The sequence below is a fragment of the Podarcis vaucheri genome (assembly GCF_965113315.1).
Source record: "Podarcis vaucheri genome assembly, chromosome: 9".
NCBI classification, from domain to species: Eukaryota; Metazoa; Chordata; class Lepidosauria; order Squamata; family Lacertidae; genus Podarcis; species Podarcis vaucheri.
Genome location: NC_138767.1, coordinates 37786431 through 38074788, shown reverse-complemented (window position 1 = coordinate 38074788; position 288358 = coordinate 37786431). Strand labels below are relative to the sequence as shown.

Here is a 288358-nt window from a genome sequence, read left to right as displayed (position 1 = left end):
GAGTGAACGAAGGCTCAGATGCAGAGATAAAATGAACTGGAAATGACATGACATAGTATGAAAGTTTCATTTTTAATAAGTAGGAAATGACAAGTTTTCGTGGTTAAGGTTTATTTTAAGGAACGTGAAATGGGTGGGACCATTTTGTGTGGTCCTGCTCATATTTCTATTGGATAGATACAGGGCACATTCCACCAGAGGAAGACTTTGATTGACTTCCAAGTCTGACAAAATGGGAGTTTAATACATGTATGCAGTAATTGTTTATTATTGAAGCCGAAAAACAAGCATAGTATTTAGACTAAGAACTATGAACTTGCCAAACTTGACAGAGCACAAGCTTACAATATAGATTAGTCTGAACATTTGCTCTTTGCACTTTTTTGTGGGGTGGGTGAGGGGAGAGATATTAACTTTAAAAAATCATACATAAGATGTTGGGGGGGAGGCCTCACTAGCTAACTGACAGTGAAATATCAAAATCATGAGGGATCTTCCACCACAAAATTATGAGCACTTGTCATTTGGAAAGCTGAAATTGGGCTCATGTATAAGTTGAAGGCACTGAAATGTATGAAAATGGGATATATTGAATTGTCTCCTGCATGACAGCCAACGATCCACTAGAGAACCATAGAGGACAAATGCAATTATTTTGTAACATAATGTTGCACTGGATATATTTTGGCGCTACCCCTGTGGTATGTTAAGGAAGTAACAGAGGAGCATTGAAATACAAACTCACTATGTGCTGCACCTACAAATATCCACTGAAATAAGAAATTTGATTTTTTTAAAGCAAAATGTATGAGGGGAAAACCTGGAGTAGCTAGTTTTTCAGGTTAGGGAGGTGAATATGGTGCTTTGAAGCTAAATAAATTGAGTAAATATGTGCCTGTTTGAATAAAACACAGACAGGAAGTTTTCTCAATCAGCAAATTGGGAAGAACCAGTAAAAAAGTTCTTTACAAATTATTATTAAAGTTGGCTTGGAACTGCTGTTACAGTGCTTGAAGAAAATACCAATGTACAGTTAACAGCAAACTGAGCATGTGATCAAAATCTGACTGAATCCTAAATTTGCAAGGGAGGTAAGCCCCCGGGAAAAAAGAGCTATAAAAGAGCTATTTCAAGTTTTGCTCAAGCAAGAAAGTCTTCTTGAACTCTGGTGAGTTCCTGGAATCTTTGGCTGTCCTTTGGTCCTGTCTCCTGATTTGTCTTCCAGTCCTAATTCAGTTTGAGGCCCAATTTGGTAACCCCAATTAGGCCCCCATCTAGGCCAGACCAGTCGAGACCCAACTGGGGGCCTTTCACAGCCCTACCATTTAATTCCAGTTTTAAACCCTAATTAAGCAGGTAGGTGAGGAGAGGTGTGGTGAAGGAGGAGTATCTCACCTCTATAATTTCTTCTCCCCTGCCCCACATATTTATTCTGGGTTTTAAACCCTATATATTGACCTTTTTTTAATTAAATTTTTTATTGGTTTTACACGTTATATATTGACTTTTTTGAGGCAATAATAATTACCTTCATCATTAACTATACTGAGTGATAACCAATGTTAGTCATATTCAGGACATATCCTTTCAAACAGTAATTGAGTGGATATATCCTGAGTATGACTTGGTTGAATATCACCCACTGTAAGGATAGAAGATTGATGTAGTTAAATGTAGGGCCAAATGTCTATTAGTGAACTCACAAACCCTATTATCTAGTTTTCTTAAGTCAATATAAACTAGTCCCATTGATTTCTCAGGGACAGACCCCTATCAGACTTTTTTAAAAAAGTGGATATTTTAAGTGGAGTGTATACACACACACACACACGTAGCTCGGGTTAAGAACTTCACAGAATCACAGAATCATAGAGTTGGAAGAGACCACAAGGGCCATCGAGTCCAACCCCCTGCCAAGCAGGAAACACCATCAGAGCACTCCTGACATATGGCCGTCAAGCCTCTGCTTAAAGACCTCCAAAGTAGGAGACTCCACCACACTCCTTGGCAGCAAATTCCACTGTCGAACAGCTCTTACTGTCAGGAAGTTCTTCCTAATGTTTAGGTGGAATCTTCTTTCTTGTAGTTTGGATCCATTGCTCCGTGTCCGCTTCTCCGGAGCAGCAGAAAACAACCTTTCTCCCTCCTCTATGTGACATCCTTTTATATATTTGAACATGGCTATCATATCACCCCTTAACCTCCTCTTCTCCAGGCTAAACATGCCCAGCTCCCTTAGCCGTTCCTCATAAGGCATCGTTTCCAGGCCTTTGACCATTTTAGTTGCCCTCCTCTGGACACGTTCCAGTTTGTCAGTGTCCTTCTTGAATTGTGGTGCCCAGAACTGGACACAGTACTCCAGGTGTGGTCTGACCAGAGCAGAATACAGTGGCACTATTACTTCCCTTGATCTAGATGCTATACTCCTATTGATGCAGCCCAGAATTGCATTGGCTTTTTTAGCTGCCGCGTCACACTGTTGGCTCATGTCAAGTTTGTGGTCAACCAAGACTCCTAGATCCTTTTCACATGTACTGCTCTCAAGCCAGGTGTCCCCCATCTTGTATTTGTGCCTCTCGTTTGTTTTGCCCAAGTGCAATACTTTACATTTCTCCCTGTTAAAATTCATCTTGTTTTTTTTTGCCCAGTTCTCTAATCTGTCAAGGTCGTTTTGAAGTGTGATCCTGTCCTCTGGGGTGTTAGCCACCCCTCCCAGTTTGGTGTCATCTGCAAATTTGATCAGGATGCCCTTGAGTCCATCATCCAAGTCGTTGATAAAGATGTTGAATAAGACCGGGCCCAAGACAGAACCCTGTGGCACCCCACTAGTCACTCTTTTCCAGGATGAAGAGGAACCATTGATGAGCACCCTTTGGGTTCGGTCAGCCAGCCAGTTACAAATCCACTGAGTGGTAGCATAGTCAAGACCGCATTTTACCAGCTTCTTTACAAGAATATCATGGGGCACCTTGTCAAATGCCTTGCTGAAATCAAGGTAGGCTACATCCACTGCATTCCCTTCATCTACCAGGCTTGTAATTCTGTCAAAAAACGAGATCAGGTTAGTCTGACATGACTTATTTTTCAGAAATCCATGCTGACTATTGGTGATCACAGCATTCCTTTCTAGGTGCTCACAGACTGTTTGCTTAATGATCTGCTCCAGAATCTTCCCTGGTATTGATGTCAGACTGACTGGGCGGTAATTATTTGGGTCCTCTCTTTTCCCCTTTTTGAAAATAGGGACAACATTTGCCCTCCTCCAGTCTGCCGGGACTTCGCCTGTTCTCCAGGAATTCTCAAAGATGACTGCCAGTGGTTCTGAGATCACATCTGCCAGTTCTTTTAATACTCTTGGATGCAGTTCATCTGGCCCTGGAGACTTGAATACATCTAAACTAGCCAAATATTCTTGTACTATCTCCTTAGTTATTCTGGGTTGTGTTTCCTTTGCTGAATCATTTGCTCCAAATTCTTCAGGTCGGGCATTGTTTTCTTTATCGGAGAAGACTGAGGCAAAGAAGGCATTGAGTAGTTCAGCCCTTTCTGTGTCCCCTGTTTGCATTTCACCATCTTCTCCTCTGAGTGACCCCATTGTTTCTTTGTTCTTCCTTTTGCTACGAACATACCCATAGAAGCCTTTTTTGTTGCTTTTAACCTCTCTAGCAAGCCTGAGTTCATTCTGTGCTTTAGCTTTTCTGACTTTGTGTCTACACGTGCTGGCTATTTGTTTGAATTCCTCTTTGGTGGTTTCCCCCCTTTTCCATTTTTTGTACACATCCTTTTTTAATCTTAATTCAGTTAAAAGTTCTTTAGATAGCCACCCTGGCTTCTTTAGGCACCTTCCATGTTTCCGTCTCATTGGTATTGCCTGACGTTGTGCTTTTAGTATCTCCCTCTTAACAAACTCCCAGCCATCATGAACTCCCTTTCCTTTTAGTATTGTTGTCCATGGGATCTCACCCAGCACTTCCCTAAGTTTTATGAAGTCGGCTTTCTTAAAGTCAAGAAATTGAGTCCTAGTATGCTTGGCTACTCCTTTCCGCTGTATAGTAAACTTCAGAAGAGCATGATCACTCGCGCCTAATGATCCTTCCACTTCTACCCCACTAACCAGGTCATCAACATTGGTTAGGACCAGATCTAAAATGGCTGTTCCTCTTGTTGCTTCTCCCACTTTCTGGACAATGAAGTTGTCTGCAAGGCCAGTGAGGAATCTGTTTGACCTTATGCTCTTGGCTGAGTTTGACGTCCAACAAATATCTGGGTAATTGAAGTCCCCCATTACTACTATCTCCCTTCCTTTTGCATGCTTGGCCATCTGTTCCAGGAAGGCATCATCTATGTCCTCCGTTTGGCTTGGGGATCTATAGTAAACTCCCACAATGAGGTCTCTGTTATTCTTCTCTCCCTTAATTTTGACCCAAATGCTCTCACTTTGGCTTTGAGGATCTAAATCTTGGATCTCTTCACAGGTATACACATCCCTGACATATAACGCCACTCCTCCTCCTTTCTTGTCCGGTCTGTTTCTCTGAAATAGATTGTATCCCCCCATTATTACATTCCAATCGTGGGACTTATCCCACCAGGTTTCAGTGATGCCTATTATGTCATATTTAGTTTGCTGTACCAAGAGCTCAAGCTCATCTTGTTTATTTCCCATGCTTTGCGCATTAGTGTACAGACATTGAAGTCCATTAATCATTCCCCCGTGTCTCTTATTTAAGGATTTTTTCCTCCCACCACTAGGTCCGCGTGCTGTTTGCTCCATTTGGTCTATGACATTTGGATGATCATCTTCATTAATTGATAGACTCCTACCTTCAGGAGCACTGTCTCCCTCCCCCACATTAGTCAGTTTAAAGCCCTCCTGATGAGGTTTCTGAGATTTTTTGCAAAAACATTTCTCCCAACCGTTGTGAGATGCAGCCCATCACTTGCCAGAAGTCCATCTTCAAGAAACTGCAGTCCGTGATCTAAGAATCCAAACCGTTCCTGTTTACACCATTTGCGAAGCCAGCTGTTCACTTCCACTATTTTCCCCTCTCTCCCTGGGCCACGTCGTTCAACTGGGAGGACAGATGAGATGACAATTTGTGCATTTAGTTGCTTCAATTTCTTGCCGAGAGCCTCGTAGTCTCTTTTGATCTTCTGGAGGCTATTGCTTGCAGTGTCGTTGGTTCCCACATGAACCAAGAGGAAGGGGTATTTGTCATTGGGTTTTATGATTCCTTGCAGTCGTTCAGTTACATCTTGGATCTTAGCCCCGGGGAGACAGCACACTTCCCGAGACATCTTGTCAGGCCCACAGATCACTGCTTCTGTTCCCCTCAGTAGGGAATCCCCTATCACCACTACACGCCTCCTCTTGGGTTTGGTCGGGGTTCTTCCGTGAGCTGTCCGTTCCAAGGTCGCCTGCACATTCCCTGAGGACTGACTTTGCTGCTCGTCTTCATATACCTGATCGACTGTAATGAGGGAGAGATCCTCAAATGGAGTCTGCTCTTTGTCTTCCATGCTAGGGGAGAGGACCTCAAAGCGATTGTGTATTTCTAAGCAATCAGAGTGAACCCTGGGCCTCCTACTTCTTTGAGTCACGTTTCTCCATATATCTGGCTCCTGTGTTGGTGAACTAGACTCCTTCTCAGGGGAGTCCCCTGTCTCCTCCTTGGTGGAGACGGTGTGCTCTGTTGCTTCCAAGAAGAGCTCCAGCTCTCTAATTCTTTGGAGCGTAGCTACACGTTCCTCCAGTTGCTGGACTTTGTCTTTTAAGAGGGCAATCAACATGCAATTGCTGCAGGTAAAGCTGCCTGCAACCTTTGGCAAGATGGCAAACATTGCGCAGGAATCGCAGGCGACTGCAGCTGTTCCCTCCCCTTCCATCTTGAGATCGTGTCGTTGGGGTTGGCTACAGAGGTCCTCCATCATAAAAAGCTTGAAGACAGGACAAATAACTTCCCTCACACAAAAAAACACCTAGATCTCCCTCAACAAACGTTTGAGACTAGCTCCCCTAAATCTAAAAGATGGATCTAACTGCGCGCCGCTGCCCTACAAACTCTGATAAGCTCCTCCCACAGCTAATCCCCTGCCTCAACAGAAACCCTGCCCCCTCTGACCTTTACACAGCTAATCAGCCTCAAAGAAACACACAGACACAAGAAAACCCTTTTTGCTCCTTCTTCAACTAATGCCCTACAAACTCTGATAAGCTCCTCCCACAGCTAATCCCCTGCCTCAACAGAAACCCTGCCCCCTCTGACCTTTACACAGGGAAAACAGCTAATCAGCCTCAAAGAAACACACAGACACAAGAAAACCCTTTTTGCTCCTTCTTCAACTGATGCCCTACAAACTCTGATAAGCTCCTCCCACAGCTAATCCCCTGCCTCAACAGAAACCCTGCCCCCTCTGACCTTTACACAGGGAAAACAGCTAATCAGCCTCAAAGAAACACACAGACACAAGAAAACCCTTTTTGCTCCTTCTTCAACTGATGCCCTACAAACTCTGATAAGCTCCTCCCACAGCTAATCCCCTGCCTCAACAGAAACCCTGCCCCCTCTGACCTTTACACAGGGAAAACAGCTAATCAGCCTCAAAGAAACACATAGACACAAGAAAACCCTTTTTGCTCCTTCTTCAACTGATGCCCTACAAACTCAGAACTTAATTCGTTCTGGAGGTCCGTTCTTAACCTGAGGTACCACTTTAGTTAATGGGGCCTCCCGCTGCCCCCACACTGTCGGAACACAATTTCTGTTCTCATCCTGAAGCAAACTTCATAACCCAAGGTACTATTTCTAGGTTAGTGGAGTCTGTACCCTGAAGCGTCTGTAACCTGAAGCATCTGTAACCTGAAGCGTCTGTAACCCAAGGTACCACTGTATATAATATCTCAGTCTGTATGTGCACTGTATTTGAATTGTGTATAGATGAAATTGTTTAAAATGTCATTTATTGTTGATATTGTTTATCATTTCAGGATGTTTTATAGGAAGTGTTTCAAAAGTGGAAATTTATAAATAAGTACTGTGGAGTTTGAGTATCAAAGGCTCCAGGTCCTGAGATAATGCATCACTCTTGCTGCCTGAAAATTCATTTGATTCTATGACAGAGCTGCAAAAATCAAGCTCATTCAGAACTGTTTGATTGGGAAACCATCATGGAAGCCTCCATTTCCGTTTCACTCGAATCCTACCAATTAACAACCAGAAAAGTCAGAATATGTATGAGTTAAAACAGTTATCTGAATACGTATCAAATCGCTGAATAAATTGTAGAGTTTGTGGGAGTATACCTTGGTCCTCCGGATATTGCTGAACGATGACTTACCTCATCCGTGGTCATTTGCCATTCTTGCTAGGGCTGATGGGAGTTGTAGCTGCAGGGCCGGATCATCACAGTCATGTTTCTTCAGACTTGTAACACATTAGACCTGGCTAATCTTTCCTCTTACAGGTTTATACTGGTGTGCTCCCATTTATTTCAGTGTGTTTTTTAAATAAACTATAATTAAATACAGCATATTCATACCTATCCATTGTAAGCAGTCACATGTTGTATTTTCAAAGCAGCTCAATATTGGTAGTGACTAAATATGGGTGGCTGGGTCACCCCCTCCATTGTATTATGTAGTTTCACCAGTGAGTACATTATTGAAATTAAGATAGCTTTGGTGAATACTTTAGTCCTTTTAAGAGTGTGTTGAGCCCATAGTTTTTTCTAGAAAATTTAGATATGCTGTAGCTAGTGCTGTGTACAGTCCCCTTCCTATTCAATTCATTCCAACCCAAAACAGCTTTGACCAGGGATAATCAGAACTCAGCTCAAACCCTAGATCCAGTTTACTATCGGGGGGGGGGGGGCTTTGGAAATTCCATTGACTTGCATTAGGAAATCAAAATTTCCATAAATTTATTTTTTTCCATACAGGTGCATCAGATTTGAGTTAGTTACTTAGTCACTCATTAAAACCCTTTAGCCAAATTTCCCTTTTATTCTTTCCATCCTAGTTAAGCTTATTTTGACCTTGTTGAAGCACAGGTTTGTCTTGTGGGAGTGCCCTGGAAATCTTCACTTCTGGTACTCCTAGCTGTCACCAGAGACCCACGTCCCAAGCTCCTTCTTACTTCCCTCAGGACTGCAGACAGGTTCTCTTGTCTCTTCACTGATTCAGCTATCCCTAGCAAGTCGTTCCAGTTGCCTCTGAGGCCTTCCACCTCCTTGCCTTCTGGATGATTCCATGAGCACCAAGAACCAACAAATCCACCCCAACTCTCCTCTGCTGGACCAGCACCAAGCCACATGGAGGCTTCTTCTATAGGCCCCTTCTTCTGTAGGCCCCTCTAACCCAACCCCAGCCAATCACACTGTCTAACTGAAAATTCTAAACCTGCACCCACCAATTGAAATGTACATAGCTTCTACTCTTCTTTATATCACCAACCCTTCCTCACAGTTCTTAGTCAAGGTCCCTATGACAGTTAAACTAACTTTCACTGGTCCAGACAGAAATCTTTCCACATGAAATGCATTACCATGTACAATACAAATGTCAGAACACATTACACAATACTCATTAAAACTTAATTCAAATAAACAGGATTTCTTCACATATGGTGCTATAATTAATAATTGCAAAATGTAGGAGACAGTTTGTCTGGCTTTTTCAGAGACCATTCTGAGCGTTGGTTCGGCACAAACTGCTGCAAATGTATTCTGGTCCACCTGACTGCAGCAGACCCAATGCAGATTCAGCCAAATTGATACAAATGGACCCAATTCGGTTTGGGATTCAGACAAATAAAACTGCATAGCTTTAGTTTTAGTTTTAGTCTCTTAATGTCCCTCTGAAGGATAGGCTGGCAGATACTGATTTTCCTACAATCACTCAGCGAGCTTCATAGCTGAGTGGTGATTCCAACCTAGGTTTCTTTCCTTTGTTGAAACCCAACAACAGCATCACAATGATTCTTTCTAGGGATGCTGCTGTGTGAATTATGGAGGAACCATCCTTCCTAATGACTGATTCAATAAAGAAAAAGCTTGATGATGTGCCAGAGAACTGGGAGTGAACAATTTCAGAATGCCTGGCCAGGTCACCCTGTTCTAAATGAAAAACTGTGAGTGATTGAAGCCAAGAAAACATCTAAAAAGATTTTTTTACACACACATGGACACACGCACAGAGAGAAGAGAGAAAGAGAGATGGGATCATGGACTGGAAGATCAGATCTAAACCTTATGTATGACCTGAAGGAAAAAGTAAAGCACAGTACTTGCCAACCAGCTGTATGGAGACATTTAATTATTATGGTTTTACAGTAGTTCAAAGAAGATGTAAATACAGTACATCACTATGGGCCATATCTGACACCTTCTGGAATGGGCACAATCTGCATATTACCCTCAGCTGTTCAAAAGTGTTAAGGTACTGCAACATCCAGATTAAAGTCCATATTAAGAAGCACACCCAAACTAAAATAATAATAATGTTGGACTTGATGGTACCCCTAACCTAGTCACTAATTTCTGGCAGAAATTCTTTATGGATAAACATAATAAAGAGATCTAATATACGTGTCAGATTTGTTTCCATTGAGCATAAATACTGGGAAAGCCATTGTTAAAGTGCATGCCAGATATTACACAACAGAGGTGAGATATGGGCTTTCTGTTGAACTTTGTGAGAAGTGAAAATCTGAGCTGGATTCCACTTTCACCAGATTACGAGTTTACTTCTCTTAACCACTACACCACACTGGCTCCAAAAGTTTGAACCCCTACATAGCCCAACAAGAATCCACCGACAGCATACGAATCAATCTGGCTAACCTGATCAAAAAATCCACTTCCTCTCTCTCTCACACATGTAAAAAAATATCACTACAGCCAACCAAAGAAAACCAACCACACCCCAGGCCACCCCAACCCCTCTCACTACCAAGGAAATACAACAAGTGAATAGTAAGACAACCCTTGCAAGTGACGTTGACACAAAACCCCACACATACACTAAATAGAAGAGAAACATTGTCACCCTACCCTACCCCACTCACCATTCCCCCTCTTCCTCCTTCCCCTTCATTTCTTCCCAACCTAATACTGTATGCAACACTAATGTCTCACAAGAAATGAAAATTATCTGTATAAAATACAACTTGAAAAAAGAGACAATGCATGAATTTTGTAAACTAATAAATCAATAATAATAATAATAATAATAATAATAATAATAATAAGCACTGCAGAACTTCCAACCATCGGCAGATGTTGGTGTTAGTTTAAATATTTTACAAAAGTTTTCTTACACTATTATACTAATTCAAGCGTTGGTAGCTGCCAGAATGGTCACATTTTTAAAAAAATACCAGTTATTGAATGAAGGGCTTCTAACAAGATACGCTACTACTGCCCTCCATTGTCTTGTATCTTAAAGCAGTTTCAGATAGTACAATCAGCAGCAAGGAAAGAAAACACAATTAACTAGCACTTTTACTCCTCCTGTTTTTTCCAAAGGTGAACCCAACTTTCATGGCCAAATGTGATGTGATGTTTCTTTAAAACAGCAGCTCTGTAGGGAGCTAATCTGATTTGGGACTGTGGCATAGAGGGGATGGGGGCTTTAACCATTTGCAGTGCTGTGGTCCTGATCCACATTGCACTCCCTGCCCAGCAGAGCTGGCCCAGTACATTTTGGCACGTGTGGCGAACTCACAAAATGGCGCTCTCCTGCCAGGGAAGAAAGGGTCTGTAAAGATCTGTGGCTGTAATTAATAATGATATTGAGATGAAGGTGCATCAATTAATAGAACCTTTTACATGTTTAAATATTTTGATCCACTTGGGGGAGAAATATTCTGGTTGCTCATGTCTCTATTGTACTTCAATATTTTTTTATATTTTTATACATTTATTTATATATTTCATGGACTTTGGAAATCTGTCTTTAGAAAGGTGTATTATTAGCTGTAGTATTCCACTCTCTGCCCTTAGAATGCAAAGAGAGCTCTTCAAAATTTACTATAATTTCTCAAGTTATTTTTGTACCAGTTTGTCTAGCAGCTAACCAGGTTTGCTCAGTAGCCTAACCAAATCCATTCTAGATTAATTCTGCTTCCTTAGAACTATTCTTTAACTGGGGCTATGCTGCTGCAGGCCAGGTGGGAACACATTTTATGCAATATTCAGAGGTTGAATAATAAGTAAAGGAGTCCAGGGCAGACTGAGAGTGATATAAGTAGTGGCTCATGACAAGCATATGTTAATCATCATTATGCATTGTTCTTTAAATGAGAAAAACTTTAAAGATTATTTTAGATTTGAAAAGATTGAGAAGGTAAGGCTGCCCGCTTTTATCTCTGCATTGCTTTGCAAACCGTAAGCACTCAGAAATAATAAATGATGTTGAGATTTCTATTTCAAATCTGTTTCATCTGCCTCTGGTTGTATTGATGTTTTTCTTCAGCACTCTCCCCCACTCCACCGCTGCAAACACCTGAAGGATGTTCAAACCCCACACACCCATTTGTTAAAAGCATCAGTCTTCATTTCTTTGACAGAAGCTTTGTGAAATACAGCGTTTCTCCGAAACAGTTGGAAGAAGGCTTTCTCCGTCCCTTGTTTTATACTTGGTGATAGCAACTGAGCTCGGCAGCCCTGAGCAGCGAGTCCCTTGGGCCCCAGCTCTCACTTGGAGGGAAGCTGACCGCTTTGACCCAATCCAGATCTGATTCTTAGTTCTGGGGGTGTGGACTGGTATTAGCTTACAGCTCTGGCATGCCATTGTGTGAGTCAGCCTGCACCTTGCCCTCCCGCTAGTGCTATGAATAATAAACTGTGGGGAGAAGTGGCAAGCCAGTTAATGTGATGCTAGTGCAGGATGTTGCCTTCTCATGGCCGCCGCCACCTCCTCCTCCTGCTCCTTCAGGATATCCAGAATCTGGTGTGGCTGGAAGCTAGGTACATCTGGAATGGGCTGGAGCAAAGAAACAGAGCGGTAAATGAACAAACCCTACCCCACCCTGGAGTAAAGAGGCTTAGGTCACTAGAGGGGAGGGCATATCGCTGTGGTGGGAAAGTGAGGCAGGGGAAACAGAATCAAATGTTTGTTTAAGGATTGAGAAGATCGGCCCAGCCCTTCTGCCTTGCCAGCATTTATGTGCAGCACAGTAGAACTTAACTGTAACCTCTCATTATCTTTCCATTATATATCGCATTAGGCTTTGGCAGTGAAGACAACCTAAGCCAGTGGCCTTCCTGATTTGTGGTTTCTACTTGGCTTACCTTACTCAGTTGAAATTTATTTTGTTTTGTTAATGGCCAATGACAGAGCAGGCCTCCAAAGCAGAGCTGCTCTGGCTGAGAGTCAATATATAAACATGCTGTATTACTGTGGGTTCTGGAAAACACAGTTGAGCAAATCATTTAAAGCACATATTAGGTCTTGACAAAGGCGATAAGGGACATTTCCCTCTTTTTTATCGAGCCATTATTGCCTAGCACGGCTTCAGTGTCTAGGGCCTCCATGCTTCATGGTGCTGGAGGCCTCTGTTTCTGTGAGGTGGGGGATTAGACCCCAACCCCTCAATATCCCTCCTGCTTTGGGGGTTGTTGATAGCCATGTAGGATGATGAGGAAGAAGAGTGACACCCCCAGCATATTGGTGCGGATGGCAAACTGCATGTCTGCCACCCTCTTGAAGAGAGACAGAGGGGGATCAGCCCATCACTTCTGCTTTGCATGTACAGTGGTACCCCGCAAGACGAACACCTCGCGAGACGAAAAACTCGCAAAACGAAAGGTTTTTCCGTTTTCGAGTTGCCTCGCAAGATGAATTTCCCTATGGGCTTGCTTCGCAAAACGAAGCTTGCCCCGCAAGCTCTGGGGACAGCACTTCTTCCCCGCTGTCCCCGGACCTCTTTTGAAGCAAGGGGCGGCGGGGAGAAGCGATCTTCTCCCCGCAGCCCCAGGTCCGGGGACAGCGGGAAGCGCTTCCCGCTGTCCCCGGACCTCTTTTGAAGCAAGGGGCAGCGGGGAGAAGCGATCTCCCCGCAGCCCCTTGCTTCAAAAGAGGACCGGGGACAGCGGGGAAGAAGCGATCTTCTCCCCACAGCCCCAGGTCTGGGGACAGCAGGAAGCGCTTCCCGCTGTCCCCGGACCTCTTTTGAAGCAAGGGGCGGCAGGGAGAAGCTGTCCAGGACCTCTTCTGAAGGCGGGCGGGGGGCAAAAGTCTTTGTCCCCCCTGCCTGCCTTCCCAGGGCTTTTACCTCGCCCCGGACAGCGGAGAAGTCCTCCGCTGTCCCGGGCGATTTTAAAATGCCGCCCGCCAGCATTTTAAGATTGCCCCGGACAGCGGAGAAGTCCTCCGCTGTCCCGGGGTTTTTTAAAATGCTGGGGGTGGGAAGAAAAGCCCTTGTCTCCCCCCCCCCCAGCCTTCAGAAGAGGTCGGGGGACAGACTGTCCCCGGACCTGGTCTGAAGGCGGTTTCCATAGGAACGCATTAATTGATTTTCAATGCATTCCTATGGGAAACCGTGCATCGCAAGACGAAAAGCTCTCAAGAAGAAAAAACTTGCGGAACGAATTAATTTCGTCTTGCGAGGCACCACTGTAGATGGGCCCTTGCAGACTGTAGAAAACCAGAGTCAGCCTGGGCTGCAGGAACCCAACAGCCTGTCCAGGACAAAGCGCCACACCCACTGCTGTACCTGCACCCAGGAAGAACCTCCTCCACTCCCACCAGCTGGCAGCAAGGACCGTTATTGATGCTCACAATTTATGTAAGGTATTTCATAGAATCATCTGTTAGCTTTATACCCTCCAAGGGGCTGAGTGTACATGGTTCCCTTCCATTATATATTGTAAAGTAAGTTAGGCTTGGAGATAGTGTCTGGCCCAAGGTCACCACATGAGTGCCATAGCTGAGTGAGAATTTGAACCTGCGTCTCCCTAGTCAAAACAATTTAACCACTACATCACATTGGATCTCTAATTCATTTTCTTGTATTGTTCCTAGTATTTATTGTCTGGATCAAAGCTCGGTTCGTATCCACCTTGTTTATTTATTACACTTGCATCTTCCTCCCTCTTTAGGCCTTTTCAAAATCAGGTACTGTTGGTGACATCCTTCCAACCTGATCCTAACTATTCCCACTTGTAGGAAAGGCCCATTGGGTTGCATCCAACAAAGTTATACTCTAGAGTTGGACCCGTTGAAATTAATGGACCCAAGTTAGTTATGTAGGAATAAAAATGGGTACAACCCATTGACTGTTATGCCCCATTTCCCCATTAAAGTTAGTATTCCGATTAGCAGCTAAATTTTATGCACAAACTGTTTACATTTATGTTTTGCAATAGACTTTCTGTTTCCCCCGAAAGGTTTCATAAGATGCTTGGCCACTATGTTTCCATGACATTTCAAAGTCGCCTGAAGGCATATAATGCAGCCACCTTGCTGAAGCTAAGGAGGTCTGGGACTGGGAAGTGGCTGGAGACCCAGCTAGATAGGTAGAGAGATAGATATTTAAAAAATGTTGAGTAGCACCTTAGAGACCAACTAAGTTTGTTCTTGGTATAAGCTTTCATGTGCACGCACACTTCTTCAGATACATGCATGCACACAAAAGCTTATACAGTAGCAAGAAAAAACTTAGTTGGTCTCTAAGATGCTACTCAACATTTTTTAAATTTTTTAAAAAATATTTTGACTGCATCAGACCAACACAGCTACCTACCTGAAGATAGATAGATAGTCTTGTGCTCCTGGGAAGAAGGGTGGGATTTAAGTGTAATAAACTAATGAATAAACCCTGAGCTAATCTTGAAAATGGGCATTTGGAAGAGTTGAGACTTCTCACAAAAGGTGTAAGGCACTTTGGAAGTTTCTGCTGATGAACGTTACTGTATAGCACAGGAGTAGGGAATCTGTAGCTGTCCAGATCTTGCACGACTACAGCTCCCATCATCTGTGACCATGGACTATGTTGGCTGGGGTTGATGGCAGTTGGAATCCAACATCTGGAAGGTCACAGGTTCCCCATCATGGGCAGTCTTCAGGAACGTGTGATAAGTTATACCTGAAAACTGGTGTGTGTGTGTGTGTGTGTGTGTAAGGAAATAATGCAGAGGTTCAGTAAAGGATACAGGGAAAGGGTAACCAACAACATCTGGAATATGACTGGAAAGAAGGAATAACTGAAAGTGCAACTCGTAAGGGAAAACAGAATGCAGATTGCAACCAATTAGCAAAGATCAAAAGTTCCCGTGGAAAGATGCTGTGGTTGAAAGCAGCCTAAAGTATTACAAAAGACAAACGTAGTTGTTTCTTCTTACTTGGAAAGCTTTATTAGAGTTTCCTCTCACACTGAAGATCTCTGCATATTTAGCTCAGCTTGATATTTGGGCTGCAGCAAATCCACTGAAGTCAGAGGCATGGTTTCCAAGTGGCAGGGCAAAATAAATAGCAACTTGCGTGGCTCTGCATTCAGAGCTTGTATTAACATTTCACAGACTTCTTTCCCAACCCACACAGCAAAAGGCTCATGATTTCATTATTATCTTAGGAAAGGCAGCCACACAACTATCTTGTGTAATTTGCCACGGCGTATCATTGGCTATATATGTTACACTGCATTGGCGCTCATAAATCATGTTATCATCACCTTTTCCGGTCACATGGAGCCAATCATAACTGCCACTCTCCATTTCATGCAGAAGGCAAACTTCAAAGCAACCCTGGGACACCTCCAGCACCAATTTTTCTGTCTCAATGCACGGACTACAGCCCAACGCCTTCTCTTTTGGAGAAGCCTTGTGCCACCACTGAAAGCCCATCTGATGAGGAAGCATTGTGAAATATCTGACATCTCCAGAAAGGCTTTGCGTCTGCCCTGTAATAGGTTGCAGGGATGGGAAGGAGTCACTCCAGCTTGGAAATGTAGAACTTTTCCTGACCATTGTACCAGATTCTTTTCTCTCCCCTTTATTCTTCTCCCTAAGTCTTCCATTGGTCTTGTGGGCCACAATTGTGCAGCGGAAAAACCCTATAGGCCTACAGGGAAACAAGTGCAAACTACAGCTGCTCATTGAGTCGAGGTTTTTAGTTGATTACCTAATCAATTTTCAGACAAATTATTAATCCATAAAACTTAAATAAATGTGTATATAAACAACACCTCAAAACTGGTACCTCTTGGGAATATTGAAGGAAGTTCAAGGTGACTTACAATTTAATAATCACAATTTTAATAAAAACAAATCACCATATGGATATTTTCCTTTGCATTTCCTGTCTTAGTAATGCTCCAAACTTAGTTTTAAAGATATAAAATATGCCCTTCAACAATTAAAACTTTCCCCTACGAACCTCTCACTGTTCACTCACATTCTCTAGTGCTACAATGAAGATCTTGTACAATTAAACAATGCCATTCATTCTTGAAGGCTAACCTTGTCCACTTTTGGAAAATGGGGGAATAGAGTATCTCCCTGCAGGTGGGTAGCCAAAACTTGTGGTTTTGCCACAGGAGGAGCCATCAATCTAGAAACACCCTTAAAATCTCTAAATCATATGACAGCTGCTTGGATTACAAATGTGGGGATTGCTTTATTTGCTTGGGGTGTGTGTGTGTGTGTGTGAGAGAGAGAGAGAGAGAGAGAGAGAGAGAGAGAGAGAGAGAGAGAGAGATTGAGATTCCACTCATGCAACAGAACTTCCCCTTGCTTCCCAATCCAGGCACCCCCACAAACATCTGCTCTGTAGAGTCCTCCAGTCCTCTGCAACAGATTTTGAAGGTGTGTGGGGAAATACACGGGAAAGCAGAAGAGGGGAAATTCCATTGCGCAAGTAGGTTGCATGAGTGGAACAGCTGCACTAGAATACAACACATTTTGGAAGTATTTTCAACCCTGACAAAGTGCAACAACATCCGTGTTACATTGTAATAATCACTACCCTCTGGAAACTTACAGCATTGTATGACCATGAACCACTGGTGAGCCACTTCTTCTTCTTCTTCTTCTTCTTCTTCTTATTATTATTATTATTATTATTATTATTATTATTTATTCCACTCGTCTGACGGGGTTGCCCCAGCCACTCTGAGCAGCTTCTAACAAATTACAAAAGCACAGTAAAACATCAAACATGAAAAACTTCCCTATACAGGGAATATTGATGTTCTGTTTGTTCTGCTATATGGTTAATACGACAGAATCAAAGAATGGCCATGTTGGATGAAACTCATTTTCTATAATTCTGTTTGCACCATGCACATAACAGGCATGTATCAAGTTCTCAAAAATAAAATAAAATGATGCTGAGCTGTTTTACTCATCAGTAATACATTAAAATGATCAAGTTACTTTTGTTGCATCACTGACAAAGCAGCTGTCTGCAAGGAGCGGATCTTTGAAGGGAACATCCTGACATTCTTCCTCGCTTCTGTTCTGCCCATTTGAAAAACTTGCTGTGGTTCACCCTTCTTGCTCCTCTTCATGCTCCAAGCGCATGCAGCGCAGCTGTTTCTACAGCTTCATCGCTTCTTAGGTGTTGTTGTTTAGCCGTTTCTCTTGCCTTCCTCAATGCCTCTTTCATTGAGACACAGAGAGATTGTCAGGAAGAGCAATATTGGAAAGCCATTATACGCGGCTTCTGCCAACAACTAGACCAAAAAAAATGCTATAGTTCATTTAACTTATTCAGATGTTATCTGTATCCCATCCACAAATGCTATTTAGCAATGTAGAGAGAGAATAATTACAGAGAGCTGAATTTTAGCTTTAAAAAAATTAAATTTGTTTGATTCTGTGAAGATAAGCCTTGATTCTGGATGGCAGATTCTTGACATTTGAGTTATTATTATTATTATTAGTGTGTGTGTGTATGGTTTTTACGAACAGCATTTGTTTTTTAAACTGGACTTATATTGGGCAACTTGTTTGGCTTATTTGTGTATTGCAGTTTATCTGTGGGGCATATCAACATAAATTTGCAATTACCACATGGACGAAATATCGGATGAGTTTAAAGTAGAGTTAAAAAAGGATGTTGACTAGTTAAATTAAGCCGGGCGGAGGAGGCAGCTCTGCATGTTCAAATTTCACTTTGACAGGTCATCAGGAGGTGATTTTACATCAGTCTTATGAATGTAACCTCACATAATTTCATTTGCTGTACGGGAAAAGGGAATCACTGCAGGAGGAGCAGGTGCACAAGGGGCTGATACTACTACTACCTGTGTGACATCCACTCTGCCTTCAGCCTCCCTTGTTGAGCAGGGAGGCCTGAAGGGAGTTTCCAAGTTCATTTGGTTGACGGCACAACTGGGAACCCTACATTATCAGGTCCCAGGTGGGAAGAATAATGGAATCAGAGAATTGTAGAGTTGGAAGGGACCCTGAGGATCATCTAGTCTAATCTGCTGCACTGCAGGAATTTGCAGCTGTCCCATACAAGAATCAAACCTGCAACCTTGGTATTATCATGGGGGGAGCATTGGAACAGGCTGGTGCTCATCCCCATGTCTCCTACGTATGTTGTGATCCCTGTCATAGCTCACTGGTAGAGCACATTGTGACTCAACAGGGCTAGAGTGACTTCAGGCATTACTGTGGTAACCAGGATCCGTGAGATGGTGAATGCCAATCTTCATCAAGATCAGACGATTTCCCCTTGTCAAAAGTAACATGCAGAGTGACCCTCCTTTGTTGTAACTTTCTTGTAACTTGGATTTTACTGAATTAGTGCTTTTCAGTCCAACCCTAACCATGTAAATAAGTCAGAAGAAAGTCCTGTTGAATTAAAGGGGGGCAGGGTTACTCTCAGGTAAGTGGAGGTAGGGTTGCAGCCTCATCATCCCAATCTATTTTCACTCAAATAATAAAAACAGATGAATTGTTTATTGAGCACCCATCTTGATTTGCTTGCAGAAAGGTTGTAGCGTGCTGTTTCTTATTTGTTTATGTGGAATGTATACAGCAAGTAGCATTCATTCTGATTTCATTGCAATTTGGATGATGGTTGTACATCTATCCATTAATCAGTTGCTTATCCCACAGTGCACTTCCCCCTCACTTTCCTAACCACAATTTTTAAAAAAGTGAAGTTGTTGTTCCAGAGCAGTTTAATCGGCTTTAATTGTGCAAATCTGAATTTCCATCATGTGATTGAATCCCTCCTGGAAAAGACTGACATTCTGAAGGTGACCAACAACAACAAGCAGCCAAACAGCAAGAGAGAGGTTAGGCTGAGATAGTGATCTGCACCCAGGGAGCTTTTGTGGCTGTGGAGAACAAAGCCCAGGCCCCCTGCATTCAAATGTTAGCTCATTGAAATAATATTTAGAAGCACAGAGATGTCTGTGCATAAAGCAACTTCCTAAAGAGATTTTAAGCATTAAGTATAATGCTGTTGGGTTCAATTCAAAGCCAGATAATGGCTTTGAAATGCAGAATATTCAGCAGTCAGATGCAAAAAGAGCCAACAGATGGAAAAATGAAATGTGCTCTCAATCTACTTGGGAAGTTTGACTTGTCTGTAGATGTAGATGTTGATGAGAGATCTCAGGATTAAGTTACCTTAAAGAAGTGAATGGGTGGTCTTAACAAAAATTAATATTTGAGATAAAAATCAAAGTGGAAGGGTACAGAGAGAGGGATAAATTGTTAACCTCTCTGTTTAGACAGGGATTCAGTTTCAGTAGAAACTCATTTTTTAAAAACATGACAGCTTTGGCTTTCTTAGCAGGGAAATAGTTTGTGGGCAGAGGTATGACAAACTTCCACAGCTGCTCAGAAAACGTTTTTTGGTTCACCTGAGGTTTTGCATTTAACTTGATGTGAAATGGTAAAGGACAGCTGTATGTATGCATGCAAGGGGTAAATAGCTTTTTTTTTAAAAAAAGCTTTTTTTTATCCAGAAGAGTAATAACGCAATTTAGTTGTGTTCTGAGAAACCCATTAAAAGATTTTCCAGAGGGATAGTCATGTTGGCCTGTTGCAGCAAAAAGTGCCAAGACCTTAAAGTCCTAAGAAACCTATGATGGCATATGTTTTACGGACCACTGGAATCTCTACTTCATCAGATGTATGAAGTGCAATCTTCAGTTGGAAATCAAATACATTGTAAAAATGGGGAGGTTGGCATTAAATGGCAATGAAATGCAAAAAAATACAGTCAGTGGTGATTCAATTGGATCTTGAATGCATGCAATAGAAGCATAGTGGGAGTAATAGATGCTTAACAGAAATAGGACCTGAGTGCAAAAGCAATTCCAGGCAGCTGGTATCCAGAGACATATTGCCTCCAACAGTGGAGATAGAGCATAGTTGATTATAAACTGATTGTAATTTTTGTTTCTATGGTGCAGTTGTGAATTAAATGTGTGGAAACTTGCAGTCAAACCTAACAATGCTAGTTAGTATATGAAGGGGTTAAGGACCACAGAGTTCTAAATTGCTAGAGGGTCACATCCCCCCCCTCTTCTCCTGAGTGTGACCTTATGATTAAGTAAGTAAAGCATTTTTTAATTTACTTCAGTGTGGCCTGTTTCATTGCATGTGAGTAGAAGGGGGCCAGCTGCCTCAAACAGCTGGAATGGAATTAAAAGAAGGTTTAATAGTCTATTCCTATGCTTCTTTCATCTGCCTAACAATAGGATTTAAACTACTACCAGGACTCTTTATGTGATAGCTCTGTGTTTTTAGAAACAGGCACCAGCCATTTCCCCTTTGTTAGTTAACCCACACACACACACGTGGGTCCGTAGAGGATTTACCGGTAATTAATATAGCTTCTTACCAATACTCATCATAATGCATTAGCCCTCCTTTTCAGAATGATAATGAAAGGCAAAGTCCCACAGTTATGATGGGACTGCGTCACATCAGAATTCAGGTAGGAGACTGTATTCTGAAGCTCATAAAGTCACATGAGAGGGTTATATATTATACCTGCCTTGTGTGCTTACATTAGTTCTAAGGATGGATTATCATGTTCATTTTACCAATGGTAACATTTGTACTCAACAAAATTCCATTGTTTTGGTTTGTTTTGGGGTTTTTTTTGCACTGGTTCCATTTCATACAAATGCCCCCCGTCATGCTTCACCCATAGTCTGATGTGGCATAATCCTACATTAACAGGCATGAGCCTTATACCATCTTAAAAACTAAAAATTTATTATTTGCATTGACTTTTAAATTCCACGTGTCTTCCAAGAAGCTCAAGGCAGTGCCCAATTTTATTTTGGCACATGTTTTTATGGACTGGACTCCACTCTAGCACTCCTACAATATGATCATCAGTTTATATAGATCAGGCCTAAAACTTCTACACCAATCACTGTTATTTCCATTTTTAAGGCTGAGGAGATGGAGGAATTTGTCAAGGCAAAACAAAGCAGGCCTAAAGCCAAGATCCTGCCAACTGGACCATACTAGCCTAATTGGAACAAAACATTGAAAGGGTTGCAAGACCCTTGGCAAAAGGAGGCATGACATTTCCTTTCTCCTTCCATCCAACTGAATTTTTCTGGAGTGATGTCCAGTTCCCAGTCCCCACCCAGGCAGCATTGCATGAGGTAAGGGAGCCCTCCATGTAGCCCCACCACTGGGTGCTGCGTTACGCTTTCCCTGCTTGGAAGTCTCTTATAACTACCTCACACCTGGCTATATTTCAAAGATTAATGAGCAGCATCTTGTCAGGTTTAATATATCACCCTGCTTAAGTTTACTTTGACGATGTAATCATAAATTCCCTGACTTGTGGACTACTCCTTCAGGATTTGCATGCAAATTATAAGGAGAAAGGAGGGAAAATACAGAAAGGATCATAAAATAGAATAAGTGCCAGTTTGGAGAAAAGGAACTGTTATTTTTATTATTTTTTTTAATGTTGGGTTTTCTCTCTCAAGGATTACATGCAGACTAAACAGAGTTGAAGCCATAAAAATTTAAAGACACCAGAAAACATAATAAAAATAAAATCCTTTTTAGGTATGAGGAAAATTTATACCCAATTATGCCACCCAAGCAGAGCTGTTAATTAACCTAATGAGAAAATATGTTCCATTTCCATGCTCCAAAAGCATCTGATCCTTCTCAAAGCAACATCTATTCATTATGCTGAAGACACATCCCAAAAATGGTACCTAGAAGCAAGTTCTCAGGCAAAACAGAGAGGACAGAAGAAAATTCCCTGTTAATGGTATGTGTAAAACACTAACAGGTAAAGCTAATCTCTTTGCAGCTATGGAAGCCTCCATTAAACTCATAGCATAGAACATAGGACTGCTGAAGAAGCCTTTTCTGTTGATTTCTATGAAAAGTGATGGTGTAAGGTCAATGTGACTCCTCTGCATTGGACTATGTGCCGGGCGTGTTGTTGGAGCTCCCAAAGCAAATAGTTGATCTCACCCATACAACATTATTATTGATGCTAGCTTTCAGATATATCTTCCTTGTAAAAAAAACAAGGTGCAACATTTGAAATGAATGTGTGGAATATCCATGTATGGTGATGTGATGAACCTATTAATCAAGAGGAAGAACCCATGGCTAGTGCTCTTATAAAATTCACCATCAAACATACTGGTTAAGATAAACCCATGGGACAATGCTTACATGGTGAGTCCTTAAGTTATCACAATGTGACAAGCTTCACATCATTCAAACAATGCCTTAGTCAATGCCTGGGATTGGCGCTATGTGATCCTAGGTACTCTGATGCTACAGCAGATGGAAGGAATCTTCACCTTGGATCACTTTGGAAATGATAGAATATTGGCCTTGCATAAAGAAGGTTCTGGGTACAATCCCCAGTATCTCGATGTAGGGCTGGGAATACACTCAATCCGAAACCCTGCTGCCAAACCCTGTGTTGATACTGAGTTAGATAGACCAATGGTCCAGCTCAGTATAAGGCAACCTTTTCATAAAAGGAAATATGGAAGGAGGCAGGTGAGAGCCACACAAGGGAGAACTTACATTCATCACATTACATTTTTGTAGAGGGGTAGCTGTCTCTACAGCAGGATTAACATCAAAGAGTCTTGATCTTCATGGACCACAGTCCACTTCCTTAGCTGTCGCAGTCAGAGAAGATGCAGCTGCTGCACTGCTGCTCCTGCTCCTGCTCCTTTTGTCCTCACTGCTAACATGGCAGTGATGCTGCCAATCGTTTCCCGGAGATGGTGCTCCACTTTTTGCTGGTAGGCTGTGCCTTCAAGCAGGTTCCTCCTAACTTTTGGGTACTTGCTCTCCTACCTCGCCTGCTTTAGGTGGCAGTTAAAGGAGAAGGGACAAGAGGACTAGTGGTGAAACAGAGTGGGAAGGCTGTGCAATGTCCGCAGCTTGTTTTCTGGGCCAGTTCCAATTTTGGGAAAGCCTGGGTAGAGCACCCCCTGGTGTATGCCCTTCCTTCTGGCAGTGTTTGTGGCCAGCAGTTGAGTAACACCAGGAGGCTAAGTCTACCCACTATTTACCGTAAATTTCCCCCCGGAGTGGGGCAGAGCTGCAGAGCCACCCATCTCTACTGGCATCCCTACAACATACCAGGATGGTAATGGGGCAGGGTGGGTTGGCAGGGTTGGGGCTGTGCAGGTGAACTAGTGGAGCCAAACCAATGAAGCCTCCTTCTGGCTCATCCATGCAGCTCTAACCTGAACACCATTCTGTCCCATCCCTGTGCCATCCAGGTACATTACAGCAATGCTGGTATCAGAAGGGTGGTTCTTCAGCTCCATCTTACCAGAGGGGACACTACGGAGGTTGATACAGGTCCTGCATGTTAGGTGCTCTGGAGTATTTAAAACTTGCAGGCACCATTTTTGGGGGGAGGGGGGGGAAAGACCTGACAGCTGAAAGCTTTTGCCACGTAACCTCACAAATATTATCCATACAATATACATGGTTCATCAAAGTAAGCAATGTTTTACAGACTTTAATTAGCAAATATATAAATATCAGTTTGAACAGTAAAGCAGAGACATTTAAAGCCAAAGAAACAGGAGAAACGAGAGCGGCATGTTGATTCCTGAATCTTTAGGTTAGATACCCACCTCCAATTAGATCCCCTAAGTCAGTAGCTGTCATAACACTGCAATTGATGGGGCTAATGTTAGTGTTAGCTTGAGCTGGTGGCATATGCCCAGATATGGTTACAGTCCTCCTAGGCTTCCTTTTTTGCAGTCCTGAATGTATTTGAGCTGCTGGATCCCTGTAAACGTCAATGAAACTTCACTGGCACAAGTGCATTTGTGATCACAGCCAGGATAAGCAATTGGTGTTTTTGAATTGCAAGATGACACAGTTCATAAATAACTCTCAGGGTGGGTCTGACCTCACAGTAATCCACCAGCATTCAAGGGACGCATGAAGTCCCAATGTACTGAACTGCATTTTCTCTCACTTTTGTAAATTTCAGACTTTATTGAATATAAATGTAACATGTTATACTTCTTTATTTTTTTAAATCCATTTCCTTTGCTCTTGATCTCCTCCTGAGTAATGGAGCCATCAAAGCCTTCTGTGACCATTACAAACTGCAGCTGCAGCAATAATATTACGTTTCCTAGCAGGTGTACTCTCCACCCATTAGTTTGTAATATTGTGAGGAGGTGGGGTCCCAAATGCAAATCCTTTGATTCCAAGCTGATCAGGTGACTCCACCCTTCCTGGCAATTGGCGATGAGTGTCCAGACAGCATAACACCTGAAACACTCCCATGAGACAGATTGGTATTTTAAAAAAATCCTAAATATAATTCTACTGAAAAAGAAAAATATAACCCAGATGTTGTTTTGAGGTGTTGATGGAATGAAAGACTCATTATTCCAAATGGACACCATCCTGAAATCATATCCTGGCACGTCTCTCATTTCAATGAGATTACTTAAATGCAGTGGCTTGCAGGATGGAGGCCAGCTGAGCATTCCCAGGACTTGAGGTAAAACCCATGTGCAAAATTCTTCAAAACAAAAATGAAAGGTCAGGTGCATATTAATTACAAGACGTATAAATATGTCAGCAGGTTTTTGTAACTTCTTAATAAATCACCAAAGCAAGCAAAGCCAGCTCATGATGGCAGGACCATATGCTGAGTAATTAGGGGCTGAGCCTTATGGAGTGCTTTTCTGTGCAACAGAGCCTATCAAATGTAACACATACTTTTTTTGGTCCTCCCTCTGATATTATAATAACCAGGCGCAACTGGATGGAAGCAGAGGTGCACCTCTCTCCATCACCATGGCGGAAAAGCTGCAGCTGTCATGCAGCTGCTATGGGCGCAGCCAGGAAAAAATAAAACACTGCAACAGAAGGGAAAGGTGAACCTGTTTTGTACCAGCTCAAGCTCTTGCCTGCTTAGCTTAGCTTAGCCTTATCTGTCGTGGGTAGCAGCAATTCAGGGTCACTCGTAGAATCTTTCATGTTGCCTGCTACCTGATCCTTTTAGCTGGAGGAGCCAGGGATTAAAGCTGGGACCTTCTGTCTGCAGATCATGTGGTCCACCACTGAGCTACAGCTGACTATAGCAAAAGTTGGTTGCAATGTGCTTTCATTGAGTCAGCAACATGTGGGTTAATTACATTAAAGCTGCAATCCTGTGCACACTTACCTAAGCGTCAATACCACTGAATTCAATGGGAATTACCTCTGAGTAGACGTGCCTAGGCTGCTGCTGCTGCTAAATCCCATTTCACTGCTTTTTATTTTTTTGCATTTATATCCCACTTTTCCCCCAACATGGAACCCAAGGTGGCATACATGTTTCCAGGTAGTCTTTCATTTGAGCACTGACCAGGCCCAGACCTGCTTAGTTTGAAACATGGGACTAATAACTGGGCTTCAGTTGTAACCCTAGGCACATTTACTTAATTTCATCCTTCTCCTTCAAGAGTCATCCCCCCAACCAAACAAATTCTAAATGTATTTTGTGGAGTGGGGAGGGATATAGCAGACATACTTGGAGAGATTAAAAAGTAGATGTTTTATTGTTATATAAGCAAGCAGACAATGTTTGAAAAGTTGAAGGAGAAATACAAATATGTAATATACTAAACTTCATTAACAATATGTAGGCTTTGTTGTGTAGCATTGAAAACCAAGACTTCAGCTATGGCTCCTTTCTTCCTTGTTCAAACACATGTCTCCCATGTTTTAGCTGATAAGATTATGATGTCTATATACACTAGTGTGATAAAGATATGCTACATATAGAATGAGGATATCTATAATCATGTGTGATCTGAAATCAGTGTTAGAGCTGCACTTATTTTAAAATAATTGAAAACTTTTAAATCGTAAAAATGCCATAAAAAGCCATCCCTTACTCCTTGTAAATGCAATCCTGCAAATTATCATGTTATAGGGAAGTTGTGCTGAGCAAGATCTGCAGGCTTGGTACAGGAATGGACCAATGAACATCACTGCTTGTTACTCCAGAGGCATGGGAGTAGATATAGGATTACCTTCTTCATTTGTTCAGACCTCCTCCTATCTGGACTAGCCACATATCTCTGCATGTATCCTGTGGTACTGCTGCTTTGTTTTTAAAACAGTAAGAGTTACTCTTTGTTCTGCTTGACAGATTAATCATTAGACTAGGAATGCTAAAGGGCTGAAACCAAGAAAAGCAGAGCCCTGTTTTAGTGTGATGAAGAACATAAGAGGAGTCTGCTGGATCAGACCAATGGCCCATCTAGTTCAGCGTGCTGTTTCCGCAGCGGCCAACCAGTTGCTTGTGGGAAATTACTAAGCAGGATTTGAGCACATTAACACTCTCCTCTCCTGTGGTTCCCAGCGACTGGTATTCAGAAGTATTACTGTCTCCGAACATAAGGGAACCTCAGCCTTGCTGTTTCCTTAACATTCCACACAGATGACACTGTCTTGTGATAAGGAATGATGAGGAAACCCAAAATGCTGCATTGTCTAGCTTATCACAAAGGGCAGAACTTGCTCTCTGTATGCCATTATAGGTACCAGTTGAGAGTGGGGCAGGAATGGGTTTTGTTTTGCTCATGATTTCCTCGCTATGCAGTCAGGTACTGAAGGGCATAAGCACCAGAGAGGCGAGGAGTGAGACCCAGATAATTTATCCACCTAGCACAGGACCAGCATATTCAGACTTCAAGCGTGACCAAGCACCCTGCTATTATGAAGTGTCCCGACATCATCCCATCCAGCATCAGTGTAGGAAGCTGAGCCCTGAAAATCCAGCATGTTTGGAACGTAAGAGTTTAGCAGCCCTCTGCAGTTCTGGACACAGTTAGTTATTTTGAGCAGTCATAGATAAAGGAAATAAATGGAAATAGAGTTGCCCATGTTTTCCTTACCAGTCCTTAATTCTATGATAATTCCATTGATAGCCTGGGCCTCTCTACATCCATAGATTTCTCTTACCTTTGACTGTACCAACTGATCACTGCACCTTCAGTGGTACAACTTCCGCCCTTAAGGCTGCAACCCTGTTCCCAATTATCTAGGAATATGGAACATGGTGGGATATAAATCCCAGACAACATACATAGACATGCCCTAAATTTCATGCAGTTCCTTTAACATGGACTTGGTTGAGTGCCAGTCTGTGGCTTTTGGCCTAATCATATGCCCTGGACATGCAACATAATAGTCAGCTGACAGAAGAAAATATACAGGCCTGCTATAACTAATTAGAGAATAGCTTAATGATGGCACCTTAATATCACAAGAACTGTGACATTTCTGCCAAATATCTAGGCTCTCAAGAGTCATGTAATGACAGACCAGTGGGTCTACACACACTTGTCACTAATTAATGGTTGCTATAGTTATTTATAGATTATTAGTTAAATATTTTTCATAAGAGCGTTCTTGTTTGCATTGTTCTTTAAAGGTGAGAGATAAAATTACTGAAATTCATTCAACTTCCTAAGTAGATATAAGCATATGCACTGGCATATGCAGAGTTTTTTTTGCGCATGAGAGCACTTTCTACCCCAAAATATCATTGCTGTGGAAACAAAGACAATATTTCAAAATAACCTCATTAGAATTGCAGACCAGGAGAGGCTGATGAAAGAAAAGCTTGAGCACAAGTACAAAAGTCATATGCTCTTCTTTGAGCCTATTAACTGATTGCCCCACCGACCTTAATTTTTACTGGGGGCAAAAGTTTCATGGTAAACTTCATTTTTAGGGTCGCATTGTGAGTTGCCATGGTGTGAGCTTAATTAGCAATGAAATTGTCACAGAAATAATTTACATATTTTTGCATGCCATTACTCAAGGTAATTACTATATTCTGTTTGGCTCTTTTTAAGCTTAAAGGGCAGTTTTTAGAAATAAGGCTTAAAGTCATCCATTGACTTCTTCAATAATTGTGGTGCTTTTCATAAATACGCAGCTTAGTTTTTCAGTGAATTTCCTGAAAACAATTTATTTCCATCAGGGAGTTCTCATGCTATATTATATACTTGTAGGAGACGTTCACAGACACACATTCCTTTTCATATTATTCCAATTTAATATTTTAATTGTGTAGTTTGGGCTGTTTCAATTGCTACTCCAGTTCAATATTATAAAACAGACTTTGTGTCATTGCCACTTGCACTGCAATTAGTTATTGCAAATTGGCAAGAGTTTGGGGGGTTTTTTTGTATAACCACTAACAAAATAATGCCATGATTTCAGTTATTATATATCCCTGTGTTTTTTTATGAACCAACGTGTGTGGTTGACATATTTACTCACTTCAATATTTTAACCTTCTATAAGAATGCAGCCTTGGGCTCTTGTTACCACAGTTTACCTTCTATTGTTTAAATTGCTTGAAAAACATAGGAACCGAACATATTTACTTGTCATAGATGAAGTTTTGCTAGCTATGAAAAAAACACCTCTCTTTCTCCCTTACCCGGGTCTGCATGGAAATACCAGCTATTTGAACCATCTAAATGTGAGTCGCTTGTAAACGTTGCAGTAACTTCATTCTTACTCTGGCAAAGCTATGTGAACAGTGTAATGTGTAATAAAACAGCACGATTTGATAGATTTAGACAGCTGCCTCATTCTCTAGAAGTTCACATTTTGTTAATGCCACCCCCACATTGAATAAGAGAAGATTAGAAGGTAAGGTCAATGTACAAAAATGGTTGCCAGGACATTTTTTTTTAATTGTAAAACTTTTTGTGATGTGATTCAGTAAAAAGACTATAGGGAGAAAGCAATGGAGACAAAGGGCTGCTATTAACCTACAGATGCAGGCTATTGCAGGGTTCATTGCGAGATTTGTCACACTGCTTAGCCAATGACGTGCTAGCATGACTGGAAGAGACCACCCTTTTCTGGGGTAAGAGGGTAATTTGGTCTCCATGCTCATTTAATCCTGAACCTTCTCTGAATAGAGTGTCAGTTGGGTCTACATTGTGCAAAATTATGCATGCACTTTTTAATGCTGCCCCATTGTTCACTAAGCACTCGACCAAGATTTCTCAACCAATTTCCATTTGTCAGGAGGTCATTTGAAACCCAAGAGGAATCATAGGTGGATGGCAAGTGCAGGCGCTGCTTCCTTCTGCTGTCTCTAAAACAGATGTTTGGACACCAACAGCTTACCTATTGCGTTTTGCTTACAAATTGCAGCAGTACTAAAATGTATGAAGAAATGGCTTGATTTCATTTAGTGACTGAAGAACTCACTCTTATAAATGCGTTCCCTCTCCTACAGATAGCATTCTCAAGGAGGCTGGGAATGTTTGGTCAAAGTGTCAGGCTACATTGCTTAAAACACTGCACACTGTTGGTGTAGGAGGAACAGGTGTTTGATGAACTGTGGGACGAAGGGCACCCTTGCTCTTCCCTTCTCTCTGTGTGGGAAGACTTCTCTGCAAAAACAATAGCACAAAGAGAAATTGATATACACCGCAAGTATGAACACACAGACTACAGCACAAGTATTGCAGGAATAAGCATTTTAAATTCTGAGGGTGATCCTATAGTTCCAATATTAATCAATACTTTAACAATTTTGAATACAGCATGTACATCAAATTTATTGATACATTTACAAAAAGGAAACAGCATTATGTTAACTCTCCAAGAAACATTTACATTTTGAACCATATTTGGCAATAATCATAATTTTAATGATTTGTACAAGTGTCCTCTTAACACAGGCAAGACTTTAGCTAAAGTGAGCTCCCATCCAGTGAAGTTCCATTCAATGTGAATTCTGCAATAAATTCATATACCATATAAAAATGGGCCAGTCCTGATATAGTGGAAAGAACTCTATCAACATTTGCAGCGACTGGTTGATTGGCTGCAGCTGTTTCTCCGTTGATTACGAACAAAGGCTGACACAAGGATACATTTCTACATTATGTCCACAACACATTAAAGAGTGTGTTTGCTCTTTCGCTCCCCATCATTCCAATTAATTTGGAGAAAAAGGTAACTTTAGTATTTGACAGGACATGGCAAAGCTGTTCATCTAGATGATGTCTATATTATAAAAAATTAAAATAAAATAATATAAATATGTAACACAAACCCAGTGCCCATTGTTAAATAAGATATTCAGTAAAAAAACAAACAAAAAACAGACCTTCTACAATGACTGGTTTTAAAATATGCAGATATAATTTAATTATGAAGAACTTGAAACAGTGTGGAAATTAAGCTGCGATAGCCAGATTTTTGCATCTATGCCAGATAAAGTAGTTAAGTGCATAACATTCTGTTACATTGATAGAAGTGTAGATTACAATCTTACAATGAATTGCCTATATAAGAATGCATTCAGGAGTTCCGAAACATTGTCTTAAAACAGTGGGGTAGATTCACATGGTCATGTTTTAATGTCATAATTTGTTCATCTGAAGATTCCAGTGGATAATAGTTCTTACTACAATACCCTTTTCCCATCCTGTTCAGAGAACAGCTTTTAATGGTAGGGGAAAAAAATCAATGTGTTTATTGTTACATGAATTTGATGGCAATTGGTCATTTGAATCCACCTGCCAAATATCTTAACCATGGTTAAAATCAAAATTTAATAATGGCCAACAGTTTCAAAACTCCTTTTCTGATTGCTATACTCAGATAGTTATACACAAAAAATGGTGGGATATCAAATATTCATAGTGACACCATTGGAAATTATTTGTGGTAACAGTGGCATTTCTGTGTAAACTACTTCACATGAGGAAATATAATTTTGGAATTCCACTAGTTATGCAACCAGATGTTTGTGCGTGAATTGTACGTTTTTGCTTCTCTGAAAAGGTAAAAAGGCAGATCTACAAACCCAGTGGAATCACTGGAGTTTCAAAGCAGGATAAGAGTCTTTTGGTGGGAGGGAAGAGAGAGAGAGAATAGAAGAGAAGATTTGAAAAACAAATGCCCATTGAAAATGTGGTATCCAAATAAGTCCCAGACACTATACAATGTAGCTGGTTAGATCCAGCAAATAGGATGTCATGTCTATGATCTGATCAAGAATACCTGCCCTTGTCACTCTTCGGATGTTTCTATCCACTTGCTCACACTGAAGACCAAGATATCCTTTTTTACACATGCATTTATTTGGTCGTATGCAGACACCCCCGTGTCGACAGGCTGGTTCACATTTTGCTGTAAAAACACACACAAAAAACTCTTATGTAGAGGCTTTCCCAAGAATCAGGAAAAAAATCCATATGTACAAAATGGGAACTATTTCTCCATCATAATGGCAGCAGTATGGATTTATTTAGTTATTTCCAAAAAAATGAACCATTTGCTTTTGTCTGTTTCTCAGAATATAAAATAGGCCATGATACATTATGGGAAAAGAAACTTGGATAAAAATATAACAGAAATATGTAAAAGAATACCTTGCTCATGAAAGTATCTCTCTGATTTAGGGAGTCTGCCACATTCTTATCAACTGTTATTCTGCATATGGGTCAACAGAGACTCTTGGACAGGGTACATATTACATCCATAGACACTGTTCTAACTCACTAGGATCCCTTCCTGGAGTGCATTGCCCTTAGCTGGCCAGGTGGCGGTGGTCAGAATGTCTCCTTTGAACAGAATGACCGTAGGAAGTTCCTTCTGGTCTTTGAACAGTATGGTGAGACAGATGTCCCTCAAGGACTCTATGGCTGCATGCTTCAGAGGTTTCCTTGCCTCACTCATTCTCTCCATTTAACCTGTATCCCACTTCCATCTTCTCATCCCCAGGTCTACTTCCACAGCTCCTCTTGTATGTACAGAGAAACTGACTGAAAGTGTGGAGAAGCATTTGAAGGATGGCAAATGAATGTTTATGTTTGGTGACAGTGTTAGTCCCCAGATGTGTGTCGTTTCATTCCAGTGGTCCCAAACACACTACATATGAGCAACATCCAGGATAGCTTTGGCACAGTTTATCAAATGCACACATGTCATTTGATGAAAGCAAATTTCCGAGTCTCTTGCTCTTTGTGATTTCCCTTCCCCTCCCACCCATTCATTGCTTGCTGATAGGAGCTTGAGTAAATGAGGAATTTAAAATATATGGATTAAAAAAACAAAAACTTTTGTCAGAAGTTGATGGAAGCTTGCTATTTCCATGAATTATTGTGAACGGAATACTAACCAATTCTGCAGAACTCGCCTTCCCAGCCTTGATTACAGCAGCATTTTCCCGTGGGAGTGCAGTGCCCATTTCGACAATGCCTTGAGCATTCAGATGTCAATATCTGGGCAGGAAGAGCTGTTCTTTTGCATTCTTCTGGGACTAAAGGCCTGTAGAAAAATATACAGGCAACATACATTTTTAAAAGTCAGGGTCAAAGAGAAATTGTTTACACATAGACTGGATTCATTTTTTTTCCTCCAAAAGAAAGCTGTTTAAAATGGTCCATGCAACAGAGTTTATAAAGTTGTGGAAAATTATATCTTGCATACATTTTAAGAGTTTTTATGATGATGAAATCCACTGTTTTAGAACAATATGCTATTCAGCAATCATTATAGCCAGCAACATTATTTTCAAAGAAGCCTGGTCACACTGCTTTATAGGAGCTTTATAGCTCCTCCTAAGGTCCTCTTGGACATTCTACTATCTTGGTAAAACCAGAACTTTTAAAAATTAGTTTAGGTGCTAATAAGAATGAAGTTGTCATCCTTTTTAAAAAATCTTATTTCAAACACACCAGTATCAGCAGTTAATGATAATGGTGCCACTGATTTTTTGAAGTTCTTACTAATATTTTTAGCAGAGATATATATGTAGGACTAAAATGGCATGCACATATTCTACCTACCTACCTACCTACCTACCTACCTACCAGTGAATAGAACTACACACATCATAAGAAGAATCATTAACTCATAGAGTTGGAAGGGGCCATGAGAATAATCTAGTTCAAACCCCTGTAATGCAGGAACCTTTTGCCCAACGCGGGGGCTCGAACCCATGACCCACTATAGTTAGAGGGAAAAAGAACAATGTATGTGTAGGTGGAAGGGGGAGAGACCTGGGATTGAGGAACTAGAGTAATGAAGCAAGCACAGAACAGGAGAACCAGGAGGGACAACTGGGCCTGGGGTCAGAACTGAACTTGAGGCAACTGGAGGTCACCTATGTTTGCAGGCTAATAGGCAATTTCACATAAGAACCAATAGTTTTGTACATGTTGCTTTTTATTTTCCCTGTGTTTGCTGTAGCTTAATTAATCTTATTTTTAACATGTATGTTTGAATTTGTCTGATCTATCACTGCTTGGTTCAGATGGTGGAAAGATTACAACAGTGGACTCCAGTTTAAACAGAGTGGGAGAATCTCTGCTGGAGAAAGTTGGGAGCACATCAGAAAAAATATCTCACAAAAATTCCCACATAAGCTACCATCTATTTATATAGCCCAGAAGCCGAAACTGACACAGATTATTATAGATTTAAGCATTCAGAATGTCTGTTGGCAATCATATATCCCAGTACCACACACACACACATTAGGATTGCAGCTCTGTAATATACCGCAAAGGACCTAGAGAAGCAATCAAGTTTTCATGAATACTGTGTAATGAAATAAACAGAGCACCTTGTCTTATGGTGGTGTCACACAATAATAAACCTTCAGGTGCTGAAACTGCCTTGGAAGGTACTGAATTCTCCCTTGCTAGAGGTTTGTAAGCACAGACTGGATGGCCAACTCTCAGGAATGTTCTGGTGGTGGACTTCCTGCATTGCCGCTAAGCTAGATGAGTTGAGATCCCTTCCAGCTCTGTAATTCTATGCTTCTATTAGTATATGTATCAATGAGCTCCAGAAATGCATTACTGGATACTTTGGGTCGTGCTACACTTGTTTCATTTTTTAAATTGAAAGCATTTTGCCCCACATTTCAATTAAAAAGAGTTCTTGAGCAGCACAGAGCAGCCCACAACACAAGACAGCTCCTGCGCTCAGGCTTACTATCTAGAAGAAACAACATAAAAGGGAAAAGGGCAGGAGGAGGAAAGGGCTAAAAAAACTTAGACACCAGCTCTTAAAGCTACAGTTCTTACAATGACAAGTTGGGATAGAAACAGTTCAGGTAGACTGATGGAATGTGCATTACTAGGTGACAGATGAGAGGAGAAAAGAAGGGACACAGGAAGCTTGTCTTTCAGCACCGATGGAATAGCCCTGCTTCCATTCTCTCCCTCTGCTGGAGCCTGATGGAATGGCTGCTGTGAGGTGACACTTGAAGGAAAGCCAAAGGCAGCTGGCCTCTCAGCAGAGCCAACAGAATGATAAGTGAAGCCGGAGTCATGGACAAGTCAGGGGAGCAAACCACTTCATGAGTTCCAGAGGCTTAAGCTGACCTTCATACTTAGGAGTCTCTATCCATGTGATTTGGCAGCCCTGTGTTTGACATAATCAGTCACTGTATATTACATACAATGGCGCATGTGCATGCCTGCATGCAGTTTCATGCTGACATGTACTTTTCTTCCTGAAAGCCCTGTTCATGGGATCTCTTTTTTGGGTCTCTATTCCAAGCCCAGAAGCAGTAAGCCGCAACATATGCTGATGACACACAGTTCTACTTCTCCTTTACATCTGCAGGTGTGGCAGCGGACGTGCTGGACCCTTGTCTTGCCTTGCTAATGGACTGAATGGGAGCCAACAAACTGAAGCTCAATCCAGAGAAGACTGGGGCACTGGTAGTGGGCAGTTCTCTAGACTGCATGGATGAGAGGCTGCCTGCTCTTGATGAGATTACACCCCCTCTGAAGAAGTGGGTACATAGCTTGGGGGTAATTCCTGGATCCTTTGCTGTCAGTTGAGGGTCACTTTGTCTTAATGGTGTGGAGTATCTTCAACCAGCTTCATCTGGTGGCCCAGCTGTGCCCCTATCTGGACTTGGATAGTCTAACGCCTGTTGCCTATGCTCTGGTAACCTCTAGGTTAGATTACTGCAATGCATTATACATAAGGCTGCCTTTGACGATGCTTTGGAAACTTCAGCTGGTGCAGAATTTTGGGGCCAGTTTGATCACTAGGGTAGGATGGTTTGAGCATATTACATTGATCCTGGCCCAACTGCTCTCCCCATGTAAACCAGCCCAGACCCTGCAATCATCATCTGAGTCATTTCTTTGTGTGCCACAAGCAGTCTGGAGGGTGGTAACATGAGAACAGGCCTTTTCTGCAGTGGCTCCCCATTTGTGGAATGCTCTCCCCAGGGAGACTCACCTGGTGCCCGCATTATATATCTTTAGGCACCAGGTGAAAACATTTCTCTATAAGCAGGTCTTTGGCTAATTACAGTCTATACACCCTTTTAAATGTGTTTGTGGGAGAAGGGTTTATTTTTTCTTGTTGTTCTTACTTTTATTATGTATTTTGGGTTTTCGTTTTATATTTTTATGTTGTGAACCTCTCTGTGATCTTCAGATAAAGGGTGGTATACAAATCAACAACAACAACAACAGGTTTACACAAACATGCATTCAAATGCACACCCACCAGCAATGTCAAAGGCTATCTTTACAACAACAATTATAGATTTGAGGGGACGTTATGAAATTAACCCCATTCCCCTGTCAGTGGCAGAAATCCCACCTAAAATTGTCTTTATCCAGGTGTGATGGAAGAGGAAGTGGGACCAAAGGAAAGAATCAAAACTTTTCTTCAGAGGACAGCAATGCAAACATTTTCTAATTAATTTCTCCTTAGGCCTAATCACCAACAGAGGCTTCATCACTCTTGGTTTTAAAGAAAACCCTGAATATGTTTTCCCCCCTGGTCTGTATTTGGTTAATCAGCTGCATAAAAATAATGTTTAGCAGCTAATGCTTTTGTTTTGAACATAATGAATTTTAATTTAATGGTATGTTTGCTATTACTGTATTTTATTTTATTTGAATACAAACTGCCTTGTGAGGGCAGTGTACCCTAAAAGTCAGGTTAAAAATTCTTTAAATAAAACAAATAAGTAACTACTTCTCTAGCATAAACACAGCACCCCTTCAGGTATGATTTTTCAGTACATTTGCTTTCAGTGCTGGGAGGCATGCCAAGAGCTCATTACTTGATTTACTACAAGGGAATGATGTGGGGAGGAAGAAAAAGAGCCTTCCCTGCTTTCAGATTTTTAAACCCAGCAGCATATCAAATTTATTCTTATATGGTATACTTGTTCATGACCTCTAGTCTTTAAGAAATTCTGTCATATTTGAAAACTAGTCCCCAGCGGAGCCTGTATCAGTGTTAATAGCTGTGAGGTCAATGCAACTGCTAAACAGTTTGTATTACTGTCAGGGTGGTCATGAAAACAACACCTGCTGCATGAGGCCTTGGCAGCTGGGTCAACAGGCACTGTGGGAATTTATCAATTTAGGGGGCCACTTGCATAGCACTTTGACGGATGAATCGGGAAAGAAACTGGCTTACGGGGCTAAAGCTGCTCAATTATGTATTACATTCTTTACGGCAGCAGAGAAAGCAGCTCCGTGTATGCATCCGAAAACAGGCAAAATATAAACCAAAGAGGTATTTTTTTGCCTTATAAAATGAAGCACACAAAGAGGTCCTTAATAGCCAATGTTAGAAAGGAAGAGAGGGGGAATGGAAGTGCTCTGTGCATGGATTAAGATGTGACTTTAAAATAATAACACCCCCCATAACTGATGTTACAAAGTTTAAAGTCTTTGGGTTTACAAATTCAAAGAACGTTAATGTGCATGTTTCACCCACAAGGAAGGCAGCTGCATGTAGATAGGAATATGAGCTAATTATGTTATTCTAAATATACATATGTATTTTGAAGCACTCGTTCTGGGCTTCTACAACTGCGAATGACTTTAAGGATTAGGTACATTTTAAATCCAAGGGAATCTCATGGTACACTTGGGTGGATTCCCCAGTCAACTGCTGTTTGCTGACAGCTTTATATTGCATAGTTCCACAGTATTATTTAAAGGCAATCGGGCATAAGAAGATAATTGTGGAGAAGAGGTTTTCATTCTGCGTGTTTTACGGAATCATAGGGTTGTAAAAGGGTCTGAAATCATCCTGAGGAATCACTACCTTAAAGTAGGGTCCCCCCCCACAAAGGTATATAGATTGCAGTTTTAGGCTCTTTATTATTAATTCATGTCTTCTAACGTAAAGTGCTCCTTACAAATGAAACAGAACTAAATGATGTTATTTGTGCCAGAAGTGTTTGTACAGTGCATAGGAAAACTACTCCAAAAGTACAAGAAAATTGAGCTAAATGTCATTGGCGCTCATTTATATAGGACAGGGTAAATAAAGTATTCTGCAGCAGTTCTTATCTCACTCCTCAAACATGTTCATCAGATTTGGCTGAAAGATCATTATTTGTCTAAGGCAGTGGTGTCCAAACTTTTTTCAAAGAGGGCCAGATTTGATGAAGTGGAGGGCCACGAGGGCCAACCAAAGTTGTTGACCTTTTTTATGATTGAGGTTTATTTTAGGATTTTAGCCCACGAAATAAACTGCCACAGGCGCCAGATGATTAGGCCCCCAAAATGGACTTTGGACATGCCTGGTCTAAGGCTAGCCAGGTAAGACATATCTGAACCACCACCAGCACAGTTTCATGCTTCTTTCCATTGCCCCATGTTAGTTTGCTCATTTTCCATATACGTACATGCTTCTAGCTCTCAGATTTGTTTCTTTGTGGGTTTCCCTTGCTCATGACTATTTACAGCTTCATGTGTACTAATGCAACATTCAAAAAATAAATCCCTCCAAAAGGGAGGGAGAGAAGCTAGATATGTCTGCAAGGCATTTGTTGTGCTCTCCCTGCAAAGAAATTTGGAGAAGAAATGGAGCAAGAAGCATGACAGGTAAATAAGGAAATGTTGCTTTTAAAACTTTATAAAATGTGGGAAATGCCCTCACTGTGGAAGAAGGTGGGAATGAATGTACAAACAGGAGCAAATTAAGTTTCAATTAAAAGAAGACAAAATAATGGAACAGGGTTACTGTTTCATGGCATCCCTATTTAAATACTGAAAAACCTGCCTGTGCTCTTGAGCAGGGTTAATATTAAGGGAGTTCAAAAGAGCAACAATATGTTGAAAAGATGGCTGAGGGGGGTTGTAGGAACATGTGGGCTGCACTCCTTCCCCACAATCTGTGCATCTGGTTGGTGTCGAAAGGGATTTTATACAAGAACTGTGGAGTTTCCTCACATAGTGATTGAACATGCAGATATGTGTGGCCACAGTGTGTGTCAGCAATGGTGGTCAGCCTGCTCTTTGCAGCTCTGCAACCCCCGTCTGAGTTCTTCCAAAGCATGTGGAGGGCACCTGAAACCCCCTTATTATGATGAAAGTTGTTCCTTGAAGTGTTGTTGCCTTACTTCAGGCAGCTTGGCAATGAAGACTTTCCTCATCTCTATGAAGGCTGAGCACAGATATGACTAATGACGTGTGGAAAACTTCTGCTATACAGGAGAAGCCAATAGAAATTTATTTTACGATATCTCAATGCTGCTTTTCAGGCAAACCTTACAAAGTGGTTTACATTAAAAAAATAAATAGATCAAGAATCATGAATGCGTCTCTAGAATGAAACAGTAGCAGCAAATTAGAGGGTGAGGAAACTTATGGAAAGCGGTATTTGTCCTCCTTTCAAGGCAAGATGGTTCATGAGTAGCCCTGTAGTGGCAGCTGGGGGCAAGAGGGAGGAGTCACCTCTCCTGGAACACTAGGAGGTACCCGTATTTTTCGCTCTATAACACGCACCTGACCATAACACGCACATAGTTTTTAGAGGAGGAAAACAAGAAAAAAAATTTCTAAACGAAACAGTGGATGTATGATTTTTGTGGTTCATGCTGTGGCCACAGACATGTGATCTGACAGTGAGTTTGGAGTAGCCCAATGCAAAAATCCTGAGGATCCATGTGGATCCATGTTTGTAACCATGTTTTTGCACCACTGCAGCCCCAGGCAACAGTGGGTGCGTGATTTTTTGGTGCAAGATGTAGCCATGGACATGCTATGTGATCTGATGGTGAATTTGGGGTGACCCAGTGCAAAAATCCTGAGGATCCCTGTGGATCTGTGCTTTGTAACCACGTTTTAAGTGGGGAGGGAAGGAAAAGCACTCAAGGGACAAGGAGTACGCGTGGGATGTGTGGAGAAGGATGCTGCTAATAATACAGAAGAGGGATTTAAGGGGAGAAGGAACGTGTGTGGTGTGTGGAGAAGGATGCTGCTAATAATGCAGAAGAGGGGTTTAAGGGGAGAAGAAGCACGCATGGGGTGGGTGGAGAAGGATGCTGCTAATAATGAAGAAGAGGGGTACAAGAGGAGAAGGCTCCTCTCCTTTCTTTAAAGGAGCCAACCGGACAGGAGCCGCTTACACTCATGTAAGCGGCTCCCCTCCTCTCCCGCTTTGCTCATTTAAAGAAGCAGGCTCTCTGTCACTCTCTCCTCCCCACTCAGCAGCTCTTCTCCCGCTTTGCTGTTTCAAAGCTAGCCACAGAGGAGGGAAGGAAGGGGAACCATGGATCCTCTGCTCACGACTGCAGCAGATCCCCGCCGCCGCCCGTAGGCATTCCCTCCATAACACACACAGACATTTTCCCTTACTTTCTAGGAGGAAAAAAGTGAGTGTTATGGTGCAAAAAATACGGTATGTGGTTGTCAGGGAAGTGCAAACAGCTAGAGAGCCGGGGTGGGGTGGGGGGAGAGACTAGCACTTATAGAGAGCCGAAAGAGCTTATTAGCAGCTTCTCATCTGACCCCGAAGAAGAAACAGGGAGGGGGGATTCCTAGCCCAGAACTAGCTATTCACTGAACAGAGGAAGTAAGAGGCGGGTCTTTCGACGATTGGCCTGCTGGGGGAGGAGGAGTAAGAAAAAGCCATTCGAGGCATCTGAGGGAGACAGGCAAGGACATGCCTTTGAAGCTCTTGTAACTGTTTGAACTTTGTAAATAAATCTTCAAGACAGAGACTGGCTGTGAGCCTGGAGTTTTATCTCTGCTAGCTTTGGCAGCACCAACCCCTGACAGTGGTGGACAGCTCTCAAGGCTTCTCACCTTTCTCTTCTCCCCACAAGTGCAATGCAGTTGTAAAGGTGACAGAAGCAGTGTTCAGGGTTCGGCCTGTTCATTCTTTGAAGTGACGGATTGTGTATCATGTATATGAATTTCAGAAAATCATTTTATTGACTTTCATCACTGGCCACTCTATCAAATGTGAGGCAGTTCTTGGAGCGGACAATTCCAACTCAGTGGCTTCCAAAAGCACATTGGGCCACTGACAGCCTCATACCACGACCTATTATCACCTGAAAGGCTTGACTTGTATTTTGATTGTATTGTATTGTTAATTCCCCTGGGTCTGAGAGCTTTACTTATTGTGAAAATGCTATCTTACCCACTTGAAGCTCAGTTAAGCAAAATTTCTTCAGTTTTTCTGTGCATCTGATAAGATCCAGTTTTTAAGATAAATCTCAGTTCTTATTGACTAGACATCTAGCAGGTCTGTTCTATTTATTCTAGGAAGAAATGCTTGGTGTATTTAAAGGGTATTAGGAAATGTTGCATGTACTTGGGATGTTGCATGTACAGAAGAGCAGTTTTTCATGTTCTATCCCTATGGGATCCTGCTGCTTGCACCAAACAAAAGCAGAGCTACTGCTCTGCCTTCCACTTACAGAAACTGGTGTGGAATCCTACTGCAGAGAAGTAACAAGGGAATTCTGTGCAGACTGGCAGGGAAAGCCCACTGGTATAATTTCAATGCAATTTTGCCCACATGCCAAAACACTCGTAAAAGAAATCTTGTGAAATCCTTTAGTGCTGCTATCTTAACAAAATATTTCCTGGCTTTCCATTTTTTAAATCAGTTTCATTTCAAATGTATGCCAGAGTACATAGTGTCATTAGCACAGTGTATTTTCCCCTCTTGTCTTATTCTAGCCAGATGCATTACCCTCTGCCACACATTAAATAGCTAACCAGGAACTCTGCATTGGGAGGTCTGGCCTTTCAGGTATGTCATTTTGAGACCACCCTAATCGCCGAGGCAACAGGAGCACAAAGCCAAGGTCAAACAAAGCAACCCCCTTGTAATTAGATACTAATAGTGGATTAAAGGTGTAAAATTCGCCTAAATCCACACACCAACAGACTAAACAATCCAAATGAAGCCAGCAAGATTTGTTTTGCAAAAATACTTTTCCACCTAGAATTCATAAATAAAACAAATATAGTATGCTTGATTGACTGCAGTAACATCTGCTTCTTAATTAATAACATTTCAGTGGCAGATACATGACAAAGTAATGGAACTTTCCTATATGTTATTAATTTACTGTTAGGTTGTTCAAAATTCTGAATCACTTATACCCCTCTGTCAAAGCAGAGCCCTCTTATTTCAGCTTCCCTGCCACTTTGCCATTTCCTGCACATCTCAAGAGTCTACACATCCAAGTATTGATGGACTACCCTGCCTCCACAATACTCCACAGCACCTTCTCCATTTCCAATAAAAAAGCTGTTGTTTTAATATTTTACTCATGATTTCGAAAGCTTATTCATTTGAATGACAAAGAGTAGGTTTTCATAGGAAAGGCTCTGGAGAGAGAGAAAAGGGTGGGTGGGTGCTTGGACCATGCCTGGAAATAACAGAGGAAAGGTAAGTCTGGATAAGCCCATTTTCTCTCTGCTTAGCTGTGTGACTCTTGGCAGTGCTGTTTTTCTTTTTTTAAAAAAAAAGAGGTACCAGAACTCACCATGAATACCTCCCTTGTTCTCTTATAATGGCTATGGTGCCCACCTGAGTGGTGCCGGAACTGAGCTCTGGAGAGTTCTGGCTGAAAAAAGGCCTCCTTGTGGCAGGTGAGCTGGTGCTGCTTACTGGGAGGAAGAGGGGAGGGTAGCATAGTGCAAATGCACAGGAAGGTGTACTGGATTGGTTCCACCTATGTGCTTGCACAATGTCCACCTCGCCACTGCCTCACCTCTAGGTAATTAGCACCTCACTCACTTACTAAAGCATCTCTTACCTTTTGGGGTCAACAATTTTGTAGAGCTTCCCATTGTGAGAGTGTGTCATGCTTTTACTGCTTGCTAAGATGTAGACCTCACCTGTTAAGAAAACGCATACCATAAATGATTAGTGGTATCCACTAAAAAACTGAAAAGTTAATGTACAATTTGTGGCTCTTTCTTGTTGTGCGGCAAGGATATTACAATAATTATTTAATTCTGCTTTACATTAGTATTTCTGGTTTCTTTCTTTCTTTGTTTTTTTAAAAAGCTAACAGAACTGATAAAGAACAACTTGGCTGATAAAGCCCCAAAGATTCACAGCAGGGCATGGAAACTGAACCCGGGACCCCCTGGTCAAAGTCTAAAGATCTGAATATACATTCTGTGCTTGAGATACACAGTACACTGTGCATTATGGAGATAGCTTGTCCATGTTCTGGAAACCTCCTGTTTAGACTACTGCAATGCATTGTAGGTGAGTATCTCTGAAGACTGCTAAAAAAATGGTAAGCAGTAGAAAACGCAACCCATAGGTTACTAACTGGAGCTGTTGTTGAGAATATATCTTGCCTGTGCTTATGTAGCTCCATTTTTTAAATTTCCCCAGGCTTTTAATATCTGATGAGCTTTTAATATTTTAGTATCTTATTGCTACTTTTAAATCCTAGTGTTTTATTGTTTGCTTTCAATTTATTACATTTTAAAATATTATCTTGTTTCTTTTTTCTTGTGAACCACCCTGATAATAATGTATTGAATTGCAATATAGAACTTTTATAAATGCACACATATGTAGATAGATAGATAGAGAGAGAGAGAGAGAGAGAGAGAGAGAGAGATAGATAGATAGATAACACAAGACACATCTTGGCCAGGTTTTTCTTATAAATATAATAATATCCTAAAGAAGCTGTTTTTGTCTTACCTACTTCATCTTCACCAAATCCCAAGATATGTCCTGAAAAGAAACCTCTACATGAACCACTGTTGCCCAGACAAAGTGGTTTCTCTTGCCACTGTTTGGTCACGGGGCTCTGTTGCAGTGTTAAAAAATTTCTGTAAACACAAATTAAAAAAGGGACAAAATGTTACACAGTGTGCTTTGCACCAATAAAATCTAGAACTATAATGAACATATGTAAGATGGAGCCCTTTAAAATCTGAGCCATAAAGCCTACAGTCCAGATTATACTTTGTGCCTCTGAGCACTGATAAATTCTTATGAAATATGAAACGGATTGACATAGCACAATGTTTTGATGAATCCAGACCTATTATGCTTTGGTCACCGAAAGCTACTTGAGGTCCTCTAAAAGGCTTTCCATGTGATTGGTTACAGCAGCGGAGCAAGCCTGGGGTGGCATGTGTGATCTGCGCCCAGGGGCTGGGGCAGCTGCACGCGGGGGTGGGGCCAGCCAGGGCAGGACGCTCTGTGGGGCCTCCTAGGAGTCTGCCTGCCTCCTCCAGCTCTGCCACCCTATAGCCGGGGAGGAGGAGGCGAGCGGACCAGGAGAGACGCATGGCTCGGGCGCGCTGCACACCCCACGGTGAGTGCCGCCTGCCATTTTGTTACCCCTGTCAGTGGTGACACCCAGGGCAGACCGCCCCCACCGTACCCCCTTCCTCCGCCCCTGATGTTGTTGTTGTTTAGTCATTTAGTCGTGTCCGACTCTTCGTGACCCCATGGACCAGAGCATGCCAGGCACTCCTGTCTACCACTGCCTCCCGCAGTTTGGCCCCAATAGGTGTGGCTTTTGATTCCGCCCTCTCTTGGGAACAACAACGCTTCCGAACTCGCCAAAAGATATGGAGCCCTCAAATATCCCACAGAACCTACACACAATGTATTTCACTCCTGGTACCATGTGTTTTCTTCAACACAAAGTCCCAGATTCGATGTAGTAATTTTGACCAGATATTTTCTAACAAGCAAACACCCATACATGTGCAACATCCATTAACTGAACATAACCTTCCCTAACTGAACAAACTAACCGACAGGCTTGCTCTTAAGAAGCTGTTCATCTTAAACATACAGTAGCATATATCAGCATGGGATGTGTGCACAAAGGGGGCTGCAGACTAGGAGAGAGGAGAAGGCATGGAAATGGGGGTGATCTATGCGCAAGGGACAGTTGAGATAAAGTAAGGGGGGGAGGGAGAAAAAGGGGTGGTTGCCAAAAAGGCGGGAGGAGGAGGAAAGGGAATGTAGGTGAAGATGAAAGCAGGGGCATAAAACAGTCTACAGCATCAGAGGAAACGGTGACTTCATAAATGGGTGAAAAGGGTGCTTAGTAGTTGCCATGTGTGGGAGGAAGAAGATGCGGGCACTTACTATGAGGGGGGGGGCTACATCTGTATTGCTTTTGTGCGAGTTTTAAAGAAACTTACCCATTACGGTCTGCAAATATATAACTTCCATAAAGTCTTTCAGACTGGCAGCCTCTGTATACAAATCCACCAACCAATGACCCACTACTGAATGGCTTGAATTCCAAAAGTGAAGGCTCGCTTTCTAAAAAGGAACTACCATAGTGTTAGATTAAATGCAATTTCGTTTGTTAAAGACATGTTTTAATTGAAAGAGGAGAGTAAAAAATCAGGATATTTGTATTTCAACAACCCCAGTGCTGCAAAACCAGAAAATGCAAGGTAGAATTTAAGCTAAGATAACATTACAGTTTCTTTAGTCAGCAACATTTGTCCAGCATTAGATCTTATGCAGCACAATCCTATGCATGCTTTAATTGAATTTTCACAGTCTACTTTTTGCATTTCATTACCATTTGACTGCATCTTGCACGACTGTTTTCTCTCTCCACTTCATGTGGATTCTAGTCTACAAAATCTTACATTTTCATTACTCGTTAAGATGCCACAAGATTCTTCCTTGTTTTCCCAAAATATATAATTTTAAATGATTGGCACAGACATGGTTTTTGTTTGCTAGACTCTAGCAAGCTGGAGACTACTGCACTTATTTTTTCCTTAAATTTTGGAAAATGAATTTGCATGTTAAGCTTTTAGGGTAAGTCAGACAATATTATGCAATCTGATAAATTATTCTTTTAAGCAAGGGACCACAGTACTTTAATTGCATTCTTCCCTGGGTGGTCATAATTTTGCATCACAAAATTGCTTTGTTTCATCTTCATTAGAATAACCCAGAATTCCACTGGAACTGTGGCTTAATAAACCACATCACTCTTTAGTATGGCATTTATAAAATGTACCCACAAATATGTGCAATAGCTAAAGCTGAAATCTAGAAGAGGACTAGTCATGCTCTCAAGTTCCACTGATTTCAATGGGTCCTAAGTGCTCATAACTGTTCTGGGTTGTAAATAATGCTGCAACATTTTAAAATCATGTATCTGTAATTATGAGACTAGAAATACTTTAATTTGAAAGGAGTGTAATGGTAAAAATATTTTTAAAATCTTCCTTTTGCTCCCTTTCACATATAACATATTAGATATTCCTGTAGGGCTGTACTCACTATCCTACACATTATTGGAAGGCTATCTAAATATACTGTACATATTATAGGACTTACCATAATCTTTCCCCTTTATTATCTGAAGGATTCTTGCTGAGGACCTGTTCTTCCCATTGGAGTCTGAACAAAGTATTGTTAAATTAATATTTACATCAGTTGGGTGACGATCCACAGCACACCTGTTCAACAGCATGTTAAAAGAGAGATGAAACAGCAAACCTTCTGTCATTTACCACTTTGCTTCTATACCAAAATACAAAACAATGCTTTCCATGCTGAAATGCTGATCCTCAAGTGCATGTAAATGACCATTCTTATAAGGTTTGTTTACTATGCAAGTTGGAAACCTTAGCCTGGGAGCTGAATACAGCCCTCTGGTCCTCTACGTATTATCCTCCAGACAATCCTTTACCCACCCCACCCCAGACCACAACTCGTTCTGGCTTTGCCCCTAGCACTCCTTAAATGCTTTTGCCCAGCTGGAATGTGTCTCTGAACGGTCATAATGTCTCTTGCTGGAAAGATGGAGTGGTATGTGGGTGTGTGGGTGTAGTTGCAGAAATCTTTTGACTTTCAAGCTGGTCTAGAACCTACTGTTGTCATGTTGTTGGATTTGCTATTGATGATGCTTGCAGTAGCCACTGTTGTGGAACATGAATGAGTTAATTGCTGACGCAGGCGGGGAAATTGCTGCAGCATTACGATGTACTACTTATTTATAATTTTATATAAATTATTCAGCTGGTTTGAGTTACTGAGTGGAAATCTATAATACTTTATACTGGGATTGTGGTGAAACTAAGGGGTAAACATGCATTTGGAACCTGGGGTATGTGTTAGTGTTGAGTGGAGAAGGGATTTGGAGTGGAGAAACTGGAACAGGAAACACAGGCTCTCCTTCTGCAGCTTCTCTTGCCATTGGATTCACCCCTCCTGAATATGTTTCTCTTTTGCTGTGGGTTAAACCACAGAGCGTAGGACTTGCCAATCAGAAGGTCGGTGGTTCGAATCCCCGCAACGGGGTGAGCTCCTGTTGCCAACCTAGCAGTTTGAAAGCACGTCAAAGTGCAAGTAGATAAATAGGTACCGCTCCAGCAGGAAGGTAAACGGCGTTTCCGTGCGCTGCTCTGGTTCGCCAGAAGTGGCTTAGTCATGCTGGCCACATGACCTGGAAGCTGTACGCCGGCTCCCTCAGCCAATAAAGCAAGATGAGCGCCGCAACCCAAGTCGGCCATGACTGGACCTAATGGTCAGGGGGCCCTTTACCTTTACCTTACTGTTACGTGTGTACTGTAATATGTAGCTAACCACTTAGTTTCACTAAAGTCAGGGTATCAAGCATTTGCAATTCATAAGTTACATTGAGGCAGCGATGGCCACCAACCTAGATGGCTTTATAAGAGAATTAGACAGATCCCTAGAGAGGGCTACTGATGACAACTAGTCATGATGGCTATGCTATGCCTTCAAGGTTGGAGGCAGTAAAAATTCTGAATACCAGTTGCTTAGATCCTGCTTGCAGGTTTCCCACAGGCATCTTGGTTGGCCATTGTGAATGCAGGATGCTGGACTAGTTAAGCCATTGGTTGGATCCAGCAGGCTCTTCTTGTGTTCTTTAAGGACTACCTGAATATTTTATACTAAATTAGGAAAACAAGCCCTTTGACAGAAACAAAAACCCATTTTGAAAATTCCTGGACCAGAGTGTTTGTTTCTGATTTGTGCAAAAACCAAAAGAAATTCATACAACTTGATGCTCGGCATCCGCCTGTCTTGGGAAACAATGGAAGAGTGTGCCTTTGGGGGTGAAGTCAAGTCATTGGAGAGTTACAGCGCCTGATGGCTGTAGAGATCAATAAGGAAGAGAATGTTTTGTTGCAGCTGGGGCAGATGAAGGCATCCAGTTGTACTGCTGCAGACACACCATGGTGTTTCTTCTTTCTGTGCTCTTCCCAGTGGTCATTCCTGCTCTGGTCACTGCTGTGGATACAGAACCTCACTAGTTCTCTCCAGGCACTGCAGTCGTTTGCAAGGGATTTCCACACAGCAGGGTTGATGTTGCCAGCCTTCATGTCTCATTTGTAGACATCTTTCTAGTGAATAGTTGGTCTTCCAACAGGCCTGGTGCCTGAAGCAGCTCCCCATAGAGCATGTTCTTGTTGTGCTTAGATGTATGGCTGGCAAAGTGATTTAAACTCTAATCTCCCTATGGCAACACCTGTTCACCACAGGGTATTTGTTTAGTAGACTGGAATGTAATGTACATACTAATACACTATTTCCAAACGAACACATGGATCTTCTTTCACAGTTGTAAGACCTTGTTCCAAATATACATCCCCATGAAGAACACACACACACACACACACACACACAAACACACACACCCTTTCGGTTAAATTATTTTCTTGTCTTTTTCCTCCCTTCCCCTATGAAGGATTGTCTCTGAATGTTCAATTTTTAAAAAGTGTGTTTATCTCTTTGTTAGTTTATGCTCATGTTGAAAAAGAAATATAACCTACTTACCTGCCTGGATTGTGGAGTCCATGGGCAAAAATTTCAGGAGGCTGATTGGTGCTGTTAAAGTGTGGGTTGCTCCGAGGTATGGAATAAGGCACATGGCAGAAATCAGTATCTACATCCAGGCGTAACACAGAACCTGTAAAATCACTGAGAAAGTTGGAGGATAACACAATTGATTTTTAAAAGGATTTTTACTGGGCAGCATTCATTTAAATAGTGCGATAAACACAGGAAATTACCCAACAAAAGAGTAATCTCTGTGGGTTTAATGCAGCATACGGACTCTGTACATAGCTCTAGATTGCCTCCACTTGTTAAGTCTCAGTTTGGCCTCTTCAGGAGACAGAAATGACATGCTGCATGCACCTATGATTTTCACTGGACACATTTGCTCAAATGAGTTCCTCCATTCTGGAGGACTGGTACTTGTGTTTAGCTATATCGAGTGGGGAGCAGTATAAACAGAGCAGTATGGATAAAATATATTTTCCTCCATTAAGCATTAATGCTTCTATGGTGGTCTGCATCTTGTTATTCTAATTCATTCACTGAAGTGATCAGCACATGAATTGTATAAATATAGTGAGTGAGGGGTATTGGAACATGTTTTCAATGATGAAGATTATATTACTGATCTGTATTGGACATCTAAATGGTAGAATTATTTTAGAGGGTGTGGTGCTGAAAAAGAAACAATAAATAAGAAAGATTTTATCCACTGGTAATTATTATACCTCAAACCATCCATTTCCTCCATATCATCTATAGTGATCATCCCATCACCAAGGAATGTGTATAAAAACCCATCAGGGCCAAACAGCAGCTGTCCTCCAAGGTGTTTTCTGTGTAGCTCTGCAACTTCTAGAAAACCTCTTGCTGTTCTTGTATCAACCTGATGTGGATTTTTCCTGTAGCACAGAAAAAGGATTGCGGAATTAATCTCAATAATATATTTCAATTAAATTTATGTTTAAAATGTTTCTTCCCTGCCCCAGAATCATCCTTGCATTAGTTCAGAATGGCAGGGACATATGGTTTTTGAAATAAAGCTTTGTCCTAGGTCCTTTTAAACATGGGTGAGGCATGATAGCTTCCACTCAATTGGCCTGGGGGCCAATGATTCCTTAGTGGACTGTGACTGGTCATCAAACACTGTGCGGGGGTTTTTTGGTATTGTTTTGTTGCTTTGCTTGCCATGTGGCAAAGGTTTTGCATCCTGAATGTATCTCAGGTTTTTGTTGCTGATATTAAGAGATAACCAGTGTGGTATAATAGAGAAGGGTTAGGGAAGCTGTGGCACCCCAGATGTTGGATGTTATTGCTGAACACTAGCAACGCTGCCGGTGCCTGATGTGAGTTGGAGTCCAACAACATATGAACAGCCACAGGTTCCTCCTCCATGAGTTAGTCTTAAACTAGGACTGGGGTGACTCAGTCATAAGATGACCATGGACCAGTCACTATTCTCTTAATAGGGTTGCTGTGAGGATAAATTTGGGGAAAATGTGTATGCCACCCCAAGGTCCTTGGGAAAAGGGTGGGACATATGGAAATAAATAAACAGATGTTATTTAGCACAGTTGTAGGTGGTGAGGACATAGATTGATAGTGGATTTTAAGGGATTGTTGGAGAGAGGTACAACTGAACCACTCTCCAAAGGGATCTCATTAAAGAGCATTCTGAGGCATACCAGTAACTAGTCAGTCACATGTAGTATGGCTGCCAACTCAGTTTGAGGCTAACATTCCTCATTCCTTCATGTCCAGGAAAAAAGGAAGTGGGTATGGTCAGTTTAAGCCATATTAAGACTTGAGAAACCACCATCAAGATGATTTTTGTTGCTCAAATGCCACTAATAAGCTAGATCAGAAGAGTAGTAGGTTAGCATAGCATTGTCCTGCATGGAGTCAGACTTTGTTGCAGATTCCTCAGTCAATAGTCAACCTTCTTAATTCCAAAAATAGTGATGTGTCAGATATTTCCAAAAGACTAGAATTTTGTATCAAATACAAAAAATGTGCATTACTAACTGTGTATTTTTTTGAAATTATTTGGGATATACATTTGAATAAAGATTGGTTTGACTGATTATATTTCTATGCCGCTTTTCATTCAGGTAAATATCCCATGGTGGCTTACAAACAATAAATAACAATAACATGATAGAACATAATACAGCATTAATCATTATAGAATAAAGAGGATTTATTGAAGAGAGCAAGGCACTGCACTTTGCTGCTTGCCTGAGCAGCGTTTGATTGAAATCTGTCACGGAGGTTTACTGACAGTATCCAGATGGATCCTATGTAAATGAGTGGCAACCTGTTTAAAAGCAAGGCATGCAAAAGCAGAAAAACTGGGCTTGGGGACTGACAGATTCCCAACATATGACACAACTAAGCCGAAGTACACTGTATATGGGGACTAGCTGCTGAAGCTGTTTACAAAATTCATACCTGGACACGGTGTATTCTACAACCCTAAGAATATGGTCATGTGGCCCAATGGCCCATCGTTCTTGGTTGGTGGTATAGGACACATACAGCTTTCCATTTTTTTTGTAATTGGGATGGAATGCAAGGCTTAAGAGCCCTCTTTCATCTCCACCCTGCAGTCAAATGGGGAAAAAAAAGCAAAACAAAGAATTGTGAAGTTAATTATGTTCTTTATTGTGTTGAAGAGGGACCCCCCCTTAAAAAAAGTTTCGTTCTTTCTTGTGAGTAATCTTTGCCTGCCTCCTTTCTTCTTTTCTTTCTTCCTTTTCTAACTATGGCACAAAAAAGGATTATAAAACATCTCATCCGGTTTGGGGAATGGGGGGGGGGGCGGCGGTTGTTGCTCCTTGAGAGTCGGAAGAGAAGAATTGTTTTGTGAAGCTATTGGTATACAAGCCTCCTCACTCCTTTTCTATGGAGAGATCTTTGGGAAGCCATGAAGACAAGTTTAAGTGCTGCAGAGAATTCTTTCCTGGATTACTAGGTTGCTTGTTATAAGCAGAAGGCAAATTAGGAAAAAGGTCTATAATCAGCAGTCACTTCAAATCCAAGTATCCAAGCCCTGAAACACAGTGCCAACTCCCACTGTCTTGGCAATATGTTTAGAAAACAGTTAAATTGCTTGTGTAATATGTAAACCTTTGTTTTACCCTGGAGGCAACTACATCACTTGTCACAACGATGGTGGTCTGTTCATCATTGCTAGCATACTGTAGGTAATAAGCAGCCTCCATTCTCACTGCATGAAAGCATCATTCTGTACGGGGGTCCATAGCGCAAACGATTTTATTATTTCAAAAAACAAAAATAGAAAATGCCCAAACATCTTTCTTTCATTATTTATGTATGCCACACAGATTAGTACTGTTATATGTTTAGCATCGGTTTCATGTACTGTGACAATACAAATGCCAGCAACAAAATGCAGCAAAAAACACACAAAAAACACAAAAAAACCCCAACCCCAAAAAGGGAGGGGTGGGAGGGAAAGGGAGGGGGATCTTTCAGAGCTCTGAAGTGCAGAATGCAAAAGAGCACCCTCCAAGCATACTAGCATAAATGTATTTTTGTACAGAAAATCTCTAATTAATAAGTATTGATACAAACAGAGATTTAAAAATACACTGAAAGGGGTATGATCAGAAAAGAATTTTCTGAACACAATGAATTTTCACACATAAGTTAAATATGCTATTGTTTATGAGGTGCTTCATAGGCCATCTCACTCTAGTTATTCCTGCAGCATGATATACTTAAGGCTGCAATCCTATACTCTCTTACCAAGGAGTAAGTTCCACTGAAGTCAATGGGGTTTACCTCTGAGTAGGCATGTATAGGCATGCACCATAATGATTGTTATCGGTGAGCTTATTCTTTCCTTTAGTGATCTTGATATATTGTTGCTCATTTTCTTCTTCTTCTTTGCTACTTGTACTTAAAAAATAATTTTGAAATGGAGTTCCTTAATATGACAAATCATCCATGATAAAATATGATGCAATGTACTTCTGTATGTGGAGACTGTGCTTGTATACCAATACATTTATAATAGGACATGAAGACTTTGTATATTAATATTTTTACACTATTCTGTTTCAGGGTGCTTTTTCTTGTTTGCACACAGGACCAGAATGCAAGCTTTCATTCTGGCAAACAAAACTGTACAATCTGCATAACTTGAAATGCATTTTTATGCCCTTTAAAATAAATATGGGTTAACTTATAGATTGCAGGTTGTGAAATTCTATAATGATTTCAAGAAGAAAAGCTACAGCATGAAAACATTGTTTTCATTAATGGCACAATTACATCAGTTCTTTACTCTTGAATTGGAGCTAGACTCTTGCCTCAACTAGACCCATTTAAATCAATGGGCTGAAACATGCCTTATCCTCTGTCAGATTGTGACCTCTGAGGTGAAATTCTGCTATTATTGCTGACTTAGCAATATCAATACATTTCAGAGTTTCTGCAACTTTGGGTTGGATCCAGACTTGGCTATGCATAGAATATCCCCACTGAAATCAATGGGGCTAAAGTTAATAAAGACATAACTTAAATCCCACTGATAGCAGTGGGTCTACTTTAGGCATAACCAACTCCAATCTGTTATATGCAACTGGGTGCAAAAATGGACTTAAATGCAAAGTTAATGCAAAGTTAAGCTCCTTCAACTCCCATTGAAATCAAAGACATGGGTCAAAATCAAGAAAACCCATTAGGAACATGCAGGCCCTCCTTGCAAGTACCAGTGGGTCATGGAACCCCTTGTTTCCCCTTCCTCTTTATGTTAAATTAGAGGCCACCATCAGAGACCATTGTTGGACTTCCACTGGGTTTGGGTTGCTGGTTTGTTTGTTTTTTAGTAATGTGGAGAGCTGCTTTCAGAAAGTCCCCACTGCATTCCCAGTATGGTTCTTTGGACCCCAGCAACAGTTAATTACATTGCATTTCAACAGCCTCATAAGTGCTCATTCAATTAGCAGCATCTAGGATGAAAGGTTTGGTAAACCATCCATCCTCTTTCTAAGTTCATAAACAAAAACAATCTGCAGCTACTGCCAAGTTGCCATGATATGTTGATTTCAGTATCCTTACACAAAGTATAATGGAACACCAGTTATCTGAACTGTGATTATCCTGAACCTAATATCTGAGTTCACTGCCGTGTATTCCATTTGAACTCATATTTGCACATTATGCTTATACAATACATGCATTTCATTCATTCCTTGTGATCTCCAGCCCTGCCAATTTCCCCGAATGGCGTCATGAAGAGCTGCTATAGTCTGAAGATCTAATTTGCATTAAAGTGCATTGATGCCCAGTTTAAACATTGGTTTAATGATGTTATAGCAACATGGGATAATGATGGCTATTTAATAAGCTAGCCACGACTGACCATTTAAGAACCTTTTGACGTTAGCATTTCATAACACTACTGTTTGAAAAAAATAGAAAAAAATACTGCCAATACCCAGGTGAATGTTTGTAGCTTAACTTTTCTATAGTGAAAATAGCCACCTGCTATGAATGCAGTCTGCGTGTTCTCAACAGCCAATGCATAATTCAAATAGCTATGTTGAGAATATTTAAGCTGCAATTGCTTAATCATGTTCCCAACTCAAAATTCAACGTATATTTGCTATGCAATGGATAAGCATCTATTCTATGAATGTGACCTTTTGGGCCCACATCAAGCATGCTTCTTCACAACAAATTCAAGAGGAATTGGTTGTTGACACTCTGCAGCAAAGTTGCTTTTCAAGTGGTTGTGATCAAGTGGAAGAAGCTCAGTGTGCTGAGATTCACCCAGGGAGCCACTGTTTACATAACCGAGTGAGATCATCCGGAGGAGCACTGATAGTTATCACCCATGTTAAAGAATGCCAAATGAACTTAACCAAAAATCGACCACTTAGTGTCGCCAGTCCCATGCTGTGAGACACACTTCCAGCAGAGATTCAGCAGGCAACATCACTTTTGGCATTCAAGTCAACCTTGAAGATAGGCTTATGCAGCTGTTTGAAATTTTCTTGAGTAGCTAGTCATTTTAAGAATTGTTTTCTACTGCTTTTAATTTTTATTTAATGCTTTTAAATTGATGTACACTGCCCTGATATTTTATGAGATGGCAGTATATAAACACTCTTATATAAAATGAATGAATGAATGAAGCTGGAAGTCACTATGGCCCATAAAAAGTTGAAGCTGCCATGTCTTTTGGCACACATTGCTGCAGCATGAAAAATGCAGGTTGAGTTGCAAGTCTGGGATAAGAGCAACCTGGATGGATGCACAATGTACTTTTGTGGATAATGCTTTGTGGGATGCTACTCCAGAGGGTTCCTTGTCCTAATTTGGGGAGAGCGTTTTAGGGGCAAAGGGAGCTGTTGTTAGAAATGGGTGGGGAAAGAACTGAAAAATCTCTGACGCATGCTTGGAAATAGCATACAGAACTTTGCATCCTGGCCATTGTCAAGCCATCATATGGTCATATTTACCACTTATATGGATCCACTCGACCCATATTGTCAATAAACCTATTTGTGGCAGCCTCAACCCTGCCGTGTGGGGCCATCACCCTTGCAGATGACCTCAGTGCCTGGAGACAGACAGACAGGTTGTATATCCATAGTAGTGAGCAGAAGAGAAACAAGCACAGAGAGAAGAAACACCCTGGTGCATCTGCAGCAGCACAACCAAATGCCTTCATCTGCCTTCATCTACTCCACACTACATCTGCCTGCAACACCTGTAAAATTTCCTGCAGCAGAAGTGTCATATCATGTTTTGTACAACCCAAAGTGTTTTTTCTGGGTACCACTGGTCCTAGCGTCAGGCTGTTCTATATATTTCTATGATCCAAGAGCAGGAAAACATGCCACAATGATTGCTCTCTTGTTGTTACACACCCTCATATTTTGATGCAGGCAGGCAGGAAGGAAGGAAGGAAGGAGATACTGAAATGGTTGGGAGATTTTACCAACCAAATATTACTAATGATGAGAATGCTTGGCTGGAGTAAGAAATACGTGGTTTCTGACTCCTTGTTTCCATAAAGATTATTTTATGGTCTGTAGCTAATATAGTGGTCATGCAGCTAAAGGCATTATCTTCGCATCATTAGAATGAAACATAACACTGGAAATCCCTGACTTCATTGCTTGAGGTTTCATTGGTATCTGAGATTTTATATTTCCCATTGTAAATCTAAATAAGAACTTGTGCTGACCTTTATTAGAGCAAACATTAAACAATTTAGTAAGATTACTACTATGAAAGGGAACTTTTAAAAATGTGTTTTGGACCACCAAGAAACAATCATAAATTTAAGGAAATATGAGGTTACGACCATGTGACTTCCCTTGCCGAGTTATGTAACAGATTGTTGTGACTTAAAGGTCATACTTTTTTCTAAAAGACACATTTTAAAGAGATTTATAAAATTTCTATTTATACAATGTTCATATCAACAATTTAAAAGGTATACGTTACTAGAATAACATATAAAGTTCAATTCCTATGACCCCCTTTACAAAATACAGAATACTGGGCCAATAGTAAATTATATAATCTAGAGCTCTATTAAACACATATCTTTTAATGGACAAGCAAATGGTTCATAATGATCAAATTTTAGTTAATGCTGAGGAAATGCCAGTCTGCTTATATGCTAATTTTTAAAACTGAGAATTGATATCTTTACTTCATTTACAGCCTACCCTAAATTTGTTTCCTGCTTGGCAGGGGGTTGGACTCGATGGCCCTTGTGGTCTCTTCCAACTCTATGATTCTATGATTCTAAATGTAAAGTTGAGAGAGGGGAAAAATAGAATAATAACTGAAATTAGTTGCACCAGCCCAGCAAAAGCAATATCCATGGTTTGCCCTTCTGTATATCTATTTCAAACACATGCAGCTATGAAGAAAGGACTTGGAAGTACAACTAGGGCAGAACCACATAGGCTGGATCCATGGGGGTGGGCAGGGGCTTGGGCAAGCTGTCAGAACTCCAACTTGCTGCCTCCCAAGTTGTAATTCAGTAAGAAAACAACAACCCACCAATCCTCAGCCCCTAAATGTCAAGAGACTTCATTCATCTCCAACAGCACATCTTGTTTGTCCTTTGGCTTAGATCACATCCTGCTTTCCATGACAAATCATTTAACTGTATATCAAAATTGAGTTACATGAAAGCTAATGGCAAGAATAACAGAGCTAGTGCTATCAACTGTATGTTTTGTATAAACAATCTTCACAACAAAGATAAGAGGGACAGAATTTTTAAGGCTGCTTCTTCCCTTTATAACAATTTACAATCTAGGAATGAATGAGAGCAAGGGAGAGCGAGCATTAATAAAAGTCAGCCACCATTATGATGTCACTCTCCTAATTTCCTCTGAAATAAACTAGCAGGTACAAATAATATTTATAATAAGTGACATCATCAATGTATCTTTCCATTGCTCAGACCTTGTGTTATATATAGCAGTGTTTCCTGTTTGTTGTAAAGAACACCTTCTGGGTGGAATGGATTCCATTAACAAAAATCTGTCTTATGTTAAGCCATCTTTGTTAAAACATACGTACACACACCAGACCAGGAATGATACAGATACAATGTAGCAATTTATAAAAACTTAATCATGTGTTACAAATTAAGGACTCCATCCTGTGTTAAAGTAATCCATAGCTACATAAAGAAAACAGGGTCCAGATAATATGAATAAAGCTCATTTCCTAGGAAATTCATCATCTCTAAACAAAAAAATTCCCATACACAATGCTTGATCACAATTATGGGACTAACTACAAAATACTGATGTAACCAAGCTTATCAGAGGTATGCTGTGGCGTACAATTTTTAAAATTATTTTTTTAGAATCTGATAGAGAAGAAGTCATGATTGTTTTTTTGAGAAAAGTCAAAGAGCCTGATTTTTGCAGAACTGTTGAATCTGTACTGAAAAATCAGTATGCAACATTTATGATGTCCATTCATAAACATCTGTTTCCAGAAAATCTTGGTCATTTCAAGTAACATTGTAAGATGATGCCCAGTTCCCCAGGGAATGTCCATTCATGTGATTTCATTCAGAGTTTAATGCCAGTGTAAGGTGAATGCTGGCAATTCAATGTGAACAAAACTAATATAATCTGTGGGAATCCATGATGTCTGCCCAGAAGAAAATGAGTGTCTGGACAGGCTCTCAAAAGTTTCATTAGTATGATTAAAATATACATGTGAATGAGAAATTTGCTTGTGGTTCATGTTTTTTTTTTTTTTATCTGAGGCAGAATGCAACCCCAGTTTATATCAGCACCAACATTTGCCTGGGTGCTTCTGAATGTGATGACTAGGAAGCCTTCTTCAATTTCAGCTACAAAGAAGATCCAGAGACAGCTAATTCTCTTTACTAATAATGCCAGTGCTTTTTTCCTCTTTTTTCTAAAAAAATGTTTAGAGGTCATTTTGACTCAAGAAAACCACCATTTTATAGTTCAAATTGGGGAATATAAATACAGTAAATGGACAAAAGTACAAAGATTCACAAAATGTTTAGGAGTATGTGTACCCCCGTGAACCCCCAGAAAAAAGCACTGAACAATGCCCAGGAGAAAAAGTACATTGCCTTCCCAAGGGACAAGAGTGACAAGAGCTAGCGTATATCCAGGCTATCTGTATCTGGGAGAAGATATGGCACTTGGAGACAGTCACCACATCACCCTAAATAAATGTTGACTTAGTATGATCTGCTCTCCCCAACTGAACAGAACAGACCTAGTGAGGATTAGACCACAGAGGAGGTCAGAGGAGGTGGGTGTGGCAGTAGTTTGGAGTGGACATTGAGAGCAGAAGACCAATAAGCTGGGACAAACATCAAAGGTATGGTGGCCAGAGATGGGTCCTTAAGGACACTGGACAGATCCATTCTTCAAGTCAGAGATGGCCAGTTCCCATTCAGATATTTTGGCTATTACAGAGGGCTCGTGTGGTGAAGTAGTTATACTGCCTGACTTAGCTTGGGAAGACCCTGGTTCAAATCTCTTCTTGTTCCCAGTGTTTACAATGCTTGAGGCTGGTTAGCATCACTTAGCTTAACCTAGGCTTGTTGTGAGGATAAATTTGGGGGGCAGGAATCATGTCCTATACTGGAAGCCCTCTTGGAAGTGGGCAGGATTAACAAGAACAGCAATTTTGCTTGACCACAAGGGAAACATGTTACAAAGTACTAAACTTGAAAAATAACTTAATTTTAATAAAGGGGAAAGGAAGGGGAATAACAGTTTCCATAAATACAAACAACAATAGCTACTTTTTAAAATAGTAGGTAATATATATATAAACAACTAACTTAATTGTAACCAGGGGACCATGTCTGAAGCTGCCTAAGCATTCATTAAAAAGCAATATAATAACCTCCTCTGTTTATAACTGCAGAAATACTCCATCACATTTCTTATGTTCTTAAAACTGATAAACCAAGGCGGGGGGGGGGGCGGACTAAACTTTCTCCAAAGAATGACGAGTGGAAAGAAAATTAGTGCAGTTCCACAGATATATGACAAAAGGTTTACACAGTGCTCTAATTGGCAGGTTCTATAATAGTACTCTTGAGAGTCCCATGGACTGCAAGAAGATCAAACCTCTCCATTCTTAAGGAAATCAGCCCTGAGTGCTCACTGGAAGGACAGATCCTGAAGCTGAGACGCCAATACTTTGGCCACCTCATGAGAAGAGAAGACTCCCTGGAAAACACCCTGATGTTGGGAAAGATGGAGGGCACAAGGAGAAGGGGACAACAGAGAACGAGATGGTTGGATAGTGTTCTCGAAGCTACCAGCATGAGTTTGACTAAACTGCGGGAGGCAGCGGAAGACAGGAGTGCCTGGCGTGCTCTGGTCCATGGGGTCACGAAGAGTCGGACACGACTAAACGACTAAACAACAACATAATAGTACTCACATTTCCACTGGTGCAAGAGATTACACAAGCATAGGAATATCCTTTGAGATTCATTTAATTTGTTTCACACAGTGGGAAGCACTGCATCTATGAGTGGAACATACTTTCCACATGCAGAAGGGCACCTTTAGATATAACAGCACATGCAGATTATAGAAAATCGAATGTATGCCATAATGATTAAAGCAGATTATAGAAAATCGAATGTATGCCATAATGATTAAAGCAAATGATTTATTTATGTTATTTATTAAATTTCCATACTGCCATTCATTTGAGGGTCACAGGGCAGTCTACAATATAAAAACACAAAAATACATAACACAGTAACAAACAAAAGCAATAACGTCTCCCATATATTGTTTCATGTTTTTATTTATTATATTAAACCATTCCATTGGCCAGAAAAAACAAAGGTTTTCTTCAGTCCCTTATGATTTATCTACATGCTGTCCTGATCTTCATTAAGTCATATGTATATGGGCATAATGAATGGTTATATGGCTGAAATCTGATAACAGTTGGGAAGTCTTCACTAGGGATGAGGGAGAAATCCACTCCAGTAAACTCAAGCATGGATTCCTTGCCTTGTGAGGCTTGGTCTCCTTCAAACAAGCACCAGTGTTTTTTACTGTTGTTTTTTTTCTTAAAGAGGTCAGTGAACTTTATAACACCATTAATTAAATAAGGTCAGTTGTAACATTTGTTACATTTCATGTTAACTTCTCTGGGCGTCTGTCGCATTGGCACTTTGGTAAATCCAGTAAATGAAATAATAAAAGAACAGCATTGTCTGATGCCTGAAGCAAACTGTATGACCGCTCAAAACTATTACATACTCAGAATAAGAGAAAATTAGACATAAAAATTAACCAAATGTTCATTTGATGGACTGTGTTGATGGACTGCATCCAACCATAGTGAAGATTTCTTGAGGATTTCAGTATTACTGCTACTACTGCTATTATTACTATTAATACTGCTACTATTTGGCTTAGCCCTATGGCTAAGCCCATTGATAGTTCTCACTTTCTTGTTGTTTAGTCGTTTAGTTGTGTCCAACTCTTCGTGACCCCATGAACCAGAGCATGCCAGGCACTCCTGTCTTCCACTGCCTCCCGCAGTTTGGTCAAACTCATTGTCAGGGAACTGACATCAGAGGAAAGGGAGTTGGTAGGGCTCCCAGAGACTGGGAGAGAGTCAGCAGCCAAAGCAGGGACCAGCAGGGGGAGCGAGGGGTCTCTGGAGGAGGATCTCAGTAATGCTGAGAGAGACGCAGCAGCCCAGGCAGGAAACAGCAGGGGAGAGAAAGGGGTGAGAGACACGTCCAGCGAAAATAGCGGGGAGGTGTCAGAAGCAACTGTAGGGAGACCCATACTTCGCCGGAAGCTGCCACGTCGTGAGTCCAGGAGACGCGTTTCCGTTAAGGAGCTTCTTTGCTGGAAACGCTTCCGCAGGCAGCCACTGTCAGACTCTACTAGTGACTAGAGCAGACATGTCTGAGGAGCTCTGTCACACACAGAGGTTTGTGGAGCCGCACAAACTCTGAGGGGGCACAATTTTAAGCACAAGCAGCTAATCATCCCCTGACAGCAGTCTGACAGTCTCTGTACGCTGCCTGTGCAGGAGAAAGCATCATGAGCAACCCAGCCGGAACCGGAGAGGCAGGGGTTGGAGCTGGTCCAAGCTTGGAAGAAAGGTATCAAGCTCTGGAGGTCCAACTTGCGCTGCAGACGGCGAGGCTCGAGGAGAGAAGGGCTCAGGATGCAGACAAAAAGGGGAGAACCACTCAGTTCCCCAGAAAGGTACCAGGATTGGTGCAGAAGTTTGGGGGGGACCCCAAGGATTACCATGCCTTTAGGACAGAGATGCAATATGCCCTTAATGTGCAGTTTGATGAGTTCCCTGATGAGGAATCGCGAGTTGCTTTCGTAATTGGGCATCTTGAGAAGGGGGCGCGAGACTGGGTTCGACCCCTGATGGCAACGCACAATGATATCCTAAAGGACACTATGAAGTTCTTTCGTGCAATGGATATCATGTTTTCCAGCGATATTGAGGAAGGGGTGGTGCGCAGACAGCTAATGGCTTGCAAGCAGGGAAGCAGATCTGTCCGTGAGTACTGGACTGAATTTACCATGCTGATTCACAGATTGGGGTGGGATTTATCGGCGGCACCCATTCAGATGCTATTTGAAGAAGGTCTTTCTTCGGCTGTGAAAGACGAGCTGTCCCGGAGCCCCAGGGCGGTGTCTATGGATCAGCTGACCAAATCTGCGCTGACCATTGGAGCGCGCCAGGAGGCAAGAGCCTTGGAGAGGCGGGAAGGGAGAGGGGAACGTTGGAAGGAGTTCCGCATTCCAGACATTCCTGAGCCAGCTTTCCCGCCGGCAGAGCCGATGGAAATCGGAACAGCCCGCGCGCGCGCAGTTTCAAAGCCCAGTGAGGGGGCTAAGAAGGAGGGAAAAGGAGCCCGGAAATGCTATCTCTGCCAACAGCCAGGCCACTTTGCCAGAGTCTGCCCCCAGAGGAAGGAATGGCAAGGGATGGTGGGAGCTGTTGAGGGGGGAGAGCAGGGAGAAACGGAGCAGGTAAAAGCCAACGCCTGGTTGCCACCGTCAGGGCACTGCAGCCAGGCCAAAGAGCAGTGAAAGTGCCCGTGCCAGAAGCTCCTCGACCTGCTCTAGTGATTGAAGTGTCGCTAGAGCTGCAAAATGGACACCCCCTAAAAATAAAGGCGCTGTTGGACTCAGGCAGCTCCTGCAATTTTATGAGCAAGGAGTTTGCTGCTGAACACCAGATACAGACGATCCCTTTAAGCAACCCCCTGCAGGTGACCACGATCGATGGCAGGGAACTGTTGGGAGGAGGAGTCAGCTTGCAGACCGTCCCAATGATAATGAGGGTGGCAAGGCACACAGAACTGATAGCGTTTAATGTGGCCACCTTGGGAGGCGCTCCCATTATTTTGGGAATGAGCTGGCTAGCCCTACATGATCCGCTGGTGGGCTGGCATCAAAGAGTGGTTTCCTTCGGTTCAGCACATTGCTTAGAACACTGCAGGGGGAAAAAGGGGTCAGCAGGGGCCCAAGCCACCCTGGCAGGGACTGAAGTAATGGAGAAGGGGAAGGTGCCACCACAGTATGCTGATCTCAGCGACGTGTTCAGCGAGAAGGAAGCTGACCAACTACCCCCGCATAGGCCCTTTGATTGCCAGATCAATTTACTCCCTGGAGCACAGCTTCCTGTAGGCAAGTTGTATGCCATGTCAGACAGGGAAATGCAGGAGTTGCGAGAGTTCATTGACAAGAACCTGAAGAGAGGCTTCATCAGAGAGTCCAAGGCAGCGGGGGGTAGCCCAGTGTTTTTTGTGGATAAAAAGCACACGGACAAGCCGAGACTTGTATGTGATTTCAGGCGGTTAAATGCAGTGACAGAGCCGGCGGCTTTTCCTATGCCCAGGATTGATGATATTTTGACCAGGGTGCGGAAAGGAAAGATTTTTACAAAGCTGGACCTAAGGGGGGGCGTACAACCTGATACGTATAAGGAAAGGGGATGAATGGAAAACCACCATGTTCACCCCTTTGGGGGCATTTGAATACCTCGTTATGCCTTTTGGATTACAAACAGGCTCCGCGTGTTTTCAAGCCTTCATGAACCACGTACTGGGGCCTTTGCTCTACAAGAATTGCGTGGCCTTCCTAGATGATGTGTTGGTGTATTCGGAGAATGAGGAGCAACATGTGAGAGACGTCAGAGAAGTGTTGAGCAGGCTGCAAGCCAACAGGCTGTGGGTGAAACTGGAGAAGTGTCAGTTTCATACCAAGGAGGTGGAATTCCTGGGGTACCGCTTGTCAGACAAGGGGTTGGCCATGGACCCCGGCAAGGTTCAAGCAGTGCTGGAATGGAAAACACCCAAAACCAAGAAGGATGTGCAGAGGTTCCTAGGGTTTGGAAACTTTTATCGTACGTTCATCCGAAACTTCGCCCACCTGACGGCGCCCATCACGGACTGTCTCAGCAGTAAAAAGAAGTTTGTTTGGACGGCGGAGGCGGAGCGAGCGTTTGAGGAACTGAAAAGGGCCTTCGCCTCTGATGAACAACTTCTGCATGTGGATTTACAAAAAAAGCTGAGGGTCGAAACAGACGCTTCGGACAGAGCCATAGGGGCGGTGCTTCTTCTGCAGCCGGGGAAGGAGGAGTCAGAGTGGCGACCGTGTGACTTCTTTTCGCGAAAGCTGAACAAATCCGAGAGGAACTACACGGTGTACGACCGGGAACTTCTTGCGATTCATGAGGCTTTCCGGAGATGGAGGCACCTGCTAATTGGTGCACAACATAAGGTGCAAGTGTGCACGGACCATAAGAATCTAGAGTATTGGAGAACTGTGCGAGTGCTCAACCAACGGCAGTTGAGATGGGCCCAGGAGTTCTCCAAATTTAACTTTGAGATTTGTTACGTGCCAGGCCCAGAGAACGTTAGGGCGGACGCTCTCTCACGCAAACCTGAATATTTGGAGGGGGAGGGTGCACCCGAAGAGACCCATGTCATTCCAGAGGACCGCTGGGTGTGTGGGGCGGCATTGGTGGGGCAAAGGGAACTGGTAGAGGGAACGGTGCAGGATGAATACGCCCAGGACAAACTCAGGGGTCTCAGGAGGGAGGGAGACAAACCCGGGGGTTTTGAGGAGAGAAACGGGGCGTTGTACTACAATGGAGCGTTATATATACCTGAAGGGGAATTGAGGGAAAAGGTACTCAAGCAACTGCACGATAGCCCCACAGCAGGGCATTTTGGGCAACACAAAACCATGTGGCTGGTTACCAGGGAATTCTGGTGGCCCAAGGTCAGGGAAGATGTGCGGGAGTATGTGAGAGGGTGTGACCAATGCCAACGAGCCAAGGGGGAGAGGCGGGCACCGGCAGGTTTATTAGAACCACTACCCACGCCGGAAAGGCCATGGGAGGCAGTGGCAATAGATTTCATGACTGATCTGCCAAGGTCCAGAGGGAAAACAGCCATCATGGTTGTGGTAGACCTGTTAACCAAGATGGCCCACTTTATAGCCTGCTCACATGTGGTCACAGCGGAAGAAACCGCTAAATTGTTTGTGGAAAATGTGTTTAGGCTGCATGGCGCCCCCTTGAGGGTGGTTTCTGACCGAGGGAAACAATTTACTTCCAGGTTCTGGAGGAAGCTCATGAGCTTATTGCATGCAGAGGTGAATTTCTCAACTGCCCGTCATCCAGAAACCAACGGGCAGGCGGAAAGAGCTAATGGTGTCCTCCAGCAATATTTGAGGTGTTATGTGAATGACAGAGAGAATGATTGGGTGGAGAAGCTGGCGTTGGCAGAATTTGCCTACAACAATGCAGAGAACGTGTCCACGGGGATGAGCCCCTTTTTGGCTAATCACGGGTGTCATCCCCGAGCCTTCCCAGGGGGGGGGAAGGGGAGAACTGGAGCGTTCCAGCTGCAGAACAGTTCATTGAAGAAATGGAAGCGATCCATCGCCAGCTCCAACTTAACTTAAACAGGGCGAAGGAGGAATATAAGAGGCAGGCAGACAAAACCAGAAGGGAAGGGGAAAGCATTAGGGTGGGGGACCAGGTGTGGCTGTCCACCCAAGGGTTACCATTCAAAGGGGGTTGTAAGAAGTTAAGACCCAAAAGGCTGGGCCCATTTGAAGTCACGCAGCAGGTCAACCCAGTGGCTTTCAGACTCCGGTTACCGAACCACATGAAGCTGCACCCAGTGTTCCACAGGTCGTTGCTGTCACCGTATAAAGGGGACAGAGAAGGGAGGGTCAATAGGGGACCAGTTATGGAGGAAAAAGAACACAGCTACCATGTAGCGGAGATTCTCGATTCCAGGTGGAAGGGAGATCAAGTAGAGTATTTGGTAATGTGGGAAGGGGAGCCGGAGTCGGAAAACACCTGGGTCATGGCAGAGGATGTAGATGACGAGGTTTTGATAGAAACTTTTCATCAGAGATTCCCTCGTAAACCTCAGCCAGTGGCGAGGTTCCGGAGGGAATACTTCGCCACCACCGACGAAGAAGAAGAGTTGGAGGGGTTCTCTGATTCCGAGGCGGAGGAGGATTCAGCGAGCCGGAACGAAGACCGATGGAGGGAAATGTTCGAGACGTCTGAAGATGAAGAGGATTCTTTTCGGGGTTTCAGCTCCTCACCGCCCAGAGGAGAGAGTAGGGGCGGGGGGGAAGGGGGCCCTGGAGGGGAGGTGGATGTCAGGGAACTGACATCAGAGGAAAGGGAGTTGGTAGGGCTCCCAGAGACTGGGAGAGAGTCAGCAGCCAAAGCAGGGACCAGCAGGGGGAGCGAGGGGTCTCTGGAGGAGGATCTCAGTAATGCTGAGAGAGACGCAGCAGCCCAGGCAGGAAACAGCAGGGGAGAGAAAGGGGTGAGAGACACGTCCAGCGAAAATAGCGGGGAGGTGTCAGAAGCAACTGTAGGGAGACCCATACTTCGCCGGAAGCTGCCACGTCGTGAGTCCAGGAGACGCGTTTCCGTTAAGGAGCTTCTTTGCTGGAAACGCTTCCGCAGGCAGCCACTGTCAGACTCTACTAGTGACTAGAGCAGACATGTCTGAGGAGCTCTGTCACACACAGAGGTTTGTGGAGCCGCACAAACTCTGAGGGGGCACAATTTTAAGCACAAGCAGCTAATCATCCCCTGACACTCATGTTGGTAGCTTCACCTTACAACCTTAATGTTATAAGATTCAGGACAGATAAAATGCTTCTTCATGCAGTGCATAGTCAAACTATGGAACTTGCTGCCCCAGGAGGCAGTGATGGCTGTCAACTTGGATTGCTTTAAAAAAAGGATTAGACAAATTCATGGAGGAAAGGGCTATCAATGGCTACTAGACATGATGGTTATGCTCTACCTCCACAGCTACAGGCAATAATGCTTCTGAATACCAGTTGCTCATGTTCTGTTTGCTGGTTTCCCATTGTCATCTGGTTGGTCACCGTGAGAACGGGTTGCTGGGATAGATGGGCCATTGGCCTCATCCAGTAGGCTATTCTTATGCTCTTACCCCTAACTACATCCCACTGGTTGTGAATATGTACCTCAGCTTGCTGTGCTCTAGCATGTACAGTGGTACCTCGGGTTAAGAACTTAATTCGTTCTGGAGGTCCATTCTTAACCTGAAACTGTTCTTAACCTGAGGTACCACTTTAGCTAATGGGGCCTCGTGCTGCCGCCGCACGATTTCTGTTCTCATCCTGAAGCAAAGTTCTTAACCCGAGGTACTATTTCTGGGTTAGCGGAGTCTGTAAGCGTATGTAACCTGAAGCGTCCGTAACCCGAGGTACCACTGTATAATGTATAAAGACTGTGCTCTAGTCATTATACCAATTGTTAGTTATTTGACCCTTTCCCTTTTTTAAAATCCTCAAGTATTTAACTTTACTTTCAACATTGCAAGCTAGTTCAATGACAGTACGATATTGCTGTTACATTTTACAGTAAGTTTACAGCCTAATTATGAATTAAAATGGTTTTCCAGATACAATGTGTTCGGTCTTAATAATCTCATCCACCTTGCTGTAACACCTTTTTATTTTATTCACATTCCAGAAATTTTCATACTTGAGTGGGTATCTTTAAGCAGCCTCTGTTCTGATCATATAGATTTTAATTTCCTAACTTCCCCCTTTAGGCTATTTCTGGTTTCCGTGTTATTAAAAAAATGAAGTTTCCTGTGAAATTATTGGTTTACGTTATGATCCCCATGAGAGGATGCCAAGTTTAATTACATTATGGCCATTGCTACCAAGTGGCTGAACCACACATTTCCTGAATCCGACATGATTTTTGTCAAGAGCAATTTCTTTCCTTGAGTCTTCCAGAAGTAGCTTATGAGCAATATGTTTTTTTTTTGCTGCACATATCCTCAGAAGGAAAACAATTTAGTGGATAAGACTAGTGGAAGAACACCGCTTCCCCCATATTAACAAGCAGCTTAGGGTTGGTTTATACAAGTATTAGCCCATGACACACAGCAAATTCACAGCTGACCATGTACTGAAATAGTTAATGCCCCAAACTTGAATCTTCACATCCAGGAATTGGCCTTTTTATATATTTTTTGCACCAACAAGCTTTACTCTTAAGCTTGATTGTTACTTTTACATTGTAGGTACCCTGCCCTGGAACCAATTGGTGAAGTGGGAGTTATAAATAGAATTAATAAATAATAGGCCAAATTCGAATAACAGACATGGCCTCAGTTGGCTGAAAAGCATTCAAGAAGAGAGGCTGAAGAGGTAAGTGGCAGGTGTGGGGCAGCAAATACTTATTCAACGAACTTAGTAAAGTTCAGATACTGGGAAACACAAGCTGTCCAGCTTTGTTACACTCTTCAAGGAGTATTACTATTTAACTGAGACTTCACCAGTTTTAAACTGCTTCTCAGGCTGCTTATTGGAAATGTAAATTCTTTGAAGAAAGCAGTATGGAACCTGTTTTCAGAGTTGGTTGTGGAATTCAAAAACTATTTATCTGATGGGAACCAGAGCTTTGCTATATGTACAATAGATCCCAGTTGCTAATCAAATAATTCTTTCTTTTTTCTGTGAATAGCCATCCTTTTTTTGTTTTTGTTTTTACAAAGAGAAGACTAAATGAATACATCAGAAGGAGGTTTATAGGTTTCTTCATAGTTAATGAATAAATGAGAAATGCAATACATGGATAAATAAAATTTGAATTGTTGCAATGTATGAAGTACAATTTAGTTTAGATAACTGTAAATGTTACTCCATTCAGGTGATATTACTGAATGTTTAGGCTCTGCATTGCAAATTCATTTAGCTGTATTCCTGCACATATTTCCAAATTATTCACACATGAAGGGTGTTTTATTTAAAAGAGCTGATATTTACATATGGTTGTGCATGGTGTAGTACCTGAAAGGGGCATACAGTGAATCTGAAATACCAGGAGTCTTTTCTGTCATATGTACAGTATGGCCAAACTATAAAATTAACAAAATGTGGAAGAAAATACAGTTTGAACAAGTGTTATGGCCACAGTCTAGTGCCCATTCATTGAATGGGGCCACTCTAGTTGTGGAAAATGGAACACTTGGTGCTTTTATTGCTCCCGTAGCTGTTTGTGAAGAATAAATGCACTGACCAACATTTTGACCAAATATGGGTGAATGAGTAAATGTGTAGGTTCCTAGAATGAAGATTGCAGCTGAAGCACTCATCCCCCAGTACTGCTGTAGCTCCAGACAAACCAAAAGCTGTAATAAAAGTTTGCTCTTGAGGAGAAAAACCATGAGCCCAGGTTCAGATATAATGCTAAGCCCAACAGTGGCGTAGCTCCAGGTTGTGAGGCAATAAGAGGACTGGGGGCAGACTGCAACCATGATCTTCACTCCATGAACCCACACATTTGCTTGCTTGTTCTAAGTCACAGTTTGGCTTAGTGTTATGCTAAATCTCTTTGCTACCATTTCTTTATTCTTTTATTGTTCTGACTCACTTAATGCCTTGAGATGATGCCAGAGTGGGCTTCTGATACTCTTGCAGGTAAGTCAGCAAGGCCTTCAAGGTTCTCTGTGACATCAAAGAGCCTTTTGCAGATCCCAGCTGTCATAGCCTTTGATTGCCACTGCTTTAATTTTTCTGAAGTCACAGAGGACTCTGCAAGTCTTGGGCCAGACAGAAGCAATAGAAAAACCACTAATTATGAATTTGGAGGATCATGGACAACTTTGAGCTAAATTATTTGGGGAATTCATGAATATACTTATGGTATGGGCTTTCAAATGATGCCATAGTTCTGATAAGTCCAGTAGTTCTAGTCTATCCTTTAACTAGACTCAGAGAGAAAATTCTGACTTGGTGCTAATAAGTTAGGATGTAATAGTTATTTATTTGCTCCGGGTCTATTTCATGCTTCTGCTTAAATACAAGAATTATAATTTTTTGTGGGGCCTGTTGAACATTGGAACCAAATCCTGCACTCTTTATCCAAATGGAAAATATGGATTACCTTTGCTACACAAACCATGGAAAATCTTAAGTATTCACTATATATAGAGAGAGAGAAAGAGAAAGAGAAAGAGAAAGAGAGAGAGAGAGAGAGAGAGAGAGAGAGAGAGAGAGAGGACTTAGTCACTATGAAAAGAAGTTGCATGAGTGGACTGCTTTGTAACAAAAGGTTAATGCTGCAAGCAGAAGTCTGTCTATCCCATTTTTCCAGACATTTGACCTGGTCCTTGAATATGTTTGTCTACTGGTCATAATTTTGTGCTGTTCCATAGTAAGTTTGTTAACAATCTTTTATTATTTTGTGTAATCTCTTGGGTGGCTTGTATTTGAAGTTTAAGGCTTGTTTACACACACTTTAAAGAGCTTAAGTTTATGAGAAAACAGATGCTAAAGAATGATTGTAGCAACACTAACCCTCTCTCCAAATGCATATTGCAGATAAAGTTTAGGGGCAAAAAATGAACCATAGAAGCTAATCAAATTAGATTTCTCTGAATTTGAACAAATCTAGAAGATTTTTTTCCTTACCAGTCCTTTAAAAGTGTCCAAGGTTTAGTCTGTGTGCCTACCGGTAAACACTATCTGAAATTGGACAGGGAAGTTCAGAAGATTATGGCTGTATCCTGAAAAATGCTTCACATGCACACACTGTTAAAAATCATATTTCATATTTCACATCCTAATTGCTAAAGGGAAACCATGTATATGCCATTATTATTATTATTATTATTATTATTATTATTATTATTATTATTCTAATATTTGCCAAAGAAGGAAGGAATACAGGAAGCCACCTTATACAGAGTCAGACTAGTGGTGCATTTAACTCAGCACCTATGCTGTCTGGGAACAGCTCTCTGGGGTTTCAGAGAGGACTCAGCCCGTTGTGGAGATGCCACAGGCTGAATGGATCTGGGAACTTTTACATGCATGGCATGTGCTCAACCAATGAGCAGGGGAGAAAGAAGAAAAAACATTTCAGAGAATTAAGTGCTGTCCTTTAACAACAAGGTCACTGATTTTCCTTGTAGCAAGGAGTCTTTAACAAAATCTAATAGCACCTGTCACTGTACACATCACAGGCCTAGAAGTACAATCTTCATCCTTTGGAAGGAATAATCTGGTCTTGTAGACTGGCTTGAGTTGCAGTGATGTAAGCTGCAGTGCTCCAGCTGAAGCTCAAATATTATACTTGGGAAGCAGGATGGAAGTGGCTAGCTCCATCACACTTCTTAAAAAAGTATTTGGCTAATGTAACTGCTTTGCTTTGCTTTCCATTCCTCCAATGCAGCAAAAGGCCAAAGGATGCCACACAAGCTGAAGGAAGAGATACTCCATTCTGTCTTCCACTGTTGAATGGAAAGTGTATGCCACTGTGTGCCATGAAGAGAACATAATAAGAGCCTTGTTGGATCAGGCCATCTAGTTCTCACGGTGGCCAACCAGATGTCTATGGGAAGTCCATAAACAGGACCTGAGGTTTAGCAGTGGTACATGGAAAACCAATGGTATAAAGCAGCAAAGGTAGCTCATGTGCCAATTTTTTATTTTTATATATTTAACACACTTGCATCCAGCTTTCTTCCACCATGGAAATCAAGACTGCAGACAGTTGGTCCCCAGATGGTCTTCCATCCAGACATTACCCACACCCAGAAATACGTTGCTTTGACAAGACAGTTGCATCATGTGCCTCCAGACAATGCTTTGGGACAGATTCTAAAACTCACCACATCCTATGAGTGACTACCTCAGGGCAGTGGTTCATAGCTTTTTCTGACTTAACTAAGGCTAGTCAAAATGATCAAGTGGGTGAGGGAATGCCTTAAAACTGACTGGAAATGGGCTCCTCTGTTGGCGAACCATTAACCACTGCTCATCACTCAGAACCTCTAATTTTAATCACACCAGCCACCTAAATGTGATTTGTGATATGATAAAAGTCCTAGGTTCTGAAAGGGGAGTGCACACACATGATCAGCTTTCCACATGGGACAACATTTGTTAAGTCAGATTTCATAAACAGGAGGAATTCCTTCTATCTGGCAATACAGTAGTATAAAGTATTTTGTTGACTGCACCTTCTAGTATTGACATACAAAAAGCACATCATAGCTCTTTTCAGATATTCCCTCTGTGTGATTATAATTCCATGGTGGTGGGGCAGCACTCTGCCCCTGCATCCTTTTCCAGACCCAGATCTTGCCTTCTTTTGAGGGGTGACATCTGGAAAAGATTGGGAATACTGCATGATGAGCATTCTCGGCCAGGAGGAGACCATATCCTTTCTAGATGATCTCTTCAATGAATGGTTTGGGAAGGGAGAGGAAAGGGATGTGAAAGGCACAATGGTGGAACAACCCCATTCTGCCCCTCCAAGTGATTACAACTACATGGAACAAATGCCTGACCTAATTCCTGTGTGACACACACTGGGGTATGATAGGCCATCTGGACCACCTTTAGTATGACCATGGTTTGGTTTTCATCCCTTTCCTAGGTTCTCCTCCACTTTTTTTCCAGATTTGCCATGATTTGCACATATTTTGATATTATTGTTGACTTCAGTGCCCCTTGTATCTCTTGCACAATATATATGTCAATGGAAGTATACTAGCTGTATCCTCGCTTTGTCAGGACTTGGGAATTGCTTAGAGCAATTGCTATTTGCTTCAGATGGTTGAAGCGTAAAGCATACCATCACCATTGTGACTTTTGTGGGGCATAGCTGAAAACATGCCAGCTGAAAGCCCACCAAAGTGTACAACATGTACATCAAGAAGAAACATTTCCCTATGATTATATCAAGTACAAAGGCCCATACAAGGAAAAGCAAACACATCTGTGCTTAGCACTATGATGGCTAGCACATTATAAATACCTAAGAAAGTAAATTCAGGGACCTGATCTTCCTAGATTAGATAAACCTCTGTGTTGTCATAACAGACCTCCCTGATGCTAAAACTATGAAATGTCTGAAGTAATTTGATCACTGAATGTTGGTGCTTCACTTGAAGAAGAAAAACACCCACAGAAGTATAGTGCTCTTTTTCTGAATTTATCTACTTTATATATTATTTTATAACCTTGTCACATCATGTAGGCCAGCTCCTCACAAACATAACAAAAAACTTGACAAGCAGCTCTGGATTAGGCCAAAGGCATATCAAGTCCAATATTCTGTCTCCTGCAGTGGCTCCCAGATACCTCTTGAGAAGCTAACATGCCCTTGCCTTTCTTCCTTTTATGTCAAGGTCTCCCCCTTTGCTTTCAGAACTGCTGCTTTTATCTCAGGAAGAGCCCTGGTTCTTGCTTCCTGTTGAGAACATCAGTACAATAAAGCAGAGTTATTCAACCCTGGGATACCTAAGCTTGGGATACTTCCATACTATGGTAACATAATCAAACCATTTATCTCTCTTCAGTTCACATCATTGGCTGATGCTGGGGTTGTGGGTGGGATACCGGAGAAATGTTTCTCACAATACGATCCTTGTCAAAAGAGGGGAAGCCTGGCTTGCCTTTTTGGGCAGGGATCCCACATTCACTGTCATGCCTAGTTCACACCACAGGTTATGGAAAGGAAGTCCATAATATTGAACAGAATTCAAGCAGAAGTTCAGTAGAAATTTCTATCATAAGGAAGAAGAAGAAGAAGAGTTTGGATTTGATATCCCGCTTTATCACTATCTCAAAGCGGCTAACATTCTCCTTTCCCTTCCTCCCCCACAACAAACACTCTGTGAGGTGAGTGAGGCTGAGCGACTTCAAAGAAGTGTGATTAGCCCAAGGTCACCCAGCAGCTGCATGTGGAGGAGCGGAGATGCGAACCCGATTCACCAGATTACGAGTCTACCGCTCTTAACCACTACACCACACTGGCTCTCAAGGATTCAACTGACAACATGTTTACACCTTGTAAGAGGTCTGTGGCACAGATATACTTAGTTTTCTGATTGTCATTTGTGCATTGTGTGCTGCATAACACAGAGAGTCTTGGCACACTTAATCATATGTCAAAATATGGTTTGAATAACGTGAATAACACATACATAGAATGGAAGATGACAAGATCCTCAAGGATGTGCTTTACAAGGAGCTGGCTTCAGGCACTAGACCTGTTGGCAGACCAATTCTATGTTACAAAGTTGTCTGCAAACGTGACATGAGGGCTGGCAATATTAACCCCACCATATGGGAAAACCCTTGCAAACAGGCGCAGTTCCTGGAGACAGACAGTCAGGTCGTATATCCACAGCAGTGACCAGAGGAGCAATGACCACTGGGAGGAGCGCACAGAGAAGAAACTCCATGGTGCAGCTATAGTTGCAAAACAGATGCCTTCATCTACCCCAGCTGTAACAAAACATGTCTCACCCGTATTGGTCTCTACAGCCACAGCAGGCACTGTGACTCTTCAACAGTGCGACTTTATCCCCAAAGGTGCACTCTCCCACTGTCTAGCATTTGTGCAGCTTTCAGGATGGGGCAGAGTGATGGTGAAAATAGAGCTGCATGGCTGTACTTCTGAAGGCAACACAGTGATTATGATAATACTTCAGTGTACACACCACCCTGTCCCCATCAAAGTAAGCTGCAGGAAGGCACCCCCACCCCCACCCACCACAACATCTGCTACTGGAAAGGAGACAATGATATGGTCACTTGCCATGTAAGTATGTTCTACTTCCAAGGTTACAGAACTGTGGCCTGCAATGTAACCACATAGTGGTCCCTTCTTGTGTGATATTTCCACTCCGGCATTATCAGCAGTGGCACCACACCACCCCTGTGACATAAAATGAATCCAGGAGATCAGACATACAGCAACACAGACAGAAAGCACAAATACATAACTGGATTCCTTCACCAACTCCTGATTGGCTGGCTTGGTGGGAGTAAGTTGGCAACTATCCCCTGCTGGCTCTTTTTCCAGAACTTACTGCTGATTGAAATTATTTTAAAGGTGGATTGTGTTCCTTCTATTCTTACTGAGGCCTTTTGGTTAGTATCATTAACCCCCCCCCCCCCCGCATTTCAGCTTCTGAATTTTATTTCAGTCTGAACAACTTCTATTTTAAATCAAAAACAAATGGGCAACCAGATCCCACAGATCATATAGCCACTTTTCCAAATTAAATATAATAGCCAATATTGGTTTAATGGCAATTTATTTATTTCCAAGTAGGAAAAATGTGAGTTTTAGCTGGGAAATTACACATGTGCTGTTGACGAAACAGCTTCAGCTTCTCCTTGGCATTTATTTATTTATTTCAACTATAGGAGAAGAACGCGACCTTCACTTTAAAATATTCTATGCAAACTAAGACCAGATTCATATGATATAAGGTAGAAATGATGAGCAGAAAGGTAAACCATCTGTCAGCAGGTTTCGCCTTTCAAAAATCATGTTATATCCTGCTAGAGCTCTGCCTGTGAATTAGGAGGAAAAGATTGGAGCTGGAAATGTAATAACTTATCACAGTGTATAACTTAATCACACTAAGTAAGCTAGGGGTCTGACCCCTTCACATGTAACCTCAGAGATATGGGAGTTGACCATCATCCTTTGGTGGTATGTTTGGTGGGTATTAGTGAAGGGTGCAGCTGAGTAGTAAACCTTGCAGAATGTCCATGATTCAAACCCTGGCACCTTCAGGTAAGGCTTGGAATGTCCCCTTTCAAAACCCCGGAGAGCCACTGCCAGTCAACATGGACGGTACTGAGTTAGATGGACCAATGGACCGACTTGTTATAAGGCAGCTTCCAATGTTCCAGTGATATAGTTCCGCAAAATCTGGAGAGCTACAATTTCCCCCACTCGCACCTGTCCTGATATCTGAGGACATCAGCTGGGGTGGAAAAGGGAGTATTCTTTTAAGAGGCTTCAAAGAAACACACTGGGGAAATGGTATAGTGAGATCTTTATGCCTCATGACCCTGATGTTTTGCTTTGATTTATTCAATTATAAGCCTGTTCTTCACTGATAGTCCCAAGGCATATTATATATAATAATATTTATTTATTTATTCAATTTATAACCTGCCCTTCCTACCAGAGGAGCCCAGGGCGGCAAACACATCAATTGCATACCATTAAAAACATTCCCCAAACAGTTATATTCTAAAAACCCTCACATTCACTGTGTCAATAATTTTAGGGTTGCTAGCAACAGTTTACCCATTAAATTCCTGGGTAAACAGGATTGTTTTTAAATTCCTCCTGAAAGTCAACAATGAAGGAGACAGATGAGGGGGAGGCATTCCCACAAAAGGGGAACCATCACCGAGAAGGCCCTGCCATATGTCAATGTCAACTAGGCAGCCTCCAGTAACTTAAGCATGAATTAAAACACCAAAAATGATATAAAACTGGATCCTAACCAATGTTACATCAAAGCTTTCATCAAAACTAGAATGGAAGCAGTAAAATCTAATGCACAGCTAGCATATCCTTAACAAAAAAAATTGAACTTCAAAATGCTTGCATAGAGAGGCACGTCTTCAGTTGCCTATGGAATGGCATCAGCACTGATGCCAAATGTACCTCTGGTAGTAAGTCATTCCAGAGATGGGGTGCTGCCACAGAGAAAGCCCTTTTTTTGCATTCACTCCCTGTACCTCAACTGTGGGTGGGATCATCAAGAAAGCCCCTCATAGAGATTTTAAGGCCAGGGCAGGTTGATATCAGAGGAGGTGCTCCTTCACATCATTTAGGCCCAAGTCATCTAGGCCTTTATAAGTTAACATCAACACCCTAAATTTGACTCATAAACTGATCAAGAATCAGTGTGGTTCCTGGAAAACTAGCATTCTAGGGGCCCACCTCCTGATACCAGTTAGCATCCTGACCGATGCATTCTGCACAAGTTGTAGCTTCCAAATTATCTTCAAGGGTCACTCCACACAGAGCCTGTTACAGCAATCCAGTTGCGAGGTTACCAGATCATAGGTAACTGTGGCTAGTCTTTCCTGTCTTTGTGCCTCCATTGCTTGTACTGACTTTCGACAAAGGACCTCAGGATGTGGCTATTCTCTCTCTCTCTCTCTCTCTCTCTCACACACACACACACACACACACACACACACACACAGCCAATCTCCTTTCTTTAATTACATTTTCTAAATAACATCTCATTTAGTTGTTTTTGAAAATTTCTAAATAGAATATTCCTTTGCTTACAACAAATGGCATGCCAGAAGAAGACTTTTTAAACACTTTTTAAAATTGTTGAATGCTCTAAAATGAGTTGTACACATAGCAAAACTGAAACACAAATTATCTAGCACTGTGTGTGGGATGCAGCTCTAATTCATACACTGCATGGAAAAGAAGCTGGCAGTCTTCACCCTACTGCACACATCTCCATAATAGCAGGGTATAAGGCATACAATTTCAAGGAACACCCACAATGAAAACTATATTTTCCAAATAGAGCCTTGTTTTGGAACAAGTTCAGTTAATTGACACCATGGGATTCCTCTTGAGGAAACACAGAGCATTAAACCTACACATGTTCATGGAAAATGATAAAGTATCATCCTTATTTCTCATATAGGTTCTTCTAACCTAGGACACTGGGCCCAAAATCAACAAAGGCCATAACGTATTTAGTGTAAAACAGACTGCCTAAATATTACTGCAGTGTTCCACAGCTGCAAGCAAAAGCTAATAGTTATCTAGTTCAGAGCTACAGGTCCCTATAGCACTTGGGCGCATTCCATATTTTTCATCTTATTCCAACAAAAATGGAAAAGGAAGTGAAGGATGCTGGAGTTCACATGTTCATGTGTTGTCAGGAATGGAAATCAGTGAAGCAAAAATGATCAGTATTCATTCACATCATATCTCTCTCTATATATATATATAAGTCTGCAAATGATGTGTAATTCATGGCTTTTAAAAACATTGTTTTGACATTTCCTTTACATTGAGATGAATGTAAGTTATGTAAATGGTTACGTAGTTTATGTAAGTTGCATAACTTACATTAAATAGCAGAGAGGAGAATGGCATAGTGTTTGGCAGAAACTAAACTACAGTGGAATGGAAACGGCATTGATTGTGAAGAACACAGGTTGGGAAATCGCTGCCTTCCTACATCCCTGATCAGAAAACACCAAGCTCTATTTAATCCTTACAAAATGTCAACAACACATCCTTCTTTAGCAAACTATCAGCACGATCCATTTCCTTCTCTTTTAAGATCTAGTAACAGTGGTGCCACACCAGTGGGAGATATGGTTCATATGAAAGAAAAGAGAACATTCAAAACACTTTGTTCTGCTTCTCACCACAGTTCTGAAAGGGAGAGAATAAAAAAATGTTTTTTTCTCTAATGCAGTGTTGGATAGAAGACTCTCATTCTATCTCTGCCCTGCAGTGGGGGCCAAAAGGATTGGAATCTGCTCTGCTGTAACTCTGCCTGTTTGCTTGAATATTTGAATGTAAAGGGAACATTTTTTTTCTATTCAGGGTCACATTCTCTCAGGAGTAATTAGTCAGAGACTGCATGCAAGTGGTGAGCAGGGGCCAAAGTCAATGGTGGGAAGGGGCACTGCAGTTTTCTTTTCTTTCAGTCACCCTCTTTTCACTAGAGAGCCAGTGTGGTGTAGTGGTTAAGAGCAGTAGTCTAGTAATCTGGGGAACCGGGTTCGCGTCTCCGCTCCTCCACATGCAGCTGCTGGGTGACCTTGGGCCAGTCACACTTCTTTGAAGTCTCTCAGCCCCACTCACCTCACAGAGTGTTTGTTGTGGGGGAGGAAGGGAAAGGAGAATGTTAGCCACTTTGAGACTCCTTAAAGGGAGTGAAAGGCGGGATATAAAATCCAAACTCTTCTTTCTCTCTCTGCTACTCCCTCCCCCCCCGATTTTCCCTCCTAGCATCCTGCATGGAATCCAGGTTCCCTGACCCACATATTGGGGTCCCCAAATAAAGGCATTTATGACCAGAATTTAGGGCAACTATTTTCCATTTATAGGGCCGCCATTCAACCGACTTGTGTTGCTTTCAGTGGTTTAAGCTTGCATAACTTCGTGCAAGATTGTGGCTACAAGGCTGTTCAGGCAAGGGTTCTCTTGCCAAGAGACTCTTTGTGATGTAAATCATAATATGGAAAGTGCTGGTGTCTAGATCTTCTTGTGAGGCAGAGAGAAGCACAGTAAAAATGTAGGAACAGCTTGGTTCACCTGTGTCTGACCTGAGCACATATCCCTTCAGATTCTACAAAGGCAAAAGGTTCTTAGCTCCCTCTGCATTTGGTGTACTAGAAATAAACAGCAGAAGCAGCCGCAAGAGCAAGTTAAGGAAAGCCAGATCTTGCAGAACAGGAATGGAGAGCGTGTGGCCCTCAGGTTGATGAACTTCAACTCCCATCAGCCCCAGTAAGGACGGCCAATGACCAGGCGTTATCATCATCATCATCATTTTTAAATTTATTACCCACCCTTCACCAGCAGGTCCCAGGGTGGGTTACAACAGTTTAAAATTTGTAATTAAAAATAGAACAGAGTGCAGTCAGGGTAATAGTTTGGGGTCCTGACACATCCCAGGTGTCAAAGGCTAGGTTGTTGTTTCTTTACAATCAAGAGGCACATATAATTTGTGAAATAAATAAAATAAAAATAAAAATGAGGATGTGTGTCTTCAGCATTTATTGAAAGCTGTATAGTGAAGAAGCCAGACATACAACTTAGGGCCTGCCATGGAGAATATGCCCTCCTAGGCCACCCCAACGAACCTCTGAGGGAGGTGGAAATGCCAAGAGGGCCCCCTCTGCTGATCAGAACAGCAGGAGGGTCTGTAGGGAAGGAGATGGTATTTCAGATATTTGGGGTCTAAATAATTTAGGACTTTAAACACTAGCATGATTGCTTTGAATTGGACCTGAAAGCAAACTGGCAGCCAATGCAGCTGTTGTATGAGAGTTGTAGTTCAGCAACATCTGGAGGGCTTGTCACTCTGTGTAGAAAGAGGGGTTTCTGAACCTCTTAACATAGAAATCATCTCTACAGTGACAATTTTGGTATATTAAATAGTGGCGTCACTGCACAAAAAAAAGAAATCAGCTTGAGATGCTGCCCCATTTCACAGCCAGTGCACAAGTATGTCTATTGACAAATATGTTGATGCTCTCACAAATGTTGTACAGTGGTACCTTCGGTTAAGTACTTAATTCATTCCAGAGGTCCTGAAGAACCTGAAACTGTTCTTAACCTGAAGCACCACTTTAGCTAATGGGGCCTCCTGCTGCTGCCACGCTGCTGGAGCATGATTTCTGTTCTCATCCTGAAGCAAAGTTCTTAACCCGAAGCACTATTTCTGGGTTAGCGGAGTCTGTAACCTGAAGCGTATGTAACCCGAGGTACCACTGTAATGTTCAATGCCAGAGATAGAGGGGAAACTGCTGCATAAAGTGTGAAATGCACCTTATTTATCTCTTTATTTTCTTCGTAGAAACTCCATAGAATCTATGAAAGCCTCAATAATGAATAGAAACTGTTTGAAGTTTGTTGCTTTGGAAAGGAGCGCATGCGCAAATGCCAGCACTTGTGAAAAAATCGGTTGGCAGGCAATCGACTTAAGAACTCAATATGCATAGCTGAAATACCTTTACGTTTATCTGTAATACACTGTGATTGTGGCAAAATGTGAACTTTCGAAATTATTCCTAAAGGAATTATAGAAGAATATTTTACTCCCTCCGCCCTGCAACAAAAAATATATATGGAAACACTGAAGTATGTATAGTTGGCCTCACTGAGGGATTTGGCTGCGGAAAGAAACAAAGAAGCAGATGTGGTTCGAGATTTAGGGAAACTTTCTATTAAAATTTAAGCCATTGTGACAAGCAAAAACAGTTCATAGCCTGGAGGGGAGCAGAAGGTGGCTGAGGTCAAGGAGTCTAGCTCATATATTCTTAAGAGCCTATCTTCAGTATCATTTCCCTGACATATGTTTTCTCTTTCACGGGGGTTCTTTCATTCTCTTCAGAGGCTTTGTGCTTTTATCATGTTGTTTTCATTAGATTTATTATTAAAACACTACTATCATTACTTAAACGGTTGATCTCAATACAATAGAACTTTGATACAATAGCTTTGTAAGTTTCAAAGGGACACGTTTTGTTCCATAGTCTGCTGCTCAAGCTGTCTAAAAGAAAAACAGGGGAAGTTTGTCTTATAGCAGCCTTTGCCAACCGGGTGCCCTCTAGATGTTTTGGATTGCAACTCCCATAGCCGTGCTGGCTGGGGCTGATGATAATTGTAGACCAGAACAGCTGGAAGGCACAGGTTGGCAAATACTGTCTTATAAGATCTGCAAAAGGACTATGTTATGACTCTATACCCTCATATAATTAAGTTACCAAAACAGTATCTTGTTATTACTGTATTATTATAATTATTAAATTTGCATGCAGCCCCTCTGCCAAAGATCACAGGGCAGTTCACAACATAAAAATACAAAATGAGAACACAAAATATGTAATAAAACAGAAGGAAACCAATAACCCCCTTCCCAATAACACGTTTAAAAGACCATAGAATGTTAATCTCTTAGAAATCATTTAGACATTTCCTGAAAACTGTTATTCAGACAATGTGTCATGCTTTAAAAATATGTTATTGCTAGATGCACACTTGAAATTTATTCTGTGGCCACTTTGGTATTATGGGTCAATCAATTTCCTAATGGACAATTAGCACAGTCCTATACATGTCTACTCAGAAGTAAGTCCCACTTAGGTCAATGATGCTGGCTCCTAAGCAGGTGTGTGCCATACGGATGGAGAACCTGTAGCCCTCCAGATGTTGTTGGACTCCAGATTCCATCATGCTTGACCACTTGGCCATGCTGGTTGGTGCTGATGGAAAATGAAGTCCAATAACAACGGGAGGACCACAGGCTCCCCCATCCTTGCAGACTAAAATACATTGAGAGCATTTTTCAGAGGTTCTCACATGCATGGTAACTGCACACCCATTTCAAGAAATTTCCTTGAAATAACTTTGCCCACCATATCCCTAAACTGCCCAAATCCACTATGAACTGCCATGATTTTTATTTATTTTTTTGGAATCTGTGTGAAAATTACTGAAATGAAAAAGCAGGCAAAAGTAGTGCACATGGTAGACGGAAAGTCATTTCTCCCTAAAGTAGCTTTCACTACTTTCAAACTCCCAAACTTCTTTGGAAAAAGGTGGACAAAGTACTTTAAGGGATACAAGGAAAATATGCATACATGTTTTTGAATTGCAGAGTAATTCTTATTCACTCAGAAGTATGAGTTCAACAAGACTCCTAAGTAAGTGTTAGAGATGCAGCCTATGTTTTTCCCATGAATGTTATAGTTGGAATTGTAATCAGCATGTAATTTTCATTCATTATAAGTGCCAGCGTCAAGAACATGCTCAACTCTCACCTGTTTGGTCTAGTGACAACAGTTCAACAGCACCATCCTATGTGTGCCTACTCAGAAATAATGAAACATACTTCCAAGTTAAGTGTCCATAGGATTGCAACCTGAAATGATTTTGATATATTATGTGTGTTTCTGCCCTTGTGTTTGTTTGTTTTTTTAAATTATGATTTTATTGTTGTTATTTTTTATGTTAGTCACTTTGGTTATTTCTTATGAGGCAAGTTAATACATACGGAAAATGGGACAGATTAATACCAGCTATAAAATGTGTCAACATCCCTCACTGCCCAGAAAGACAGACCAACTGGATTTTTTTTAATAGAAAAGAGACATTTTCATTAGGTCATATGTAGTATGCATTGCTACAAGATTTGAATTGTACATAGCTAGATAATCACAGAAGATGAGAACAGATTCTTCTTCAGTAATGTAATTTTCTATAACACAAAATTAAATGCCATTTTGTGTTTAAAGCAGTAATGAAATAAGGGAAACTTGCACCTCAAATGAGCAAAACAAAAAGGAGAACAGCTTCTGGTGTTCAATGATGCAATACTTTTTTATTTTAACTTGCTGCATTTAGGAGCAAAACACATTTCAGGAGGTTGAAAAGCTTGCAAGTTCCTTAAAATCCAATCAATTCAAGAAGAAGGAGAACAGAGCATAGTTGCATCTTATCATGCACCAAAAAGGCCAAGGAAGAGCCATCCTCTCAAGCAGCTGATGCAGTGAGAGCTCCCCCTTCTGTATTCAACAACGAGAATGGCTAGCCACATTAGGTGTCAAGAAACAAATAGCTAAAGGATCAAAACTGTTTCCACATAAATCAGCTATAAAGAACCACATTCTTGAGTGGAATAATTTGAGGCCTGGATTCAAATTATTTCACTGTAATCATAATATTATGCACACAATTATGTGATAAAGAACAAATATTTAAATAGAAAGGTTTAAGTTATAGGTGTCAATGGAGCTGAGCATTTTACTAAATGAAGCCTTATACTAAATCATGCCTTTTCCTCTGGCTGGTGGCAGCCTTCTAAGCATTCACAGACAGGGATTTCTCCAACCCTGCCACATGAGCTTCTTTATTAACTGGCAGTGCTGAAGACTGAACTCAGAACCGTAGACATACAAAGCATATGCCCTACCACTGTAACTATATTGCTGTTGAGCCTATTGAATTAGCTGGCCAGTATAAGTCTAAATGAATGAATCTTAAGCATAATGAATGTTCATTGGGTTGAAACTATGAAGAGAAAGAGGAGAGATGTTTTATTAAGAGATCAATTAGCTGGCACTCTCCTTTTAAAATATTTGCATACTATTTTATCTTTTAAAACCAAAGGTGACAAAAGTTGAAGCTGTAGAAAAAGTAATATAGTGGGTATATCAAAAAGCAAATAGGCAGGCAATGGTAAATAAAAATAATTCTAACCTTTATTCCACTTTGAACAAGCTTGTGTATGTCCAGAAATGGCTCCTTTATTAAATCCCCTTCAGGTGTGAAAATCTTTACATATCCCTCTTTCTCCAGGATGAACAGGCGCTGTGATCCATCTCCACAATGTGTTGCTCCAACAGGCTGCCTCAGGCCACTTGCAACCTCATGGATGCAAAAGCAGTTGTGTTTATGCTTCCTTAAAAAAAGTAATAAAACACCATTTTTGTTATACCTATAGATTACTGCCTCCCTATTTAAAATTTCCTGCAAGAAAAGCAATTTGTAAGACATCAGAGCATGTGTTACAATAGGCAATGTCTTGCTCCTACTATTCACATGGTTAGCTGTATTCAGTAGGGCAAGCAAAGACAATGTTTGGTATCACATATTTCAATCTGAAGGTGAGGTAGCTTTCAATCTGACAGAAAGTGACTGAGGGAGATGCGATAACATGCCTCAGCTGCTGGCTGCCCAGTCCCTTGTAAGCCAAATTGGTCACCAATAGTCCAGGACTGCTATGGGAGCTAACAACAGGACTAAGGTCTCCTGATATCTGAGAATCTCTCTCAACTATTTGGACACAGATACTACCTACAGGTAGGTGACATCACTCCAGGTGAAGGAAGGAGGTAGAGGACAGCTACAAGTGGGGGGGGGGGTTGAATAGAGAGGCAAGGAGGGAGCATTTTAGAGGTTTTGGTTGGAGATTTTGGCTGAAATTAACTAGAATTGGGGAGGGGAACTGTTGAATGTGTGGCTTATTTGTATTTGTTGTGCTCTGCTTCTGTGTTCGCACACATAGGATTGTGGTGCACACAATGGTAAGTGAAAAGTAATGGGCAGATGCATAACTGACCCATAATCTTACTTAAATGCAACATGTGATTAATTTCTAAATGCCAACATATTCAAAATTAAATTAAAAACAGCACACTATTTGAAAAAGGACTAGGACTAACTTTTGGAATTGTTACAATTAACAGTAATTATAAACAGAACAAAGCCCAATAGCTTGTAGAGATAATATATGCAACAGAATGTTATATTATTATTAAATTTTATGCATTATATAATACACTATATATTACAGGATAATATAATACACACCTACATAAATATTATTTACAGATTTTTTCCCCAGAATTGGAGGAATTAGGGGCAAATATACTTTTATCTGAATTTTAACCTTTTAAAAAAAGGGGGGGCATGAAGTATTAACCCAAGGGGTCAATTGACCATCATGGGGTAGTATAGATGTTAGAATTAAAACAGGAACTTGGAAAAAAGAAGAGAGAGACTGAAGCAAATTTATGAAAAATGAGACTGTCCTTTCAACTCCAAACTCATGCTGACCCTAATCTCTCTGTGTTCAAAACACAGGTTAAATTTCCCATTACCCTGGGATGAGTACTAAATACTGAACACATAAGAACCCTTCAGCCTGGGGTGGGTGGGTTAATATTTGCTGTACTAAACTTAAATGATGGAAACCCATTTTTGGTCATAAGTGGATAATGTCGATGAGGGGCAAAACAACAACCAGGAGTGGTTAACTGATAAGAAATCAGAGGGGAAAATCAAATTACCAACAATTAAATTTAGATAACATTTCAGATAACACATCTGCAATGTATTTGATCCAGAATGAAGTCAATGAATCATTAGTAAAGTACGTATTACACAAGAATTCAATACATTATAAAGAATGGACTGCTAACAACAGCAAGAGAAGGCAACATCTGGATGACACAGCTGGGAAGCATAAGCAAAGACTGACTCAACTCAATGTCAACTACAAAGATTTGTCAGATTTTTTAGATTAAGCAGTATTTATCTTTATGAACCTGCTGATATCTTCTACTCTGCCATATTCATCCATCTGGTCCAAATAGTTAGAAGCTGGTCCTCGAACTTGTTTTCTTGGAAAATCTGGAAAGCACAAGCCACCATCTTTTCTTGTATAATAGAAGCAAAAATCATCCGCTGTAGTTTGGAGAAAACCTTTAAAAGTGAAGGAAAAAATGTTTAGCTTATTAATGAATATGGATATTTTGTTTTTAAATATACAGATAATGAACTGTATTTAAAGCTAGTCCTACTCAGAGTAGTCCTACTGAAATTATTTGGTCCAAGTTAGTCATGTCTATTAATTACAATGGGTCAACTCTGAGTATCAATAATCCAATGTTTCCATTTTAGGAATTAGGCCGATCAAAGAATCTACAAACAGAAGCTTTAAAATATTATTGCATGCAAACATCTTATATACAGTTATTGTGTTTTTTTAAAAAAGAATGCAATAATGATTTTCATTTGTATTTTCATTCTGCTACCTATTTTACAAATGATTGTTCAAAAAGGCCCATCAGTGTAAAAACCAAGGGTAAACAGCAAGAGAATTTATGATACATTAAAACGTTGTGGCATATGAATGCCTTAGCAATTCTTAAAGCCACTTAGATAACACCAATGAAGACAATAGAGCCATTCACAGCAGTCACTAAAATCCATAACTATTGCTCTATGAAATAACATTCTCTTGTGAACACTTGCCATTTCTCCACTAGCTCCACCTTTAAATTCCAAGACACTCCACTAGTAGAAAACAGAGAAGCAGAGCAGCTGGGCAGCCACAAAAATTACGGACTCTGGTCTAGTCACTATCTCATAGCCTAACAGTGCAATCCTAACCATGCCTGTAAAAGAAGTAAATCCTACTGAATTCAGTAGGGCTTACTCCCAAGTAGGTATGGTTAGGCTTGCAGCCTAATTTACCTCACTTTATTTTGAGGATAAAAGAGAGGGTAAGTACGCCACCCTAAAAACTTTGGTGGTAAAGTGGGTAAAATGTATTTTTTTTAAAAAATAACCTGCTAAACATTTAGCTGAAAGCATTTAATATGCATGGGTTTGTGTCAAACATTTGTTACAAGTTTATTTTTCTTGATTGGTGACTGCATATTTGCAGTGAAACACCATCTTATGAATAAATAGATCAAGAAAGAATCTGATTAGAAGACATGCCAAAAACTCAGAATTAGAGTCAACAATGAATAAACCACACCACAGTGCTAATGTATTTACAAACATAATTTACAGAAACAATTAATGGCAGGATATCCAATATCAAAACAACAATAAGGCACAGTCAGTGTGGTCTCATAATAATACAACTGACTGCCTGAGATGGAGTTATACTTCTACCCAGTTTGCTGGATGATTAAATGGATGCATGATGTTTCAGCTTTTCAGCCATCTATGGTTTCTCATTTGCCATTCCTAGGAATCTAATCCAGATGAATTTTCATTTTACCCAATAATACCAAGCTCAATCCCCCTGCAGAACTCATATTTCCATCTACCTATGTGGAAATTGTTTGCCCCTTAATGTTCTCCTCTCTTAATCTCCCTTTCATTATGAACATGTACTTCTGAACTGTATCTATATGGCCAATGAATTCTGTGTTTGAGGTGCTCCCTTTTCAGCAGCAGGTCACATCCTCCCCATACACATAAAATACCGTATTCTTTGCAACATAACACTCACTTTTTTCCTCCTAAAAAATAAGGGGAAATGTCTGTGCGTGTTATGGAGGGAATGCCTACAGGTGGCATGCCTACGGATTTTCCTCCTCTAAAAACTACGTGCGTGTTATGGTCGGGTGCGTGTTATAGAGAGAAAAATATGGTACATGGCTTTCCCTCATGAATCCTTGCAACTGTAATGGTGCTTGGAATTGCAGTTCTGAAACTACAGTTCCCAGGATTCTTTGTGGGAAGCCATGTGCTTTGCATATATAGTGTGGATGTGACCTCACAGACAGAAATTGAGGTAAATTGCCCACCTCCTGCTTATCCACCTGTTTCTATAGATTCCCCTTGTCAGTCTCAGGGTCCACCCAGTGACACAGGAAGTCACAAAGCCCCTTAGCCAGTATGGCACCCTGATTAGAGTGTTAGACTAGGACCTGGGCAAAACCAGGGTTCAAATCCCCTGGGGTGACTTTGGGCCAGTCAATATTTCAAAGCCTAACTTCCCTCATAGGGTTGTTGTGAGATAAAAATGGAGCTGGGAACTATGTGTGCTACCTTGAGCTTCTTGGAGGAAAGTTGGCATAAAAATACAATAATAAAGAAGCAAAGCCTACTGCCTTTTCAAGATCTTGACTCCCTCATTCTTAGATTTCTGCTTCTCCTACTCTTTCGGCTCACAATCCCTCTAGCGTCACAAAACAGATCAGCCAAGCACAGACAAAGGCTCTTCCTAGTACCCTGTTCCACTGTTACATTAAGGGAGTTCATCCAGTAATTGTTAGAGACTTCACCAAGACATCACTTCCAGCACTAAAGTCCCCTAGTGCTTGATAGATAAGGATGCTTAGACTTCACTCACTGATATGGACATCCAAATATTTGAGGTACTTCATCACAGATAGAACCATGAAAATGTGATGCACACAAAGTCCAGGACACCCTGTCTGGAAGGTGGCCATGTTTATGCCTCTTATCCCAGAGGCACAATACAACATCTACTCTTCTTCATAAGAAAAACAAACATGATAATAGACAGCAAACCAAGCCACAGCTCTGGGGAAACATGAGGATTTATATACACTAAAACCAGTCTTGAAATGAAATTGACAGAGGGTGGCATCCAATGAAGTGTGTCTGCTAGTGTAAGGACTTTGGACAATGCAGTTGAACTTCTGTTCCCTCTCCTCTCCCAGTATGCTCCCTAAATCTGCTATGGGTTTACCCATAACCCTCTAGAGCAGATCTGGGGAGGCCACAGGGGCGCATGGGGAAAGGAGTGGAAAGGAAGTTCATTGTGCAAACAGAAATACTAGGAAAAATTACTTAGTTATGCACCACTCAGTTTCCAAAGGCATTCAGGAATGTATCTCCACTTGCAGAATGCAACTGGTACTCTGCAGTACTAAGGTAAGCTTATAATTGAATGGTGATGAACTCCATCTCCTCTCACTGGATTCTTAACTTTTTCTACTGCCACTGGACAATGATGCATTCCCATAGGTGCTTGTCAACAATTTTTATTTTTATTCATATTTTCTAGCTCAACTAGAAAAGAAGGATTTAAATGTGTATTGCTTATGCATTTGGAACATGTAGGGAAGAGGGGGGCACCTGCGGGTATAGGGAATAAAAGAACAAGCTATATTCCCTTGATTCACCCAGTTTTTTTTAAAAAAATGCCTACATTTAAAAATGGGGATGTTAACATAACTTTATAGGTAGCAAAAACAAATATACAAAATTAAAATGGCATTCCAACCCCTCTTCCAAGTAATTTTCCACTGAAAATTGAATCTGAACCTGAGTTCAAAGGACTTTTTTTTTTTACCTTTTCTGGTGATAATGCATTTTTATGACAAATATTTGTTTGTGACTGGTAGAATCAGTTGTGGGGTGCTTTGATCCTTTGCACTCTAATTCAGTGTCCTTTATAAGCCTATTTATTCCTGGTTAATGTTTCTAAGTTATTCTCAAAGCCTGCCATGATTTTGTGACATTTTGGTTGGTCCTGTTGCCCAATTATGAAGTTTGGATTTTCTTCTTCACATGGGCCAACACAGCTACATTTCCATTTTGAGATATAACAGGCTGTTGTAAAATTTCCTTTTGTTTCCCATTCTCAGGAAAGCAATAAATGTCAGCTGAATAAAGCCAGGTACTAAAAAAAATTCTTTATACATATTTCTTATGGATTCAGCTGTTAGGAAGCAACACCAAAGAGTCCTATGACAGCTTAAGGTGAACAGGCCTAAGCTTTTGCTCACTAGAGATTTTAGGTTGCAATCCTAACCTTACATGGTAAAAAGCCCCAGGAATTCAATAGGACTTACTTGTGAGTAGACATGGTTAGGTTTGCTGCCTTAAGGCAATTGAAGTTTATGCCATAATCAATTTGTTACTCTTGTTGTTTTTGCTGAAGAAGACTACTCCTCTGGCAATTGTTACAGATCTTAGAAAGAGATGCAAAGATCAAATAAACTGAAATCTATATGTGTTTTCTGTTAAAAATTGCTCCCCTCCTTGGTTTTAATATCACAGAACTATAGAAATGAGCCATCAGTTATTTGTCCCAGAAACAGAAACCAAACCTCAGCACACCACTTTCAGGAACCATTGAATGATCACTCTGCCAAACAAATCAGTTAACTTGGTTGGACATGGGTGTATTTTTTTATTTATTTATTGTCCTTGTGGCCCACTTTCAGAACAAGTCTTTATAATGATTATTAGCATCTGATTGATGTAGGAAAAATCCTACTCTAGCTGATGCTACAGCATGTAAGCCATTTCCTCCAAAGCCCAGTGCTTAAAAGTTATGTTTTCATCTGGTTATCTTTCAAGGCAACCTGGGTGGTCACAAAAAGCACTTGACATCTTGATGCACTTCAGCAGTTTTACATATACACAAGCTCTGTAGGAAAATAAATTTGTCATTCGTCACCACATATGTTGATCTAGGGAGTGAGGCTCTTTCGACTCCAGCTCCTGTGCAGCTCAGATCGCTCTCTCTCCACTTCCTTTAGCATTTAGCATCTTATTCTTTTCATAGCGTGAAAGAAAATTTTCCTCAAAAACAATGACTTTTGTACACACACACACAAAATGTTAAAGTTTAGCAGGATGTGCTTCTCATATGTGATAATTATTATTTTTATTTAAATAGTATTAAGAATAAATAAAAATAAAAAGAAATTCTTCTTAGTGGCCTCCAGCATGAGCCAAACATTTAATCTAATCTGTTATCGCTGCTCAGCAGGCAGTCTTGGCAACTCTGATCTATTCTGCTTTGCTTTGGGGAATGCAATAAAGAGCAAAGAACAGCTGGTTTAGGAAAGTCTTAGAAACGTCTCTGTAGTTTACAAAGACAATAATAATATTTTCATATTTGAATGAGTTTAGATACATGTTAAACCACACCAAAGGGGAAAATCAAGCCTTTTCAAAATGTTTTCTCAAATCAAAGAACACTACAAAAATGTTCTGCGTCCCTGAGAGTTAAAAGAAATCAAGAACACTGTACACAAATATTCTTTTGAAAAGCCTTTTTTCCAAAAGTGCTTCACATTCGCCTATGCCTTGTTTTAACTCTTATTATTTATGCAACTTTTTTTAAAAAGCTGCACAAATTTCATAAATAATTATTATGCAACTTAAGGTGTGATAGAGTTGCACCCGCTAATTTCTTCTACTCTTCACATGACAGTGATTGCATTCAGATGAAATACCAAACCATAGTTTGGCTATAGATAGATGGGCAGAGCTAAGGAGAGTCAAGAATCAAGCTTGAGCTATCCTCCCTCATGTGCTAAGGATTTTAAAGTTGATTTCCTGTTTGTCAACAAACCATAGTTTCCCATTGTGTCCAAGTGCAGTGTACTATGGTTTGCTCCAATGACAGTTTGCTCTTAAACCAAGATCCCAAACCACAGTTTGATCCTAGTTTAAGAGCAAACTATGATTTGAGCAAAATATATTCATTGCTTTTGGATCTAAGAGGAAGTCACTTAAGAATCCTCAGAGGAAGGATGGAGAACACAAGGCTGAGACTCAGTTTTACACAGTTCTGTTTGTGCACATTAGTGCCAAACCATGGCATTAAGAGTCTTACTGCCTCAGCTTTCTTATACAACAACATAATTTGCACTTTTGAGGTAAACATGGAAAGAGATAATGCAAGGAAAAACAGCTTTGCAATTACCATATATAGTCACAACTTTGTATTTCAAAAGGTGGTACAATATCAGAGAGCAGGACACAGTTCATTTTGTTGATAGAGATAGACAGAAACATTTTAAAAAGCAACAAGTAGTGTCTGTGGCCCAGGCAAATTAATTCTCATAAATTTAAATGGAAGGCATTTAAGCACTGTGGAACAATCAGTGGGAATTAAAAGTGTCTGTCTTTGGCTGCACTGTGCTCATAATCCTTTGCTAGGGGACAGTAGCATATATGTTACTGTAAACAAAAAAAGGAGAATAATTTATGGTAATTAGGTTAAAGTTGGAGCAGCTGGAGGATAAGACACCCCCTGCAAAACATTTTGATAGTACAGAGAAAGGTGATAGTAGACTACAGGGACAATCCAGAGAAAGTTGAGTGTTCCTAAAACCCATTGGTGTCAAATGACTTAAGCACAATGTAAATTTATCTGGATTGTGTCCCATGTATGGTCACCATAGATATCATGGCCTAGATTCTCTTCTCTGTTACATAATACATTAAGAATAACATTTACTATGCTGTGGTCTCATACTGTATGTTTATCAAACACCAGTATTTTGCCCAATGTGTTTAGCAACACCATGGAACTGGTCCAAATCCTACAAATATGTTGAAGGTTTGCTTTCGTCCTCTAGATATGTTTAACTTCTATTACAACAAAATCAGCTTTCTTAAAAGGACAACAAACTTTCTAAAAAATCAAGTAGACATCTCATGTAGTCTTCTGAGTCCATATTTGTATTTCAATATTTCAAGTGAATATTTCTTGTGAACATTTCTGAGGCATCAGGCATATGGGGGCTCCTCGCTGATGATTTAACACCCACTATTCCACCTGAGGCTGCCTGTGACCTCTGATATGGCCCTTTTAGCGCAGTGCTTCAAAGAGGACAGGACATCAACTTCCTTTATTGATACCTGGCACTCCCCTGTTTCTTTGCTTGCCTTTCCTTTGATCCTCTATTTGGACTGAGGGGTTTTCCCTGGTCTTCCATTTCTCCCTATGGCTGGGATTACTTTCCTCTGCGACTTTGTTTGAAACATTCCTGAAAACCCAACCTTTTTTATTGGTCTTCCTCCCTTACTGCTTTTCTGGGTGTGTTTTTGTTGTTGTTTGTTTTTTACAATTTTTTAAAGTGTGATAATAATACTAAACTTACATCAACAATTTCTCCCACATACCATTTCCACATTTTGCATATTTTTTCTATGTCCCCTTCCTCAATGGCTTGTCAATATTTAGGCTGAATGTCTTTGGGCAGCTTTCAATTGCAACTAAATGCTTAGTTTATTTTAAGTGCTATACAAAATAATAAATATTGTGATGATGATGATGATAGCTCCACTTTGAATCCAAATTATAGGGTTGAATCGAAAGAACCATGAGTAAAAAATAAAAAACCTACTAATGCTATTTTGTAAAGAGTGCTGTAGTTGGTTAGGTTCGATAGCAGTTCCCATTCTTCTGCTTGTGCACAAGAATATAGGAAGATGTCTTATAATGAGTCAGATCTCTGGCCCATTCAGCTCAGTACGGTCTGCACTAAGTAGTGACAGCTCCTCAGGGTTTCAGTCAGGAGTCTTTCCCTGCCCTACCAGAAGATTGAACCTGGAATCCTTTGCATGCAAAACATTAAGCAGTGACCCTTTTATAGTATTTGCAGAAGCAGGAGAATAGTTTCAGATTTAGTTCCACTTTTCTGACACTCCAGCGAAAGGTATAAAACAGGCCTCTTCTCCATGAGAGATCCTCAGAAGAGAAATAATAATGCACATTCTGAGGCTCTTCATTTGCACACAGGTGTGATGCTTCAAGCCAGAAGCAAGTTGTCAGTTAGGTGCTGGTCTCTGCTTTCTCTGGGAACACCCACTGGGAGCTCTCCCAGGTCCTGCAGAGCCTGTGCTCAATCCTGATTTACCAGAGTTTGCACTCTGGACCTGTTGCCTAGATCCTGTTGCCTTGAGACTAAGCAACTGGATGAAGGGCAGTGCCCAGGAGTTATGGCTTAGTGTCCCATGGGGAGAATAGGACAAACTGTACACTATGCCAAGTTAACATAATGAATTTTAAGAAAAGAAACACTTAACTGTAGATGATCTGATTATCTAGATCAAATTGTAAGACCCCTGAACAGTATTTTCTGAATAAAACACATTAGGATACACATAGGATGCTTTGCACAATGTGTTAGCAATAAAAGGTATACACAATTATAACACGTTACTATTTACAATGTTGATTTACCTGGTATGTGACCTCTGCAAGTGTAATAGAATTCTTTACAATAATCCTTGCACAGGAAAGGAAGGACTAGTTCTCTTCCCAATGCCTCCTTCTCAGTTGAGTGGAACAGATTCTGAGCATTCGGCGAACAGTGTGCACATTTGATTTCCTGCAGCATCTTCACACATTCTGTGTTGTTGGTAACTGAAAAGATCTGCAAGCCACAAACCAGAGAAATATAAGCTTTCCCGCCTTCTGCAAAAAGGCCTGTGAACTAATGCAAATATCTGGTGCCAGTTTAAGCAGGGCAGATATACAGGAATACATGTAAAAGCAGCAATGTCACAGGCAAACACACATAAGTCAAAGCAACTGAGCACCCATAATTCACCAGTATTTTTAGCATGAGTCTGTGCAGTTTTTCTGCAGCCCTGAAAGCCAATCGGTTTAGTCAAAAGCCAACTCATTGCCAGCTCTAGAATGGGATTGCTTAATTATCACTGGCCCCATATCATCTTATGAAGTTGATCTACAGCACAGTAGAAACCACATTCATCAACAAAAATATGAGTATTTTTGCTTTTAACATTTGGAACACTATCTGAATGAATGCACAATGTATAATGAACAGTCACTGAAACTTGTCATAATTAAATTCATAGTTGAATACAAATAGAGAACCTTAGGCTTAATGACTAAACTTTCCCTTTTGCCAGCAACACATCCATAGAAATGGCCACATCCTGCTTTGGTTTTCATTCCAATCTGATCAACGTGGGGATACTAAACAGAGAAGCTCATGAAGGTGGTAGTGGTAGCTGGCTACTGCGTTTCTGATAGGTACAACAGCTGTTGGTTTATATGGTTTAGATTGTTTGGCATAGTGATGTCACCAAATCTCATATTTCCTGTCTTGTCGGTATGAAACTTGGAGGCTCATAATGTTTCAAATATGGAAACATAATTTTCCTCCAGTTTAGTTTTCAATACAACCTGGTGAACAATTTAGTTTATTTTCACCTTTCTATGGTCATCTAAATCCTCTCTTTCTTCCTTCCCTCTCCCATGCATGACAGTCCTCTGTGATATACTTACATGGCACACTCCATACCAGGGATGGTCAACAGGAAGCCCTCAGTCTATGCTAAAATATATTAATCTAGTCAACAGATTTTTCTAAAAGTGGATTGTAAAATATTGCTAGCAGTTGCATTTGAAATGAAAAGAGTTATCAAAAGGTCTTTCTTTCTTTGTGTGTGTGTGTGTGTGTGTGTGTGTGTGAGAGAGAGAGAGAGAGAGAGAGAGAGAGAGAGTGCATGAATGTGATTCCAGACTTTAATGTTCCAACACTCTTTGGATTTTGTGTGTGCCATAACAGGGAAATCCTTCCTCCCAGATGACACCAACTTTATTAAATGACCCCATCCCTCATAAGAGAGATTTTCCACCTGTAGGCCACTATCTGGAGAATATTATGACTCCCCCAAGAATATAGAAATTGGCCAGTAAACCCTTTTGCATTGAAAAGCCCTACAGTCAAAAAGCAACTGCATTTATACATTAAAAAAAACATGACAATATTTCACTCCTTACATGTTCCCATTTATTTGTAACTTATTACCTGAAAGTCAAATGTAATATTTATTTCAGCATGCATATGGATGTCTTTTAATATTTTTTTTCAGATTTTTAAAGATATAATATGGATAATGTCCCAGCCACATTCTGCATTCTGGGAGATTTTACAACCTAGAATCAATTTGATATTCAACACTTAACAATGTTATTCAGACCATGGAGTATGTGGGATATGTGGTGTTTCAGTCTCTGTAACGTCATACTGAGCAGTTCTTTTGGAAAGAGTGCAGTAATTTTTCGCTACATTGCTCCATTCATTCTGCTTGAATTAAACATTTTCTATGCCAAATCCAGCTCTATTACTTAATTCAATTTGGAGCCAGCCCATAATTAGTGTATATTGTATCATGGCTCTTCTGAGACACCACAGTACAGTAAAAAAGTTTGGAGTCATCACATTTATTGGCTTGGTGGCAATCACATAAAACTTTGAGTCAAATTAGATCAGAGAGAGTGTTTCATCGTGCTAAGTGATCTGTCAGTGGTTTCATTACACTTGTGCCAGTGAAATGCACTCAATTCACTGGAACTGTCTTAGCAAAAAACCCCACCTAAATTTAACCATATGACATTTTAAACCACTTGCAAGCATATTTTTCAAGATAGCCTGCACTTGTGAAGCACTGACAATTCAGAAAATTGTACAGTACTCTCCTTTAGCTCTATTATACACTGTTAATTGTTTAAATCCCCCAGTGTGGCAACTGTCTCAGCACTAGATTTTGGCATCTCAAAGCGAAGATGGCCCTTCATTCTTAAGGTCTTAAAGGGTATGTCCAAATGGAAGCTTTCTGCACTTCCAATTCAGCAGCACAGTACACAACTTCTTTTCCTGGCACAAATGACTGCTACATCTTCCATGGAGGTGGAGGTGGCACCACTGCCAATGAAGGAACTGGAAGTGATGGAAGCACCACAGATAAGGGATAAAGAGCATGATGAGGAGAAGGTAGCACTGAGTTGTTGGTAACTGCCTGAATGCATCACCTGATGTCACCAGGCCTGAAAAGAAGCCGCAGCTTGGAAAAGGGAAGCTAAAACTGTCTGAGTCTAGCAGGAAGCCATAACCAGGAGAAAGACACATAGTATGCTGAGATGAAGTGGTACAGATTTTTTTATGTTAGTTTGACCACAGAGAAAAGAAAAATGCATCAGACTAGGCCAGGCAAAAGAAGTCCACAAATAAAACTCAAAAGATGGACAACTTATTACTCATTAATTGAGAGATTGCCTTATCCGTTATATACCCAGTAGATCATTGCAGTCTGTGGGAGAGATTCTCTTTCAAGTTCCAATGATCTTAGAAGCCTTTTCCACAGTAAGTCAGAACAGGGGTTTTTGTGTGTGGCTCCCCTATTCTGTAGAACTGTGTTCCTCTCAAGAGGAGGCACTCATTATCTGCATTTGCAGACAACTGAATTTGTTTATCCGATAAGCTTTCACAGCTTGGATGAAAATGCCTCTGCCATGGGTCTCTACTTATGTAGATATAAACTTTTAGTTTTATATCCAGTTATTTACTGTGTTGTTTTTGGCTGTGTTTTATTGCATTTTGTACATCATGTTAGGATGTGTATGTATGTGTAGAATATGATTAATAAATTATAAAATTAACATTACACATAGTTTCCTGATGGGCTGTGCATAGCTCAAGTTTTACCAAGAGGTAACTGCTGTGTTTTCTTCTAGGCAGCTGCAAGATTTAAGCAGCTGTTGGAGGTAATTCACTAGAATATTCAAGCTCTGAGATAATTCTCATGGAACTCCCCTCCTAGGGTAATTCTAACAGCCTCCCTTCTGATTTCTGCAGACAAGTAAAAACACTGTTGTTTAAAAAACAACAAAGAGCATTGTGGTACCTTAGAGGCTAACAAATTTATTATGGCATAAACTTTTGTAGATTACAGTCTACTTTATCAGGTGCCTGAATTTACAGGTATATACATACACAGGGAGAGGATACTGTCAACAGGGAAATGAAATTCAGAAAAAGAATACAGACAGTGATAATTACATAATGAAGAGTGGCAATTCACAAAGCAGTTGTTAATAACACAGACATCCTAACTTTGGTAAGACAATTACCACATACAATGCACTAAAATATTTTGCTTCAAAGGAAATCTGATCAATCTGATGAAGTGGGCTGTAGCCCATGGAATATTGTGCTGTAACAGATCTGTTAGTCATTAAGGTGCCACAATAAATAGCATTGGCAATTAAATTGACCACTGCAGTACCCCTCATAGGAAGGACCATGGGGTTAAACAACATCCCCAAGCACCAGTCTCTGAAGATGACCATCCACGTAGGACTGAAACCACTGTAAAGTGGTACCACCCACTTCCAACTCAGACAAATGCTCCAGAAGGATACTATGGACAATGATATCAAAAGTCTCTGGGATATCAAGGAGAATCAATAGCATCATACTCTGCCTGTCTCTCAACATACAGGGCAACCAAGGCAGTTTGCATGCTAAAGCCAGGCCTAAACTCCAATTGAAATGGATCCAGACAATCAGTCTCATCCAATAGAGCCTGGATCTGGTTAGCAGCAACTTACTCAATGCTGCTCAAGAAGGGGACAGTAGCAGTCAGTCAATAAGTTGTTTAAATTCTCTGAATCCTGGGAGCATTTCTTATGTCTAATGTCTTCCTTTAAGCAGTTAGGGATAACACAGAGATGTTAATCACCTCCCTGGCTGAGCTAGCCACCCACTCTTTACTTAGTTTTCATTAGCCATGAAGGGCAAGGGTCAAGAGCAAATGTGGTCACCTATGCAGATCCAACAATTTTGTCCATATTCTCAAGCCATATCAACTTAACAAAACAGGACATGATAGCGTTCTGGATATCTGTTGAGAGTCACCTGCTGCAGTGAAAGGCATGGTGGATACAAGGGACAGGGACATGGTTGGCGCTGTGGTCTGAACCACGAAGCTTCTTGGGCTTGCCGGTCATAAGGTTGGCAGTTTGAATCCACGTGATGGAGTGAGCTCCTGCTTTGTCCCAGCTCCTGCCAACCTAGCAGTTTGAAAGCATACCAGAGCAAGTAGATAAATAGGTACTGCTGTGGCAGGAAGGTAAACAGTGTTTCTGTGTGCTCTGGCGTTTGTCACAGTGTTTTGTGACCCAGAAAGCTGTCTGTGGACAAACGCTGGCTCCCTTAGCCTGAAAGTGGAGAAGAATGCTGCACCCCATGTTGAATTTGACTGGATTTAACCATGCAGGGATACTTTACCTTACTTGGATACAAGGGATTTTATCCCCAAAATGCTTTACAAAAGTCACAATGAGTCACATTGGTTCATCCACCTCCTTTGGGCCGAGTATAAAAGGCTCCATACTACCCAAAAAGCTCTGTTGTGTGGCATAGTGAGGATGCAATGGAGGCAGCAAAGTGCTTCTTCATTATATTCACTGCTATTGAAGAGACTCAATAATGAACACTCACTAGCGTTCAGTTGCATTCATCTGGATTTTTCTTCTACGTGTACTCAAGCTGTTCCATTGCTCTAAGCTCTGGTGATACCAAGAAGTCAATTTGGCTCTACCAAACAGGACAAGGGTCTCAAGGGCACCCATAGTTCACATCATCCACCTAGTCCACAGGTTAACCAGGATTTTGACAGCAGTATCTCCCAGAGTAGCCTGGAACCCAATTGGATCCATCAGCCTCCAAACAGCAGACGATTCTAATAGGTCTCCAGCTGCTAAAGAGGGAGAAAGCAGCTGAATACCTAAATCTGAACAGAAAATTATAAGACTATGACAAGCAACTGAAGTTAACCCCCCCCCACTTTCAGATCACCCTCTTCCCAGCTGGTGGACCAGATCCAGAGTGTGGTCTGCCATATGCATTAGGCTGATAGCATCCCATGGTTATTATTGTGACCACAGAAGTCCTGAGGCATCCAAGATTTAGTGGCCTCAACATGAATGTTGAAGTCCCCTAGGATCAACAGCCCGGGGTGGGACAACACTACTTCCAAGACCACTTCTGTTAGCTCAGGCAGAAAGACTGCTGGGTGGCAACCTGGATGGTAAACTAGAAGAATCCCTAATCTGTTCCAGTTGCCCAATAAAAGGCACAGACACACTAGATTCCCACTCAAGAAAACAGGAAGCCTGGAGAGAGAGAGATCCAATTTCTACTGTCACAGCAACCCCTCTTCCCTCACCCCCAAGTTTGCCCTGACACTGTACCAAGTACTCAGGTAGGGAAAGGTGGGTAAGATCAGTTAAACTCAGCAAGTACTGGTAATACAAGCCAGGTCAGCTTCACCATTCACAAATTGTGAATGAGGGAGATTTTACAGTGGTACTTAATTTGTTCCGGAGGTCCGTTCCTAACCTGAAACTGTTCTTAACCTGAAGCACCACTTTAGCTAATGGGGCCTCCTGCTGCCACTGCGCTGCTGGAGCACAATTTCTGTTCTCATCCTGAAGCAAAGTTCTTAACCTGAGGTAATATTTCTGGATTAGCAGAGTCTGAACCTGAAGCATCTATAACCTGAGGTACCACTGTATTTAAAACTGACCTGGTACTTAATAGTAGCATCTGAGGGCTGGCTGATAACAACAACCACAATTACTCTGGCAAGAGAAGAAGCTGGCACAGCCACCAACTCTCTGTGTCAAGTCCCCCTTACCTGTCATGACCCTTCTCTCACACCATACTTTGTCATTGCAACTGGGGCCTGCTGAGCTCTCCCCAACTGATCCTACTGCAGACACATATCAAAAATCATCAACCCAAGACTCAAAAGAAAAATAAGACCCCAGACTGTGCTTTTAAATTTTAACTGGGCAAAACAGCCAATGTCACAGAATAAAGGCCCACATAAAGCCCCTCATTCAGTAGATTAATATCTACTGGTGGTGGCCCTTGCCCTTGAGTCCTCCCCAAAGTGGTGCCACCCACATCTGCCCAGCTCTTGCACTCCCAGCTCCCAGAACTCAAGCCCAGGCAGGGCTTCCACCCAAAGCAGCAAGGGATGGACTTCCGCACAGCTGACAGTGGAAGGCCAACATTGTTGGGCATGAGAGAGAGGAGAAGCAGAGCAGCTACAGAGCAGCGGTTGGGCAAGGAATGCCCACAAGCAACTTGGTAGTTGCAGCTGCTGCGTCCTGCAAAAATTTGGACTACTGTACTGCACATAAAATGAACAAAAGCTGACTAGGATGTAATTTTTGTGCCCTCTTTTTAAATATCTCTCACTACATTACTTTCTTCCCTTTTTACCACAGTATTTAAGGCTCTTGGGACACTGGGATTCCTCTCTCACAGGCCTTGAGCTGCTAAGCTGCCCCTGTTTGCCTCCTCCAAAAGCACAGGAAGCCGCTCTGTAGTGGGCACCCCTGGAATTTGACACTCCAGATTTGCCTAGTTTGTATTTATGGTTGGATTGGCCCTATGAAATGCACATTAAGGACACACTCACACAGGGACTTCCCTCACCTATGGTGGCACACACACACACACACACACACACACACACACAGCATCAAAGGTGTGCCCAGAGAAACAGGCCTAATGGGGTGTGAGGAAGTCTCTAAGTGAACATGCCCTACTTGATCTTGTCTCTGTGTGGTATGTTACTTCATACTGCTCTCGTATTGCAGACTTAGCCTACTTTGCAATATATGAGTTCTGGTACACAGGAAATAGGCTTATACCAACTCAGCTTTATGCCAACCCAATACTGCCTACTCTTGAGTGGCAAGCTGCTCTTAGCCTGAGGCCATTCACATAATCTGTTACCTAATACTTTTGACTAGGACCTTCTGCATGCCAACCAGGTGTTCTACCACTGAGCTATGATTCCTTCTCAGATTACAGATCAGTTACCTGAGATCCTGTTAACTGATGATGTCAGGGACTGGGACTTTCTGCATGCATCAGTTCCTACAGACCCTGTTTCACTCACTGGCAAATCTGTCATGGGCATGGCAAATGTGGATTAATCTGAATAAATGTGCCCCTCCCCCCAAATGTAAAATGTATCTTTAAGAATGAGCATACATTCTTTTTAAAAAATCAGATTTGTTATACTCAAACTAGTTTGCTGTTTCCAAAAGCCATATGTAGAACCATGAAATTATAGTGGCTTAAGCTTACAGTATGCTTACTAATTATTATGCCTACTGACTGATTCATAACATATGTTAACTCATCCTTTAATCTCTACCCAGGAAGCTGAAGCCAAGAGAAGACAGGTGAGATAAATATGCAGGGACTTGTAGTTTACAAAGTTGGGTTGGCACTATTAAGCTAAAGGTGAAAGGGAGCATAATTTCTTCTGATATAGGAGCATAATTTCTTCTGATTTTACAAGAGAATCTGGCCAACACAACTTGTACCATTTCACATGGGTGCAAGGAGGCAAGTCAGCAGAAAAATCATAGCATTCAATTCTGGTGTTAATATGAAGCAGTATTTGGTATACGAGTAATTATTCCTGCGAACAGAATGCTTTCAAGATGGTTCAGCTGCTAGTTTCAGCATATGCTTCATTTGGTACTATAGTACTAGATTATGTCATTAAGGAGTTCAGTTTCAATTTTAGGACAATATGTAAATAGATCATTGTACCAAGACAGCTGTTACAGGGACCCCAAGATGAGTTATTTGTTTAGTTGGATGTGTTCAACAATAGCTTTTGTTGAAGAAAGAGCCAGAGCAAACAAATGATTGTAAAAGGGCACACTTGAAAACAATTACTTTTCACCCATTCCCTGACAGCCTTGGCTGTGAAACCAACCAAGGTAGAGAAGATCACTGTGTTTGACAGCCTGTAAGAAAACTTAAAAAACAACAACAACAATGTGCAAAACTTTAATATGTCATTATTTGCTTATGAATTTAGAAACACAAATGGTAAATGGAGAATAATCCAGAGCACTAGAAGGTAGGGATAAAATGTCAATGACATCATGCAAACAAAAACAAAATAAAGATGATAAAGGGAGACTGTAATTTCATGTGTCTGTGCATTTTCTGTTGCAGCTTCGCACTACTTAAGAGGCTGGCAGCATTTCATTAGAAATACAGATCAATAATTTGATCATTAAATTGCCAGAGGGTTGACAAATGTAGTCTTAAACCAAGAGGCTTTTTGTGATTAGAAATGACTGCTGAGTGTGCTTCATTACTTTTAAAAACTGCTGAAACACTTCTTTCTTATCACACTTACCCTTGTCTGTGGGTGGGTATATCATAAGTGCAGTGTCACAGCACAGCCATAGGGACGTACTTCCTGGAGCATTTCCAGAGCACCCTGTTCAGAGTCTGCTATCACTAAATCTACTAGACACATTTTGCATGGAAAGTCATCATTATGTGTCACGTGTATCAGAAGTGGCAAACTTTCCAAAGCACACTTACCTGAGAGTAAATCCCATTGAAATCAATGGGACTTGATTCTGAGTAAGCATGAATAGGCTTGCACTGCACATGAAAATGGAAAAAAGGCATATTTTTGTCCATCTGGTACACAGACGTGCAAAAATGTTTATTGCCAAGTTTTGTTTAAATGAATGATATGATATATATGGATATGACATAGCCTGAAATGATGGGTTGAGATGTACATTAAATCATGTCCTTCCAGTTAAAAGTGTTTTTAGATGTCACCAGCCACAAAAGAAAGAGTGCTAAGAAATCAAGTTCTGTAGCTGGGTAGAAATGCAACTATTGTGTAAAGTCTGTCTCACCTTTAATCCACCACAGAGAGCTTATTTATTGCAGGGAGATTTCAGAGAGTCCATCCAGCAGATGCTGCTGCTCATTTCTAGATGTTACTAACAGGATAAACTAAGGACACCCCCCCTCCACGCTTGACTCTGGCATTTGTGGGTTTCAGTTAGAGACTTTAGGAGGTTATCTGAATGTAGTTAGTGTGTAGTTTAATGTGATTACCACACAGGAGCTTTGCTGACACTACCTCTGGCCAAACATGCGGAGAAAATATTCAACCAAACTCCTGCTGCATCTGGTAAGAATAGAGTTTCCTTTGCTGAAATCCCTGCAGCAAAGACAGCTCTCGCTCATCTGGGAACAGAGGCGATAGGACAAATGCTCTCTCAAAAGGCATGAGCATTTGGACAGAGCTGGGGACTGAAGGAGAATGATGTTCTCCAGTTTCACCCATTAGCGAACCAACCAACAAATACAATGGTGTTGTTGTTATTCTTTTGCCATAAGCAACAGGACTCTGTGTGTGGGCAGCAGTTTAGTGGGGAGGAGGATAAGTCGACCCCTTTTTGTCCTATTGATTTTTTCCCTATTTGCATGACTTGAGCAAATTAAATGATGCAATATGGCTTTTTGTTACAAAACAAAGTGAGAGATACCACCCAGACACATATGTTGATTCGTAGAAGCTGTTTACATGAGAATGGAGTGAAATCTACCGTGAACTGAGCATAAAAATTCGATTCAGGCTGGGTATTTTTTTTTTATTATGCTTGGGCCAGAAAGACTGAAACACAAGTTTTCCAAGACGCTCTCAGACCTTGACAACTGCAGTGTTGTAACGGAGGAATTCTTAATTAAACCTAAAAGCTGGAAGGGGGAGCAGGGGGAAAGAGGGGGCAGTGAGAAAGACACCTGATTGTTTATTTCACGTGCAGTGATTCTCAATGACATTTATTCATCACGTTTCCCTTCCTAGATCCAGCATTACACTGCCCTTCTGATCGAAACAATAGCCTGAAAAACTTAGAGAACACCAACACGCTGGAACGCTGAAGAACAGCAGACCCCTGAACAGGCGCCCTTCTTATTCCAGGATGCCTAGGATTTTTCATTTATCCTCAGAATGCCATCAAGTCTAATGACGTTAAAACTGTCATGCTGCAAAAAAAGCAAATTCTCTCTCTCTCTCCCTCTCTTTCCACACACACAATCCAGTAGATACCCTCCTTTTATCCCGTTTGAGAAAGATCCATTTGCAACCGCTCCAGTTTGTCGAAGAACAACTTCAGGGAATCCTCTCCCCCCCTCCCCTTTTCTCTCTCCAGAGCAAGGGACCGACCTAATCGGTGGAAGAGCTCGTAAAAAGTTTGCAGCGTCCTGGCATCATCTGCTCTCCCAATCACCATCTGCTACCCGAAGTTTCCTGACCAAACATGTGGAGAGAATCGTACACACGTTTCTACCCTCAGAAAAAATAAACGGGGAAACCACCGCCACCTTAATTTACAGTCCCACGGCTGCCAGGGAACGTTGATTGACTCCAAGAAAACCCTCCAGACTTTATTGGCAGCATCTCTGCCCCCCCCCCCATCCAGTCCCATGTCTCATCCAGACCGGGACGAAAGTCTACCTGTTTTCTAACTCAGCTTCTTTCTGCTCTCTTCTAGATGGGACCACCTGACAATTGGGGCTTCCAGGGGCTGCAACATCCCTTCACTATACAGTAGTACACAAAATTTCCCAATTTTACCGCCCCCCCCAATAAGTTGTTATCCTAGATTGTTAACCTGCGGTCAAGGTTTGGGTTTTTTTTTGTACAAACTATCTGCCCCGCGTCCAGATTTTGACATCGCCACTCTCTGAAGACCCAGCATCAGCGACCATCCAAAACCTTGTAAGACATTTTCCAAGGACTGTTGTGCTTGAGGTACAACAGAAACCTGCAGGAACCAACACACACACACACACACACACACACACACACACACACACACCGTGCTGCTGAAATTAGCACCCCATCCTAGAAGAGACGGAAAGGAAACAAGGGCACAACAGTATCAATGGTGCCAGTATCCAAGAGGAGCAGCGCTATCTTTCTTGCACGTTTATGCTCAAAACTAAGTCAAACTATACTTAATGGGGCTTACAGTGCGAGCCAATAGAATTTCACTTGCAAGAAAGTTCAACGGAGTTTATTCCCGGGCAAAAGTCCGTTTGGGATTGCAGCCCTCTCTCCTTTGCTAAGCCTGAGTTTGGGATAACATGTGGGTTGATGAAAAAGATATGGGCTCCTTGGCCAACAGAAATCAGTCCAGGTGAAGATATCTACCTACCCCCCCCCCCCACTTTCTCCTCTACTGCTTCGTGCATCTGATGAAACACCCAAGCTCAGGCCACATTTGACACCTCCCCAGAGCTGCTGGCCTTCTCACCACCTTTGCAAGCACAGATACAGGTCCACCTCTCCTTGGTTCTCCCCAAGGAGTCTCCTTCCACCCTCCCAGATCACGAGGAGGACCCCCCCCAAAAAAAAATCCTCCTCCTGCTGCTGCTGCTCAGGTGAGCCCCGGAGTGTGCAGCCCTCCCACCCGCCGCCGCGCGCCTTACCTTGTTCTCCACGTGTAGCGAGCCCTGGCTGTCCGCCCTGGGGCAGCAGGAGAGGCGAGGGTAGAAACCCCGGCACATGAGTTCCCCTCCGAGGGGCGGCTCCAGCAGCATCAGCCTCCTGTCTCGCTTCTTGAGGCGCCTGGGGGGGCTGCCGTTCAGGCACCTTCTCCTCTTGGCCCCCCCGCTCTCCCCAAAGCGGGCCTCCCCCTCGAAGAAGCAGAGGACCACGGCCACCAAGAGCAGCTGGAGCGGGAGCATCTTCAGAGCGACCATGCCTCCGCGAGCTTCGCTGGCAAATCCCAAGGCAAATCCAAGAGCGGGAGCTTTCCGTGTGGTGTGTGTGTGTGTGTGGGGGGGGGAAACCCCTTAGATCCGGGGGTGGAGGGGGGGGAGAGAAAGAGACAGAGATGATGGGGGGGGAGAGGCCTCCAAGGAGGGAGCGAGTGATGTCTGAGGGACCAAAAAAAGAGGGGGGGGGAGAGTGCACGTCGCGTGTGGTGTAAGGGGGGCGAGTGAAAGGTGCCGCGCAGTTTGCGCGGGGAAGTTTGCGCGAGGGCCGGTTTAGTTGGCGCGGCTGAGGCGTCGAAATTGCCGGCGCGAAGGGCTCCCGCGTTGGCGCGCGAAAGAGAAGACGAGGAGGAGGTGGTGGTGGTCGTGGCGGTGGTGGCGGCAGCAGCAGCAGTAGCAGCAGCAAGTCCCTTCTGGTCGTTCCATAGAAAGGCGGCCGCAATTCAGCGAGGACAGCCTGGCTGGGGTGATGCCTCCTCTGCTGCTGCCGGCGGGAGCTGGAGCTCACTAGGGCTCTCATGTTTCGCTCCCTCTTTTCTTCTTATTTTTAAGCAGCGCGCGGGGAGGTGCTGCCACCGCGCGCCCCTTCACGTCACCGAAAAGAGGGACTAGCGGGGAGAAGAGCGAGAGAGCGTGTGCGTGCGTGCGTGTGCGGCCGTGCGCGCGCGCTGGGGGACAGAGGGGAAGCGGGCGGTCACGGGGCGCGAGCGCGCGGGGAAGGCGCGCGCGCGCACGGACGAGGCGACTGGCGGGCCGGCTGGCTGACTGCCTGAGGGAGCAGAGAAAGAGAGTGGCGGGGTTGGGGGGCGGTGGGTGCGGGCACATAAGCAGCAGCCACCGTTGGCTGAGAGGAAGGTCCGGCAGCGACAATAGCAGCAGCCGCTGTGAGGAGGGACAGGAAAGAGGCGAGTGAGGAAACTTGAGGGAATAGCCAGCCCGTGGCCCCAGGGGCCCTTCTTGAGCAGGACTCAAGAATAGAAGGACCCCCCCCCACCACCTCGTCAAAAGATTTATGCATCGCAAGGGGGGTGGATTAGATGACCCTCTTGGCCTGGTCTAACTCTGCAATGCCTGCAGACCTCCTGTGCTTTCAATTAATTCAGTATAGTGTGAGGTAGCCCACTTGGCCGCTCTGCAGAACTGGCACGGTTACAGGTGCCGCATAATACTCCTCCTGCATTTGCAAGATCTTTTCATGTGGCAGAAGCTACACTTTGCAACTCCCTGCCGGTTGGCATCAGGCAGGCGCCTTCTCCATACTCCCCCCCCCTTTTTCTTTGGCACCTGCTAAGAACATTTTTGCTGAGGCAGGCCTACCGGATCTCGACATGTAGTTGTTGAGGTGTCTTTACTGTTAATTTTAATATTAACACTAATACAGTGGTACCTCGGGTTACATATGCTTCAGGTTACATACGCTTCAGGTTACAGACTCCGCTAACCCAGAAATAGTGCTTCAGGTTAAGAACGGACCTCTGGAACGAATTAAGTACTTAACCCGAGGTACCACTGTAATGTGATTTTAATATTTCCTGTAAACCTGCTTAGAGGTATTATTACAATCAAGTAGTGTATAAATTTTGTTAAACAAATTAATAAATTAAATGTCCTCTCCTGGAAGCCCTCACCTTCAGAGATTTGGTGGACGGCTACTAGAGAGAGGAAAAACTCTGGGGTTGTGTCTGTCTTTCTGTGCTCCATAATAATAATGATGATGATGATGATGATGATGATGAATCTCCTTCCCAAAGGAGACCCACCTACTGCCTCTCCAGCTATTCTTTAGGCACTAGACCAAGTCTATCCTATTTATTTGATTTGCTCCATATGGTTTTGCATCCCCAATGGATGTTGTCTTTAACACTACTAGGGTGTTTTTTCTTTTTTCTTTGTTTCTCTTTTAATTATGTGATTGTATATAATGATGCATGTCTTTGGACTTTAATTGTTCATTGCCTTGGATATCAACAACAGGAGATCCATAATTTTCAAATAAGTAAATAATGTTTTTGTACATATTTTATCGCCTTTCTTTATCCCTGTGAGATGGAAGGGGCCTAGCATGGACTGAAGCACCCAGAAACTGGCTCCACGGAAGCAGTACATGGGTTACTTCAATTAGCGAGCAGCCTAATTGCAGTTTTTAATGGTTCAGCCCACCATCGATGAAAACCTGTTCCTTGATCTTAGGAACCATCATCCTCAAAATTTGGTTAAAATATTTTAAGAGATGTCCACATCCACTGCAAACAGAAAAACAACTTTCCAAAATGCACTGTTTTGTATATGTTATTAACATGTCTTAAAGTCATCTTAGGGACGCAGGTGGCGCTGTGGGTTAAACCACAGAGCCTAGGACTTGCTGATCAGAACATTGGTGGTTTGAATCCCCACGATGGGGTGAGCTCCCGTTGCTCGGTCCCTGCTCCTGCCAACCTAGCAGTTCGAAAGCACGTCAAAGTGCAAGTAGATAAATAGGTACCACTCCGGTGGGAAGGTAAACGGCGTTTCCATGCGCTGCTCTGGTTTGCCAGAAGCGGCTTAGTCATGCTGGCCACATGACCCGGAAGCTGTACACTGGCTTCCTCGGCCAATAAAGCGAGATGAGCGCCGCAACCCCAGAGTCGGCCACGACTGGACCTAATGGTCAAGGGTTCCTTTACCCTTTATCTTTTAAAGTCAGCTTGAAGGTTGCATTCTGTGATCTTCTTGATGGCACTGGCTCCTTGGAAATTGTGACAGGGTCAGTAGAACAAGTATGTGCAGAATGTATACATACCTGTGCAAGCATGTATATGCATGGTCTTAATTCTTTATATCTTTTTCTGTGCATGCAGCTTCTGTGCACTGGGGAAAAGGCACCACTGGTTTTACAGGTGAGAAGGAGCAGAGGGATATCTTTTTTCTTTGGTTTAATGTAAAATAGGCTGCAAAACTGATTATTCTTTCTCATTTCATGAGTTTTTCTGATGTTAACTGGATGCTTCTATGATATACATGTGTACTACTAGATGAGTGGAAGGATCAGAGCTCACTAGGTGGGTTCCATAAATCTTCCCTTTGCAACATGTGCTATCAGTTTAAGGCTGGTGCTGTGGAAACTGTGAGGCTGACACAAACACAGCTTTTCAAATTTGCAAATCAAATGCATTCGTTTCCTTTTGGCAACAGCTAGAAATTGCACCATGTGGATCTGTGAAATTTGTTGAGCTCAAGGCTCACTCTGAATGTTATTGCCAGCAACATCTTGTGCTTTGCAACATCTTGAGATGTTAAGAAAGAAAAAGGTAATGCAGGAGTACATAAAAACCTTATCAGCCGCACACCTCCCAGTTTAACTAAGTGAGAAGGAAGCAGTAAAATATAAGCCACATTGAAATTGAAATGTGGTCTGTATAACTTATGCAGGGCTAGCCCAGTAGCTGGATGACTAATGAACAGATAAAAATTATTTCCTTTCCCTTTAGTGTCATGCTAAATTAAGTATTTATCAGGGTTTATGAGCAACTGTGCCTGCAACCTCTCATGGCATCCAGTTCATAAACATAATTCTTACATCAGATGTACATGAGGAAAAAACATGGATTGTTTATTCTCAACTGAAAAGGAAGTATCAATCATATTGTAAAGTCTTCCCATTTGTGTTCTGTGGCCTAGTTGAACAAAAAGTTGCCTTTTTAATACAAAATGTTCTGTCTCCATCATTCCTGCCACCAAATTGATCCATTGTGTGTTCTAAGGGTTCACAATATTTGCACCCTGTCTTCTAAGTTATGGTTTTTTTGTCAATAATTTATTTACTAGTGTTGGCATGCTATGACAGGGTGCCAAATTACTGTAGTCTGGATTCTCTACTTCATTGTGGCAAAGTGGGTAAATTGGAAGATGGTGGTTTTTGCTCTCCATTAAGATGAGTCAGTGGAGTTTGACTTACTCCATAACTTGCCAGTGTTGGAGGTAGGATCTGAGGAAGCACAGGACCTGACAACTTCCTATCGTGGTCCCATTTCCACGTAGCTTGGGACGTCCCTTCACTGGTGAAGTTGTATCAGCAATACAAATATGCCAACCTGGACTTGTGCTGATGTATCTGCAAAATTATGCTTATAGATCTTTACTGGTGGACTGTGCACATCTTGAAGTGGGACTGCTGTATAATAATACCCCCATCCTGCAGCCGGCATATCTCAAGAATGGGGTTGCATCCAGAGTCTAACAGGTGCTAAGTCACCAAAGTTTATCCGCTGACATTAAACATCTTAAATATATTCTGAGAAGAAATACACACCTTCCTGGATTATTCTACATGTGCTACAAATACTCCAGATGTTAGTGTCACGGCTGTTTCTAGGTAAATATGTGAATTAAGATTTTAGATTGCTATTTTTTAAAAATATTTGTTCTAAGAGAAAATGTAAGCAGGTTGATGCAGTCACTTAGATCAAATTCAGATGCCAATTTGTTCAGGAATTTCGGATATGAGAATAAAACTACTTTATCCCTAAAGAATTCTACCAAAGGCACATCAAGCCCTTATGAACTCTGACTGAACTTATGGCAGAACCAACCATATTTCAAAATAATAATAGTAAATAAATACATAGCCCAAGATGTGAGAAGGGTTTACAGATGTTGAAACCATTTGCTCTAGGCGCTTTCTGATTAAAATATATATACATATGTACTTTACTACACAGGTGTTGCTTCCCTTCTACAAATGTAGGTTGAAAATGGGATCCCATATATACTAGTCAATCCAGATATATTCAGAGCCCCAGTACTAATGGAAAAGAAACAAATTGAACTGGTTTGTGCCTTTAAGAAAAACACCTCTACTTAGGCCTTTTAAGCATCTGCCTGTTTTGCTTTTGCTTTAAAGATTATAATTTTTTAAAGTTAATTTATGAATTGTTTCATACGAGGCATCCCAAAGAAATTTACATTATAAAACAGATAGAAGATTTATAACCCATGTAACAAATCTTCCCAGCGCAACCAGTTTGCACTATTAAACTTTCCATTCTATTATGTTATTAATTAATACACTTGGTATTACTGAGAATATTCAGCACATTGCATCCCTGTTTCTTGTGCCTATGGCTCCCAAATCTACAGTAGCTCATAAGGTTTTCCAATTAATAGTGTATGATGGCTGACTTATAGGAATATCTCTGAAATTGCTGTCATTGGAGATTTAATAACATCCTCCATCCTCTCATCTAGCCTGTTTATGAAAACCACTCGGCAGTTTGTTGGCCCAAGACTAATTGTCATACCATATCTACTGTACAATGGACCACACATTGCAAGTTTTAGCAGTCGCAGCAACATAACTGATCACATTGTCTTCACTCCTTTTCAGCTAGGATGGTAACTTCACCTACTTTTGTAACCCACACCCACTTTCACCCACTGTTGTAACAAGTAGTTAAAATTGGTTTTGATTACTTGTTTAGCACTGGTGTCAGTCTTGTGAGAAATCAGGTGTGGGGGAGATGTTGATCAGGTTTGAAGAATAATTCCTGGTATTATTTTTCAGCAAGAAATTCCCGTGCACCTTTTTTAACGTACATATTGCGGCACAGGAATAAATCTAGTGCAAATCATGGAAACAGTCCACTCTTTCCCCCTTCTATATATTGTTTATTTCACCATGTATTAATGAACTGTAACCCAGGCTGTGTTCCAGCCTGCTTAGTGCCTTTCCCATAGCCAATATTTCTCTCTCTCAAGCTCTGTTAAGTATTGTGCTTTAAACTCATACTACATTAGCATAATTTATGTCATGACAGATCCATAAAACAACATTTTCCAGATTACTGAACACATAGCTTCATATAACCCTGTCTGTGCCAATTATGAGTTCATCTACTAACAGTTTTGGACTTAAAAAAATTCAGACAGGGATGAACTGAACAACCGGCCTTCTTTTGTCTTATTCATGTCAAAGAGCATTTCCTGTTTTTGGCAACTTTGGCCACTTGTGAACACATTCATGTTGTGTCCATGCCAGCAATGTTAAGTAATGACTGTGCTAAATTTTGTTCTTTATCTGCATGTCCCTCACATTTTGGAGGGTGGGGCACACACCTTAAACTCAAGCATTCTTAGTCTTGACTTTTATAAACAAAGGGATTTGCCTTTTGGGCACTAGGTGGCAACAATATCAATATATCTTACTCAAGTTAGGCTGCAATCCAACCTCACTTTTTGCTGGGCTCTGTGTGTCTTGTCTGTGTGGATTGGGTGGCGGTATCCCTCAGAGCTGGTCCACCTATGAGGCAGGACGGGGCAGCTGCCTAAGGTGGCAGAACCCAAAGAGGTGGCAGTGAAGCGGCAGCAGCTTCTGGCAAGATCTCACAAAAATCTTGTGAGATTTCACAAGAGCTCCATGAGATCTCACCAGAACCTGTTAACATTGCTGCTTTTTGGGCACTGCCATTTGACCTAGGTAAAGAAAGCTTCAGTGGTGTGTGTGTAGAGCTTTTGCGGGGATGGGGTGGGGTGGGGTGAAGAGGCACCTTCCTGTTTTGCCTCAGGCGGTGATACGAGATGGGCCACCCCTTTCTCTACCCATCCTTCCCAATCTCCACCTGTGGTGTTACACTGTGGCAAATATTGCCATTTCGGCATCCTTTTTTTGCACCCATTTTGACTGGTTCCAGGTATTTTAAATGTCCACAAGAAAATTCTTCAACATCTTAGCACAAACTTCTCCTGATTTATACATTTTTGGATGCAATTTTGCCTTATACACAAAATTTTGCAAAGCAATTATCCCTAATATAATTTCCTTTTTATATGTTCTTTTCACAAAATATGCTTTTCTATGCACACATATTGTAGTATACGTATTTTTACGCACATTCCTTGACTGGAGAACTATATTGCAAAATCTGGAGAAGTATAAATTTTGAAAGATGGCTGTGTTTCAGTTCTCAGGTTTCCCCCCCAGAAAGTGTGATTTAGGGAGGTTCATCTTTAAATGTCAACTGAATCAGATTTCTCATTAATCCCTAATCATTCACTGAATATCATCTGACTAAGGATAGCAATCAGTTTACAACTAGACAGTTGCCCAGTAGCTGTAACAACACATTTTATAAATTTACTGCAGGCTCAAAACATGACGATAGCAACTCTTCCTTGAAAGTAAAGAAAATATCTTTATAAAGGCCAATAGCTCAGCAGCAAGCACAAGGACCAGAAGTCAAAATTCCAAGGAACATGAGCAGGGCAAGAGGTTTGTAACTGAATGGAAGGTACCAAGATGTCCCAAGAGTTGACACAACCATCCTTCAACAGGGTGAGATCACTTACAAAACTCTCCCCCTCTACAGTTCCTCTGCACATGCACATACCATCTTGGGGAGGGGAGTGTATCTAAAGGTGTTGCCTGGTTCTCAGCAAGAAGACTATATTTACCCCTCTGCCTTCAGCTTTGCCACCACTTCATCCTGTTCTGTCCTTCCCTCTAGTTGGTTGAAGGATCTTCCCTTTCCTGCTTCCACAGGAGGGGTGTTGGGGAGAGCTAGCAGGTCTGCTTTCTCTCTGATGCCTAGAGTCCTTCAGCCCTTCCATTCCCCCCATCTGCACCTGTTCCTTCCTCCTTAGTCTTTTGCATCTGGGGCTGTAGAACTGTGCCAGATCCTGATGGAGCTGAGGGGTAAATGACAGTCACAGTGTTGTCTACTGAAACATTTAATTTTAATTGGGGTGGTTTTTGTGTGTGTGTGTATTCTTGTTTTGTTTTAGGAATTCCTATCCCACTTTTGGCATATCCTCACGGTGGTTAACAACATTGTTTTGTTCATTAAAAACAATATAAATATGCTTTGTTCATGGAATATAACAAAATGTGTAATTTGTGATTTATGCAAATACTCTCCCCGAGTTATATAACCGTACTGCCTAGTTCGCAGACTGGTAACATTGTTGTTTACTTCATGGAATAAGCAAAGTCTTTCCTGAATTAGGCAGAACATTTCATCACTGACATAATGAATCGGTCAATTGCATAAATTATTACGCAGAAACTTCGTTTCATTAATGAATCGACTGTCATCATTGGCTATTTTGAATTAGGCAGAAGCGTTTCCAATTTTCATTTAATTACACTGGGGATTTGTACAAGTGATGGATTAGATGTGGTTGCCCATTTTTCATATTTTGCTTATCTGAACAATGAGGCAAGAGTTAAGACACCCATGTAAATCCGTTGTGCAATAATACACTACCTGTCATTAGCATAACTATCGCTGTGGATTGTGAACCTCTCTCCAAGTACACATCCCAAGCGTTTGACATGTCTGCCCACAATTCCACAATTTCTACCTCTCCATCAGTCTTGTAGACAAATGCAATTTCACCATCCATTTAGCATATTTGTGTGCAACCACACACATTCAGGTTTGGAGCAAACTCTGGTCTCACAAAAATGTTGGTATTTGTCAAATTAGTGTGCCTTTGCAAAAATCATCATTTTTTACTGTAACCCAAATGCTCCATGACTAGGAAAATCCATTCCACATGCTCCATGTTAAGTCCTAGCTTCAGCTGCAAGGAACCTTACTGTGAGGGATATGGGAAAGGTCAGTGCCGCATTCCTCTTTTAAACTGCTCAAAATGGTATCCTCATACCACACAGGAGAATGGGTGTAGCCAACATAAACCATTTTCTAACCACAGTGCATAAGGATTTAATTATAATAAATTGCACCAATAATTTTTCTTGCTAATGAACAAAATACTTCCATAACCTCAAGAGAGACACACAAGCTCTATGTGCAAATTATTATCCACTTAATTCATGTAATGTAAAGAGAGAAATTTCACATTCATGTGCATTTGGGTCACAATCCAGAAGAAAAAAAATAGGCAACTGAACCTTCATGTCTATACATGCGATCTGATACATGTTTACTCAGAAATGTACCATTGTGTTCACTGGAGTTTCTTCTCTATTAATTGAATTGAATAGAATTGCAGACTAAGCCACATTGATTTCAATGGGATGTTGCCATATTTATCTTCTGTTGGCTTTCACGTTTGTTCTTCTGTAGTGTCATTAGACTTCCACTGGACCCTGAAAGTGAAGAAATGTAACGTTTTTAGAAAAATAGGGCCAACTTGGAAGGTTCTTGCTCACAGTCCAAATATACATTTCCTCTGCAGGGACTGAGCTCTGAAAAAAATGGTTCTGCAAATTTGCAAAAGTTGGCTGAGGATGATAATATAAGGTACAATACATGTGACACTCTGCCCACCTGCCCACAAAAGGCTGCCAGCTGCCAGAAGCATGTAAGGAAAAGAAAATCTCATGGCTGATGGAGCAATGGAGCATTCCATGTGCTGACATGCACATCTGTCATTGGCAAAACCAGGAAGAAGTCAGGCTCAGGCTATGACTCCGCAATTGACTTCAGGTACTTTGTTCATATTATATCTGTCTTCACTCCCAGCAGAGTAGAGTGCTTGTAGACTGTAGTTCTGTATGCAACCTTATTTTATTGTTAAGTGTCATAACAAATGGAAAAGAGTTTGAAAGATAACAGTCAATGTTCTAAAAGAAAGCGATGGCGATGGTATCCAGAACCAGAATAATGAGTCACCATTTTGGCCTTAGGAACTTAAGTTATTGATTCCTAAATTACTGTATGCTGTACAGTATAATAGTGTATATTATAGTAATGGGGACTGGGGACCAGTCTATGAAAGGAACAAACAGGTGGTAAAGAATGTGAGTCATCTTAATTTGTATGTCCTTGACATATTTTCTCCCTTTGTTCGGTCTTGAGAAAATTTTAAAGTATTAAACTTCACTTGATTTTTGTATTAAAAAGCTGCATAGAATTAAAACCAGATTTTATTGACTAGCAGCAGACTGTGAATCACTGACGCATAGACTTAATGGCCCGCCTGAGACCAGAGAAAGTTTTTTAAATGTTGAAATTGGCTAAAATAATTTAAAATTTGTAAGGGTGGTGAAAAATCCTTGGCTAATGCTGTACTTTTTTTGAGTACCCATTTAATATAAGTTTCTTGGTGTACTTGTTAACAGCATGTTCAGTCTTTTTAATTTCTGATCTAGTAGAACTGTTTGCATTTTTTTAAAAAAACATTGACCTTAAATGAAACCAATATAATAACTCAGAATATCTAGTAAGTGTTATTGCTTTTTAAAAAACATAGCAGTGAACTTCCACAAAACTCTGTTGAACCTAAATAAAATGGCTTTGTGGCTTGAGGTGCAAAAATAACACCATAGTTAGTTGTCATAAGTTATGCAGGCTATGGAAGTCTATGTTGCTTCGTTGGAAAGCTCATACTGACACAAATCCCATTATAGAGTGTGCAGAGGTTGCCATATATGGAGCGGTGGCTGGTGCTAGGGTACAGGCAGAGAAGTTTTCTGAGTTTTACTGTGACCTGTGGTGGCACAGTTCCAACTCATTCTGGGACTCTGGCAGTGAGTCAGTTGACTTGGGCGGTGGGTTCTTCACAGGTTGCAGAGACAGCTAGCTTCCTCTGGTTTCTGAAAGGACACCTAGTAGGCTCGAGTGAGGATGGAGCAGCTGATTTAACTCCTCATGGGATAAAACTGGCTTCTGCATCTCACAAGGGTTTGGATTCAACCAAAGAAAATAACAAATGTGGCTGAGAAACAGAGGAGACAGGCCCAAGAGCCAAGGGAAGGGAGCTAGCTGCAGCATCCATGGGGTCAGAGCAAGTTTGGAAAGGAGACACGTGGAGCTGTCCAGCGAGCATTAAGCCCATGAGACTGAATCTTGGAACAGTGTGATGATCTGCAAGATGTCCAGTTATAGAAAAGAAACTTCCTGACGGGCGTTCACTGTAACACCAAGGCTGATTACCTTAATGACAAGTCTTCATGGAAGGGAAATCTGAATGCTAATAAATTCAAGTATCAAGTTACAAAACAGATCAGTAGCCTCCTGCTGCAAAGTGGCAAGGAGGTTGTAAGGGGCTTTGGCAAAGCAGACGTTACAGCAAAGTAACTGAGATTTCCCTCATGGAGAAAGGCAGTAACATTTCCCAAGATATGCAGATTTAGGCTTAGTCTAATTACCAGTAGAATATATTTGCTGGAAGAAGCCTTTAGGACCAAATAAAGGTGTGTGTTTGCATGAGATATTGCAAGAGTTCTGAGGACAAATGAACCTTGCACGTTGCTTTCCATGTGACTGTTCAACTCCATGCATAGCTGCTGCTGTGAGATACTATCCTTAAACTAGCATTACCTTCTCTGTTACTTTGCAATGGCATCACATTCATTATCCAGAGCAAAGCCAAAAGAGAAACATGATCCTAGGGCCCGTGCAGAGTTCCAGCTGAACCAAGCTTCTTAGTAACAGCAGGTTGCCTCTGGACTGCATTTTACCAATTCAGAGTAGTAAAACAGAAATAGCCTACCCTCAAGTATCTATGTCCTGTAACATCCAGAAGTAGATTACTGTAATCTGCCTGCAGGGTTGTTTCTGAAGATGGTTTGTAATGGATATCAGCCCAAAATACCTCTGGAAGAGAACTAAGTTCACATTATACTTGTGTACCACCAAATGCACTGGAACTCAGTTCATTTCCAGGCTCATCTTAGTGTTGTTTTTGACCTTTAAAGATATTCATGACTTGGGACCAGGGCACCTGAAGGACTCTTGGTCTTCATATGTGCCAGGTGCCAGCCCACACCCTAGGATTTTTAGTGGAGGACTTTCTTTAGTTGCCTGTACCATGTGAAATGTTGTGGAGAGTGACAAGGGAAATGATCTACTTTGTGGTATATCCCAGCTATGGAAAACACTTTGCAGGGAGACTTGCCTGGTACCAAACTGGATGTCATTTTGAGAATAAGCCAATACTTTACTTTCTTCTTCTTCTTCTTCTTCTTCTTCTTCTTCTTCTTCTTCTTCTTCTTCTTCTTCTTCCCCAGGGTTCTTAAGCCTCCACACATTACTTTTATATTGCTTTGTGTTTGTTTCTATCTGTTGACAACTTTTCACTACTCTTTTGTGTTACATATTTTTTACTCTGTTTTATTGAAATTTTGACTTGTTGAATTCTGTCCTGGAGCTTGTTGAGGGATGTGGTATGAACCTGTTAAGTCAGTCTTTGCCAAACTGGCACCCTCTAGATGTTTTAGACTACTTGTCTCTTCCCTAGCCACCACATGGCAAAGGAGGCTGCATTAAATAAACCAATAAATAAAAGTCCCTTTCCATCTGGAAAAGCCCTGTTGGATGAGACCATGCAGATGCAATGAGATGCAACATCATTTCTTCAGATGGTTCTAAGACATATTAGGACAGCTTTGTACCAAGTTTTGCTCCACTTATGTTCAAGCCATCATCACAACTATATCATATCCTGCACTCTTCTATGAAATCCAAGGGAAGACCAGGGGTTTGGTGGCTAGGAAAGGATGTGTAATCACCACTGTGTCCGGCACTTGAGTCAAGTCCTTATTCCATGAAAGGACTAGGGCTAACTTTAGACAACTAATCCCCTAGAGTTGCCTGATTCAGATTTTTACATCAATGACAGAGTAGAGACCAACTAGAGATGCAGCGGAATATTTTATAGCCCTTGTATTATTCGCTGACATGGATACTCTCAGACTTCAGATTCTTCAGAAAAGTTTTAAAAGGCAGGGTGGAGATCGATATTGAGAAAACCCTTGATCAAGAGAACCTTTGTTTAGTTGATTTTGGGAAATAGTATTAAAGAAATGGAAGTGAACGATTTCTTAATCTCTGTAACATATTGTGTCTGACATAACTCTGTGACAGAGAGAACTTCATAGTGGCATTTACATTTTGATTGGAAAAAATCCACATTATTTTTCCTACAGAGATCTGCAATAACAATTGAGATGGGAGGTATTTCCTTGAGATTAATGGCTGGTTAAGAGGAGTTGATGGCCCAAGGCTCAACTGGGGGCCATTAAACACAGCCGGTCATTATTCTGCAGGAAATGCTCCAGGCTGAAGTCATTACAACTAGTATAAAATGGAAATGAAACAAGCCATAGGTGTGTGGATTATTATTATTTTGCAATAAAGCCATTTCTATTAGTATTAACAGGACATTTATAGGGATGTCTGTATTACAGAAACTCAATTGCTTGAATTAGCATCCATATTCTATTTATTCTGTGACATTTTATAGTTATAGGATTCTTTATATTTGTATTAAAGTTGGGATCACATTCACTATTGTATCTGTTTTGGTTTTTAAGCAAAATGGTCTTTAAAACTAGGCCCAAGTGAGAAATCCAGATTTACTGACTCAAAATTTCCAGGGAGGTCTAGCTTTAGGATCAGATTTTTACTTTCATGAAGATAACCCCCCCATGCATATTTTATAATAGTAGTGTTTCAATACTGTCTACATTAAAATGTCAAAAAGTATATTTGTGTGTAGTCTAAATACCTTTTTTCTTATGCACCTGGTTGCTAATTTTTTCCATTTTGGATGGGGAAACTCATTGGATTCAAATGAGTTGGCATTTAAAGGTGAATCTATCAAATTTGTACTTTCCAAATCAGCCACCCTTCCAAATTCACACTCATCCAAATTTTTTGAAGCAGTTCTCCAAACAGTGTTTACAAAAATGAACTATATTAGGTAAAAGTGTGCAAAAACATAAATACATTAGTGAAAATAACATACAAAGATGCACTCTATTAGGAGAAAATACTTGCAGAAATGTGTACGTTGGACAAAATTACCATATTTTTCACTCTATAAGATGCTACATAAACATGTGTTTATTAGGGGAAATCTACTCTAAAACGCTGAAGAATTTTCATGAGGTTTTCTTTTTATAAAAAAATTGTAAATTGCTGCTGAAACATAGGGAACTGAGTTTAAGATTGGAAAAATGAGAACCTGAGGGGTTCTACAAGCAAAGCTTCTAGAAAACGGAGATAGACAACAACAAAAGCTTTAGCAAGTGCCATATTTTCTGCTCATTTCAATTTCTTCAAACATGGAATTTATATGTTTGAATTTAGTCTAACTAAACTTTTCAAAGATGAGTGCATGATATAATTTGGGTCAAAACCATTTGCATCCAGAAATCCCCACCCAGAACATTAGCACAGAGCATCTGCTGGGCACCAATGTGGGCAAGGCTGCCTTACATTAATTAAGTGTTGGTTGCTTCCTTGATTTGGGGGAGTGCTCAACCAAAAGTTTATGTAAAACAATTTCAATTACTTTAACCATACTTTGTGGATCACATTTAATAAATTTGGTTTTGTACAGTGCACGAATCAGCTATAATGTTAAGCATAGTTGCACATGTCTCCCCCTTGTAGAAAATGTGATCTGATGAGGTTATGTTTTATTGTAATTTCCATAAAAGAATACGTGGGGCGGTGGCTCCTAGCTGCTATGTTGGGAGCTTTATATGAAATGTGCAATGAGTACTTGCTAATTAAATAAAATGAATTATCCCATTTAGCTAAATCTCTTAAGCCTTTATCAATGATGACTGGAAATCCAGCACATAAAATATGTAAACATCTAATAAAAGCTGAAGCACATCATGAATACATGGCAGTAAAAGTCCAGAGAGCCATAGAATAAATTACTTACGTTCACTTTAGGTGTTCTGGAAACATAGCATCATTTTTCCAGTTTTGACTCATATCAAGACCACCCTGAAGAACAGCTTAATTGAACCAAATCCCCAAAGACTCTGTATTTATCATTTAGTTTATAAGTTTGGCAGCTAACTAGACATAACAAAATATGCAAATTAAATTACATCTGACGATTACACAAAAGCTCACGCTGTTTGCACCATAGAATAGCAGTGTTTTTAATTTGGTAGTAACAGCCAAACCTAGGGGTGGCAGGGGGAGAGGAAGAAAACTTTAAAATAATTGACAAAAAGATGTCATGCTTACCCAAGTGTGACCCAAATCACAACTGATCCTTACATGCCTGTCTAGTGAAATAGTTTGTGAGAGACTTAAATGTGCACGAGAGGATAATGATGTGCATCCTTTAGTTTTAGGAGCTACCAAGGGCAAAGGGTTTGGGGGAGTCATGTATAGCAATGTTTTCTAATAATGCTGAGTATAGTCAGGAATGCATCAATACGACAGAGGTTTTAGGGCAGAGGCCAAGAACCTGTGGTCCTTCAGATGTTGTTGGATTCCAACTCCCATTATCCCTGACCACTGACTATGCTAACTGGGATGGGGGATGAAGAAATATCTGTAGGGCCACAGGTTCTCCATCCCTATCTTTGGGAAATACTGGAAAGGTCTAAATACACAAACACCTCTGGGTCTTGCCCAGAATTTTCAAATAAAGGAATGCTGCAGTTAAACACATTATTGGAGATATATCAGTACAGGAATAAATAGCAAGGTTGCTCCACTGTTTCCTGTTCACAGATTCTGTTGGTAATGTTTGTGCGTGAGTGCACACACACAAAATTGAGGAGAAAGCTGATATTGTGGCTTCCCAGTTTTTGCCGTTTTGACCCCAATAAAAGTCTAGAGAGTGAGGAAATTAATGTTCTTTACTGGCCAATGGACTCCTCTGCAATCCACTATCAATATTCTTGTAGGATACTTGGCATCTGATTCTTTCATTACTTTATTACTTTATCCTTTTGTTTATCTTGATGAACAACCCCTTTAGGATTGAATAAAACTGCTTAAATCTTTCTTTTGGATATGCAGCCACAGTGTGTAGCAGGAGAAGCATCCATTGCATATTGAACTTTCCTGGCAGTATATCTGTTTTGCAAGGAGAATTTGCAGCCTTTATATACTCTGATGTACTATGACATATAGATTAACAGTGTGAATATGGCTCTAGTCAAAGACAGGAAGTTGAGTGGTTATTGCACTTAGCAAAAGCAGCACGGTCTCTGAGCCAAACCCGAAGAGTACAATGCCAGCATTTGACAAGCCAAATCAGTAATGCAGGATTAGACTAGAAGCCTGGAACCAAAGAACTAGCTGATAGGTTCAAATCTACATGTGATATTCAGTCTTTCCACATCCTCCCTTTTTTATTAGCTTCTTCGTGTTTCAGCCTCTTGTCTCTTGCTCTTTCTTATGAGCCTCCTTTCATTTACTTTCCCCTTTGGTCCGCACTTCTCAGTCTATTGCCTACACTATATGTTTTCTTCAGCTTCCAGTCTTCCAGCTTTCCCACCTCCCAGGATCTCTTTAGAGTCTTCTGCCTCCCCACAAAAATTGCTGCTTGAAACACCCACACCACACATTTAAAGCACATTGCTGCCCCACAAAGAATCCTGGAAACTGAGTGTCTTGGGCCCTGTGATCTCAACTGGCTTGGGGCTAGAGTGGCAGTTGCTGTCAGGTGATCTCATGGACTGGTTGGACACAGAGGAATGGTGGGAGGAACCAGCTGGGGAACCACTAAGGGAAGAAGGCTCAGAGCCCAGGGAGTAGTGGTGGGACAATGATGAGGGGTCAGAGGGAGAAGAGGAAGACTGGGAGGAGGAGGTGTCGGAAGCTGAAGAGGTTAAGAATGCTTAGTGAGCTGGGAGAGTCTGTGGCCAAGAGAAGCCCAGTTTCACAGCAAAAGCTGGAAAGGAGGGAAACCAAGCCACAGAGATAAGTCAGGCAGAGTCATTGGTGTCTCCCCCTCCTGCTGTGGTTCTCTTCCCCAGAACCATAAGAGGCATGAGAAGGGCAGAGGAGAGGTTGGCTGCATGAAGGTGCAGTCACCATGTTGGAACTCTAGTGCTCTACTGCAGCCAGGGGTGGTGTGTCCCATTTCACCACTCTGCCCTGCTGCTCCTGCCACCACTGTGTCTGCCACCATCTGCTCTGCCACTGATGGAGAAGTGCTATCACCATTGGAACCAATTTCAAGTGAGATTGTCCCAATTTTGGGTTAGATCTCATAAAAAAGGGACACAATTTCACCCAAAGTTGGCAAAACTGGAAGATTAGGTGGGGTGGGCAGGGAGCCCGTGGGAGTGCCACTTTGAGGGCTTTTGCTGTCCAAGGCAGTGGATTCACCCTGCCCAATCTCTGTGCTGCTCCTGACTACAGCTAAGCAAGACAGGGACTCACAAAAGTCACTTTGGGTGGGGGGCACATCTGGCATATCCTATACGCATGCCTGTGCTTGGAATGCTCATGAGCATTGCATGTCATCACAGCAGCCTAGCCACTCAGTGCTAGAGGCTTCATGGCCACAAATATAATGCAGTGTTAAAGAAATAGTATGGTGCAGGATACAGGACTGTATAATATCCTAACTATAGCTTGGAGGCGGCATCAAGAGCAGTAGTTATGAGTCATAATATATACACCTGACATAACAGCAATATACACACGACTTGATGAAATCCAGAGAACATTCCTAGGCATTCCTGTTACTATAACTACAGGTGCATGCTAGCAGAACACATGTTTATGGCAAATAATGCAGCTTTAGGAAAAATGCCTTAGCGGAAAATATAACAGCCTGGAAAAAGAGGAAGCTGAACTGAGTAGACAGTCCATTTTGTTCAAGTCTTAATCCTTCATTTCGAGTTTGTAGGATAGGGTTCTTCTGGATAATTTAAACCAGGGGTGGGAAGCCTGTAATCCTCCAGATGTAGTTGAACACTTAACTTTCATTAGCCCCAGCCATGCTGATGTTAACACCAGGCAGTAACAATCTGTAATCCCCACCTGCCTGCCTTCTTACAGCCAGTTCAATGGGTGGCCCTGGCTGTCAGCTTCCTCCTCCTAAGTCTCAGGGTTACCCTTCTAGAACTTGGAAGGTTGGGGTTGGGGACAAAACTGGAATCAGCTGGCTCTCCCTGTCATTGGCTGTGGCTCCACCTATCCTTGGTACGCATTCACGCCATACATTGAAATCACTATGATACCACTTTAAACAGTCATGGCTTCCTCCAAATAATTATTGGAGCTAAAGTTTCTAAAGAGTACCACAAGTTGTTACAAGACCCCTGTTGCCCTCCCAGAGCTACAATATTCAGAGTGGCTTCACTATCTAGCCCTCTTCACAGGGAACTCTGGAAATTGTAGCTCTGTGAGGGGGGAGTAGGGATCTCCTAACAACTCTCAGCAACTTTAAGAACCCACAACTCCCAGAGTTATTTGGGGGAAGCCATGCATGTTCAAGGGATGCGGGTGGCGCTGTGGGTAAAAGCCTCAGTGCCTAGGGCTTGCCGATCGAAAGGTCGGCGGTTCGAATCCCCGCGGCGGGGTGTGCTCCCGTTGTTCGGTCCAAGCGCCTGCCAACCTAGCAGTTCGAAAGCACACCCGGGTGCAAATAGATAAATAGGGACCGCTTACTAGCGGGAAGGTAAACAGCATTTCCGTGTGTGGCTCTGGCTCGCCAGAGCAGCGATGTCACGCTGGCCACGTGACCCGGAAGTGTCTCCGGACAGCGCTGGCCCCCAGCCTCTTGAGTGAGATGGGCGCACAACCCTAGAGTCTGTCAAGACTGGCCCGTATGGGCAGGGGTACCTTTACCTTTATGCATGTTCAAAGTGGTATCATAGCCCTTTAAATGTATGGTGTGAATGTGGCCTTGGTCTTCCTGCCCTTCCGGTTTCAGTGGTCATCTTTGGTCACTGCTGCCAGCCCCCTGTGTTATGGCAATTCTTTTGGTAACAGCATGTATGGAGCAAAAGCAGATGGGTAGAATGCTTTGTTCTTAAGGTACTTTGGTGCATACTCTTAGGTACAGCAGAAAAGGGAATCAAGAGCCTGATGTGGGGGATGTAGTCTAGTTAAGGAAGAAGATATTTATTAAAACCCAGCACATCTTAGATTTCCATCTCATTTCTTCACTGTCCTATTCAGGTAGGTCATGGGCTGCCCATGGATGAGAAAAAGGCAGGGTGGTAGCAGCAACACAACAGCAGTTACTACCGCAGAGAGCTAGCTCAGCTTTCATTGCTAATGAAGCAGTTTTCATTTTCCATTGTTGTTTAGCAAAGAAAATAAAGTCCTAAATTAGAATTTTGGTTTTAGAAAGTAGAATGGGGTAATACCCTTCAGCTGGTTCTTTGTTAACATTCTGTTTCTTGTTACCTTGTTGGGCAGTAAATAAACGGAAAAACCCCAAATTAATTATTTCAGTGTCTTTAATATACCGATTTGCCTTCAAGCTACAGTCTTGGAAAATTCTAATTATAAAGCAATTCGGTTTGTTTATAACATGCTTTTGATTTTAATTTTACTGTATTCTACTGTTGGAAAATCCTTTTGACATCTGGTTTGGGGAACTCCTAGCAGCCAGCTTGTGTGTTATAATAGTACGCCTTGTTTTAGAGACAAGAAAAAGCTGAGCTCCAACTTAACGGTGAGATTTTTAAAAACAAACCACATTACCGTAACTTTGTTACCAATTATATCGACCTCAGATTCACTGAACTGCAGCCCTGCAGCTACTTTTCAGTGGTAACTTTTTTAAACTTTCACTGTGTTGATAGAAAGAAGAGGAAATTGGTGCTTTGGATGTGCACTTGCAGCTTGGGTAAGAGGCACCATGCACCCCCAAAACCACAGTCTTTTTGCACGGTAAATGCATATCTCAACTGCCTCCTGTAAACCAATTAAAAACGATAAATCAAGTAAAGTGATTATGTTAATCTCAACACAAAACAACCTGTAGCTGCATGGGACTTGAGACTGTGTTTATATATTTTTTTATGGTTGATATTTTTTATTTTTAAATTGCTGCAGGTTGTTTTATGAGAAGTGATACACAAATGGAATAGATATTTTTAAATAAATAAATAATTTCAACATATAACAGCATCATACAGATAAATAATGAAATACCCCGCCCTAATCCAGAAGCTGGTGTTCAGGCAAGGCTTACAAAATAACAACCAAATAACTTAAGTTCTTATCCCCAAATACAATTTCTACAGAAGGCAATAAACAATTTAAGTTTTATGATGCGAACAAATGAAAAGGATAAATATAGAAATATATGTACAGTATTAGTCTTATCCGTTATAGTTAACGTAGCTAAAATTTGGGCTAACGCCGAAAGCTAATGACTGGTACCTGAGTAATGCTGATGTTTGCTGTTTTTATCAGAAGATCATATGACAACAATTCATCAACAGCAACAATATTAGAGAGTTAAAAATATTGCCACAGCTGCTTCATAGAGCGCAATGCTACCTAAGATGGTTTTGATGTGTTCAGGAAATGGATGCCAGCTTCACTTCTTAAATGTGCCCCAACACATTTAGAAGATTTAGGGGGAGGTGTACTAAACCATGGAAAAGGAATTACATTTCTTAATTTTCTTTCCTGTGCTCCCATTTTTGGTACAAACTTGTGCACAAATTATTGTGATATATCACAATTTTGCACTGCATATTTTTTAGTTACCGTATATGCCTTCCAGGTGCATTTTATGTATTACAATCTTATCCTTGATCTTGCATTTTTAAAGTTGTTCCTCACAGGCTTGTGATTGATGTGAAAGGCGGTATAGGTGAAAGGTAGCATAGAAATGTCTAAGACTCTAAGTAAATAAATCTGCCAGGAGACAAATCTCCTTGTTTTTAGGCCTTTGGAGAAATTATGGAGTAGATTTGAGCTAGGTTCTAGTTAGTTCTGTTTTCACGCAAGCATATAGGAGTATAAACTGAGCATATATGATGTTGAAACATTTTCGGTAAGTCACTGTATGCCATATTCAGAGAATGTACTTCCAGGTTTGGATGGAAGTCGCTGATGTACTATGATTACTCTTGCTTTCTGCTTTGAACTTGGGGAGGGGACATAGCTCAGTGGTAGAGCATCTGCCTTGGATGCAGAAGGTCCCAAGTTCAATCTATGGCATCCTATCTGAAACCCTAGAGAGCTGATGCTGCTCAGTACAGACAATGACTATTGAGCTAGATGGACTAATGGTCTCACTCAGTATCAGATAGTTTCCTACATTAGAGTGATGGACCCAGGAGACCAGGGTTCAAATCCCCACTCAGTCTCATTGTGTGACCCTAGGCCAGCTACAGTCTCTCAACCTAACCTACCTCATAGGATTCTTGTGGTTATAATGGAGAGGGAGGAGAACTATGTACACTCTCTCAAGCTCCTTGTAGGAAAGATGGGATATAAATGTATAAATACATACAATAAATATAATCCTGATGATATAAAGCCGCAGCCATCAATGCCAGACTGAAGATAATATGAGAAACATTTGGGTGCTATCCAGTGTTAGCCACACTCAGAGTAATGTGAAGGACTAGCAACTTGTCCATTGATTCCAACTAGACTACTAGACTTAGTTGAATATTGTCCTTTACATCTAGCAGTTCAGACAGCAAAATCTCTCACAACACCTCCATAATTTAGTGATGAAGAAATCGCCTCTGTAGAACAGAGCGTGCAGGAACAAGTTGCTTCAGAGCCATAGAGCAAAGGAACTTTTCCTCAGCATAGTTTCCATAAAATAGTGGTTAGAATTGTGCAGCTGTATTCCTGATGTACTGTAAGCAGCTGCCTTCGGAACCTTTTCTCCATTTGCCAATCCCACCACACGTTCCAAGGGAGAAATGAAACAATATCCTGCCTTCATATGTTGTGTCAGTTTAGTATGTGAATCGAAGACCTCACAAGAACACCTAAGGAGTGGTAATAAGAAGCATGTCAGGTGTCAAATTCTGCCATTTCTTGAACATAATAACAAAGGGGCAGTAGCTCAGGGATGGAGCACGTGGTTTTGGTGCAGAAGGTCCCAGGTCTATCCCTTGCATCTCCAGGTAGGGCTGGGAATGACCTCTGCCTGAAACCCTGGAGAGTCATTGCCTATCAATGGTCTGATGTGGTATAAGGCAGATTTCTATGTTCCTAGAATTGCCAAGACACTCAGATGAAGAACATCTTGAAGAAAATGAGATGCTCCCATTTGTATTTGTGTTCCGCAAGGCCCATTACTGCACAGAACACTTACGAAACAACAGGAGCAGAACAAGCAAAGGAAAAGTAGGTGATGCAGCCTCCCTGCCCATTGTGAATACAATTTCCTGCTTTTGGAAAAAGCAGAATGTCTGAAGTGCTTTAAAAGTGTGTGACAGTTTAGCACTTGTATCTTCTGCTCAGAAGCATCTTTGTCATGAACAGATAGGGAGAAGGAAGAGGCAAGGGGTGTAGCTGGGACTGGGACATACCAGGGCAAGCAGGGGAAGGGGAAGGAAGTACTCACAGGGTGATGGAGGATGGCAGGGGAATGGGGGTTGATACACCAGAACCAGAGCAGCAGGACCCACCACCAGAGCCAGAGGGGCTTCTGTCTCCATGAATATGGTGCACTCTGAGGCATAGGGATCTTGGGATGCTTTAGGAGGCTGAGGCAGACAGGGCCCACAGCCCAGCTCCCTAGGTGGCTAGGTGGTGCTTACTAGCTCTGGGAGGAGGGGTGTAATTCCTCAGCTGGAGTAGGCTTGGAACAGGTGAGGGTCACATGCCTCGTCAAGCCCAGATGCTGCAATCAGCATGCAAAGTGCAAAAGGGAAGCAGAGCTGAGGTGCTATCTCATGTTGTTGGACCTTGGCTTGGATGCACCTGGCGTTCTGTAGGGCTGTGCTTTGGGTTTGACTCTGGACTGTATCCTGACTCCTGGACTTCAAACTTGGCTACTTGGATTGACCCTGGACTGTGTTTCCTGGGCTTTGGATTTTCGACTGGGCATACTGACTTGCTGCCAGGCAGGCCAGGGGTTCAGGACAATCTTGCACTAGGATAGCCATATTTGTTACTACACATTAAACCTGATTGTGCCATGTCCATCAGTCTTTCCCACAGCAGTGGACATTGTACACAACACAAAAGCATCTAGAAATGCTGGGCCAACTGTACTTGATGCATAATTGACATTTTTGACATTTTGTTTTCTTGATCTGCACAAGGTAAAACTGGGGAAGGGCCAAAACTCAGGAGCAGAGTATGTGCTTTCTGTACAATCCTTTGGCAAGTCTAGTAAGGACTGGGAAATATTCCTGTATGAAACCCTAAAGGGCCCTCAGGGGCAGATTTAGGGGAGTGTGACCAGTTCTACTGCACTGGGTGCCAAGCCTAGGGGATGCTGCAGGGCGTCACAGCTATGCTTTGCGAATTGAGCAGAATGGAAGATGAGAGGTGGGGGTGGCACTGAATTCAGGTCTCACAGAGGGTACTGCTGAAATTTGAAAGACCCAAGCCTGCTCCTGGGGCATTGCTGATCAGTGCCCCCAACAGCTAGATGGATCAGTGGTCTGAGCTGGTATGGGTTAAGTAAGGCAGCTTTGTAGGAGAAAGTGTCAGCCTCCAGCTGGAGGTCCTCACAGAAGGGGTGCATGGCTAGTGCCCCGCAATGCTTTAGGGCCATTAATTCGCACTTGCAGAACATGCTTGCTAACAGGACAAGAAGGCTCCATTCTCAATACATGTCCTACTCCAGTCTCAGTTGGATCTGGCATTGCTTATTTCCTGACATAAAAACCTAGGTTTCCCAAGCAGATGGTTATTGGAAACATTTGCCACATCCCACCCCAAAGATGGTTGCATTCAGTCATGGGTGGAGTTTTCTCTAGCTATAAAATGTATCCTCCTTCAACCATCAAGTATATTGCTTTGGGTGGCGTGTGGTGTGTATTATTAGCACTGTGGCAAGACTACTGTCTCATTGCAACTTGGTGATGTGCTGGCACAGAGATTCAGTGAGTATCAGCAAGTCCTTTACAGAAGCGTCATGCTGAACAGCAGGAGGCATAGGCATGGCACGGAAGATGTTGGAGCTCAGGAGCATGCTTTGCATGTTGAAAGCCCCATGATTCAATCCCCCAGCATCTTCAGTCAGAAAGATATTGGGTGGCAGAACAGGGAAAGGCTTCTGCCTGACATCCTGGAGAGTCACTGTTGTCAGAATAGACAAGGCTGATTTAGATGGGCCAGAAGTCTGACTTGGTATAAGACAATTTCCAATACTCATTTGAAGAGTTTTTCAGAATTGGAGCCTGTCTTGTGTGATTTCTGATACAGTGTGAAAAAAGGAATGGAAACGAGGCCCAAGATTTCATCTCCGTAGAAGTCAGAATGGAGAAACTGTTCAGGGATGTTTCATTCTAGTGAAAATATTGCCTTTGTAATGTTGCCAGTTTTCTCTTTCATGAATCAGTTCTTTGCTCATCTGTGGTTGTTTTCTTCTCCATCCTTTCCCTTTTCCTCTTTGATTATTCAGACCAAAATAGTCCCCAGCAGTGGCCATTGCCCCATTTTTGCTGAGACAGCTATCCATTCTGCAGGAACACTTTAGGAACAGCATTAGTCAGGGATACCATGCTTTCTTCTCTGTACAGGACTCCCTCTTATTCCAGAACTTTATAGATCTAGGTCTGCTATCTGCAATGGGAGATGCAAAGCCTCATAAAGATGTGAGTAATGTCAGGTCTACTTTGGTCCTCATTCTCCAGTACATACTTGTGTGATATAGATGTCAAGTGATGACGCACTGTCCCTCCAATGAATATTTTCAACATAACATAGAAGAGTGCAAAAAGTTGGCATGGCCAAGCAGTTGCTGGAGGAAAAATGGGTCAGTTAAGTCCAGTGAAACTTGGAATCGGGGAAATGCAGTCCAATGAATGTGATCTGCAAGCACAAACATATCTTTATTCCTAGATTTCCACTACAGAGAGTGCAAGGCTTGTTGTGGAAAGGGGTGTGGACCCACAGGCAGCATCAATATGCTCCTACACCATGTAGCTTCCCCCAGGCTGGTTCCCTTCAGGGGTTTTGGACTGCGATTCCCAAAATCCCTGACTACTGGCCATGCTGACTGGGTATGACAAGAACTGGAGTCCTACAACATCTGGAGAGCACCAGGTTGTGGAAGGCTGTAACGCATGCACTACTGAACAGGTCTGTCAGCAAACAGCATTTGCTGAGTAATTATTTCTTGGAGCAGGGTGGGGTGTTTGCTCCCTGCTGCTTCCTAACAGGTGATTGGTGCCATTTGAGACAGTATTGGGTGCACTCCTCCTTCTGCTTTGGGTTAAATAGCTTTGAACTGCCACCATCATCTTCAGTGTCTTGAGAAACAAAGCTGCTAAGAAATGTGCAAGGAAAACTCTTCCAGTTCTTGGGACTGAAAATATCATTCCAAAAAATCCAGACAAGTTTCTGTTTGTGGGTGGTAGGATGGAAGCTCAATTACACTGGCTTTCCACCCCGCAAACAGTTCCATGACATCCTTTACTCTCTCTGCTCTTTCGTTCTTGGCTTTGTACATTAGGACAACCTTCCCTTGGCTGAAAAAATGTGTAGCCTGTGTGTACTGAAAATGGCCTCACAGGGTTTTCCCACCCTATACGTCTCACTGTAAATTTGAATCACAGACATAAGGGTGGTGTTGCAAAGCCTGTATCAATTAAGAGTCGCTCTACATGAGCTAAGCATGAGGAATCACAGAGCTTGCCTCTTTTTTTCCCATGGAAGGCATGCCATGCAAACTTTGCATAGATCTAATTCATGTGAAAAGCCCAAAGACAATGTTATTTCAGCTCCTGTGTTAATATCTATAACTCCCTCCCTTTATAAGTTCTGTAACTACTTATGAATTTATAAGTTCATTTGTAACTACTACTACTACTACAATATTTTCTCAGGCGAGAACAGTTCAGGGTAATTTGTGCATTAAGCTGCCCTGGGTTTTGGCAGCTTGGAGATGCATGAAATAACATGATCACACCAAAACTCTGAGCTCACAAGAATAAGGAACAGGTCCAAGTTCCCAATGATTTATAACCTGAATTAGGTATTGACTCCCTTTCCATGTGTGCTTGTGAATGAAGGGTCAATGCAAGGTGAAGTTCTAGGTTGTTGAAATACAGGCAAGTGCAACTGAACTTGTCAGTGTGTTTTAAACATTTTACTTTATTTTTAAAAATCCTTTTCACAATTTTTTTTTAAAAAACAACTTGCAGATTTGTCAAAATACACATATACACAAATTCTGAAATGTAACAAGGCGAAAACATTGAGAGGGCGGATATTCTCTTGATAGTTATCATTCCAGAACATAAAGAACAAAGACCATTTTTCCATAAATCAGTTTAGTTGGTGATCTTGTATTTTCCTACAGTATGACAAGTTAGTCAGTATTAAGATGGACCAAATTTTGTTAAACAAATTCTGTTATTTGGGAGGCAGAGTATAACATAATGAATAAAATCTCAGGATTTGGACTGGGCAGGGTGTGTGGTTTTGAGTTCCAGGTAAATGCACGGTGAAAGAGCAGCTGAGTAATGAGATTAAGGGCCCTGCGTAATGCTAATGTAAACAGTTTTTAAATTGTGGGAAATCTAGGTGATTTGCCGCTAAAACAAAGCGAAAAATCTGATACTGCAGGAGCATGAGGTGAAGATCTTATAAAATTCATATTGGACATGTTTCTCCTTCTTCACAGCCAGCACAACAACCTTTTGTTTGTGTCAATGACAGTAAAGCCAGTTTGCTTATATTTCAGAGGATATGGCTGGAAATTAGTAAAGAAAACACAATGCAGAATGTCCATTTAACCTTTTTGATCTGTTATCAGGATCAAATGAAATTAGACACTCCCGAACTACAATACAGTGGTACCTCGGGTTACATACGCTTCAGGTTACATACACTTCATGTTACAGACTCCACTAACCCAGAAATATCTCCAATAATATCTCCAATAATGTGTACAGTGGTACCTCGGGTTACATGCGCTTCAGGTTACATACACTTCAGGTTACAGACTCCGCTAACCCAGAAATAGTATCTCGGGTTAAGAACTTTGCTTCAGGATGAGAACAGAAATTGTGCTCCGGCGGTGCAGCAGTCGTGGTGCTTCAGGTTAAGAACAGTTTCAGGTTAAGAACGGACCTCCGGAACAAATTAAGTACTTAACCCGAGGTACCACTGTATACTTCCTGTGTTTCTCCTGTATAACCAGCCATACAAGTTTCTATGACCTGGAAGAAGCACTTAATTATGCATATTGTGAAAATCACTCCAAATATCAAAGGGCATGTTTGTATACTACACTGCATCGCTGCTATCCATGATACATGGTCAGAAACCAAATATGAAAGGAAATGTTGCATTAAGGTGATTGAAGGCAAATAGTGTAAAGGGGTGACACTTGATTGATGAGGAGTGGCACCACCCTGCTGGCGCAGCTGCTCATGTGTTGACGTAGATGTGCAAGCAGCTACTCAGGCATAGGTTTTGCCAGCTCAGATCTCCATGGACACAGGGTTGGTGTCAGCAGTATCAGAATTTGGGCGGAGTGGGTGGTCCCCCCCCCCACAGGGCACCAAGCTGCAGGCGTACCACATTGAGAAGATCCATAATAGAGAAGGTCCATTTGGCTTCACTCAGGGCATGGTATTAGAAAAGATTACCAAAGTCGGCCCCTGGGTGTCAGAATTCTGGGGGCCTTGGCACAGTCTGGCTGACAGGCCCTCTGCTGCCGATGGTTGCCTGCCCCTCCCCTTTGGGGTGGCAGCACCGCTTCCCCCTGACCCCCTATTCTTCTTCTGTATCTTGAAATTGTGGGGACAGGTCTGGTATCTTCTTCACACCCTCCCTCAGCCCCTGGCCTCTGAGAAAGGGCTAGGAGGGTCCTTCTCAGAGTGAGGTGTTGTGCAGGAGGTGGCTCCACCAGTTTGCTGTGGTTGCTAGAAAAGCTTAAACTGAATTTTAAATGCCTTGCCTTGTTGCCGAGAATGGCAGGCTCTGAAAAGGAAGATGTATTTGACTTTCTCAGAGCCCAGACTAGTGGTGAGTGAGTGGGTAGTAACCTAAGGGCCCCCCCTGAGTCCTGGGTCTCTTGGCCAGGGCCCCACCCAGCCAATCACCTGCATGGTCACCTGGTGATGCAGGAAATGGGACCAGCAGCAGGGTTCTGCTCTGCTCCAGGGTAACTGTATGGCACCCGCTTTGCATGATGTATGGATGAAAGGAGCTAAAGAAATATATTTTTTCTTGTGAAAGCAAATAACATACTGTATGGATAATACATATTTCCTTCCCCCAGCTGGTGTTTAGCTTCACACATAAGTAAATGCGAAAATGGAAAAAAAATTGTAAACATAAGAATACAACCACCCTCATAATGTAAACTCTCTCCCTCCAGCTCCTCTGAAATTCTTGTAATAATCAAAGTACAAACTGTGCAGCATTTTATCTCTCTTAGGTTTTTATCTCTTGAAAGAAGCTCTACACTTTGGAAAGCAAAATGACTTTATGTCATGGTATGGCTCAGATTTTGTCATCAAATAATTGATTAGGTTAATCAGTGAAAAACATTTTGGTAGGCTGAAAATTTGTGTCCTATTAATCAGTTAACAGGTTAACAGTCCATTATGAGCAAGGGGAGGCATCTCTTCTGGGATGATGCTTCCTGCAGCAAAGGTGGAGAACCTGTGGCTTTCCAGATGTTGTTGGACTCCAAAACCTGTCATCCTTGTCCACTAGCCATGTTGGCTGGGGCTGATGGGAGTTGGAGTCCAACAACATCTGGAGAGCTGGATGGAACAGGTATTCCATCTCTCATTTTAAAAAACAGAGAGATCGTTTCTCTTTACAGCCCCGCCCCTACTAATATGGTTAACAGATTAATCAACCAAAAGTCATATGATTGATCAACTAAGATTTCTTTACAAATCCCCCCCCCCCTCTTTAGCGAACTGGTGCTAAATATTTGCTGAGTCGTAAGTCTGTTTTATGCTCCCATGTCTGAGGCACATGATTTCCCATGATCTCGCTTGCCTTTCCATCACTCTGCTCTCCTTTTCCCCATATTCCCCTCTTACCCTAGTTATATGTTCGCATATTCTGAAGTTAGGAAAACAGACTAGTAACCGTCTGTTCCTGCCATGAATGCCACTCAGTGAACCAGCCACTAGGTCATGCTCAAGTGCAATGCAATCTTGTTTTCCCTTACACAGAAATCTTGTTTCACCTCCACAATGCTTTCAGTTTTTGCCAGTCTGGCACTTAATATGAAAATACAAGCAACAAATCAAGCTTAATTAATAGCCTTTCGCTATTGAAGTTGACAAACTGAAGCTAGGGGAGCATTAGCTAGGTTTACTCATTCGGCCAGCTTTTATGGATTGCCCAGTCCTATGAATCAGCTTCAGTTGCCTGCTGGGCTGTAGAAAGCTGCAGGCAGCAAACAGAGTAGACATCCCGCATGCACAGAATGAGCAGCCCACCCAGTTCTTTCAGGTGTTGCCTGTAAGATCAGGTTCTTAGATTTTTCAAAGTTTTTCAGTGTGGCATCTGTGAGGATACTTTTTCTTCTGTCACAGTTCCTCTAGCAAGTTATCTGGCTGATACAAGCTCTTGCAGTGAGAAATTTATAGAAGTTAGAGAGCTACTGCAGAGTGAATCACAAAGTACCGGCATTTCTAAGGTCCTATCTGCACCATGCTTTTATTTTTTTTTAAAAAAACAACATTTTATTTATTTGCATTTCAAATGCAATTCAATATTGTTATGTCTTTTATTACTTTCAAAGATGCAAACATTAGTGGACTTGCGCACCATACATCTAAAGCACTCTTATCAGTGCTATTTTTCCTAGAAAAAGAGGAGCTGGAACTCACCGTGAATGCCTCCCTTGTCCTCTTCAAAAAGCAATGGTGCCCACCTGAGAGGTGTCAAAACAGAGTTTCAGGGAGTTCCAGCTGAAAAAAATCATATTATACCCTTTAACAGATGTGGCTACCCCCAGAGAATGCTGGGAAGTTTGTTAAGAGTGCTGAGAGTTGTTAGGAGGCCCCTATTTCCATTACAAGAGCTACAATCCTGAGAGTTCTCTTGGAAGAGGGTTTGAATGTTAAAACCACTTCGGGAACTGTAGCTCTGTGAGGGGAATAGGGGTCTCCTAAGTGCTCCCCAAAGGGATGCGGGTGGCGCTGTGGGTTAAACCACAGAGCCTAGGACTTGCCGATCAGAAAGTCGGTGTTTCGAATCCACGTGACGGGGTGAGCTGCCGTTGCTCGGTCCCTGCTCCTGCCAACCTAGCAGTTTGAAAGCACGTCAAAGTGCAAGTAGATAAATAGGTACCGCTCCAGCGGGAAGGTGAACGGCGTTTTCGTGCACTGCTCTGGTTCGCCAGAAGCGGCTTAGTCATGCTGGCCACATGACCCAGGAGCTGTACGCCGGCTCCCTTGGCCAATAAAGCGAGATGAGCGCCGCAACCCCAGAGTCGGCCATGACTGGACGTAATGGTCAGGGGTCCCTTTACCTTTACTTTAAGTGCTCCCCACATCCTTAACAAACTACAGTTCCCAGCATTGTTTGGGGGGGGGGGAGCCATGACTGTTTAAAGGGATATGAGACTGCTTTAAGTGCAGATGGGGCCTAAGTCACATCATTATAGTGGATCATAATGACCAAGGTCATAATCACTGTGATTGTGATGACTAGGGCTGATGGGAGCAGTACTAAGGAGGGCACCAAGTTGGACCCCGGACTGCGAGACAGTAACTTCATGGTCAAGTGGACATCTGAAACAGGGTCTCTAACCACTGCACAGCATTACATTATGTTCAGATCCCAATTAATGACAGGAAAGTAACAACAAAAAGCAAGGCAAGACTATGTGAATCCAGTGAGTATTCCACATTTGGGATTTGCTTCCGTATTGGAATTGAGTGTAGGATGTCTCAAGCAGGTGTCCTGTTATAGCCTGGGCCAAAATAAATAATACAGCAGCACTGTGGACTAGGGATATAAAAAGGCCTTGGTTTTTTGTTGTTGCATCCTGTACTCATTGCATGCAGCATTGTTTCCATTCTGCTGCAGGTCATCTTCTGCCCAGAACTACATTATTTGTCTCACCGTCAACTTTGGTGAAATTTTGTAACTTGGATAATTAATTATGTAAATTATATCACCATTATGTTATTGCTCTTCATTGCTTTCATTTTGCAAATGTAATTCAATGCAAATAGAAGCAAGGGGAGTATAGTCAATTACATATGGTCTGCACAATGAAAGCAACAATCACAGTGAATACTGAACATATTTGCAGGATTGATTTCTGTTCCAGACATAGGGGAAAATAAGCAAACACTGGCAATTTCTGCTCCTGTTTGCATTTTTGTCAGAATTCTGCAACATCCACACTGTGGACATAGTTGTCTATTGGTAATGTAAATATCATTTTCATATATGCAATTTTACAATGAAACCCTCTTACAGGATATTCCATTATCAATTTGCCCTCTCCTCAGTCTTCCATCTCCTCCCCCCATAGACACACACTGTTCTGTGACTACTACTGAGCATGTACAGCCATATATTTGTATGCATATATGATCCACATATACATATACCTTATTAAATTTTAAACATACACAAATTGAACACTCAACCCTCCCTTCATATTACATTGTTGAAAGAAAATACAAAGAACCAAGACCAGTGCATTGTGTCCACAGTCAAATCCTGTACATGCTTGTGGAGATCATGCTCTCTGAATAAACTTATACCAAATGAATTTAAAATTATATTTCTTTTTCTGTTCATGAGCAACTCTTAATTTTTGTGTTAACTTTTCAAGCAAAGCTATCTGTCATATACACATGCACACTCCTCATTGGCCTTTATGTGTGGGTGTAGGTATACATTTAATACACACACACTTTTGCAACCCTTGGTGTTCTCTTGAGCTGGCTGATACCTCCCTCTTCCCCCCCAAACCTGCTCATTTTATCTCTAACCATGATGACGCACACCATCTGAACTCACTATTAGAGGGCCTGATGATTCCAGTTTTCCAATTTATTTTCTCCTTCCTTACTCTTCCATATCCGTCTTTGGCTAATTACTGCTAAAACCTCCAAGCAAGAAACTATTGTGTTATAGCTATCATAACAACATCCAGGTTTGCTAAATTAAATCTACATTTGCAGCATTTGAGTGACATACAATAGGTCCTTTAGAAATAACAAATATACACAGAGGTCATTAAAAAAAACACCCACCCACATTAGGTTATGAATAAAACAGCTCACTCTAAATGTTTTTGGCAAAGAACAGGGGCGGGGAAGCTGGTCCTGAAAATACCATTAACGTTAATTATTTTAAAATCAACACTGTACTCCAGTTTCAGGCTTACGTCCAGTTTCAGCTGTGTATCTCAGATAACCCAGCTCACAAACACAAATGGCCCGCCTAAAATGTCTTTTCCCTACATCGTTGCTCTTTCCATTTAAGTTTTTTAAATAGGTGAAGGAAACACAGATCCAGGGGGTGGGGTGGGGGGAAGCCCACTAAGGAATTTTATTTATTATGATTGGAAGGCTGAGGTTGGCCCTGTAAGGATCACTTTATATTTTATTTTGATTGGTGAGATGGGAGGAGGAGATATTTGTCCTGCCAACCACAATTCTTAAATGCTTCTCTTGCACATGGGAGCCATGACCTTTTGCAACAGACAGAATGCCACAATACAAAGTGTTAATGCCTGGTGGGATTTTATTTTTATAGGAACCAAACGAGTCACTAATTTTCTTTTGCTGTCAGATTTCTTCCTTTGTTGGCCTAACATTGCAAAAGCACAGTCGTATACCACACCATGCTTTGCACATAGCTGGCTGCTTATTTCTTTCTACAGCCTTTCCTTCCCCTTGGAGATTGGGGAACAACTCAATTTATTAGGAACCTATTTGGAAGTGCTCCTTAGGGAGACCTCAGTTCATTGCAAGGTTGCCTCCTTTCATTTTTATTATTTATTTATTTATAACCCCCTTTCCTTCAAGAAAGCGAAGGCAATGTACATGGCTCCTCGTTCCTCATTTTTATCCTCTCTACATTTCTGTGAGGTCAGTTAGGTTAAGAGGTAGTGATTGACCCAAGGTTTTCCAGTGAGCTTCTGAGCTGAGCTTCTTGAACCCAAGTCTTTCCATTCCTAATATGACATTCTAATGCAGAAATAGCCAGTTGCTGTTGGGCCCTAACTCCCATCCGCCCCTGCCAGCATAGTCAATGACCAAGTATGATGGAAATTGTAGTCCAACAAATGGAGGGCACCACGTTGACTATCCATGCTCTAACAAATACATCACATTAGTTCTTTTATCCAAGGTTATTGCAGAATAGTGGACTTAAAAAGCGACGGCCTTCTCCTTATTTGGGCAGTATTTTTATACTTGTGTATTTGTTTGGTCTCCATAACCTTCTGTGCGTGAGCCATTCTGATGATCCAGCAGAGCTTCAAAAATAACATTATTTATTTACTTATTACATTTATATTCTGCCTTTTCTCTAAAGAAGTCAAGGCAGCATACATGGTTCTATCCCCTCACCCTTATACTCATGACAACCCTGTGAGATAAGTTAAATGACCGTCAGTGGATGGCACAAAATCACCCAGCAGGCATTGTGTGTCAGTAGGGAACTGAACCTTGGTCTCCCTAGTCCTAGTCCAACACTATGACCACCATGCCACAATCACACACTGTATATACATCAATGACCTTCCCCTTCAGCAGTGACTTAGCAGTCTATACTAATGCTGAATCAAAGGTGCTACAGACCCTCAAATTCAGATGTAGCCTAGTTTGAGAGGGGAGGAGATGTTAGACCCCCCTATGAGCAAGAAGACTCTGTGACATGCCTCTGCTCTGGAACTAGTGACTTGGCCACCCAAGTGGGCAGCCTGAATCTGTCAATGAGTAAGCAAGCTGAATGCCCTGAGGCTTCTTTCATCCTATGTGATCCCTCACTTACTATGACAGATGATGACACACCCAAAGGCTTTTGAGTACAGTAGGAACGCCAGGCCAGGCCCATTCAGTTCATTCCATTCTCCATGGAGGTGTGGGGCTTAGGCTGTCACCAAGGACAGCACCAGGACATGAAGCCCCTGTTTGTTGGTTTATTATTTTTATTTACATACTGTCCTTCATCCCACATAATTCCAGGGCGGTGCATATGACAGAATAAAAACAATTTCCTTGCAAAATGTCAGCATGTAACATTAAATCACTAAATAGCAAATGGCAAAGTACCTCTGTTCATGGCATCTTTGATCATTCACAGACCTCTTTGAAATGCCTGAGGAGAAAAGATGTGCTTTAAGCTGTCATCTATAAAACATCAGTGAGGGACACAGCCTTATTTCTAGAGGAAATTCCACAAGTAGGGGATCACCACAGAGAAGGCTCTATTCCATACACCCCAATAAGAGGCAACACTCATTTATGGGATTGTGAGAAGCGATCTGCAAGGAAGGCCCAGGTCCTGAGATATGTGGACAGGTGCTCTTGCATGTAGTTCAGTTCTGAGTCTTTAGTGTGCAACTAACACTTTGGGCCCACAAGCAAATAGGCAGCCGGTGCATTTCCAGCTAGATCAGTGTAATATAATTTGTTTTTGCTGCACTGTTCACAGTTTTGAACAGTCTTCAGGAGTAGCCCCATGTATAACACATTACGGAACTCTAATCAGGAGATCACCAGGATATGGATCACTGTTTCTTTTTTCATTTTGTTGAAGCAACTTTTCTCCTGCCTTGAAGCTTCCCGTGGTTTTACAAATCCTGATTCCAGCCATTGTCAACCAAATGCCCTCCATCCTGCCATCTGTCCCCAGTGCCCAACAACAGTGTGTCCAGTTGGAACCTGCCATTGGTCACCCTCTTGTTCATACCCCACTGAAATGGCTTGGAACCCAACTTTCGCTGGGTATCGGATGGTGTGTTAGGTCAAATCTATCTATATGGTTAGGGAATGGGAAGTGAGGTTGGTTCATCACATGGCCATAATGGCATTGCGACTTGCAGGATGTGCAAGGCTCCAATGAATTCAGCAGATCCTAGAATCACTGGAACCAGAGCCAATCCAACATCTATGTAGCATCAGCTGACGGTGTAGGTGATGTGTTCCCTTTCAAATGTGCTGCTGCAAATAAGAGTGGAGAAGAGGGAATCCCTATGTCCTATGGACCTTTTATGTCTTCAGAGTTCAGAGGACTATGCTGACCTAAGCTCAGAATATGGAATACATTTTGAAGGATGTTTGGACAAGATGCCTTTAGTGACTCATTCCTCTTTGGGTGTGCTCACCTCTTTCCTGTTATCATCACTTTCCATTTGCTTGCCCCTCCATAGGGAACTGAACAGTGACAGAAGCCAGGAGAAGGAGCTAGATTCAGACTTGGTATGCTTAGGACAGACTTAGTGAAATTAGTGGAATTTATGTTCTGTCATAGCCTGATTAGATTTCTAATCTAAGGCTCTGCAAGCACACATTTGAAGTACATTTCCCCCCTCAAAGCATTCTGGGCACTGTAGTTTGTTAAGGGTTGCTTATAATTCTTTGAAGGGAGAAATGTGTTTTGAATGTGCTTTAAGGTTATACTGCACACCCAACCTTGGTCTGGATCCAGCCTTATATATTCAAAGTATTTAGCTACTTTCCAAGGCTCTTTCTGTTATATACGTACCTGAAGCTCAACCTGTTTCTCAAACTGGCATCTGGATGGAGTTACAGTGCCGGCAAAGGCATATGCAGTATGGAAATGTAGACATAAGAATTCCATTTTTATTGGCCATATGCTTATAATTCTTCAAGTGCTGCAGAACATATGTTGCATCTTACTCCTGCCTATTTTAAGAGATTCTTTGCTATGGGATAATAAATAGAACTGGCACAACAAATGAGATTGCTAATGACATGCCAACATTTTTATAGCACAAATATTTGAGTCTAGGGTTGCCAGAAAAGTGTGATAAAGGGAATGTTGTGCAGTGGCTGGATTTCCAAAGGAGGGAAGGGGAGTTGCTGATGAAAGCGTTTCTCTTCCACGTACTCACTTTGAAGAGCCCATTTGCCATTGCCTTGTATGAAAATGTCTCTAGCTGTTGTGTGTGGGCAAGGAAGTCTATAGCTTAAGTAGCAAGTTATCTTGCCCATCTTGAGATTCAGAAATTGTCTCTTCCCAATCTATACACTTCTTAAATCTGATGTGAACTCTGATATCAGGCAGTAGAAGGAGAGGATGTTTGGGAAAGCAGGTTATGAAAGAACACTCTGCACACCCCGTCCAAAGATATCCATTCCCACCCCACTTTATTCCAGGAAGATAAAGTAAGTCTGATAGATCCCTTATACTATCCTAGGCCTTTTTGTCATCCAGCCTCTCCTACTTCCCACCTAACCACTTCTCCTTCCTGCCCAACACCTGCTTCTCCTTCCTGCCCAGTGCCCTGCCCCATGACAGCCCTGGATTACTCTGGGTAGCCCAACTCAACCTGCAGTGATCCAGGGCTGCCTCCGGACTGCAGCAAAGTCTGCATTCCCTGCACCCCATAATTTGGCCGAATTCAGTTTGGGATTCAGGATTCAGCCGAATCTAGTACACAAATCTTAATAGTAAAACAAATCTTAATAGTATTGGAGGTGGGGAGAGGAAAAAATTGTCCCCTGGAAAACTAAACATTTATCAAGAAGGCATTCTCTTAGGTAGCTAAATCTTTCCGTTCAGCTTTTGCCCTTTAGAGGATATTGAGCGCCAACTCCCATCAAACCAAGACAGCATGGTTAATGGCCAGCAATGATGGAAGCTGCAATCCTGTAATATCTGGAGGGCTACAGGTTATCCACCCTGCTATAAAATGACCATGGAGGTTATGACTGCGGTATGGAGAAAGCAGCTCGACTTGTTAACGGCAACACTAAATTGACATGTTTGTGTGTCAGAATCGGGCCAGGATTAAATGTGTATATGTCAGATTACTTTTGAAAGTCCGAATTGGAACGGCTTTCTCAATACGAATGAGAAAATTTAGAGATTGTGTTTTGAACTAATTTCTCCCCACCCCCATTACGTTTCTAAGATATACTCTCATCACTTCTGGCCTCTTGATTTAAAGTAATTGAGTTTTGGCAATTTGACTTGGACACTGGGCATTTGGCCTGTTCACATGGCTTATCCACTTGAGGTTAGCACAGTAGGTTATTTTGTTGCTTGATGCCTGAGCGTCAGGGGTGGCCAAACATTCTTGACATGTTGGCTGCGCAGTGATTTACAGCTTGAGGCTCCGGCTGCAATCATGCCAGCGAGGCCGCTGTTCTCTCTCGCTGACACATTGCACTTCTTGAAGCCACAGGCTCTTTCCCTGGCCACCCTACTCAGCCTCATTATAGTTATTATCCTACATTTCCTTTTGGCACAGAGTGCTGCATTATTTCTCCTTGGCACAAGGCTCCCCTCTTGACTCTTCCCCAGAGGACCTAGCAGAACTGGACAGGAATAAATACAAGCAGGTGATTATGGCAAAATGTTCTCTCTGTGCGTGTGTTTGTGTGGGATTGCGAAGACGTTTAATCTGCCTCCATCTCCTAGAGTTGTCTTGAAGCACATTTCAGAACGAAGTTTAAAATACTGACGAAAGCCAAACAAAAATATGTCAGCCTGATATTGTTTGTTATTCATTGGTTCATATTTCTGAGGCACCCCACCCCAAAACCTCAGGGTGAATAACCATAAGTTAAGATGATATATAAAAAGCCTCCAGTTACTAAAGCTAATACTTGCTCTTTGGATGTTAAATTGTACAAAGTATTCAGTATTTGAACTGCAACCCTCTATTTCAGGAGCAGCCAAAATGGTGCTCTGCAGATGTTGCTGGACTACAGCATCCATGTTTTTGGCCACGCCTATGGGAGTTGTAGTCCAAAGTATTTGGAAGTCAACACATTTGCTATCCTCCTCTCTATTTTACGTAACTTGTGTTCAAAACCGTGCTGGTTTGTTGAAACCTTGACTTCCGCAAGAGGGGAATTTGCCCCATTGGCACAGATTGTTGAGAGAGGGGTTGTAAAAGTTGTGAAAACTAGATTTGCATAGTAGGTGACAGCTTGCCAAGCTAATAAAAGAAAACTATTTGTAAGGCAAGGAGCAGGGCACAAACCACCACCACCACCAATTATTTGAGAACTAAGGATGGGGAAAGAAACTGACAGTTCGCATATTAAGGCAATGCAGCCAAATTTGCACTCCCCTCCCCAATACCTGAAATGAAATGCAGCCACTTGAATTTTGCACATCTCTGAATTTTGCACTGCACTACTCCAAGCAGAAATGTATACCAAATACGAGGGAACAGAATGAGCAAAAATGCACAATGCTAAAGAAAATTGCTTGCAAAACTATCTATATTGGAGAGGAAATTATATTTGAAAGTGCATGGGTTTTCATTTTTTAAAGAAAAAATGCAAACTGATGCTGAAAGGGGGTAAACTGAACTTAAGAATGAGAAACTGAGAGGAACTCAATTTGTTTCTCTCCATCCCTAGTGAGAACTGACTTTCCTATTTACTAAGTGCCTTTACACTTGGGGGTAAAATGAGTTTGCACAGTGAGCACTTCCAATCCATGATTAAAAAGGTAAAGGGACCCCTGACCATTAGGTCCAGTCGTGACCGTCTCTGGAGTTGCAGCGCTCATCTCGCTTTACTGGCTGAGGGAGCCGGCATACAGCTTCCGGGTCATGTGGTCAACATGACTAAGCCGTGAACCAGAGCAGCAAACCAGAGCAGCAAATGGAAACAGCGTTTACCTTCCCGCTGGAGCGGTACCTATTTATCTACTTGCACTTTGACGTGCTTTCAAACTGCTAGGTTGGCAGGAGCAGGGACTGAGCAATAGCAGCTCACCCCGTCACGGGGATTCGAACCACCAACTTTCTGATCGGCAAGTCCTAGGCTCTGTGGTTTAACCCACAGCGCCACCCGCGTCCATGATTGGGCATGTGCTAATGTGGGGAAAAGGAAATGTGAATTGGGTAGCACTTGACCCCAACTACAGAGCTCTCTGTGATCAGAGCAGGTGGAATGTGCTGCTGTGATCATATGAATTGATTATGAGCTCATCCTTATACAGCCCCCATATTGTATTTTACATGATCTGAGGCATGCTCTTAGCCAGAAGGAGTTTGTTGCTGTTTGTGTATGGGATCTTCACAATATGTGTTGGTCATAGCATCGTGCTGTGCCAAACCTTTATTCTGCACACCCACCCACCTTTCTCCATCAATTAATGAGAAAAGAAGACCTATAGCTCCTTGGCAGAACATAAACTTTGGGTGCAAAAGGGTCAACTTTCAATCCCTGGCACCTCTATGTATGGCTGGGAGAGATCTCTGTCTCAAATCCTGGGGCTCCTGCCAGCCAGTGTCAGTAGTACTGAGACAAATGGAGCAATGGTCTGACAGTATAAGGCAACTTAATTCATTAAGAAATTATCAGAGGGGAGATCAAATTTTAGTGAAATTCTCATGAATGGGGCACAGGGCTTGTGTTGTTGCTTATCCTACTTTCAAGGTGTCCAAGTGTTGTTAGCAAGCATCCTTTGAATTATTTTACAGTGGTACCTCGGGTTACATACGCTTCAGGTTACATACGCTTCAGGTTACAGACTCCACTAACCCAGAAATAGTGCTTCAGCTTAAGAACTTTGCTTCAGGGTTAGAACAGAAATCGTGCTCCGGCGGCATGGCGGCAGCAGGAGGCCCCATTAGCTAAAGTGGTGTTTCAGGTTAAGAACAGTTTCAGGTTAAGAACGGACCTCCGGAACGAATTAAGTACTTAACCCGAGGTACCACTGTACATCTAATCTCTTTAATGCTCTACACTCTGCACCCTTCTCAGGTACCTGTGCTTCTTGAAAGCCCCATGGCATCCTTAGATGGGCTTTCCTGTAAGCTTGGGAAAGTGGGGAGGCTTCTTACTATCTAGATATCTGACAGCTGTTTGTTGTTTTTTATTTTTAATGTTAAATCTTAATTTTTTTAGAGGCATCAGTGTTGGATTTTTTTTAAAAGAGGTAACAGGAGGAACTTCCCTTAAAAACAAAATCAGTGAGCCTGTAACTGGTTTCCCATGGTTCAACTGAAGCTGAGGGGAAGCTCAGGATGTGCAAACAGCTGGGAAGACATGGAAGTGTTGGTGAAATGCTTAATGGAAAGGGAAGAGGAAACAAACTACCCATGTCTGCCTTGTAACAACAAGGTAAACTCAATCCCATGCTTGCTAAAAGTAAAAAGACATTCTAAAGCCCTCTGAGAATGAGGTAGAAAGCTGGGAGCTCCTTCCCAGGGTAGGAATTATTATTATTTTTGAGAAATTTGAGAACAGGTTTCAGAACAGCATGAACTGCTGAGAGGGGCAAGCAGAACTAGAACCTATATTCTGCTAACTCTGCTTAAAATCATGTGAAATGCAGTGAAGACTTGCTTTGCTTATCCTTTATCCTTTTGTTAGTTTGTTTAAAATAAAAATGCTAGCATCAATGATACGGGGAGGCACACAATGGAGAATTGGGGGGAGCTGCTCAACATGTGTACAAGATGTAAAATATTGATTCTGAGACAACTCCCTTCAGAAGTTTGTATCTTAAAAGTGAATTAAGGGAGAGTGAACTGATTTAGAAAAACAAACAAGGCAAATGTGCTGTTCTAAAATGTTTCCAGACCAAATCCAAGCCTTTCCCAAATGTTTTTGCATGAATTCAGGCTTGTTTCTTTATTTTGTTTTGTTCCATCCTCTATTTGGTTGTCTTGTGCTTCTCTGGTGGTCTCATGTTGGTGGCATGAGACAATATTATATTTGCCACCAGGTCTGTCTCTGTCTCATACATGCTCCTACTGGAGATATTTATGGACTCTTTCCCTCCTTTGTTTCAACAAAATACCAGAGAGGTTGCAGTGAACTCTTCCCATGTATTTAAACATCACCAGAAAGTACTGTCCAATATGAGATATATGAGATCCAGAAATAGTCTGTCTCTCATTGTATGGATTAGAAAAAAATTAATGAAAAAAATTAACTATTTGACTGAAGTAACTGCAGAATTGCTTTTCATGCAAGTTATGGTACAATCCGGAGTTGGGGATCATGTCATCCAGATACTGTTGCACTCTAACTCCCATCAGCCCCAGCCAGCATGATGGGTGGTACAGTGCAACATCTGGAGGCCCACAAGTTCTCCACCCCTACTAAAATCTCAGCTGAATTTCATTTTTTCCTAATACCTTTAAGGTGAATTTTCTGGATTGGGGTCCCTGTGGAACTAGAAGCAATCTGTCAATCCCATGGCAGCATATGACACCAGGTGACTGAAAATTCAAAGGAAGATTATTCCTTTGCAGTCCTGGCTCTTTCTTTGCATACAAGGCTTGAAACTCTACAGCAGGGGTAGGGAACCTCTGAACTGTGGGCCATATCTGGCCCACTAGGGGTTCAGATTTGGTCATTTTCCCCAAACCATGCCCACTTGCCCCACACCAGATGTCACATGTGATTTCAGGTGTGTGGCAAGTTGAGATGCAGCTGCCAATGCATAGGAAGCCTTAAAATGCACTCCCATTGGCAAGGGAAAGCAGACTTTGGCTCAATCATGCATCCACTGAGAGCTGAAGCCTGCTGGATCAGGTGTGCTAGCAAGTTCTCCATTCTCACTCAATCAATGCTTGCAGAAATCAGGCTTCATCTGTACCATCCATTAGCTGATGAGCAGTAAAGTCAAAGCATAAGGAATTCTAAATCACCACACAGGGCTCTTTGCAAACCCTGCATGACGTCCTGACTTTGTAACCTCAAAGTGCCAAATCACCTGACAACATTATGATGGAGGTGACTAACAGGTGCCCCCATCTGTCCAATTTGGCCAATAAGGCTAGATCTGATACGAATCAGGCCCCCAGAGCCAAAATAGTTCCCTACCCCTGTTCTACACTATAGAGCAAATGCTATGGTTGACAAGTTGCTCAGAGTGCGGTCATTGTTCTTGTTAGAAGAATTATTATTCATTCTTTACCATAAGTTCCTAAGGAGGGTCACAACAATTTAAAATACAACACTGAAACAGCTATAAAATTCACTGGGTGACCTTAGGCCAGTTACTGCTTTTCAGCCTCTTCACAAGCTTTTCGTAGTGATTAAATGAGGAGTCGGAGTACCATGTAAACCGTATTGAGGTCCTTGAAGAAAAGGTAGAATATAAATGCAACAAACAAGAACAAAATAAATGTCCTCTCTAACATTGTGGAGCTCAGATATCTCCCTGGCATACTGGGGAACTTCAGGCTCTGAAGCAAGAAGGACAATGCAGGTGGCAAAAATTCCTGAATGAATCTGACGGAACATGAGTACGAGCACATCTTTGTGTCTTCCATGTAGCGGTGGTGATAGCAAATAAGGCTTCTTTCTCCACTACCATAGCATCCTCAAGTAGCAGATGTCTTCCTTCACATTGACCTGCCCATGTTCTAAGAGCAGCAGATGAGGTCCTCCTGGTGGTCCCTCCACAGGTGAGAGCTAGGAAAAATAATCTTCCAACCCAGCCTATTGCCAGCTTCAGAGAATGCTGAGCACATCACCACCTTGGTATTTCCTCTTGAAATGAATGGTGGTATGTAAAAAACTAAATAAATAAAATCAGTTGAGGGCAGGCTTAAAAGCTAATTAGTAGATCCCCAAAAGGTAAAGAGCATGTTCAAAAAAGGTCACGAACAAAATAGCTTTCCAGAGATGGGATGCTTTAGATTTTCCTGGTTCAGCAAAAAGGCTTGGCCATAGCTATGCTGTCAAAGAGAAGGTATGCAGCCCTGTTAGAACCATGTCACATTGTGACAAGAGGCATGCAATGGCAATTTTTCATCTCTCAACTTAAAACACAGAAACAAACAAGCAAACAAACAACTGCTGCTACTAAGAGAAACATTTCTGATGGCTAATGAATAAAGACTGAGATATACAGGTCCCACGAGGTCTTTAAATTTGTAACAGAAATACCAGAAAGACAGTAAACAAAGCTATAACAATAAAGAAATAGCAGTCTATGAGTTACAGCTAGTGAAAACAGAATGGATTTATAGGAGACAAATTTATTGTTAGGAATTATACTTGGAGGAAGGTCTGGCTTTGATGCAAAGCCAGAAGCCACCAATAAGATGCTTCAGATCCCTTGATGTGGGTACCTGGGCTGCAGATTGCAGAGCATTGTGTGGTTTCAGACCAATAGTTTTAAGGGGTCAAAACAGAGTATGAGTAATGGGCAAGGGTGGAAGAGAGATTCTTATCTATAAAATTAAATCACAGGCAGAAAAATAGAATAGTCTCAAATCTATATAACAAATAAACTCTAGTATGTTTTCTCATTTGAAAAAAAAAAGAGAGAGCATGCCTTAGAAAGGCTCCCTGAACTTTCCATTGCTTAAGGAAGGAGGGAAGAAATAACATAGCCTCTCAAAATGATATGTTAAAAGGGGGGGGGGATTCAATCATCTTCTTTGTGTGTGGCCTACTTTTTACTGAGGTAACAAACCAGTATCTGGGGTGTATCTGCAGACTGCAGGTGGAGACTCTCATACAGTGGTACCTCGGGTTAAGTACTTAATTCGTTCTGGAGGTCCGTTCTTAACCTGAAACTGTTTTTAACCTGAAGCACCACTTTAGCTAATGGGGCCTCCCATTGCTGCCGCGCCGCCGGAGCACGATTTCTGTTCCTATCCTGAAGCAAAGTTCTTAACCTGAAGCACTATTTCTGGGTTAGTGGAGTCTGTAACCTGAAGCGTATGTAACCTGAAGCGTATGTAACCTGAGGTTCCACTGTAGGTTAAAAGTTTCTCCATACAAAACGAGGAAAAAATTCTTCCACATAGAGAACTAGCATGTCGGGAACAAGGCAAACCTGGGGTGGGCAGAAGGTGATCAGTATCTGTGTGTGATCTGCAGTAGATCACCAAGGATTTCTGTCTCCCTATTTAGGAAATCCTCTTTGACAGGATTATGAACTTGGTTTTTGTACTGGAAAAAAATCATGGCACCTGGTTCCTTCACTCTTCCATCGCCACCGCTATTTTTCAACCAGCCCCAGCTTTGTTCTAGTAAAAAGCAAGAAAATTTCTCAAGTCCGCTGCCCATCCAATACCCCTTTCCTTTTGCACCAAGTTTCCATCTAGCCTCCAGCTAGATGGCTAGTAGACAAATTCAGAAAAGGAGCTATCACAGAGTTCTGGAGAACACTAGTTCTTCAGTTATGACTGTGGAGGAGCCAGGAGCAGATTCAATGGGACAGAACTTTGGCCCAGGAGCCGGGACCTCACTTGCAAGCTACTAGAACCCCTGGAATTAGATAGTCCTAAGCCAAACAACAACAAAAAACAACCCTACATTGGACACACACTCCTCAAGAACTTCTATGCTCTCCATGGGAAACTTCATGACCTTCTAGCCTCTGCCACCAGAGATGCTAGGAAACCCACTTTGAAAGAATGGGATGGCAACAAGGACTCTAGGCAAAGTGGCTGTCCCTTTGAAAATGTCCAAGTGTGGGGCAGACCCTGGATTAGAAGTAGGGACAGCAGGGATGTAAAGTCTGGTTCTGCAGAACAGGAGTAGGAATATCAGTATGGGTGGTGAAATTGCACTCTAGCCTCCCTCACAATGCAAGCTCAGCTATAGGAAAGATTGAGCATAAGAACAGAAAAGCCTGGAAGATCAGGCTGGAACTGCCCTGCCCAGTAAGAATTTACCTCTGCTTTATCTCTGTACAGCGACTTCCTGGGAGGTGGGGCTTATCTGGGAATCTGCTTTCAAAGGGTTTTAAGGACAGTGACAAGGAGAAGGTGGGCCCACATACAAGATCTTGTCCAAGGCCTCTACCAAACCTGGAGTTAACAGTGGTTGCTACTGGATCATGCTATATCTCAGCTTCCAGGTATGCCTTGAGTTTGCCAAGGCTTAATTGATTACACTGAGAATGGTGGGTTGTCACATCACACTATCATGTCATTGTTAAATACCACTCCGTAGTTCATGGCTTTTATATATGGCTGGAGATCAAAGGCACTGGTATTTTCTCCAGATCCCTTAAGTCCAGTGAACTTAAACATAGTGAGGCTGCAGCCATAAGAGCACTAAACTAGAAAGCAAGCCCAGCTGATCCCACTGGGACTTAACTTCTGAGTAAATAGGGTTGCACTGTGACATAACTAATGGCCAGCAATTTAACATACAATTTAGCATATGACAAGTCAAGGCAGTCTGTGGCAAAGTTTTATGAGAATATTATAGACTGCTGAAATAAAAACACACTTGTAATAGAAGACAGGCCTTCTACAACCATAAGTACCAAAGTATGGGCACACTTTTTCCACAGTAATCTTACTCCATACAGGTCATTTGTCAACATTTTTTTGTGCTGCATAATGGCAGTGCACAGCATGGTTGCCATTTGAGATAAATTCAGCTGCTGTACTCTCCCCTTGACCCTTTGGATGAAATGTATAATAATTTGATTCAGAATGATTTGACTGAGCAACAGAAGACCCCACCTTCTTGACACAAGTGTTAATGTGATAGATCTGGTAGTTGCTGGTTTTTCTTAGTCATTCGATATTTCCACTTTTTGTTGAAGCAAGAGAGCATAAGACATAAATGTAAATTCTTTTGCTTCAATAAGCCCAAACTTCCAAACCTCAAAACCTGGGCTTTTACCTTAGCTCAAGTTTCATTAGTATTAATTATTTTCATGCACATATTTTCAGCACTCAAACTCAGTACGTTGTGAGAAAGTTTTGGCATTGATTTGACTTTTTTTAAAAGAAAAAGGCTTTACACAGATTGGTTAGTCACACCTAAAATGGGTGCACAGTAAGAAACTGTAAAGTGTAATATAATAAACACAGCATCATTATTTATTTATTAGGTTTTAGATTTGTAAGCCATTGGAGGTGTGGGTTAGCTGTCGCTGTGGATTTGATTGAGAGTCTCTTTTATAGGCTTCCAGGTATTGGATCAAAATGCTTTGGTAAAAAATAAGCCCACTGAATCTAGTGAAATAAGTTAAATCCAAAAGTTCACACACGCTGAACTAGTTTTTTTATTTAAAAAAGTATGTGTGCTTACCAGCCCCAAAAATCAAAAGATAAGAACAAGAGTGGGGAATGGGAGCTGGCAAGCGGGCCATATCTTTAGTTCTCCTACCTCCTATGGGTCAAATTTGACTTGTGGGTGGGGCTGCTCACCTGCCAGTCACCTGGCATCACAATGATGTTGGCTGACGCTGGTTGGGACTTCAAAGCATCACACAAAGCTTGCAAAGAACTATGCACAGTGCTTCAATGCACCACTGATCACCAGGCTTGAAGTAAAAGCCCACCTGCTGGTGGGCAGCAACTTCAAGCGTGCATTCCGCTTGAACTGACTTCCCCACAGGGAAGTCGATTGCATAGCCAATCCTCCAGGCTTAAAGTCACCACTCAGCAACCAGCTTTCTGCGAGGATGTGGGAGGACTTAGTCACACAACCATGCTCTACCTGCCTCATCCCTGATGCCACATATGAGGTCATGGGCTAAGCTGGGACCCATGCCAGGTCAAATTTTAGTCACTAGAATCTTAAATCAATAGCTGGATAAGGGCCAGAATGAAGCTATGTAGTGTGAGCTCTTCTTACTACTGATGCTGGTTTTACTATTATTTATGGAACCATATTTGTTTTGGCTCTACTAAAATAGACTTTAAAGTTCTGCAGATGTTAAATGCACAGAAAAAAGCATTCTGAGGAGGGGGCTGCAGTGCATTGGTGGGCTCACCCCGATTTGGTTCTGTTGCTGTCATGTCTGAAGTAACACTTGTAAATATGACAGGTTGCTTCAGACCTTGAAGTGAATAAGGTCAGTTGAGATGGATCCTGCTTTGACTACTGTATATCCAGTTTTCTAATTTTTATGGTCAATTGCCTTTTTACGACAACCCACAGGAGAGATATTTCATCATCAAATTGCCAGTTCAAAAGCAGATGAAATTTTGCTGCTCTTTATTGTTATATATATTCTCATAGTAATTAATTACTGCATTAAAAAACATTGTTATATATTTGTAATATTTGCTGGCCCTGGGGCCTAGCAGTTGATGGTTCAGGATATACATTTTACATAAATAAATGCATCGTGGTCAGCCTTGATTTGTATATTTCAACCAAAGACCACATTATGGAATGTTGATGGATTTTGGTGTCTCTGCTGGACTACATTCCTCAGGTTTTGCACAAGACAGTTGTCTGGTTATATATTGCTGGAAAATGATTAAAATAGTCTACAGGGTAGAAGGAAGCCCATAAAATGAGTTCTTCTCAAATCTACCATAAAGGCTTTGCTTTAACCCTGCTTTGTGTTTTGAAATCCATGAAAATTGTTAAAACCATGACAAATCGCAAACTTTGTAGGTGCTCTTCATTAAAAGCTCCATGAAGCAGTGCTAAGTGAATGAATTAACAAAAGACAATCCAGCAAGTTGCCCTTTCACCTTTTGACACTGCATATCCAGGTCACAAGGTGGTGTAGACTGAGGATCAGACATTGTGATAATGTAAATTAGTAGCAGTGCTTTGATGTGAAAGGTGATGGCGAAATTTGCCCTTGCTGAATCACAGGGAACATCAAATACATAACATGAAAAAGTCAAAATATTATAAATACTATATATAATATAAATATTACTATTTAACAATACCCATGTTTCAGTTGCTACTAATCTATAATGAGCATTTCCAGGTGTGTGTTTTTTTTAATTTTCACCTCTTTCAAATGAAGCTAGCATCTCTGCCTAAATATGCCAGCATTATCCCCACTTTCAGCCTTCCTATATTTTATCTCAAGTCTGGAGGAGAGTGTGTTGGCATACATAGCCCAAATGGGACCAGGCACGCTGAGGACGGAGGGTCTGGCGTGCTTGGGGGGAACGCCAATAAGTACAAGAGAAGCAGGAAAATTGCTTGTCAGGTGATAACCAGCCCGATGAGAACTGGGCATGCATTGAGTCAGCAGGATAACTGGGAGATTGGGAAATGAAATAAGCCAATGAAGAAGAGGGTGTGGCTGAGGCAGTCCAGGAGGGAGCCTAGGGCCGTAGCCCAGCTGAGAGAGAAGCCAAGCAGTGGTGGAGGAAGCCTCTCAGGCACCTAGGGTGGCGTGCGCAGGGGCAAACTGCCCATAGGGGCAGGGCATGGTGCCCATAGGGACGGAACAGGGCGCTCGGCATCCTGTACCATCCCTATGGATGCTGTGCATGCCGTCCCGCCCCATGCCCTCCCTATGGGTGCTGTAGCGTACTCTGTCTCTATGGATGCTGTGCACCCTGTGCCGTCCTGTGCCATCTCTATGGGCGCCGTGTGCCACGGGGCGCGCAGCTCCCTTAGGGACAAGATGGGGCACGTAGCACCCATACGGGATGGGGTGCGTGGTGTCCATAGGGATGGGGTGTGCAGTGGGGCCTCAGCCGCCCTACAGCTTGGGGGGAGGCAGTGGGCGGACAGCGTGGAGCCTGCGGGCACTGAGACGCGTGGCTCGTGCACGCTGCAGGTGATGAGTGCTGCCCGCCATTTTATCACCCCCCGTCAGGGTGACACACGGGGCAGACTGCATCCCGCGCACCCCTCTTCCTGCGCCCCTGAAGCCAAGAAGCTAGGGTGGTGATGGAAGGGAGGAGAGTCGAAGAGGACAGCTCTACTTCTGTGTCTCTTCCTCTCCCTTCCTTTACTCCATTTATCTCCTCTTTCCTCCTCAGACAGAAATGAGCAGAAGATCGAGAAAGAGATACACACATATATTGAAGGTGCAGAGAAAATCACTCACAGTCTGGATAGGTCAGTTCCAGGGTTGTAATTGAGAGCTGGCCATATACAGTACATCAGTAGAGAAATCCACAATTTTAACGTAGCTGTAGGGCTGATAACAACTGTGTCCAACACAACTCTCAAGATCGGAGCAAAAAACAGTTGGGCAAGTTCCTGCTCTTTCAAACTTGAGTCTTATTTAGTGTGGGTCACTCTAAAAAACAAACAGGCCCTGTCCTGCTAACACAAATTCTGAAGGAAATGCTGTTTACTGTCTCCACTTGCAGGTCGGAAGGGGCTGAGGGCTTTGTGGCAAACTGCAATATTCAGTGTGAATTACACTGCTGAACAGGTTGAGTGGTTCACAAGAGCCCTGCAGTGTCATCTAACAATATTTAGACCCCTATTTCACTTATGCTGAGAATAGCCTACAGTAACCTTTCAACATAGTGTATTGTTAATATTGCAGGTCAGGCTGATGCTAGTTTCAGTTTCTAATACCCGCCCAACCTCTCAGTTCTCAACAGTTCTCAAACTGCATGCAAAAGCCTAGTGCTCCATTGACTTTCATTCAGAGTGGGTTGACTTTCAAACGATGTGTTCTAAAACTAAGCAAAATGAAGCAAGAGCAGGGACTCCTGTCAGTCTGATGATAACTTGTTTCCCCAGCCCTTTCAGCCATAGATTCAGGTGACACACATGCACATTCACCTGGGGTGCTGCAGTGCATTTTGTTGCAGGCTCCCCTTCAGCTATCTCTATTTAAATCAATTCTTTCAGTGGTTTCTTACACATGTTTTATGCAGTTGCTGACTCTAATCGAGACTTTAAACCCTCTCTTGTTTCCAAGTGTGTTTGTTTTGCTTTTGGCAGGGTGATGCTCAGACAGAATTTCTGAGCATCTCTCAGCTACCCTTGGTGCAGAGGGTGACAATTCTTGGGGAACAATACCAGTCTGAGAACCACATGCATGCATCAATGTTGTGAGTCAGAGAAGAAAAAGAACTCCCATAAAACAGGCATACTTTTTTCTCCCCCTCCCCAAGGCAAAGTCCAATACAATGGAGAACAAAGTGAATTGTTCCAAGCATCTGTATCTTTCCCCCTTCTCGTGTATGGTTTGAACTTTCATCCCTAAAACATCTATGCTCAGCTTGTGTAATAGGATTTTGGTGGCAGTTGGCTGTGCATAACTGAGGGTAGAGTTTGGCCCAAAGTACATGGGAAAACAAAGAAAAGTATGTTGTATATTTTCTTGGGTTTTGCTGAACATTTTTACAAAGCCCAGCAGACTCTCATTAAGTTTCTCTTATCCCTACTAAGGAGGGAACAAGTCCTGTTCCCCTCCTTGTGGCAGCAGACAACAGAGTTTTAAGCTGAAAGCAAAAGTATACAGCCAGTGTGGTGTAGTAGTGTGTTGTAGAGTGCTGGACTAGGACTTGGAGAAACTCGGGTTCAAATCCCCACTTAGCCATGTTTGAACTTGACATAGTCAGTACCTTTCTCACACTAAGAAAACATGGTTTTTGTGCAGAAAAATGAATCAAGGGAGAGAACCAAGTATGCCACTTTGAGCTCCATGGAGAGAAGCCAGGATAAAAGTGTACTATACAGAAATAAACAACCCAGGATTGGAGGTGTATTGAATGTAAAATAACTTCAAGGCTATACAAAAAAAACTAGAGGACCTTGGTATGGCATATTCATCCTGATTTGCTTGTGCAAAGCTTACACAGTAAGAGTATATCTTGTCTTTATTTAGCATTCATTCTGATTTGTTTGCGGGGTAGTCATATGACAATGAACATTCCTCCTGCATTCACCCTCATTTGTTTGCAGGATGTTTATACATCTTCCCATTAGTCATTCACTCATCCCACACTTTTCAATGCATTCCCCCATCACTTTTCAAACCACAAATAGTCCAGTTCTTTTTAAAGTGGATTTGATATGCTAGGGCAACGGGGCCCTTTATTCCACTTTAATTGCCAAAACCTAAAATTAACGGTATGCGTTTGAATCCTTCCCACAAAATAGAGCAGTCCCAAGAAATGTTTGGAAGAAATAAGGTATGGGCATAACTGAAATGTCACCTTTCTGTTATAGTTCAGTTTTATACCTCTCCATGATCTCCCCCACCCCAATTGGACTCAAAGTTTTGGATTTTTTTTCTGCACGCCCAAAGCTTCAGCAACTGAATATGGGTCTTAAACTGTAAACATTTTGAGGGAGTGGTTAGTGTTTCCTTTATTTCCAAAGGATGATATTTTCTACCCCTTATGCATGTATAGCCTTATGCCAATGAAGCCTTGCATAAGACCCAAATTGGTCCAAACCTCAAATTACAGTCTTATATGCCCCAAACTGCTGGCTCTTTTTGTGCTGTAGCAAGCAGCCATACTTTTGTTCTGAAGCTAAAAAATAAGTAGTAGTCTTTGACCATGTACCATGGAGTGGCTCTGCCTAATGATGAGTTGAATTTTTTGTGTTGGATTGAACAAGATCCTAACCTCAGGTGCAGAATTACATTCATAAAAGGTGTGGATTGGGACTGTGGCATGGGGCAGAAGGGGTTTAGCATTTGCACTGATTGCACTTCTTATTCAGAATAACCACCCCACCCCACCCCAGTTGCTATTTGATTGGATTGGGGGGCCTCCATTTGCACCTGTTGGTGTGATAAGCCTGTGGCTCTTGCGGAGCAGGAAGACATTTCTGAACTGAAATCTTCCTAAGGGAAGGAGAACTGGGAAAGTTTTGGAGAATAGAAACCTCCCCAGGAAGTCCACCTGGTGCTCACATTGCTGTATTTTTGGCATATGGGCTAGATCTAGGCACATCAAAGCCTAGAGCCAGCGTGGTGTAGTGGTTAAGAGCAGTGGACTCGTAATCTGGTGAACCGGGTTCGATTCCCTTCTCCCCCACATGCAGCTGCTGGGTGACCTTGGGCTAGTCACACTTCTTTGAAGTCTCTCAGCCCCACTCACCTCACAGAGTGTTTGTTGTGGGGGAGGAAGGGAAAGGAGATTATTAGCCACTTTGAGACTCTTTTGGGTAGTGATAAAGCGGGATATCAAGTCCAAACTCCTCCTCCTCCTCCTCTTCTTCTTCTTCTTCTTCTTCTTCTTCTTCTTCTTCTTCAAAGAATCATTTCAGTTTAAAGCGTTGTAAATTTAAACAGGGAAAACAGTTAGAGAAAAATGGGACTCCACGTCGCCATCTGGTGGCACAATATAATATCGCACATACAATGCATATAAATCACTTTTTCTTTACCAGTCTAGCTGAGTCCCTGGTTAATACCTTTCTGTTATTCCAAGTCTTAAGATCTGATCCAAACCCCTTTGGTGTAGTTGGTGGTAATCTGGTGGTTGTTTTCGTTCTGTGCTGTGTGTAGTCTTTTATTGTGCTGGCTTTTCTAATTTGAGTCTTTATGCTGGCTGCCTCAAGTCAATTGCGGTTTTTGTTGCCGTATGATTTTTATTGCTATATTTTTATTCTCTTTATTTATATGGCGCCTAGAACAATTATTTTATGAGACATCTTGTAAATATAAATAATGTGCTTGGAAGAAGCTAGTTGTGTTATGCACTGCCTCGTCTGAGATATGTTATGATGCCTTTTTCTTGGTGACCCTTTAAAACAGCTGCTACTCTAGCAGCTGCTCTAAGAGTAGTGGAGCACATTTCCCACCAGCCTCTCAAACAGATGTAACAGAGAACAAGGCTGTATAGAAGCTGGAATGTCGACATATGGATCTTTCCTCATTGTCAGGCACTAGCTCTGTTCAGGTCAGCTATCCATGTAGAATCAGTGTAGGTGAGGGGGGATGGGATCGTCTGCTGTCTCCACCTCTGCATTTTGGACAGAGCTTGGGCATGCTCAACAAGGGATGGGTGAACCTGCCAATTTTGATTTCTCTCAGTTTCTCATTCTCCCAATCTTCAGTTCAATTCTCCACATTTCCACATCCGTTTAAGGCTTTTTAAAATTCCTCATGAAAACTCACCAGCACTTTAGTGAAAATTTCTCCAGATATGCACATTTTGGTATATAAATTTTCCTAATACACAAAATTTTGCAATTTGCAATTGTGTCCAATGTGGTGCTGTTTGGTGTACTAATTTAAGCATTTTATGCATACTTCGCCTTGCAAAAAAGTGGAGAAGTGTGAATTCTGAATAATGGTTATGTTTCAGTTTTTGTATTGTTTTAGAGAATGTGAGTTTGGTAGATTGGTTTTTAAATGTGAACGGAATCAACTTTGTTCCCCAGCTTTACACACAAGCAGATTAGGGATGGAGCCATGACACTTACCTCCTTGCACCAGTGTTACTGCCATGTACTGGGAGGGGTAAGGTGGTGGAGAGATGAGGTTTGAGGAGACACACTGGTGAGAGTGGCAGATTGGCTGTATGTGCATTCAGAAGTTATGAGGACTGCATGGAGACTGAGTATGAGGAGTGCAATCCCAATGCTCCATGCATTGATTATACACATATTTGAACAAGGGCAGAGTCATCACCTTGCCAACAAAGGTCCGTATAGTTAAAGCTATGGTTTTCCCAGTAGTGAGGTATGGAAGTGAGAGCTGGACCATAAAGAAGGCTGATCGCTGAAGAATTGATGCTTTTGAATTATGGTGCTGGAGGAGACTCTTGAGAGTCCCATGGACTGCAAGAAGATCAAACCTATCCATTCTTAAGGAAATCAGCCCTGAGTGCTCACTGGAAGGACAGATCGTGAAGCTGAGGCTCCAATACTTTGGCCACCTCATGAGAAGAGAAGACTCCCTGGAAAAGACTCTGATGTAGGGAAAGATGGAGGGCACAAGGAGAAGGGGATGGCAGAGGACGAGATGGTTGGATCGTGTTCTTGAAGCTACCAGCATGAGTTTGACCACACTGCGGGAGGCAGTGGAAGACAGGGGTGCCTGGCTTGCTCTGGTCCATGGGGTCACGAAGAGTCAGACACGACTAAACGACTAAACAACAACAACAACTATGGCAATCTTACACCTGATTAAATTCCTTGCCTGTGAAATTATTTGAGTTATTATAGGAGCCATGCCTTCTATTTTATGTGATGCCCTGTGCTCAAGCAAGCCACCATGTTCATTCTCTCTATTCGTTCTCACACAGTTCCTCCCCCACCCCGCTTAAACTAGCAACACAGGTACAAATACAGGCACCATAAACTGCCCCCAAATTTGACCCAGTGAACCTCTTGGCTAAACAGGAGCACTCTGAGGGACTACACAGGGAGAAAAGTGATGGTTGATGTACTTACTACAGCTTCCCATCTTCAGTCATTAAAGGTTTCCTCAAGCATAACCACAATACTGAAAATCATTCAGCAGAGGTTCTCCTTCCATGCTGGCAACGATCACTTCAGTAATGTTCCAGTAAACACTGAATTACAGTCAGTGTCTCCTAAAAGACTCCCTCTTAAGATGATACCTTGTGTGATGAATATCTTTCTGCCTTCTTGGGTTATTACTCTCCAAGCTTGCGTTAACATTTGTTTGTTTTAACTGGTTCCTGTATGCCACACAGGCTTCTTAAATTGCCACAAAAACAGGGTTTTATTGCACTAGGCAAATATTTGGAACCTGCTAATAGCTGTGGCGTTTGCATTCCCTGCGCTCTCTCACTGTAAAGAAAAACAGCAGCTAACAGTATAAGACAATTGTTAAAATGCCTGAGTAGCCAAGAATAGTTTTATAATACAAAAACACATGTCCCCTTACAAGGCAGGCTGCGGGCTGATGAATCAAAACAACATACCTTCTGAAATGCTGGATGCAATTCTCACTCCATCTGTTATGGGTGAATCCCAAACCTTGGGAACATCTGGGTATCACATGCTCCAACTTCCCCAAGCTTTATCAGCAATGGTCCCATTTTGTCCCTGCTTTTAATCTTTCTTTTCTTGTTTTGGAGAGGGGTGAGATTTTGTCGAAAAAGAGACACTGGGATCCCACAGCTCTGCAATCTGAAATGGTTCCCATTGGGATCAAGGATGAGAAAATAGGCAAACAAGCTTAACATTTAATGCAGTGTGTGGTCCAAGAAAATCTGAACGGGAAAGGTTACAACTCTGTTTTGCCACCTTATCCTACAAATGAAGTTTTGAAATAAAGCAGCAGTTGGCCAGGAAATCAACAGCTGAACTGTCTGAGATACTGCAACTTTGTTTGTCAGGCATGCCACATTTGTTTGCACTTTAAAACTAACTTTTGTGTAACATCCAACATTCCAAAGAAGGGTTTTTTGTTTTTTCTAATGAGAAGTAAACCACTTTGTACTAATGTTTATTATTGCTCTCGCTGTGGCATCATTATAAACCTGTTGCTAATGAAAGTGATGCTTAGCATATTTACTCCTCACTGGTGGCAGTTCATGCTCCAAACAGTAAGACAGTAAGAGCTTTGACAGTGGAATGGACAGGTTTGGGAGGTGATGGACTCTCCTTCCTCGGAGGTGGTTAAGCAGAGGTTGGATGGTCATCTGTCATGGATGCTTTAGTTGAGATCCCTGCATCACAGGACTAGATGATGCTTGGGATCTCTTCCAACTCTGCAATTCTGTGTCTATGATTCAAGTATCTGATGGGGTGCAGAGGCCGCATTTGCTAGCCACATACTTGTCTTTCTCTGGTACGACTATAATATCAGCTCTGCCTGTACCCAAGCCAGTTCATCTGCAAGGGAAGATCAGCTTAGCCTCAGCTGGATATAAATCCCAGTTTGCAACTCATCACTTTCTTCTTAAAGGTGATCTTCCTCTGCTCTCCTTTTGTGTCTCTTGTCTTCTTAGTTTTTAAGCCTGAGGGTAGAGCCCCCACTGTCTTTTAACTAGATGTAAGCTGACGTGGATAGGGACGCGGGTGGCGCTGTGGGTTAAACCACAGAGCCTAGGACTTGCTGATCAGAAGGTCAGTGGTTCGAATTCCTGCGACGGAGTGAGCTCCCGTTGCTCGGTCCTTGCTCCTGCCAACCTAGCAGTTTGAAAGCACGTCAAAGTGCAAGTAGGTACTGCTCTGGCGGGAAGGTAAACGGCGTTTCCGTGTGCTGCTCTGGTTCGCCAGAAGTGGCTTAGTCATGCTGGCCACATGACCCAGAAGCTGTACGCCGGCTCCCTTGGCCAGTAAAGCGAGATGAGTGCCGCAACCCCAGAGTCAGTCACGACTGGACCTAATGGTCAGGGGTCCCTTTACCTTTACCTTTTTAAGCTGACGTGGGAGAAAATATTTGTCTGATGTGTGAGATGAAAATATAGTTGAATGACATAATACGTACATGAGACTGGCATTCTATGTAACTGGGACCTTCAGTGGGGCTTACTTCTGAATAGACATGGGGCTTATCCATACTTACCTTTCCTCTGCTCTTTCCAGACACAGCCTGCCCTTTCAAGCTCCATGTCCAAGTGCTCTTTTTCTTTGCTCCTGAACTTTCCCCATGAAAACTGTCTCTTTAAAGCTCAATTGGAGCAAATGGAAAACCCAGGAAAACCCAAATTGATGTTTGCTCTGATTAAGTGCTAAAGGGCAGGGCAAAAGGTAAGTGTAGATAAGCCTCTGATTAGGATGATAGCCATAGTCCTATCAAAATGATTCTTCAAGGTTTAGCTGTTAGGATATTTCCGTTCCACCTTAAAAGGGAGCAGGCTTTGAGAGTCACAGAGTCTGCGTATTTCCTGTTCACAGGATGTTTATGTTTTCTGTTGCTTTCGTTTTCTCTCTGTGTCGGAGACACTGATGCAGGCAGTCATGTTTTTCTTTGTTCTGATCAACGCAGAATAAAACTTGTAAATAATGCTCTCCTGCGTGCGACTTTTGCTGTGCATTATCTGCTGATAGAGTGCATGAGCTCTGGAATGTGGCAAGCTATTTCAGGAAACTCATGTCGCTAATTGCTGATACTGCGTGCCTACGGGAGATTGATGGATCGTCCGGCAGACGGCTTGGGGCCATGATGGACTTTGTCTCCCTGGCAGTATCCTAAAGTCACCAAGTCCTGGGTCTAAAACCCTCCAGTCAAGTTCCAGCCCTCTAAACCAGCTCCTGTCCAAACCTGTCATCCTCATTATGTGCCTCAGGGCTATATTTCCAATTACTGTATTAGAATCATAGAGGTCCCCTTATTCTACTACTGCCTGCATATGTTGGGGAAATCTTTTAGGATTTCCAGATATGAAGTTCTTTTCAACAGTTTGTTGCCTTAATTCTTACATACTTTTACAAGGCAAAAAGCCACTGTTCCACACACAATTTAATTCCATATGTTTTCTTTACATATGTGAGAAATAAGTGGTAATATGACAAAACAAGCAACGAATGGATGGATGCAAACGCTCATTCTGCAGGAAATGGGGAGAGTCCTCCTAGCTATATTCCTTTCGCATGCTCCCTGTTGTGTACTTAACATGTGATTATCAATCCTGATTGTTGTGGATTTCCTTAAATCTAGTTCAGCCATATAAAAATGCTCTAAGAGGTGCCCTCCTGAAGAAGGGACCACAAAAGATTATAAGATCCATTTATGCTTCCTGGTGTAACAAGTTTCACTTGCCTTTTTCTGGGGTTTCCCCCTAATGCTTTTATTTCAAATAGTCATCTAGCGTAGCAAAGTTGTTAGCGATTATTTGTCAGCTCTGAAAATGTGAGACCACTGCACCATATAATTCCAGTCCATGCTTTTCAAATACCTTTCCCAACAGCTATGGATGGTGGGGGATTGCTGCCTGAGGGATTTTGTTGTTGTTGGTTTGTTTTGCTTAGCAAGCATCCTAGGCAGGAAAGGAATTCTCTATGCATTGTGAATTCCTCTTAAAATTTAGTAGAGGACCTTATGGGAAAATACCACAGATTCCAGAAGACATCATAAATGGGGACTGGTGGAGTCTTTTCCTCCATATTTTGCTGGTCATCCAAAGGTCATATACCAGATGTAAAATTGACTATTTGAAGCATGGACTGCTGTACCCTCATTGATCTGCATACATGCCAGTGTCATGCATGACAGGGTTCTTCATTTTTACAGAGTTAGCAGCTCATGCCTTCTGCATATTTGTGTATGGATTTGGATGAACTCGAATTAGTGTTGTATGGAACATACCATGCAGATGATGATGATCATTTATATAGCGCCAGCAATGTATATGATGAGACAGAACTGCTCATTGCCTACTTTGCCTCTGTCTTCACCCAAAAGGAAAGCAGAGCCCAACCAGGTGATAACAGAACAAACAATGCAAGGAGGGAGCTGCAGCCCAAGATGTGAAAAAAGGTGATAAGGGAACACCTAGTGACTTCAAAGGAATTCAAATATGAGTTGCACTCAGGGGTACTAAAGCACCTTACAGATGTAATCTCAGAAGGGACATTTTTCATGGAAAAAAGATGGCCGCTCACACTGGATAGGGGTCAAGGTGCAACTAACATAGTCCGGATCCAATGCAGTGTTTGATTTTGACATTATTTTGACATTAGGAGAAGCTGTATCTAATTTTGAGAAGTAGTTTCTAGTAAATAACTTTACAATTGTTATTATACAGCCTATTACGTTTACGTGTTTTTTCAAGTGTTTCTAAATGTTTCAGAAATTAAAGATTTCCCAAGAAGTCATTTATTAAGGCCCCTAGTGTGTGTGTGCATTTTTAAACTCAGTGAAGTTTGGCTTTTAAAAGTGTGCAGTGTTATAATATTAAGATATAACAAACTATTACATCCATTTACAGTTTTCCTTTGGACCCCCCAGGCATGTGGGTCTCCAATCAGAGGATTACTGAGAAACCTCAGATATATAACAAAGTATGTTCTAGTAAATATTTGTAAAGCAAAAGCCTGGGAAGAACCCACAGTATATTTTACTGCTGATAATTTAATAAATCTGTGGCATGTCTGAAATTTGTATTGTAAATGTTGGAATGTGTGAAATGATGTTGCATTTGGAAGTTAGCTGGCAAAGATGAGGTGTGTGAATGATGTTTGTAATTCCAATATGTATAACTTAAATCTATATATTGAGAATGATTGTCTTCCTCTCTCTGAAGGGTGCAGTGGAAATACCTAATGGAACAAATAGGTGAAATATACTCCGAGTCCTAGGTCTCTACAAAAAAGAGCTGGGACACTCAGAATTCTAGCTTGAAATCAGGGGTTGCACAATTACATCATAATCAGCCACATGCGGCTTGTGAACCGGGATATTGCTGGCTCCTTTGTTAAAATATCTTACGAAGAGAACTCCTCAAAAGGAAGGAGCAGAAGAAAATAATTTTACACAATTTGGCAATATCAGAGCAAAGAGAAACTTTAAACTTTAAAAACATGCATTTTAACTGGCACTGTACTAACAAACTTATTCATGGAATAAGCCAGAAAAGGCATGATCCCACCCATCTCCACGCATTTCTATAGTTCAGCTGCTGCTTGTTTTAATGGGCAGTAACCAGAACAGAGCTCAGTGGCACCCAAGGCTTCATGTATCTGAAATTCTTGCTATTATAGACAACAGACAGTTGTGTAAACAGCTGATTACATTCGCGGAATGTTTGCTCCCTGTGTTTAACGGATGGCATACTCTCAGTCACAGTAGTTTGTTTGCCCTGAAATTAAGCAATAATGATTGAGATGCAGAGCATTTCCTGGGGATTAATGACCAGTTGGGAGTAGTACTTGGCCTGAAGTGTAGCCTTTGGCCATTAACCCCAGCTGGCCATTAAATCTAAAGGAAATGCCATGTCTTAAGCTCTTGCTTGTTATAACACAAGCATATAGAGGACGCACACACACACGCACACAAACACATCTGCAGGTATTTGTTTGCTATCAGTGGTTATGTTTCATATGGAGGTTTACCTGCCACTGCTGTCTCAACATAATGCAAAAGGAATGAAAGAGCAGACATTGGGTTGCAACAAGTGAGGGATTTGCCTCTGTAAAAAGCCCTTCTTGCAGGTTGGGATCCCTGATTCTCACTAACCCCTCATATCCAAAAACAGTTTCTAAATTTTGGGGAACCCTCTGGACTCGGTCGGTTGAGATACAGTGCCTGAGACTTCAATCAGTAACAAGTATCAGCAAAAATCAGATGCCCTGACTGAGGATCATCTATTCCAACCCCCTGAAGTGCAGGAATATACAGTACAGCTGTCTCATATGGGAATCAAACCTACAACATTGGTATTATCAGACCACACTCTAACCAGCTAAGCTACCCAGGCTCTGCACAAGAGCATGCGCTTTCTGTTAAGGCAAGACCACTGGGCTTAACAATAAAATCTACCCAGTGTACTTTTCAGTGCCAAATTTATATAGAGGCAGAATTACCACCTAGCCCTTATAATATATGGTTTTCTTTCTGAAAACAATAAGCACCTGGGACAGAAAAAGATTCCACAAAGATTTATTGGGATTCCCACCACCACCACCATTGGTGTGCTTCATTGTCTCAGCGACCGTTAATGTATTGGGGTAAAAATTGTCCTATGTGGATTTTCAAGCAAAAGGGAAAGTAGATAATTGCCCTTCTTCTGACACAACACAAGCAGAGTGTTAAGTTAAGTGTAGGCTGTAAAGAGGTGAATCTGACACTCAGCTCAAGGATGTTAACTGAGGACCCGAAGCAAGTTGTTTTCTCTCAGCCTCAGTTGTGCATCTCTAAAGTGGGAACAATAATGTCTTACCTCACCAGGTTGTGGGTATAAATAAGCAATGGAGATGTTATCACCCCATACTTAAGGACAGGCTATAAATCTAAAAATAAATTGGTATCATAGACCTTCAGAGCTGGCAGAACAGCTTTTGTCTTTTAGCTTTATTCATTTGCTTTGGTGCAATGTAAAACTATGTTTGACACTGATGTGATTTAAGTATGACTCTCTTGTAGTAAATGTATACTTTTAAATAAATATCTTTAAGTACCTTGCATCATGCAATGTCTGGGCTTGGAAATTTAAAGTCAGTAATGGCAACACACCAAAATTTGATGTAGTTGTGGCTTTTGCTACAGTTAAATCCTTTTGGTTTCCTTTATCACTGAGGCTGCAATCCCAGCCCCACTTATCATCTGACTGAATTCAACAGGACTTACTTCTGAGTAGCCGTGGTTATAATTTTGCTTTGATATGCTAATTTATATGTATGGGTGCGTTTTTAGAAATCCGTATAATTTATGGGTGAGGAACCCATGGCTCTCCATATATTTTTCGACTGCAACTTACACCATCTTTGGCTATGGGCTATGCTGGCTGGGGTTGATGGGAATTGGAGTCCCACAACATCTGGCTGGCCACGGGTTCCCTACCCCTGCTTTGGTTAAGTAGTTATACAGTTACGCTCATCATAGTAGGGAAGACTGTGACCAGATGACCTGTATGCCTGCTCAGTCTGCTGTTGTGGTGCTAACGTTAGATGGGTAACTTCAAGAGGGGGAAGGGAAGAGTGGGGGGGATGGACAAATTCAGGTACTAGTTCTTAAAATTCTTTAAATTACTTAAGAGTTTAAATCTTAAAATTACTTTAATATTTAAACTCTTAAAGGTGGCCTCTAAATATTGCAAGTAAGTAAACCAAATAAATGATGGAAACAGTTCAGGGAGAAAGGAGCCAAATGTAAATACCTTTTCAACAGAGCCAGTAGAAATGGAATAGCCCTGCTTTCCATCTTCATCTGCTGCAGCCTAATGGAATACAATTCCAAAATTAATTTTTGAAATGCTAGAAATTAAATGAGCATTCAGGTGCAGATCCCACACAACTGGGGGAATCCTCTCCTAGTTCAGATTCCCTCTCTGGATAAGCCAATCACTATCTCCCAAGCCAATCCACCTCTCAGGATTATTGTGAGGATAAAAGGTGTGGAATCATATACAAGCACAACCTCCTTGGAGGGGTAGGATAAAATAATGTAAGAAATACAGTGGTACCTTGGGTTACATACGCTTCAGGTTACAGACACTTCAGGTTACAGACTAACCCAGAAATAGTACCTCGGGTTAAGAACTTTGCTTTAGGATGAGAACAGAAATTGTGCTCTGGTGGCGTGGCAGCAGCAGGAGGCCCCATTAGCTAAAGTGGTGCTTCAGGTTAAGAACAGACCTCTGGAACGAATTAAGTACTTAACCAGAGGTACCACTGTAGTTGTTATAACGTGGCCAGAAGAAACCATTGGTGGCCATATACAGAACTGATCCTGCAACCACATCCCACAGTGTGGTTAATTGTCTGCTTGTGTTCCTGCACATGCTTTTTTCATTAGGATAGATGGGGTTGGGGTTCTGTGTAGCTCTTGTGTAGATCCGTATTGTGAAGAAAGTAATGATGTACTTGCAGCGAAGAGGGCCTTCACCACTCAGCTGGTGATACTAAACAGCAACTCAGGAGTGGTGTGGGATTGCTAATATTCTAGTTGCCTACATCAGCCTTCACCAACCTGGTGCCTCCAAATGTTTTGGACTACAACTCCCATCAGCCCCAGTAAGTACTGCGGACACCAGGTTGGCAAAGACTGGCTTACATATTGATGATGGCAGAGAGGGTTTGCTGGGAAGTGCAGATGATTTCATGGTGTGCCTACACAGTCAGCCTGAGAGACCAACCTGAGTTTGAATTGTCATGAAGCAGCCCCCTGCCTTTGATGGCTGCTCTGTGACAGTAATTCAGCTGTGCAGCCTGCATGCCCATTTTCATGTATTGCCAACTCAGGGTATGGCTCATGCAAAATCCAAGCCAATCCGTTCTCCATCACTCTGGCATAGCAGTTTCTTTTTTAACTATATGGCCGTGAGACCATTTCTTTTAGAATACAGGTGTAGCAGAGCTAAATGGGTTGTAGCCACCAACAAGAGATATTTTAACCTCATAATTCTGTGCATGTCTACTTGGTTAAATGCATATTGGGTTCAATGGGACTTATTCCCAGGTAAGAATATCTAGGACTGCAGCTTTAATTCTTCTGAATGCCTTGTCTTAAGTTGAAGACCTGAGTTCCAACACTTGCATTGTTTTAAAGAACTCATTTGTCTAATGAAAAGTTCACCTGTCCTGCAGGCCACAATCAACAAACAAAAGAGTTAAGTCTGCTGAAATGAATGTCTGTGTTGGATTCTGGCCATAGGTTTATTCGCTGGAAAGTAGATACTCTGGCGTGCCAAGAGGAAGAAGCATTGCAGGCAGCATCAGTGCGAAGCTTGCAAAGGCTCACTTTGTTTTCAGTATGAACTGGCTCATGGAATATCAGCAGTGGCATTCTGTGCCTCTTGTTTACTCGTGGAAAGGTCAAAGATATACCTTGCACAGATACCATATATGGCTAGAGGGCCATTAGTTCGTGGGCATATTTCCCCCTCCCTGTAGCTTTTGTGTTTGTGTAAAACATCAAAGCACTAAAATATGCATCCTCATTGAGTTCATTGACGTTGATACACAGGGTGGTCTGTAAATACTTTAAAGCTTTGCATATTGTATAAAGTTACAAGGGTGCTCTCTCTGGCATCACTTGCATTTGGATGTAAGTCCCTTTTATTTGAAATGAAGTCAGCATTTTCTGAAAATAGATAAGGCATTTATTCCACAGGGGATAGGAGGGGTTTTTTGGAGCAAATTTAAAAGGAATTCCTTAGGTTGGTTCAGCTCTATAGAAAGTGATGTGAACTGCATACAGTATGCAAATTAAATGCTTTCTTTCCTCTCTCTCTCTCTCTCTCTCTCTCTCTCTCTCTCTCTCCAAACAACAGTAATCTAGGACACTCTGTTTTATAGCCTAGTCTCATGAGCCAAAGCTGTCACAAAGAAGGAAGGAAGGCGAGAGGGTGTGGCGGGGGAAGGCTCAGGGGGATTTGCTCATGCCCCATTCTGTGAGCTTTTTGGAACAGGACACAGTCCCAGCCGGTTCAGCATGCTGAAATGTAAAGTGTTGTTGTTTTGAAAAGAGCAACAGTTGGCCAAAAGCTATTTCCAGTTGGGTTCTTCACACCTTACATTCAACAACTGCAATATCTGTGCACACAAATAGTTGACTGTATACTCATACAGTTATTTCATGTAACATTCAGTGAATGTCTATTCGGTGTATCTGTGTCGTTGAGCTGTACACATCAAGTGCATACTCTCTCACACAAACACTTGTACATATGTAGAGACAGCTTGTGCCTGCCTACATTGTAACATGTGAAAAGGCCCAATGTTCCATTTATTTAGGTCAGTAGTGGCTAACCATTTTTGCAAAAATACTACAAGTCAAATTCAAAGCACTTCTCTTGTGCTTAGGAGAAACCCTGGTCCCTTGGGATGGTTTTGCCTCTGTTGTTTAGTCGTTTAGTCAGTTCTGACTCTTCGTGACCCCATGGACCAGAGCACGCCAGGCACTCCTGTCTTCCACTGCCTCCCACAGTTTGGTCAAACTCATGCTGGTAGCTTCGAGAACATTGTCCAACCATCTCGTCCTCTGTCGTCCCCTTCGCCTTGTGCCCTCCATCTTTCCCAACATCAGAGTCTTTTCCAGGGAGTCTTCTCTTCTCATGAGGTGGCCAAAGTATTGGAGTCTCAGCTTCAGGATCTGTCCTTCCAGTGAGCACTCAGGGCTGATTTCCTTAAGAATGGAGAGGTTTGATCTTCTTGCAGTCCACGGGACTCTCAAGAGTCTCCTCCAGCACCATAATTCAAAAGCATCAAGTTTCTAGTCTAGAGGATTAGATAAATTCATGGAGGATAAGGCTGTCAGTGGCTGCTAGACAAAGTGGACATTCTCTGCCTCCACAGTTGGAAGCAGTATGCTTCCGAATACCACTTGCTGGAAGCTGTAGATGTTGCACTCAAGTCTTGCTTGTATGCGTCCCATGGGCATTTAGTTGATCATGGTGAGAACAGGAAACTGAACTAAATGGCTTGATTCAGCAGGGCTATTAATATCTTCTTATGACAGGGAACCTGTGGTCTTCTGATTTTGTTGGATAGCAACTCTCAGCATCCCTGACCATTGGCCATCTTGGTCAGGGCTGATAGGCATTGGGGTGCAGCAACATCTGGAGGCCACACATTTTCCAACCACGCTGTAATCTAAGGAACCTGCACCAGCACTGGAAGGAAAGGTAGACATGTAGATCTAGCTGTGATTTACACAGGCTACTTGCCCTCTGGCTCCTACATAAACATGATGTAGCCTTGTGTATCTGTGCCACATGCTGGCTTGTGTTTTGCACATATGAGAGTCATTTCTTGATATATATTCACTGGAGCAATGTAACATGTAATTCTGAGCTAATAACTCACAGATCTCAGGTGCGGCACTTCCAGTGGTTCAGGTGCATGGTTCAAGCCATCCAAGAACACAGCATGTATAGTACTGAACCACCTGAACCACCCCCCACAATAAGCTGTCATTTACATGCCTGATGAGAGTGGGATTTTTTTTAAAAAAAAATCTCAAGTAAATATTATTTATTATTATTAAATAGATAAGCATTTAAGTAACAGGAACTCCTTTTTCTTTTTTGATTCAGCAAATATTTGACTGCCTTGAACTATTTTCCCACAAGAAAGAGATGAGTGCAAATTTGGGAAAGGGAGGACTATCCATTTCTCATTATTTTAATAAATTTGATTTGTTTAAAAATGACATCAATTTCTTCGTGGGATAAGATTATAATTGCATTTCAAAGTAGTTCTCTTGAAACATTCTAGAACAGATTATGTTCTTAAAAACTCAGTTCTTTACTTTACAGTGTTTTAACACCATTAAACCTGTGTTTGAAGTTACTAGGATTTGTTAAAAATTTGATAATGCCTAAGCAGATAAGAGATTATATGCTTTATGTATATATTTGAAGGGTTTATTCCAGCTCGGGCACTGTGCATTAATTGGCCACCTACAGTGAGCAATGTTTAATATTTGGAACTTTTTTTTCCATGCTGGAATCTAGGCAGAAGACTCTGTAAGTATTACTTTAACTAAATTTGCTAACTTTCTGAAAAACATTTAAACACTGGTGTGCTACTAGTGTGTGTCATATTACATTAATCTCACTTCTAAAGACAGGTTGTATACATCTGTAATAAATACCCCTTCAGGGGATCACATGGAGATTAACTGAGAGAAATTTGCACTAAGTAATATAGAATACCTCAGTAAACATTGGGGGGTGGGGACTTGCCTCAAGAGAACAGGTTAACAGTACCTTAGCTCATGATTGTAGAATGTTAAACTATCCAGTGGAAAGTTGTAACCATTTCAAATAGCTACCTGGTGTTTCACAATGTGATGAGCATAATAATATATATTTATGCCATTTTGATGGGACAGAAATAATTCAAGGCATGAGTTCTTCAAAGCCACTATACCATATGAGAGAACCTAGACAGGATATTTGCTTTACTGGGAGAGGCTTTATTAAAACAATCTTTAAGCCACACATGGGCAGACATGGCCCTTGGGGGGGGGGTCTTCATCATGGCCTGCATGGGTTTCCAAGCTGCCTCACTCTGACTTGCCCCACCCAAATTTTGCTGTGACTCACCCAGGGCTGGCCTTACTATTAGGCACATTAAAGCAGCTGCCTCAGGAGGCAGACATTAGGAGGCAGGGAATGGTAGTGAGATGCTTGAGGTGAGAAGTGCATGTGTACCACGTGGCCTTCCCTGTGCCACTGTTACCTTCAGGGGCGGTGAACAATGCTTTCCTGGTGCCAGTGCTGAAGTAAGATTCAGCTGCCAGTCTCGTCAGCTTCTGTACATAGAATGGGAGCCACCATATTGTCCTTTGCCTCATTCAGCAAAATACATCGAGTGGCCAACCTAGATTTCCATTCACAGATGGCTTCCCACCCGCAGTTTCTGACTTGAGGGGAATGAGAAATAAGGAAGCATTTTCTTCCCCAACCACCTCCTAGTACTTTTGGACCACTTACTTGTAGTTTCACTAACAAAAGATATGCCCCAAAACTTTTTTTACTGACCATTAAGGCAGTCTCCAGCAGAATGTCTGGCTCCATTTACTCTCGCTGTCCAAACCCCTGGTCTTACAATGATATATTATGTAATGACCATAGACTACTGCAGGGTTGTCTTAAAACAGTAGCCTTCAAGGTAGCAGCTGCTTTGCAACAATAGGGATAATGTGGCTCTGACCTTCTTAACTAATGTTTTTGAATCAACACTGTGTAAAGTATTTTATTGCCGTTATAACACAGACGAAACAGAAACATCTATATATTGAAATCAGCTGTTCCAATATGCTCTATGTGACCATTTCTGCAAAACAGTCCAAGGTTTTTGCTGAAAACGAGCTGTCCATAAAATACTAGTCCTATGTATATTTACTCAGAAGTAGGCCCCACTAAATTCTATACTACTTACTTCCAAGTAAGTGCATAATCGGATTGCAGCCTTGCTCATTAGTTGTATCCAATGGATACTTGAACTGTTGATTGAGCTCCAGCCAAACCACCAGTTTAATTTACAAGAGGGAGCATCGAGTGTTTCCTATCTGTTTCAAACGCCAGTTTTGCAAGTCCTTTTAATGGGAATCAAATAAAAACAGCTCACATGATTTCGGCTTAATGTTGTAGCTGTTTCTGGAATGCTGCTATCATATCCTACTTTTATGCTCCCAGGTGAAATGGTAGTCTAAGTGATTAGAAACACACACATCAAAACATTTTCAGTGCAAATCTGACTAAAACATCAGTGGGATTGAAATATACTCAGAGTCGCAATGTGATTTCATGCTCTTTATTCAGCTCATAGTGGTGAGGAGGAATGAATGAAAGTCCCCTCACAGTATCTGCTTTATATACATTATTTACACAATGGGCTGAACATGATTGGCTAATTCCGGAATTCTACTGTAAGCCAATCAGGTTGTGGATTCACTTCTATCTGGAGCAGGATTGGGTGGTTCCTGCCAACCAATCATACTGCTGCATTGTTCTAGGACCAATCAGACTGCTGCATTCTGAATCCTATTGTTCTAGGACCAATCAGACTGCTGCATTTTGGATCCTATTGTTCTAGGACCAATCAGACTGCTGCAGTTTGGATCCTATTCAACTCAGTACATAACAGGGATGTATGCTACTAATTTGTATTCAGCGTAGACCCATTGAAATGAATGGCCATGACTAATTTAGGCTCATTAATTTCAGTGGATCAACTCTGAGTAAAAGTAAGTTGAATCTATAGTGGTACCTCGGGTTACATGCACTTCAGGTTACATTCGCTTCAGGTTACAGACTCCGCTAACCCAGAAATAGTACCTCGGGTTAAGAACTTTGCTTCAGGATGAGAACAGAAATTGTGCTCCGGCAGTGCGGCGGCAGCAGGAGGCCCGATTAGCTAAAGTGGTGCTTCAGGTTAAGAACAGTTTCAAGTTAAGAACAGACCTCTGGAACGAATTAAGTACTTAACCCGAGGTACCACTGTATTGAGTTCAATTGCTGACATTAGTTTGAGACTGACAACACCATGATTATATCATTTGGAATTAAACTATTCTGCCTGCATCATAGTGTACCACAGGTAAAGAAGATAGTTGTTGTGTTAGGTGCATTCATTTCTTATTAAAAGTAAGAAAAATGGAAAAAGGCAAAGAAAGAAAAAGCATGTAATTCAGATTGCCTTTGATAGATTCTCCTCCTATGATAAAATGTTCTCCTTTTCTTGTTATCATCTCACTCTTTTGGCATTTGCTAATAGAATTCTTTCTCCTTTCTTATTTTCCTCTTAATAACCATATATGTCTTTGCTCAAACACATCAGCTTTTGACCCTCCTTGTTTATCCAGATTCACTAGGCTGGCTTAGTCTGTCTTTTCCTGTCCAACAAGCTCTCTCCAATTCCTTCTTTGCAGCACCTTTCTCCTAGATCACCAAAAAGCTCCCCCACTAACAGAAAAGCTGTTCTGGGGAATTTCAGCTTCACCCCAATCCCTGCTCCATTTCTGTTTCTTAGAACACATTAAGTATAGCTTATTAAATGTGTAGCAAAAAAGAAAAAAGAAAGTTATGATTTTGGAACATGAACTCCTGCTAAAATCTCTTAAGGCTATATCTGCAGTTTTATGCTCTTGCACCCTTCTTTAGTTACCGTACCTCAAAATGTGGTTAAGCTAGGCCGGCTATATTTGAGGTCCCTCCTGTTCATTTTTCCAGCAGGGACCTTGATTTCTGCTTCAAAGTCTGGCCCTGACAGCACCACTGTAGCTATGTGCGTCTTTCATGCTGAGACCAAAGACAATGTTCAGTTATCCTTTATCATGCCAGTGTTGCAAACGGTTACAAGGAAATCATTGCCAAGGGGTTAGTGGTTCCAAACTTAATGGAATAGATTGTTTGTGTGCGTATCTTTATCTATATATCTTTATCTATATAGAGAGAGGACTGACTTGTATAAAAATAATAATAGAATAAAGTGGAAGCCACTGCAACGTCAAGCATTATGTGGACACAATCCTTGTTACTTTAACGTAAGATATAAATCCAGAGATTTCTCATGCCATCATTTTGTAAATAATTACAGTTCTGCTGAATCTGTTGTATAAAGTTTACATGGGAGGTTCACTGCACCCTCGCTCTTGTTTAGAACATTCGGAACCACCAGAGAAATGTTGACATATGGCTGCACTGTTTTAGTGCACAAGACATCTACTACATGGGAACATAATAAACAGGAGCATAAAGACAGGTTTGTGCAAGCAGTTTGGATTGACCTTTCTGGCAGATGAAATCCATCTTGAATCCATGGTGCTGATTTGGACAGAGATGTAAACTTATCCTTGTTACTACAACTACTAGTTCTACAAATATACCCACACGTCCCCAAAAGTACACCACTCTCAGCAAAGTGATTTCAAGCAAGTCATACCTTAGTCGCATCACGTTAATGTAATACTCTCAAAATTGCTAAATGACTAAGACAGATTCTATTGCCAGTGCTTTTTTTCCTTAAAAAAAATATTTAGGGGTACTCTCGTTTTCCTACTCATATTGAAATACTGCCCCTCAATGAGGCCAAACTTAAATTCACAAAATGTTTAGGGGTATGCATCCCCCTGTGTCCCCCCAGAAAAAAGCACTGTCTATTGCTATTTATGTGATCTTTAAGCCTCAAAGTTTAAGGTTAGGCATGATTCATTTACACTGAGAAGGTGCTACAGATGTTTACTTCATGACTTGTTTACCTTATTTTAGGTGGACAATAATCAATTTAGAAACTGGCGGGTTGTTGCCTAAATCTCTAACTCAAACCTACATTCCTAACTTAAGGGGGGGGGAACCTATCACATAATTCTGAATATCTGAAAGGGCAGATGCTACAACTTTGAAAAAATTAATGTGAAAGACCCTTAGAAACTGAGGTTTTTAGGATGCAACCTAATCTGAATTAAGATTAGCTCACCCAGCATATTTTTTGCTCATATGTGCCTTCACAACTATCTTGTAGTTTGCCTGTACACAGTCTAAGAACATAGATATTTCTCAGGTCCTAGATGTTCTATGCATTTTTATTTTTTCATTCATTCATTTATTCATTCATAAATAATATTTATATTGCCTTTTGCCATATTTATGCAAGGCAGCTCATATAGCCACTTTGCCACCTGAATGCCTTAAAAGCAAGCTTTTTTAAAAAAATTAAACCCTAAGTAATTACATATAGTTGAACATCAAATTATAAAATAGTGCATATAACACAGTAGCAATTGGTGTGCTGAGATGGAGTAAGCCTCCCATCATCAGTGTCACTGCAGCTTAGTTGGATGAGTCTGGGGTGGGGAAGGGCAGTAGCAGGATTGGGGTTGTGCAGACCCACCAGCAGAAATGCCAGGTTACCTCTGCCAGGGTATCTACTCAGCCCCAACCTTGCTACCATCCTGCACCAGCTTGGTCTAGATAAGCTGCAGTAGTGCTGGGGACAGAAGGGCATCTCCATGGCCATGCTCCACCACACTAGACACTACTTAAGGTAAAGGGTAAAGGGACCCCTGACCATTGGGTCCAGTCGTGGCCGACTCTAGGGTTGCGGCGCTCATCTCGCTTTACTGGCCGAGGGAGCCCGTGTACAGCTTCCGGGTCATGTGGCCAGCATGACTAAGCCGTTTCTGGCGAACCAGAGCAGTGCACGGAAATGCTGTTTTCCTTTCCGATGGAGCAGTACCTATTTATCTACTTGCACTTTGACGTGCTTTTGAACTGCTAGGTTGGCAGGAGCAGGGACCGAGCAACAGGAGCTCACCCCGTCACGGGGAATCGAACCGCCGACCTACTGATCGGCAAGTCCTAGGCTCTGTGGTTTAACCAACAGCACCACCCGCATCCCTAGACACTACTTATATAGCACCATAAAATAATCCCAATGACCAAAGACAATCACAGCAGCATGAAAATACTAGCACCAACAAAAAAACCAGAAAATCACCATCGATCAAGTAAATGCCTAGGAAAACAGAATGGTTTTTACTTTGTGCCTGAAGGATAATGATGCTGGTGTGTGAAATGGACATCTCTGGAGAGGTGCCACTACAGAGAAATCCCTATCTCTACTTGCCACCTGGGTAATCTTTGAAGGTGGGGGTACTGGGTGAAGGGCCTCTGATGTCCTAGCACCAACATAGCCAACATAGTGCCTTCCAGATATTGTGCGCTGCCACTTCCATCAGCCCTAGGCAGAATGACCAATGGTCATTGCTGGTGGGAGTTGTAATCCGGAATATTTGGAGGGTGCCATGTTGGCTGTCCCAGCCGAATGAATGGGCAGATTCTTAAAGGAGAAGAGCCGAGCCTTTTAAGACTCTATGGGTCAAAACAAGCACATTGAACTTCACGTGAAAACATACTGGAAGCCAACACAGATATTTCAACACAGGTGAGATTTGTTCATTGTGGTAGATTCCTTTTAATGACTTCATCAAAGTATAGATAACTGGCTTGAGAATGTTTAATAAATTTCCCACTAACAAATATGGACAAAAAGTGTCCAAAAATGTTAAGAAGCTGGGTTCAGGGCAGAGGGGAGAGAACAAAACTATGTACAGTACTTTAACAGTGCTATATAAATAATGAATGGCTTAGTACTACAACATTTATCCAATAATTTCTGCTTCCTAGAATTGAGATTTCATACATTCAGTAGCATAATTTTCCCCTAGTTTGGTAAAGACCAGTTAAATAAGGGTGCTATGTTTTGGTATGTCTACAAGCACAGGGGTGTCTTTTGTAAAGTTTGCACATATTTCTTCTACCTGAATTGTTGAAGCAGAAATGAAGCTGAAGTAAGTGGTTTCAATCTACTCCCTCAGCGAGCACTTGTTCACATTAAAAAGCCACCCTGTAATTTATCTCAATCCTACCTGATTATTTGCTTTTCCTCAGAAGCAGTGAAAATGTGAAGGGGTTGAGGGGGGATATAATTTCACACAGACCTTCGCAGCAGCAGAGCAGAGTGGTTGGGTGGGAAGGTTTGCATAATGTCAACTCCTATCAGTCTTTCCCCCATCAAACTGCTGAATGAACTAATAAGAAGGAGACTAAAGTTTAGCGCACGGTGTTTAAATATAGCCTTTGGTTTTTGATGGAATCTTCCTCCTCTCTCAGACAGTTTTCAAAAACACATCCAAGCATGCCACATGCCATCACACGTAGAACAAAACACATTGTACCCTCCAACATTTATCAGATGAAAATAGGGATGTCCCATTCCATAATGATAATTTTACTATTTATACCCTGCACATCTTACTGGGTTGCCCGAGTCACTCTGGGCAGCTTGCAAAGTATATAAAAACATAATAAAACATTAAACATTATAAAAACTTCCATATACAGGATTGCCTTCAGATGGCCCAGGGGTCAGATAACTCCATACCCTCCAACATTTCTCCAATGCAAATAGGGACATACTAAGGAAAAGTGGGATATTCTGGAATCAAATCGGAAACTGGGACGGCTTCTCTAAATCAGGGATGTCCATGGAAAATAGGGACACTTGGAGGGTCTTACATAGTCATGTGACGGGTGGGTGGGTGTGTCTTTAAAAGTTTTCCTTCGATGCACTCTCTATTTTTATATACAATCTAGGTTCTCCTCATGCTAGTCAAGCTGTGATATACATACTTTTTAAAAAAAGTTCAGTACCCTTTGGGGAGAAATATTGTTATTATTTGCCTTTGGTATAGAACATGTGTAAAGAAATGCTTAGGAAAGGCTGCTTAGTATAATGAGCCAGGTATGTGTCTTCTCTGTGTGATAACACTTGCATGCTAATGGCTATGTTTAAAATTCCTACTTCTTATCTCATTTCCTGATTGATGGGAACTTGAACTAACCTCTAGACTTCCAGACCTCACTCTGTTAACTACATTGGTGGAATGAATCATACAATGTGAAAAATAACTAGACAGAAAATAACTAGATTTTTGTTCATGTCTGATCCTAAAATGACATATGGTCTAGGAAGTCACAGAATTATATCTGATTTGGGTCACATCAAGATGTGCTATAACATACTTTTTGTGGGGGGTGGGGAGCGGGGCGTAATAGTAGTTATTATTATTCATATACCTTCAGGGATGTTTTTCACCTCATATTTTGCTACGTATGATATAACAAGAGATGCACGCTGCATTTTCAAGCAAATGTTTAATACCTTTCTTCTCTGAGGTAGAATTATAATAATATAAGTCTCTATGTTTCCTCAGAGATACCAGATTAAAACAACAAAATCAAATAATGGGCCTACAGCTTGCCTGTTTTGCTGTATTTCAACCCCCACCCCCAATTTTCTTTCCCTTTCTTTCCCTGTCCTTTTCTTCGCCTGAAAAGAAAGGCAGGCTGTAAGCAGCACTGACTGTGGCTTGCTGCTCGCCTTGCTTCTTGTGTGGTCCATGCAGACTTTATGATTTATTCAGCTAATGGGAAAGGAGCATGACCCCCTGTGGCCACAGAAAGAGAGCTGCATGTGGGTTTAATGCTTTCACCACAAAAATGTCTGCTATGACTAAGCTGTGTGGCTGAAGTCACTGTCGGAATGGTGCTAAAAAGGAACTTAGGCATTAAGTGTGCACTATTTACTATAGATTGGCTCTTGGGATTAGGCCAAGGGTTTCTTACTCAGTTTCAAAGAATAGCATGGAAGCTGCTAAGAAAATTAGAGCTGAGCAATTTATTTTTACCAGTGTCCCCAGTGAGTTCTTCGGTGAAGCGTTTGCCTCATAACCCTATTCCCAACCCCCCACCAGCCCCAACGTCAGTTACCAAAGGGCAGCACAAAATGTGCCCGTCGGTTTGTTTCTGAGCTTCAGAGGGCTTATTGATTTCATTCCCCTCATTTTGTCTTACTTCGCCTCACGTGGAAAGCAAGATGTCACAACTGTGGGTTTTCTTAAAAGGCAACAAAAGTCTCCTGAGGAAAAACAAGCACTGGTCATGCTGTTGTATATATGATATTATGGGTGGAATTAGCACTTATTTCATGTGCTGGTGTCACATTCCAACCACCCCCACTCTAATATATAAAAACAACCCTGAGGTTATAATATCTGACATCACTCTCCCTCTCCTCCCCTGAACAGTTCCACCCCACATAATGCCCTACTGTATTTTTTTTTTAACGGTGTCTGTTTGTGCTGGTAACCCAGGTCACCCAAACACTCCGACGATACCATGGCAGCAACACATGGCTGTTGGTAGGGTGGCCTTTATAGAGGACAGCCCTCTGTTTCAAGGGCTGCCAGAAGACAGGCCTCTATTTGACGGTCTGGTCTAAAGGCTATCGGTGGCTACTAGCCACAATGACTCTGCTCTGCCTCTGCAGACAGAGGTGATATGCTCCTGAATACCATCTGCAGGAAATCAGATGGCTTCTCATAGACATCTAGTTGGCCACTGTGAGAATAAGATGCTTGACTAGGTTGGGAGCCATAAGAAGAGAGTGTCAGCATCGCCCTTGAGCCAGTGCCACGAACTGGACTCATCCACTTCAGCCCCGACTGGGCTAGGCGAGCTGGGTAGCACTTCCAGAGACCATCTTCTGCTCAGGAACAGGTCAAAGTGCTGTGGACTCACAGCTTAGAGTTGTGAGCACCGGATTCACTTCCACAAGAAGACAGTCGTCGCACAGCAGAGTATAGCAGAGCATAAATGACTCGGAGAGCAGCTCTGTAGAATATCTTCTTTATTCTATCTACAACTATAATACACAACTATATACAGAGCTAAATGGAGAACTGCACTGAGTGTCTGCAGCTGCTCTTAGCAGCAACCTTATCAACACAGAGATAACACTCTCTCTCTCTAACACTCAGTCTCTCTCTTTGATGTGAGGCTTGAGCGGAATAAGTAGTGAGCAGAAACCACTCCCCTCCTCTCTGGAGAATCAGCAGAGAACATCAGCAGATTCTTGGAATGGGAGGGGTGAAATCTCAGAGAGAGCAGGAGACTTGAAATAGCCCAGGTAGCACCTGAATAGGAGAACAGGTGCATGGATTACCTGGGCACAGTCTTCCTCACAATAATGAGATGTGTTTCTATTTGAATTGTAATGATTTATTTCTAAATTTGCATATAGACATATAAATTAGCCCATATACATTTAATGATGCATTTCATCTTTTTTGTGGGGAGGGAAGCTATGCTTAAGTATCCATTCTAGCTGTTGGTCGCCTTTCCTCCTCTCTCAGCTGTGTCTGATGCTATTGAAATGCTTTGGCCCAGTATCCTTTCACTACAGCAGTAGCAGGGAAGTGACAACCACAGTTAAGGATTTGTGGTTCTTTTGCCATTATTCTTTGTACAAAAAATATAGCAAACCCTCAGGGAAATGAGAAGTACCAAAGTGGGGAGGGAGAGCTTGAAATGGCTTTTGTAAAATGTAGTTAACGCCCAACGCATTTCAATGGAAGCTTTTCTCACGGGACAATCATGCAATTTGTTGAGTTACGTTGTGAGGCAAGGTATCGTTTGAAAGATATTGTGTTGCTAGAAATTGAATCCGTGTGCCCCTGAGGAAGATTTCCACGGAAACACATTGGACCATTTCACTATTTTATTAAAGTTCTCTACATTTTTCAACCCTGCTTTGAGGTTTGCCCCTTCCGTATTTGGTGCTGCCATCTTTTTCTATCTCTTAGCCCTTTGAGCAGATGGTTGCATTATAGATCTGACTCATTGAGTGAGTGCTGTTAAAGGTCTAAATATGGTGTATGGATCAGGGATACAGTATGTCAAGAAGAACCCAGATTAGAATTTAGGATGGAACCTTCACCAACTTTCAATCTGATCAGAATCAGAGCTTGCAGGGCAGCAGTTGAAGAAGGAGCAAAAAGGTTTTTCTTGTGTGTGTGTTTCTTTGTGGCTGATTAGCTGCTCTCCCTGTGCAAAGGTCAGAGGGGGCAGGGTTTCTGTTGAGGCAGGTGATTAGCTGTGGGAGGAGCTTATCAGAGCTTGCAGGGCAGCAGTTGAAGAAGGAGCATCTTTTAGATTTAGGGGAGCTAGTCTCAAACGTTTGTTGGGGGAGACCTAGGTTTTTATTGTGGGGGGAGTTATTTGTCCTGTCTTCACGCTTTTTATGATGGAGGACCGCTGTAGCCACCCCCAACGACTCGTTCTCAAGATGGAGGGGGAGGGAACAGCTGCAGTCGCCTGCAGTTCCTGCGCAATGTTTGCCATCTTGCCAAAGGTTGCAGGCAGCTTTACCTGCAGCAATTGCATGTTGATTGCCCTCTTAAAAGACAAAGTCCAGCAACTGGAGGAACGTGTAGCTACGCTCCAAAGAATTAGAGAGCTGGAGCTCTTCTTGGAAGCAACAGAGCACACCGTCTCCACCAAGGAGGTGACAGGGGACTACCCTGAGAAGGAGGCTAGTTCACCAACACAGGAGCCAGATATATGGAGAAACGTGACTCAAAGAAGTAGGAGGCCCAGGGTTCGCTCTGATTGTTTAGAAATACACAATCGCTTTGAGGTCCTCTCCCCTAGCATGGAAGACAAAGACTCCATTTGAGGATCTCTCCCTCATTACAGTCGATCAGGTATATGAAGACAAGCAGCAAAGTCAGTCCTCAGGGAATGTGCAGGCGACCTTGGAACGCACAGCTCACGGAAGAACCCCGACCAAACCTAAGAGGAGGCGTGTAGTGGTGATAGGGGATTCCCTACTGAGGGGAACAGAAGCAGTGATCTGTGGGCCTGACAAGATGTCTCGGGAAGTGTGCTGTCTCCCCGGGGCTAAGATCCAAGATGTAACTGAACGAGTGCAAGGAATCATAAGACCCACCGACAAATACCCCTTCCTCTTGGTTCATGTGGGAACCAATGACACTGCAAGCAATAGCCCCAGAAGATCAAAAGAGACTACGAGGCTCTGGGCAGGAAATTGAAGCAATTAAATGCACAAATTGTCATCTCATCTGTCCTCCCAGTTGAACGACGTGGCCCAGGGAGAGAGGGAAAAATAGTGGAAGTGAACAGCTGTCTTCGCAAATGGTGTAAACAGGAATGGTTTGGATTCTTAGATCACGGACTGCAGTTTCTTGAAGATGGACTTCTGGCAAGCGATGGGCTGCACCTCACAACGGTTGGGAGAAATGTTTTTGCCAAAAATCTCAGAAACCTCATCAGGAGGGCTTTAAACTGACTAATGTGGGGGAGGGAGACAGTGCTCCTGAAGGTAGGAGTCTATCAATTGATGAAGATGATCATCCAAATGTCATAGACCAAATGGAGCAAACAGCACACAGACCTAGTGGTGGGAGGAAAAAAATCCTTAAATAAGAGACATGGGGGAATGATTAATGGACTTCAATGTCTGTACACTAATGCGCAAAGCATGGGAAATAAACAAGATGAGCTTGAGCTCTTGGTACAGCAAACTAAATATGACATAATAGGCATCACTGAAACCTGGTGGGATAAGTCCCACGATTGGAATGTAATAATGGGGGGGATACAATCTATTTCAGAGAAACAGACCAGACAAGAAAGGAGGAGGAGTGGCGTTATATGTCAGGGATGTGTATACCTGTGAAGAGATCCAAGATTTAGAACCTCAAAGCCAAAGTGAGAGCATTTGGGTCAAAATTAAGGGAGAGAAGAATAACAGCGACCTCATTGTGGGAGTTTACTATAGATCCCCAAGCCAAACGGAGGACATAGATGATGCCTTCCTGGAACAGATGGCCAAGCATGCAAAAAGAAGGGAGATAGTAGTAATGGGGGACTTCAATTACCCGGATATTTGTTGGATGTCAAACTCAGCCAAGAGCATAAGGTCAAACAGATTCCTCACTGGCCTTGCAGACAACTTCATTGTCCAGAAAGTGGGAGAAGCAACAAGAGGAACAGCCATTTTAGATCTGGTCCTAACCAATGTTGATGACCTGGTTAGTGGGGTAGAAGTGGAAGGATCATTAGGCGCGAGTGATCATGCTCTTCTGAAGTTTACTATACAGCGGAAAGGAGCAGCCAAGCATACTAGGACTCAATTTCTTGACTTTAAGAAAGCCGACTTCATAAAACTTAGGGAAGTGCTGGGTGAGATCCCATGGACAGTAATACTAAAAGGAAAGGGAGTTCATGATGGCTGGGAGTTTGTTAAGAGGGAGATAGTAAAAGCACAACGTCAGGCAATACCAATGAGACGGAAACATGGAAGGTGCCTAAAGAAGCCAGGGTGGCTATCTAAAGAACTTTTAACTGAGTTAAGATTTAAAAAGGATGTGTACAAAAAATGGAAAAGGGGGGAAACTACCAAAGAGGAATTCAAACAAATAGCCAGCACGTGTAGACACAAAGTCAGAAAAGCTAAAGCACAGAATGAACTCAGGCTTGCTAGAGAGGTTAAAAGCAACAAAAAAGGCTTTTATGGGTATGTTCGTAGCAAAAGGAAGAACAAAGAAACAGTGGGGTCACTCAGAGGAGAAGATGGTGAAATGCAAACAGGGGACACAGAAAGGGCTGAACTCCTTAATGCCTTCTTTGCCTCAGTCTTCTCCGATAAAGAAAACAATGCCCGACCTGAAGAATTTGGAGCAAATGATTCAGCAAAGGAAACACAGCCCAGAATAACTAAGGAGATAGTACAAGAATACTTGGCTAGTTTAGATGTATTCAAGTCTCCAGGGCCAGATGAACTGCATCCAAGAGTATTAAAAGAACTGGCAGATGTGATCTCAGAACCACTGGCAGTCATCTTTGAGAATTCCTGGAGAACAGGCGAAGTCCCAGCAGACTGGAGGAGGGCAAATGTTGTCCCTATTTTCAAAAAGGGGAAAAGAGAGGACCCAAATAATTACCGCCCAGTCAGTCTGACATCAATAGCAGGGAAGATTCTGGAGCAGATCGTTAAGCAAACAGTCTGTGAGCACCTAGAAAGGAATGCTGTGATCACCAATAGTCAGCATGGATTTCTGAAAAATAAGTCATGTCAGACTAACCTGATCTCGTTTTTTGACAGAATTACAAGCCTGGTAGATGAAGGGAACGCAGTGGATGTAGCCTACCTTGATTTCAGCAAGGCATTTGACAAGGTGCCCCATGATATTCTTGTAAAGAAGCTGGTAAAATGCGGTCTTGACTATGCTACCACTCAGTGGATTTGTAACTGGCTGACTGACCGAACCCAAAGGGTGCTCATCAATGGTTCCTCTTCATCCTGGAGAAGAGTGACTAGTGGGGTGCCACAGGGTTCTGTCTTGGGCCCGGTCTTATTCAACATCTTTATCAATGACTTGGATGATGGACTCAAGGGCATCCTGATCAAATTTGCAGATGACACCAAACTGGGAGGGGTGGCTAACACCCCAGAGGACAGGATCACACTTCAAAACGACCTTGACAGATTAGAGAACTGGGCAAAAACAAACAAGATGAATTTTAACAGGGAGAAATGTAAAGTATTGCACTTGGGCAAAAAAAAAAATGAGAGGCACAAATACAAGATGGGTGACACCTGGCTTGAGAGCAGTACATGTGAAAAGGATCTAGGAGTCTTGGTTGACCACAAACTTGACATGAGTCAACAGTGTGACGCGGCAGCTAAAAAAGCCAATGCAATTCTGGGCTGCATCAATAGGAGTATAGCATCTAGATCAAGGGAAGTAATAGTGCCACTGTATTCTGCTCTGGTCAGACCTCACCTGGAGTACTGTGTCCAGTTCTGGGCACCAAAGTTCAAGAAGGACACTGACAAACTGGAATGTGTCCAGAGGAGGGCAACCCAAATGGTCAAAGGCCTGGAAACGATGCCTTATGAGGAACGGCTAAGGGAGCTGGGCATGTTTAGCCTGGAGAAGAGGAGGTTAAGGGGTGATATGATAGCCATGTTCAAATATATAAAGGGATGTCACATAGAGGAGGGAGAAAGTTGTTTTCTGCTGCTCCAGAGAAGCGGACACGGAGCAATGGATCCAAACTACAAGAAAGAAGATTCCACCTAAACATTAGGAAGAACTTCCTGACAGTAAGAGCTGTTCGACAGTGGAATTTGCTGCCAAGGAGTGTGGTGGAGTCTCCTTCTTTGGAGGTCTTTAAGCGGAGGCTTGACAACCATATGTCAGGAGTGCTCTGATGGTGTTTCCTGCTTGGCAGGGGGTTGGACTCGATGGCCCTTGTGGTCTCTTCCAACTCTATGATTCTATGATTCTATGAAAGCTGTGATATCCCTTACTGCAGGGTTGAGAAACAAATCCCACCAGCCCCAGGGAGCACTGTTGATGGTTAGGGATGATGGGAGTTGTAGTCCAGCAACATCTGCATGGCCAAAGGTCTCCTTGTCTCCTTGCTTTTTGGAACATCTTCTGTGATGAAACAGGTTTCTGACATTTGAGTTGGGCAGTGAATGAGAAGAACAGAAAGGAATAACAGGACAGGAATGAAAACATGATGCAAAATTTTACTTATGCAATCACTTGTAATATATTATTTTACTGTGGCAAGGTTGGGATTTATTTTCAAATGAAAAGTGGTACAGAAATTATTTTAAATAAGACAGGATAAATAAATATATTGCTTCCCTCCTACTTTTCAAAGGGGAGTGGAGGTGGGAACAGTGATGGAAATATACCTGAATCCCATTGTGGATGTTTTGTGCCTCAGTCAAACATGCTGGCATGCAGGCATGAACTAGGCTGCTTTCCAGATGGATCAGCAACAAGTGCTGTACATCTGTGCATGGCATGAGCTGTACGCAGGTGTTTCAGCTGGTGTTTGCTACCCACAGTTGCAAACAGAACTACGGGTTCTCAAGGAAGGGAGAGGGGATCACCCAGACTGCTTCCTGGATCTGTACCAAAAGCCAAGGAGGGTGTCAGCCCACCCACTGTCGATACACAGTCTGTCTTCTTGTTTGGCCTTACTCTACAAGATTTAGATCTGATAGTTTCTCATAGTTCTGGGTATCACAACACTGTTTAACCACATATCTATTTCTAGTTCAAAAAGGCAAAAACTCGCTGAAGATCTCCCCTGCTCCCCTGCTCCAATTATTGTTTTCTGCTGGGCCTCAACAAACGGAAAAGAGAGGCCCCTCTCCCCCAAAGTGAAATCTTAGTATTCTTAAATTATCTTGTGGTTCTTACCACAGAGTAAAAGACACCATAACACTGACTTTTCTTCTTCTGTGTTTTAAAGAATAGATCTGTATCTCTGCAGTAAAAGCAATGGATTTTTTTTATTTTTTTTTGGGTGGTGGGGAATAGGCAGCACTGTGTGTATCACATTTTCTTAAAAAAAAATATCTACACCAAAGTCGCCCAAATTAAATGTAAAAAAGATTTTGCTTGGCTTGAGTTATTTTATTTTGTGTTATTTGCATAATGACACAATTACCAGCCATGAGGAAGGAAGAGAGATGTTTAAGCTGCAGTCCCATAATTTCTTAACTGGCAATGATCTCTCACTGAACTCAATGAGACCTATGTCTGGGTAGATTTAAAGCACATTTAATGAGCATTTAAAACACATGGTCCTGGGAAATGTAGTTCTTAAGGGTGCTTGGAATTGTAACTCTGACGGACAAACTACAATTCCCAAGATTCATTTGGGGAAACCATGTGCATTAAAAGTACTTTTCATGTATGGTATGGATGTAACTGAACATTGTACATTTTACTCAATCTTCACCTTCAGAGATTTCACCACAGATTGCCTATACATTGTCAAAGCTATATTTGCAGCTATATGGACTAGAAACTTGCTTTTTTATTTAATTGATGCAGCCAGAGATTGCCTGGAGTTGTATTTACTGTTATTTCATATTGCATTTCAGAGCCAGAACCTAATATTGAAGCAAATTTTGGTCTGGGTGAGTCCCCAGATCAAACTAAGCCCTACTTGGGCTGACAGTTTGAGAAGCTCAACTGCCTACCTAACATTTGCTAAATCCATTGCATGTGCAAATAAGCAGCAACCTATTACTCTGTTGCCTCTTCAAGCCAATTGAAATGCTGTTTCTGGGCCAAAAGTTAACTTCAGCTTGATGGAAATTCTTTTGAGCTGGGTGAATTTCTACTTGAGAGAGATGTGTGTGGTCTCAGATGAAGGTTATGATGTCAAATGGCAATGATCTCAGAGGAGATCCTGCAGTGGCAACTGAATGGAGAACATGTCTCTCCACTGCACACAACCCCATGTGTTTTTCCAGTAGGCAATAAGTTGTTCTCTGTAGCAAAGCCATCTTTATACAGTAAGCAAACAGCAGTAGAATTGTACCTCACAAAGAACTGGGTAAATTCTTCTTACTGTGAAATACGTCAGTAAATGGAATAATCATCACCCTTTTGATATCTCCCCTCTGGTGCAAAATAGGATAAAGGGATAAGCATACAGATGCATCCTTTGAGTAGAAGGATGATGATTTTAAGCATTAGTCAAAATGTCTTCCCCCCCCAAAAAAGAAAGAAAGAAAGAAAGAAGTGTAAACATTAAGTTTTCACACTGTGGGTTTACTATTAATTTTCTTTCACGTTTTAGGTGTTTGAAGACTGTTTCTTTCAACATCATCCAATTTTCTCTGTTTTACTGAAAGACAAGAATGAGACTTATTTTTCCTACAAACTTGGAAATCCCACTGTTCATGTTTTGAAAGCCGTTGACAGGCTCTGACATGCACAGGACCTTTGAATGTGTAGGAATAGTCCAGTCAGCTGTCTCATTTGCTTATTTGTAGGTGACACTTTGTGTGCACTGGCCTGGCAATCTCTAAACCAATGAAAGCTTTGCCAAGGGCGAATATAAATGGCACCTAAATATTATGCCTAAAATGGTGGGAGCAGTATTATTCATTGGTCATATTTTTGATGTGCAATGTGTTTTAACAATCCTTCGGAGTCAATTTCCCATTGCAAATGCTTGCAAGGATTAATGGAAGAGAAACTGAAGCTGTGACATGGGGTAGATCTTTGCCACAAATGTAAACTGATTGAATAGTCTGTTCTTCTTCCAAGGGGACTGAGGTTCTGAGAGGAAGGCTTAGGGATCTCTACATTCATCTCATTATACCACACTTCTCAGCACTCTTTGGAAGAAGTCATTACTTTTGGGCTGAGGAGGTTGAGGAGGGGGTTGTTGCTGTTTTTTTGTATCTTTATTTTAGATCTTGTGATTTATATGGAAGTTCTTCAGTTTTGCTGTGTGTGTTTGTTTATGACTACTTTTATTATGTTATAGTTATGTATTTTTTCATGTTGTAAGCCACCTTGAGCATGGTTTGAACTGTGGAAAGGCAGCATACGGATGAAATTATGGATTACAATTAAACTAATAGAATGTTCAGAAGCAGCCTTTTACTAGGTCACATTATTTGACTAGCTAGCCCAGAACTGTAGAGTGGCAGGGGTTTTCCAGGGTCTCTTTCACATCACCTGCTATGTGATCCAGGGGTGGAACCTGGGACCATTTGAATGCAAAGTATATACCACTGAGGCACTGCCCATCCCCACAGTGAATTGCTAAAGGTATGGATTCCCTAATCTCTCTGGAATCTACCCAGGAGGATTCAAAATGGCACCCGCAGGATGAGAGAGCAGGAAGGACCTACCCATATCCTATTCATGATGCTTCTTGGTAAAAAATGGGTATACATTTGTGACTGCAGATAGTCCCATTATGATTTGCTCAATCCCAGTCATGCAAGCCCTGGCTAAATGTGGCTTAAAAACTATGACTCGCAGGCCCAAGTCCAAATTATATCCGTTGAATTACATAACCTGTGTGGTAGAAGAAGCCCACACAACTTATGCTCTGTATCCAACATTGCTTACCGTCTTCTAAGGCAGAATGGGTGAAATTTGCAAATAGTTACTTACATATGTAAATGAGCTAGACCTGAAAAAGAAGGACACGGATAGGCAAAATCTGAATGCTGATTAACCTTCCAAGGTTTCTGTATGTTTTGGGAAATCTTTTCATTTTAATTCTTCTAGAAACACCAAGGAATTGGCAAACATTTTGTATGGGAAAGGAAACTAGGAAGATTGCCAATGGTTACAATGCTGAAGCCATATTTTAAAAGGGAACTCAGGATGTACCTGATATTGCATACATTCATTTATCAATGTATACATGTGAAGAAGGGCAAACTGGTGTTTTATACCTCAAGAGTCTGTTTCAGCACCCCTTGAGTGACTATCCTGGTATTATAAGAAGTAAAACAACAACAACCAGAAACACCCTGTCACATGGATTCAAACTGCCGACCTTCCAATCAGCAGGCCCAAGGGGCTTGGCGGTTTTAGACCACAGCGCCACCCGCTCCCTTTATGTAAGAAGTAAGATATAAATCAATGACTCCGCGCATGATGCATGCAGTGATTACATCAGCCATTTCAAAGGGTTTTGAGTCTGGCAGTTTCCTTACAGACTTCTTTTATATTCAATTACACCTTTTTTTATTTGGAAATGTGGCAAAATAGATTGCTTATGGCATATATAAGAAGATTTAGAGATGTGCAAGGAGGACAACATCCAAACCTTAATGAAACAAACAAATTCAATTAATAATGTAAACCTTTATTGGTTACAATATTTCTAATTGAGAGACAATGTGTTATCTAATTTAATAAAATAAAAAATATTGTCAGTTTGAATCTATCCTTGAGTGAAGGTAGTCCAGAAATGGGTTACCGTTTACCTCCAGAACACAGAAATTACCACTATATGTCCACCAGATTCCACTAGGTTTCCAGGAGTGGCTTTTATATCATATGAATGATCACATAAAACTTGAAAATCATCAGGGAAGGAAAACGTCATGGAAACGAAACAAAGTGCTGTCTTGAATGCAGCCTGAGAAGGCATCCGAGCCTGTATCAGCATGAATGATGCTTCTACTGACTCATTTTTTAATCAGATGAGAGTATGAAACTAGAGTGGCCCTGGTTTTAATCTTTCCTGGTCCTGAAGCACAGCTCTGTTATTGAACATTATATACATATTCTTTTAAATTCTGTCTTAAATCCAGCTCAGGGATAGTATTCAAAGACAGACTGGCCCATAAACAGAATGTTCTCCATCCCGGAGCATAACAAATCTCCTGGCGTTAAGTTGAGCACAGATACATTCCCCAGTCTGTACAAAGCTGGATGATGCCTACATTTAAGATTAAAACTTTATGGATATCAGATCCTTTCTCAGTGCTGAACGATTTCACTATTCTCCCCAAGACGAGATGTCTAGCAGATCCAAAGTAAGGGAAAGAAAGAAAGAAATACAGGAGAAGATCCTTGCTGAGTTCCTCTTAGGGAAATAACCAGAGAAGACAGTAAGCTATTCATAAGGATTAAGGCTAATGGGTGAAAGTAAATTGTTTTAATTAGGTTTCTGAATTTTAATCCAAAACAAAACTCACTCCAGGCGTGCTGCTGATAGCAGCCAACAATCCCTACGGCATCAGATGCCTGTTCAGCTTCTCGAAAAGAAGATCGCCGTCATCCCTCACCTCTCCTAACATATGTAGCACTCTTTTTAAATTCATCAGCTGCCTCTCTGCCTGGCATGAAATTGCCTTGATCTTGATTTACAATAGTAGTAAGACTTTTGTTTAGTCTTGCGGTTCACAGTTTAGTAAATATTTTTTAAGTCCACATTTAACAAAGATACAGGATAAGAGTTACTACATTTCTCCGGGGGTGGGGGTGGGGGTGGGCTTGCTCATTTTTTGCATTTGGAGAATATTGCTCCTTTCACTTGCTGGCGGGATTTTATTTCTTTACTGATTTGCACAAGATATTTTGGAGGTACTAGGTGGGATCCAGGGATAAAAGACCCATTTAAGACATCTTCTAACACCCTGCTCCTAAAGCTAGCCCTCTCCTTCAGTGGATCTGCAAGACTATGGCATCGCTTCTGCATCCATAGATCTCTCTTCACTTAAAGCTATTGTGGACACCACCCATCAAGCAGTGTCTCTGAGTTCTGAGCATCCACCCTTTCCTTCAGCAGGGCTTGTGCAACGTTCCTGCACTAGACCCACTGAGCTGCATTGAGATGCTCAGCAACATTGTCTAGTGAACAAAAGAAGCTACCTTAGACCCAAGCAAATCCCTGCTCCATCTAGCTCAGTAAGGTTTATCCCAGAGGTGGAGAAGCTTTTTCAACCTTGCAACATGATATGCAGATGAACTTGGATCCTGACTGCAGGTTTCCCACCGGCATCTGGACCATTAGCCTGATCCAGCAGAGTCTTCGTATGTTCTTAATGTTGAGATTATCAGATAATTGCATCTCCAAAGGCAACACACACCCACATAGTCTAAAGCAGGGTTTCCCAAACATGGGTCTCCAGCTGTTTTTGGACTACAGCTCCCATCATCCCTGACCACTGATTCAGGTAGATTCAGGTAGGTAGTTGAAATAAATAAAACATTGTCAAAAATTTAAAAATTGCTACTGGACAATTTTTAAATTTTTTATTTATTTTGACTGGTCCTGCTAGCTAGGGATGATAGGAGTTGTAGTCCAAACAGTCGTCGTCGTCTTCTTCTTCTTCTTCTTCTTCTTCTTCTTCTTCTTCTTCTTCCCCTTCTTCCCCTCCCCCCTCTGTTTTTAGGTTGTTAAAGATCACTCACTCTCTCTTCTTGCACAAGTAGCTTGCACATGGAGGGCTGAACCCAACACTGCAGCGCCACTGGTGCAACAGAATGCTGGCGCAGCACTGGAGACATTGCAAAAGGATTGGAAGATCCTTTGGCCCAACATTGGTGCTGCAATCTGTGTGCGTGGGCCAGGAGTTTGCCACAGGCATCCAGATTCCAGTCTTCGTCTTTTGACACAAATAATGCATGTATCCATTAGCACATTCAGTATCAGTGAGTTCCAAGAAAGAACCGTGCGCTGTGGAAAATAAAGGTTTTCTTGGTTCAAGATTACTTGTGCAGGCAGGCCCCATGATCCTTGCCTACATGTGAAACTTGGTTCCTATCCTCTGTGAAGCCGAGGAAGTTAGTTCTTCACTTCTCATATTCAACTAAAACGTCAGCAGGGAACTGTCAGATTTACTGGGCACAATGGTACAAACTGTTCACTATATCCTGTTTTTAAATGTCAACTTTTTTTTTCTCTGTGGGTGGGCTGACTAAACAGAGACTTTTAACATGGTACTTTGCTGTTTTCTAAACAGAGCAGCTACGCATGCTATCTAGTTTATATACAGCTTTTTTAAAAAGCAGGGCACCCTTATAAATATGCTGGGTTTAAAAGAAACTGACCTGACCAAAAAAAAAAAAAAAGTGTTTTGTTTATAATATCTAAACCTTTTATTCATTTGAGGATTTATTTATTTATTTTTTAAAAAACATATTTTACTCATTACTTTCTTGTCTGCCTGGTTTTCTGTGTTTTCGAAATAATTATGCATAGATCTTGCAGTACAGTACAGCCGATGTTTTTTACAGAGGTTTTTTTTTTTGTTCTGACACACAACATGGAATGTAGCTAATCAAAACAGATGTGTTTACCTTGTGCTGCTAGCAGTAATTTTAAAAGGATACATATAAAAACGTGTTTTGGTGTTTCAGCTGTGCAACATGGAATAAAAGCTGTAAATGCCAATTCATACCAAATTATGGAGAATAAAACAAACAAACATTCTAAAACAAATACAGTGGGTTGGGGTTCTTTTTTAAAGGGCAAGCTCTGCAGCAGGGTTTAGATGCTCCTCTCGTTCCTTAGGGCTTTTCTGTATGATTACATCCCCTCCACACATTCACGTTTTGACTTCCTTCACTGCAAGGAACAACCTTTTTTTCACAGCAACAGACTTGATATTGGGACAAGATATCATACCAGAGATGTGCAGAAGAGATTCACTTCAGTACTCCGAAGCTTCAGTGCAAAGGGAGGGCCAGTGTTGTGTAGGGGTTAGGCTGTAGGGCTGGGACCTGGGAGAGCAGGGCCATAAAGCTCATGACCTTAGGCCAGCCACAAAATTTCATAATTTTCTAAGACTTTTTTGAAGAGTGATTAACTAGTAGTTGCAATGTTCAGCGGTCCACTCCACACTTTTGTATGAGTTCTGACTAGAGCTGTGCACAAATGGCCTCTTGAAATTATCTACCCTGTTGATGATGAGAGAAGCAGAATTGCTATGCCACTTCCAGTTTACAGTTGACCAGCAATGGCTGGGTGCTGTCTGGAAGTACCCTTCAGGGGCATGATCACATACACAGAAATTCACATAGTCTGTGTGGAAAAATTATAGGCCAGCAACTCTCCAGGTTCTTTTGCTTGTCAGAATCCAACTCAATTTCTCATCCCAAGTGGAAGTACTAAAAACTTCATGTGTTCTTAATTTCATACTGGACAGATATTGGCTGTATTATTCCAAGAGGGGCTTTCAGGAAAATCCACTTTGCTTTCTGACTGCATTGTATCACCTTCTTCGCAGCAGGACCATTTTTGTGCTGCAGCTGACATAGGTTTCTCTTGTGGCCACATCAGTTTGTGTATCAGATGTTCTTCGAGCAGATGATGGTCTGATTCAGACATACTAACAAAACATAGTTTGTTGTTATGTGCTTACACAGTTCCCCCTACCTTCCATCTCTCATTTGTGCATCAAGGAGGAGATGTAAAGCTTCCTTTGAGAAGCTAATTAGTTCTCCATCACAGAGTTCCAGTGCGTTGTGAGAGTCAGTGTGCTGTCATGGTTAGAGTGTTGAATGAGGACCTGGGAAATCAGGTTTCAAATCCCCACTCAGCCATTAAACTCACTGGGTGATTGTGGGACAGTCAGTCTCTCAGTCTAATTCACAAGGATGAACTGAGGATAAAATGAGGAAGGGAAGGAACATGTATGCTGCCTTCAACTCCTTGGGGAAAGGTGGGATATAAATGTTATACATTTTAAAAACCAATAATACTTTCTTCTAAATACAGGAAACTGGTTTGTACAAACGAAGATACCAAACTAGGACCTAAGCCATGGCTTGGTACCCTAGTTTGTTAACTAACTATGGTTTGTACAGGTCATAGCTTCCTGGGACTCAGCTACATTCGTAAAGATAAAACACTTTATATGCGTTATAACACTGCCAGATGGCGCTGTGGAGTCCCACTTTCGTCAGCATGATTTCCCTTTATGAAGTTTACAATGCGTTTAACTGAAATGCCCAGTAGTTAATTCAGTAGGATTAATTCCAAGTATTTCAGTCAATACTTGGAACAGTGGGGAAGGAGGTAGTGGATGAGCCTGAGATTTTTAACGACAAGCCATGCTTTGTTGCTACATCTGATGTGGGGCATTATATATGGTGGTCTGAATCAAGCTAGATCAAATTCCATGAAAAATTTAATTCACAGCAAAATACTAGTGCAAACAAGGGTTGCCATTCTTAGCTTAAGCACATTATGTGGAAGTAATTCCCAGTAAAATCAGCGGGGGCATACTTGTTCTAAGTATCGTGTTCAGGATCAGGGTGGAAATCACTTTCTCCATTTTCAAAAGCGATTTACAGGGAATTTCCATATGCGGTTTCATTTTATCATCTTCAGAGTTGTATAATTTTAATGGAAACCCATCTGGTTGTTTAAAAGCCTGTTCCATGCTTCCCAGATCCTGGTACCCAAAACACAGCTCCACTGTGACGATGTTGGAGGACCGAGCATACTTTTGGATGTGTGGGAAATGGCATGCATGTTTATATGGTCGTGGTTTCACCTTACGCATGGACCACCAGGCTTTAATGACACATTTGGCCACAGAAGGTTCAGGCCACTGACCACTTTGTTTACCCCACTGAGCCAACTCACTGGCAAAGTGAAAGTTTCTGTCTCAGTTGCCAAAACATGGGATAAGACAAAAGATTGCTTGTCCATTTTTGCCACTTGAATACAAACATGAGAGATTCTTAAAGAACACACATTTTCCATGTTTATAGAATCTGTTACGGAGAGATGTCACTCATGCTATTTTGCCGGGAAATATGTACATTCAGTTTTGGGAAGTGCACTTAGACAACAATTACATTTATTTAAAAACTGAATAAATTCCAATAACTTGTAAGTGCCCTTTTAAAGAGAATAGCTTGGCATGTTCATTTATACACATGCATGAGAGGGAGGGATAATTATATATGTGCAGTAGGATGTCCATGCTCTGTGTAATGCCTGTGCATTGTCACAATGATTTAACGCACATATATATATTCACACAGGGACACGGGTGGCGTTGTGGGCTAAACTGCAGAGCCTAGGACTTGCCAATCAGAAGGTTGGTGGTTCGAATCCCCACAACGGAGTGAGCTCCCATTGCTCGGTCCCTGCTCCTGCCAACCTAGCAGTTCCAAAGCACATCAAAGTGCAAGTAGATAAATAGGTACCACTCCGGCGGGAAGGTAAACGGCATTTCCGTGTGCTGCTCTGGTTCGCCAGAAGTGGCTCAGTCATGCTGGTCACATGACCCAGAAGGTGTACGCCAGCTCCCTTGGCCAATAAAGCGAGATGAGCGCCGCAACCCCAGAGTCGGCCACAACTGAACCTAATGGTCAGGGGTCCCCTTTACCCTTTATATATTCACACAAATGTGAAAATTAGCAACTTATGGACACAGGAAATTCCCTTGTACTGAGTCAGACCATAGGTCTGAGTCAGATGCTGGCAGTGGCTTCCCAGGGTTTCAGACACCAGCATTCCTCAGTCCTACCTGGAGACACCAGCAATTGAACTTGGGACTTTCTGCATGTAAGGCGGATCTACAACCAAGCAATGGTCCTTCCACAGTTCACAGCAGAAAGCAAGAATCACCATCCCACAGTACAGTGGCGTATTGCATTAATACCTGGAAGTTATTTGTGCCTCCTTTGAATCTGGCATAACACCTTGCATTTTTTAACCATTCACCCATTCATCATAGAAAAGATGCAAAAGAATAGTCTTGGGCCATTGGCGATCTTTTTAGGAACTGAGTGGGGTGGGATATGAATGGTCCAGGGTAAAGATAGAGAAGAGGTAAAGGGCTTTTTCTGTCCTTGAGTTCAGACTGTAATACAGGGAATGACCTGTAGTAGAGCATCTGCTTTGCCTGCAGAAGGTCCCTGGTTCAGTCCTTGGCATTTCTTGGTAGGACTGGGAGTGTCTCCTGCCTGAAACCTTGGAGAGGCACTGCCAGTCACTTTGAGCTAAATGGACCAATTGGTCTGACTCAGTGCAAGGCAGCTTCCCGTGTTGCTGTGGCTTTTCTAGAATGGAAATTCTGGTCCCTTTGTTGACATAGGACACAACTTTATCCTGAGTCAGAGTTTCCACAACTTGCTTGCCACTGCCAGAAATTCATACAGTGCTTCGTCAGTGGAGGTAGACTGGATTACTGCAAAAGTGACCTTGCTGTGGTCATGGCAGTCGTGTTTGTGGCATTTATCATCTCAATCATTTAACAATATTTATCCCACAGTAAGAAAGCCAAAAGGTTTGGCAGCTGATCCCAACCATTTAAGTGTTACTTCTTGCCCCCAAGGCAGGCAAGAGAATGAGGAAGTATGTTACTTTTCTCCTAGTGTTCAAAAGACCTGGAACATCAGCCAGAGGGATTGCTCTTGATATGATGGTGACAATGGATACTCAGCCAAAAATGGATTTTGTAATACATTCTGGAAGACACAGTGAGTATAGGATTTGTCTCCAGAGGGAGGAAGTAGGGCAGGCAAGGCAAATGACAAATGGATTACCATTCAGCAACACATTTTCAATCAGAAGGCCTTTGCACCTACCAACATGAATGGCAGAGTTCAGCTCAACACAGTGCACAAATATAGCATATTGGACCTATAACTTATCTGTATATAGCACAGTGGACCTATAGCATGTCTGACTGTGTTCCTTGAGTATGTGATTATGTCAAATGCCATCCTGAGTGTTGGCGGGAGGAAAGGCAGTTTGGAAATAAAATAAATCAGCTGGCAAAATGAGCTCCTGGCCACATCCAGAAGCAATGTCAGGTTCAGGAAGTCTCCCAAGCTCTGAATCTTATTCTTAAGGGTAGTATAACAGGTTATGCACCTACATCATTTAAAATAGATTTCCTAGGCTACCCTCCACCCATATCAAAATGCTACTCTTATTTAGCCTTAGTTTTAGTCCCTCAGTGATCAGACGTTTGGTCAGAATTTTAGCAGTTTCACCAGAACCAGATGAAAATGAGAAATGGTTGTGGGCAGCATACTGGTGTCATCACATATCAAATACCCTGATGGCCTTACAAATGTGTGTTTAAGTAAAATAATGCACTGCTGTTTGTGTGTATTTATTTATTCATTGAATTAATTCCCCATCCTTCCTCTTGAAGGAACCCAGGGCACTTCCCCTCTTGACATACACTAGATCCAATATTGCTCCTGGATATCTGGGTGACAACTGTGGCAACAAGTGCACTTGTGCCCTTTCAACTGGTGTGCTAGTTTTGTCTCTTCCTGGAGAAGGCAATTCTGGCCACATTTCTGCATGTCTTAGTCAATTCTGGATTAGATTCCTGTGGTATGTTTTGTGTACAATTGCCCTTGATGAACGTTTGAAAACTGCAGTTGGTACAAATTGCAGTGACCTGAATGCCTTCAGCTGTCTGGGTTTTAAAACTTATCACACCAGACTTTTACCATCTGCACTAACTCCCTGTTTCCAGGCCCAGTTTAACTCACTGGTTTTTACGTATAAAGCCCTAAATGGCTTGGGATCAGGGTATCTGAAGAACCTCCTCCTTCCAGACAAACCACCCCACAAATTACAGTTATCATCAGATGCCCTGTTCTGTGTCAAGGGAGATGCAGGTAGCAGGTCACAGAAAATGGGGCCTACTCTTGATTGTGGAACTCTCTCCCAAAAGAGGTTTGACTGGTCCCTTCACTGATGGTTTGTAGGTGGGCAGAGTCAAAGCATTTTATTTTATGGAGTTTAATTGTATGTCAGCTTCACACATTGCAGTTCTTATTTTGTTTCTTTACCTAGTAGTTTGGCTCTCCTTGATTTCTGTTGTACCAGCGGTGTGTTTTAATTATTGTGAATCATCACGGGGGCCCTCATGGGGGCTGAAATGTAATATATGAATGTTTCAATAAGCAAATAACTAAGGGACACCAAGGGGGCAGCTGAGGGCAATCCCAAATAGAATGAGAACTGCAGCAGAGACATTGTGGTGGAACCATACCCTAAAAGGATGTGCAGCGTGACAGAATAACTGAAACAGTTTGAACTTGCCATTTACAAGAAGCAATTAACATTGCATATTACAGAGTAGAACCTACAGCACGCAGTACAATTTGTTATAACTTGGTGTCAGCTGATTTTGACTGGTTTGTGGCTGCAAACTGATATTAACCACGACAAAAAGTGACTCTGTTTGGCTTTTTATTTCCATGCAGACATGGTAGACTTAATATGTCCATGTCTGGTGACATTAAAATTATCTTTCTTTTCTTTTTTAACTTTAACAAATGTGATCTGCGCATTTAATGTGTCCTCTCACCATTTTCCTTTGTGGCAACATGCAAGCTATATTTGGTGTTGCTGCCTTCTCTGTCAGATTATTTAGTGCAGGCTGCATAACCAGTGTGTGTATTTTTCTTTTTAATGGGTCATTTCACTGCCACATACCTAAACAGCTGGAATGAACTGATACTTAGTGATGGTAACATTCTGGGCAATGTTAACATCTGTTTCTCTTTGGAAATTTAAAGGCCAGTTGAGATTTAGAAAGCAATTGACTAGTATTGCACTACTAACTTCTTACTCTATATGTGGCATATTTTAATAGGTCAATCTTTGTAATTTGGAGAATGTGGGCTTATCTTCCACCATGTGGTTAAACTGTCACCGCAGCCAGCACTAGAAAAGTAAACCTTAATTGGAAATTATAGCTTTCCATTCAAAAGTAGCCCTGGAACCTTGCTTTTCTTGTGTCGAGGAATCTTTTGACACATCAGAAAATCGGTGGCTATTCAGTTGGGATATCTATGGGACAGTTTGTGTAAAGCTGTCTCCTGATAGATAAAAATAGCTATGGCTGCAATCTTATATACTTACCTGGGAACTCAGCAGGACTTACTTCTGTGTAAGGATGCACAGGATTACACTTGTAAATGACAGTGGGTGGATTTTTAATAAAATCTGGGGTGATTCAGTTCTCTCAATTCCTCATTTTTCCAATCTTAAATTCAGTTCTCCACATTTTGCAGTGATTTGCATTTTTTTAAAAAATATTGTGAAAGTAATTATCATTTTAGGGTGAATCCACCTAATAAACACATTTTAATACACTGTTTTGACTAATGTGCACATTTTTGCAAGAAATTTTCCCTAATATAATGCATTTATGCATGTTACCTTCAGTAAGATTTGGCTTTAAATGCATACTGAACCACATTTCTCCTCCATCCCTACTTATGCTCTCTCAACAGGAGTCCTTTGGGCATTTTATCTGCCTTCAGTTCTCCCTCTCCCCTGCCTTTGGAATGCAGAATTGGGCTTTAAAATAAAATTAAGGCAATAAATAAAACCTGCAAAACAATCAATCAGCAAGTAATTAAATTAAAGAAATCAGTAGTATGCAATACCCCCCCCAAAACCCCCCTAAGAACCTGCAAAAACAACAACAACAACAACCCTCTGTATAGCTCAATGGTAGAACACATACTTTGCAGAGATAAGGTCAGAGTTCAAAGTTCAAATCCCTGGCCCCACCAATTAAATCAGAGTGGCCCAACTTTTTATACCAAGTGGGCCACAGAGTATGTTGACACAGAACCTGCAGGCAGCACACTGCCTTGTCATGCAGGGAAGGATTGAGCAAGGCCCATGTTACAAGCTGGAGGAGACTTGGAACAGGTGAGGGTCACATACCTCATTAAGCCCAGATGCTGCAGTCATCATGCAAAGTGCAAAAGGGAAGCAGAGATGAAGTGTTGTGTCTGCTCAACTGCCCATGCTGATGCGCCTCAGCTTGTTCCAGGATCTCTGTGGAACTTTGGACACATGGATTGACCCTGGGCTGGGGGCTTGACACATTGACTTGACACCAGGTAGGCCAGGGGTTTGGGATGGGGGTGGGATCAAATGTTGCTGAGGGCCACCCAAAAAGTCATTGAGGGCCACATGTGGTCCTTGGGCCACGATTGGACCAGTAGGACTGGGAAATATCTCTGTTTGACACCCTGGAGTGCCAATGCCTGCCACAAGTAGAGAATACTGGGCAAAATGATTTAAGCCAATGACTAGCAGCCAAAGGAGTAAATCACTTCACACTTAAAAACCACCTGTTCTCTGTAAATATGACATTTGTCTAGCATCAAAAACCAACAGAGAGGGGGATGGAATGCCTTTTCCCTTGAGAGGAAGTTCTAGAATTCTTGTGGCACCATTGAGGAGTCCCTGTTGCTGGTTAGTCCCACCATATTTCAGTGAGCAGTGACACCTGGAGCATAGCCTCTGAGGAACATCTGAGGATATGGGAAGTTTAACAAATTATTTTCGTTATCATGGTCACAACCATTGAGGGTTTTAGTTTAAAGATCAACACCAGAAGTTTGAATTGAGCCTGGAAGCAACAGGGAGTCAACAAAGATGTTTTAAGATAGGCAACATAAGATCCCTGCAGCCTGCCACATCAGCAAATTGGTGTCTGAATCATGAACATGCTGAAGCTTCTGAGAACATTTGAAAAGCAGACCCATATAAAGTGTCTACAGTAGCCCAGTCCTAATATGATTAAAACATGGGTGTTCTGTGGAACTGGCATTTCTTTTCAATTGCCCTAATACCCATGAATTCAGTTTCCTAAACTGCTACTGTTCTATAAGAGGTTGTTGGCTTGAGGACTTCCGGGTTAGCGCCTCCGGTAATGGCTGAATTCCTCTGATCAGGAGGAATTCGCTTTGTGGAAATTAGGGTCTGGCCACCACGGCGAAGGCGGGGACCCACAAAAAATCACAGGCGGGAGAAGCCTGTGAATGTGGGATTCGGCTGGCACCTTTTGCGCCTCCCCTACTCACGGGGAAACCCGGTTTCGGGGATCCGGAGCGACGTGGGGTGAGTGGTGCGGTGCTTCGAATTGACTGCTTCTTTCACGGAGTGAAGCTGCATTGCTGTTGCCGGAGAGCGCTGACTTTTTCCTGTGGACAATTTGATTTTAAAACAACTACCCGTGAGTAGAACGGAAAATTGGATTTTTAAATGTCTTAATTTGGTACCGAAACGGGAAGGTTTCAAACAGGAAGTCCGCCTTCCCCTTTTGTAAATAGACTGAAGCAAAAAAGGCTGCAAGCTGAAGTCTTGGAAAGCTTTTCATAAGGATTAAACTTCCATTGGCTAAAATCATCAAACCCCCCTTGGAAGCAGGAGGAGAGGGGGGAAATTTTAGACCTCGTAAGCCTGCAGGAGAGAGTGAAGAAAGTCAAATTACCACCGCTCTGAACCTGGAAACGGGCTGCTAGTAAGACTGAAGTTTTGGATATGCTCATTGACTGTGAATAGATCGTTTGTGGACAGTAAGTTAAAGAAGAGAAATACATTGTTTCCATTGTCTCCTTCTGCGTTTAAAAAGGAGTAAATCTAATTGAAATTGAAACTAGCTTTATTGTTGGAACTGTGCTTAAAGGAATTGATACAAATAGAAATTGTTTTCCCCTAGAGGAAACCTTTGAAATTGTTACATGAGCGGAGCTGGGGGAATTTCCATCTGTAAGATAAGATCGTGAGAATCTGGGATTGACCTTGGACCGTAAGGATGTTGACAGAAGAAGCCTTAGTGGTTGCATTATGTAAGATTAATGACTCACTGGAACAGCTCCATAGGAAGACGGATGTGATGATTATAAAAATTGATAACTTGGAACAAAAAGTGACCAATTTGGGACAAAAAGTGAATATTAATACAGAAATTACTCAGGAATCGATACAGGGATCTACTTTGACATGGCAAATTGAGGAGAAGTCGGGGGAGAAAGTTGTTAGAGCCCCAGCCTCGCGTATGCAATTTGATGACTATAAGTAGATGCCTGTTACGACTGAATTTAGAGAAAGCTAGACTGTGAGGATTGGAGCCCCGCTTGGACCGGAGAAGGAAAGTTGGATAGATCCCTTCATGCAGGGATTTATTGACCTTTGGAACCTGGACTTGGGTCAGGAGGAGACTGGAGTTGTGGGGGCTGCCAGACTTGGAGGAACTTTGAAATACGACTGGAAATATCTTGTGAATTTTACTTTTAACTATGGAGATTTGGCTGATTTGTTGAGAAGGAATAAAAACATTGTCAGGTGGGAATTTCCCCGAGATTTACCTTTCAGCATCAAAGGAAAGAAAATAAGAACAAGATCAGGAGAAGACAAAGTGCATGTATAAACATGAAGAAGACTCACAGAAGGGACTTGGAAAAGAGTTAAGAGCCTCGGACAGAAGATCACCAGGTTGATAGACTATATGGAATTGACGGAAAGGACTGGCAGAATCCGAGACCAGGGAGAAGAGACGGTGGAAGAATATTGGAAAAAGTTTAAAATTTATATATGGAAATAATGTAAAATTAATGAGTGTTAGAAAAATGTTGGAAGGAAATTATATGGCTTTAGTAGAAATGTTTTAAGGAATTAAGCATAAATAAGTATTATAGTTTTAATGGAAAATAAGGTTAAAAATGTTAAGATAACCATATGACAGAAAATAGAGAAAGATGGAAAGGATTTGCTGAAATAATTAATAGAAATGGAATACAAAAAGGGAGGTGAGAGGAGGTCGATGAAACAAGGGAATGAAAGAGAGGATATTGAGATGGTATGATGTGTGTTTTTTGAATTGTTTTTGCTTTTGTTTTGTTTAATGTGTTAATGTTGTGTTGTGTATTGTTTATATATTGTACTGTATGTTTTTTCTTCTTTTTTTCTTTTCTTTTTTTTTCTTTTTGTAAGGTTTAAAAGTAATAAATATTATTTTTTTTAAAAAAGAGGTTGTTGGCTTGAGACAATGGAGTGCACCTCCAGAGATGAAGTCCAACCAGTGCAGCACCTAAGTGATATCTCACAGGCACAAGCCTTTGCAGCGTGTATGGAGGTCCTGGGCTGCCCCAACTACAGTATTTAGGAATTGGCCTTTAACCCCGTACAAAAGAGGGCTACAAATGCTAGCATGAGAAGTCTAATATTTTGACTCTACTCCCTTGGCTCTCACTTCTGAAGATCCTATTCCCTCAATTCCAGGATAAATACAAAGTTCAGTGGGAACTTTCACTGTAGTTTCTCTGCTGAGTAAAAATCTTGTCTCTTGCCTTAATTCTGGAAATAAACTGATCCAAACTAACCCAAAGAATTTTTTTCTTTTTGTTCCAATGCAAAAGCACATGAAAAGGAAAGAATCTACCCTCTGGCTATAGTTCACAGGCCAGGGAATATTTTTAGAGTATTTGGTTGTATTTCTTAAACATTAGAAAAGGAAGATCCTACTGAACATATTATTTCCCAATGAAATTTCCAGACTCCAGTACCACTCATAGAAGAATTAGAATAGCTGACACTCCATATCCTTAAAACATGTAGACGTTGCACCTCTTGCTCCTGACTGAGTCACGTCCACCGTTTTAGCCTAGGACTTCAAAAAGCTAGCACAGGAGATTGTAAGTATCCAGTCAATGATAATACATTTTGTCTTCAGGAAGGGAAAGTGCTCTTGTGCTCAGGTAGATGGACCACTGGCCCAATCCCACTGGCTCTTCTTATGTTCTTATTTCCATTCCTTCATCAACCAACCTTCACTGATTTCATTTAAACTTAGCCTTTACTATGGAATTATTCAGCATCAGTCAATCAGCCCTAAATTTTCTATTTCAGTTACACCAAAACCTGATCATTCCTTATTCCTCTCCCTTTTCTCTATTTCCCTCGGAGAGCTACAATTCCCAGAGTGGTTTAACCATCAACCCTTATTCCCAGAGCAGTCTGGGAAGTGTGGCTCTGGGAGGAGACTAGGGGTTTCCTAACAACTCTCAGCATCTTTCAACTGCAGTTCCCAGAATTCTTTGCAGGAAGGCATTATTGTTTAATGATAGTGCTTTAACTGTATAGTACAAATGGTGCATAACTGAAGTCATAGCATGCTTACTCAGAAGTAAGTTCCAGTTAGTCTGCTGTCCTGAATAAATGTGATTTGGCCATACATCTCCGTTTTCTGCCTATGAAGTTAATTAGACCAGCAAATGAAATATTTCTAACTGCTATGAAAGGGCAAATATTTCTTTCTAAAAATTAGAAGGCCAGCTAATTAGTTTTAACATTCAATAATAAACTTGTTCCTTCTCTGCATGCCTTTGCTTTAACCAAACAGACTGTTAGAATGTACTGCTTAATTTTAAGCACATGAGTCATGGAGTCACATTATGGGCACATTTGCCTCAGCAGCAACTGTGGGTTTTGTTGTGGGAATTCTCCCTGGTTTGGATGGGTTTTTTTCACATGTTTTTCCAAGCAAACAACTCCCCATACTATTGTAAACTTCTGCAAGAAACTCACTGCTGCAAAGTGTAGCCTATTACAAGATACATCTAAATGCATTTCCTGCAGTTACATATTGCTGGAAAAGAATACTTTGTGATAATGCCATCTCCCACCTGTCCTGGCTGCCAGGAAGAGGGGGAAAATAGATAAAATGGATATCGACACACTGTATAAAGAACAATGCAGGCACTGATTAAGAACATACAAAAAGAGGGGTGGGGATTCTGTTGCCTTCCAGATGTTGGACTTCAATTCCCCATCAGCCCAAGGCAGCATGACTGGGATCTATGATTCCAACATCATCTAGACTAGAGGGCCACCAGTCTCTCATCTCTGTACTAAGATTACATCTAACTTTAGCAGCATGATTCTAAGACCCTCTTTACACAACACATTTTTTTGGGGGGGGACCCCCTATGGTTTAATGTTTTTGATAGTGAAGCCTACCCCGTGTATTTGATGTTATTGTTCAGATAGACCTTTCCAGAAGAATGTGTAGCCTCCTTTTTCTTCCTTCAGTTGTCCCTCGCCTGCTCTTTGAGTCTCTTGAAGTGCTGCAATATCGATGTTAAAACATTGCAGCTCTCTTGCAATGGTGGCAGTTCTGTGTTCAGGACGCTCGCTGCCTGTGTTATCTGACAAAGTCTGTATATTCCATGTTCCAAATTTCATTTGCCGTTTACGACTGCTAGGTGGTGACCCCACTGGGCGCGGTAATCCAGTCAGGGAGGGAAAGGAGGCAGACTGTGTTTAGGCACCTTTTCTAGCCCCTCCTCCTTTTTTGGGTGAGCAGAGTGGATCCTAAATAGGGCTGCTCAGTCATGGATACAGCTGCCGAGCCGCTCAACTGCCTCGTTCCTTGAGTCAGAACGACTGAATCTGTATCCACCAAATTTCTAAAATGGCCGTTGCTGCTATTATAGAGTCCTTCCAAATGAGGGCTTAATATTGCAAATTGGTCATAGAAATATTGCAAATGGGTCACAGATATTGTAAATGAGTCGTTGGCAACCTTTTTAAAAAAAATTGTTGCATTTTCTGCAGAAAGGGCAAATTCAGATTGGGGGAGGGGATAGAGGCTAGCATTTTGGTACTGTCAACTTTGCATAGATACTGTGGAAAAAGCTGCATGCATGCTTCACAAATGCCACAGCAAACAGTCATAGGCAAGTGTGTTAGAATTCATACTGCCTGAAATGGAACCTTTCCTGAGATGTTTGCATGCTTGCAATTACTCAGTAGGAAGTAAGCACAGTGCTTCTTTATTATTGCTAAACATGTCCCAGGCCTGAGCCATGCTATTTTTTTAAAAAAGTTCTAATTTAAGCTTTAACCAAACTAAGTTCCATGTAGGAGGTGAGTAATGAAATAGAACCCTTCCATTGTGCAGATGGAGCAGATATGACCGAGAGTCAAGAAAAAAATTGTACATGTTTCTTAGAATTGTTGAGAATCCAAAAGGTCACACACACTTTGGAGAAAGAAAATAGGAATGGTTTTATCCTCTTTCCAAAGAAAATGTTTCCCTAGTCCAAGGAATTAGAGATGTCCAATAACATTTATGTTCAAGAGCTCAGTACCCCCATTCCCATCCTGATGTCTCTTGAACTTGCTGCTGGGTGGATATTATGAATCTAGGAATACAGTATCAGAAAGTTATATTCAAGTGAATTGGGTGAATTTTTGTGTGTGTATTTAAATAACTTTCACATCACAAACTCAAATACATACATGCCTTTAGCTCCAGGTGAATAGGTTTTTCATTTGCACTAAAGTTTTTTCTCACATTCCATCTGAAATGTTCTGTCCAGAATCATCTTCCTTGCTTGTTGTCCTGTTTTAGGAACTGGGACTAGTAACCAGATCCAATAAAACAGATTTTATAGTTCATAAGGTGATGGTTGCATTTGATAATGCTATTTTAGCCATTCATCTTTGTAAGTGATACAGCTGCTTATCATGCATGGGAAGAGTCTGAAACCTCCTGTCTTCCCTCTGCAAAGTGGTTTAATTCACTTTTGGGAAGCAAGGGAAATTATATTGGAAAAACTAGAGGTACTGAAAGAGGAATGTTGTTTGCCCTTTAATTTTAGTACTTTGCCTCTCATAAACTCTATTCCTTTATTGTGTTTCATGCTCCATTGTCGTGAATGATTATTTACAAATTGGTGGAAATTGTGTGATCTGATAAAACAACCATCAGTTGGTTGTGACTTGCTTTGAGTCATTTACAAAAAGATTGGAAACAGTATACCCAGCTGAGTTCAGTAGAATTAATTCCTTACCCATACTTCAGAACTATAGGGATGTTACTTCTGGAGCATATGAGTGGGTCATTGGGCTGTTTATTGCCAAGCAAAGGAACACTCAGTCCAAAAGACCCCGCTTTCCCACTCATTGTACCAATTTGAACTGATACTGAACTGATTTTTCCATTGGAAACGCCTTGTCTCTAGTACACAAGAAAATAGCCCTCTTTGATTTTGTTGTACTTCAGTAGGATAGCTGTTCCAAACTGTTCCAAACTTTTGAGCTTGAGCAGTTTTGTAGATCTCAAACTCATTCCTTAACCAAGTAAGAATATGAATTATCACATTAAAAAGGGAAAGAGTCCATTCCAGTGAGGAACGAATATATGAGCTTATGTCTGGTAGACCTTGAGCTTCAATTGCCTGTTCCTTTTGTTCATGACATAACCTCCACCTTTAATAGTATTCCATGTTGCGGTGGCTGTTCTGTTTGGTGACACGGGCATGTGTGCATGTGTCCATCAATATTCTCTTCCTTTCAACTGCATCTGGGGAATAGAGCAGGGAGGAGAATCTGTTCACCACATGCCATTTTTGAGATGTAGCATGGTTTGGTCATACATCCTCTTAAAATGATTTGGCCACTTGTCATCTGGAAGTATTTTAAAAGGCACCTCAAGGGGGGGGTGGATAACAAAGCAAATAGTGCTGGTTTACCACAATGGAACAGATATGGAATGTGATCAGTTAGCTGCAAGCTACAGATAAACACACACATTGAGGAGCCAGCAAAGACAAACAGAAACCATGTTATCATCCGGTCAAACAAGAGGAGTTTGGAGTAAATTGATGGCATTGTTTATATATTTCTCTCTCCCCCACCCCAAAGAGGTAGCTGAGAGGTTTTGAAAGTCTCTCTCTCTCTCTCTCTCTCTCTCTCTCTTATAGGCCTCCAGTAGCTTTGGTTTATTTTTATATGTCTCTTCTGGGGTTAGGTGGGTCATATTATTTATTTCATGAGATGTGTTGTGTATTCTTTTGTATGGAATGCAAAAGAATAACTGGAGTAACCATAGGACTATCCTGTTTTTATCACTTTAGGTAAAACAGCATAAATCTTACTCTTAAATATGTGTAGTTGGAAAATATTACTTCTGTTATTGCCATTGTACTAGGAAGTCATTATATCCTTTCTCACCTTTCTCCTGTATCTGATGCAAATAATGTGGCTTATAACTAGCTTAATTTCAAGCTTTTGCAAAATGAGATTAGTTCTATCCTATGTAAGCAAGGGTTGACAGGTTTTGAGTAGCCAACTGAAACTTTGTCATCAATAGGATGTGCCCTTGCCACCAAGGAGTGTGGAGTCTTGTGTCTGATTGAATGGTGCATCTTTGAGCTCCAACCACCCAGCAGGCACAGAGAAAACCCATGTGCCTTTTCTGCCCTTCAGCAGTTTCAAGCTGGAAGGAATGGGACATGTGGCATGAGGTCAAAGGCAAATGGAAGCTCCTCTGCCGCAGTGGTGGAGGAAGCCGCTCGGGCGCCTGGGACGGTGTGCCCAGGGACGGGGCGCACTGCCCATGGGGTGGACCAGACCGCAGGGCCTCTGAAGTCTGCCTGCCTCCCCCCACTCAGCTGCTGTACAGCTGGGGGGGAAGCAGCGGGCGGACCAGTTGGGCAGCGCGGAGCCTACGCATGCCCAAGCCACCGTGTCTCTCCCAGGAGAGATGTGTGACTCCGGCACACTGCAGGCCCCGTGGTAAGTGCCGCCTGACATTTTGTCACTCCCCCCAGTGGTGACACCCGGGGCAGACCACACCCAATGCACACCCCTTCCTCCCCCCCCTGCTCTGCCGTTCCCCCAGCTTGGAACCAGTGAGGGGACAGCAAAGTCATGCAGTTTTGTCTCTGTGTCTGCCAGGCAACTGGAACTCCAACTACCCAGCAGGCACTAAAATAATAATAATAATAATAATAATTAATAATAATAATAAATTATTTATACCCTGTCCATCTGGCTGGGTTTCCCCAGCCACTCTGGGCGGCTTCCAACAGAATATTAAAATACAATAGTCTATTAAACATAAAAGCTTCCCTAAACAGGGCTGCCTTCAGATGTCTTCTAAAAAATCTGGTAGTTTTTCTCTTTGACATCTGGTGGGAGGGCATTCCACAGGGCGGGTGCCACTACCAAGAAGGCCCTCTGCCTGGTTCCCTGTAGCTTGGCTTCTCACAGCAAGGGAACTGCCAGAAGGCCCTCGGCGCTGGACCTCAGTGTCCCGGCATAATGATGGGGGTGGTGACGCTCCTTCAGGTATACTGGACCGAGGCTGTTTAGAGACAAGTTAACATGCCTGCACCTTCCTCCAGTGAGAAGGCAAAGGTTTGCTTTGGCTCTTGCACCCAGCAACTAGAGAGCTAAAACAAATTACAGGTGTCTTCCCATTGTGTTAGACTTGCCTATTGTGTGTGTGTGTGGTTTTTAGCTTTCATTTTGTTCTGATTTTCATATTTAGTTTTAGTGATTGTTTCTTGATCATGATCTTATAAGTCATCTGATATCATTCTTTTGGCATTATGAATAAGCCTGACTAGATTTTTTTTAAAAAATAATTCCTGCATTTCTTATTCAAACCTGTTCACATTTTGTGGTCTAAAAGCTTTAGGAGCGCCTGACTGCACTATGTGGTTTCAGGAGGTCTGCAATCTGTTGGTAGCCCTCCATAACCCCAGACTTCCCTTCCAAATTTTATTCCTAAAGTCCAATGTAACATATTTATTATTCTGTAAATCGCCTATACTGCCAGTGTTGTGTTTTTTTCTGGTGACACTCAATGGTACGCAGTGCTGGCACTTCTTTTGCTAGAAAAAAAGGACTGGCTTTGGGTCACTTTCTGAGAAAAGTGACTAATAAATGCAGTTGGTGATGATGTATAGGGCTGCATTGTAGTTAATGAGGTTAATGTTGTTAATTAAAGCAGAGTTTCATGGATACGTAACCATGAGGCAGACACTTATGTTCAAAGTGGGTCATTGTCTGCAATGGAATGTGAGTGCAATCCACTCCTGGTACTTAAGAGGTATCAGTTGGGATCTGCCACTACTCAGGGCAAAGTACCAAGGTACCAATCTCATTACAAACAGCATTACATTAGCATAGTTTAAAATACCTATGTTTGTCTTGACAACGAAAGTGGGTATTTTGAGCTCTCCCCACCCCCAATTGTTCCTTGTTCATGCTAACATTTTAAAACATGTCCTATAAATGCAATATAAAATTGAGCTGTAACTCTGTCAAAATCTATGTGGAGCCATTCTTCACTGGCTCCAATCCTATTTTCTTCCAATATTGTATAGACTCCTTAAGTCAAAGAGTCAGCTGATGCTATTGAATTCATGGGGCGTGGGGGGGGGTTCACTATACAGAAATCAGGTGATGAAAATCTGATATTTCTTGACCTGACTGACCTCCTTGAAAGGCTCGGGTTTCTCCACATCTGCGTCTGTACTGCAAAATTATAGTTGTTTAGTATTGGTATAGCTGTTTATGTACAAGAAGAACAAGCAGGGAATGAGACTAGAATAAACATAATGTCATTCATACAAATCTTGATTACAGTAGGATAATCAAACTGGCACCAATGGAGAACGTTGAATGCAAAATAAGTTAACCTGCCAACTTATGATGGTGGGGGGGGGGACCTCAGACGTCTTCTGGGGTCTTTGTCCTTACAGTACATAATAAGAGTTTGCTGGATCAGGCCAATGGCTCATCTAGTCCAGCATCTTGTTCTCACATCAGTCAACCAGATAGATGCCTATAGGGAACCTGAAAGCAGAACCTGAACACAACAACAGCATTCTCTTTACACATAGTTCACAGCAACTGATGTTCAGAACAACTGATTAAACACAGCCTTTGTGGCTAGCAACCAGTGATATCTTTATCCTCCACAAGAGGAGCTTGTGTATGGTTATGGCATGTCAAAAAAAGTCCATCTAACCTCCATTTGCTTATGGAGTTGTGAAAGCTGGTTACTTAAATGTAGAAAGTTCCAGAAGCAAATCAGAATGCGGATCTCTCAGTGTCTGTTTTCTCCTCACCATCTGCACAAACTAGGCGCATGCCGGAAAGGAGAATTTCTTCCATCTCAGAATGGTTCAGGAAACTCTGGGAATTGTAGCTCTGCAAGGGGACTGAGGTTCTCCTAACAACTCACAGTAATCTTAACAAACTGTAGCTCCCAGAGTTCTTTGGGGGAAGCCATGACTATTTAAAGTAGTATTGTAGTACTTTAAATGTATAGTGGGAATGGGACCTAAGGCTAATTATTTTAACTCCACCTACCTGGGAGTAATTCAGTGGGACTTATTTCTGGGCAGACATGGTTAGGATTATCCTGTAAGGCTTCAATCCAATGCTCACTTGCCTGGAAGTAAGTTTTATTGAACTCATTAGAACTTACTTCTGAGAAAACAGATGAGGTACCCCTAATTTCTCAATTCAAAAATCCCAAATGGAGGAGGGGGGAAACAGCTGGGGTCCCCCCCAGTTAGTTTGTGTCACACAACAATTCATGAATTCCACATATAATTAATTTGCCACTTCATTTTGAGAAGTCATTTTTAATATAAGTAAAACTCTTGAATTCTGAATGAAATGTAGCTCTCAACATCTTTTCTTTCAACATGAAATAAAATTGTGACTAGTTTTCCACTGCTGTTAGCACTGCTGAGGCAAAATTGGTGTAGGATTTGGTGCAGACAGACTTCTGGCTATTAACACCTTTTCTAACACTTGATCTCTTGGATGGGTTGAAGCAGATCCGATAACTATAGTGCTGAACATTGTGAGGGTAGCCAGAAAGCTGTCTACACTAGACCTCCCCACATTGCTAATGCTAATTCTGCCTAAACTGGTATTAACGGTAGTGGGAAATTTGTCAAAAATTCCCGCTTTATAGGCTGGGCTATGGAGTCTGCAAAGGGAGCAGAGTGGACCTGCAGGGAGGGGAGGGGCAGGATGAGGAGGAGCAATGGAATCCTACCTAATACTGTTTGGGAGAAATTGGATGCACAGACTGGATTACATTTTCCATTGTGTATCCACTGTCATTAAGAAAAAGGGTGCAAATTTGTCCATAGGTTTTTAAACAGCTGTAAGCAATATTCAGCCGATTAATCTCTTTATTATGGTCGATGACCATTATTCAAAAGGATACTTTGTAAAAATGCGTAAGATAATCTCCAATGTAACAATAAAATGACTAATGGTCATAATTGTGCTAAAGAACACTCAGCATACAAAATAGTTTGCTAAAATTAGTCCCTGGTAAGTTTTACATGCAGTAGAGAAATATGTGTTCTGATCTGAAAGGAGTAAAAAAAAAAAGCACAAAATGTATCCTATTGTCCTGGGAATTTCCATAAATAGGATAAAATAACAATTGTATGTATATCACAATAAAAAGAGCAACACATATGAACATAGAATCATAGAGTTGTTGAGTCTAGTTCTCCAGATTCACAGGGACATTTTTGTTGATAATAGGGTTTTGTGTTGTTGTTTTAAAAAAACTCCCATTCAGAACTGCTGATGGGAGAACATTTCTAAGCAGTATTGATGGTTGTGTGTTTTTATTTCCAACTTTGTAATTTAATTTCAATATTGGGGCTAGGATGAATGAAAGAAACCCTACCCATTGCCAATAATCTTACCTAACCAATTAAGCATATTCTTGTAAATAATGTGTATGTATACTGTCTGTCTGTCTGTCTCTGTACATACCCATACGCAGAAAACACACACAAAGAAATATTCTAACATGGAGCATTAATGGGCAGACCTCTGTTTGGAGTGTGTAATGCTGTTCTGCCAAGGGCAATCAATCCACTGGTAGTCCCCTCTCTTCTTCCAGAGCTGGATGTTTCTGTGACAATTGCACCTGCTCATGCTCCCTACAGCTAAGGCTCTGTATTGTGTTCTACTAAGCCTAAACTATGTAAAGGAGGACTAATTCTTCATTTATTTATTTATACATTCATTCATTCATTTATTCATACATTCATTCATTTATTCATACATGCATACATACATACATATATACATACATACATACATACCTCACCTTTGTCCCTGATAGGGACTCAAGGCAGCTTATGGATAAAAATAAGAACTGCTAAAAATATAGAAAAGGCCATCATTAAAAGAACCAATTAAGCATACATACATACATACATACATACATACGAACTATTAAAACCATACAAATAATCAGAATAAAAACAGTATGAATTGCCCCATGAATCATGCCCCATGATAGCTTAGAAATTCAAAATCCGTATTGTTCCATCTCAAATTTTGCATTGGAAAGGAAAATAATTCAAAATGCGTTTTTAGAGTTAGCACTGTCTGCAAGATATTTGCTCTCACCCTTTTACAGAAGTGTCTTGTTGACTAGTGAACTTAAAATCAGGGAAACTTTGTCCAAGACCTAGCCCATTCTGCTTTCTTCAAGATGGATAATATGTTAGCAATATAATACAGATAATCCTTGCCATGTAAACCACGAATTCAGAACACAAACCATTAGACCCACAGGAGAGGTTTGTTTTATCTGAGCTGGGAAGAAAAGGACCTATGAAAACAACCAAGTTGCTTCCAATTCAAATTATCAACTGGAGGGATTCTACAGCAAAAGAACAGAAACAGATGTCAGGATTGCAGTCCACTTGGTTTGCAGTTTGTTCCCTTTATGATAAAACCTCAACTTTTCATCCCAATCTGGTTCAGGGGAAGCTCTGAAGTAACTGGACACTATTTGGCTTTGCTCTTCATCCTTCCTGTAGATGTTGAGTGACTTACCATTCCTCTGCAGTAGTGTGGTCCCTGCATTTACAGTGCTTCCAGTAAATAATCCATTAGGATATACTAGCTTCCTTTTGTGTACAGAAACTACCTCTATGGGGATTTTTGAATTCCTTGTTTTGAGGTGGAATTCACCTTATGAAAAAAAAAAGTATTATGGATCAAACCAGTCAACATGGTTTATGGAAAGTATGCCAACTCGTTTTTTGTAGTAGGATAAATGAATGTTTCTTCCAGTGTGTTAATACAGACTTTTCACCACTCCTAGAAAAAAATGGCATAAATTGGAAGTGACAATTGATTTATCAGACAATGAATGAGCTCTCCATGTTCTTTCTTTAGCACATTAATACAATTAGCAGACACTGTTCAAGAATGACAAAGCCTTTGCTAAAACCATCCCTTGCTTTTAAAGAATAGCTAGATTACCCATTGGGAGATAGTATATAAATTAGAGTCTATTTATGTGAAATATTGTTCTGCCAAGATTTCAGGGTTACTGAATTTGTAATGATTATCAATAATGTCAGTGTCTATTCTTCATATGGTCTGCAGATTCCGACAGGATACAAAACTTGAAAACAGTCTAGGACTCTCAAAACTTAAAATCAGCCACAGATGTTCCAAATACCGTAGGTGAATCTTTCATGCCTGAGAACAGTATATACCCCCCAAAAAAAATTCAAAAGTTGCAGTCCATTGGGAAGTTCTCCTGTACAAGAAAAAAGAGAAACATTTCATGAATTTTGCCTTAGTCTAACTAGACTGTAACATTGCTTTATTAATAAACACATCAAACACTTATTGCTCCCCTTCTTTCTCAGAGACATACAAATAAAATTGCAGTATATAAATAAATATATGCTCAACACTTAGAACAATGTCAAAGTGATAAAGATACTGAACTCCCTTTGTTTTTTTAATGATATTTATTAATATTTCACAAACAATAAAAACAAATTCCAACAAATTCCAACATTCAAACTACAAAAGCAAAACAAATAAAAAATGCACAGTAGAAAAACAGTTGATAGAAAAAAGAATAAAGAATAAATAAGAACAAAGAGAAAAGCAAAAAATCAAAACTGAAAAATAGATTAATATTTTCAAATCTTATATATTCTTCACTAGTTTCTTGACCTCCTCACACCTCCCATTTTGTATTCCAGTTCAAATATTAAATTCAGCAAATCCTTAGCCTCTAACATTCATCCTTACTCCATATGTTAACCTATTATTATAAATATCCATTTCCAGTTATCAATCCCTATTTACATTTTCTTAAGCATCTCTTTACCAGTACCACTTATTTTCACTCAAACGTCATTTCAACATTCCTTACTTTTACAGTGCTTCTGCAAGTAATCTTTAAACTTCTTCCAATCTTCCTCTACCGACTCTTCTCCCTGGTCATGGATTCTGCCAGTCATCTCTGCCAATTCCATGTAGTCCATGACCTTCATCTGCCATTCTTCCAGTGTGGGTATATACTGAACTCCCTTTGATTTCTAAGATTTAAGTCTGGCTGGTTCTCAAAAAACATCTGCAGACGCTATTGACCCAACCAAGCAATAACCATGTTAGCAGGAGCCCAATTGCTCAATAATTATGGTGCTGTCAGCAGAAAAACTTGACTATACTCATTGATCCACTATTGCGAGGGAAGCAAACATGGTGCCCTTCAGATGCTGTTGGACAACAATTCCCAAGACAGAATGGTCAATGGTGAGGGATGATGGGAGTTGTAGTCCAAAAACATCTGGCGGGTACCATGTTGGCTGCCCCTGCAATGACACATGGAATGACACTCCACTTCAGGGATAAATTACTGTATTTTTCGCTCTATAACACGCAGATTTTTTCTCCTAAAAAGGAAGGGGAAATGTCTGTGCGTGTTATGCAGCGAATGTGTGGTCTCTGGAGCCGAAAAATAAGGCAAAAATCAAACCGCGCTTCAGGGAGAAGGGAGCTCCGTGAGACAGGAAGTGGCAGCTTTCCTGCATTCTGCCTCAGGGTCTTACTGCCCTCCCTGCTCTGTTTCGTTGCTGTGTTTGCTCAAACGGAACAAAGAGCAGGGGAAGCCCCTCCCCTCCAGGCAAGTAGAGAGGAAAGCAGAGCGTCGCTCTATCCTCTCCCTGCTCCGGAGGAACAATGTTTGTGAAGGGAAGAGAGATTACAGGTTCGGCTTAAAATTCTGATTTGACTTCCTGCTTTTTGTTTTTGGAGACACACAGCATTCAAATATGCTTTCTTCCATTTAAAAGGATGAAATCCTTAAACAGTGGCTGGCTTGTGTGGGTGGGTGGGGGGAAACTTTTGCCTTCCTTTCCTCACGTTATAGCCCTCTCCTGCATTCTTAGCCTTCTGTGTTTTTCCTTCCCTCCCCACTTAAAATGTGGTTACAAAGCATGGATCCACATGGATCCTCAGGATCTTTGCATTGGGTCAGCCAAAATTCACCATCAGAGCACACAGCATGTCCATGGCTACAGCCTGTCCCCCCCAAAAAAAATCACGCACCCACTGTTGCCTGGGGCTGCAATGGTGCAAAAACGTGGTTACAAAGCATGGATCCACAGGGATTCTCAGGATTTTTGCATTGGGTCACCCCAAATTCACCATCAGATCACATGTCTGTGGCCACAGCATAAAGCACAAAAATGATACGTCCACTGTTTCATTCAGAATATTTTTTCCCTTGTTTTCCTCCTCTAAAAACGATGTGCGTGTTATGGTCAGGTGCGTGTTATAGAGCGAAAAATACGGTATGTTGATTCCTAGGTGTGGGCACTTGGCACTAGTTCCTAGTTAAACTGAATTGCAAAACATTCATTTAAAATTAGTGACTTACTTCCTCTGAAGCAAACGGATTCTTGTCAATTAGAGATGTGCAAAGGAAGCTTTCAAGGGTAGGAAGAAAAAAAGAATGTTGTTAGGAAAATTAAGCTGCTGCTCTCAATTAGGTGTGGGCAAAAGGAACCTGTAATTATTTTAAGGTATTTTGCATAATTTTCTTCAGTAGACATGCCAAGCTTTCTCCATGTCTTTCTATAGTAATTAACTGTGAGTGCTTGCATTATTCCTTAAACAAAAACAAAAACCCCACAACAAACCAGTACCAATCTGGAACTTTGATCACTGAATGTTCTAATTGGATACATTCAACAGTAAATACTGCAGTCATCAAGGCTCTTTGGTCTTATATCGCATAACACAAAAGAGTGAATATTAATTGCCTGTTGTTGCCAACAGCTTTCCTTCAAAGTGGTCCACCAATATGCACCCAATGTCAGCTGAAGTCCATGGCATGGAAGCAATGTTTAAACAGATAACATAGCAAAACATGTTCATTGTGCTCATTGATCTTAGGATCAGCTACTTAATTTAATTAGCTACTTAACATGGTGACATGTGATACAGGCAGCACCTGGTGGATGAGGAGGGAAGAGCCTGGCTTATACTTAGGACTGGAGTAGGATGGAAATGGAGGCAGAGCTAATATCAAAAGTTCTCATCAAGTAGAGAAAGAAAAAGCCTGGACCTTGTTTCTGGTCCATCACCAGTTTTTATTCCTCCTAGACTACCTGAGAAAGACAGTAACAGTGCAAATCTGTACATGTATTTTCAGGAATCATGTCCCATGGAGTTCAGACAATGCAGTGCAATATGTATTTAATTAGGAGTAAGTCCTACTGCAATGGTGGGGATCCAGATGTTCCTGGACTCCAACTCCCATTATCTCTAGCCAGCATAGCCAGTTAACATCTGGAGGGCCACAAGTTCTCCACCCAGTCTTAACACATTTAATGAGACTTCTTTCCTCCTGCTTATAGTACATTTAGGGTTTCAGTCTTAAACCTTGACATTTCTAGTTAAATTCCTGAGACCCAAGAACCTATCTTTCAACCTCAAAGCACTGACTAGGATGGTTTCTACAGGTCGAGGACCCTTCACAACTATTTCCTGGGAGAAAACCAGATCTAGGAGTTATTCAGAGGCTGCAAAGATAAAACTCTGCCCAAGTGTGCCAAGACGATACTGTGGGAAAGGAAGCTATTCTAACCTGTGGGATGGATACTTGTCATTATCCGTGGAATGGCTATTACACTTTCACTTGTCTCACAGAACTGAAGACTCTAAGCCATCCTGCACATAGCAATAAGTAAGTGTATGTTTGAGAGGGGGGAATTGTATGTTTGTCTCCATCATTTCACACTTGTGTATACCTGGGGGGCAGGTAAAGGTAAAGGTACCCCTGCCCGTACGGGCCAGTCGTGTCCGACTCTAGGGTTGTGCAGCCATCTCACTTAAGAGGCCGGGGGCCAGCACTGTCTGGAGACACTTCCGGGTCACGTGGCCAGCGTGACGAAGCTGCTCTGGCAAGCCGGCACCAGCGCAGCACACGGAAACGCCATTTACCTTCCTGCTAGAAAGTGGTACCTATTTATCTACTTGCACTTAGGGGTGCTTTCGAACTGCTAGGTGAGCAGGAGCTGGGACCGAAGGGCGGGAGCTCACCCCGCCGTGGAGATTCGAACCGCCGACCATGCGATCGGCAAGCCCTAGGCGCTGAGGTTTTACCCACAGCGCCAAATCTATGTTTTGATTTCTCTCAGTTTCTCTTTTTGTCCCATCGTAAGTTCAGATCTCCACATCAGTTCATGATTTTTTTGCCAGCATTTTAGAGCACACTTCCCCCAATAGACACATTTTTACAAGCACTCTTTCCTAACATAGCACATTCCTGCATGTTGCTTTCACCAATACACACATTGTTATACACACTTTCCCTGAACATATACATTTGGTTGGAAGTACAGCATTGCCAAATTCAGAGGTGTGAATTTGGAAGAATGCTGTGTTTCAGTTCATGAATTGCATCAGTAAATTGAGCATAAATTAGGTTTGCATTAATGCTTTAATGAGAATAGTCTGGGATCTGAACCATCTAATGCCACAGTGCTGAAACATCCCTGGCTTCTGGTGCATGACAAACAATACCCTTGAATTATGACAGTGGGCAAGAGATAAGGACTAAAGGGACTGCAGAGCCAAGTAATGGTGCTGGTGCATTTTTAAGCTGCTGTGGATCAAAGTTATTTCATAGAGGGGATCCCTGGAAGCATAACATGGAGGTGCTCTGTGTCTTTTTAATGCAGAATTTAGGGCTGTCTAGTCTTGCTAAAGTTAGATCAGCTTCCATAAATTTTGCAGCCTCTGCGGGTAATGAAACTCTGCCGAACTCTCCTTTTAGGTCCATAAAACACACCACAGTGGACCACACAGTATTCTCACAGAGGGCTTTCCTATGAGATAAAAGCTGAATTACACCGATCTGTTACAACCCCAATGCCAGCAGAAACACCCTGCAATCCTGCATCAATCAGCTGCAGTACGCAGGGGTGGTCTCTGACATTTGACTATATGAAAGCTGCCTTGAAATTTCACCATGAAAGAAAACTTCAGTAAGGAAGCTGGTTTCAATTGAAATGAAATTTTAGTTGAGTTTTTTTTAATATTATTATTTGGGGTGGGTTTGAGGTAATTGAATCAATTTTTGCAACAATCTGTGGGGACTCAAATTAGGTAGACCAGACAGTGATAGGATAAAGAAGCAAGAGAGGAAAAGAGAAAGGGGAAGAAAATTTTCCTTGGTGTTATGTACTGAGAACAATAGGATCCAAATTGCAGCAGTCTGATTAGTCCTAGAACAATAGGATTCAGAATGCAGCAGTCTGATTGGTCCTAGAACAATGCAGCAGTATGATTGGTTGGCAGGAACCACCCAATCCTGCTCCAGATTGAAGTGAATCCACAACCTGATTGGCTTACAGTAGAATTCCGGAATTAGCCAATCATGTGCAGCCCATTGTGTAAATAATGTATATAAAGCAGATACTTTGAGGGGACATCCATTCATTCCTCCTCACCACTATGAGCTGAATAAAGAGCATGAAATCACTCTGCGACTCTGAGTATATTTTACTGGCGACGAGGATGGGATCCCGCTGAGCTGACTGCCACACACAGCACCGCAGCACCACCACCTGCCGCACCGCTGCCTCGCACCGTGTATCCAGGCTTCAGCTCCGGGACACAAGGAACTCAGAATGGCAGCCAACAGCAGCTTCTCGCCATTCAACCCAGCATCTGGAGACTGGGAAGCATACGCCTCCCGTTTCACCTTCCTCCTAGAAGCCAAAGGGGTCACCGACGAAGAAGACGCCAAGAAGAGGGCGATATTCTTCAGCGTCTGCGGACAGGAGACGTTTGAAATCGCCCGGGCTCTCCTTGCACCTGAAGACGTCGCTACTGTTCCATACAAAACAATAATGGAACAGCTGAAGGGGCACTTTTCGCCACAGCCCTCAGTGGTGGCTCGTCGAAATGCCTTCTACACAAAGCGACAAGCCCCTGGGGAAACCATAACTGGGTTTGTGACCTCTCTCCGCCAAGCCACCTGGTTCTGCAACTTCTCAGAGCTGGAGAACATGCTTCGTGACCGCCTCGTCGGTGGCCTGAAGGATGAGAAGCTGCAACGACGCCTCTACGCTAAGAAGGACCTAACGTTCCAGGTCGCTCTGGAGGAGGCCCTGGCAACGGAAGCTGCCGAGAGGTCGACGCAAGAGGCACGGCCGAGCCTGCCATCCCAACCGAGGGTCCACCACGAAGACCTCACCGATGACTCAGGATCCGACAGGGAGGAGGTGCACCGAGTACAGCAGCGCACTCAAGCAGCGCACAGACCACAGCTGCCTCGACGAGAAGGAGGAAACTGCGCAAGCTGCGGGGAGAGTCACGAGAGGAGGACCTGCCGTTTCCGCAACGCAGAGTGCAGGCAGTGCAGAAAATCGGGACACATCACCCGGGTGTGTCGGGCTTGGCCCACCCGACACCAGGCATCAGATGACCAACCCAAGAGCCCCAGGTCCCGGGGCCCAACGCACCAAGGCAACTCGACAGAGCTCACAGACTGCCAGGTATACCAGTTGCCCCACCCCAATGTAGAGAAAATTTATGTAGAGGTACAGATAGAGGGGGCCCCATGCCGCATGGAGCTTGACACGGGTTCAACTCTATCCATAATCTCGGCAAAGACTTTAAGGAAACTGTGTCCTACTGGGGGTCCCAAACTCAGGCCGGCCCCATTCACCCTCCGGGACTTCCAGAAACGTAAGGTCCCCACAATGGGGGTGGGGACCTTCAGGGTGCAATACCGAGGGCGGACGCGGCAACTGGACTTGCTTGTGGTCAAGGGCCCCTACATTAGATTACTGGGATTGGCATGGTTTGGACCACTGGGGCTAGCTGTCACCGGGGTGAACCACACTAGCTTACAAGTGGACGTGGACGCCATATGCAAGGAATTTCCAGGGGTTTTCGACGGGAAATTGGGACAGTATACGGGCCCCCCCATTGCGCTACAGCTTGACCCCGCAGTACGACCGGTCAGGCTCAAGGCCCGCCGGGTCCCGTTCGCCTTGAAACCCCGTATAGACGAGGAATTGGACTCGTGGAGCAAGGAGTGCTGGAGCCGGTGCCTAATGCCCCCTGGGAAACTCCAATCGTCACACCCGTCAAGCCTAATGGTTCGGTCCGCATCTGCGCAGACTACAAATGTACCATAAACAAGGCCCTCACGGCCCACGCATACCCAGTGCCAGTGGTCAGCCATGTCCTTGCCACCCTGGCTGGGTCGAAAATTTTTGGCAAGCTGGACTTGGCCCAAGCATATCAACAGCTGCCAGTAGATGAGGCCACAGCAGAGGCACAGACGATTGTGACGCACAGAGGAGTGTTCAGGGTAAAGCGGCTGCAATTCAGGGTCAGCGTGGCACCAGGCATATTCCAGAATCTAATGGACTCTCTCCTTAAAGGGATTCCTGGTGTCACCCCCTTCTTCGATGATGTGTTGATTGCCGGGCCCACACCAGAGGAGTTTGAGGACCGCCTCCGCACCGTTCTGCACCGTTTCCAGACGGCGGGTCTCAAGGTGAAGCGGGAAAAATGTCTACTAGGAGTGCCTCAGGTGGACTTTCTGGGATTTATGGTGGACGCAGAAGGGGTCCACCCGACTGGGGACAAGGTACGGGCTATTTGTGATGCCCCAGCACCCAAGAGCAAGACTGAACTTCAGGCCTTCTTGGGACTATTGAACTTTTACCATTCCTTCCTTCCCCACAAGGCGGCGGTAGCGGAGCCCCTACACAGATTCCTGGACAAGCGGGCCCCTTGGGTGTGGGGCCAGCGCCAGGAGGCCGCATTCCAGGCAGTCAAGGACTTGCTTGTCTCAAACTCTGTCTTGGCACACTTCGACGAGAGGCTGCCGGTGGTGCTAGCATGCGACGCCTCACCCTATGGCATTGGCGCTGTCCTGGGGCACCAACTCCCGGATGGAAGAGAGGTACCGGTGGCGTACTTTTCCCAGACACTCAACGCAACCGAGCGGAACTACTCGCAAATTGACAAGGAGGGTCTGGCAATCGTGAAGGGAGTAAAAAAAATTCCATGATTTCTTGTACGGGCGGCCCTTCACCGTGGTGACTGACCACAAGCCGTTGCTTGGCTTGTTTGCCCCCGAAAGGCAGACCCCCCAAGTGCTGTCTCCTCGCGTCCTCAGGTGGTCAATTTTCCTTGCCAGCTACCAGTATGCACTGATTCACCGACCTGGGAAGGCGATGGGCCATGCGGACGCCCTCAGCAGGCTACCACTACCGGAAACAGGCCCTGACCCAGCACCTGCACAAGAGGTTATGAGCCTGGAGCTGCTTCCCGACCGCCCCATTCAGGCACAAGAAGTTGCACACCATTCCAAGAAAGATAGGGTCATCTCCCGGGTCCTGGACTGGGTGTGGAGGGGATGGCCCAGCAGCAGCCCCGGGCCAGAATTCGCCGGCTACACAACCCGCAAACATGAACTGTCGGCCCACAAGGGGTGCCTGTTATGGGGAAGCAGAGTCGTTGTTCCCCAGCCCCTCCGCAAAAGAGTCCTCACAGCCCTACACGAGACACATCCAGGGGTAGTAAGAATGAAGGCCCTTGCCAGGAGTTATGTGTGGTGGCCGGGGATTGATGGAGAGATAGAGGCCTGGGTCAAACACTGCCAGGCCTGCCAAGAATCCCGCCCAGATCCCCCAAGGGCCCCAGTCCAGTCCTGGGAGTCCGCCCGAGCACCATGGTCACGCCTACATGTGGATTTCGCTGGCCCCTTTCAGGGGAAAACATTCTTCATAGTAGTGGACTCCTACACCAAATGGCTGGAAGTCGCACTGGTACCATCCACTTCCACGTCCGCAGCCATCCGGGTACTACGCAGGCTGTTTGCAACCCACGGGCTCCCTGACACTCTCGTCTCAGACAACGGGACTGCATTTACGTCAGGAGAATTCCAAACCTTCACAGCGCAGAACGCCATCCGCCACATCCGTTCGGCGCCGTTCCACCCTGCCACCAATGGCCAAGCAGAACGCATGGTGCGAACCACCAAGGACACCCTTCGCCGCATGACGCAAGGGGACTGGGAGTACCGCCTTGCCACATTCCTTCTAGCACAGCACAGCACCCCCAGCTCAACGACTGGCCGGAGCCCCGCTGAACTACTAATGGGTCAGCGCCTTGCAATCAGATTGGACCGCCTTCACCCCGATAGAGCTCAGGATGAGGTAGTGGTGGGGGAAGGCAGGAACCCCCGGACCTTCGAGGCCCAGGACCCAGTGTACGCAAAGAATTTTGGGGCAGGCCCAGCATGGGTACCCGCCACAGTCACCAGGGTCACTGGCCCCGTGTCGTACGAGGTGCTAACGGATGGGGGGCAATGCTGGCGCCACTGCGACCAGATACGGCGACGATTCCCGGGAGAAACCCAGGAGGAGGACAGGTCAGAGGAGTCCCAAGGGAACAGCGGGGCAGTGAGGCCCATAGAGCAGGAGGGTCCAGCAGGAGAGGCAGAATCAGTAAATACAGAGAGGACCCGTGAGGCCGAAAGGACACCAGAACCAGAACCACGACTGAGCGAGCCGGTTGCACCAGAACAAACAACCCCATCACAGCCAGCATCCTTGGAACATGAGCCAGAACCTGGAGCCCGGACCAGGGAACACCCCAGGCCGCAACGCACACGTAGGCCGCCGGCATACCTTGAGGACTATGAATGCGGCCTCCTGGGCAGGACTGGAACTTAGAGGGGAGGGGTGTTATGTACTGAGAACAATAGGATCCAAATTGCAGCAGTCTGATTAGTCCTAGAACAATAGGATTCAGAATGCAGCAGTCTGATTGGTCCTAGAACAATGCAGCAGTATGATTGGTTGGCAGGAACCACCCAATCCTGCTCCAGATTGAAGTGAATCCACAACCTGATTGGCTTACAGTAGAATTCCGGAATTAGCCAATCATGTGCAGCCCATTGTGTAAATAATGTATATAAAGCAGATACTGTGAGGGGACATCCATTCATTCCTCCTCACCACTATGAGCTGAATAAAGAGCATGAAATCACTCTGCGACTCTGAGTATATTTCACTTGGATTCTCTGATTTTGATGCATCTTTCTTAGAGAGAACTTATACTGCATTCAGCACCATTTGCACACTAGCTTTTGACCAGCGATTGCTGTCGTGAACATGTACAGTGTGGAGAGGGAACATCAGCAAGCATGAGACACAGAGAGAGCTTTTCCACACTTACCATTTAGAGTGATATAGCTGCTGTTTGATCTAATTTTTTTAAGCAAATTTGGAGCTTACTGTCTGCATCTTCGGTCAATTGCAGCTATATATGAGTGAGTGTGCTTTTTCCAGTCCACACTAATGGCTGCTTGTGACCAGTTTGAGAAGAGTTATCTTCCCCTTTCAGCATCTCTATTTTGCCTAACATCCAGCCTGATGAAAAGTTATAGAGATCTCTTGTGGTTTGTTCTAATAAGGGTATTGCTGCCTGGTGGTATATTTTGAAATGTTGTTTGTGGACCAATGTGGCTTCCTCTGTTTTTACTTCTCCACTGTCTTCTGCTTTGTTTTGTTTATGCATAGTAAATCATACTCATTCTGAGAATATCTGTGCATACACCCAGTTTAGGAGTCTTCCGCAAACTCTGTTCTCTATCCATTTCTTACAAAGTCAAAACTGATTTGCCAGTGCAATTCCATCTACTGTTAAAATACTTTTTTTAAAATAAATCCTTTTGTACGTTTTGGGGAAGTGAGGACTAAGGAAGAACTGCTTTAGCCCACCCAGATGTTGGCCATTTATGTATATTCTCACCACAGAGGCCGGGAAACCATTTGTGGGACAAAGAATAATCTGCCTCTCTGAGCACAAAACATATAGATAAGCAGCATTTTAAAGGTGAAATGTGAAGAAGACAATTTGACAAAAGTTTTGGAATTAAATCAATGACCAACATACGCTCCTGAGTCCAGCCTCTCCAATCAGCCAACCATTCATTGAAGCTATTTCTTTAGATATTGTGAAATCAACTAGTAGAGTTTTCCCCTATGAGAAATATTTTTTTAAAAAAATGGTTGTCAAATAACAAACAGAAACCAACAAGTGTCAGCGGGCCCCTTGTCTAGCCCTATTTAAAATGTGGGGGTACCGAGCATGTCAGAAGCATTGTGGTGTGGCACTGCGATGTTGCCTTCCTGTCAGTGGGGTTTACTGGGAGGGGAAGGGGTCAGACAATGGGGACTCTCAAGCTCTGGAATTGTTGAAATAAAATTAACCCATTTGAGTTGTGCCACTCAAATCTGGTCTCAAATAGGGCCTACTAGACCCAAACATTTTAAGCAATGTAGGCTAAAGTAACTTCTGGGGCCCCTTCAGGATTAGGGGCCCTGAGGCTTAAGCCTCATTAGCTTCATAGTAGATCTACCTTTCAAGGACATGAAGATGGAGGAGAGCAGGGGAAATGGTGACAAAGAGCAAGGGCCTGTTTCCCTTGCCCTCTCCTGCACAGTAGTGAAGATTGGGCCCCAAGAAAAATACTGAATGGCAATGGTGAGGAGAAGGGACCCAATTAAGGAGGAGGGGCTAGTAGGAGCTGGAGCTGGCACTGCTTGGGAATGGAGATAACAGACACAATCTGTTTTTATATATTTTAAAATGTTTTATAGGGGGTTTTACTTTTTACTTTGTTGTACCACCATGAACAGTGGTTTTTATTGATGTATTTCTATTTTGTTCTGTTTTATTTTGGTTTGGGGTTGGCTATTGAGTGGGGTGGGGATTTGTTGTGTTGGTACAATTGTTTTTGATTTGACTCGTTTCTATTCTGTAAATGGAGGTTGGTTTGAGGCCTGGGATTGCTACCGTAGTGGGGCGAGGGAGGTATGGCGGTGGGGGCAGATGTCATAGGCGAAGGGGATCGAGATATGGATATGCTCGTACCCCTTCCAATCTGCGCCCCATCCCGAGGGACGAAGGTAGGGTGAGCAAGGATTACTCACCTCCGTCACTGGTGTTGTGCAATGCCAGGTCTATAGGCAAAAAAACCGCCACCCTGCGAGACTTCTTCACCTCGCAGGGGGTTGACCTGGCTTGTGTGACGGAGACCTGGGTGCGCGAAGGGGAAACTGTTACCTTACGAGAGATGGCGCCCCCGGGTTTCTCCGTCCTCCACCAGTCGCGGACTGTGGGCCGGGGGGGAGGGGTGGCATTATTAATCCGAGAAGACTGTTCTTTCAGGGCTCTACCATCGCCATCGATCCCCGGCATTGAATGTGTTGGCCTAGTGTGGGGCTCCGAGGAGAGCTTGGCTGTCTGGCTGGTGTACCGGCCACCTAGCGCACCAGCAGCCACCCTGTCAGGCCTGCTGGAGGCGGTGGCCGGCTGGGCCTTGGAGTTCCCCAACCTATTGGTACTGGGGGACTTTAACATCCATGCTGATGCCACTCCCTCCTCACAGGCTCTGGACCTGGTGTCTTCCATGGTGACACTAGGGCTCTCCCAGTTTGTTTCGGGCCCCACACATCAAGCAGGCCACACGCTGGATTTGATCTTTGGCGCCGGTATAGATGTGATCATGTCTCCCTCGATGAAGGTGCCATGGTCTGATCACTATGCACTGAAAGCCAGGATTGATTTTCCACCCCCACCCTGCTTAGGTGGCGAGCCAATTTGGGCTCGCCCGCGGAGGCTGATGGACCCTGATAGATTCCGTCAGGCCTTGCGGGACCTTGCTCCCCCTGGCGACTCATTGACTGAGCTTGTTGAGGGCTGGAATATCCAGCTCCTGGCAGCCATCGATGAGATCGCACCTAGGCACCCTCTGCGACCCCGCAGAAACCGGGCTCCCTGGTTTACCGAGGAGCTTCGGAAAATGAAGCGGGACCTCAGACGGCTAGAGCGAGTATGGCGGGGTGCCCGTGACGGAGCGTCAAGAACATCTTATAGGGTTTTTATGAAAACCTACGAGATGGCAGTGAAGGCCGCTAAGAAGTCCTACTTCTCGGCCTCCATTGCCTCCGCTAGCTCTCGCCCGGCGCAATTATTTAGTATAATTAGGTCTTTAACGTCCCTCGAAGGACAGCCAAATTTAAATAACAATTCGGCACACAGCTGCGAGGCATTTGCGAGCTCTTTTGCGGAGAAGGTCCTGTTGCTCCGCCATGACCTCCCTGCCAATTTGGATACAATGAAGGAACTGGAGGCCCCTCGACTGTCCTCGGGTCCAGTATTGGACCACTTTGACCGGATATCCCCAGCTGATGTGGACAGACTCCTCCAAGCTGGAAAGCCCACCACTTGTCCTCTTGACCCGTGCCCGTCCTGGCTGATTAGAGCGTGTCCAGACGAGGTGCGGGCCCCCCTGGGTGATATCATCAATTTGTCCCTTGGCACTGGGATATTCCCAGGGGAACTGAAGGAGGCAGTGGTGCGTCCGCTCTTAAAGAAAACATCATTAGATCCTTTAGATCTATCCAATTACCGCCCGGTCTCGAATCTTCCATTCCTGGGTAAGGTGATTGAGAGAGCGGTTGCTGAACAGCTTGGTAGGTTTCTGGATGAAACATCTGCTCTCGACCCATTCCAGTCCGGCTTCCGCGCTGGTCATGGGACCGAGACGGCTCTGGTCGCCCTAACAGATGATCTCCGCAGGCAGCTGGATCGAGGCGGGTTGGGGCTGCTGATTCTTCTAGACCTGTCAGCAGCCTTTGACATGGTCGATCACGAACTCCTGGACCGCCGCCTTGCCGACGTGGGGATCCAGGGCACAGTCCTTCAATGGCTGCGCTCGTTTCTCTCCGGTCGGGGACAGAGGGTGGCGCTTGGGGGGGAATTGTCATCGCGCCACTCCTTGGTGTGTGGAGTGCCTCAGGGTGCGATTCTCTCCCCGATGCTTTTTAACATCTTTATGCGCCCCCTCGCCCAGCTTGTCCGGAGTTTTGGGCTGGGTTGCCATCAGTATGCCGATGACACCCAACTCTATCTGTTGATGGATGGCCATCCTGACTCGGCCCCAGACACACTGACCAGATGTCTGGAAGCTGTGGCTGGATGGTTACGTGGGAGCCGGTTGAAGTTAAATCCTTCGAAGACAGAGGTCCTCTGGCTGGGACGGAGCGATATGGGATTGAGGGGGCAACTCCCGTCTCTTGCGGGGGTGCAATTAGTGCCAGCATCATCCGTGAAGAGCTTGGGTGTAATCTTCGATACCTCCCTCTCTATGGAGGCGCAGATTACAGCTATAACAAAGGCGGCATTTTTTCATCTCCGCCAGGCTAAGCAGTTGGCTCCTTATCTCTCTCGCCCTGACCTAGCCACTGTGATCCATGCGACGGTCACCTCCAGACTGGATTATTGTAACTCGCTCTACGTGGGGCTGCCCTTGAGACTGACCCAGAAACTCCAGCGGGTGCAGAATGCCGCAGCGAGACTCCTTACGGGGTCTTCGCTGCGAGATCATATCCATCCGGTGCTGTACCAGCTGCACTGGCTCCCGGTGGAGTACAGGATCAGGTTTAAGGTGCTGGTTTTAACCTTTAAAGCCCTATACGGCCTAGGACCCTCGTACCTACGGGACCGCCTCTCCTGGTATGTCCCACAGAGAAATTTACGGTCTGCAAATAAAAACACCCTAAAGATCCCAGGCCTCAGAGAGGTTAGGCTGGCCTCAACTAGAGCCAGGGCCTTCTCGGCCGCGGCTCCAATCTGGTGGAACGCTCTGTCACAAGAGACTAGAGCCCTGCAGGACCTGGCATCCTTCCGCAGGGCCTGCAAGACAGAGCTGTTCCACCAGGCCTTTTGTCAGGGCGCAGCCTGACCCCCTCCTCTGGCAATCTGCACAAAAATTTGCTTGATGGTTGCCATTAATTTGATTTTAATTTGATTTAATTAATGTTATAATGAATGTTTTAGAATGTTGAACTATTTTTATTGTTGTTAGCCGCCCTGAGCCCGGCTTCGGCTGGGGAGGGCGGGATATAAATAAAATTTATTATTATTATTATTATTATTATTATTATTCCACTTTTTGCATTAGTTTCCCCTATTTCAACCATGTGAATAGGGCTCTCACTTGGCCACATACTTCATTCCAAAGAACATCTTGACTCAATTCTCTGCTAGAGTCTGACACTTTTTTTGTAAAGCAGGCTGCCTTTAGATTTTCTTTGTGTGGTTTTCTGGCACCACCAACTTCTCTTTACTTCCTGTTCCGATGATAACAGAACTGAAAGGTCATAGCCAAGTTTATCAAGCAAAGAAGCAGGTCCTCTGCCTTCTACCCAGCCTCTTGCATAAAAAAATATGGCTTTCTTGGCTCCCTCATTCCATTGATGAACTCCTCCTATATCTAGGAAATAGTTCCTAGATGCTTAAACTAAATGGATTGTTTCTTGCCCTGTATTTCTTCCTTGAAATGTGGTGCCGTTATTTGCCTGGATTCCACTGAAGTTATGGAAAGTAGGGCTGCAACCTAATCTACTTGGTTAGTTTGATTAATCAAGTAGAAAGTTTTCCAATGGACTAAAAAAGACACCCCTCACCCCATTAATTGGACAACATATGGTTTTAGATACATTGTTCGACTGGATTGTTTTGATGAGGGTGTTATTAGGACAGGCTAGAAATATAATGAATGAATAAACTTAAGACAAGTAACAATGGTAACTGAAGGTAGCATGTCCCATCTTAGAAAAGTCTCTCTTAGACTGCATCCACACTATATACAGGCATAGGCAAATTCGGCCCTCCAGATGTTTTTGGGACTACAACTCCCATCATCCCTGACCACTGGTCCTGTTAGCTAGGGATGATGGGAGTTGTAGTCCCAAAACATCTGGAGAGCTGAGTATGCCTGCACTATACATTTAAAACACATTTAAAGCACTCACCCCAAGAAGCTTGTGAACTGTAGTTTGTTAAGGGTGCTGGGAATTGAATCTCTGTGAGGGGTAAACTACAGTTTCCAGTATTCGGGTTTGGGATGGGATGTATTTAAATGTATGATGTGTAGGCACATACATGCTCCATCTAAAAGCAAAGAAAGTACAGTATGCTTTTTTTCTTCAAGACTATTGCTTTGGTAATGCACAAATATATGCAAATATAATTGGTTAATTGATTTGAAACTCATTGGATTAGTTTAGCAAGGCTGTAGTCCTTTGCACACTTACTTGAAAATAAACCTCTCTTAATACACTTCTGTAGGGACTTGGGTGGCGCTGTGGGTTAAACCACAGAGCCAGGACTTGCTGATCAGAAGGTCAGTGGTTTGAATCCCCACAACGGGGTGAGCTCCCGTTGCTCGGTCCCTGCTCCTGCCAACTAGCAGTTCGAAAGCACGTCAAAGTGCAAGTAGATAAATAGGTACCACTCCGGCGGGAAGGTAAACGGCATTTCCATGTGCTGCTCTGGTTCGCCAGAAGCAGCTTAGTCATGCTGGCCACATGACCCAGAAGCTGTATGCCGGCTCCCTCAGCCAATAAAGCGAGATGAGCGCCGCAACCCCAGAGTCGGTCACGACTGGACCTAATGTCAGGGGTCCCTTTACCTAATACACTTCTGTATAAACATGCTCAGGATTGCACTGGAGGATGGAGAGGAAGGACTGAAGCTCAGTGGGAGAACATATGAAAAAGGTCCAATGTTTCACCCCCCAGCACCTCCAGGAAGGGCTGGGAGAGAGCTTTGTCTGGAACCCAACGATCTGACTATGAAGCAGCTTCCTATATTCCTAAGATTTATTTAAGAGGGTGATTACTTTCAATTACCTACCAAAGTGAATCATCTTGACAAAAGTTCAAACACAACTGAGATGTTCCTCTAATCGAGGTGGACTTAAGAAATGTGCATAACTATTTCAGTCATTTTAAATGAAATACTAAATGCTGCCACAACAGTTGTAAAGCCTACGTTGGCTAGAATGTACAATCACAGAAACGTTTGCTGCTCTCTCCTACATTAACAAAAATCACCTGCAACACCAGCTCTAGGTTTTGAGGGGCCCTTGGACAAAATTGTGCAGTGGCCTCACTCCTCCCACTAATTCTCCCTCTGCTTTTAGGCCTAGTCTCCATCACGGTCCAGAGAGAAAGAACAGATGAGCAAGCAGCCAGGGACAACTGCCATTCTCCTTATTGTTTGCTGGTGCTCTCCTGGGCCAGAGAGACAGAATGGATGAGCAGACTGCAAGTAGAGCAGCAAGAGAGCCAGGGGTCTCTGATGGTCAGTAGTGGGGCCCTTGCTGAAAGATGGGCCTTGGCAAGTGCCCATCAATATTGACCTCTGATGACCACATGTGTCATAAATACCAAAGGTACCCCTGCCCGTACGGGCCAGTCGTGTCCGACTCTAGGGTTGTGAGCCCATCTCACGTACGGAAACGCCGTTTACCTTCCCACTAGAAAGCGGTACCTATTTATCTACTTGCACTTAGGGGTGCTTTCGAACTGCTAGGTGGGCAGGAGCTGGGACCGAAAGACGGGAGCTCACCCTGCCGTGGGGATTCAAACCGCCGACCATGCGATTGGCAAGCCCTAGGCGCTGAGGTTTTTACCCACAGCGCCACCCGCGTTGCCATAAATACCAAAAGAGGCTATCAAATGAGCTCTTAATATGTTTTGTGCGAAGCTGCCCTGAGAATCATCTAGCTGTCTACATTGAATGCTGTATGGTAGCAGACCCACAAAACTGTCCCTGGCCCCTGCCTTGATTAGAGCTCCTTACTGTGTAACAGATCATCCTCCGAATAGCTGGGGTGGGAGAAACTTGCTACGCTAAGAGGTTGCGAAGAGAAATCATTTCAGTATGTAGATCTGCAAAATATACATAATGTCATATTTAACCATCCTCTTTTAACGAAGTGCAAACATACACATGCACACACACATACTCATACAGACATAGCTATTTATACTGCTTGTTTAATCCATTTAGTAAAACATCATCTTGTCAGTTAAGGCAAAACTTCAAGCTCCAGATTACTTTAGTCTGTTACAGCCGCTTTCATGAACAACATGTGTTTATGAGTGGGAAGGCTAGGCTTCCAGTGTGTTAAGATTTTGTTTGTCAGTCATTCATCGGAGCCTTGCTGTTAATAGCACACAACGTTTTGTGGTTATACCGCAATTTAACCCAGGTTTTGTACATACAAACTAGAACCTTGGTGGTCTGGGAAGAGCAGCCATTGAGGAGATAGGTATTATTGGATGAACCTGTTTTGTGGCTTGTTGGTTGCACATTGTATAACCAGAATAATGTTGAAAAAATGCACATGAAAGAGTGGGCAGATAATGGTCCCCAACTTATCTGGAATTTCTGAGAACATAAGAAAAAAGCATCCTCTTTGTATTTGGGAGGCAAGTTAAAAACAAATACCATTAAACTGATGAAAAGACAAGGGTCTAACAGGGGAAAGGAATACCAGTGTATATAATCCATCTAGAGCACCATATAAATTCTGACACATACATAGGGCTGCCAGGTTAGGAGCATCCCAGACCCTGAGATTTCAGAGCCCAAGCCTCACTGATGTCATGGGAGTGGGCTGCAGTGATATCATTAAATCTTTGCAATAATTTGCAGAGATGGAGGTTAATTAGGAGATGAAGGAGGAAGGGAAAGAGCTCACTCCCCCCTGCAGAGACACTATGCAATAATTTGCAGCCAGCTCCTGCCATGCTGAAGCTTGCAAGCTGCACATGTGGTCTCCTTGATTGTTATTATTTTTTATAGTACTCATGCTCACCTGGAGATTCAAGCCTGCTGTCTGAGGTATCCAGGCAAACCTGGAGATTTTAGGTCAGCTCTGGGGATTTGGCAAACCTATGCAAAGCTCCTGTATGTGCATGTTTCTCCATTAAGTTCAGCAGAGGTGACCAATCCATCCACACACATCCCCAGAGCTCTTGTCCCCATAATAACTAAAAAGAGAAGCTGGCACACCTACCAAAAGGACACTGAACAACATGCTTATTTACTTGAATAGGAAGCTGGAGGGAGTATTTTAAAAATGTTTTCCAAATTATGCTTCTTCCCATAGGTGCTGTCAAAGTAGTGGCACTGGCCAAAGCTGATGGAAGTTAAAATTAAGAACATCTAGAGGGTGCCAGGTTAGGGAAGGATGTTCTTAGGCAACCCCATATGTTTCTAGGTCTAATTTACTCTAATGATTCCGTATTGGATAGCAATGTTACATGAGCTCTGAAGTTCCAAGATGAATTCTGGAGCATGTGGTGGTGTTCTCCATAGGCAAAACTAGCCTGTGTGGTATATGCACAGAACCAGAATCTTAAAAAAAAAAAACCTTAAAAAACTGTGGCAGTCCCCCACCCCCGCAATGTCTTTTTTTTTTTTTTACAAGCCAGCCCATTTCCAGGAGACACATGCCCACTTCAAACTAAAACTGACACATGATGACATAAGTGCACAAATTCAATGTTTGAGTAGGAGTATGTCCATCTACCAGGGTAGAAAACATCTATTCAATTGGTGTTGAAATAAGAACTGTGGTTTTGCTGGGAAAGGCTTCTACAAAGCACAGCTGAAAATATTGCTCCAAGCTAGGACCAAGAGTAATTTGACACATGGGGCCTTCAATATTTCTGGCAGGGGTGGGGAAGCCTGGGACCCAAAGCAGACTTACCAGGACACTCTGTCCAGTCCTTGGGGCTCTCCCAAGGGTGCAGCCTTCACAAGCCTTGTTCAGTTGCTTCTGCTTGCCTGGAACTATGATGGTACCTCTAGGCTGCATTGATGGAGAGGTGTGCATAAGTGTAGAGACTGCTGACCTCTCTGTGACCAGAATGCACTGTGCAAAGTACAAAGGTCAGAATCACATCTGTTGTTCTGCCCACTTTTGCTTCTCCACCAGCTTTGTGCCTCTGGCCTCATCTGCCACTGCCATGTCTCCCATAGGGGAATTCAGCCCTTATGCTGAAAAAAAGGTACCCCACCACACCCAGATTTATGTGGATGTATGGCCATTGCTGGCTGAGCAAAACGAGGCCTTTGTTTTCATTCACTCCTTCAATGTTCTGTTTATTAGCTTGTTTGCTGTGTAATATAGTACCTCCATTAAACACTGAGGGCGGGGGCAGAAATTTGGTGCACAAATTCAAGGTGTAATTCTGTGTTTCTAGTTCAAACACCAGCCAGGCATCTTAAAGATGGAAAAAAATATTATGGCTTAAACATCTGTTTTCATAGTGCATCTGATGAAATGGATGTTAGTCCATGAAAGCTGATGCAGTAATAAATTTATCATTATGGTACCACAAGACTATTTGTTGTTTCTGCTGCAACAGACTTAGGACCCTCATGATGACCTATTTATTGAACATTCAACCTCATTTGGCTGCACAAAGCTGATGTGGAGGTTCAGTTATATCTTGTCTTTATTGAGCATGCATTCTGATTTGTTTGTGGGGAGGTTTTGCAACAATGAGCATTCCTCCTGCATTCAGGGGTGTCTATACATATTCCAGGTAATCATTTGTTCATTCCACACTTTTCTATGTAATTCCTCATCACTTTCCAAACTAAAAATGCCTGCTTCCTTTTTAAAAACTGGATTTTTTGCAGTTCAATCCATTTTAATTCTGTAAACCTACATTTCCCAGCATGCACTTGAATCCCACAAAATGCTGGCAGTCTGGAGGTGCTGTGCTTCGCGGGTTAACAAAGAATACAAGGCACTGGTTTCTCACTATGTTTTCATCGCAACATAATTTCAGCAAAAACTGCTTGAGGCTTCTTGAGTGAAAATGCTTTAAGGCAAAACATGGAAAAGGCAAATATATAAACTGCTGTTGGCCAGCCTGTGGAAAAACATAAGCTCTTGAAAACAGAATATTTCCATGTTCTGTGGGATGGTTGACATTACCGGGGTGGAATGACCGATGTTAGGTGTTGGTGAAGAGGTTCCTTATGTAGCCAGTTAGAACTTATCACATGGACACATGTTATATCAATGAAAGTTGCTTTCAAAGAGGTTGCGTCTGTAAACTAATTGCACTGGCAGCTGATCAATGGCACCTCTATCTTAACAAAGTAATGGTCTTCTAGACAATTTTGGCTAGCAGAAAGAGTTGCCATAGCAAACCTTAGCCAGTTACTAATCTGCCTCACTTCCCTACTTGCATTTCCCCCCGTCTCCTGATTTCTGTTTTATTTGGTTATTGTCCTTGCATGTGGTCCAACATGAACTTTAGAAGACATAAAGCAAATCGCCTGGGAAGGAGGTGGAGTTTGTGGGATAGGAGGAAGTCTAGAATTTAATATCTGGACCATGTCGAGATGCTTTTTTAAATGGCATTTTATTGGATATTGGTATATTGCCAATGGGAAAATGCTCAATAAAGCAGTTAATAAAAGAGAAGACATTTTGTCTTATAAATATCGGAAGCCCTCTGTGTCCAAGTCCCTGCTGCACTCCTCACCACAACAGCACAGTTTATGCATTCCAGCATAGTGGTTGCTTACTGGGTGGCCCCCACCTGGCTGTTCCTTCCTCTGTTCTTATAGAAGCTGCCTCTTTCTCTCACCTGAAAGCTACAATTACAGATGCAGGCTAGGTAACAGGAAAGTGCACCAATAAAGAGACTACTGGCCCACAGGATACTTTGGGATTCCTTGGAGAGGAGCTCTGGAAAATAAACCTTTGTGTCTTATCATCTGCAGCACCATCAACCACTTTATGCACTTCCTTTTGCGTTGTGCTGCTTTGGGGAGATGAGGGTGAAACTGTTTTGCTGTCACCCAGTGCAATCCAGGGCCTCACTGGGAGAAACTAGAAACTCCTCAGATTTTGTATTCCTGTCGTGCTTCTTCTTCTTCTTCTTTTAAGTGTAGAATGCTGCCAAGTGTACTGCTCTTATTATTTATTAATTTTTGAATCACCTTTTGCAAAAGTCTCCAGGCATTTTACAGACATACCGTAAAAACAGCTAAAAATAGTCCCATTAGTTGGTTTTGTTTTGGTATTGAATCCATTGTTACTTTCTAACATGACGTTTATTTACTCCCTTTCAATTACTTGAAGCTCGTAAACCTGCTTTCATCAGAGTTTGTTTTTTTAAAGGAATTTTAATGGCACATGATCAGTCAATAAATAATTACTATTCTTAACTGCCAGGGGACTGGGGTTCCAAAATCATGGGCAACTGCAATCAGTCTGGTTATTTGAGAAATGTCTGATGTTCAGAACAGTCCATAAACTTTATGGACAGCTTAATACACTGGGTTTATTTCCATTCCTAAGATTGCAATGTGTTTAGGCATTCTATGTTTATCTAACGGTGGACAATGCATGGCATGCAGCAACATCACACTATCTGCTGAACCGCTTACTCCAGTGCATCCCAAACGACAAATGCATACACACTATATCTTTAAAGCACATTTCCCCCCTCAAAGCATTCTGGGCATTGTAGTTTGTTAAGGGAGTTGTAACTCTGCAACTGCCCAGAATGCTTTGAGGGGGGGAAATGTGCTTTGAATGTGCCTTGAAGGTATAATATGCACGCAGTCTAAGTCTGCATTGCATAAAGGTACAGGTGAGGACATATGAGACACAAACTGCAAATGATTATTCTCAATTTTATGCATAAATATGTTTTTTTTGAGTAGATGAGACCAATACTGCATCCAGTGGTCAAGCAGGAGGTTATTGCACACACTGTAGAGGGAAGTGAGGGACAGATGGGGCTCATCAACCTGGAACGTAGCCCTGGAAGGAGAAGGAAAACTCTGAACCTAAATCTCCACTGCCTTGTGGATAACTTTGAGAGAAGAAAAGGCTAAGGAGTAAACCCCACACAAATCCGGAGTGGAGTCCCTATGACGGTCGGATGGCTCCTTGTACACTTCCTTCTGGCAATTTCTGCAGCCAAGCTGGTGCCAAATGTATTGCTCAGCTTTTCTTTCAAGCACATCACTGAGGCCAAGGGGAAGTGTCTTGTTGTTTGGGCAGCCTAGGACCTCCATACACCCTGCCCAGGCTTGCACCCCGAGAAGGTCACTCCGGGGCCTTGGGTTGTTGGGAGTTGGAGTCCAACAACATCTGGAAGGATACAGGTTCTCATGCTCTATACCACCTTGCACAACTAAGTCCTCATCATGCAACACAATGAGAAAGAGTAGCATATGAAAGAGTCGCAATGTGAAGACGGCTCATTTACATTCATAGATGGTGGCAAATGCTTTTGGGGGAAAATTTGCTCATTTCACTTTTTTAAAAGATTGGATATAATATAGAATGGAATGGAACTTCTTTCAGGTTATGGTCAGGATTCTGTTGGCAAGAGGTGCACAATGGACAAGAAAGAGATTCAGAAATGCACACGTGGGTGGGACAGATACACAGATGGTTCAAGTTGTGGACTCCTGCCGTTGGTTCTAGGCACGACTTTGACATTTTCATAAGCTTTCCTGCATATTATGAACCTAAGGGTGGCCTTGTGTGTTTTTTTGTTTTTTGTTTTTGCATATTGTATTAATTTTGAAGAAGTTCCTGGAAAAAGAGTGGAATGTGCAGAATTTAATTTCCACGGCTGGAAATTTTTTGGATCACTTAGTTCTCATAAAGCTGTGAATATCCTGTTTAGAATATTCAGAGGAAAACTGACCTAAGTGCATTTTTTAAAGAGTTATATTTAGTCCTGTGGATACCTTGATTAATCAAAACAACCTGCCTTTCTGAATATGTATGAGTGGGTTGTACTGATGTTTATCTACTCCTGTGCTACTAGTTTCAGAATGTGTTATATGTTCTTCTTAATTATGACACACAATATATTTACAGACAATTGTTCTTCTGGGTCTCATTTTCTGCTCTCCACAATAGGGCACTTCAATTCCCAAGCTTCACCTGCTGGATAAGGATAGAAGTGCTACTGAATTTACTTCCATTGTCAGAACCCAAAGATATACCATCACAGTGTTGCATCAGCATGACATAAGAGTGATGTTAACTGGCTCAAGGAGCAAAACCAGTCAAACTACAGATAGGTGGGATCACAGGTGAAACAAACTTCCCAATGAGCAAACAGACATCTCTCAAGTTCATGCACAGAATGGGTTTGCCACCATCGCAGAAGTAATGTTGTGTCTGGCAAAGAGGTGGGGCAGGTTAAAAGCTCCCATTTAGGTCAGCAGAGAGCCCAAACAACTCTTTCCCACATCTTCCTGCTCCAACCTCAGGGCCACAATAGAGCAAAAGATTCTCACTAACTCTGTAACCAATCACAACGCATCAACAGCAGTGTGAAAGCAAAGCCCCAACTACTGGACAGTGAGGCATGGTCTATCTCACCCTATTCTCATATCTGGTGGACATAAAGCACACAGGTTGGAGCTTGGGTGATGGGACTTTGTGCATAACAAAACAAAACAAAACAAAAGGTAGCTATTTGCACCAACAACAGACACAACAAGGGCGAATAACAAACTATGATAGGCATGTTGCTTACAATTATATTTTCAGGGTTTTTATGTGTACTCTGCTTCAAAGCTCTAGACACAAGCACCTAACAGAAACATCAACACCGTGGTTAAAACTGGGGAGGCATGGAATAATCAAGGGAAGTAAGCAAAGGAGAAGGGACCCACCAAGGAGGGGAAATCCTTCCTCAAAGCCTGATTCCCTCCATATCCTGCCCTTGCATCTATCTCCCCTGCACTGTGTATTACCTAATGTGGGCAAGTTGTTAGTTCATAATGCTGTGATGTGTGCTGGTAACAGAGTTGCAGTGGGGGCTTTAGGGGTGTCTTGTCAGTGTTACTAAATGAACTTTTTCACCTGGTCTTACTTTGCTTCTTCTTTTTTAAAAATTTTATTTATTATTTTCAGATTTTAAAAAATTGCAAATAATTACCAAACCACCGATATAGGAAGAGAATTCCAAAGAATCTCCTAAACATCCCTCCTCCCCTTTGTGGGTCCTTATATTAACCTTTTCCTCCTGCAGATTGTCTATTAATACAAATCTTTTAAATCTCCATTGCACCCAAAAATCAACATTTAAACTACAAGTGTTATTCCAATCCTACTAATAATTTTAATTGTTTACAATGGTTTTTAAGGTAAATTATATATTTTCCCCATTCCTTATTAAAATTTTGGTCTTCCTGATTTCTGATTCTTCTGGTCATTTTGCCAATTCGGCATAGTCCATCAACTTATTCTGGATTCTTCTCTGGTAGGGACTCCCATCTTCTTTATATCTCTGGGCTAGTAACATCCAAGCAGCAGCTGTCACATACATAAATAGTCTTTTCTAATCCATTGGAATTTCAGCACCTAGGATTCCTAAAAGAAAAGCTTTGGGTTTTTTAGGGAAAGTTATTTTGAACATTTTTTTCAGTTCATCATAAATCATCTCCCAAAATTCTTTTACTACCTTACATGTCCACCACATATGATATATATAAGGTGCCAATCTTATTTTGTTTCTGGAAGGAATCACAACTACGTTACACCAGTATTAGTGGCTGGCTGCATAGTCAGACCCTAAAATTACACTGTAGTTAAAATGTATTACATGCACTGCTACCAATGTAACATCTTATAGACTGGTTGTAGATCTTCAGTGTGTGTTTTGGCGCCATAACAACCTCATTTGATAAGCTACTATTATCCCCATTTGACAGATTTGAAACTCAGGTTGAGATATTGCCTAAGACCACACCTTGTGTCCATGTTAAAGGGTGGACTAGAACTCAAAGCTTTCTGATTATGACCTACCTCTTCATCTGCTGGCTCATGTGAGCATCAGTGTGATATGTGGAATTGTCTACAAAGAATTTCAATGACATTCTCAAAGTTCTGACCTTCGGAATTCCTACATTTTGCAAATTGGAAGGGCGGGGGGAACTGTCCTGGGAGTCTTCTACTGAAGCACAGTTTATAAATTCAGGAAATTATATGCTCTTCTTCAGTCATATCTACATCTCACAAATACGACTTCAATGTTACAGTTACTGTGCTTTTGAAAAATTTAGTTCACTTCAACCCAATCCTATTATTTAGTATGTCTGTCTCATCACATTCAGAGGGGCCTACTCCCAGTTGTGTGCTTGGAATTGCAGTCTTGAATTCAGCTTTCCAAGGTCCTGGTGATATCAGCTTAACACACAATTTGAAACAATATATTAATATAGAAACTAAAATGATATCCCATGTCTGTCTGTTAACAATAACTGTTAACTGCATATGCACTTAGGAAAGTATGACAACACTTCTGATCTGATAAAGAGATAAGGAAGTACAAATCTGGACAAATATTGGAAGGGAATGGCCTACTACTTGAAAGGAACGGCCTTTCAAGTGTATCATCAAGTATATAAATAAACCAATAATAGGGTTGCCATATGTCCAGAATTTCCTGGACATAGCCGGAATACTGCAGTGAGAAGTAGCTCAGCAACTTTTCTGTCTGGCTTTTCACTGTTTGAAATATGGCAACACTACCAATAGTTCATTGTACACTTGTCACACTGGTAAATTTAATGTGCAAGGTTTGAGTACTTCAGAACACCTCACCAAGGGCAGAAGAGAAATCTTTTGGCAGCAAGTTATGAAGGAAATTATGAAGCAGCAAGTTATGAAGGAAACAACAAAAATGGTATTTAATAACAACAACAGTAGTGTGAGGCTTTACACGGCCATATAATATATACTTCATTCTCTTGTACACAAACTGTAGTTTTTGCAATACATTTGTGTACAAGAGAATGAAGTATATATTATATGGCCGTGTAAAGCCTCATACTACTGTTGTTATTAAAAATCATTTTTGTTGTTGTTGTTCAAAATCATAATAGAACCTCAAATGTATCACACTATGAACTGTGAGGAAATTAATAATCCCCTGTGATGCAAGTATTGGTGGTACAATGAACATACAGCGGTACCTCGGGTTAAGAACTTAATTCGTTCCGAAGGTCCGTTCTTAACCTGAAACTGTTCTTAACCTGAAGCACCACTTTAGCTAATGGGGCCTCCCGCTGCTGCCGCGCCGCCAGAGCACAATTTCTGTTCTCATCCTGAAGCAAAATTCTTAACCCGAGGTACTATTCTGGATTAGCGGAGTCTGTAACCTGAAGCGTATGTAACCTGAAGTGTCTGTAACCCGAGGTACCACTGTATAGCAAGCCCTAAAATATGCCAAGCATCCTAACTGCAATCTAAACATGTTTCGCCTAAAATGTATAAATTTGCAAATGATTTAGTTCCTTTGTACAGTTACAACTTTCTGAAGAATCTACTACATTCCCATCCAGTGCGGTCACTCAAATGTGTTATTCTGTACAAGAAATAATTGCCCATGGCTGGCAGTTTTACCCTGATTGCAGTTCTGCATAGTCTGCTTAAGGGTGCAGCCCAAATCTTCTTCTTCTTCTTCCTCCTCCTCCTCCTCCACCACCAGCAGTAGCTGCCAGTAGGACTTTGCAGATCAGGGGGGCCACTATGGCAGGGGTAGGCAACCTAAGGCCTGGGGGCTGGATGTGGCCCAATCACCTTCTCAATCCAGCCCACGGACGGTCCAGGAATTACATGAGTAGAATGTGTGCTTTTATTTAAAATGCATCTCTGCATTTTGTGGGGCACAGGAATTTGTTCATCCCCCCCTTTAAAATATAGTCTGAGGGACGGTGGACCGGCCCATGGCTGAAAAAGGTTGCAGACCCCTGCACTATGGCATCCACCGCCAGGATATCCACCATAGCAACAGGAGAGAGGGGAGAGACAGGACAATCAAGCCCGTTGTCATTGTACAACAGCAGTAAGACCAGCTTGGGATGCAGTGGATCCCAGACTTGCTACGTCAGCCCCACTCTTTGGGGACTTTCCACTAGGCTCCACTGGTGAAGAACCCACCACTTTGCCTCCTGCTTGCCCACACATTCAGCAGTAAATCCTATAGCCTTCAATGGATTTTAAGAAGCCTAACTATAGTTGTGATTGCGGCCTTTGTTGCCAATTCAGCAAACATTGGTTGTGACTAAGTTGCATTGAAACTAATGGAACAATTTAATCATGGTTCACTCAGTTCCCATTAGCCTCAGTAGGACTTAAGCCATCACTAACTTCAGCTGGATTAAGACAGATTTCTGTCAAGCTAGCCATTCTTTTCATGGTAATTTTGGGGTTGATCTAAGGCTTTTCATATTCTCCATCTCTATTCTTAAGCATTAAAACCCTGAGTGTGTGACAACAACTGCTTAACCTGTATAATTTACAACCCATTACAAACCTTAAAAGCATATTAACCAGTTAAACTTTTTTGTGCCACAAACACGATGATTGTTTTCCATGCAAAGACCACTTGAAAGAACTCTGGCACGGGAACAAAATGCTTTAAATTAGGATAATGTCTACCAGCAGTGCCATGATTGCCAAAGAAGCAGAAATAATACCCTTGTTTCCACTGTTCTTTATGCTGTAGGTGGCCATTAACACAGTCGTTTGTTGCTTAGTTAATTTCATATGTGGCGCGTGGATTTCCACTGGAGGCTAACAGCTAAGCTCTCTCACTGAGCTACTGAACATTAGCCTGGTGTAATTCTCTCCTTTGACTACATCCTACAAAGTTACCTTACATGGCTATTGTCATAGTACAGCCTCCATACAAATTATGTGACCATGTTCTTTGGATCTAAGGTTTCAGAAATTTATGTTTGCCCTACCATCTGGTAGCTGCAACACTCACTTTTGACTACCTGAATAGAGCAGGCTGGGACCTCCATCCTCTAACAATCTGCCATGGTGATCCAGAGAGCAAGGCATTTGAGACTCACTGCTAGAAACTCTGGTTTGAGACCTCTGCTATCTTTAAACAATGCAAGAGTCAATGTCTTATCTCAGCTATCAACTGATTAGATTCTCATACAGACCAACATGACACCCTGATGCTCAGGTCCTGGGATGAGGTTGAGTATGGGAGACAGATGGTCTGTTCCATCTTCCTTACTGTGCTACCTCTTCACCTTGGTTGACCATCCAGTTGTAGCCTCTCCCAGGGAGCCTTAGTCTGAGAGAGAGGAATGCTGTTGCCACTAGGGATGGAAGAAGGAAGTGATTCCTGTTCTGACTTGTCCTCATCACAATCAGCTCTGTTTTTATTCCACTGCAGTTTAGTTTCTGCTAAATACTACATTATTCATCTTGTTGTCTGCTATTTAATGTATGTTATGCAATTATCTATGTAATTTATCTACGTTACAGATTTAGCGTAATTAATGGTATAATTAATACGGCTGGATGAATCCCAAGACGGAATTAAGATTGCCCAAAGAAATATCAACAACCTCAGATATGCAGATGACACAACCTTGATGGCAGAAAGTGAGGAGGAATTAAAGAACCTTTTAATGAAGGCGAAAGAGGAAAGCGTAAAACATGGTCTGAAGCTCAACATAAAAAAAACTAAGATCATGGCCACTGGTCCCATCACCTCCTGGAAAATAGAAGGGGAAGAAATGAAGGCAGTGAGAGATTTTACTTTCTTGGGCTCCATTATCACTGCAGATGGTGACAGCAGTCACGAAATTAAAAGATGCCTGCTTCTTGGGAGAAAAGCAATGACAAACCTATTCAGCATCTTAAAAAGCAGAGACATCACCTTGCCAACAAAGGTCCGTATAGTTAAAGCTATGGTTTTCCCAGTAGTGATGTATGGAAGTGAGAGCTGGACCATCAAGAAGGCTGATCGCTGAAGAATTGATGCTTTTGAATTATGGTGCTGGAGGAGACTCTTGAGAGTCCCATGGACTGCAAGAAGATCAAACCTATCCATTCTTAAGGAAATCAGCCCTGAGTGCTCACTGGAAGGACAGATCCTGAAGCTGAGGCGCCAATACTTTGGCCACCTCATGAGAAGAGAAGACTCCCTGAAAAAGACCCTGATGTTGGGAAAGATAGAGGGCACAAGGAGAAGGGGACGACAGAGGATGAGATGGCTGGACAGTGTTCTCGAAGCTACAAACATGAGTTTTACCAAGCTGCGGGAGGCAGTGGAAGACAGGAGTGCCTGACGTGCTCTGGTCCATGGGGTCATGAAGAGTCAGACACGACTAAACAGCTAAACAACAACAGTAGCATAATTATTTCCACAGCACTCATTTCAGTGCAAAGGAAGCACAATTTAAATAGGGTGGGGGAGACCATGATCAATTATGTATCTTTCCGGACTGAAAATAACAACAACAGTGAATGCTGATTGGTGTTTGCTGTATTGATTTTCATTCCAGACCAGGGATGAGTAAGTGAACATTGGCAAATTGTGCTTGTGTTTCTGTTTTTGTCAGAATTCCCTGGCATCCCTGGTTGCCACCCAACTTCTTCCTCTCTGACTTCTCCACTGTTGCCTGTGGAAGGGAATCATCCTTAGGTATCATCATCGTCATCATCTGAACATAAGAGGAGCCTGCTGGATCAGGCCAATGGCTCATTTAACCTGCCGTCCTGTTCTCACAGTGGCCACCCAAATGATGATGCTCACCAATGTATCAGACCATGTCCTCCCTTCACATTTATCTTGTCCAGCTTATCCATCAGCCTCTAATGCTGCTTCAGCAATAGTGCTGAAAAGCCAGCCAGCTCACCTAGCCAAGCTTTGGCCTTTCCTGGACTCCTGCCTGCTCAGCGTGTTTTCCCTCAGTTAATGACTCTCTCGTTCTTGGCTGTTTACGGTTTTGCAGACTGCAGCCTACAGCAGTGCATTTATTTACACCTTTCAGACGACTCATATAACAGATCTCCAATAGCTGTAGCTTTCCATTTGTCTCCTTGGATGCCATGGAAAAATGACTCTCCTGCGTCTCTCTGTGTTTATATCGTCATAAATAATGCACTGATGTGAAGTGTTTTAAGTATAGCAACACACTTAAAACGCTGTGACCATACAGCAATGTGCTACTTTAAACAAAGTTGTGAAAATAAATACCGCACCGTGTCCAGTTATTTTTTCTTATTCCAAGGGTAATATTCCCCACACATCCCACACCAACATTTTTATTTAACTTTGTATTTCGCATAACTTTTTTTTTAAAAAATAATAATCCCTGTGCACTATACCTCAAAGTGAAATGAAGTTCAAAGTCAAATGGCGGCTGCTGTAATGAAAACAAGCATGAATCCAAACTGTGTGATATCATTTGCCTGAATGTTAAAGCTTTTTGGTTTTATGTTCGTTGCTGCAAATTCATGTTACAAAGCACGTCTTTAATAACAAATCTGAGATACCCCCCCTCCATCTAATATACTGAAAACTCTTCTTTTAGCTAGTCATGTCTAAGAAGAAGGAATAACTAGACAGCTGTAGTAATACTAAATGAATTTAGGTATACATTTATGTTAGTTATAGGGTATGAAGCCAGAATTGGGGTAATCAGTGGTCCTCCAGATGTTATTGGACTGCAGCTTCCATCAATCTCAACCAGGATGGCTAATGGTTATGGAAGTCCAACTGAACAGTCACAGCTTTATCCACCTCTGGTATAAACAGTTGCTGTACTTGTTATACCCAAAACTAGTGAGGGTTTAGTCTAATCCTATAGGTTAGATGATACAGGGTGAGTCCTTTAAAAGAGGCCCTATGGATACAGAGTACACATGTTCCACAGGGCCTCTTTTAAAAGACTCACCCTGTATATTGTATTGGAACACATATACCCACATAGATTATGTTTTGTTTTGGAACCCTCACAAGTGCCATACAACTAAAGGAGATCCAGTTGAGTGGTTAATAATTCAAACTCATGAGGAAGAACAAAACTCAAGAATCCATAGATTAAAGTACTTCAGAATCAAAACATTGTTAAAGAGAGAGAGACTGGTTCTTAAATGCAAATCTGAAAGCCTTCACTGAAGTGACCTTCCATAGTTCTTCAGGAAGGGAGTTCGACAAGGGTGAGCTAGGAAATGGCACTTGCTATGTGTCTGTCACATATTACAACATTTAACAGAACCCCCAGCAGTGAGATTGCTAGACAAGTGGGTTGGCTAGCAGGAGAGCAGCTATACTAGTGCAGTTTTTACGAATGAGTCTGAAGTTTCTGAATTCTTCTGTGAGAATTCATATAATGCAATAACGGGGAGGTTCTGTACCTGTTTTCATTCTGTACATTGGCCCAAAGGTTACACAAGTGGAATAAGGTCTTTGGTTTTTGCTTTGTGTGAAGAATGTAACAGATTCTTAATTATCTTTTAACCACATCCATCAGGTGACTTAAGTTTTCCCTGCTGTGACAGAATGTTCTCTGGGAAGAATGTGTGCTAAATTGTCATCATTCTTTTTTACCTCTTGCTGAGATGAGAGGAATCTAAACCGATTCTTCCTTTCTTGGCTATCCTTGCACACATGCAAAAAAGAAAGCAAAAAAGAAAGATGCACAGTGGATGGGGGAAGCCCTCAATTCTTATACTCCCTGCAGGAACAAAGACATCAGCATTGCTTCCTCTTGTCAAATGCATATTCGTTTGCTAAAATGCAGGTTTGCTAAAATGCAAACAGCTTTAGCTGGGGCAGCTGATAATTTCAGGGATCACAAGAGGTATGATGGGGGTGGTGATTTAACCCTTTCCTCCCATGCTGCTGTCCTAAGGAAAATCTCTTCTCTAAAGTTGGCATTTGCATCGGCTCCAGTGCTTTTAAGTAAGCATGCATGTTAAAATGCAAACACATTTATGGTCATGTGCAGTTTGGCCCCATACGAAGTGACAGATATCTTGTATGGGTTACCAAAATCCCAACATCCCCACCAGAGGAGGTGGCATGTATATGTAGTTATATACATTCAGAGGCAACTTTCTATTATTTTCATCTCAAGTGATTAAAAAACAAAAATGTTAGAGGAATTCTGCACATAGAGGAATACTTATTTGAAACTCCACATCAAGGCATCCCTGCATGAGGAGTGCTAGCAGATCAGGAAGATGGCCAAAACAGTGTTCAAGTAAGCAATTTTTGATATGAAGTCTGAGGTAGTGTGATCTCATATTGGACAGAGCATTTGTATCTGTTCCAGTTGGTTGGAACTGGGGGGAAAGGGAAGCAAGCAGTAACAATAGAATAGCTAAAAGGATTGAGTGCTTGGGTGGATTTTATTTTGAATATATATATGTGTGTCTGTGTGTCTGTGTGTATAGGGGAGAGAGCGAGAGCGGGTGGTTGGGTGGGTGGGTGGATAGATAGATAGATCACTGTGGTTTCTTTGCATGTGTCATGTGCTGTAGGTGAGTTAAAGAGGCAAAATCCCTAATTGCCCTCTTGGGATTATTAGTTGATGATAATAACTAAAGACTTACTGTAGGCTTGCAGCAACCTCATCTGTATAAACATGAGACCAGTTTGCTTTATATACAAAGAGCTCCCTCACTGAATTGGGCTCTTCATGTGGCACACAATAAATAAATGTTTCCTTCATGTGGATTTTTGTCTCTTTTTTCTGATTAAGCAAATAAAAAGTTGCAATTAGGGAGGATAATTAAAGGATAGATTCATTTTCTGTAAAGATTTTTTTAAAAAAATGTGTGTGTGTGTGTGTGTAATACATACACAAACACGCACTTTGAAGGCTTCTTATCATCCACAGGTTCTTCATACAGGAGACCCAGAGCATTCCCCCTTCCCAGATCCCCCAAATATGAAAAGGTGCTTGGTCTCTCATTCAAATGTCCTCCTGAATGTTCTGTTCCACCTATGCCTTCACATGCCTCACGTGGAATGAGTAGAAGAGAGATGTTTCTTTATTGAAATATGCCATGCTGACTCCTTTGAAACATGGCTGGGTGTTATGTGGTTCTGTCACAACAACATTACTCAGAATTCAAACACACCAGGTATCAGCCAAAGAGCTTTTGAGTATCAGAGAGGCTGATAAATCATACTTTCACGAAACACAAACACCTATTTCTTTCAAAAGAAAGAGAGGGAGAGGTGCCTTTCAGGTACTTAGCACTTGAAGGAACTGCCCTGAGCTATTCAGTGTCCTTAATTTGAGGTGCCCAAAGACTTACATTAACAGCCAAAATCAGACTTACCAAGAGGGAACCTTTGTCTTCCTAACAGGGCTTTAACAGTCTCTGAGGCTTTGGTGACCTCTAGTGTTCAACGGAAAGTATTCTCCTTGAAGGTCTCCATAAATGAGATCAGCCTGCAGATCAGTGCGGTTCTTTCAGTGGCTAGTGGACTAGGCCGTGGTGTTAAGAGATCTGGGGTTGGGGCCTGGGCATGCCAGGTGGCCCATGGCAAATCGCTGGTGTGGTTGCTGAGGTGATGGTCAAGTACAAGCCTGTTCAACCATAATTCCTACATGTACAGAATGAATGCCAGATAGTCAGCTTTGAGTCTGAGGTATACCCAGTCTATCCACTGGGATAATTAGTCTTTAGCCCAGAATGTACTTGTTTCATTCAGATACATTCAAGAAAATGTTTGTGGGTTGGTTGAGTTGTAGTGCTCTGTGACACAGCAAAGTGTGTACATGTGTATGAGTATGTGCATATATGTACATAAGGGGATCCAGAATAAGTATCGGTCTAGAAGAAAGTGGTCTATTGGAAGTGCAAATTCATATTATCCAAGTGGAGGAAAATATTCAAGGTTCTTAGAGACTTTATAACTTACCTAGCGCATGGGCCTATTTAACCTCTGGTGTCAGCAGTCTCTCAATGTGTAGACCTAGTGAGCTGGCCAAAGGTATAATTCACCCCACAGAATATTACTTGCATGTGCAAGTAATTACACAGGAGTTACATTCCTGGGATTACACCTAAAGTCAAAACACAGTGGGGGTGATGGTGGGTGGAATTGCCAAAGTCATTCTTCCTGGATGCCTGCCCCCTTTCCACCCCCTTTTTTTTGGGCGGGGGGAGATTGCCAAGTGCATAAAGCTGAAGGCGCACACGTTAAATATGTGTAAGTTGTGGGCTTACTGTAGTCTAAAGTACAGTTGTGTGGGGGGGGACTAATCTTTGCCCTCCCTTAATGGTGCTCTTGGCTTCTAAATGTCCTAAAAGAACATACTCAGAGCCCCCTGCATCAGGCCAGTGGCCCATCTAGTCCAGCGTGCCTTTTGCATAGTGGGGAACCTGAAGGCAGGCTATGAGCACAACAGCACTCAAGCTATTAAACCTGTGAAGTTTTAAATTAAGGAGGTGGAATTGCAGGGAGGAGGTAAGGCAGGCCAAAGCTCAGAATGAGCTCAGGCTGGCAATATACATTAAAATTAATAAAAGGTTTCTTCGGCTATATTTGAAGCAAGAGGAAGAACAAGCAAGTAGTAGGTCCTTTGCATGGAGAAGATGGCGAGATGCTGTTGAGTGGCAGAGAAAGCAGAACTGCTCAACACCTTCAAGAGGTTGTGGGCTCAGCCTTCACAGGGGAGAAGGCACCTGGTACTGATGAGAACCAGCTGCCTCTGGCCTTCTTAAACAGAGGTCTCAGCAGCAGTCAGATGCTGGAAACAATGCCTTTAGTTCCTAGCCCTACCTTGCTGCTTCCTGCTGGACCCTAGACTCTTTGGTTATCTCAGCTAACTGATCTCTAGACTGGACCCTGGGCTCTGCGATCATCTGAATTCCCTGACCTCTGGACTGTTGGGCTTTGTATGTAGATTCTGCTCTTAGGCAAAAGTTCTTCAGAGACTCCTTGTCCCTGCTTGCTTGGCAACGGAACTCAGACGGGGCTACGACAACAGGGGGATTGAAGCTGTCCATCAAAAGATAGCACCTGTACATGCCAGCCACTATGGTGAGATGTGTTGTATTTCTATTTAAATTATAGCAATTATTTCTAAATTTTGCATTTATACACATAAATTAGCACATGCTATTTTTATGCTAATCTGTGCCTTCTTTTGCCTTCTTTCCTGATGAAACATTTCTCATTTGGTGATACGTATATAAGCAACCAGTCAAGGAAAGAATCACCCTCCCACTAATTCCAAGGCATCCAGATGGGGAACAAGTTTTGTCAGGCTGTTGTATATGGAAAAATAAACCCAAGTTAATCTAATTTTCAAAAGACTTGGTGGAGTCTAGCAGTAGACCAGGCATATAGTTTTCCATGTCTTCTTTATTATAGTTCTTTCTATGGCTTTTTTTTTTTACTACCTACTGACAAGTCACTTCATTCAAGAAACAATATAATTTATGGTATTATTTTCATCAGGCATAAGACTTTTCTAATTCTTTTGTTTTTTCTTTTTACTGGAAATAAGCACAACTGTCTGTTCAGATCTTGCAGCAACTATTCTTTGGATAAAATGGTGACAACCACCCGATTTTTGTCTCAAGAGTGTGAATTAACCACATGCCCTCACCCCTTCTAGATTATTTTTTTTTTGTAAACTTAATTTCCTCATAACATTCATTAGAGCTTAACTCTCTGTACACCAAACCAGATTGTTTGTCTTTTACATTTGGCAGCGGCACATACATATGATGTGGTAAGTGTTAAATATACCGCTTCCTTTCACACATGCCTAATACAAACAATCACTAATTCTATAGTACCTTTCATTTTACTGCCCTCTTCTAGGAACCTCTAAAGAGGGTATAGAAAAACATAAATAATGGTTATGTGGCAAAAATCACTTGCCCACATCTTTAAAAAGCAGTAATAACTCCAGCTTTACAGTAAATTTGATAGGTATCACCTTGGCCATATTTCATTTTGTTAAACAAACCATTTCATTTGATTGCTTTTTTAAAAATGCAAACTTTAACATGGCTCCTGGCAGCAAAGAAGGAAAGAGACTGAAGAGGAAGCCAGCATCTAAAGGCATGATCTGCAAGTTAAACACTTTCCAGACTTCTTTAATTTCAATGCAAAAACATAGAAAGTTGCCTTACACAGAGACAGTCGCCTCAGTCAGCTGATTTGTCATGAAAGCAACTTGTTAGTTACGTATTTGGGGAGTTGTGGCGAGGTGGAGAGAGACTTTATGCTATTTTGCCTTAAGTAACAAAGCATTTTAGACTAAATATAGACACTGTAGTAATGAACAATAGTAGATTTAAACATTGTCTCCAGTGGAATGTAGTACAGTGGTGCCTCGCAAGACGAAAAGAATCCGTTCTGTGATTCTCTTCGTCTAGCGGTTTTTTCCTCTTGCGAAGCAAGCCCATTGACGGATTAGCGGATTAGCGCTATTAGCGGCTTTTAGCGGCTTAGCAGCTTATCGGATCAGCTGATAAGCGGCTTAGCGGCTTATCAGCGAAGCAAGCCAATAGGAGATTCGTTTTGCGAAGCACCTCCAAAATGGAAAACTCTTTCGTCTTGCGAGTTTTCCGTCTTGCGAGGCATTCGTCTTTCGGGGCTGTACTGTACTGTACTATGCTAACAGAGATTCAGCAGGCACCTTCCATTTCAACTGTTGAACAGTTGTTAAAAACTTTTGTGTTCCTCCAGGCTTAGTCAGGCAATTGAGAATATGTGCTTTCATCAGGGACGTCTTTACCATTGGGCGTAGTGGTGTGGCAAGCCAGGGCGCCAAGCATTGGAGGGTGCCAGGCGGAGAGTTCAGGGAGGGGAGAGTGGGGAGGTAAGTGAGGTGGAGCAGGGGCTGGGTGCCTGCACGCCTCCAGCGCCCATCGGAGGCGGCAAGGCTATGGATGCTTTTCCACAGTCTGGAGCACTCTCCGCTGGCTCCACGACACACCACCTCCTTGGCTGCATGGTGTGTGCTTGCATCACAAGCTCTGCGTATAATAAACGTGATTCTACCACTGCTCCCCCTGTCCACTCTACCTCGAAAGATCCCCGCGCTCGAGGCTACATGCTGAAACTGCTGCCCCCAGTGCCCCTCCCTTCTTCCCCTGCTTCTCTACCGCCTTGCACGGAGCCTGCCTCCTCCCACTGCCCCCCCACCTCTGCACTCCTTCACACAAACCGCGTTTCTTTCCCCTGTCTGATCCCCTCCCAGTCACACTCTCTCCTCCCCAAGCAAGGGCGGTGAGACTGTGGCTGAGTGAGTGCGCTTCTCTGCTGCAGCGACATGGACAGCCCAGCCCAATTCGCCTGTCCCTGCCAGGACAAGACCCCCGCCTGCCTCCCGTGCCACCCCCATAAAGGTCAACAACTTTGGGGTCCCCCCTTAAAAAAAGGTTGACAACTCTGGGAAATGGGGGGGGGGTGCCGGAGGGATCTTTGCACCATGACGCTGGATATGCTTAAGATGGCCCTGGCTTTCATAATAGTAGATGGTCTCTGATTTTAAATATTTTAAGTGGTTTTTATTAGAGAGATTGTAAACCACATTTTTTTAAATGATATAGTGGCATATAAATGTTAGTTAATAAATAAATAAATAAATTAAATGGGTTGGAGGCAACATCCCACCCTTTTGTTCTTGTGGTTACTTTAATTTTCCTATGCAGTTGTGTATTAACCTGTTCATCAATAAACAGCCTCTTGTTCTGGGCCTACAAAGTGAGTAATCCTGCTTTATATTCAAGGACTTCTCAGTACATCTTGCCCAGTTGTCTTTTACTCTGACCGTCTATGGCTTTGCAGGATTTTGGAAACTTAAGAGGGTCTCACAGTCTCTGGTCCCCTGCTACTTACTACCAATGCTTTTAACTAGAGATGTCTGGGATTAAACCTAACACCGTCCACCTGCAGAAATGCAATTATAGTGCCTCTAAATGAATGGTGCAAACAGTTTCATTTCCTTCATTGAAACCAACAGAACCAAAGTACAACTAAACAAAGCAGTTAAATTTGACTGGATCCTGACTAGTGTGTAACAAATAAACAACTTGGGTTTAAATACAATTTTCACACATATTTTAAACCAGCTGTTTATAATTTAAGATGTAAGGCTACATTGCTCAGAATGCTCATTCCCACTAATAATGCATATTTTAGCCTTTGTTGATAACCAGGCTAATCAGATGTCCACATAGATAACGCAAGAGAAGCTCAAAAGGTGAAAATGCTGTTACAACTTGCACTTTCAAGTTACTGATAATTATTCACAGTGGTCAAAAAGAAACAGTGAAAAGGGAAGGGAATAAGAAAATAGAAGCTGGAGAATGCTGGACTTTACCAACAGGATTTAGAATCGTGAGATTATAGAGTTGGAAGGAGCATTGGTAGTTTTCCAGGATGAAGCCATAGTCAGTGCAGGATCTGCTTCACTGACTGTACAGCCCTAGCATCCTTGAAAAATGGCTGCATGTCCTCTGCTAAAATTTTAAGAAGGCTGTGAAAACCTTTTAAAACAAAGGGGAATGAGTTGTCTTGTCAATATCCCATTTTTTCCTGGTTATTACATTTTTTAAAAAAATGAAGGCTATTTTAACTTTGTAATTCTTTGACTATTGCATATATTTGTGTGTGTTAGTAACAAATACATACATATGCTTACATACAACCCATGTGCATGTGTGAGAGAGATTCTGGTTTGTTACTAGCTGTCTTTGGAGATTTGGAAATGTAAGGTATCAACGGGTAAGAAATGGGTTTTGAGGAAAGATCTGAAAGGAGAGAGAGAAAGAAAGGGGTTGTTCAGTGAGAAATTATTTCATAGCTCTTGACGTACCGTGTTGTGTTAATCTTTTCTATCATACTCAAGTGCATTAGGTCATCTTTCAAGGCCTTCACTATAAAGAGTAGCTGATTACATGTAGAGATATTGTCTCTCATTAGCAGCTTTAAACTCATGGGTGGAGATCAAAGAGAACCAAGTGACTGTGCCTAGTATGGATGAAAGGACACACAAGAAAGCCTAATACAGAATGACAGCGACTGCAGGCCATCCATTGATACGTAGTCAATGAAATATCAAGATGAGAGGCCACATGAAAGATGGGAAATTTGATTACTGTGTGACCAACCCCCCCAAAAAAAACAACAACACCCCAAACCCTTGGCCTTTCATTATTTAAAATGGACATGATTCATCCTTCTCTGGGTGCTGTGCCCCCATACAAGGGGGGGGGCCTCCATAGTATTCAGTGGAACCCTCTTTCTTCCTTCCCCCTCTGCTTCAATGAATGTGAAAGGGTTGTGAAAGTGACTTAAAGTGCTGTGCACACCTCTTAGTCCCACCTTTCAGGCATAGGCCCCTATAAGGTATCCTGGAAGCTCAAGGCCCTTTTCCTCCTCCTCACTGTCATTGTCTCTTTGCTTTTTTCCATCTAAGCAAGTAGAGTTACAAGATTGGGGTGGTGAACTAGGATCCTCCACTTGAGGATGTATAGATTATGCCCGCATGGGAACTGAGAAAGCTTAGCAAGCTATTCTTGTGTTTAAGATAATGGTTTAGCTATTAACAGTGCTAAATCCAAATGAGTGGTCATTAGTAAGAGAAAGTGTTGCACGAATGATACAATGGCTCTACAGGAAAACAGCAAGTGTAAATCTCATTGCTACATTGCTGTAATTCTTCTGATTCAGGGCTCTTCAAATGAAATGAAAATGGTTGCTTATATAGAAACCTTAAATAGGCTTTTGAAATCATTCTATGCAATTTTAAGCATTTTTTTGAGCAAATACTAATAATGTTAATTTTCAGTGAAGAAATATGGAGCTTTTCCAGTATTACTGTAGCTGAAAAATTCAAATCCATTTTCTATGCATTATTTCAGGGGTATTCAAATCGACCCCTAAGTGTTGAGGCAATTGGATCCCTGGACTAATATATGTTGGGATGTTTAGCTATTGGTGCAAAGTAATTCAAAAGTCTGAAGATAAGCTCCCTAAGGCCTGACCTGAGGAACAGATGCTGCTAGCTCTGCATATTTAATAGTTTCAAGATGTTTCAGATTTATTACTGCATTATGGACACTGAGTCCATTTAGAAATGTAACAAGGAACATTTTAAATAAAAAGGGCTAAGTGTAGGAGGTGGGACAAAGATGGACTTAAGTGATCTTTCCTCTGCATGTACTGTGCATTGATTAAGAGGTGCAAAACATCAGCATCAGTATGAAAAAGTCTGCCATTTCCTTTGAAAATGGAAAACTACTACAGAGCTTTTAGTTGTCTCTATTTTGAACAATAGAGGGATGCGGGTGGCGCTGTGGGTAAAACCTCAGTGCCTAGGACTTGCTGATTGTAAGGTCGGCGGTTTGAATCCCCGTGGCGGGGTGAGCTCCCACCGTTCGGTCCCAGCTCCTGCCCACCTAGCAGTTCGAAAGCACCCCTAAGTGCAAGTAGATAAATAGGGACCGCTTACCTAAGCGGGAAGATAAACGGCGTTTCCGTGCACAGCGCTGGTGCTGGCTCACCAGCGCAGCCTAGTCACACTGGCCACGTGACCCGGAAGTGTCTCCGGACAGCGCCGGCTCCTGGCCTATAGAGCGAGATGAGTGCGCAACTCCAGAGTCAGACACGATTGGCCCATATGGGCAGGAGTACCTTTACCTTATTTTGAACAAACAGAATCAATAGTTCAGCTTGGGAGATTTTGGAGTAAACTAGTCCAAAACAGATTACATATCTGTAGGGTTCATTAAAATGTGCCTCAAAGATAGGGTTTGGATGCTATTTTATTTTATTTTATTTTAAGCAGTTAAGAGGAAGTATTGCCCTATTCTCCACTCAGGGAGGCGGCCCACTGAAGGCGTTGTGTTGTGTTGTGTTGTGTTGTGTTGTTTGGAATTGTAGTTACCTTTATAACAGAATGCTCTAGGTTGTGTACAATAGTTTTGGTAAAAGCAAAACATTTAAAAGATTTGCCCAAACCCAAGACTGAGTATTTCCCATAACTGATTGTTTGGAAAGGGTGAGAGGCACTAGCATGTGTTGTGTGACCGGTATCATGCCAGAAAGGTATGGGATCATTTTTATATCCTTTTCGAATTTTGAAATTTTTTAAAAAAGATTAATGCTTGTACAGTGTTTTCAAGGGCTTCACATGCATTGTGTAATCCTTACACCAACCCCTCAAGGTAGATTTCTGTACAATTTGTTATTTTGTCATCTGTTTGTAATTGGCAGGCAAGTGAGCAAAGCATCAGTCACTCACTGCATATTCATCACCCAGTGTTAATTATATTAGTTTAGAAAATCTGGTGTTGATAGTCAAAGGGTGCAGTACAATTACCCATCCAGCGGAGCCTATTACTGCAACAGCTTCAGTATCAAGGTAGTTATCTTCCAGGATGTTGGCAAGGTCTGGGTTTGTAAATAGAGACATTGTTAAATGTCCATCAGCCTTGTCATACAAAGTGAGCCTTTTCTGTCCCCTGACACAAACTGCCCATTGTAACCCAGAAGTACATTCTTTTGGAGATGTATAATCTTGAAGTGAAGCTAAAATCTCTAAAAATGGGATTATTGCAGGGATGATTACGGGAGATATTCACTAGTCCTGATCCTTCCTTGATTAGTCCTGATCCTTCCTTGATTAGGAGAAGAACTCACAGTCTTTGTGTTTTATGATTCACAGCATGTCAGTACGGGCTAAGTAGCATGACTGGCTTACCTGGTTGACTCTTGATTTTCATCAGGCTCATAATATACCTTGGTGATGGAAAAATGAGCTGTGAGCATAAAGAAGGCAGGCAGTGAAGATTGCAACATGATTTAAAGCTGGACAGGAAAGCCCTAAGTATGCTTCCAACAGATTAGTTTCATTCCAAAAATAGTGGTTATGAGAGCTGTAGTGTTTAATACATTAGATTAAGCAATTAAATACATATTTAATCGACTAAAAATGTGTCCCTGTTTAGTTAGTATTTATAGCAAATACTTGCACAAACTGAAAGGGGCAAGGACTGTTTTAAGGCACTTTTGCTCATGTAGAGGGAATGTCTGTAAGAACGCCCTTAGAGACATTCTTCTAAACCTAGATGATGCTTGCTATGACACATATTGTCTAGAAACATTGACAGTTCACTCCTTGCTTCAGAACTATTGTTAATCAATCAATTAATTGACAAGTAGTGAAATCCTGTGAGCGTAGGGGAGTCATCATAAACTGAAGTCAGTGTAGGTTCTACTGGAGGTGTGGCAAATCTTTGGGTCTCCAGATGCTGCTGAACTAAAAGTCCCACCAGTCCCAGCAAGTATGGGCAATAACTAAAGGTGATGGGGGCAACAAAAGTTCCTCACAAGGGTGAAGAAATGGGCAGATTCATAGTGTGCATATGTACAGATCAGAGGAGAAGACAGCTTGCTCCAGATCCTACCTTCCCCCAACAGAATAAAATTAAGGCACCAAGATAGCTGTCATAATGAAATACACAACTATTGAAGCCAATGCAGCATTCAAGATTAATGCCTCCCATCTCCTCTCTCTCTCCTCGTCCCTCCCCCCAACATAGTGGAGAATATCGCTATTCCAAAATTTCATCCTGTCCCCCCACCCCCACCACCATTCTCCATCAATTAAAAAGAAAAGAAATTACATCTGTTTTCTCTGCTCACTGCCAGATAATCCCCAAGGGGATGTCTTGGTCGAAGGGAGCCACAGTGATGGAATATATATGGTTTTAGAAGCTATTGGAATATTGGTTTTTCAAAAGTATAGGCATTGGACAGAGGTGAGAGTTGGGAGAGAAATTCTGAACACTGTCATGCGTAAGCAAGCTGCATGACCAGCCAGCCAGGCTGCTCGCCATGTTGTCCTGGAGCAGAGTGAATTGAATCACCCTCCTACCTCTTACACATGCATCTGCTCCAGCTTAGTCACGGGGTCAAAGAACAGTGGCTTTCCCCACATGGTGGGTGAAGTCTGTGTTCTAAAGAGGCTAATTGATGTCAGGCACTTTCAGTCTGATCGGTAGACCATGGCAAACAGGAGTGCCCAGATGAGCGACTGTGGCTAGAGACCAGCAGAACAATTGGAGAAGAGTGCCCTGACTTTATCATGCTGTTACTTCATTTGTCTTTCCTCTGGTTCAGCTCCTTTATTAATGACCAAACTTCAATCCACTGTGCAAATAAAGCTACAACTTGCCATGCTGGCTGAATATGCCGCTCAAATATGTACTAGCATTCACATACTCAAACCAACACTTAATCTGCGACTTGGCTTTCCTTCCACGTTTTTTCCAATCTTCTTGTTGTTGCGTGCTTTTTTTGAAGTCTTCATACCAAGACAAGAGGCTGTCATTGAATTACTATGCAAATCTGTTTTAAAACACATAGTAATCTGAGCCATGTCCTCATGCATATTTGAAAGAGTTCTCAACCCCCAAGTTTTACATACAGTATAGTGGTTAGGGAAAACAATAGGCTAAAAGCACTTAAAGTGGTACAGTATTTGGGAACTGTTTGCTTAGGAGAATAAAATAACGTCTAGAATAAAACGATAATGTTGTTTTGATTGCTGCCTCTGGAGCCCTCCTGCTCCCAGAGGGGAGTATTTACGCTGAGAGATATGATACAGAGCAGTGATCTCCAAAATGTTTTCCCACAAACCACTTGAAAATTGCTGAGGGTCTTGGTGGACCGCCTAATGATTTTTCTTCCCTCTTGGTTTGTAATTGTAATGTGCTGTGCTAGATGCTAAACTACTTTTTAAAAAAAGTTTATACCCCCCATCTTGATGCCAGCTATGACCTTAATCCTCTGAGGAAGGTAGAGCCACCTCCTCTGTCACTTCTGGTCTGCCCCACTCACCTTTGGAAGGACCACCAAGTTATAAGAACAATGGAGCAGCCATTGTGCCTACCATTCTTTATATGTAAGTGGCTGTGCATCCCTGCAATTGCTACCGTGGACCACCTAAATGAAGCTCATGGGCCACAGGGGGTCTGTGGACCACACTATGGGAACCACTGATATAGGGGGCTTGGCATCACAGCTCTCATTAAATTTAGCACTTTCTGCAGTTGCTCTAATGTAAAAATAACAATGTCAGAAGATCCAGTTGCAGATCTTCCAGGTAATACTTTGGCCCCAAAGCCAGAGTAGCTGAATTATGGCCCTCCAGATGTTGGACTACAATTCCAATCAACCCCAGCCAGCATGGCCATTGGTCAGGGATGATGAATGATAATGGTAATCCAGCAACATCTAGAGGGCCACAGTTTAGCCTAAAAGGGTTATATACCTAACAGGATAAGTAACTCATCAGGCACATCATCTGTGATAATGACCATTGGTGCTCTTGGGTAATTTTAGACTCTGGTCTTACCAAGTCCGCACATTTAAGAGGGTAATGTATATCATTTCGCTTAAAATAGTGAAAATAGTGAAATAGTGCTTCAGGTTAAGAACTTTGCTTCAGGATGAGAACAGAAATTGTGCTCCGGTGGCACGGCAGCAGTGGGAGGCCCCATTAGCTAAAGTGGTGCTTCAGGTTAAGAACAGTTTCAGATTAAGTACGGATCTCCGGAACGAATTAAGTACTTAACCTGAGGTACCACCGTAAAAGAGTATATAATCTGATAATGTAACTCTGTCATTGTTACCAACTTTTTAGAAAGTCCTTTGCTATTTGGATTCGTTTTTTCCTAAAATGTCTGCTCCTGGTTGTGTGTGTGTGTGTGTATTAATTTTGCTGTTTTCTCAATACTTTCACCCCTCTGTTATTTGTAGTTGTATTGAACAAAAAATATGTAAAAATGTGGTAAACCTGTCCTCATGCATTGCAGGGCCCTCTGCTGAGTAATGTCCTGGGCAAGTAGAGGAGACCCCTTCTTCAGACTTTCTCCTTAAACTCATGCAAGGCTGTGGTGGGAGGAGTGGGACTTGACAATGGAGTATTACTACCTATCACATGATTATTCACACGTGAATAATCTGGACATCCAAATAGAGTTTCTGTGGTTGCCAGAACAGGGCCAAGCAAACAGTTATCCTATAGCAGGATAAACAAAATGGCAGAAGGAAAAACAACTGACTGTTTTCAACTGGTTAATGTCTTTCCCCTCTAATCAGCAGTTCAGCCAAGCCATTCTCAGTCTTTGGCCAAAGAGTCTTATCACTTCACAATTTACTTCAAGTCTGCCTTTCAATTAGGTAATTATTATGTATGCTGTTTTCCACTATTTTGAACACAGTTGCTGGGGTGGCTGAAAAAGGGACCATGTTTATTATTAGCAAGTGAAGGAATCATAAAGGAAAAAATGAAGAGAAGTCGTTTTGTTTCCATGGTGTTCCATTGGATCATTCCTGAATGACATTTTACCATGTAACAAAGAACAGTCATGTTGTTGTGCAACCCTCATGAAAACCAAGCTAGGATACGTTGGCATTGGTTTAGATTTTTCCTTGGTCATTCCCTAAAATATCAGGACTCTGACATATCCAAATGTTTTTAATATCTTGGAGGAACAAGGTTGTATTCCTTGACAACATGAATGCTTCCCATATGTGTCCTTTTGTTAAAACCACTTTAAAAATGCCCCCTTAGATTTTTTTAGATGTTAAATAGTTGAGCATTTCTTTCAGCTTTTTGTGTAATAGAACACAGAATGTGGTGTAGAGAAGCTGCCACATCTGACCACATCTAATAAAATAGTCACTCAGGATATGCCCAAGTCAGGTCTCATGGTCTGTATCTATTTCCTGAGAAGGTTTCAGGTTAGATTTCCTTCGTTTTCCTTCCAGCTACTAACTCCTTTAGTATCAAATTTAGATTTTGGGCTGCAAGGTGTAATAAATGGTGTGGGTTATGTTGATGATTTAAATTTCATACTCACTCTTTACCATAAGGTCCCAGGGTGAGTTACAGCAATATAAAGACATAACATTAAAATTCCATAAAACAATTTTCAATCAGAGAAATAGGGTGAGTCCTTAAAAATATTTCTCAGTTCTCAGAGGTCATGGTAAAGATTTGCAAAGCCTCAAGCACATGATAACTGACATTCTGCCACTGGGTGGCACTTGATGATGGAAGTAACTCTAGTGGGAATGCTAGGTTGTTGAAAGAGAATTGGAGAGGTTGAAAAGCTTGCGCCAAACCACAGGTAGCCAGCTGAGTTAAACCAGAAATTAATAATTATGTGATGCATGGAGTTGTACAGTCAGCCTCCAAAGGAGCCCCAAAGATGGATGCCAGCCAGCTGTAAGAGTGAGAAACAAAGACAAGGGGGTTTCAAACTGACCCTTTGACATTAGCCTGGCATGAAACCTGCTATGTTCCTAGCAGAAGGAAAACTGGAAACAACTGTTGAGGCCTGCAGGAGGGGGGCAGAAAAACTTCATGGTTTGAGCAAAACAAAAGCACAAAAGGGAACAAGCTGCTAAGCATGAGAGAAAACAGCTCAAGTGCATTTTTAAAATGTGTATTTCAAGAGGCATACATTGAGGGGGGAACCAAATATTTAAATATGTATTTTGTTATAAAATATGTATTAAATAATACAAATATTAGTGGATTTTTTTAAAATAAGGAATTGCAGCTTAATGCTGAAGTGAGATGGATGGGCTTCTGAATAAGCACATGTGAAATTGATATGGACAAGAAATAGACTTATCCATCCATACCTAATTTTGCTTACCTTCCCACCTGGAGAAGAGTCCTAGGGAACTTGAAGTAAAAATGAGCTATAAACTTCACTTTGTGACATTTTGTTTTGTTAAGGTACTACTAGCTTGTAGCTTTTGCATTCTTTACCCTCCATGACAACATTGCATCAGAAAAAAGCCCCTTTGCCCAGTCTGGGTAGCAGCCCCCAGGTCTCTTGCATTACTTTCAAAATGTACATTTTGTCTCATGCCTTGCATAGGAAGGCATAATGGCTACCTTCTGAACAGATAAGGTAAAAGTTAACAAACTTTACAATTACATATTAGGTAACAATTAAGATATATGGTACAAGGAATTGTATAATGAGGAAAGACCAGTCCTAGCTGCAGACAAGGGAACAGAACACACCAGAGGGCAGCATTTACTAGTCATTGTCACTTTTACTTGGCACGTGTATTTCCACTAAAATTTTTTTTTTAAAAAAATTAACTACTGTGTCACTTAGTTTTTAAAAATTAATGAAATGTCACTTTTAGCTCTTAGCCCTTTTAAAGACTAATACAATTTTTGAGTCTTACCTATGTTCTTGACAATATTTGATTGCTAGTCTTTAATGCTTCTGCCACTCAGACACAGAAAATATTTAAATAAGACTGCATGCTCAAAATCATTAAGAACAGATTAATTATGCCTTAACTAGGAAGAGATGCTGAACATGCATTCTGACTTGTAAATTTAGCACACATCAGTGGATCATGTGACATAAAGGGAGAAAGCTTGTAGAAGTTCCCCGGTTCTCTACCTAGGGCTGAAAAAAAGTTTCCTGTCTAAAACCCTGGAAAGCTGCTACCAGTTAATATAGCCCAAGGATCAGTGGTCTCCCTCTGATGATGGTGCATGGAATGATCAGCCTGATAATCTCCCCCACTCCTTACCTTCAGTGAGATGCATCAGTAGGATTTCATGCATAACATAAAATGTTGTGCATTGTATTTTATGCAGGTTTATTCAAGTCAGTGTCGCCACAGTCATAAAGGATTATGCCCCTGTACCTTAAGACCATGTAAGGCTGAAGTCAGCCCAACTCTTTGTTGGGGTATGTCCTTAACATCACTTTAATATACAGTAGTTTCCCTTTCATGGTCTTTAACAGCTGGGGTAGGGAGAGGGCAAAAAGTTAATTCACCGCCATCCCCCTTTCAATTAATGTTTGGATGGGGCATTCTAATCTGCAGTGGTGAACTGGGAGTACAGAACCAAATAATGGCAGTTGTTAGTCCAAATGAATACAGGATTCAATATAACATGTGTCCCATGAATTTTAATTACATTATTTTAAATGTACACACACTCAAACCTGACAAACCAAAACGAACATGAAAATAATTAAAACTGCATCTTGAGAGTGTTTTTGCCAACTTTTGTTTTATTTCACAATCCTTGTGAACCAAGATAAGACTGCCACCAGAGCTATTTTGTTAGATGTTTGTTGTGTAAACTCCAGTGAAGTAGTAATTTCCTGTTTCTGAAGATGATAATAACTATCAGCAGCTCTAGGAAAACAACACAGGTAAATATGACTAGTGAAGCTTAAGCTCTGTTGGTTGTAAATACACTTTCAACTGATTCATATTACTGATGTGATGTCTTTTTCTGAGGGAAACAGTAGTACTACTAGTAGTAATAATAATAATAGTAGTAATTTCTCATTTCTTACTCCTTCTATTCCACAGTCCTGCTCCAAGGCCCAGTGACCTCTCTCTGCTTCCAGATTGATCCACAAGCCAGCTGTGTCAGGAGACAACAAAATTTTCAGGTGACCAAGCCAGGAAGGCATTTTAGTGGCGTTACCTTAACAAAGAGACTGGTTTGACCAGTATAGCAGTCCCTTCCCATTTTACAGATACCAGACTACAAGCTTGGAGACCCACAGGCATAATCCAAAGCAAACCTCCCAGTCCTATAACAATACTGTACTTTTGCTTCAGCACCTTCTTAGGACTGCCCCCCTTTTTTTGGTTTAGCTGACAGTTTGAAAACAGTAGAAGCACAGGAGGCAAAAGTTGTATTTTGGACATGAAGACATTGGGAAACGGGAAACAGTTGCACTTCATGTGTCTCCTACTCTTTTCAGTAACTTATTCCCTTCCATGATGTTTTGGGAAACCAGTGTTTAGTAACAGTATTTTAAGAAGCCTGGCCTTGGGTTGAACTGTAAAACACCCATTCTGTGCCCTCACCAAGCCCTAGCTGCAAAAGAGCAAACAGAAGGAACTTTTGTTTTATCTCAGCAGCTTCCTGCGAGCAGGGGTTGTTTGACAACACTCCTGAACCAAACAATAATTTCACCTCACCACAAATTAAAGCTGTTCAACTTCATAACAACATTTATAAAAACAACTGTTAACCTTTTTATCTTCATCTGCCAGAGGAAAATTGGAAGGTGACGAGGCGAGACTCCACGCTCCCCTACAGACCTCCAGGCAGGTAAGATTTCCTAAAGTGGTCTAGGAGTTCAACTGAAAAAGCAGCAGCAACAACAACTGTGAATTCTCCACTTATCCTGCCAGTGGGTACCACAGAAAATCCCATTGAAATGGATAGAGCAGTAGGTGGCTAGAACCTATTCAAAGACAAAAAATGAACAGCACTTGCCATTTAGAAATGGTATGAGATGAAACAGCTAATGAAATAAGAAAATTAGGACTGAATTACAATATGGCCCTATGCAGCCAGTGGAGGCTGGTCCATTGGAGTGAATGAAGTGAATGAAGCACAGTTCCACAGTTCACTGGAGTGAATGAAGCACAGTTCCACTAACCTCAATCTGCCTTTATCCAGCCCCCACCTGACTGCTCCTTACCTACAACTAGTAGGTACGTTCCTCCTTCTTAGTCTTTGTGTTGCCTTTTTAAAAGAACTCATCAGGGATTAGGTTGTGGACCACACTAGACTTACTTGGCTGTGCCTGACTTTGTCTGCTTTTGGCCTCCCTGCTTTCCACCCTACCAGCCCCAATGGGTAGCAGGCACTACTGTCTCCCAGAGTTATGTCCATTTGGCAGGATAAGATGGCTGCTTTCTCTGACTGCATCTGCAGGACAGAGATATTTCAGCATAATGAATTTAGGACAGCATAGCAAAACTATTGCACTGGCAATAGGCTGGGCTGGATTAAGCCTTGTGTTGGCAGAATATGGCAAGGATGGGATATGGGCAGAACTGGAAGTATGCCAAGGGAGGAACACGACTCAGTGGAAATCCTACATTCTTTCAGAAGTTCTATGCTCCCCTCCTTTCTGCAATAGCATAATGCAGAGGTGGGGGTCTATTTCAGCATTCCTTCATGGGCAAGCTTCTGAGGACCTGACACCAGTGGTGGATGTGACAAAAGTGGGTGTGTTGAGACACGTACTACTCTCCATCCTCAATCCAGACAAGCAAGAGATATTATTACCATTCAAGGACACATTCCAGCCAGGTGCAATTACTAAAAGGGTCACCGTGCAACAGGCCAGTGAAGGATGTGGTCTGTGGTTTGGGTGCGGACTGGGCCAGAAGAGAAGCTTGGGGGGTCACATTTGATGGCTCCAGATACATAGGAAAAGATTTTGATACTAGCCAATATGGCAATTGATAGTGATGTTCAGAGGAAACCTTATGAAAGCCTTTGGCAATTGGTATATGTGCCCCTTTATTTATCGTGACCGAAATGCATCAACCATTTCCTTTAGCTCAGCATTCATCAGGACAACACAGTCAACCTGATGCCCAGGAAATAGCTATTTATTATTAGACTGAAAACGTTTGCTACAGTGTGGGATTTTCTTATCCTTTGCTGAGCTGGCTGCAATAGCAACGCCAAGAACATCTGAACTGTACATAGGGATGCAAGCTTTGAAATGATTGTGGAGTACTTTTTTATGGGGCCATAGTTGTTTTTTTTAAAAAAACTATGGCAATCTGTTTATTGAGCATTCATCCTTACGGGTTTTCACATAGTTTGTATGGAGCTTATACAGTTTGTGTGGAGGTTATAGCCTGCTGTTTATTGAGCATTCATTCTCATTTGTTTGCGCAAAGGTTCTATGAGATCACATCAAGTCATTGTTATTCCAAACTTTCCAGCACAAGGGAGAGCAGCACAAGAGTGCCTAATGCACTTTAATTGTGCTATTTGTCAATATATGATTGGGGTGGGGTGGAACATGGGCAATTCTGTTTGCATTCTTGTCTATTGGTCCTGAGACAAGTGTCAATCAAAATATGCATATTCCAGACCAGCAGAACTGAACTACTCCTATAGTAGTATTCATTCTGCATCTCTGCATATGTTATTTTTTTAAATCAGAAAACCTGTCAAAAAACTTTTCATATGTAATGGATGGGGTTGAATGGGGTTGAAAAGCATAAGAGAGTAGATAGGCCCTAATTAGCTGGAGGCTTTCTTTCTTTCTTTCTTTCTTTCTTTCTTTCTTTCTTTCTTTCTTTCTTTCTGTGCCCTTCGCCCCTTAAACATGTAAATAAATCACAGATGGTAGAGTGCTGAAAAGCTGTCATTCTGGTTAACTAACTGTGTCAATTGACTCAAAGAAAACAGCATGGTATTAATAGAACAAATCCCTCAAAGAAGGCCAGAAGCTGAGGTTTACCCAAATGACCTGTGTATTACCTGGGCATATATATTAACAGATGAGACCTAGAGGCCTAGTTCAAATCTTGGTGAATCAGGAAGGAAATTTTGCTGATATTATTTGTTAGATGCCTCATAAGCAAGTTCTCTAGGTGCTGAACCATTTACACAGCCATGCTAAGTACTTGATGGCTGCAGTAACTAGTCACAATCTGCTTATGTGAATAGACCATCATAGATACAATAGCACAGACAGATCATTCATATCACATCCAAGCCTGGCAATATAAGACATTCTGGTCATGGGTTAGCCCTTGGCATCCTTGGGCAGCTGCAGGAGCCGAATGGTGTAGCAGAGGCCACTGGTGCTAACACCTTCCCTTGGTCTGTGAGTCATCATTTTAAATTGCCCACAATATTCTTTGGAGCAATGCTACATACACTGCAGAAATTTTTAAATGGCATCTTGCTGCAACTGCCTGGTAAACCTGTGGCAGGAGCCTGACGCCATAGGAGAAGCATTCAACTCAAGTCAAGGACTGGCCCTGATTACATTCTGCCTGGGGAAAGCAGTCAAGTTGTGAGTTCTGAAAGAGAAGAGAAAGAAGGAGTGCTGGCTCATTGTTTATCTCTTTGTTAATCAACTGACTCCTTCATTTGAGTCATTTGCACTTAAAGGTGCCAATCATGTGTACAATAGCCAAGGGTAGATACCGTATTTTGCGCCCCATAGGACGCTCCGGCCCATAGGACGCACCTAGTTTTTTGGGGGGGAAATAAAGAAAAAAAAATTTATTTCCCCCCAGGTGCGGGGCTGGAAGAACCAGGTCGGGGAACAGTGGGAAGGCGCGCTCTGCCTCCCCGCTGACCCCCGAGCTTTTGGGGCTGGCTATGGGGAGAGGTGTGCTGATCCCGGGACTGCAGGCAGCTCTGCGCGGCCATCGGGAGGGGGGCGGGACTTCGCGCCCTGCTCCCGGTGGCCGCGCAGAGCTGCGCTGAGCCGGGGACTGCAGGTAGCTCTGCGCGGCCATCCGGAGTGGGGCGGGACTTCGCGCCCGGCTCCCGGTGGTCGCGCAGAGCTGCGCTGAGCCGGGGACTGCAGGCAGCTCTGCGCGGCCATCCAGAGCAGGGCGGGACTTCGCGCCCGCTCCCGATGGCCGCGCAGAGCTGCACTGATCCCGGGACTGCAGGCAGCTCTGCGCGGCCATCGGTGTACACATGATTGGCACTTCTGTGCATGCACATGACACCATTTTGCATTCCAGTACTTCCGGGTTTGGTGCGGCTCACAACCCGAAAACGTGCAACCTGCAGCGTTCGCAACCTGAGCTATGACTGTAGCACTGTTCTTTTAAAGCCCTCTAGGTTGGTGACAATCACTGTGTCCTGTTGGAGCAAGTTCCATAGTTTAACTATGCACTGTGTGGAGAAGTATTTTGTTTTATCTGCCCTGAAACTTTAAAATTCAGCTTCATACACAGAAGCGTTTTCAGAGATGCACAATGTTACATTGGTCCTCTGGGAATTTTGCTGTTATTTGTGACATAGCCAGAAGTATATAATCACTATCAATCTACCCCATTGTTTCAAAGGTTAGATTCCCACACAACCTATTTTGCCTTTAGCTCAGAGTTATTGAGTACTGCATTCCTAATGTTCTGTCACACTCCAGTAGCACCAAATATGAATGTTCTGTCACAGTAGACTCAGTGCTGTTTACCTCATGAGGCACATTATTACAAATTAACTCACAGAGCTCTGCTTCTCAACCTGTTTGAGTGCTGAGTAGCGAAGGGTAATAAATTTATTTGGTTCCCTTTTGGGCAGGAGTCTGGTATACCCAATCCAAAGTTTCTGTTTTGCAGGTTGGAACATAACTCCCTGCCAGATTATGCCCTTTCCCAGAATTTGCAATGTACTGTCGGTGCACAAAAAGGCCCACCCACCCCAAAAAACACTTTAAATTTGAAATGCAGATTTTGCTGGCGAATACATTGAAAAGTTTGCATTTTAAATAGATGGGGTGGATAGATCTATTTATTTTGGTTCTCCCAGTTTCTTATTTCTTCAATTTTTAAATTCAGTTCTCTAATTTTTAGTAACATCTTTCATTGTTTGCTATTTACTATATTCTTTTTTTAAATTGTGTGTTAAGGGGGGAAAGACCCACAAAACAATGTCCTCTAGAAAAGGGCAGAACAGCAGGAAAATTGATGGTTTCATTGTAACCAGAGACAGATAAATCCCCAGCCTCCAGGTGAATATGTTGGTTAAATGTTTAGATTAACTCATTTGATTGAAACATTTGGTGCTGAAGGAAGCACCCTCTTCTGATGAACTACTATCTCCCTGTAAAATTGCTGGGCACCACAACTTCCCTCAGGTAACACCTGCTTTCTTTGTTGCTAGTTAAGCCCATGTCAAAACCAAGATCCCTTTACTTAACCTAGCTTTGTTTTTGTTTTTTTAAAAAGCTTTTTGATCCTTAAAAGACCTGGCATAGCTGTAAGCAATAGCAATTACCAATAATAAGGGCTACATTTAGAGTCCTTTCCTCAGAGGCACTGATCCTTGTAATCTGATGCACACCAAATAAGGAGAAATTGCAAGTTCTGGGATATAAAAAGAGTCCCACTGGATCAGAACAGAGGTCTATCTGGCCCAGTATCCTGTTTCCAACACGGGGCAGCCAGATGGGTCTAGAAAGTCCCCAAAAGAAAATATAGACAACAGTCCTCCTTCCCCCATTGGTTGTTTGAATCTACAGGAACTGTGTTTCCTCCAAATGTTGGGGTCTCGTCTAATCCCATGAAATAGCCACAGAAAGCTCTATCTTCCATAAATGTGTCTGATTCCCTTCTAAAGCCAACCAAGACCAGCATTATATCTTCTGGCAGCAAGATCCATAAATTAATGTGATTTATGATGGTGTGCTTTCCCCCCTTTTCTTCTTCTTCCTAAATCTGCTCCCATCAATTTAACCAGGCTACCTTAAATTTCAGGATTATGAGAGGTTAAACCAAATGATTAAAATACTACATGGGAAAACCATTAAGCCTGTCAAACTTGGGTTTTCCTATGTAGTGTTTGGATCTTTCATTAAACCCATCGTTGGAAATATCAGAGTACTAAAGCATCTCATTTCCCTGGAAATTCTGGAGGCAGTGTGCTTTAAACGTGGTTAGATTTTCTTATGAAACTGCGCATTAACAGCTGACAATATTGAAACAAAATCTCAGAATGAAAATATTATAATTTCCAATGGCAATGTGCAGTGCAATAGATCTGGAAGTCACAAGACTGGCATAGCTAAGTCAGCTTTAAATGTCCAAAAATGCAAAGTCTTGTGAATTCATTCTATTCATTGATCTGCTCTCTTTTTCTGCTGCTATAACTCTTTTATTCTTCCACCCAGATCTCTGTAAAACAATGTACTATCATGTCATTAAGCAAGCACTAAGGAAATCGTTTTGCCAAATGTACTTTCCCGGAAGGATTTTTTTCTTAGCATTAATACGTTTTCTCGTTCTCTCTTGTTTTATGGGTTTGCTAGTTGTGTCAGGAAAAGATGCTTAACGTCAAGATATTCAGCTCAGCTCTTCTTTGAAGGCTTTTCTAACCTGATGCTATCTAGCTCAAGGATGAGCAAACTTCAAACTTGTGGGGTCAACTTTATTTTTTCATTAGATCCCTAAGATTCACCAACTGGAGACAAGTGATTGCATAATTTCCAGACAGGCAGCTAACTAACTGTGTTAGTTTGTTGCAGCAAAATCAATCGGTACATTTGCAAATAAATGCCTATGTTGCAAAAGAAGCCTCCATTGACCTCTTTCCCAAGTGCTGTGTCCCTGGAATTTCTCACCTCTCATAGAAGTGGGGTGAGCATAAAAGTATTTTCTGTTCCACCACAGAGAACAATTTGTAAAACTTTTTTTTTTTTTCCTATTTAGGGAAATACTTTACTGAACAAGGCAACAAATGATTTTACTGACATGGCAAGCCTGTTAGATGGTTGTAAATTGAGTTATTGGTGAAAGGGAATGGCAGAAGAAAGATACCTGCAATCTTCAAGTCTCTGTCAAATGGTAGTAGAATCTGCCTGGAATGAAGCATCACAACTTATCTGACATTCTGTCCTGTCTCCTCTTTTTATTTGCTTTTGGTTCCCTGATAATGAATCTGACTGACGTTGCTTTCATTTTCTGTTCCAAGGGTTACACAAAATATTTCTTCCTTCCTTTTAATGAGAAGTCTTATCATCTTTACTGGAAAACTATGGAACGCATTAATCTGTTTTGCATTACTTTCTATGGGAAAGTGTGCCTTGGTTTTGGAACACTTTGGTTTTGGAACAGACTATGGAAAGGATTAAGTTTCAGAACCAAGGTACCACTGTGTTGACCTATCCTTTCCTAACCTAAAATATATGGAGGGCACCAGGTTGTGGAGGCTGGATTGTTGTTGTTGTTTAGTCATTTAGTCGTGTCCAACTCTTCATGACCCCATGAACCACAGCACGCCTGGCACTCTTGTCTTCCACTGCCTCCGGCAGTTTGGTCAAACTCATGTTAGTAGCTTTGAGAGCACTGTTCAACCATCTCATCCTCTGCCGTCCCCTTCTCCTTATGCCGTCCATCTTTCCCAACATCAGGGTCTTTTCCAGGGAGTCTTCTCTTCTCATGAGGTGGCCAAAGTATTGGAGCCTCAGCTTCAGGATCTGTCCTTCCAGTGAGCACTCAGGGCTGATTTCCTTAAGAATGGAGAGGTTTGATCTTCTTGCAGTCCATGGGACTCTCAAGAGTCTCCTCCAGCACCATAATTCAAAAGCATCCATTATTTGGCGATCAGCCTTCTTTATGGTCCAGCTCTCACTTCCATACATCACTACTGGGAAAACCATAGCTTTAACTATATAGACCTTTGTTGGCAAGGTGATGTCTCTGCTTTTTAAGATGTTGTCTAGGTTTGTCATCACTTTTCTCGCACGAAACAGGCATCTTTTAATTTTGTGACTGCTGTCACATCTGCCAGTGATCATGGACCCCAAGAAAGTAAAATCTCTCACTGCTCCATTTCTTCCCCTTCTATTTGCCAGGAGGTGATGGGACATATACTGTTTAAAAGGATGTTATTGGATCATCACACTAATCCTGTTTACTTTTCAGCACCAACTAACAACATACTTTGTCACTCAGCCTTTTGCAGGCATTTGATGAATGAAGTCCAGTTGCTAATGAAACTGCATTAAGTCAGTTTTTCAATTATGTGTGGAGTTTTTAATTGTAGTATTTATTTCTGGTTTGTGTTATTTGAGTTTGATTAGTTTGTCTCATGTTTTTATAATGTAATACACCCTGGGATCAATAATCGATAAAGGGTGAACTAGAAATTGAATTAATTAAAATACAGGCTTCACATGATTTTCTAGATGGAAAATGAAAGATCTGAAGTAGCCATTCATAATGGACTTCAAAGGCTGAACTTTAATTTCACTTCACATGCTAACAGAAAATGCTAAACTCACATTGGAATTGCCTCACATAGAAGCAAACCAAGTCAATATTTTGACTAGGTATAGAAGACATAATAATAAATGATCGTGTTCATTTGAGTCTTAGGGGAGGAAACATTTTATCTATGAAGCTCCCAGTAGCAGACAAAAATATATGTTACAAGTGTCAGGTAGAGATGTTATAAAAGTGCCTTGTAACAAATACCCATAATATCCTAAAGGGATATTCCTAGTGAGCAGGCAGTAACTTGTCCTAGAAGGCAACAGCAGGCAGGGAGGAATTTCAGCAATGCTTCCAATTGCTACATCTTGCTGTCTGAAAATGTAAAGGCACCTTAGAGATGCAGCCATAAATTTACTTGGCTTGTAAATGTCATTAACTGTGTTCCATATGGAATTAATGATGGATGAACTGCCCTCATGTCAATTCAGAATCGGCTTTGGAGATTATGTGTTTTCTTGGCAAATGTTTGGGAAGAACTCATCTGCTTCTGAGAATTCTTTCCTGCCTTGTAATATTGCCATATGCTCTCCAATACAGTCACGAGCTCAGTGCTCTGTGGCTGATGCTCAAGAGGCAATATAATAAATATATATATTGCCCTTTGAGAATTGTTCCAAATGCCTTCATTGGCAGACAGCCACTTGGAAATCCAACCCCCTCAAAAACAAATACACTAAGTAATAAGAGAGGGTATCATTTCTTCCAGAAGTGAAGGCATTCTCTAAGTTCCAACCCTAAAATTTTCAAAACAGCACCATCCATTCACAAAATGAGGGTATCAGCAGGCTCCAATGATCTCAGAGGTTTGTAGAAAGAAATTAAAAAACCCAAAACTATCCAGTGGAGTCTGAGCATGCTCAGGGGGCACAGAATGCTGACTGATGAGAGAAATGAAAGAAAACAGAATAACTGGGAAGATGGAGGAATGGAGGTGAGAACCTTCAAACGGGGCATGGCTCCCTGGCTGGAACCATAAAGAGGACTGGCTACAGGTCCTATTTTTTCATCCAGTTGGCTGGTTGGTTAATCTTGTCCCACAGTCATAGCAATTAACGAGTTCAGTGAGATGAAGGTGTTTAACGTTCATTTTGCACATGAATCAAGGCAGTTGGGTTAGGGCACCTGATGGATTGAACATTAACTGTTTATACTCGGAAACTCGTTTTACATTCTGAGCCAGAGAAGAACTTATTGAGGACATGTTGGTTGGTTCATAATATCTTAAAGCATTGTGATTTGGACAATTCACATTCCAAAGTTTGACAGAATCACTACATGGAAACCTTTAAGCTGGATTCATCTTTGGTGTGACTGAGAGGCTTAAAAGATAATATACTCATTGTTAAACTAAAACAGTCTGTCTTCGTGGAAGTAGAAACATATCATTGCTTCAATCTTATTTTTATTCTGTCAGAGTACAATTCCCCTGTCAATGCTTGTCATGTTTCAAGGTTAAACACCATTCATTTGAAAAATAACATCAACTACAGGACTAACATACTGCATGTGGCCATTCTAAAGAAAATAAATATAATTCAGAACTGAAATTCATTGGCATAACCAGTCATAGACCTCACTTCTAAGTGTCTTTATATTTTGCAAGTGAGAAAACCATATGAACAAGCTGATGTTGATTTATAGCTAATGTGATGTTTGCTGTCATGTCTAATAAAAGAGGCCATAGAGCTAGCTGAATATCAATGTTGAAGATGTACGTTTTTGGTGTACAAAGCATAGAACTCTGGCAATCTAGAATTGCCCCTCTGTTAATATCAAAAATTAATAGAGCAGTAATTCCAGATTGACAGAGTATTCTAGTTATATAGCCCTTCTGAATTAATGAACAAATTAATGGGTTAATGAGAACAATCAGAATATTAACTTATGTTTATGGTCAAATAAATATTTCTTCAAATTATTGAATGGGTTATGTACCATAATTGCCTATGTTCACAAAAAGCATTTGTCTACTTTAAGGAACATTTCTCTAAGTTTCTGAACAAAGCTAAGAATTGAAAACAACGGAATGGGCTAGTGTTTATTTAAAGAACATTATGATGGTGGCTTTTGGAAAGGTGTTACAAGGTCTGTCTGATCTGCAAACAAATTTAAGAGTTGTCACAAAAGAAGGTATTTTAGCCATCTCAAATCCTGCCTGTTTAGACTATGTCTATGTCATTCATCTGTGGATAGCTCAGTCGGTAGAGCATGAGCTGGATTTGAGTTCACTGTTGGGCAAAAAATTCCTGTATGGCGGGGTGCTGGACTAGATGAATTTCGTAATCCCTTCCAAATCTACAGTTCTATGATTCTGTGACCCATGAATCCAGTAGCAATCTAGACACATAGCTGGGCCCTGCAGAGGTACCACCTATGGAGCTGGATCAAGCACAAGGCTCTAAGCCAGCTGATGGAGATCAGGAGGAGCCACAAGTGCCCCATCTTTATAAAATGCCTAATGCTGTCTAATTGAAAGCAAGCCAACGAAAGCTAATGTTAAGCACTCATTCCCCCCCCCCCATAAACATTGGATATTCCAGTCAAAGCAATTTTCTGAACTGTGAGGAGGTTCAAGCAAAGTGCTACAGGTAAGAAAGACGGGATACCTGAAGGGGGCTTCTGGCTCATTGTCCTGTGGTGCTGCAGTGATCAACTTTCAACATGTTCACTCTTGCCTTTCTGGTTTCTTTTTACAATACACCAACCAAAAGCTTGGAGGGAGGAAACAAGTACGAGGAGAAAAACCCATAGGTGATGCTTTTTCATCCCTCTGGGCCAAAGTCATTCCTAACTGGTGGTCAGGAATAGCATAAACTATACTTCAGGAATGTAACACAGTTTTGTGAGAGCCCCTATTTTTATAGCTTAGAAATCTGAACCAGTACGTTTGACATGAGATCTCAACAGATCATCTGAACCTTCTTCCAGAATTAGGTTTACACTATTTTTATTTTTATTTCTTGCTTCCTGCTAGTGCTTGTGCCTTAGAATAAATGCATGTAGGCAATCATGGCCAAAAAAAGAGGTGGGGGGGAAGAAAGAAGCCCTATGACCAGATGTTTTAAAGTGAACCCTGAACCATTTTTCACACACACACACACACACACACACACACACACACACACACACACTGGCCAGAAGTAGGGCCTGCTATTTATCTAAGCATGTCAATGTGCTGACAGAGTACCAAAAAGAAAGATGGTTAGCAGAGCTCCACAAATATACTTTGTGTGTCATTTCCCTGAAGGCAGAAAGGTGAATGGGTCAATCACTAGTGAGACATTTGCTTTAGGGCTGCAACATTTAGTCAATTAATCAGATTACACTTGATTGATTAAAAAGGTGCCCCCAATTAAGCAGGCAGCAGATTTTACTTTTTTAAAAGACAGGTTGGTTATTATTTTTAGTACAAGTAAACCACATGTGGCATTAGCTATCTTAGAAAAGGCATCTCTGTTCTGAGTCTGTCCCTCAGGTTCCTTGTCCCTCAACCCAACTATTGTATTTGAAATAAAAAAATTCCTTCCGGTAGCACCTTAAAGACCAATTAAGTTAGTTCTTGGTATGAGCTTTCGTGTGCATGCACACTTCTTCAGATTCTTCAGTGTGCATGCACACGAAAGCTCATACCAAGAACTAACTTAGTTGGTCTTTAAGGTGCTACTGGAAGGAATTTTTTTTATTTTGACTATGGCAGACCAACACGGCTACCTATCTGTAACTGGAACTATTGTATTTGAAGATATTGTTACAAAAGTTGGGTGCCTGCCCCTCTCTCTGCCGGAAGCCCCTGGACTCCCAGGCACCCACAGGGATGGAAGACAAATCAGTATGTGCCACTATTAGGGGTGGGTGAGCAATTTCTTCACATATAAAGGCTAACCCACCTAATTTTCACTTTCCAAAGTAACAAGTGGACTGAAATACAGACATCCTTCAAAATTCACACATCTCCGAGTTTTGAAATGCAGTTCTCCAGTCAAATAATGTGCACAAAAGTGCATATATTGGTGAAAAAGATATACAAAAACTTTCACTTCCTTTATCCACATTATCAATCAAACTTTATGCCGGGAATTTTATTAAACTGCAGTAAAATTATTTAAAGTGTCAGAAATTTGTAAATGGTTACAGATATACTTGTTCTATACTTCCACCTGCTGGTCAATGGAGATGGACAAAAAGAGGCAAAATAAACATGGCATTGGCAGTATAGGCCATTCTTAATCTTCACGCTGCTTGCTCTCAATATTATTCAATGGAAATCACACATGGAAAGAGATATGTTATGCCTCTTGAGGCCCTGTTCCATAAATAGCACAACAGCAACAAGGGAAAAAACCCCTCAGTATTTATATACTGAGAGATAAAGGTAGGGCATTTGATCTCACTTGTCCCTTTGATGCATATTTCCTTTTGTTGTATGAATCTCAGTGGTGCTTGTCTGTCACTTGACTATTAGAACAAGGCCCTAATTCATCCTTTGCAAAGATCAGACACTTTCCATACCCCACCTAATTTGCCTACTGCACAAAAATGTGTGTAGATAAGCATAGAGAAAAATAATTGAAGCACAGGGAATAGGATTTTAGTGACTTCATTCACAGCTTCTGTTACGGGATGGGGATCACTGACATATTTATGCAGAGCAATAGATCTGCTCCTTTGCAATCCAAACCTAAGCAGGCTTAGGTGGACTTCAGCATTGATATCAATGGGATTTACTTCCATGTAAGAATGTGTAGGCTTGCAGCTTGAGAGTGTAATTTTAAGCACACTTGGCAATTCTGAATCCCAGATAGAAAGGACTGTTGATGAGTATCACTCAATCACAAATATTTCTCTCTCTCTCTCTCTCTCTCTCTCTCTCTCTCTCTCTCTCTCTCTCTTTCTCTCTCTTTTTCTCTCTTTTTTTTAACAGTGTGACTCAATGCCCAAATGCAACTGTGTGCATCAAAAAGCTGGAAGCAAAAGGAACATAAACTGAAAAGTGGCCATACATCAATTCTGAAGTTAGGAACATAGAAAACTACTTTATACCAGGTCAGTCTATTTGTCCATTTAGCTTAGTGCCATCTAGTCTCAACTGGCAGCAGCTCTCTAGGGTCACAGGGAGAGATGAAAATAATTGTGAATTTGTTAATGTTTGGTTTTAGTCCTACTTTGAATTAATATATTTTTAAGTGGCTTAGAGGTTTTCTGTACAAATAGATCAAAAGATAGCATACAAGATTTTCAACATATCAAATGAATGGTGAATTGGTGTTTTTTTTTAAAAAAAAACCATTTGCAGCGTCTTCCAAAAAAAATATGAATATTCATCAGGAATCAGCAAAGGCTAGTAAAATTATCCTACAGAAAAATATAATAATAATTCTAATATGAATATTCAGACACTGACTGAAATACATGTGGATGTTCTGCTATACAATATAGTCTACAAAGGATAGTAATCTCTTCTTCTGATTTGTTGAATAGCCACTACTTTATTCCACTTCCAAACTGAGCTTCCAAAATCTAAACCATGTTTCTGATCTTTCAACTTTCTGCCATGAGGCAAATTCAAGTAAAGCTATGTGACCTCATAAAACTCCTAGAATACAGCCTGGAGCTCAAACTAACCAAGTAAAAGTTTTTTTACACTGCCACTGATGGATTGTGTTTAACCAATTGAGCAAAATGCAGAGTGTACCTACTTGAATGTACATAAGACTAAAGGGTGCGACTGATGATATGCTGAATGTGTAGAATAAAGCTGCTTCTCCCTTTTTTACTTTTTCCTAATTACAGGTGTGGGGGCAGGAACCTTCCTGGGAATGCAGCATGCTGTGAAGGGATGCTTAACTCTTTTCTCCCCAGCACAATCAAATCTAAAATCCATTCCACATGATTAGAAATGTGGCAATGGGAAGTTTTGTTCTAAGCACTCTAGCCTTGGGGACGACAATTTTAGTTCCAGTCACACTGGGGAGGGAAGACATAAGTCTCACCTCACCATGTCGCATTCCTGGTAAGGATCATCCTGCCTCCCACCCATTTTGGCACCTGTAATTGATAAAACTAAAGTGGGAGAGAGATGCTACATGCAACACATTAAGCATAATATGTAGGTTTGCTCCTTATCAGGACATGTTCCTGGTTAGGATCAGAGTGTAAATGGAATTTAAGTAAAGTCAAGCATATACACGCATATTTAAAAGAGGGATTTTCCCAACCGCTTTGTTGATGTAAGAGTTATAGAAAGTGAACTGCAGAGGTGTCGGTTTCAAAAGTTTTCCTTCTTTCAGCAACTGGCACTACCATGAAAGTTTGCTTCTTCTGAGTGGGTTAGATTAGACAATTGCATAATATAATGCACAGGCACAGCTCTCTGGTAGAATCTCATTCTGTTTTAGTTTTGAGCAAAAGCTAAGCTTTTTTGACAAAACAACTGCATCATCACCTCACAAACAACATTTGAAAGCCAGGGGTACCTTGCAGACCCTCCAAGTGTCTCTATTTTCCAGGGACAGTCCCAGATTTACAGAAGCTGTTCTGGTTTCTGATTTGATTCTGGAACATCCTGTTTTTCCTTAGGTCCCTATTTTCATCAGAGAAATGTTGCAGGGTATGGCTTTGGGGTGTGTATATGTTTATCTCACACGCATGCACACAAACACACACAGATTCTTGGGGGTCACTGTAAGGATGGAACAGTAAATTAGGACTGTTGAGTAAATGATACTTGGAGATGGAGGGCTTTACCAGGGTGAATCAGAAGTAAAGCCATTGGGTCTGGGGCTCAAGTTGAAAGGGGGTCTCTAGATGTTGTTGTTATTTTTTGGCATTTGATAAGTTTCAATACCTGTTTTTATGTGCATCAGACCAAAATGTGACACAAACTCTCAGCTCAGAGCTGCAAATTGAAAGCAAATAAGGAATGTGGTTTGGTAAAAGAAATACTTTTTTTGTTAACTGATACAGATTTTGTCATATTGAAGAGTTTAAAATATTCATAAATATTGCTTAAAAGATACTGGTTCTGAAGGCACAAAATGATGAACCACTACTAGCTGCTGGTACTGAATCAAGTGTTTTGGCAAGGCAACAGCTCACTTCTCCAAAAGGGTATGGGGAGAACCACACTCACAAGCGACATGCACTGACCACATAAACTGACTAACAGTGTGGTGCTGAATTTTTATTAAGAGTGATGTACATAAAACTGGCTTAGGTTGACCACACATGGCTGCAAAATTGCAAGGAGCTTGGTTTCTTAATTTAAAAATAAATTAAAAGATTAGCATTTTGCTACTGAAAGGGCAAAAGCTAAAAAGATTAGCAATTTGCTTTTATAAATTCCGCCAATTAAAAAGCTCTTTCCTGATTATTGTTAACAGGAAACGTCTTTCCTGAATACTTAGAGTGATGTTATCATATTATAGTACAATGAATAGCTAAGGATGCCTTGTGCACGAGTTCTGTGACCTTTGGAGACCTGAGGAGACTCACATACTAGGAGTTCATTAAGTCATGATTAAAGGGTAAAAGCTCACTTGACTGCACAATTCTGGGACTGTAGGCTGTTCCTTGAACAAACATTCTTGGCAAATAGCCCCTTCTCACCAAGTTTCTGTCAGCAAGGGAATAAATGGGTTTTGTTTTGTGTTTTTTCCCACATTTGGGGGAAAATAATGTTGTTCTTCCATCCGAATACACTACACAGCTTCTCTTTTGTGCAAAAGAAAACAACCCTCCTCCCATTTAAACTAATTTATAACTTTTGAGCTGAGATTACAAGCCTGAAAATGTATTTGTTAGGCATTTAGAGATTTAACTGTAACAGCCTCTCTCCAACTTGTATTTAAAGCAAAGTTGCCTCCCCCAAATTCGTTATAAGATTGATTTGCTCATGTCAAGGGTCCATGGCAGACAAATACAGATACAAAAACCAAAAGGAGTAGTCAAAACTGTATCCAGTCTGAAATGTTCAATTTCAACAATAACCTACTTAGCAGTAAAATCCTAAACATATTTACTCATAAGTAATGTTTGTGGAATTTTTGTAAGCAACTTAGAGGCTTTCTTAACAATCAAGCAATTTTGTTAAATAAATCTAATGGGACCCACAGTGCGATTCTAACAATATCTGCTCAGAAGTCCTACTGAATTGAGGGGGTCATTTAAGTGGAGTAGGACTAAAGCCTTATCCCTTAGTAATTGTGTTTAGGATTGGAGCCCTTAGAGGAATCATAGGTGTGTCCACTCAAAAGTAAGTTTCATTCAGTTCACTGAGGCTTACTCCCAGGTAAGGACAGGATTGCATCCATAATGTATTACATGCATATTAGAATTGGTTTTCAAAGGAACTCATTTCTAATATTTAATCAGGCACAATGTAAGCATTAATAATTGTAGTGAGATGCTTAATTGTAACGAAAGCAGAGTAGGTTCCTACTCTTGTGACTCTGGGAAACTAAGTAGAGTCTTTTGTAGGTGGGGGGCAACAGCAAAGAGATTCTTTCATGCACTGGCTTTTTCCTGAGTATGGAAAATAAGTAAACAAATAACATGGTAAATCCCATCCCACATATGCGGTGCCTCCCCTGAATTAGTAACTAATTTAAGAAGAGTATCCATCCAGAACACCAGCAGGAGAGCCCATTTAGGCAGTGTTGGCTCCAGGTTTTACCAGGGGTGGGGTTGTCCTTGGGCAGGGTGCCCTTTTTTCTCCCTGCAGTTGCCCACTTCCTCCTCTTCTGCCAATCCCCACTATTGCCCAGAGATAAAAGGCAGATGAGTGAACAAGGAATCAAAGGCTGCATTTCCATCTGTGCACTCCATTGTCTGCTGGTGCTCTCCCTCTGAGCCAGAGAGACAAAGCCAGTGAGTAAACAAGAGAAGAAGAAGCAGAGCATTCGGTTTCTAGTAGCTAGCAGGGACCCCTGACGATTAGGTCCAGTCGTGGCTGACTCTGGGGTTGCGGCGCTCATCTCGCTTTATTGGCCAAGGGACCCGGTGTACAGCTTCCGGGTCATGTGGCCAGCATGACTAAGCCGCTTCTGGTGAACCAGAGCAGCGCACGGAAACGCCATTTACCTTCCCGCCGGAGCGGCACCTATTTATCTACTTGTACTTTGACGTGCTTTCTAACTGCTAGGTTGGCAGGAGCAGGGACTGAGCAACGGGAGCTCACCCCATCGTGGGGATTCAAACCCCCGACTTTCTTTTCAACAAGTCCTAAGCTCTGTGGTTTAACCCACAGCGCCACCCGCGTCCCTAGCTAGCAGGAGACTTTCTGAACAGGTATGGGCAATAGTACCCAGTGATGCTGTCTCCTTAAACCACCCTCTTCACCTCTGTAAACAGGAGCACATAGTTGAATCAGACGGACAAATTGGCTCTGGATACCACCAATGCTTGGAATTGGGAAGACAGGTGAACACACCACTCATGCCACCCCACTGACTGCTATTGTCAATCAGGTCTGAGTATGCTCAGTGGCTGTAGAATGCTGACTGACTGTTGTGGGGCAGGAGCAGAGTTGAGTGACTGGTATACTAGACAGCAGCACTCTGCCATGCAATGTTCTGTTATAGATCCTATAGTTCTAAACGGCCTTCTAAAATGCCTCATAACGTATTATCAATGTCTGAAGAAGCATACATTTAACATAAGAGCATGCAGTTCTTCATTGGAAGGTTAATCAGTTCATCTTTTATTACTACTGAGATTCTTCTTTGAAGAAGAGGGAGAAAGGCTGGTGATTCTAAACACTTCATAATGGTGTCTGGAGGCCTTGCTCACCAATAAATCAGAATAAAAGCAGAAATGCGTCATGACTCATTGTTTTAATGTTCTGCTTTAATCCCAGTGAGAACTCTTAAACTGAGGATACATCCAGGTCACAGTTGATAGCCTTGAGATGAAGGTAGAGAAATATGCCTTTCTTCCACACGTCCAAACATGCTAACCTATAGAAGTGCAAAGCAAGGGGGGGAAATCCTAAAACATCTGCTTCAGAGAGCAACCACAGTCTCCATTGACATCCATGGAAATTGGCAATGCAATACTTGGCAAGCCTAAACTGACAGAATATCAGATTTGGGACAAGAGTGGATTTACAACCAATATGAACTGCAGTATAACATTTCCACAGTATCCCCTAATTAACTATTGTGCAAGAGGTGGAAAATTAGGATTAGTTTGCCACTCTTCTCAGAGCAAACTGTTAGAGTCAAAATATATGCTATATAGAGTCCGAAATATATGCTACTTTGAAATACGGTAAGTATAGTTTATTGGGGTCAGAGCCTAAAATAAATTAAGGATATGAATGTTTATTGAATGAATGTCAAATTAAGGATAAAATACTGATAGTGATTTAAGGCTGCAGCTACGTGTTATAATATTCCTACCTCCTTCCACCTGAGCACAATGCTTTCTTTTATCCAGTAAGCTAGGGATAGCCAATAGAATGCCCTCTGGATGTTGTTGGACTCCACTTCCCATCATCCTCAGCCAGCGTGACCATGGTCAGGGATGATGGGAGTTGTAGACCAGCAACATCTGCAGGGCACCATGTTGGGTACCTGTTAAGTTGTGAGTGAACATATCAGACAACACAGCGATTCTTCAGATAGCTCTTGTTTATTCACAGGTCAGAACTGAACTGAACTGAAGGGTTCAGCCAACCTGCTTATATAGAGCTCAACTACAAAGCAACAGTAACCACTTTCTGTAACTATCCAATCACTGAATGCCACTTTCAATTCCTTATTTGCATATGTGGACCTGAGTGAAAACTATCTACAGTATCTCCCTGCTGGCCCAGGGTGAAAACTTCAGTACATAACAGTACCCCTACTATAAGCAGCTGTGGGTGATTTATGGTTGAGCAGAAATCCAGCAAGAGGAGTGGGGTGGTTTAACCCTTCCCTTCCCAGCTTTGTCTTCTCAAAATCATGCACACACCCTAATATTTTTTCTGCGAAGAGGTGAAACATATAGAGTCCCCCCATAAGTTCTTTATAGGGTTTGCACAGGCCCAATTCCCAGGGAATGGTGCCCCATAAATTGATGTTGAATTACTTAGCAGGTGACCATAGGAAGTTGATTTTGCTTGGTCAAGGAACCATCAGGAGCTGCATTCAATTGTTGCAAGCTGAACAGCTTGCTCCAAGAAGGGATAAGAAAGTCTGTGTTTGCCATCAGATAAGTTCTCTGCTCACTGAATTATCTATTGGCATATATTTATTTTTAATTAATTGTGTTATAGTGATATTATTTTGATTATGGTTATTGGACTTAGCCTGTTTATTTTCTGTAAATTGCTTTGAGCACAGGTATAACTGTGTGAAGCTATGATATAACCGGACTGTCACTATAGATGGACAAACAAGTTAACTACATAACATAGTTTCCTAAATTACAGAATAATAGGCATGTGAGTTAACTTCTAGGCTACTTAGGTGGTAGATGTGTGACAGGCAAACAGATTTCACCTTGTGCTTCTCCCCTTCTTTCATGTATATATTCTGTCTGTCAAAAAGAGATTAGATCGAAACAAGCCAATCTTACATCTAGCTTGGAGAGGGGGAAGTTAGGTCTCTGTTTTGCACAACTATGCATTCCTCTGAGCAATCTTTCCAATTCATGAGCTTTGTGCAATTCTCCATGAACCTTAAAATGAAGTTATGTAAACAAAGGATTATCTATGATGGTGGCAGGCAAGCAAATAGTCCACCAATAGGAGTAGGGGGGAAATGACATCAGCAAACTTAGGAACCAGCCAGGGACGCGGACTTATAAAAAATATTGGGGGGGCCCGGGAAAGCTCGTGAAATGTAAATAAGCTCATGAATATGCAAATAAGCTCATGAATATGCAAATAAAGTGGCGCCGCCCCCTCGTGAGCGAATAGGGGAGAGCGTGCTGCTGCCTATTAATCAGCTCCGGAACAGCTGATATGCGGGAAACCTGGGGCTAGAGGCAGAAGCCCCCGCCCCCGGGGATTCCCCTGTTCTCGCGGGGGACGGCCGGGGCTCTCCAGCTAGGGCGCGCGGCTGGCTGGCTGGCTGGGGAGGGAGCAGGTGGGGAGGAGGCGGGGGACGGCGGCAAGGGCGCCCGAGATTATTGGGGGGGCTGAGCCCCCCCAAAATTTTTTTTGAGGGGGCTCAAGCCCCCTCAAGCCCCATGGAGTCGGCGCCTATGGAACCAGCCATTTTGGCACAGTCCCTTTATAGTTGGGGAGCTTTTTCTTTTTCTTTCAAAGTGGACAAATGCAAAAGCAGTGCAAGTCTTATGAATCAACAGACACAAGTTTGCACTGTAGAAAATTATACTGTAGACAAGTCCCCAAGTCTGCTGCCTTTCCACACTGGTCCTACTTAGCCCTTTCAGCAGATAATGGAAGCCATTGTATTTTGTGGTTTGTGTAACCTTCTATTTTTCATTACTCTTTACCTTTCAAGAACTTGAACTAGGGATAAAGAGTTGCTAGATTAACCATATCATTCTCGTTTTCACCAAGACCCTTTCATTCGGTAATCCTCACTTTTATTTATTCTCCTCTTCACGACTGACTGTTAAGCATCTTAGGCTGACATACACAGACTTTCCAGGTGTCTTCCATCTATGCACCACTGTCCAGACCCAGACCCTCTTGGGTTCAGTGGGTGGCTCCATCATGTGACCCCAGGCCACATCCCGTGTGAAAATTCCACAACATTTTACTTAATCTTGTAACCTTCAGATGTAACCTTTTGCAATAACATTCCAGTAGAATATTGTAAATGGAATGGACTGAGTCCACTGTAGTGCTTGAGAAAACCAAAGATATTATCTGCTATAAATAATTGGGTAAGAAGGTGATCCATTCCACATCATATATTGTATTCATTGTTCCTCCCCATAGCATCTACTCAGGGTTTCTTCACATTAATGTTTGTACCTCATTAAAGATGTACAACCTTTCCCACAATTAGTCTGGACAGAAGGATCATTTTATTTCTCCCTCCTCCTTATCAACTTCTGCCAAGACATGATTACGAAATCATGGGAATTATTTTGTTCTGTGAAATTTGCTAATTGCAGAGCATGCTTGCCCTATACCTCAATGAAACTAAAGGCATTACAGCGTTCTTAGGTGGGTAGATTAAAGACTATCACTGAAAGGGTCTCTCAAGTGCCAGCAAAGAATTAACCTGCTTGTACATGAAGATACAAAATTATAGCCACAAGGTATGTCAGCATTTAAAGTATATCATAACATAGTTAAAATAATTTCACCTTGGTATTATAAATTATAACTCAAGAGAGCAAAGTTAGAATTTGGACCTCATAAATAGGTGAAGTTTTATCCATCGTTTTTATGTACTGTTCATTATAAAAATAGCACATAGAAAGCTTTATGGTGATGGCTCAATAGCAGGGGTGCCAATTTGAATTAAATATGGGGGGGGGGTAAGCCCAGCCCTGCATAATCAATCACATGACATGGTGTGCACACACACCGTTTGAATGGGAATTCCCTTCTTGGGGGGCGGGGGCGGGAATCAACTATTTTATTGGGGAGGCTGAAGGGACCTCAGCCTCCAAGAAGTTGGCCTCTATTCTCAACAGGCATCTGACAATAAAATAAATTGGGTTGGTCCTTTGTATACTTGCTCAGAACTTGAAGCAAATTCCACTGGCTCCCAAGAAAATATGGGGGAAATGACACAAGGAAGTATGGGAAGTTCTCTTACTTTTTTTCCTTGTAGAAACCCAACATGTCCATTGGCAACCCACTTTTGAAACTTTCCTCCTGCTAATAATAGTAAACAACCTGAGTCACCTGTTCTGCTTCAGCTCCATAGCAAGACCCAGGAGCAGGGAGACTGATGGGACAGTGCCATGGAGCCACCCTCCCAAAAGCAACATACTGTAGCTGTTGGGAGGGTGGCTTTGCAGTATTCATTCATTCATTTATATTCCTCCGGGAAGCTCAAGGTGGCACACGCACGCCCCCTCCCCCTCCCCATTTTATCCTCACAACAACCCTGTGAGGTAATTTAGGCTGAGGGTGAGTGACTGACCCAAGGTCACCCAGTGAGCTTCGTGGTCAAGGGGGGATTTGAGCCCTGGTCTCCCAGGTCCTGGTTCAATACCCTAACCATTACACTACACTGGTGTACATTATTGTCCCACATGTCAGTCATCGTGCTTGACCACCCATTTCCTTCAGACTCTACTTTTCAGGTCACTCTGTACATTGTTTCACTTCCTTCATCCAACCTGTCTCTTGGCTGGTGTTCTGAGTAGTCTTCCCTCCCTCTTCATGGTGCACAGCCCTTTATGCCATGAGGTTTCTTCAGAATTTCCTCTTTGATTAGCTGCTTCTTGCCTTAACTGCCTGCCTTCTTGGCTCTTCAGCTGCCCTGAGAAAAAATAGAACCCTGGCTATTTTCCCTACAAGGTTTGCTTTATTTTACAATCTTTATGGTAATAAATGGGTCAAATGACAAATACTTATCTTGACCTTTGGTTGAACAAATGCTTTCCCAATCTCCAAAGTCCGGCAGGGGCTGGTGGAAGCTCGGAGATATAAAGCAGTCCTTGTAGCACACCTTTAGAAGTTTATCACTTCGGAAATCAGCAATAGGGAGAATGGGAAATTCTGCTCTTTGAATCCTGTTATTAGATGTATTATGCACTGCTGTGTTAATAGTTCTCTCTTTCAACAAGTTCCTCATTAAACCACTATGCAGGGCATTGATTTTCTACACCAGCGCTTCCATTTCCGCACTACATAATTTGGGTTTTCTCAACCATTGTGAGGATCTAGCCAGAATCAGTAACCCACAGTGGCAGAAATCTAAAACAAGGGGGAAAGTATAAGAGGGAGGTTTTATACTTGGCTATTGATAGGAACAGGTTGCCGGGGGTAGAGGGGTGAGTTGCAATGAAGCAAGGAGCTTTTTCTGCACACTTCCTTGTAGGATGAACACTAAGCTAACCATGCAACGTGATAATTTGATAGGTCTGAAATTTCCCGGACACATATGGGATTCGTCCATTGGAAATAGCAGGTGTATGACAACCCATGTTGGAAGTGTTGGTTTTTTTGTCGAATTTGCCTCCCGCCCCCCAAAAGCTCAACTTTTGTATCTGGATTTTCACTTTTTGAAATATGGCAACCCTACAATTGGATGACATGTTGGTTGCATGGTGGCCTGCAATGCACATTAAATTTGAACAATTGATTATTATTTTTTTGCAAAGATAGGCGGAGCTAGCATGCTTGTCCCCACTGCCCTCCCTTGTGTGTAAGTAGATATATGAAGAATAGTAATTTGTACCATTGAGTTAATTACAGGACAGTTGTGGTGGTCCTCTCAGTCGCAACACACCACAACCTCCTGCAGATTTTGATGGTACTTCTTTCCGTGCATCAGTGGTGCAGTTTTGTCTACGTAAGCACTAGCAGGGGAAGATGTGGGTTGGTATAAATATATGGTTAAGAAGGCAGTAGAAGAAAAAGTACTAGGCAATTCAACTAGCAGTGTTTTCATTGTCATGAAGTATGTGCATTCCCTTTCCTATCTGTCAGAAAACTTGTGAAGCAGAACTTGGACAGGCTGGGAATTCATCAAATGTGAACCAGAGACAGTATCTTTTTTAAACAATCAATCAATCAATCAATCAATCAATCAGTCCTGACATTACTTTCATACAATGTGGCAAAACGTTCTCCAGAGGTAAAGAGTCAACATCAATTGTCAGTAGGAAAACTATTGCTGCTCATACTCTTTTCAGTGCCTGTTAAAAATATTTTTGTTTCGACAAGCCTACCCAGTTATTTAGAATGCTGGTGTGTTTTAAGTTTACTGCTGGTTTTAACTTCTTTTTAAAATGTTTTAATTGTTTTTTTATTGTTAATAAACTTGCTGGTTTTTTGTAAATGGCTTTGAGGGTTTTCTACAATCAAGTGGTAGATAAATCTTATGAAATAACTAGATAATTACAATGTTTTCAGCTGCTGCTATACCCAAGACATTTCAAATGTGTGATTTGGAAGAGATAAATAGAGAGCGT

General features: G+C 42.1%; 1 protein-coding gene and 2 long non-coding RNA genes across 8 annotated transcripts; 1 reads left to right on the top strand and 2 right to left on the bottom strand.

The window, feature by feature from the left end:
* Nucleotides 1–25972: 25972 nt before the first annotated feature.
* HHIP (hedgehog interacting protein) lies at nucleotides 25973–105672 on the bottom strand. 2 transcript variants are annotated; one of them, XM_082237642.1, is made up of 14 exons: nucleotides 105306–105672; nucleotides 93380–93572; nucleotides 85224–85380; nucleotides 83374–83575; nucleotides 50968–51119; nucleotides 49245–49418; nucleotides 48514–48657; nucleotides 46045–46166; nucleotides 44880–45003; nucleotides 43414–43544; nucleotides 42503–42584; nucleotides 32615–32763; nucleotides 31495–31623; nucleotides 25973–29873 (listed from the first exon to the last, which is right to left on the bottom strand). In XM_082237642.1, the coding sequence occupies exons 1-14, from the start codon at nucleotides 105576–105578 to the stop codon at nucleotides 29749–29751; spliced, it is 2157 nt and encodes a 718-aa protein (XP_082093768.1). In that variant the 5' UTR covers nucleotides 105579–105672; the 3' UTR covers nucleotides 25973–29748. The 2 variants fall into 2 exon arrangements, with proteins under 2 accessions (XP_082093768.1, XP_082093769.1); XM_082237643.1 differs by lacking the exon at nucleotides 25973–29873 and having other exon boundaries at nucleotides 29946–31623; nucleotides 105306–105671.
* An 8820-nt stretch (nucleotides 105673–114492) lies between these two features.
* LOC309540735 lies at nucleotides 114493–123343 on the bottom strand. Its single transcript, XR_014223442.1, has 2 exons — nucleotides 123290–123343; nucleotides 114493–114678 (listed from the first exon to the last, which is right to left on the bottom strand). It is a non-coding gene; the product is annotated as an uncharacterized lncRNA (long non-coding RNA).
* Nucleotides 123344–136063: 12720 nt separating this feature from the next.
* LOC309540710 lies at nucleotides 136064–263980 on the top strand. 5 transcript variants are annotated; one of them, XR_014223410.1, is made up of 4 exons: nucleotides 136064–136235; nucleotides 150192–150355; nucleotides 197237–197341; nucleotides 263885–263954. It is a non-coding gene; the product is annotated as an uncharacterized lncRNA (long non-coding RNA). The 5 variants fall into 5 exon arrangements; XR_014223411.1 differs by lacking the exon at nucleotides 263885–263954 and adding an exon at nucleotides 200129–200231; XR_014223409.1 differs by lacking the exon at nucleotides 197237–197341 and having other exon boundaries at nucleotides 263885–263980.
* The last annotated feature ends 24378 nt before the right edge of the window (nucleotides 263981–288358 follow it).

Excerpts from the sequence above, each read along its gene's own strand:
- HHIP (XM_082237642.1), bottom strand. The coding sequence starts at position 105,578 with ATGGTCGCTCTGAAGATGCTCCCGCTCCAGCTGCTCTTGGTGGCCGTG. Across the intron at positions 32,764-42,502 it reads AAAATTGTTGACCCCAAAAG|GCCTTTAGTCCCAGAAGAAT; the intron begins GTAAGAGATGCT and ends ATTTTTCTACAG. Across the intron at positions 29,874-31,494 it reads CCGAAGAGTGACAAGGGCAG|AGAAGTCTTCCCACACAGAG; the intron begins GTATTCTTGATC and ends TTGTTTTTGCAG.